Source organism: Hippopotamus amphibius, chromosome 2 (assembly GCF_030028045.1).
Source record: "Hippopotamus amphibius kiboko isolate mHipAmp2 chromosome 2, mHipAmp2.hap2, whole genome shotgun sequence".
Lineage (NCBI taxonomy): Eukaryota > Metazoa > Chordata > Mammalia > Artiodactyla > Hippopotamidae > Hippopotamus > Hippopotamus amphibius.
Window position 1 is genome coordinate 103,376,923 of NC_080187.1, and position 288,358 is coordinate 103,665,280.

At 41.5% G+C, this 288,358-nt stretch overlaps 5 protein-coding genes, 1 long non-coding RNA gene and 1 pseudogene across 10 annotated transcripts; 4 read left to right on the forward strand and 3 right to left on the reverse strand.

Moving 5' to 3' along the window:
• Positions 1-988: 988 nt before the first annotated feature.
• On the forward strand, positions 989-24,196 carry SCRG1 (stimulator of chondrogenesis 1). The gene is made up of 3 exons (XM_057721473.1): positions 989-1,077; positions 21,383-21,638; positions 23,969-24,196. The coding sequence occupies exons 2-3, from the start codon at positions 21,397-21,399 to the stop codon at positions 24,021-24,023; spliced, it is 297 nt and encodes a 98-aa protein (XP_057577456.1). The 5' UTR covers positions 989-1,077; positions 21,383-21,396; the 3' UTR covers positions 24,024-24,196.
• On the forward strand, positions 8,155-8,538 carry LOC130844993 (phosphatidylinositol N-acetylglucosaminyltransferase subunit P-like). Its single transcript, XM_057721472.1, has one exon. It carries the CDS (start codon positions 8,155-8,157, stop codon positions 8,536-8,538), a length of 384 nt encoding a protein of 127 aa, XP_057577455.1.
• LOC130844995 (MKI67 FHA domain-interacting nucleolar phosphoprotein-like) lies at positions 12,263-13,663 on the forward strand (annotated as a pseudogene).
• An 8,972-nt stretch (positions 24,197-33,168) lies between the features above and the next one.
• On the reverse strand, positions 33,169-39,567 carry SAP30 (Sin3A associated protein 30). The gene is made up of 4 exons (XM_057725335.1): positions 37,758-39,567; positions 36,076-36,201; positions 35,573-35,671; positions 33,169-33,503 (listed from the first exon to the last, which is right to left on the reverse strand). The coding sequence occupies exons 1-4, from the start codon at positions 38,082-38,084 to the stop codon at positions 33,381-33,383; spliced, it is 675 nt and encodes a 224-aa protein (XP_057581318.1). The 5' UTR covers positions 38,085-39,567; the 3' UTR covers positions 33,169-33,380.
• A 12,246-nt stretch (positions 39,568-51,813) lies between these two features.
• Positions 51,814-74,458, reverse strand: LOC130846716 (uncharacterized). Its single transcript, XR_009051614.1, has 3 exons — positions 74,155-74,458; positions 67,379-67,533; positions 51,814-51,899 (listed from the first exon to the last, which is right to left on the reverse strand). It is a non-coding gene; the product is annotated as an uncharacterized LOC130846716 (long non-coding RNA).
• A 799-nt stretch (positions 74,459-75,257) lies between these two features.
• HMGB2 (high mobility group box 2) lies at positions 75,258-77,717 on the forward strand. 2 transcript variants are annotated; one of them, XM_057725141.1, is made up of 5 exons: positions 75,258-75,398; positions 75,760-75,940; positions 76,186-76,331; positions 76,422-76,596; positions 77,168-77,717. In XM_057725141.1, the coding sequence occupies exons 2-5, from the start codon at positions 75,791-75,793 to the stop codon at positions 77,327-77,329; spliced, it is 633 nt and encodes a 210-aa protein (XP_057581124.1). In that variant the 5' UTR covers positions 75,258-75,398; positions 75,760-75,790; the 3' UTR covers positions 77,330-77,717. The 2 variants fall into 2 exon arrangements, with proteins under 2 accessions (XP_057581124.1, XP_057581125.1); XM_057725142.1 differs by having other exon boundaries at positions 75,292-75,422.
• Positions 77,718-85,479: 7,762 nt separating this feature from the next.
• On the reverse strand, positions 85,480-216,430 carry GALNT7 (polypeptide N-acetylgalactosaminyltransferase 7). 4 transcript variants are annotated; one of them, XM_057720238.1, is made up of 13 exons: positions 216,183-216,294; positions 162,694-162,912; positions 145,253-145,713; positions 110,412-110,578; positions 106,654-106,784; positions 106,341-106,420; positions 103,907-104,089; positions 101,133-101,250; positions 99,671-99,793; positions 96,140-96,358; positions 92,188-92,286; positions 91,397-91,525; positions 85,480-87,899 (listed from the first exon to the last, which is right to left on the reverse strand). In XM_057720238.1, exons 3-13 carry the CDS (start codon positions 145,687-145,689, stop codon positions 87,762-87,764), a joined length of 1,824 nt encoding a protein of 607 aa, XP_057576221.1. In that variant the 5' UTR covers positions 145,690-145,713; positions 162,694-162,912; positions 216,183-216,294; the 3' UTR covers positions 85,480-87,761. The 4 variants fall into 4 exon arrangements, with proteins under 4 accessions (XP_057576221.1, XP_057576220.1, XP_057576219.1 ...); XM_057720237.1 differs by lacking the exons at positions 103,907-104,089; positions 162,694-162,912 and adding an exon at positions 104,234-104,416 and having other exon boundaries at positions 216,183-216,430; XM_057720236.1 differs by lacking the exon at positions 162,694-162,912 and having other exon boundaries at positions 216,183-216,427.
• Positions 216,431-288,358: the final 71,928 nt, after the last annotated feature.

A 288,358-nucleotide genomic window follows, 5' to 3' on the forward strand; every position in this document is an offset into this window, starting at 1 on the left:
TTCACAATTTTAGCACAGCATGTGAGGTACTTCATCAACTTGCCTCTTTCTCTTCCTCTAATTTTATTTCCTCCCACCCCTGGTTCTAGCCGCACGAAAGCACCGTAATCCCCAAGTTATCACCTCTCCTTCACCTCCATGCCCTTGTTAATACAACCAGGAGGGCCTTCCCCCATTCTCCTTCTAGGACACTCCTGCTCTATTATAATCTTTCTAACTCCTGGAACTCTGCTCCAAATGGACTTAAAACAACAACTAAAGGACAGTTAACAGATGCTACAATTCTAGTTCAGTTTGCTCAAAACAGAGTGCAATTCCTTTTGTGCCTTTATTTCTGAGGCACAGAATAGATTTCTTAGTCATTTTATTTTTTGCTTTCCAGCAACGGATGATGACTCTTTGGGTGAGGAGCTAGTGAGCTGGGATAGACCTTCTACCAAAATGTCAAAATAAGAGATCTAGATGGTGAGGAAAACTTGGTGAAAACACACAAAGAAACTATGAAAGGGGAAGAGGTGTGCAGCCGGCCACCTTCCTGAATCACAGTAGCCGTTCCTCTTGCTCCTCCTCCCTCCTTCCCTCCCCTCTGCTTTCTCCGTCCTTATCTCTGCTCTCTCTCTGTCCTTATCTCTGTCTCTCTCTCTCCATCTCTGTCTCTCTGCCTGTCTGTCTCTCTCTCACACACACACTTCTCTTAAGTAAAGATCACCCTCTCTGTGCTCTCTTTAAATCCCTCAGGTTCTACATTTTATTGCTCTGACCGTCTGCCTCCCTGAGGTTCCTGTCCAGACCAGCTATTGCCTTCTGTAAAGAAGCTGTTGGTTCACTCTCGCCTGGTTTGGAAGAGTCCAGGGGGCAGGTCTCGCAGCCCTGTCCCCCCACCAACTCCCCCTCTTTCCAGTCCTGGCTGCAGCAGCCAGGCGGGCAGGCGGGCAAGAGACAAAGCAGACAAAGGTCTGTTTGTAACCTCCTTCCAGCACCTCCTCTCTTCTCCTTTTGCCCAAACTCACCCAGTGAGCTGGAGCATTTCAGAAGATTCCTCTGCCAAGAAGACCGAAGGAAAGGAGAAGAAACAGGGTACGTATTTTTTTCCTTAAAAAAGCATTTTATGTTGTTGATTCTACCGCAAACTACTGCTATAGGTTAGAGCAGAAGTGTATATGTGTGTTGAATCAGAAGAGTAAGACAGAGAGAGCCTCTGGGGAGGTGGTGTGCACTTTGAGAAAAAGGATGCTTCCCAGGTTAGAGGAAAAGATTAAAAGAGAATAGAAAATGTACATTCCTTAATGGGAAAGTCATTTAATCTGGGGCTTAAAAGAAGGCAGCTCCCTCACTGCTGCTCCTTATTAAAGCCCCAGTCTACCCGAAATTTGGCCTCATGATTCCACCTCTCAGGACGATGTCAGGGTGATGAAGTATAGAAGTTCCTTTTCAATGCAGTAGCTGTATCTCTATATTCCTACTTTACATGAAGTTTAATGGCAATGTCTAAGAAAGTGAATGTTTTTTGCTTTTAAAAATCCTGATTCCTTCTAGAAAAATGGTATAGATGATCTTAATTGCCAAGCAGAAATAGAGACACAGATGTAGAAAACAAATGTATGGATACCAAGGGGGAAAGCGGTGGGATGGGAGGAATTGGGAGATTGGGACTGACAAATATACACTATTGATACTATGTATAAAATAGATAACTAATGAGAACATCCTGCATAGCACAGAGAACTTACCTAATGCACTGTAGTGTCCTAAATGGGAGAGAAATCCAAAGGGGAGGGGATATCTGTATACGTATGGCTGATTCATTTTGCTATGCAGTAGACGCTAACACAACATTGTAAAGCAACTATACTTCAATAAAAATTAATTATAAAAAAATCCTGATTCCTAAAAAGAAACTGGTATAAAAGTGAGACAAAGAGAGAATTCACAGAGTTCATCCTTGGGGTCCCCACTGTGGAACACAGCACAGTGTCTGTACTGCTGTGTTGATACAGGGAAACTTTATCGTTTGGGGTTTATAAAAATTCCTCTTTAAAATCCCTTGACTTAGTTACAGGGGTTGTGAAAAGCTGTCCCAAATGCTGGTCCTTTATCCAGTGATGATGAGCTCTCGTGGCCAGGGAAATAATTATAATAGAATGATGCAAGCCTGCATTTTCATATCATTCTCTGAGATGCTCAAAGACAGATCACCTTCAGGGAGGACGTGGACTTGTTTTTCCTGCTGATGAAGGCCTCTTGGGTACTGGGGCTGATTGTGTCTGTTTTAAAGATGTTTGGATGGCTTATCCACCTTCTACTACCACTTCTGTTCCTTTAACCTACACTTTGAGAAGTTTCACTCCAGTGCTCAGTCATTCTAATACAAACCTCTTCTGGTACAGTTAATAAAAAAGAGAGAATTGTAAAAATCACAGTGATTTCATCCACCAGGAAAGAGGAAAGGAAAACATCACAGATTGGACGGCAGTTTTAACCTCTTCCAACTATAATTTTGATATTTTAAATTTCAAGTTCTGGGCTGGAGTTTTCATTTGCTTTTGCAGCCTTTGCTTCTTTCGGGCTGTCATAAAAGAAACCTGAAAATGGGCTTCCTTTCTGTGTGATTCATCAACTCTGTTTCATCCCACTGCTCTTAATACCAGTTTCCAGAACTGGCATCAGCTGTCTGTATGAGCACGGCTCCCTAAAGGTCTCAACACTTTCGTGACATAGCCCTGTTAGTTTTGGCCATTAAACGATATACTTTTTCTTTTTAGGTCTCCACTTAACTGCAACTATTCAAAAACCTGCTGGTGCCAAATACCCTCACACAACCAAAATTTGCAATCCTCCACCCACATGATGGTGACAATGATTTGTTGCTTAATTGGAAACATCTTGCTCATAGTTCTGTATCCTCTGCATTGATCTTTTAAAAATAAGGTCCCTATTGTGATATGAATGGTATCTTACAACCTTAGGAACAAGGTTAATTGCATAAAATTGAATCCAAAAAAACCAATCGGTAACTATGTAAAGATCTCGTTATTCCTTCAGATATTTGGTTTTTAGCTTTGTTTTCTGTTATAATTTGGATGTACTCCAGGAGGAATTTTAAGTGCATATACTTCAACAGAAAGAAAAAATAAATAAAGCAATTTGCTTCGAATTGGTCAAAGTCATTTCACTCCTGTTGGCACTTGAAAATACATGGTCTTGATAGATTGCCCAGGATGAAGTTCGGTGTCTTTTAATGAAAAAACAAACCAATGTATCCTGGGAACATATTGGTTCAGGCATTTCCCCACTTGCCAAATAATAGTTAAAGCTATTTATCTGCACTTAAGTAAAGGAAGAAGAGAAGACTTCAGCTCAAACATGTAATTTATAAAGTGTTAAAAAAAAAAAAAAAAAAACTACCAGGGAGTGCTCGCCAGGCATGGAACTTTCCATCCTAGTATGTGACTGAGGCGGACAGAGACAGCATTCTGTGCTCTGGCCTGGCCACAGCCAGGAAAGGCGCGTGGTGTGGCAACACACCCACTTACTTCTCCAGCAGTTTATTTGTTCCTTTCTTCAACGAATGCTTTCTGAACCCTTCCTGTGATCCCAGCCTGGAAGCAGGGCCCTGAGAGATGCAGGAGGAGGGGAAGGCACCCTGCCTGCCTTCACGGTGCTGGCATCTCCTCCTCCAGTCCCCATACATGGGCTGGCCCGGACCTCCGTCCCTCCCCTCTTCTCTTCTCACTCTGCACTCACTACCCTGCTGTCCCACAGCTATAAATACTATCGATAAATACCCCAATGACTCTCGAATTCTTATTTCTGGCCCTGACCTCCAGACTCACATTCAACTGCCTACTCAGCATCTTCATTTCATGTCTGACAAGCATCGCAGATTAACTTGTCCAAATTCTTTTTTTTTTGTTGTATTTAAAAAAAAAGTTTATTGGAGTATAGTTGCTTTACAATGTTGTGTTAGTTTCTACTGTACAGCAAAGTGAATCAGCTATACGTATACATATATCCCCTCTTTTTTGGACTTCCCATTTAGGTCACCACGGAGCACTGAGTAGAGTTCCCTGTGCTATACAGCAAGATCTCATTAGCTATCTATTTTATACATATTATCAATGCAAATCAGCCAAGAATGTTAAAACCAAAGGGAAAAAAATAAAAAATATATATGCAGCAATATATATATTTATTTTGTACCTATGTAAGATGATATATGTATGCAAAACTTATTGTGATAATCACTTCGTGATGTATGTAAATCAAATCACTAGGCTGTATACCTTAAACTTATACCATGCTATTTGTCAATTATAGCTCAATAAAACTGGAAGGGAGAAAAAAAATTAACTTGTCCAAAAGTTTACTCTTAAATCCTCCTGAGATTGACTCCTTGCAATTTGTCCTCAGCTCAGTAAATGTCAGTACCATTCAGGTCAGAAAACTAAGACTCACGACTCACCTCTTCCATCAACTTCAACCTCTTTCTCCGAGGTGTCTCCCCATCCTACTCACCCCTCACCGCCACCCAGAACATAGGTGTTAGAGTTTCTCACTGTCCCTGGCCATCTCAATTTCTCAGTTTCTTCCTCTTAACACCCTCACCAATGTGCATCAAAAAGAAGCACACAAAGTGTTAACAACAGTCCTCTCCATGTTGAAACTCCCGTTGAATTTTATTCTATCTGTGTTTTTCTGTATTTTCCATGTCTTAGACAATTACTTTTTTTAAAGAAAAATTATTTTTCTTAAAAAAAATCCAACTAGGATTATAGCTCTCATTAGGACCATCCAATGGAAAGAGAGCATAAGACATTAATGGTCATGAAGTGGGCTTAAGAACAAACTACACGTAAATGCAGGAAATACAAGAAAGGTAATAGGAGGCCAAATTGTCCAAAGGCCACAAGGAAGAGACAAAATTAAAGCTAGATTACCAAAAATAAGAACATGATTGCATAATATAAAAACCAGGGAGATCAAAGCTCTAAAAGATATGAAAAGTGCCAAAGACCTAAAATAATAGAAAGATTCTAACATATTATGGCAAAAGATTAAAAAGAGCTTACGACTCTCCTCACAACTCCTCCCCATACACCCAACCTTCTGATAGGAATCTGGTGAGAGGGGTTAGAGAAAAGCTGGGTGATGTTTGTTGTTGAACTTCTGATAAACATATACATACAAAGAAATATTATTTTTAAATCAGGTATAAGCTAGTAGGCCAGAATAAATGCTAGTTTTGACAAAAAGCAAGCAAGCAAACAAAAGCCAGAAATTGGGAAGTACGTTTTAAAGCCAGACTATTCAGAAAAAATTAAATACAATTAAATTAAAACAATAGTACCGGATAACATGCAAATTTAAGGATTTGGAAGCTCACTAACCTCTTCCAGGCATAAACAGTCCTCTGCAACTAGATATTGAGTTTAGCAATCTGAGAAACTCCCCTTTCCCTGGCTGTAAGCATCTTGAGATTAGGATACATTATTTATTCAACAGTGCCAGATATTGTTCAGGGTGCTTGGATACACATCAGACAAAATCCTGCCCTACTGGTGCTTACATTCAAGTTAGGGGAGACACAATAAGAATATTTTATAATAATTTAGGGGTATACAAATACCATGGAAAACTAGAGCAAGTAAGGCAGATTGAGAATCTATGACAGATAGCATTTTATTTTTTAAATGAAAAAAAATTTTTCTATTGAAATATAGTTGATTTACAATGTTGTGTTATTTTCTGGTATACAGCAAAGTTATTCAGTTATATATATACTTTTTCAGATTCTTTTCCATTATAGGTTATTATAAGATATTGAATATAGTTCCCTGCACTATACAGTAGGTCCTTGTTGGTTATCTATTTTATATATCATAGTGTGTATCTTTCAATCCCATGCTCCTAATTTGTCCCTCCCCCCAACACTTCCCCTTTGGTAACCATAAGTTTTTTCTCTGTGTAAGTCTGTTTCTGTTTTGTATATAAATTCATTTGTATCATTTTTTTTAAGATTCCACATATAAGTGATATCATATGATATTTGTCTTTCTCTGTCTGACTTACTTCACTTAGTATGATAATCCCTAGGTACATGCATGTTGCTGCAAATGGCATTATTTTATTCTTTTTTATGGCTGAGTAATATTCCATTGTATACATGTACCGCATATTTACTCATTCATCTGTCAGTGAACATTTAGGTTGCTTCCATGTCTTGGCTATTGTGAATAGGGCTATTATGAACATTGTGGTGCATGTTAGGGGAGACAGACTTTTAAACAGGATAGTGGGGTAGGTCTTATTGAGGAGCAAAGTCAGAAAAGACTTGAAGAAAGCGGGAGAGTTACATATACAGATATCTGCAGGAGGAGCTTTCCAAGCAGAGGAAATAACCAGTGCAAAGGCCCTGAGGCAAGAATGCATCCGGCATTGTTGAGGAAGAGCTGCAACAGAACAAAAACGGGGAAGAGTAGATAATTTCAGAGACATGATGTGGAGCCAGACTGCATCCAGAGGTCACTTCAATGACTTTAGCTTTGACTCAAAAAAAAAGGTGGAGTTGTTGGAAGAGGAGAGATTTAGTTATTGATATTTTCCTTAATTCCTTTGTTATTAATCCCTAGCACTTAGGACAGTGCCTGGCACAAATGAAACACTAAGAAACATCCGTTAAGTGGAACTTAGTTAAACCAGCTTGCTCCTGCTTTCTCTCACGTGATTACTAAATTAGTTGACTAGTGAGTCCCACATCAGCACTGTTCTCTCACTTCTTCACCTTCCCTGCACTGGCTGCTCTTCTACTGAAAATCCTTGCTGGGTTGGTCTTCCTACGGGCAGAGGATTTGGGCCTGAAGATAAGAGAATGACTCCAGGCTGTATTTCAGCAGCCTATTTCATCAAGGACAAAATATACAAGCTCAATTCTAGAAGTAGGAAGGGCAGCCTAAATGAATGGTTCCTGTGCAACCTTATTGGGTCTAATTTGTTGTATTTGGGGACAAATAGCTACTTACCCTTTCCAAGAGATGCGCATCAGAGGAACCATAGTTCAGTTTGGGGAAAAGAGAGTAGAAGAAGGGAGAAACATAATTCTGAGAATTTGGCTTAAGTGTTAAAATCACCAGAGTACCACACAGATCATTTTCAGAGTCTGTAAGATTTGGATGTCTGTCCTTCATGCTCCTCCAAAAATAGCTACAAATAGTGAGAGTGATATAGAAAGCTTTACTTCTGCCCAAGATGCAGTAACAAGAACTAGATCTGCCCACTCCCTTGAAACAAAAACAATAAAAAACCCAGCCAAAATACATGAAACAATCTTTGCCACAACACTGGATTTCCAGCAAGGAAGGACCCTGACCCTGGGGATGTGGGAAACAAATGAGACGAGCCCTACAATTTCCCCCAGTTTACTGCCTTGAGAACGGGAACCCACAGAGAGTCCAGCCAACTCCCTGAGATGTATAAATGGGGCTGAGAGTCAGAGACAAAGGCAGCTGGAGTCCACAGAACCGAGTGCCTGAGAGAAGAGAGAGACAGGAGACATAACCCTGGAGTCTGCAGAGGGCCCCACTCAAGTATTTCACAGAAGACTGATTAGTGTATGCACACGAGGAAACTATGGTAGGGAAAGGAGGAATATCTGAAAGGATTAGAGAACAGAGTGCCTGGTACACAAAAGGCTAGGAATACTCACAGAGACAGAATGAAAAATTCATAGTTCGTGGGGTACTGGGTAGACTACTTAGGAAGGAATGGCCTCATTAGTGAGGAATAATTAGCCCTAGACTGAGAACAGATCTGAAACCACCTAACAAATCACAAAAGCAAGATTTGAAAGGATCAAACTGTTTCCAAGTAACTTAGTTGCATCCTAAAACAAAGCACAAGAATATTTATAAGGACATAAAAATACCCAGCATCCAATAAGGCAAAATTTTAAATTTCTGACATCCAATCAAAGATTACCAGGCATACAAAAAAGCAGGAAAACATCATAACTAGAATAATCAATCAATTGAAACCAACCCAGAACTGATACAAATGTTTGAATTAATGAAGAACATTAAAACAAATATATCCTAGGCGCCAGCACAGGGGACTCAGAACTGAGGTGGCCGAACTGTGGCGAGAGGCCAGAGTGGGCACATGCAGGACCCAAGGTTATCTAAAGCCACAGGCCAAATGGTGGAAAATTCACCATCACCATTGCCAGAAACAGTGATTTATGGCTTTGTTCGTTTCTTAAGCTCTCAATTTGGCTTCATACTATATCTTGTGTGGGCTTTTGTTCCTGAATCTTGGCTAAACTCCTTAGGCTTAACCTACTGGCCTCAAAAATACTGGGCAGTTGCATTGCCTGTGTACGTCCTCATTACTGTATTAATCGGTTATGTGCTTTTTTTGGGAATGAACATGATGAGTACCTCTCCACTCAGCTCCATTCATACAATCACAGATAACTATGCCAAAAATCAACAGCAGAAGAAATACCAAGAAGAAGCCATCCCAGCATTGAGATACTCCTATTAGTGAAGTAAACTAAATGTTCTTTCTTGAAGCCAAAGAACTTTACACCAAAAACTGAATTGTCTATAGACTAATACCAAACATTTGTTATAAATTTTTGACATAAAATTTCAAACATAATAAATTTGACTTTCTGATTAACATCCAGTATTGAAATGTTAAAAAAAGTAAGTTGAATTTCTCTTAGATTAAGTTCTGTTAATATTATGTCATCAAATAGTAGTTACTAATGGACAGAATAAATAAAATATTATGTTACCATATAGCAAATATCCCTCCAGAAAAAAAAAAAAAAAAAAAAAACCAAACCAACAGATATATCCTTAAGGTACTGAAAGAAAAAAAACTGCCAATCTATCATACTATATCTGTTATACTATAACCCTTGTTCAAAAACAAAGGTGAAATAAAGACTTTTTCAGACATATAAAAGCTGAAAGAATTCATCACCAGCAAACCTACACAATATGAATATTAAAGAATATCCTTCAGGTATGGGGAAAATGATACCAAATGGAAATATGGATTTACACAAAGGAAGGAAGAGCACTGGAAATGATAACTGCAAGGATGAAAGTGTGGATTTTTTCTTGTTATTTAAATCCCTAAAATATAATTGGCTGTTTAAGCAAAAATAAAAATAATATACTTGGAGGGTTTATAGCCTATACATAAGTAAAATGTGTAATGATAATAGCATAAAGGATGGAAGGAAAGAAATGGATATATACTATCGTAAAGTTCTTATACTAATGTAAAGTGTCATAATATCATTTGAAGAAAGACAATAAGTGAAAATAGATACTATAAACACTAGACCAATCATTAAAATAACAAAATGAAGAATTATAGCTTATCAGCCAATAAAAGAGGTAAAGCGAAATTATAAAAAAATTTCAATTAATCCAACAGAGCACATAAAAAGATGGAAAAAGAAACAAAGAACAGATGAAAATAACAGATAGGAAACAAATTATAAGATGACAGATTTAAATCTAACCATGTCAATAATTACATGAAATGTAAATGGTCTAAACACTCCACTTAAAAGGCAGAGGTAGTCGGTTTGGATAAAAAGCAAGACCAACCTACAGACTGCCTATAAGAAACATATTTGAAATATAAAGCCACAAATAAGTAAAAATAAAAGTATGAAAAAATATGTTCAGAGGTCAGATCATCCAATATTATTAAGATGCCAATACTCCCCCAAATTTATCCATAGCTTAATGCAATCTCAGCCAAAATTCAAGTAGGCTTTTTCTGTAAAAATTGACAAGCTGATAATAAAATTCACAATGGAATGCAAAAAACCTAGAATTGCCAAAACAACTTTGCAAAAGAAGAACCTTAACAAAGGTTCAAGGCTAATTCTACATGATTCCAAGAATTACTATAAAGCATCAGTAATCAAAACTGTAGTACTGGCATAAAGATAAATAGATCAATGGAAAAGAATATAACGTCCAGAAATAGGCCCACACCTATATTAAAACTGATATTTGACAAAGATGCAAAGGCAATTCAGGGGAGAAACAACAGTCTTTTCAACATACAGTGCTGTAACTATCGGACAATATGAAAAAGCAACCAAAAGAAGAATTTCAATCCATACAATGCACTATACACAAAAAACAAAAAAACTAATATGGACCATGGAACTAAATGTGAAACCTAAAACTACAAAAGTGGTAGAAGAAACACAGGGGAAATGCTTTGTGACCTTGGGTAAGGCAATGATTTCTTAGATATGACACCAAAAGCACATTCCATTAAAAAAATTGAGAAATTGTACTTCATTAATTTTAAGAAATTTTGCTTCTTTTAAAACCACTGTTAAGAAAGTGAAAAGGAAAGCCATGGATGAAGAGTAAATGTTTGGAAAGCATACATCTAATAAGAAACTTGTGTCTGGAATATATAAAGAACCCTCACAACTCAAGAATACAAGCCCAGGACTTCCTAGGTGGCACAGTGGGTAAGAATCCGCCTGCCAATGCAGGGGACACGGGTTCGATCCCTGCCCCAGGAAGATACCACATGCCACAGAACAACTAAGCCCGTGCGCCACAACTGTTGAGCCCATGTGCCACAACTACTGAAGCCCATGTGCCTGGAGCCCGTGCTCTGCAACAAGAGAGGCCACTGCAATGAGAAGCCCACGCACCACAAGGAAGAGTAGCCCCCACTCACCACAACTAGAGAAAGCCCGTGTGCAGCAACGAAGACCCAATACAGCCAATAAAATAAATTAATTTAAAAAAAAAGGACAATACAAGCCCAATTTTTTTAAAATGGGAAAAGATTTGAACAGACAATTCATCACAGAATGAAGATAAGCATATGAAAGGGGCTCAACGCCATTAATCATTAAGGAAATGCAACATAAAACCACAATAAGATGCCTGTTAGAATGGCAAAAAATTAAAAAGACTGACCATACCAAGTGTTGGAGAGGACGTGGACAAACTGGAACTCTTATAGGCTTTTAAATGGTACAACCACTTTGGAATACAACACTGTAGGGTCTTGTTCTGTCAAGTTTGAGAGTGTAAAGTAAAATGGATCTCATTTTTTGTCTTTCCTTTCACCAGTATTTGGAGGTAGGAATTAAATTGAATATTTATATTATTTATAATATTTAAAATATAAAAGCAAAGACAAAAATGATTAATTCAAATTAGGACATGAAATAAAGAAAATCTGAAACTCCATCAGAGTATGAAAGAATGTTTTTAGTTTCTAAACTTACAAAAAGCAGTGAGTGTCCTTATTCAAAAACCCATTACCAGACTTCTGATTCCACATATAAGGAGACTGGAAGTCACGACTTGTCCTACAGCAAGTAAAATCCCAAACAGATTGAAAAATCAACAACTCTTCTTGGCTCCATAAGAGAGGAGAGGACACAGAGCAAACGACTGCCCTCAAGACTGGAGAGTCAGGGCTTCCCTGGTGGCACGGTGGTTAAGAATCCACCTGCCAATGCAGGGGAACAAAGGTTCGATCCCCAGGTCAGGAAGATCCCACATGCTGTGAAGCAACTAAGCCCATGTGCCACAACTACTGAGCCTGCGAGCCACAACTATTGAGCCCACTTGCTGCAACTATTGAAGCCCACACACCTAGAGGCTGTGCTCTGCAACAAGAGAAGCTGCCGCAATGAGAAACGCTCACACAGCAACAAAGAGTAGCCCCCGCTCGCCACAACTAGAGAAAGCCTGTGCACTGTAACAAAGACCCAATGCAACCAAAAATAAACAAACAAATAAATAATAAAATAAATCTCTAAAGACAAAAAAAGACTGGAGAGTCAGACAGGGGGATACAGGCAGTGGAGGCTTCCCAGAGCAGGGACTCATTGGTGGAAACTGCCTCAGGAAAACCCGCTCAGGTAAGAAAACCTGAACTGTAATAGATGAGTCGGCAGAGGTTCAGTATGGACAACTCTGAAAGTTAAATACTCCAGGGGGGATCCAAAAATAAGGTGGCACCCCAAATATTGTGAAATTTACTTCCAGTAGCTTGACCAGGTCCACACAGCAAATACTGAGAAAAATCTCCATGAGGTTGTGGCAGGGGGAGGGGAAAAAGAACCCTTTTGAAATATGTCAGAGCATTCTGTTAGAGGCCTGCCCTCAGGAGAAACTAGTTAACTAGAGCCTAACCAGCTGGGGTATTATCAAGAGTCTGACTGACCTCAGGGAAGGGAAATACCCAACTCCAGCCCATCTAGCCATCCTGCCCCACTTAAAGGGAGAGAAAAAACCAAGACACACTTGTGAAGTTCACAGCCTGTGAAGTTCACAGCCTGACTAAAAGACTGAGCCCTGGTGGGTCTCTTCAGTCTGTGAGCTGGCGGCATGGCGGCCCTCACTGCCCCGGCCAAGCCGCTCCTGTCCCTGAACCCGCAGGAAGATACCAAGTTTAAGAAGGTGAGAGAGTAGCACAGACATATATATATTACCAACTGTAAAATAGATAGTCAGTGGGAAGTTGTATAACAAAGGGAGTCCAACTCGAGGATGGAAGATGCCTTAGAGGACTGGGGAGGGGAGGGTGGGGGGGACTCGAGGCGGGGGGAGTCAAGGAAGGGAGGGAATACAGGGCTATGTGTATAAAAACAGTTGATTGAACTTGGTGTACCCCCCAAAAAATAATAAATAAATAAATAAAATTTAAAAAAAAAAAAAAAAAAAAAGGAGGTGGCGCAGGTACGCCGGTGCGCAACCAAGCAACAGGAGAAACAAAAACTTACTCCCGGAGTAATCTATGTGGGCCGCTTACCTCCATCACTTTATGAAACCCAGATCCGAGCATATTTCTCCCAGTTTGGCACTGTTACGAGATTCAGGCTGTCCAGGAGTAAAAAGACTGGAAATAGCAAAGGCTATGGCTTTGTGGAGTTTGAATCTGAAGATGTTGCCAAAATAGCTGCTGAAACAATGAACAACTACCTTTTTGGTGAAAGACTCCTGAAGTGTCATGTTATACCACCTGAAAAAGTACATGAAGAACTTTTTAGAGAGTGGCACATGCCATTTAAAAGGCCGTCATATCCAGCAGTGAAACGGTACAATCAGAGTCGGACGCTGCTTCAAAAGCTACGGATGGAGGAGCGATTTAAAAAGAAGGAAAAATCTCTCAGGAAGAGATTGGCTAAGAAGGGAATTGATTATAATTTCCCTTCATTAGTCTTACATAAAAATGAGGAAAACACTTCAAACACTGGTCCTTGAAATTCCAGAGAGCACCAGGCTTTACGTAAGAAGAAGAAAGCGGCTTCAGTCACTTCTGACACTCCTGAGAAGACTGTGGATAGCCAGGGCCCCACACCAGTTTTGTACACCAACATTTTTGGAGAAACGAAAATCTGAAGTGGCTAAAATGAATGATGATGATAAAGATAACGAGATAGTTTTCAAACAGCCCATATCTGATGTAGAAGGAGAAACACAAGAGCTTCAAATGCCTACAAGTTCAAGGAAAAAAAGACGAAGAAAAAGCAACCACTGATTCTGAATGTATTGTGCATAGTTCTTCTGAAAAAGGTGATTTTATTATAGAGGCTGATACTTTGTATTTAACTCGATACAGTGGAATGCAGCCAGTAACTTGATGGTTGGAGGGCAAAGCTGTCAATTCAAGTCAGTAGGGAAAGCAGTCAGTGATTTTGGCTTCCCTGCCCTCGCTGAAGTGCAGGGGGCACCCCAGCTTACTGCAGCCAGGCTCTCGATGCCTGTGTCCTGTCTCTGCTGCTCTCTGCAGCTTTCATAGATGTCTTTAGTTATTCTGCCTTGAGTATTAAACTGTAGCCTTTGTTGTTGCCATCAAATAAAATAAAATTTTGCTTGACCATGTACATGGTTCTCTGTTAGACCAAGCACACTTAACCCATCAGATGGCTGGAACTGGAGGTTAAATTGTATGGAGAGTGAGAAGGCCATCTCAGTATTAATAGGGATTCATTTATGTATATATGATCATATTTATGAATGTTAAATTAGTTTGGGGTGGGCTAGCATGGATTAATTAATAACTACATCTTGTATAAGGATCATCAATCTGAAATTAGATTTCAAGATTCAAGCAGTGACCACCAAATAAATTTTTTCTATATTTTTTGGTATGCAAGGGGGAAAAAAAAAAAAAAAAAGACTGAGCCCTAATTACAGGACCATAGAATGCTTTGTCTCCCCTTCACTCCTCACCACCACATTACCAAAGGCCTAGTTACAGCTGTTCCTTTTACCTGGTACATAATATCTGGCTATTGAGAGAAATTTATAAGGCATACCAAAGACAAATAAAACAAGCATCAGAACCAGACATGGCAGGGATGTTGGAATTATAAGGCTAGGAATTTAAAACAATTTTGATTAAAAATGATGGATTAGGGGAAAAAATGCCCAATGCCACTTAAAATGCATACCATTACCAACAAGACAGAACAAATATCATCATTTTCCTGATACTGGATGGGTGTTAGAAAAGGATATCCTATTTAAATGTATGTAGCATGCAAAATATTAAATGTAAATTAATGATACTATACCTATTACAGCAAAATTTTTAAATGTATAAAAAAACCCCTGTGATTAACATTCTAAGGGCTCTAATGGATAAAGTGGACAGCATGAAAGAATAGATGGGCAATGTCAGTAGAGAGATGGAGTCCTGAGAGAGAGCCAAAAATAAATGGTAAGATAAAAACAACACTGTAACAGAAATGAAGAATTCCATCGATGGGCTTATTAGTAGACTGGGAACAGCCTAGGAAAGAATTTCTGAGCTTGAGGATTGATTAATAGAATCCTTGAAAACTAAAAATCTAAGAGAACAAAGACTGAAAAGATTAAAAAAAAAAAAGAGCATCCAAGGGCCATGGGTCAACTACAAGAGGTGTAACACATGCATAACAAGAATACCAGAAGGAGAGGAAGGAACAAAAAAAAAATATTGGAAACAATTATGACTGATAATTTACTTAAGTTAATGTCAAACACCAAACCACAGCCCCAGGAAATTCAGAGAACATCAAGCAGACCATATGTCAAAAATCTACACATAGGCACGTAATTTTCAAACTAAAGAAAATAAAAAATAAAGGGAAGGTCCTTAGAAGACACCAGAGAGAAAAAAATGCCTTACCCACAGAGGAACAAAGAAAAAAAATTGCATCCAGCTTCTCCTCAGAAACCATGCAACTAAGAAGAGAGTGGAGTGAAACAGTGAAAGTGCTGAAAAAAAAAAAATTTACCAACTTAGAATTCTGTACTCCACAAAATTATCCTTCAAACGTAAAGGAGAAATAAAGACTTTCTCAGACATACAAAACTTGAGAGAATTTGTAACCAGTAAATGGGTCTTGCAAGAAATGTTAAAAGTTCTTTCAAGAGAAGGAAAATAATATAGGTCAGAAATTTGGATCTACATAAAGTAAAAGCACCGAATTAGAATAAGAGAAGGTAAAATAAAACTTTTATTCTTCTTATTCTCAATTGATCTAAGAACTAACAGTTTGTTCAAAATAATAATAGCAACAGTGTATTCAACTATATGTGCATATAGATATGGAACATATATATATGCCATTCATATGCCTATGAATGGCAGCAATGATACAAGGAGTGGGAGGAAGGAATTAGAATTATTTTATTATAAGGTACTCACATTGCCTGTGAAGTGTTATAATATTATTTGAAAGTGGAGTTGGGTTAGTTATAAATGAATACTGCAAACATGAGGGTAACCACTGGGGGGAAAAGTATAACTAATATGTTAAGAAAGGGGAGAAAATGGAATCACAAGAAATACTAAGTTGAAATCAGAAAAGGAGGCAGAGAAAGAGTGGAAGAGAAAAACAGAAACAAGAACAATAAATAGAAAACAATAACAAGTATAGTAGATCCTAATCCAACTGTATCAATGTCAATGTTGAATGTTGATGGTCTAAATGCACCAATTAAAAGACAGAGATTGTCAGAGTGGATCAGAAAATATGACCCAACTCTATGTTGTCTCACTTGAAATATAAATACACATATAGATCAAAAGTAAATGGATGGAGAAAAATGTCATGTTAACAATAACCAAAAGAAAGCAGGAGTAGCTATATTCATTTCAGACAGAGCAAACATCAAAGTAAGAAAAGTTATCAGGGATAAAGAAGGGTATTACATAATGATAAATGTGTCTCCAAGAAGAGAAAACAGTTCTTAATGGGTATTTGCCTAACAACAGAATATCAGATTACATGAGCTAAAAACCAATGGAACTGCAAGGAAAAGTAGATGAATCCACTATCATAGTTGGAGGATTCAACATCCCTCCCTCAGAAATGGAGAGATCCAGCAGGCAGAAGATCAGTAAGGACATACTTGGACTCAACAACACCATCAATCAACTTGATATAATAGATATTTATAGATCACTTCACCCAACAACAGTAGAATACATGTTTTTCTCAAGCTCATATGCAACATTCACCAAGATAGATCACATTCTGGGCCATAAACCACACCTTAACCAATTTAAAAGAATAGGAATCACACAAGGTCTGCTCTCAGACCACCATGGAATTATTGATTAAATCAGTAACAGAAAGATAAATGGAAAATACAATAATATGTGGAGATTAAACAGACTTCTAAAGAACACTTGAGTCAAAGAAGAAATCTCAAGAAATTTTAAAATATTTTGTATTTAATGAAAACGAAAACACAACTTATCAAATTTGCAGGATGCAGCAAAAGCAGTACATAAAGGGCAATTTATGAAAGCAATGAATGCATATGTTAGAAAAGAAGAAAAATCTAAAATCAATCATCTAAATTTCCACCTTAGGAAACTAGAAAAAGAGGAAATTAAATTTGCTCCAAAGTAAGGAGAAGAAAAGAAATAATAAGAATTAGAGCAGAAATCAGTAAAATTGAAAACAGGAAATCAACAGAAAAATCAATGAAACCAGAAGATGGTTCTTTGAAAAGATCTATAAAACTAATAAGCCTCTAGCCAGACTAAGAAAAAAAGATAGAGGACACAAAATTACTAATATCTGAAATGAAGGAGGGGACATCACTACAGATCACATAGAAAGTTAAAGGATAAAAAAGGAATATTATAAAAAGCCCACAAATTTGATAACCTCGATGAAATGACCCAATTCCTTGAAAGACACAATATACCAAAATTCGCACAAGAAGAAACAGATGATGTGAGTCAATCTATATCTACTAAACAAATTTAATCAATAATTAATAACTTCTCAAAACAGAAATCACCAGGCCCAGATGGATTCCCTGGTGAATTCTATCAAACATTTAAGGAAGAAAGTATACCAAATCTCTACAATCTCCTTCAAAGGATAGAAGCACAGGGAATACTTCCTAACTCATTCCATGATGCCAGCATTACCCTAATACCCAAATGAGACAAAGACATCACAAGAAAAGAAAACTACAGACCAGTATCTCTCATGAAATAGATGCAAAAATCCTCAACAGATTATTAGCAAATTGAATCCAAATAAGTACAAAAAAATTTTACACCATAATCAAGTGGGGTTTATCCCAGGTGTGCAAGGCTGGTTCAATGCTCGAAAGTCAATTAATGTAATCCATCACGTCAACAGACTAAAAAAGAAAAATCACATGATCATATCAATAAATGCAGGAAAATCATTTGATTAAATTTAAACTTAAGCATGATAAAGACTCTCAGTAAACTAAAAATAGGGGGGAATGTTCTCAACTTGATAAAGACTATCTAAAGAAACCTTCAGCTAACATCATACTTCATGGTGAGAGACCTGAAGCTTTCCCACTAACATCAGGTACAAGGTAAGGATATTACTTCTCACAACTCCTTTTCAACATCGTACTGGAAGTCCTTGCTAATGCAATAAGGCAAGAAAAGGAAATAAAAAGTATACAGAGTAGGAAGGAAGACATAATACTGTCTTTGTTCTCAGATGACAGGTTGTCTATGCAGAAAATACAGAAGAATCAACAAAAAACTACTGGAACTAATAAGTGATCATGGCAAATTTCTAGTGTACAAGGTTAATATATAAAAGTCAATTGCTCAATTTTATCTCAATAAAAGTTCTTAAAGAAAAAAAAAAGTCAACTACTTTCCTATCTACTAAAAATGAGTAAGTGGAATCTGAAATTAAAAACATCATTTACATTAGCACCCTCTCAAAATGAAACAGATATAAATCTAACAAACTATATACAATGAGATCTATGCAAGAAAAACTATAAAACTGTTGAACATAACCAAAGAACTAAATAAATGGAAAGATATTCCATAGTCCATGTTCATGGATAGGAAGACTCAATATTGTCACGATGTCAGTTCTTTTCAACTTGATGTACATACAGATTTAATACAATCCCAATAAAAATCCCAGAAAGTTATTTTGTGGATACTGACATACTGATTCTAAAGTTCATATGGAGAGGCAAAAGACCCAGGATAGCCAACACAATATTGGAAGAAAAAAACAAAGTTGGAGGACTGACACTACCTGACTTTAAGATTAACAGTAAAGCTACAATAATCAACACAGTGTGGTATTGGTGAAAGAATAGACAAATAGATCCATGGAACAGAATAGAGAGCTCAAAAATAGAATTCTATAAATATAGTCAACTGATCTTTGACAAAAGAGCAAAAGCAATTCCATGGGCAAAGACAGTCTCTTCAACAAATGGTGCTGGAACAACTAGACATCCACATGTCCCAAAATGAATATAAACACAGGCTTTACACCCTCACAAGAAATTAACACAAAATGGATCATAGACCTAACAGTAAAGTGCAAAACTCTAAAACTCCTAGAAGATAACATAGGAGAAAATCTAGATGACCTTGGGTTTGGTGATGCCTTTTCAGATACAACATCAAAGACATGATATATGAAAAAATAATAAGCTGGACTTCATTAAAATTAAAAACACCTGCTCTTTGAAAGAAAATATTATGAGAATTAGAAGATAATCCAAGACTGGGAGAAAACATTTGCAAAAGACACATCTGCTGAAGGACTGTTACCCAAACTATACAAAGAACTCTTAAAATTCAACAGTAAGAAAACAAACAACCTGATTTTAAAAACGGGCTAAAAACCTTAAGAGACACCTCACTAAAGAAGATATACAGATGGCAAATAAGCATATGAAAAGATGCTCCACATCATATGTCATCAAGAAATGCAAATTAAATCAATGAGAGAGCACTACACACCTATCAGAATGACCAAAATCTAAAACAGTAACAATACCAAAGGCTGATGAGAATATGGTGTAACAGGAACTCTCATTCATTGCTGGTTGGCATGCAAAATAGTCCAGCTACTTTGGAGGACAGTTTGGTGGTTCTCACAAAATTTAACCTAACCTTAGCATAGAATCCAGCAAGCATGCTCCTTTGTATTTATCCACAGGAGTTAAAAACATGTCCACATAACAACCTGCACAAGAATGTTTCTACCAGCTTTATTCATAATTGCCAAAACTTGGGAGCCATCAAGATGTCCTTCAGTAGACGAATGGATAAATACACTGTGGTACATCCAGACAACGGAATATTATTCAGTGCTAGAAAAGAAAGATAGCTCTGTCAAGTCATGAAAAGATATGACTTTAAAAGCATGTTATTAAGTGAAAGAAGCCAATATGAAAAGCCTACATACTGTGTGATTCCAACCATAGGATATTACAGAAAAGGGAAAACTACAGAGACAATAAAAAGGAGCAGGGGTTGCTGTGGGGTTGAGGGTTGGTGAGGAGAGATAAATAGGCAGAGCACAGAGGATTTTTAGGGCAGTGAAAATACTATGTATGATATTATAATGATGGGTATAAGCCATTACACATTTGCCCAACCCACAGAATGTACAACACAATGCATGAAACTGAAGGTGAACTATGCACTTAAGGTGATTATGATGTGTCGATGCAGGCTCATCCTTGGTGAAAAAATAAAAATAAAAAAAAATGTACCACTCTGGTGAGTGATGTTGATAACAGGGAAGGCTATCAATGTGTGAGGGGAGGGGGTATATGGGAAATCTGTACCTTCCTTTGCATTTTATTGTAAGCCAGACCACTCTAAAATAACTTAAAAAAAAAAAAAACCATTATCTTACCTAAAATAATTGACCTTTGAGGTGCATCTAATTCACTGAAAACTTCCTACTAAAATTTCCTTTCAACAATATTGTTTTCTTTCATCGTACAATATGCATATCTGTCTTCCTCTCTTTTTAATAGTCCAGAGGTAGGAAAGATACTCCAGCCCCTGCCAACAAGATGAAATCTGAGTGGCTGTGGAGTCTGATTCTGGTTCCTCCACTATTTTGCTAGTCTTCCTTTACTACGAGAGCCTCCAGTTTCTTCATGTTTAATACAGAAGCCAGAGAAGCCTGATTCAATAGATAATATTCCATAGTTGTACGCAAATTCTGTACTTGAAGTGTTATCTCCTGAAGAGGAATTAGACTTGCTTGGTATGACCCCAAGAGTTCAGACTAGAACTGGTGGGTGGAAGCCACAGAAAAATATTTTCCAGTACGGGAGACATTAGAACTGTATCAGTGGGATATATGGATTTAGTCAATGAGTTCCCCACAATGGTAGGTGTTCAAGAATACGGTCAATGTCTCTTACAGGGAATTCAAGCCTGTTTTCAACTGAGGCTAAGATGTAACCCATGTGGGAGAAGAGTTCAAAAACTACTAAAAATATGCAACAAAAATGGGTCCCCAAAATAATTCTGAAAGTTTTAAAAACTTAACTATATCTATAGAATAATCTATAGAATAATCTATAATCTGTCAATGTCAGGATAAGTGGGTTTTTTGTTTCTGTCAGGGTAGCACCCAGGTTTTTTGACAATGTTGTTAGGATATGCAAGGTCAAGAATCACTGTATATGATGATCCTATTTGTTCTAGAAATTTACTTGAGTTTTGTCACCTTAAAAACCACTTTTTCTCAACTAAATGTACTGAAAAAAAAATGGCTTTGGGTCCTTAAAAATGCAGATTCTGGCTCTTCCCACTATCTCCCCTCCCCCTCCCTCACATAACTCTCATTCAATAGTTCTTTGTGGAGCACAGGCATGTCATTTTTAACAAATATTCTAAGTGATTTCTATTGTAGATAGTCATAAAACTGAACTTTGAGGAAGATATTCAAAGAGTAGAAAAAAATCAACTCCCATTCTTTCTATTCAAGCATTTATGAGAACCTTGTAGAACTTTAAGTCCAGATGAATTCCATCTTTAAAGACAACAAACAAACAAACACTGACGCATTTTGGTTTTTCTTCTATCTCAGGGCCAAAAGCCAAAATGAAATTTATAGTACTTGCTGTCACCGTTGGACTAACTTTGCTGCTAGGAGTCCAAGCCATGCCTGCAAATCGCCTCTCTTGCTACAGAAAGATACTAAAAGATCACAACTGTCACAATCTTCCAGAAGGAGTAGCAGACCTGACAAAGATTGATGTAAACGTCCAGGATGACTTCTGGGATGGGAAGGGATGTGAAATGATCTGTTACTGCAACTTCAGTGAATTGCTCTGCTGCCCAAAGTAAGGAAATGCAATCACAAAATATATTCTTGCTGTGAAATGTATGCATAACAACTCTTTCTTAAGACACCTTCATAATGTTTGCTGAAATTAATCACTCTTTCCAGTAAAATCCTGTTCAAATCTCAGCTATTTTTTAGGATCATCACCATTATGTCCTGAAATGAATGTTTTCATTTAAAAGACGGAGTTTGGAAGATTTTGGTAAAACTAAATGAAATACAGGAAATTAATAACACTCCAATCTATTAAATTTCTAAATTTCCTATCTGATTTTTAACCACAAAAAAAAATCTTCTGGTAGCTGAAGTCACCTTCAAGGCTGACATCTTAAACTAATTTGAAAACTAATAAAAGTCTTTCGATATTTCAAAGATCCCAATGTACAGATCAAGTAATTAACTGGACGGAAAGGTTTGGTAATGGTGAAAGAAAAACCTTCTAGCCCTATGGATGAGTTAACCAGAAATTAACTAAATAGAGGTTGTCCACTGACTTGGAAAGTAGATGTATTTTAAGTATAATACAAAAGTAGATAAATATTTTTAGCTCTTGATTTTAAAATAATCTTCTTCTGGTTATTGAGGAATCAAATATTATGATCTTGGATATTTCATGCTGAAATTAGCTTTTTCAAATTACTTTCAACATATATCATCACATTTTTCATTTTTCTAAGAAATCTGTGAGACAGAAAGGACAGATATAACCATCTTATCAAGGAAAGGAGCAGAGAGGTAAAATGACCAGCTCCATCCCACATATCTAGCTAATATCAGCACTGACACCAGAACCCAGCTCTTCTGATTTGCACTAGGTAATTTTTGTACCAAGCCAGTTGGTTCTTAAGTATGGTTCCCAGAAAAGCAGCTTCAACATTACCTGAGTTCCTGTTAAAAATGTAATGCATCCTTGGGCCCCAGACCAAACCAACTGAATCAGGAGCAATGGAGAGGAAGCACAGCAATTATGGCTTAAACCCTCCAAGTGATAAAAAAATTTGAGAATCACTTGATTAAACAATGATATCAAGGAGTTGAGTAAACCGATCCCATAAAATGACAACTTTTCCTATGTAAATGAAATGCCATCTAATATTAAAATATCATGTTTACCTTTTTTAAGACTTGAAACTAATTTATTGAAATGTACTTATTTTATGATATAATTTTGTGATTACCTGTTGTTAATGGATGAGCTAGAAGTATGGATATATGAAAGTAATTTCTATCTGATTTTGGGTTACAGTTTTCCCAGTAGCAACAAATATCTAAGTATATATATATATTTGACTTATAAACACAAATTTTATTTTGCTATCCTATTTTTTTCAGTTGCATTGAGATATAATTAAATACAGCACTGTATAAGGTTAAGGTGTACAGCATGAGTTGACATACATATACAGCTGACCCCTGAACAATACATGTTTGAAATGCATGGGTCCACTTACCTGCAAATTTCTTTCACTAAATACATACTATAGTACCACAACATCTGTGGTTAGTTGAGTCCTCGGATGTTGAACTACGGATACATAGGACTGACTGTAAAGTTATGCATGGATTTTCGACTGCACAGAATGTCAGCACCCCTTACTGCTGCATTGTTCAAGGGTCAACTGTACTGTGAAATGATTACCGTAACAAGCGTAGTTAACACGAATCACCTCATATAGTTACATTTTTTTTTCCTCATAACTTTTAGGGTCTATTCTCTTAGCAACTTTCAAATATATCACACAACAGTGTTAGCTACAGTCATCATGTTGTACATTGCATGCTAAGTTTATTTCTAATCAGCCATAATCATAATACTACATTGCACTTATACAATTTTATATTATTCCATGCATTTTTATACATCACCTTATGTGATCTTTCCAACAAGAGTAGATAGAGCTGAGTAGCTCAAAATTTCACCTTTCCCTGTAAAACCCAGAAATTTATTTATTGACTTCCTAAGAAATTTTTAATTTTCTGTTTCTTAGCAGTAGATTTAAACTTCATGGCCCATCCCCACCCATATCAGAGAAATGAATTTTTGGTGAGCTTGTAAGGTTTTGAAATCACTGAACCTTTGCTTTTCTTTATAGATAAATGATAGCATAGTGTCAATGGCAAATAGGGCAAAATAGAAGAACTGATTACCTTTTTGGTCTTTGTTGCTCTTGTGGCAAGTCCTCCCACTCATTCTCTTTTTACTTTATTCACCTAAAAAGAATAGTCATATCTGAAATCCTGGAAATCACTGTCCATTTTTCGCCCAGAAAAGACTAACATATATCTTAACTTTCAGCTGGATTTAATTCATGTTCTACTGTCTTTCAGAGATGTCTTCTTTGGACCAAAGATCTCTTTTGTGATTCCTTGCAACAATCACTGAGAATTGTCCTGTATTCCAGACAACACCATCCTTAATTCCTCCAAAACTGCCCTATAACAGTGTAGCTGTATTTCTGGTTTCTATGCAGTGAAATAAAGCACAGATTCTATAAATTCTTACTTGTCTAAGTAAACTTGTATTAAATAAGTAGTAATAAAAATTCAATTTAATTTTTCTCTGTGGACATTGTTTAAAATTTTTGACTAGAAAATTTTCATCTACAAGGTGTTCACTGTGCTCTGTAAAAGAATTCTGTCCTCCAGATGAAGCGTCATAACCCTGGCTCAAAGATGGAGATTACTTTCAGTTCTTGATAATTATTGATCATGTATACTTAATGAAAAGAATCAGAGAGAAACTGAGGTTCTTGGAAGGGAAACTAAAAGTTTTCTAGTAAGAGGGGGAAAGGGAGCCAATATTTGAGCATATATTATATACACCAAGTACTTTAAGCACATTTGCATTTTGTTCTCTTAAAAAACAACAAAACCATCAAGATAAGTATTCTTAAACCCACTTTTCAGATGCTAACTCAAGTTTAAGATACTCACTAAAAATCAAGACAGACTTGAACAGAGTTCCATTTCTAAAACATTCACAAAAACTGTATCCTTAAAACTATGCTACATACCCTGATGTGTCCACTTTTCTTAGGAATAACAAAACACGTTAAACGAAACACATAATGGATAAGAATTTAAGTCACATGAATTTTAAAGTTAAATAAAACAGATGACTTCAAATGTATTTCCTGGTTGTTAGAGGCAGTTTTGGACTATGCTCCATACCTTAGGAGGTGTGCACTGACTAGTAGCCAGCAGAAGTAATTTCAGAAAGTCCTTCATGCTGTAAAAATTTATTAAATACTTACTAAGTGCCAGCTGTTATTAACATTTGGGGATGCAGTAGTGAATAAGATGGACTTCTTCTCTTGGGACTTGTATTCTAACAAAACAGTAATCATTACAAATATTTATAAATATGAAGCCTGCTGTTACGAAGGAGAAGTGTAGGGTGCTATACAAAGTACTGCTGTGGGGAAACGCTTGAGAAACACCACACACGTAGTAAATCTAGGAGATGACCATTTTGTGAGTTAAAATGACATTATTTCACTGAAATACATCCTTGGAGGTCCCTGAAGGCCACACCCAGAACAGTATCTGGTATTTATTCAGTGTTCAATAGGTGTTACAGGCAGGGCTGAATGAAACAATTTTGAAGTGGTCAGAATTCAGTTCCTCTTAAAAGCTGCAAAAACGTAAGTCAGAACATGTTTTCAAATGGTATGACTGCTACAAAAATGCATGAACAAGTGGAATTGTTTTTTAAAAAAAACTCAAATATATTGTTTTATCAACACAGCACATGATTTGATTGAGCTTTTTTTTTTCTTCACTGGACAGGTTATTAAAGTCAAAATAACTCAATAATAGAAGCCTTATATCCTTTCTGGAACTGTGCACAGAATAGGTAAATAAAGAAAATCATCAGTAAACCTGTTACATTTTCTACTTGGTATAGACTTCCTTTAAGGAAGGAAAAAAAAAAGGCAATTCAACAATGGCTTTTTACTAAGTATTCCCTTATTACTGCAATCAAAATCTGATGAGAAACATAGTATTTGGGAAAAAGCTAAATATTTAATAAATGGAATTTTATAGATTATTATGACTATTCTTCATATTCTTTCCTTTCCATAAATAACATATCAAATATCATTTTTTTAGAAATGAATGCATTATAGAAGCACACTTTTTTATGTAAATTACCAAATAAATGAAAAAATATGAATGTTCACACAACTTACCTTATGCAATCTTTTCTGACTTTGTCAATATGTTTTTAAAAGCAAACATTTCATTCAGTCATTTAATGAATAGATCATTTATTTTTTTCAATAGCTTTTAGCTATGAGAAAAGACAACTAAGCTTTTATCAAAATGTACTATTATGGTAAACACTGTGTTTCAACTGAATGAGGTAGGTACTATCACCATTCCTGCTCTATGAACAAAAATGCCAAGGCTCAGAGATTAAGTAGCACGTATAAAGTTACATTATTAGAGCACCAGAGCCAGGTTTTGAATGTGGCCAGTCTTCCTCTAGCATCTAGAGTTTTAAATACTGCTTTATTTAATAGCATCAGGTAATCTATTTCCTTTTTAGGAAAGCAAACTTTTACTTGTATGGGATGAGTACATTTCAGATAGCTCATATATGCTAAATGCTTACTGAATAAGAATTTCTGCATCTTTATCTTTGACTTTCTATATTCTTGTTCTTACTATGAATTCCATGGTGCTGAGCACAAAGTTGACAGTAATACTTACTAACAGCTCATCTCTTCTTGACAAAATTTTTCTTATCCTCATCAGAATCCATAAGGACTCCTTGAATATTTTTGTCTGCTGAGATTAGGTACTAATCCTAAAGGATTATTAGAGATTTGGAAGTAACATGGAGAAACAAAACAATGAGCAATAACTCTTAGAGGGAGAGACAGAGAAGAACATTCACAGATCATCACAGATCATTCTGTAACTTCAACTTCCTTGTAATTGCCCAGAGATACACATGAATTCTTTCAATAATAAATTGTTTTAGCAAAGTATTATAGCAGGTACTTTTAAAATGTAAATAATTTTATCAGTAAAACACTATGGACTTTAAAATAATTTTCCCAAAAGGAAAGAAATTATCAAATTCATATATTTCTAAATCATATTGCATTAACAACCTAAGCCTAAACTTTTCTCTCAAAGAATTAAAGAGAAACTGATACTAGAAAAGTACAGTAAATTGACATTGAATTAGCTTCCTCAATTTACTTCTATAGAATGGTATCACCAAAATGTGCTCATTTTTGCATAGTGGTATATACCTGGAGAGAAATGCATGGCATACATGTGGCCAATATACTCTCAGAATTTTACAATTTTATTTGTAAAATTCTGAGAGTATAGTAAATTTTCAATGAAAAAAGTATATGTGAACTCTATTTCCAGAGTTCTAGAAGTCAAAATATAAGTCTGTTGGGTATTAAAAGTATAAAACTGTCTTGCTGTCTACTTTAAGTATACATTAAAGGGAATACATACAACACACACACATAAACACATATATGATAATCTAGTAGCAATTATTGATAATATGATTATTATCTGAGAACTATAGTTGACTATGTAGACTATAAATGCAACTGGGACATGACACATATAGTAAATTAAAGTTTATAGTAACAGCTTTTAGCTACCAAGAAATAGAAAAAAAGAAAAGAAAAAAATAGAAAAAATTTCATAATCCCTAAAGAATGAAATCTATAGTAAACAGTACACACATTTGAAAATATACATATACATATATATGACATTTCTTGACACTTTTAAACTAACTCTAGCTAAATGAATAAGCAATAACATGATAAAAATTTCTTTTTGAACCACCATCACTTGCCTAGATCATAATCTGAATTTTGCTGTTAAAATTGTGTAAATCCATGCTAATAGCAGCTAAAAGAGAGCTGGCATAGTTATACTAATATCAGACAATATAGATTTTAAATTAAAAAAACTGTACAAGAGACAAGGAAAGACATTTTATAGTTAAAAGGGTCAATCTACAACAAGATATAACAATTATAAATATATATACACCAAACAACAGAGCCAGAAAATATATGAAGGAAACATTGACAGAACTGAAAGGAGAAACAGACAGTTCTACCATAATAGATGGAGACCCCAATATCTTAGAAATAATGGACAGACATCTAGACAGAAGATTAAAAAGGAAATAGAGGACTTGAACAATACTCTAAACCATCTAGACCTAACAGACATACACAGAATATTTCACCCAACAATAGCAGACTACATATTCTTCTCAAGCATACATGGAACATTCTTCAAGATAGACTATGTTAGCTCATAAAGAAATTTTCCATAAATTACAAAAATTGAAATCATACAAACTATCTCTAATGAAAATCATATAAACTATCTCTTCTAAATAATGAATGAAATTATCTCCTCTAATAAATGAAGCTAGAATCAATAAGAGAAGAAAAACAGGAAAATCCACAAATATGTGGAAATTAAACAACGCATCCTTAACAACCAAGGGTCAAAGAAGAAAGAACTAGGAAAATTAGAAAATACTTTGAGACGAATGAAAACAAAAAACATACCAAACTTATGGGATGTAGCAAAAGAAGTACTCAGAGGGAAATTTATAGCTACAAACATACACATTAATAAAGAAGAACGATCTCAAATCAACTGAATTTTGCCCCTTAAGAAACTAGAAAAAGAAGAGCAAACAATCCAAAACCAGTAGAAGAAAGAAAATAATAAAGATTAGAGCAGAAATAAATGAAATAGAGAATAGAAAAATAATAATCAGTGAAACCAAATAAAATATCAACAAAATGGACAAACCCTCAGCTACACTACTAAAAGAGAGAGAGAGAGAGAAGCACATACAACTAAAATTACAAATAAAAGCAGGGACATTACAACCAACCTTAAAGAAATTAAAACTATTATAAGAGAATGCTATGAACAATCATATGACAACAAATTGAATAATCTAGATGAAATGGGACAAATTCCTAGAAACACAAAATTACCAAAACTGACTCAAGAATAAATAGAAAAGCTCAACTGCCCTATAAGTTAAGAGATTGGATCAATAATGAAAAATTTTCCATCAAAGAAATGCCCCGGACCAGATTGTTTCACTAGTGAATTCAATCAAACTTTTAAAGATAAATTAACATCAATCCTATTCCAATTTTTCCAAAAAATAGAAGAGAACACTTTCCAACACATTCTATGAGGCCAGCATTATGCTGATAGCAAAGTTAGATAAAGACAGTAGAAGAAACTACAGACCAATATCCATTATGAATATAGATGTAAAAATCTTCAACAAAATACTAACAAACCAAACCCAACAGCACACTAAAAGGATTATATACCATGACCAAGTGATATTTATCCCAGGAATGCAAGGATGGTTCAACAAAAGAAAATAACTCAATGCAATACACTACATTAATAGAGCAAAGGGGGGCAGACATGATTACTCCAATAGTCATAGAAAAAGTATTTGACAAAACTCAACACCCTTTCATGATAAAAACACTCAGCAAATGAAGAAGAAAATTTCCTTAATAAAGAGAATTTATGATACATCCACAATTAACATTATACTCAAAGGTGAAAGACTGAAAGCTGTCTTCACAAGAAAAAGAACAAGACAAGGATGCCTGTTTTCATCACTACTATTCAACATTGTACTAGTAAGTCCTAACCAGAGCAATTTGGCAAGAAAAATAAATAAAAGACATCCAAACTAAAAAGGAAGAACTAAAATTCTCTCTATTTAAAGATAATATGATTCTATATATAGAAAATCTCACAAAATTCACAAAAACACTACTAGAGCTAATAAATAAATTCAGCACAGTTGCAGGGTCAACACACACTAATCAGTTTTCTATACACCAGTAAGGAACAATTCAAAAAAGATATTAAGAAAATTCCATTTATAATGACACTCAGAAAGAATAAAATATCATGAATAAACTTAACCAAGGAGGTGAAAGACTTATATACTGGAAACTACAAAACATTACAGAAAGAAATGAAAGAAGACCTAAAATTAATGAAAAGATATCCCATATTCATGGATTGAAATACTTAACAGTTTTAAGATGTCAATTGTCAAGTGATCTACAGATTCAGTACAATCCTCATCAAAATCTTAATGGTCTTTTTTTTGTTTTTTTCCAGAAATAGAAAAACCAATCCTCAAATTCATATGGAACTGAAAGGGGCCCCAAATATCCTAAACAATATTGAAGAAGAAAAACAAAGTAGGAGGACTCACACCTCCTGATTTTAAAACTTACTATAATGTTAGAGTAGTCAAGTATAGTACTGGTAAAATAGAAATATAGACCTAAGGAACAGAATTGAGAATATAGAAATAAACCCAAATATCTATGGCAAATTGATTTTTGACAAGGGTGTCAAGACCATTCAGTATGGAAAGTACAGTCTCTTCAACAAATAGTGCTGCAACAACTGGATAACCTCATCCAAAAGAATGAAGCTGGAACTCTACCTTACTCCATACACAAAAACTGACTCAAAATGAGTCAACGACCTAAATTTAAGAGCTAAAACTATAAAATTCCTAGAAAAAACATAGGGGCTAATCTTTATAACCTTGGATTTGGCAATGGATTCTTAGTCTTGACACCAAAACTATGAGCAAAAAAAGGAAAAAATTAATTGTACTAAATAAAAATTTAAAAATTTTATGCATCAAAGAACATTATCAAGAATGTGAAAAGGCAATTTGCCAAATGGGAGAATATATCTGTAAATCATATATTGGATATGGAGTTAATACCTAAAATAAAAAACTCCTACAACCCAACAACAGCAAAAATAAACAATCTGATTTAAAAATGAACTAAGGAATTGAAAAGAAATGCAAATCATAACCATAATGAGATATCACTTCATATCTAGTAGGATGGCTTTAATTTAAAAAAAAAGGAAATATAAGTATTAGCAACTTGGAGAAACATATGTTAGCAATGTAAAATGATACAGCCACTATGGAAAAATTTAGAGGTTCCTCAAAACATTATAAAATTACCATGTGACTCAGCAGCTCACTCCTAGATATATACCCAAGAGAAGTGAAGACGTGTCCCTACAGAAACTTGTACACAAATGTTTATAGCATCATTATTCAGAATAGCCAAAGGTGGAAATCCAGATGTCTTAATGCCCATCAATAGATGACTGGAAAAACAAATTGTGATACACACACACACACACAAAATGAAATGTTATTCAGCCATAAAAAGCAACAAATACGCCGCAATTTGGATAAACCTTGAAAATATTAAAGTAAAAAAAAAAATCCAGACACAAAAGGACACGTATTGCATGATTCCTTTTACATGATGTATCCATAACAGGCAAATCCATAGAGACAGAAAGATTAGAAGTTATCAGGGGATGGGAAGAGGTGGAATTAGGAATGATTACTTATGGGTGTTTCTATGGGGTGATGAAAAGTTTTAAAATTAGGGCTGGTGGTTGCACAACATTGTGAATATACTAAATAGTACTAGATTGCATACTTTAAAGTAGTTAATTGTATATTACATACATTTCACTTAAATTAAAAAAAATTTTATGTAGAAATAATAGAGCTTACTTTCTTAAAGAAATGTATTTCAGACATTAGTGTTTATCTTTTTCCTAATTATTCAGTAAAAGGTAGTTACCAAATAACTTCTCTCTCGAGCTCCCACTGCACATTCTACCCCACTGGCAGTCAAATTTGGATTCTTTTCCTGATGTTACAGGATTAAAAGTAACCCGTATCCTTAGAGAGACATGAGTTTCCATTTACTTTTTCTTGTTCAGATATAGATAAATACAAAGGTTTCCAGTGACTCGTAATTTTTAAAACCCAATAGCAAAGAATTAAAATTTTTATGTAAAACTTTTACATTGCAGCTTCTTGAGTCTCTCATCTTTGGAGAGGCTCTTAAAGTTCTCAAGTTTTCATGTTTTAAATAGCTCTAACAAGGATTTAATTTCATTGGATAATCAACACAACTCTTATTCTTTCACTTTTTTATACAACTACATTTTATGCAAATAATTAATTGCGTAAAACTAACACTGACAGTCAAAGGTTATATTCATAAACATACATTTTAATGTCAGCAAATAATTTCAAGCTTTTTTCAAAAAAATGGAGTGTGTTTTTACAAGAAAAAATAAGCCTACAGTCAAGTTTCTATTGAAAAATGAAGTCTTTATAGATTTAGGTAAAAATATAAAATATAGAAGTAATACTTTCTTCAAATAAACCACCACATCTTGTAGCTATGTGGCTCATCTTCATACAGCTAAGAAAAAAAACTTCTTATGGAGAGTTCTGGAGTACTGGAAACCAGAGGTTCCTATAATATCAATTATTACAGCCTCTGGCTCATGAATAAAACAGCAAGTAAATCTGTAAATGGTCATAGCAAGAACAAAGACCAGTAGCGTTACAGTTCACCATATTTTCTAGCTGTCAATACACTAGGAACACTGAAAAATACAGACTCACCTGCTATTGAACCAGTATGTTCTTTAAATTTAGCTACATAGTGGTTCCCAATCAGGGGTGATTTTGCCCTTCCCAGGGACATTTGACAATGTCTAGAGATATTTTTGGTTATCACTTTTGGAGCTCTACTGGCACTAGTGTGTGGACTCCAGTGATGCTGCCAAACCTACAACACATTCGACAGCCTCCCACAATAAAGAATTATCAGGCCTAAATGTCAACCTTGAGATATCTTAAGCTACATTAATGGTCTCAGCCATTTCCATCCTAAAATTTGCACCACAATCTCAGAACACTTCACTGAAGCCATTCTGTTCTGATGTCACAGCTATAAATTTGATTTGTAACTGTAAGACCTTGGGTAAATAATACAACCTCAGGAAAAGTAGAGGTTAAAAATATCTAAGAGAAAAGTGATACAGAATTAAATATAGAGGAAATAAAATAGAACTTAAGTCAAAGCTATGTATGACCAAAATTTAAAGATCTTGTTAAATTTCTAGATCTCTCCAATTTATTGGTTTTAATTTGCAATGTAAACAGTACAGAACATATTAAGGGGCAGTGCAGAGGTTCTTTCTATATTTGTGCCATATAAATACCTTTTCACTAAAACAAAATGTAAAGAAACAACAAATTATTTAATTCTATGTTCAGATTTCAACTTTCAGCACTCTGTTTACCTTTGCTGACATCTTAAGTCTTCCTTGGAAGGAGGCAGGCATTAAACTATTTGTTCTTCCTGATATTTCAAACCTGTTAGTACTAAAAAGCACTTTAAAAAATACTATTTAGGATATCCTTAATTCCAAGTCAGATTGTCCCAGAGAAAGCAAATGTGCTACATCTGTTACTTCTCTTACTTTCTCAGAATTAGAAAACAAACAAACAAACAAAATGATCTTCACATTAAAACCTCAATTAATACTGGTCCCTAAGTCAGTTTAAAATAAAAATCAAGTTTCACAAAATAAATACACTGAAGCAACTATAATAGTAATAACCTTTATTTAAAATATTTTTAATCTAGGAAAACTCATTTTACATGAGTTCCCAACTAATTATCAGAGTCAGAAACAAAGAAAATAAAACCAGAGAAAATCCTCTGTAGAAAAAATACACAAGGAACATTTCTACATATGAAAAAGCAGTAAGCAGTCTTAATATATGAACATCCAAGTCTTAGTTTCAATTCCATCTCTCCTAGTGAACACCACTATCAACCTTGAGATCTGACTTGTTCTTGTCATTCTTCACTGAGTAGATGAAATATGTTAAGGTGTCTTTTTCATTCACTGGAATAGACCTAAAGTGGCAACCAACTATCTATAAAGAAAAAAAAAAATTGAGGAAATTAAATTATAGATATTAACAGATTTTATAAACTAGGTAAAAAAACACTGTCATCAAAAGAAGAAGTGTGATGATAAGAGCTATTTCCTTTTAAAAAATAAATTGTATTTAACAAAATACCAACAGGACAAAAAGCATATAAGAATAAGACATTATGAACAAGAGAGAGTGTGATTTCAAAGGATCCTTTGGCCTACTCAATTAACTATATATTAATTAGAATATGTACTTCCTTTTACTTATTTTAAATTTTAAAACTGAGATCTAGATTAGGAATTAAGTATTTTTTCTTTTAAATTCCAAATATCAATGAAATAAAACAATGTAGGAGTCCACATGCATCATATAATGGTTAAGTCTCTATTTACAGAAAAAGGATAAATATTAAATTGAAAAAGTTAGGTACTATAGAAACAAACCATGAATTATATCACAAATATGTTTGCTACAAATTAAATTCATTGGCATTATTTTTTGTTAAGTTTCCCTGAAAATTTTTCTGAATAAAAATTATGGATGGAAAATAAGAAGGGAAAAAGGAATGTCCGCTGAAGAATGTTTACGTGCTTTTTTGCCTTTTCATTCTGCTAATGTAATACGTGCACTGCAATTACCAAGAGAAGTATAATAGACTAAACTAGGGCGCTGATATGCATATTTAGATTCTAGAAGATAAAACTTCTTAAAGAAAAAGATAACTAAGAGACTTAAGGAGGATAGTCACTCAACTCTGGAATCATTTATAAATATCCACATTTCTGACTAAATTATAACAGTCACGATTATTTGGATTTCTCATTTCTAAAAAAGAAGACAGCTCTAGAAATACTTTAACTTTTTAAAAAGAAGGTCAGATTATCAAAAACTTCAGGTTTGAGTTCTGCATTTAAAAAATATATACATTTAAATGTAACATTTAAAATAATCGCTTTTTTGTTTCTCATTTGCCCCAAAACAAAGGTACCTTCACATGATTAGTATCTACCTATATATATAAATATAGTTTCATCATGGCAGGCAATATCAATATTTATATTAATGTACTATACAATTCAAAAAGGATTTGATCTTTTAAATCAAGTGTACAGAAAAATTAGGTCTCTGTTACCAAGGCAAGGAAAGAAAAAATTCTGGCTAAAGCATTAATATACTGGACCTTAATGTTAAAAAGCATTCTGCCAAAGAAGTATACCTTCTATTCATCTTCTATCTTATACAATATGCACATTTTAGAAAATGTTGGATTACTAAATTCAAGCTGAAGAATATGAGAAAACTGATTTACATATTTACTTATATTCTGTCATGTACATTAAGCATTTTTATTTTAAATATGATTGAAGTATAAACATATAAATCTATAAATATCTTAATATGATGCACAGATTTCTTGGCTCTATTATTTCCTGAGAACACAAACACATTCAACTTTTCAAAGTTCACTGAAGGACTATAAGTCCTATATCAAAGAAAGTACAAGTAAAAGCTTGGATAAAAGTCTTTGCATCTTCTAGATGTAAAAATGTGGTTGTTTCAAATAAAACTAACACCAACAAGGACAAGTTGTGAAATAGTAATATCAGCAAGTTACTGGGATACTGTTCAGGGATTTATCTGTAAAACCTACTCCATCAAAAACTTCAAAAAATAAATTCTAATAAAGACATCAAAGCTTATTAATTTATTTTATTATGCCTCAATTAGGTGTTCAATAAATGTTTACTTAACAAATAGAATTTTAAAATAAGCAGATTTCTAGAATGAGGAAAAAAAAACTTTATTTTTGAAAGCAGTATTAGAATATGCTTGGAAAACTGCACACAATCCATTGAGTAGCCATTACATAAAGGAATTTCCTAAGTGGTAGAAAAACATTTCTAGGCAACTAGATTCTTCCACAATAGATTTTTTATTAACTTTGATTTTTCCAACTACTAATAAAATGTATTGTTATATACACTACATTAACGTCATTAGCATTTAATGACCTTTTTTGAATGAAGAGGCTCACTTAAAGGTTAAATAGTTTAAAACATATATACCTCGACAAGCTGGGCTTTATTAAGTCCTGGTCTGGTTGGGAGTTTGAAGTGTCTTTTGTATCTCCTAAGTGTATTCACCTGTAATTGGTATAAATCAACCTAGAAAAAATTAACATATCATTTGTTAAAGACTTAGCTTTGCTATATATAACAATTCAATTTCAACACAATGAAAACTTAATTCCATTATTAAAAAAGGCTTTTATATAATCAAAACTACAAATGTATTAAACATTTCAATCTTTTGAGGATAATTATTAAAGACCAGGGACAAAAAAGAAAAACAAAACCTAGTAAGACTACAGACCTGTAAGAGTTGTTAATTGAAACTGTAACAAGTCAACTTAGGTAACTGCATGTTAATGGCTATATTTAATTTTGCTTTCATTTTCAGACTTTACAAATGCTTTAAGTGTTTTTAAAATTTGTTCCTATTTTTTTAAAAAAACTTTCAGAATGGAGTACTTAAGATTTACATTTAGCATACGAAAACTTTCACCTACCTCTGGAGTATCAATATCTTGAACAGGTGAATCTCCTCCGTCATCATCACTCCCTTTTCTCTTTCTTCTGTTTCGAACGCTCTGAATTAAGTTTTTATGATAATCACAGATGTAAAGATGCCTTGCCTGAAAACAGAAAAGTTTCACAGACTACTTATGATTACCATAAAATGTGTCTATGTATTAAAAATACATAATTCACAGTGAATTATTAAAAATAAAAACAATAGTACAAACGGCATTGTTAAGACAACGCACGTTTCTTTCTACTGGTAAGTCCTGAATCCAGTTAAAACATACCATGTCTGGCAATACTGTTAAAGAGGACTGAGGGTGGAGCGGGGAAAGATGCCAGTAACGGAAGGGAGAGAAGCAAAGAAGAATGAGAAATTCCTACCGTCTGGATTGTGTCATCGAATTGCAGCGACGCTGAACTAGATTAGTTCAGTCATGCTGTTTTTTTAACAAGGGAAAAATGACACTGTCCACAATTTTGCTACTTGATAGTATTTTCTCTACTTAAAGAGCATTTTAAAACACCATAACGTATGCTTCCTAACGTTTCTAACAATACTCAAATTATAACCCAGACACAAAACTATACATTTTTACAAAGAAGTTACTGACTTCATATCCTAACTAAATTTAAATTTGAATTATGAACTTTTCTGCCTAATAAATGCACTTATCTGTAATACTTTTCTCCAACCAAAGCAATGTGAAATTATTCAAGCATACCTGAAAAGTTTCTCATGAACACGACTGAGGAACTAACTGAATAGGCAGAAAGTATCCCAAATAAACTTTTCAGAAACTTTAATTACATAGTTCTGAGAGCTGTACGGTAACATCCGAAATACTGGGTTTCGTACATCAGCAATTACTCCTTGAAAAAACCAAACAATTGAGGACTGGGCTAACAGGCTTTTAAATTAACCTAAGTGCAAGCTAAAAAGATACAGGACTCGTGCTGGTTCTGACATCTTGTTATTTATTACCACCTCCCAGAGCCCAGAAAAGTGGAAATGATCGTTTCTAAAAACCTCAGCGGCAGTCAAAAGAACAGACGTGCGAAAGGACGAGGAAAGAAACCCTGATGGCTGCCAAACGGAGGGCAAAACCGCAGTATGCGCGCTCCCCACGTTGGGAGCAGCTGCCCTGGATGCTGACAACGGTGCACCGCTCACTGCCGGGCGTCCCCCGCACCCGCACCCAAGCCCGGGGACCGGGATCCTCGTCGCCCGCGGCGTCGGGACCCGGCAAACTCCACTGCCCCTACACCGGGGGAGCTACTCCCTGGGGCCGAGCGCCGGCTCGGGAAGCAAAACAAAGAAGGCGCCTCCGTTCCAGGAGGAGCCGCCGGGCAGCAGGACGGCTACTCCAGGCGCTCGGCGCGGCCGCCCCCTTTGTTTCGCTCCAGGTCTCGGCGGAGAAGGAGGGGGAGGCAGGACGCTGCGGAGTGGGGGCGGGTACGCGGCTGGCTAGCCTGTCGGCTGGGGGGCGGCGGGCCGAGTGGCTGCACCTTGTCGTTTGCTTCCTATTGGGGACCCCGAAACGGGCTCGCGCTGCGCCCAGGTCTGGGGGCCCCGCACCCTCAGCGGCGTCGCGTCGGCTCCGCTCCCCGAGCGCCCGGGGCGGGGGGTGGGCGGGGGGAAGGACAGGCCCGTCCCGCCGTCACTTACGCTCTTATCCAGCTCGATCTTCACCTTCTTCTGAGAGATGCTCTTCTGGATCCTCTTGCTGAAGCTGGCGTTGCCCGCCGCCCGGCCGCACCGCTCGCCGTCCTCGCGCAGACAGCACAGCTGCCCGGGTCCCGGCCCGGCCGCTCCGGGGGGCCCCGCCGCCGAGACCGCCCCGGAGCCCGGCACCTCGGCCCCGGAGCCCGCCCCGGCCCCGTTCCCGGCCGAGGCGGCGGCGGCGGCGGCGGCGGCGGCGGCAGCGACCACGGCGGCCACGGCGGCGGCCGCATCCCCGCCGCGGCTCATGTCCTCGGGCGTGAAACCGTTCATGTCCCCTCGCTCGGAGCGCCGCGCTGACAGAAGCCCCGCTCGCCGCGCCGCCCGCCTCTCCGGAGACGCCCGGTCTCGGCGGTCCCTCAGGCACCTGCTCAGCGAAGGCTATTCACCCTGCGCCCGCGTCCTCCGGACGACACCACGGGCCCCCGGCCTGCCGGTGTCTGCTGGCGCCGGGACAGTGGAGAGGGCTTGGGGTCGAGAACCGGAATCTGGCGTCGCCTGGAGCTGGGACGCCGCTCACTGTCACATGGAGACTCCTTAGCAGTTGGACCACTGCGCCTCCGCCTCCCTCCGGCCCTCGAGCTGCGCAAGCGCTCTGCGCCCTCGCCCGTCCCGCCCCTTTCACTCTGCCACAGGGCACCATGGGAATTGTAGTTCTCTTCCGGGGAGTCAACCGGCGCTCCAATGTTTCCCCGCGCTTTGCGGTTTAGGGAAACTACTTACCCCAGCATTCATCGCACGGAGGCGGGTGGGGACCTTTTTTTTTTTTTTTTTTTGTAAAACACTGGGAAAACAGGGGTGTGTGGTTGGGGGTTGCGATGTTTTCTGACTTCTGGTCTCTCCTGGGAAGTTGGGCTGTGTTTAGTTCCTGGATTTTGTAGAGCTGGCCTTCTAGACGAAGAGGTCACTCAACTCCTGAGGCGAAGCACAAAACACGGGGGGCGGGGTAGGAGGGGAGGGGAGGGAGCTTGTGGGAAAAAAGTTTCGGGCCGTTTTCATATCTGTGGAAAAAGTTTCTGGTGTGACTACATTTTTGTGGGAAACCCAAACCAAGAAGAACGGGCATCCTGGCGTTTTTTCGGGTCCCGGAGGTCCCGCAGCTAACACCGCGGGGTCTGATAGCAGCTCCACCGACTGACTCCCCAGACTGTCCAAGAGGGCGCCTGCTGGGGCGGAGACGCGCGTCCCGTCCTCCCCGCCGGGACGCGGCCGATGCCGAGCTGGAGGCCGCCTACAGATTCTCGCATTGTCCCTGCGAGGAACACGCTGGCTTGTGAGGCGCACACTGTCTGCGGTTTCTTGAGGTGGGATGTTGACGAGTGGACTTAACGGGGCTGCTTTTCGCTGCCACCCCCGGCCTCTCCGCTTTCTCCTCGAAGGAACGGGGAGCCGGTCTAATCGCTTTTAAAAGGGATGTGGAACCCCTCCAAGTCCCGGTCAGCCCGGGGCTCCAGGAGACCGAAGGCGCGCGCCCGGCCGAGAGCGCGGAGAGAGAAAGCACAGCTCCGGGGTCGTCTGCGCGCGCGCGCGCGTCTGTGTACGTGTATGTTTGTGCGCGCGCGTGTGCATGTGTACGTGTGTGATTGTGTGCGTGTGGACGGCGGGGAGGAAGGTTGGGAGCAGCTGGTACGAAAGCTGCACCGTTGCTAATTGCAGCGCGTCATTATTTATCAGTACGTATATCCTGTTTAACAATCCCTTTGTTTAAACAAAGATAGAAAGTGGTAGGGTTTTGTTTTGTTTTTTTTAAGTTCTTATATTTACTGAGTAAACCTAGTGAAAGATGTTTTTTTTTTTAATGTAAATGTCATCTGCCCTGAAATTGAAAGCCATCCAGTCTGTCTGTGCACTTCCGTTCTAGGATATAGCAAAGGAAGAAAAAAAAAATTAAATGTAGTGGGTAAAAAGAAAGATGCCGAATGGTGAGTATTTGTGTTATCTTTTCAAGCTGCACTGCCCAATAGGGTGTCTGCTAGGCCGAAGTGGATGCTGAGCACTTGAAATGTGGTTATTGTGACTGAAAAACTGATTGTTAATTCATTCGAATTTTTAAAACTGATTTCAGTTTTTGGAAAACTTTTAAATGTTTGGAACAGCTTGGATAAGAATCTATTTTTTCATCTTAAATTTTATGAAATCTAAATCTATTATCTGCACTGTCATGTGCCGGTATGTATAAACTGCCAGCAGGATTTCAAAGACAGTATGAGAATTTTTTTTAAAGAGTATTGATTAGCTTAGTAACAATTTTTATATTGATTTTGTGTTCAAATGATTACATTTTGGCTATACTGGGTTAAATAAAATATAACATTAAAATTTACCTGTTTGCATTTTTCAAAATGTGCCTACTATATAGCATTTAAAACTACACATGTGGCTCACATTATATTTGTATTAGATATTGTTGGCTTTAAGTATTAAAACGCAGAATAATACTATCGTTTATGGATATATTTTCTTAAATAGTAAAAAATGAGACTGTATGGACAGGATGGATACACACCAGCTTCAGGCTGGTGGTCATCTCAGGAGAGAGGCCAATGGATGGTATCTGGGAATGGCTAAAAGGTGGTTTCCATTCGTAAGTTTTTATTTATTAAAAACCATTTAAAGCAAACATGATATTGGGATGTTGGATTTTCATATTTTTGTACTTTTATATAATTTAAAATAATTTATAATATTGTTTGGTTCTTGCCCTTAACAGTTTATAGTCTATCTTCTGCAAATGTGATCAGGTCAGTTCATGTGTGGTGTAGTTATATATGTTTCATATGAATTTTACTAAAGTGAGGAATTGTGGCTCTGCCTCCTTTACAGACAATACAGTTTTTTTAAAAGTTTCAGTCACTCATTTATTGCATGCTAGGATCTTTTCTAGGCTCTGGGGATTCAAAAGTAACTGGGAGAGGGCCCTAGCCAATTTGAAACTCACAGTCTAATGGGGAGACAAGTAGCTTAACAAGCACATGATACATGCTATTGACAATGTCTGTGTCCCCACAAAATTCATATGTTGAAACCTAATCCTCAATGTGATATCTGAAGGTAGGGTCTTTGGGAGGTGATTAGGCCATGAGGGGGGAGCCCTCAGGAATGGGATTAGTGCCCTCAGAAAAGAGGCTCTAGAGAGCAACCTCATTTATTCTGCCATCCCTGTGAGAAGACACCCATCTATCAACCAGAAAGTGGACACTCACCAGCCATGAACCTGTCAGCACCTTGATCTTGGACTTCCCACCCTCCAGAACTGGAAGAAGTAAATTTCTTTTGTTTATAAGCCACAAGTCTGTGGTATTTTTTTTTATAGTAACCTAGACAGACTAAGACACGTACCTCAATAAAATTAGAGGAAAAGTACAGACTTAGCACACAGAAGGAAATGATTCACCTCTGGCAAGTAGAAAACATTCCTGGAGTAGGTGACATGTAAATTTGCCATCCCTGATGTAAAGTATCTCTTCACGGAATCTGTTGTCCCTACAAAGAAATTTTCTTAACAGCCATGGATCATTGTTTATTTCTAAAACTCCTCATATTCAGGGCAGGTAATAATTCCTTGCTCTAAATATAAGTCACAGTCAAGGTTGGAATCGGGTTTTGGGGAGTTTCATGTTTATATAATCTGAGGAATCTTCTTTAAGAAAAAAATATACAGAATTATGAATGCAAAATTAGATACTAGCCTTTTAAAGGGCTTGTCCAGGTGACGGACTCTGAACCTTACATCCATTAGCTTCATGGTAAATTCACCTCACAATAGATAATATGGAAATTGATTTTTGAAACCTAAATTATAAGGGTGCATCATCAAAATATTCTTTGCTTTCTGAAAGGGTTCAAAATATTCTTTAAAAAGCATTTTCCCCTGCCTTTCTTCCCTCTAAGGCTTTTGATATGATTGAATTTTTCTGGTTTTATTGTAAAATAAGCAAATGATGTAATTTCAAAATATGCACATTGGTCCATAATCCTCACATGACCATGACTGTAAATTCAAATAATACAAAAAGTCTTAATATGAAAAACAAAAGCCTGTTTCCCCTCATCTCCCTAATCCCTGTCCCTAAAAGCAACCAGTGTTAACAATTTCTTGTTTCCATCTAGAAAAACAATTATATGCATACACCAGTACATACATCTCTACACATGAATACTTCTATCTTATTGCAGCTAAGGATCATGCTGTTTTATACCATGCTTCCTTTTACCTAGTTGAAAATACAGCAAGCACACACAAAAAAGTGTCCAAAACATAAATGTGCAATTTAAGCAGTTTTGGTAAAATATACACTTATATAATTGCTGCACACCTCAAGAAATAGAACATTGTCAACAGGGCCCGCTTCCTGGGGCCTGCCACCAGTGCAGAGGCACCGGGCCCAGGCTCTGCAGCCCACCCCCTCCAACCCCTTACTGTTTCCACTCTGCTTGTGGTTCAGTGATCACCATCATGAAATTCTTAACCTTTTATCTTTGAACGTGTGGGTCCTTGCGGCTCTCTCCTCATTCATCTCGGCACCGGCCTGAGCACTGAGAGTGGATGCAGAGAGTGAGCCCTGGGGTGCGCAGCCCCTCCCTCTCCCTGCCCCACGCTGAGTTGGGGGTCAGACAGAGACAGAAACAGAGAGACCCACCAGCTGTGCAGCCGGGCTTGATTGACAGCCCCAAGTGACCCCAAGTGCTTCTCCTCCTTAGAGAGAGAGAGAGAGAGAGAGAGAGGCCCGCCAGCTGTGCAGCCGGCCTTGATTGACAGCCCCGAGTGACCGCAGGTGCTCCTCCTCCATCGTAACCCCTTTCCCGATCAGCAACAGCTCTCCTGACTTATGGTATTCACTACCTCCCTTTTCTTTATAATTTTACAGCACAATTATAACTCTAAAAAGACTTTTTAGTTTTTTGCCTGTTTTTGAACTTCATATAAGTGGAATCGTGTACTTTGTTATTGTTTCCTCTGGCTTCTTCACTGTTTTGAAGATCTCCTTGTACCTGGCTTAACTAGCTTTTTTCATTATGGATGAATAAAATACACTTTATTTAACCATTCTATTGTTGATGGACAGGGGGATTTTTTCCAGTTTAGGGGTATTAAAAGCAACCTTGCCATGGTCATTCTTGTAGGTATGCCCCGATATACCTGCGCTTGCAGCTCACTACGATAAGTATTTAGAAAAAGAATTGCTGAGTCATAGAGTCTGCATAGCTGCAGCTTTACTGAGTACTTCCAAACGTTGACACTTCCCCAAGACCGTTTTTTTTTTATTACAGTCCAATGGGTTTGCCTGTTATCTCATTGTGACTTTACACTGAATATTCCTGGTGACTAACGAGGTTATATGTTAATTGGTCTTTTGGCTTTCCTCTTTGGAAGCTCCTATAGGACTTCAGCCGTTTTTCTCTTGGGTTTGTGTCTTTTTCTATAGATTTGCAGTTCTTTATATATTCTGAATAAGAGCCCTTTCTTGAAGTTATGTATTGCAGATATCATTCCTACTCTATAACTTGCCTTTTGGCTGTAGTGGTGACTTTTGGTTAAAGTCTTTTAATGTGGAAAAAAATATATCAATCTTTTCTTTTATGGCTGGTCATTTTTGTGACTTAATATTTCTTTCGTATCTTAGTACCTTCAAAGTCATGAAGATACTCTATATCTTTTCACCAGTGTTTTTTTTTTTTATCAATTTCATTAGACCTTTCAAAGGGCCAATTTTAGTTTTGTTCATGATTTCTCTGGTTTTTTTTCTATTTCAGTTCTCTTTCATTGTTTCCTTCTACTTTGTGTTTATTTTGCTCTTCTTTTACTAATTTTTTTTTACAAATATGTGCATTAGAAGCTATACATTTCCCTATGAATACTATTTTGCCTACATCGCACACATCAAAATAATAGCTAAATTCCTTCATGATTATTTTTGATACATGGATTATTTGGATATAGATGTTTTATTTTCCAAACATATGCAGATGGTCTCATATCTCTAAATCCTCTAAAATTTAATGAGGTTTGCCTTTTAACCAAGAATATGGTTGATTTTAAAAAAATATTCAGTATGTACTTAAAAACAATTTACTTTCTGCAGTTAGGTCAGTGTTCTATTTATGTCCATTGGACTAAATGGACTAATCAGTGTTATGTATCCTTACAGACTTTTTGTCTGCTTGTTCCAACTCATTACTAAGTTAAAATATCCCACTTAGCTTGTAGATTTATTTCCCATCTTACTTCTGTCAGTTTTTGCTTTGCATATGTTAAGACCATATTATTGGGAGAAAATGTTTGCAAATGAATCAACAGACAAAGATTAATCTCCCAAATATATAAACAGTTCATCCAGCTCAATATCAAAAAAACAAACAACCCAATCAAAAAAATGGGCAGAAGACCTACATAGGCATTTCTCCAAAGAAGACATATGGATGGCCAAGAGGCACATGAAAAGCTGCTCAACATTGATAATTATTAGAGAAATGCAAATCAAAACTGCAATGAGGTATCATCTCACACTGGTTAGAATGGGCATCATCAGAAAATCTACAAATAATAAATGCTAGAGAGGGTGTGGAGAAAAGGGACGGCTCTTGCACTGTTGGTGGGAATGTAAATTGATACAGCCACTATGGAGAACAGTATGGAGGTTCCTTGAAAAACTAAAAATAGAGTTACCATGTGACCCAGCAATGACACTACTGGTCATATACCCAGAGAATGCCATAATTCAAAAAGACACATGCACCCCAATGTTCATCACAGCCCAATGTTCATCACACCCCAGTGTTCATCAACAGCCAGGTCATGGAAGAAACCTAAATGTCCATCAACAGATGACTGGATAAAGAATATGTGGTACATGTATACAATGGAATATTACTCAGCCATAAAAAGGAACAAAACTGGGACATTTGTAGAGACATGGATGGACCTAGAAACTGTCATACAGAGTGAAGTGAGTCACAAAGAGAAAAACAAATATCATATATTAATGCGTATATGCAGAATCTAGAAAAATGGTACAGGTCAACTGGTTTGCAAGGCAGAAATAGAGACACAGATGTAGAGAACAAACATGAACACCAAGGAGGGAAAAAAGGGGGTAGGGTTGGGGTGGGATGAATTGGGAGATTGGGATTGCCATATATACATTACTAATAAGAAAAAAATATATCGAATTGTACACTTTAAATATATGCAGTTAATTATATGTCAATTCTATCTCAATAAAAGTCCTTAAAAATTTTTTTTAAAAATTTTACAAAGACCATATTATTTACACAAATTAAAAACTGTTATGTAAACCTAGAACTGAATGTTTAACATTCTGTAGTGACCTTCATAATCTCTGTAATGATTTTAGCCTTAAATTCTATTTTGTCTGGTTACTATCAATACAGTTACAGCACCTAGCTTTTACTTAGTGTTTGCATAATATATTTTTCCATCTTTTTACTTTCAGCCTTTCTGAAAAGTAGGCTGAAAATATTTCACTAGGGTTACCACCCTTGATGTGTATTGGACTTCAAGCCTAGACCCAAGTACCTGCCAAATGCACAGCTTTTTTCTTCCCTCCTTTCTTTAAGTTGCCTGGTTATGAGTAGTACTGTTAATTTTAAAACAACATTTTCATTCTAATACTATTCAGAGTCTAATATCTTGGTCAGCATATCTCTGTTGCTTCCACCATGATTTTCTTCTCACCAGGATGTGAGGCATACAAAAAGCAGAGGTAGTTCCCAGGTAATGCTGGAGCTTGCTCTACAAATACAAAATTATTTGTGGCTGACTACCAAAATGGAATGGTATTAATCTTCAAAAATAAGTTGAACATAGCTTTAAATTCCCACGATCAAAACAAGAATTCTTGGAACATTTCCTCATCCATAATCCAGCTGGATTCTGATAAGATCCAATAAAACCTTCTCAAACATTCTTGTACAATGCTCTAGTTTCCTGGGTTCAGGAAAAACATTTTACTAACAATTCTCTTTTAAGCTTATCAGAATAAAATGCTGCTTCTCTCTGAGCCTCTTTCATTTAAATTTTTTAATCTTCAATGTAGGCCTTATATGATTTTCCATTAAACTACTTTGTCATATTATCTTCAAGACATAGCCTTAATGCCATAGTAGGTGTGAACATCTATATAATTGGCTCTAATTAGGCTGGTGATAACTAAAACATTCTTGTTCATTATCTAAAGCCAATAATCATAGTGGTTCAGAGAATTTCTTCATTTCTATTGAGAACATGGGAGAAAAATTAATTATATCATCATTCTATAAGAATATGAGGTCTGTTTAGTTCTGAAACTTTTTATTCCTTTTCCTGAAATCTATCCACAGCAACAAGAAGAATGAAAATAAGTTCATGGAAACTGAATTTTCAGCAAACAGCTGACTAACAAACCCCAATGCTCCAAAATTACATGTGAATGCTGTAGTAGGCAACTGACACCAGAAGCACAGAGAAGCAAGTGTATGTAGGAATTCAAAAGAACATTTTGGAAAAGAACTGAGATTGAATAGGGTCCAAACGCCCAAGAGAGAAGTATAGAAAGTACCTAATCAGAGATAGCAGATCTTAGAAAGCACCAGCAAAATAACTTTCTAAAGGCAATAATATTATTTTGGAAGGCAAAGCCTCAGTGTCTGCAGCATGTGAATAAATCAGGAAGTTGAAAACTGTATGCAGAAGCTTTTCAGAGCTAGGTTAGGTACTGAGGGGCAGAGGAAATGTGATTTCACAGAGTTGCCATATTTTAGGGAAGTAAGTCTTTTGCTATAGCAATGGAGGAGAAAGCCCACAAGAGATTAGTTCTGTAAAGCTATCCTGGCCCTTCTTTCCACCTTCTGATAATAGTCTAGGAAAACTCAGCTCATCCAGATATGAGGATTATGAGAGTCATATGCACAATAGCTACTCGAAAATACAGTAAGGAAACTGTGAAATAGAGTAGCACAATTTTCTTACAGAAGATGAGAATTTACCAGGAAATTGTTAGCATAAAACAAATGAAATTTATAGCTCAACATTTCAACATGAATTTGAAAAACTTAATGAAACAATCCTAGCTATGAAGTAAAATCACAAAGAAATAATAAACATAAGACTCAAGTAGCTGGGAGCCAGACAATAGCTTATTAATGCCTACTTTTTATAAGACTATAATCAGAGAATTGAGTATTTTGACATCTTGGGGATGCATAGTAAAGAATTAATCTTACTGGTCTGGTCTTTGCCCTAGTGTCCTGGGAGGTAATCTCTAGGAAGAGTGGCTTTGTTTACCTGGGGGTCTTGGGCTACATGGTATCCTCTCTACCTGCAGAGGGGCTGGAGACTAAAACTTAGCCATGAGGGCCGTCAACCATGTCTGCATAACTGAGCCCTAATAAAAACTCTGGAAACCAAGACTTAGGTAAGATTCCCCAGTTGATAATATTCTGCGTGTATTATTGTAGACTGTTTCTGGGAAAGTAATCCTGTCCATGACTCCACTGGGACAGGGCAAGTAGAAGCTGGACTTGTTCTGGACTCTGCCCTGTACACCAATTACCTTGGCTGATTTTAATCCGTATCCCTTTGCTGTAATAAACCGTAACCACATAACTGTGAGTATAACCACTTACAGTAAGTTCTCTGCATCCTTCAAATATATTATCAAACCTAACAGGTGTCTTGGGAACCCTGAACTCTGAAGATGGTGTAAGAAGTGAGGGTGGTCTCTTATGGACTGCTTCCCTAACTTTGCAGGAAATTTTTGAGGTTTTGCCACAGAGTATTCAGATTTTTAAGGCATGCCTACCGATAGGGTATATTTTGTGTTTGTTCACAACAGACTCCTATGAGAGGGTGTGTGGACTATTTGTGTGTTTCTGTGAATTTTTTATCATAATACCAATAGTTCTTCCTACATTTATTTTAATGCACTGTTACCTTTAATGTGGATGCTATATCTGGTTCATAAAAGGCCTGTTTTACCGTTTAAAAAAAAAAAAGAATGAGGGTGAATTAGATAATGTTCTGATAAGCAAAAAGACAAAGTAATTATGTCTTTTTTTGCCATTGGGACCTTCTCAGTCCCACTACAGAAAGTGTCACTCCTATACCCGGCAACAGTGCCTTTAGGATATGACTACAATGAGGAATTAACATTCTTCAGTTACTTTTCTATTCATATCCTATGTTCTGTCACTTTAGCCACTTCTAATATTTTCAATTCCCTTGAAAACCTTCCTTCACATCTGCTTGGCAAAACTCAGCTCTGGTTCAGTCTAGGCTTAGTGACCACCCTTCCTCCACAGTGCTTCACTGCAGCTCCTTCTGCCCAGCCCTAGTGAGTACTGAACTGTTAGTACTCAAGAGCATTGAAATATCTCTGGCATCCCATTCCACCATCTAGCTCCTCATTTTCACCCAAAGACCAACCTGCTATATAACAAGTTAGTTGTGCTTAGCAACAAATCTGCATGCTCAAAAACCTTGGTGAAAAAGGGAAGAATCCTTTTATTTGTATCCTAGATTTTATTACCTCTCACCTCCCTAAGTTTTTTGTTCCATTAGTTATCTTCCTCTCCGTCCTGCATTTTCAGTCTTTTCTTACAACCTGAAAGTTGCTCAGGTTTCTTACACGTTAAAACAAATAAATAGATAAATATCCAGACGGCCTCTCAATCTAGGCTCTCCCACTCCCTTAACAGTCTAGCTCCTTAGAAGGGTAGTGTTCATTTATCTCCGGTTCTATACCTCCCAGTAAGTCCTATGCTTCAAACACTTCTTTCATCCTCTCCCCACACAACTGTTTCCCATCACTTACAGGATAAAGTTTGAGCCCTTCAAAAGTTGGCCCCTGACTAGATCTGTAGCCTCTTTCTACCACTTCTCACCCCGTACTCCACGTTTCTGCATTACTGAGCCACCCAGAATACACCACGCTGTCAAAAGCACCTGTGCTTTTGCCTGTGCTATTTCCTTCTTCGGCAAATGTCTTCCCTTTCTTTTATGCCATCCACTCTATTCATCCTTCAGGTACCACACTGGAATCACCTTATCTCTGAAATCATCCTCTTAGAAATTTGATGGAACCAAGCAAATAGTACCACTACTGCCCATCTGAGTCTTGAATCAGTTTATAAAGAAGACCAAAAAATAGGGCTGGTAGAGAATCATAGGATCTCCTTTATTACTGATAAAGCTAATATCAGGGAATGCAGCTCCCCTCTGTAGGCAGTAACAATGAACTCTAGCAATGGGTAGGCTGCCATCCTTTTGCCCTGTGGCAGAGAACAGAGCAGAATGTGTGCCGTCTGAGGCAGGCTGATTCCCAAGACGGAGGGAGGAGGGGGCTGGAAGAGGAATGCAGTCACCAGATAAGTCATCCCACCTCCTCAGAGCGGGAGTGAGTGAGGAACTGAGTGAGGTAAGGAATCATTTCCTCTCCCCTACTGGCCATTCTGTGGGTTTCCTTCTGTTGGTTTGCTGTGCTTAGACTGTAAGCCTAGAGCCCTCCCAGCATGGGGTTGTCCTCTTTGGGAGGAGATCAGCATGCAACCAGGGTAATTTTGCTCTCACTTTCAGAAGTCTGAAATCCTCATCACCACCCCTTTGTGATTTCTCCTAGATCAGTCTGTTCCCACAGAAGCTTTGAAATGGATCAAAGCAGGACATTAATCCAATCCCTTCCAAGGTCAATTCTGTGCCCAAGGTTGAAAATTCACTGTCCTATCTTCTACCTCGAACTCTATCTAGGCACGTTGTGACCACATTAAGCAGAGCTTCTTTACCGACTTCACATTAAAACATAAAGATACTTTGATAATAAAATGCATAAATACATTTTGATAAAAAATACCAACAATAAACAGATATATCACATTTGAATATAAACAACCTCCCATTGTCAAATTCCCAAAGAAAAATTCCTTGCAAGCCTTTAAGAATTGCTTCCCTAATTGCCCTTACAAAGTCGATCTATGCCCTTAGAAACTGCATCTCCTCATTTCCCTAGATCTTATTTCTTTTGGGGAGTCATTCTAGTCTGCCCCCTTGAGATCTTGCTTTCTTCTTCTGTCAGATTTCTTCAGGCCACAGTCATTTTCTTATCTAATAACAATGAAGGTGTTTCCCCATTTTCTAAAGCTTTGAGAATATTTAGATCCAAGTGCATCCTTTATATCGATCTATCCTGGAATTCAAGATCTCATTTTTCCGCTTCGCATCTTCCTAGTCTTTTCCCCCAGAAGCTCTCACTATCTCTCCACGAGGTCAGATATTCTCCTAAGAAAAACCTCTCTCTTCCTCCAGTGCAATCAGCCCATCTTCCTTTATTTTGTCTCTATACTATTATTCCTGTTCAGAAAACAAGACTGAAGCATACTTTTCAAGCCACGCTAGCTTCTCCTTGATTTCCTAAGCATACCTGATTCCTAGACACAATATTCCAAGCACAATCTTTTATATTGCCTTTTTAGGGACTTCTGTGGTGGTCCAGTGGTTAAGACTGGGTGCTCCCAATGCAGGGGGCCTGGATTCGATCCCTGGTCAGAGAACTAGATCCTGTGTGTGGCAACGAAGGTCCTGTGTGCAGCAACTAAGACCCGGCACAGCCAAATAAATAAATAAATATCTTAAAAAATAGTATGTTTCTTTAAAAAAAATTAAAAAATAAATTGCCTTTTTAGACTTTGGATTTGTAATAATTTCATTGAGTTATTTCTCTAACTCCAATTCAAAAATATGGCATACTCTTTATGAGAACTCCCATTACTTATTAATATAAGTCCTCTCCCCTCCTATAAATGAAGCTACAATTTGACTGTAGCATGGCAGATAAAGCCATGGTCAGAACAAATGGCATTAAGGAATTAAAGTCAACCTCCTAGGTAGTAAGTGACCCTCAAGAGCCTGTGACAAGCCACATGAATCCAGGAGGTTAGTACTAAATAGTTTCCCCTTTTGGCCCTGTGGTAGACAAAAATAAAATACAAATGGGTAGGATTTAGATGTGCCTAACCACACTGTCCAACTAGGCCTGGCAGTGACAATTTAAAGCTAGAAGGTCAAACATAAGCCCTTTATAACACACATGAAACTTGGGTGCAGGATATGTCCTTGACTGCAGAGCCAGCTGAAAAATACAGTAAAAGCAGCAAATAATTGACCTGCCTCTCATGTCTGATGGGTCGGTACAGGCAAAGACTCTCTTTTCCCTATAATCATGTCCTTGTTTCCTAGGGTTTCCACAGCCTGTAGAAATCAGCTGATTTTGAGGGGCTGCACACCCACAAGTGGGCAAAGGTACTGCTGTCTACCAAGACTTCTGTCTGCTAAGGTCCTCTTGGCCTTCCCTTTACTGAGGCCTCTGAAGGCCTTGTAGGTATGCTGAGCCTAGCTTGACCTGTGAAGCTGGGGCTTGGCTTGCTTAGGCCAGCCAGTTAGGCCCACTTGTCTTTGCTGAAGCTTATTTGCTTGTTAGAGGCATTTTTTTTGCTGGGATTCATGCATGCTTGCTATGGCTAGCAGGGCTCATAAAAACAGCTATTTGTCTACTGCCATAAATTTCAGCAGCCCATCAAAGTGAAAGACCTACATGACCTAAGAGTTAAGGACACTCTCAGACAGCATAGCAGTTAAAAGCAAACTGTGTGAGTGTAAAAATCCACCACATTACAGAGTATGAGCCTGAAAGGCCAAGGTCAAGAATTCACATGGTTTGTGCTTGAAAACTCCAAGCTACATTCCAAGCTCACTCCAGAAGTCTCAATCTCTGCGTGATTGGTCTCCATCCACCTCACTTTTTTGTCTTATTTCTTGATGATTTTGGCCAATGCACCAGATTTGGGGACTTTGAAGGGGCCCATTAAATAATATGAAGTAATTGGGAAATAAGACAAAAGACATTATACATGGAGACTGAATATTCCCTTTATTTCTGATGACATAGAGAATTGACTTGTACAGCAGGCAAGTAAACTTTGACTAAACCTCAGAATCAGAGCTAACCTTTCAATCAAAGGCCACACCCACACTGGTCTTTGAAAAAGAAGGCATGAAGGCAGAGAACAGAATGCATGTTTCCTGAAAGCAGCTTGCTCCTAGGAGAAAAGGGAAAAGAAATGGCTGGGCTGCCCACACCCAAGTTCTTTTTCTAAATTTTCCACTTAGATAATTGACTCCAACTCCCTTGTGAGTGATTTTTTAATTATTACCAAAAAATGCCATTATAAACATTCCAATATATGTTTATGGGACTACGTTTACATATACATAAGCATTTCTGAGGGCACAGACCTAGGAGTAGAATTTCTGGAATATAATTATGTCTATGATCAGCTTTAGTAGATACAGTCAAATGATTTTTCAAAGTGGTTCTGACGACCAGAGTCTAAAAGTTAGATGCTCAACATCTTGTTGACATTTTGATATGATCAGTTTTTAAAATTTTATGCATGAAATGATATATAGAGGTATCTCATTATGGTTTTAATTCACATTTCTCCTACTGATGTGGAGCATATTTTCACATGCTTATTGGCCATTTGAATATACTTTTTGTGAAATTTCTGTGCAAGTCTTTTTGAACATTAAAAAAAAATGTCTTTTTTCTTATTGTTATCTACATCCTCATATTTTCTGGATATGAGATCTTCGTTGGGTATACATGTACTGCAAATCTCTCCATCTGGGGCTTCCCTTTTCACACCCATAATTGCATCCTTTGATGAACAGAAGTTCTTAACTTTAATAAATCTAATTTATCAATGTTTTTCTACATGATTAATGTTTTTTGTGTCTTATTTAAAAATTTTTTGCCTACTTAAAGGTCATGAAGCTATTGTCCTCTGTTATCTTCTAGAAGTTCCTGTCTTACCTTTTACATTTAGAACTGCAATCCACCTAGAACTGATACTTGTGTATGATATAAAGTACTTCAATTTAATTTTGTCTATGTGAATACTCAATCTAGCACCATATATTGTAAAAATGTCATCCTATCCTCATTGCACTGCAGTGATAACTTCTATCATAAATCAATGGATTTTTTATCTATGTAGGTCTTTTCTGTTCCATTGGTCTATATGTCTATATTTCCACCAATACCACACTGCTTAGCTATTACCACTTTATAATAATCTTGATATATGATAGTGTGTCTTCCAACTTCATTCTACTTTAAGATTATCAGCTTTTCCTGGCCTATTGCATTTCTACATAAATTTTGGAATCAGCTTGTCAAATTCTTTAAAAATGTACTAGGGATAAAGCAGCCCCACCCAAAGCCTGTCAGGTAGAGTGCATCCTGTAGAGCTTGGGCTCACACCTCTCCATTCTCTGACCAAAGAATAAAGTGTTACTTTGCTTCTGAACCAAACATGGTCTCCTTTGGCTCACAACACCTGGCACCCAGCAGGAGGACCCTTGTGGGGGCCAGACAAAGGGTGGATGCAGTTACTGTACTTCTATTAGTCTCAGTGACACCTCCTCAGAAAAGTCTTCCCTGACTGCCTTATCTGAGAGAAGTCTGATGAGACAACAAAGCACATATGTGAGAGAGGAGGTATGAAGCAACAGATAATCCAAAACACACCACCTGACATGGCCCTGCTCATCAGAGGGAAAAGATTCAGATCCACACACCAAAAAGCAGGCACCAGACCCTCCCATCAGGACTCCTACTCAAGACACTGGATCAACCCCAGCACAGTGGGGAGAGAACAGAAACAAGAGGAATTATGACTAGGCAGCCTAAGGAAAGGAGACCTCAAATACTGTAAAGCAGACAAAATGAGAAAACAAAGAAACACCATGCAGGCAAAGGAGCAAGATAAAAACCCACAAGACCAAATAAATGAAGAATAGTCAAATTGCCTGAAAAAGAATTCAGAGTAATAATAGTAAAGATGATCCAAAATATCTAAAACAAAATAGAGAAAACACAAGAAACATTTAATAAGGACCTAGAAGAACTAAAGAGCAAACAAAAGTAATGAACAACACAATAACTGAAACTTAAAATACTCTAGATGGAATCAACAGCAGAATAACTGAGGCAGAAGAACGAGTAAGTGAGATGGAAGATAGAATAGTAGAAATAACTGCCATAGAGCAGGAAAAGGGGAAAAGATTAAAAAGAATGAAAGACAGTCTCAGAGACCTCAGGGACAACATTAAGCGCACCAACATTCCAATCATAGGTGTCCCAGAAGAAGAAGAAAAAAAGAAAGGGTCTGAGAAAATATTTGAAGAGATTATAGTGGAAAACTTCGCCAACATGGGAAAGGATATAGTCAATAAAGTCCAAGAAGCACAGAGAGTCCCATACAGAATAAACCCAAGAAGAAACACATCAAGGCACATATTAGTCAAACTAACAAAAATTAAACACAGAAAAATTATTAAAAGCAGCAAGAGAAAAGCAACAAATAACATATAAAGGAAACACCATAATCTTTCTACAGCTGATCTTTCCGCAGAAATTCTGCAGGCCAGAAGGGAGTGGCAGGATATACTGAAAGTCTTGAAAGAGAAAAACCTACAGCCAAGAATACTGCACCCAGCAAGAATCTCATTCAGATTCGATGGAGAAATCAAAAGCTTTACAGATAAGCAAAAGTTAAGAGAATTCAGCACCACAAAACCAGCCTTACAACCATTGTTAAAGGAACTTCTCTAGGCAGAAAACACGAGAGAAGGAAAAGACTACAAAAACAAACCCAAAACAATTAAGAAAATGGTAATAGGAACATACATGTCAATAATTACTTTAAATGTAAATGGATTAAATGCTTCAACCAAAAGACACAGACTGGCTGCATGGATACAAAAACAAGACCCTTCTGTATGCTGTCTACCAGAAAACCACTTCAGACCTAGGGACACATAAAGACTGAGAGTTAGGGGATGGAAAAAGATATTCCAGGAAAATGGAAGGCAAAAGAAAGCTGGAGTAGCAATACTCATATCAGACAAATTAAACTTTAAAGACTTTACAAGAGACAAGGAAGGACGCTACATAATGATCAAGGGATCAATCCAAGAAGAATATATAACAATTATAAATATCTATGCACCCAACATAGGAGCACCTCAATACATAAAGCAAGTGCTAACAACCATAAAATGGGAAATAGTAACACAATAATAGTAGGAGACTTTAACATTCCACTTATACCAATGGACAGATCATTTAAACAGGAAATAAATGAAGGAACACAAGCTTTAAATGATACAGGAGACCAGATGAACTTAATTGATATTTATAGGACATTCCATCCAAAAACTACAGAATACACTTCCTTCTCAAGTGCACACGGCACATTCTCCAGGATAGATCACAACTTGGGCCACAAATTAATCCTCGGCAAATTTAAGAAAACTGAAATTGTACCAAGCATCTTTTCCAACCACCACACCATGAGACTAGATATCAACTACAGGAAAAAAAAAAAACCTGTAAAAACTACAAACACATGCAGGCTAAACAACATGCTATTAAACAATGAAAAGATCACTGAAAAAATCAAAGAGGAAATTAAAAAATACCTAGAAAAAAATGACAATGAAAATACAACAACCCAAAACCTACAGGATGCAGCAAAAGCAGTTCTAAGAGGGAAGTTTATAGCAATACATTCTTACCTCAAGAAACAAGAAAATTATCAAATAAACAACCTAACCCTACACCTAAAACAATTAGAGAAAGAAGAACAAAAAATCCCCAAAGTTAGCAGAGGGAAAGAAATCATAAAAATCAGACCAGAAATAAAAAAGAAATAAAGGAAACAATAGCAAAGATCAATAAAACTAAAGGCTGGTTCTTTGAGGAGATAAACAAAATTGACAAACCATTAGCCAGACTCATCAGGAAAAAAAGAGAGAAGATGCAAATCAACAGAATTGGAAATGAAAAAGGGGAAGTAACAACTGATACCACAGAAATACAGATCATGAGAGACTACCACAAGCAACTATATGCCAATAAATTGGATAACCTAGAAGAAATGGATAAATTCTTAGAAAAATACAATTCTCCAAGACTGAACCAGGAAGAAATAGAAAATATGAACAGACCAATCACAAGTATGGAAATTGAGACTGTGATTAAAATCTCCCAACAAACAAAAGCCCAGGGCCAGATGGCTTCACAGGTGAATTCTATCAAACATTTAGAGACGAGCTAACATCTATCCTTCTCAAACTCTTCCAAAATATAACAGAAGGAGGAACACTCATTCCAAACTCATTCTATGAGGCCACCATCACCCTGATACCAAAACCAGACAAAGATGTCACAAAAAAAGAAAATTACAGGCCAATATCAATGATGAATATACATGCAAAAATCCTCAACAAAATACTAGCTAACAGAATCCAGCAGCACATTGAAAAGCTCATATACTATGATCAAGTGGAGTTTATCCCTGGAATACAAGGATTCTTCAATATACACAAATCAATGTGATATACCATATTAACAAATTGAAGGATAAAAACCATACTATAATCTCAATAGACGCAGAAGAAGCTTTTGACAAAATTGAACATCCACTTATGATAAAAGCTCTCCAGAAAGTGGGCAAAGAAGGAAATTACCTCAACATAATAAAACCATATATGACAAACCAACAGCCAACATCATTCTAAATGGTGAAAAACTGAAAGCATTCCAGCTAAGAACAGGAACAAGACAAGGGTGTCCACTCTCACCACTATTATTCAACATAGTTTTGGAAGTGTTAGCCACAGCAAGCAGAGAAGAAAAAGAAATAAAAGGAATCCAAATTGGAAAAGAAGTAAAATTGTCACTCTTTGCAGATGACATGATATTATACATAGAAAACCCTAAAGATGCTACTAGAAAACTGCTAGTGCTGATCAATGAATTTAGTAAAGTAACAGGATACAAAATTAATGCACAGAAATCTCTTGCATTCCTATACACTAACAACGAAAGAAAAGAAAGAGAAATTAAGGAAACACTCCCATTTACCATTGCAATAAAAAGAATAAAATGCGTAGGAATAAACCTGCCTAAGGAGGCAAAAGAGGTGTATGCACAAAACTATAAGACACTGATGAAAGAAATCAAAGATGATACAAACAGATGGAGGGACATACTATGTTCTTGGATTGGAAGACTCAACATTGTGAAAATGACTATACTACCCAAAGCAATTTACAGATTCAATGCAATCCCTATCAAATTACCAATGGCATTTTTGACAGAACTAGAACAAGAAATTTTACGATTTGCATGGAAATGCAAAAGACCCCGAATAGCCAAAGCAATCTTGAGAAGGAAAGATGCAGCTGGAGGAATCAGGCTCCCTGATTTCAGACTATACTACAAGGCTACAGTGATCAAGACAGTATGATGCTGGCACAAAAACAGAAAGGAAGATCATTGGAACAGAACAGAGAGCGCAGAGATAAACCAACACATATGGGCACCTTATCTTTGACAAAGGAGGCAAGAATATACAATGGACAAAAGACAGCCTCTTTCATAAGTGGTGCTGGGAAAATTGGACAGCTACATGTAAAAGAATGAAATTAGAACACTTCCTAACACCATACACAAAAATAAACTCAAAATGGATTAAAGATCTAAATGTAAGGCCAGACACTATAAAACTCTTAGAGGAAAACATAGGTAGAACACTCTATGACATCCATCAAAGCAAGATCCTTTTTGACCCACCTCCTAGAATAATGGAAATAAAAACAAAAAGAAACAAATGGGACCTAATGAAACTTCAAAGCTTTTGCACAGCAAAAGAAACCATAAACAAGATAAGAAGACAACCCTCAGAACAGGAGAAAATATTTGCCAATAAAGCAACTGTAAAGGATTAATCTCCAAAATATACAAGCAGCTCATACAGCTCAATATCAAAAAAGCAAACCCAATCCAAAAATGGGCAGAAGACCTAAACAGATATTTCTCCAAAGAAGACATGCAGATGGCTAACAAACACAGAAAAGATGCTCAACATCACTAATTATTAGAGAAATGCAAGTCAAAGCTACAATGAGGTATCACCTCACACTGGTCAGAATGGCCATCATCAATAAAATCTAGAAACAATAAATGCTGGAGAGGGTGAGGAGAAAAGGGAACCCTCCTGCACTGTTGGTGGGAATGTAAATTGGTACAGCCACTATGGAGAACAGTATGGAGGTTCCTCAAAAAACGAAAAGTAGAAGTACCATATGACCCAGCAATCCCACTCCTGGGCATATACCCTCAGAAAACCATAATCCAAAAACATACATATACCACAATGTTCATAGCAGCACTATTTACAATAGCCAGGACATGGAAGCAACCTAAATGTCCATAAACAGATGAATGGATAAAGAAGATGTGGCACATATATACAATGGAACATGACTCAGCCATAAAAAGGAATGAAACTGAGTTATCTGTAGTGAGGTGGATGGACCTAGAGTCTGCCATACAGACTGAGGTAAGCCAAAAAGAGAAAACGAATACTCTATGCTAACGCATGTATATGGAACCTAAAAAAATGGTACTGATAGGGACTTCCTAGGTGGCACAGGGGTTAAGGATCCACCTGCCAATGCAGGGGACACGGGTTCAATCCCTGCCCCAGGAAGATCCCACATGCCACAGAACAACTAAGCCTATGTGCCACAACTATTGAGCCTGTGCTCTAGAGCCCGTGAGCCACAACTATTGAGCCTGTGTGCTGCAACTACTGGAGCCCACATGCCTAGAGCCCATGCTCCACAAGAGAAGCCACCACAGTGAGGAGCCCACGCACCACAATGAGGAGTAGCCCCCGCTCGCAGCAGCTAGAGAAAGCCCGTGTGCAGCAGCCAATAAAAAAATAAATCCAATAAATAAATAAATAAATTTATTTTTAAAAAATGGTACTGATGATCCCAGTGACAGGGCAAGAATAAAGATGCAGATGTAGAGAATGGACTTGAGGACATGGTGGGGGAGGGTAAAGGGGAAGCTGGGATGAAGTGAGAGAGAAGCATTGACATATACACACTACCAAATGTAAAATAGATAGCTAGTGGGAAGCTGCTGTATATCACAGGGAGATCAACTCAATGACTGGACATGACTTAGAGGGCTGGGATGGTGGGGTGGGAAGGAGGCTCAGGAGGGAGGGGATACGGGGATATATGTATAAATAGCTGATTCACTTTGCTGTACAACAGAAAGTGGCACAACAGTGTAAAGCAATTATACTCCAATAAAGGGCTTAAAAAAAATTAAGGTATCAGGCAAATACTCTTTGTTTCATAGACCCAAAAGAATGAAAATGGGTATATTCCAATTTGAATTTAAAAAAAATGAATAGGCACGCTATCTTTAAAGCCACTGTAAATTACTGGCTTAATAAATTGCAAAGAATGTGTGTAGCTATTTATTCTTCTGTTCAGTAAAAGAAAAATATAGTTACCATGGCAACTACCAAAGCTCATACTGTGTGTGCTACTTCTATATGATCACTTTTTGTAATACTGACATGAGTAACATAAAAAAGAAAAAACTCTGCTGGAATTATATTGGGATTGCATTGAATCTACAGATAAATGTGCACTTTTAAACAATATTTAAAATTTTACTTTATATTATACATATATATTAGTTTCCATATTACACTTGTTTCTTTCTTTCCAGTTTTCTTACTTTTGTGGTGGGGGTGGGGGGGGGGAGGAAGAAGGGAATGCTATATTACACTGGCCCAAACCTCTAATACATGACTGAGTACAAGCGTGATAGTGGATCTCCTTATCTCACTCCCAATTTCAGGGGAAAACTTCCTTCAACATTTCACATTAAATACAAGGTTTTCTGTAGTTTTTGGAGACATATGTATCAGATTAAGGATGTTCTCTTGTATTATCACTTTGCTAAAAGTTTTAAAAATCATAAATGGGTGTTGCATTTTATGAAATGCTTTTTCTGCACTTGGAAATGATTTTATGATTTTTTTTTCTTTTCAGCCGATTAATTTAGCAAATCACGACTGATTTTTTTGTGTTAACCTTGCATTCCTGGAAGAATACCAAATTGGTCATCATGTTATCCTTTTTCTATGTTGCTGGATTTATCAATATTTTGTTCAGCATTACTGCCTGTATGTTCATAAGACACTGGCCTGTAATTTACTTTTCTTGTAAAGTCCTTATAAGGTATTGTTACCAATACAGTAGCTAGATTTAGCAAATAAAAGTATGGGACACCCAATTAACTTTGAATTTCAAATAAACAATGAACAAGTTTTAGTATAAGTATATCCTGTGCAATATTTTGTGCTAAAAATCATTCGTTGTTTATACAAAGTTCAATTTTAATTGGGCAACTCTAGTGCCAAGGATCTGTTTACTTCATAATACAAGTTCAAAAATATTTCCTTTTTTTGTAATCTCTGGGAGAGTTTGTGAACTTCCTAAATGCTTGCTAGACTTTACTGGTGAAAAAAAATGTGCCTGGAGTTTTCTTCATGGGAAGGTTAAGTATAGACTATGTTTATTAATAGATAAAGGACCATTCAGATCTTCTATTTCTTTACCTGTCAGTTTTGTTAAGACACACTTTTCAAGGAATTTGTCTATTTGGCCTAAATTTTCCAGTTGATTGAGCACGATATTTCTTAACTTTTAATGTGTAGGGTCTTTAGTTATATTCTCTTGAGATGTTGATTCTCTTGTGAAGTGTTTTTTGTCTTTAGTAATAACTGACACAAATTTGACTTTGTTTGATATTAGAGTAGCTATACTAGATTTCTTTGGTTAATGTTTTTTATGATACTTCATTTTCCATTCTTTTACTTTCACTTTTTCTACGCCACATTTACGGCTCATATTGTTTAAATAGCAGAGGATTGGGTTTTGCTTATGTAATAAGTCTGACCATCTTTGTCTTCCAACTGAATTATTTAGAATATTTAATAATGCATTTGAATTTTAAACTACTATCTTGTGTGTTTTGCATTTCTTGCATCCTTCTTCAGGTTCTTCTTTCTTGCCTTTTTAAAAACCAATTAAATATTTTTTATTGTTCCATTTCCTCCTCCATTGGCTCATTATTATAGTTTTAAAATAAAAGTTTTTGAGATACTTGCAGATTGTCATGAAGTTGTGAGGCATATTATAGAGATCCTGTGTACACTTTACACAGTTTCCTCTTGCAAAACTATAGTTCACTATCACAGCCCAGAATTGACACTGACAGTCAAGATTCGGAACATTTCCATCACCACTGAAATCCTTCATGTTCCCTTTTATAGCCACACCCACTCCCTCTTGTCCCTACTCCATCTTTAATCCCAGGAAACCACTAAGCTCTTCTCCATTTCTATAATGTTTGTCATTGCAAAACAAAATATATAAAAATACATGAAATTATACAGTATGTAAGTTTTGGGATGTTTTTTCAACTGAACATAATACTCTGGAGATTCACCCAGGTTGTTGCATGTATCAATAATTTACTCCTTTTTATTGCTGAGTAGTATTCCACAGCACCGATGTAGAACAGTCTGTTTAATCATTCACCTTATGAAGGACATTTGGGTTGTTTCCATTTTGGGGCAATTATGAACAAAGCTGCAATAAACACTCATGTACAGGTTTTTGTGTAAACATAAAGACTTCATTTTTCTGGGATACATTCCCAGGTGTGTGCAGTTGCTGGGCTGTATGTAGTTTCATGCTTGGGTTTTTAAGAACTGCAAACTGTTTCCCAGAGTGGCTGTACCACTTTACTTTGCCAGCAACAATGGATGAGTGATTGATCTAGCATTTGGTGGTGTTTATTATTTTAGCCATTCTGATAGGTGTGTAGCAATATGTCATTGTGGTTTTAATTTGTGTTTCCCTAATGGCTAATCATATTGAACAGTTCTTCATTTGCTTATTTACCATGTATATACTGTACCTGCTTTGGTGAGTGTTTGTTCATCTCTTTTGTTCATTTTTCTAACTGGATTTTTTACTGCTGAGTTTTGAGAGTTCTTCATATAACATAGACATTAGGCCTTTTTCAGACATGTGGTTTGCAAATCTTTTCTACCAGTGTGTAACCTGTCTTTTCATCCTCTCAATGTTTTTCAGAGAGCAAAATCTTTTAGTTTTCATGAGGTCAGACTTATTTTTTTCTTTTATGGATTGTGCTTCTAGTGTTAAGTCTAAGAACTCTTTCCTTAGCTCTAGATCCCAAAGATTTTCTCCTGTGTTCCTGTCATTTTTTTTCTAGAAATTTTATAGTTTTTCCATTTAACCTTTAAGTCCATTATCTGTTTGGAGTTAATTTTTGTATAAGGTGCAAGGCTTAGGTTGAGGGTTTTTTGTTTCTTTGTATTTAAATTTTTTTTTCTTTTGGTAAGGCAAAGCTGCTTTTATTTTATTTATTTATTTATTTGGCCTCACCCCATGACATGTGGGATCTTAATTCCCCGACCAGGGATCAAACCCTCAAACCCATGCCCCCTGCAGTTGAAGCATGGAGTTCTAACCACTTGACCACCTAGGAATTCCGTTTATTTTTAAATCTGGGTGTCTTTTATCAGTTGTGCAAAATTCTTGGCTAGTATGTCTTCAAATATTTTTCCTCCATTTTCTCTCTTCATCTTCTGGAACTCAAGGTACATAAAGATAGACTTTTTCACTTTGTCACATTTATCTCTGATGCTCTTTTTTATATTTTTCATTTTTTTCCTGTTTCTCTCTGTGCTCTAACTGGTTATTTTTTATTTCTTGTCTTTTTTTTTCTCATACTGGCAACTCTGTTATCTTTTTTTTTTTTCTTTAATGGCTCATTAGTCTTTCTTGTACTCATACTGTCCTTCTAGGGTTATTTTCCTTCTTCAGTAGTACATACTTTAGAAGTCCTATTAGGGTTAGTCTGTTGAGTCTCACAATTTTCCTTAATCTTAAAATATTTTTATTTGCCCTTATCTTGAAAGATCACTTTGCTGGGTGCACACAGTTCTAGGATGACAGTCATTTTCCTTTAGCACTTGACAGGTATTATTTCACTGACTTTGGGCCTCCTATTGTTGCTATTAAGAAGCCTGTCTTCCTTCATAGGGGAATTGTCTTTTCTCTCCAGCTTCTTTTTAAATCATTTATCTTTGATATTCTGCAAATTCAACTTGCAGTATCTGTTGTAGGTTTATTTTTATTAAACTACTTGTGTTATCTTGTGCTTCCTAACTTTGAATTCATATTTATTATAAAAAAATTCACCCACAGTATTAAAATAGTGCTATTCTTTGTTTTTTTCTGTTCCTCTTTCTCTAGAACTCATTAAACATACTGGAATAGTGATAAAACATTCTTCTGTTTTCAATGTTTCTCAAATTTATTTTTTAATATTTTTCATGTCCTTTTGTGCTTCATTCTAGGTAATGTCTTAATAATATTTTCCAGTTTATTAATTTTGTTTTCAACTGTATCTACTCTGTTTAGCCCATTCATTAATATGTCAACAATTTGTTTTTTTTTTTTTTGAAACTGAGCAGTCTAATTGTTTTATTAAAGTCAGATTCCAAGACAAAAGACCCTTAAACCCACAAACAGGGAAGAAGTAGCTTGTTAAGCCTGTTGGCTTACATGGAGGCCAAGTCATGAGGGAATTTAATGGAGCTGTAAGCAAAAGAAATAACATCTTTTGTTTGATCATCCCCCAAACAAATATTTTCCCTTCCTCATAGAAATTCTCCAGCTGTTTTGTCATCTGTACAATAGGGCACAAAGTACAGCATGTTACACATTCAGCAATTAGTACTTTAATGTTTGGAAGATCCAGTTTGTTATTTTTCAAATCTTTCTTGTCATTCCTAATAGACGCCTATTACTTCCTCATCTTTACAATTTCATCCTTTCTCCTATTAAGGATTTTTATATTCCAAGTCTAATGATTGCAATATCTGAATTTTTTTGGGTTTGTTCAACAGTGGCTTGCTTCTTCATTGGCTTGGTCATCTTCGATTTTGTACTTAATTTGATCAGTCTGTGATTTTTCTGTAACATTAAGTTGGGATGTTTTCCCAGCTGAGGATTTTCATGTTTCTGCCAAGAAACAAAGTGTGCTACCAATATGCTTTTTAGTTTCTTCTAAAGGCCTAAGTTAATGTTGGTAATTAGTTTCCCCTCCTTGTTGTGAGCCTACAGGTTCGGGTCACACATTAAACTGCTGCCCTGGATGTTTGTTCTCAGGGCTAACCTGGGCCTCAGGTTTACTTAGCCCTCAAAGTTTAGCTCCTGAGGTTAGCTCATGATTGGGGTCTCCCCACACCCTGGCCCTATTTTGGCAGAGGGGAATTCCTTCAATATTTCCCCAATTTTCTGCCATCCTAGTAATGCATTAAAGAGAATAATTTAGTCAGGAAATAATTTTTAGAAGAACACAAAAATACCCAACTATTTAGTTTCTCAAAATGCTGAAAGCTGCAATCACAAATCCTTCTTTTACATGGAAGGACAAAAAAAAAAAAAAATCCACTTTGGAATCTGGGGATTGCTTTCAAGCAAAATTGGTGCTATTAATTGCTTCATTCATTTAATTGAAATTTACAAGCACTTATGTACCAAGTGCTGTGTTAAAGGAGAAGAAACCATCTCTGCCCACCTGGGGTTTAGCTGAGAACAGACCCCCTAAACTAATAAGCACGTACTATCACAGTTAGTGATGAGTGTGATAACTGCTATGAGAGAATCTGGGCAGGAACTTTATATTTAAGCTTAACCCTGAAGTGAAGGAGCCAGCTATGATGAGAAAGAAGGTAAGAGTCTTCTAGACAGAAGGAATAGCTTGTACAAAGGCCTTGAGGCACAAGATTTGGTGTTTAGGGAGCTGAAAGACAGTCTATATAAGTATGGAGTAAGGGAGAGGAAGCCACGGGGGCTGAAGTTACAGACACAGGAAGAGTGCAGACGAGGAAGGGCACTGTGTGCAAAGGTAAGGTGTTGAATTTTATCTTGTGTGAAATGGTAGGCCACTGAAAGGTTTTATGCTGGGAAGCAATTGATCTGATTTATGTTTTGAGAAGATCATTCTCGCTATTCCGTGGAGAAAGGATCGTTAAGGCCAAGAGCTCCTGGAATTAGGGAGACCAGAGTCTATTGCTGTATTCTGGGTAAGAAATTATTGTGGCTTGAACTTGTGCAATTATCGTAAAGGCGGAAATAAGTAGAGAGATTCAAAATCTATTCTGGAGGGAGAACAGAGAATGTATGTTTTGAATGTGGCTGAGCCAAGCAAAGAAGCTGGGTGAAGGAGACCATGGTTACTAGTTATGCTACAGTAACTGCTATCTGAAAGGTCAGCATCTCACTACCACTTTCTGTGACAGAGCCCTGCTGAGCTTCTTTAGAGGTACCTTTTAAAATATCAAAGTAAATACTGCAGGGAGAGCACAGGAAGAGAGCTGTGGGGAATCCTGTGAGCTTGCCTTAGAGGGGAATAAAGAAGGATTATAACTAGTGTGTCTAGCCACTTACTGCTCATCTCTGTGTCCTGATGTTACTATCTTAAATAATTTACTCCAGAAATAAAATGACTTGTCCTAGGATTTCTACGCAAAAAGAAGGGAAAAAAGTTATGGGGACTTCCCTGGTGGCGCAGTGGTTAAGAATCTGTCTGCTAATGCAGGGGATACAGGTTTGAGCCCTGGTCTGGGAAGATCCCACATGCCACAGAGCAACTAAGCCTGTGCACAACTACTGAGCCTGTACTCTAGAGCCCATGAGCCACAACTACTGAAGCCCATGCACCTAGAGCCCATGCTCCGCAACAAGAGAAGCCACTGAAATAAGACGTCCACGCTCGCCACAACTAGAGAAAGCCCGCACACAGCAACGAAGACCCAATGCAGCCAAAAAAAAGTTATGAATCACGGCTGCATGTAATAGAATACCTGCTTAACAGTATTGTTGGGCGTTTATTTTTCTGAAGTAATAGAAGGCTGAGGGAAGATGGCTACCGGTGAGGCCTCAGGAGTTCATCAGTGTTAGGGTTGGTACCTGTGATTTCCTGACTTTCCCTCATGCTGTTCAGAGTAGCATTCTCATGACTGACTTGAACCAGCAACAATTCATTAATACCCTATTTATAATCAAGGTAGTTTTTAATGTAAGAAGGAAAGGGAGAATGGTTATTGGGTAGGCAATTACTATCTACAACTGTCTAGATTTGAGAAGAATAATAGAAAAAGCACTAGAATAAGACCGTGTTACTTATAACTCTGGAAACATGAAAAATTCTTTCAGAAGTTAGCAGAAATTAGTTATTGATCTTTATGACAGTTTAAAAATAATTCCACCTTTTGTAAACCTAAAAGGAATATGTTCAGGTAGTAACTGACAAACTCACTCGATGAATATTTGAGCCCATGACACATATATAGCACTATGCTAGGTCCTAGGAGAGATATAAGCCATGATGCACATTCCTTGCCTTCAAGGAACTTCCAAACAATAATTGTTTGTATTATACTTTCTACTTCATATAACTCTTTCCAGGCATTATTTCCTTTGAAATCCTAACAACTCTGTGCAGAGGAAATTTTTATCTGATGAAGAAATTAAGTGCAGTGGACCCTGCAGATCCTTGCTCATAACTTTCTGGCCTTTACTGCTTCAATTCCTCAGGCTGCTTTCCTGCTACAATATCTGCATCTTTGCCTGAGGGCTTTCTCCCAAGAATGAAGGCAGCCCTGTGCCTGAGGTCAGGGCAATTCAGAAGTGCCTGGGAATCATCAGGCTCTCACCTCAGCAGCTCTCGCCCAGTGACTAAAAGCATCTGTTATACAGATACCCCAGCTCTCTTGCCCCTCAGGTGGGTAACTTTGAGGCATGGGTTTCTTACCGTTTCCCAGTTTTCCCGTGGGACTACACTGCAGGCATCACCAGTGGTAGTGGCTTGATAAGGCGTCCTTTATTTACTGCCTTCCCTTCTTTGTCTCATTTCCCCACCTCCTACTGGTGTTTCCTGAATCCTCCAGATAAACTACCTGCACTCAAATCCTTGTCTCAGGATTGTAGAAGCCATTTCCACTAGGTTATTTCCCCAGTACCCGCCCAGCAGCTAAAGTGTTTGGTCCAGTGGGTGGGCACATGATTCAAGCCAAGCCAGCTGGAAGCCTTCCCAGGGAATTTTGTTCAATATGAAATAGGGAGAAAGGAGCTTTCTTCCCTCTTTTCTGTTCTTTTTTTCCCCTCCCTCTCAATGTATTTCCAGTAGAATAGTGCCTAGCACAAAACTAGGTACTTGTGGAATATTTCTGGAAAATATTTGTGGAATATTTAACGCATACAAGTCCTACAGTTTCTTTGCTGCCAATCGACATCTACAATTAATTTGAAATGTATGAAACACTCTTGTTATAGTAATCCCAGTGCACAGTGTAGTAGCTGAGAGCATGGGCTCGGGGACCAGACTGTTTGAGATTCGAGCTCGGCCGCTTGCCAGTTGTTCGACTATGTAGGTTATCTGTCTGTTTTCTCTCAGCTGCTTTCTCCTTCTCTGCTCTCTCCTCTGGATCGCAAGGGTTCTGGAACCCTGAAGGACATGTCCCAGACTCACTTGCCAGGAGGTCTCCAATTCGGTCCTACTGACAGGAGATCAATGGGCAAGAGGGTGGAAGGCACTCTTCCTTTCTTCTGGCTCCAGGAGCCTTGGCGACACTGTGCTCCTCTATGCTGGCTCCGGGAACGGGGACCCTGAAGGCTGCTGGCTTCCTGCAAAGCAGTGAGCAGAGATAGCTCTAGTAATGCAACAGTTAAGTTCCAAAAACTTCAGAAGCACATGTTTGGGCAGGGATGCTGGCTCTTCTTGCAGTACCCTCTGGATAGCGACACTCTCCCCCTTTTGCTCCTCCAGCCCTTCTGTAAGGATTCCCTCAATAGCAGAGGTAATAACATTCCTTCTGAAATACCCAAAGTGGCTTTTCTTTTCCTAACTCCATACTGACTGATACTGTGACCTTGGGCAAGTAACTTAACTCTTTGCCTTAGTGACTTCCTCACTAAAGTGAGGAAGATAACAGTAGTATTTCTATCTCACTGGCATTATTAGGATTAAATATTTTTAGAGCTCTTCGAACAGTGGCTGGCACAAAGCAGACACTATGTTTATTAAATAAATGGTATCGTGTATCACATTCTATTGTTAAATACACTTGGCATTAGCCATGAATTTTATAAAGTCCAATGTCCCTCTGCATACATCTATCACTTTGTGCAACATCTATCATTACTGCTTGTCCCAGTCACCTCCCTACCTGTATCCTCTGTCTTCTCCTTTGTTCATCTCTTGTGTCATAAATGAGCATGTATGTTTTTACAGTGTCTTTTACTCTCACTTGCTTTAGACATAGTACAGACATTTTGGATGCACGTAGGTTTAAGGTTTTTATGAAGCGACTGTATTTTAGGACGCTGCAGTGGTGAGAGGGGCATGCAGGTTGGGAAGCAGCCCTGGCACTGGAAGACTGGCATTAGAACCTGAAAATGAATTCAGACTCTTGAAAGTGGGATGCCAGGGACCTTGTGCGGAAGAAAGGATGAGAAATACAGATTCTTTTGGTTAAATCTTATCCACATTAAGACTATTTTACATTTGTGTGGAGTTATCTCACTGACTTCTGTTTTTTATTTCTGAGAATAGACTTGTTTTTGATTTCCTACTCAGCAGGGAGAAAAGACTCAGATTGTGGGTTACATTCACTCCATTCCCAAGATCCTTCAGAACAGCTCTCACTCTGCCACCACCCCCACCCCCCACCTTGACAAAAAAAAAAAAAGAAAAAAAACCAACACAAAAAAATATGGGAATGAGATAGGGCTAGAGGTTACTGACAGAATACTGCCATGTCTGTACAAATATGGGATCATTGTCCAGAGAACTGGTTACAGAAATTCCTAGAATGACAAAGTTTTCTACAAAGTAAGATCAGTTTAATTTTTATTGTCCTTTTAACTTTTAGTTTGTCCTATTAGGCACAGAGTAAATACTCTTTCTTCCTTACTAATTAATCCAATCTTCAACTCTGTATAAGTGCATTTTTTTAGTCTAATTAGAATTCTAGACTTTGAATTTAGATGGATATTTTTTAACGTATATCTGAAAAAAATCTCATATCGTTCACATTTTTAAGTACCATCAAACTACTAAGCATAGAAACAAAATTATTTAGGGGGCAAAGTTGTAAAATGTCACCCTTATATTTATGAGTATTCACACCAGAATTTACAGTTTTTAGTCATCACCAAACTTAAAACTATCATTGGCTAGATATAAGATCAGCATAGTATTAATAAAACAAATTTACTTTAACTGGAAACACCTACAAAAAAGTAGACAAAAAAATATTTTCAAAAAAAAAATTACAAAAGAATTATTTTCCTCCTGTATGAAAGCAATAGATGTTCAGCTAATATGGGCCAAATTAACAATGCTATTATACAATTCAATAGCTGCTGACTCCCTTAACTACTGTTTCCTAAAATAAAACAGTAGTATTCACTTCCTCTCAAATGATCCCCTATTTACATACTGTATTCTTCAGCTCTCATTGTTAAATTTTAAATTGTTCTTAACTATTTTGTACTCAGTACGCTACAAGTGGAAAAATAAGTCACTGGCCTTAAAAAAATAAAGCTTTACTGAGGCAAATTTTACATATCATAAACTTACCCATTGTAAGTGTACAGTTCAATGATTTTCAGTTAAATCTATACAGTTGTGCAACCATCACCACAACCCAGTTTCAGAACATTTCCATCATCTGAAAAACTTCTGTTGTGCCTCTGTGCTGTCGGCCCGGCTCCCACCTTCAGCCCTAGGGCAACCACTCTTCAGCTTTCTACATCTATACGTACATTTGCCTTTTCTAGAAATTTCATATAGATGGAATCATTTTGTGTCTTGCTTGACTTAGCATAATGTTTCCAAGGGTTCATCCATGTTACAGCTTGTATCAGTGTTTGTCCCTTTGTCCCCTTGATTCCTTTTTATTGGTGAATAGTATTCCAGTGTATGGACATACCACAGTTTTGGTTATTCATTCATCAGTTAGTGGACATTGGGATTGTTTCTAGTTTTTGGCTATTACAAGTAAAGCTGCTATAAACTTTCATATACAAGTTATTTTTGTGGACAAGTTATTTTCCTCTTGGGTAGATCCTAAAGGTGGAATTGCTGAGTAAATATATGTTTAAATCTTGAGAAACTGCCAAACTTTTCCATAGTGACTGTACTATTTCATATTCCCATCAGTGATGCATGAATGTTCCAACTTTTCTCATCTTCACCAACACGTGCTATTTTCTGTCTTTTTGATTATAATCATGCCAGTGAGTATGAGGTGATATCTTACTGTGGGTTTAATTTGCATTTTCCTAATGATTAATGATGTTAAACATATTTTCTTATGCTTAGTAGCCATTAGTCATTGGCTTTTTAGCACAGAATTATTTCAGACCTGGTATCTTACATACAGGAGGACAAATTTTTGCACATGCACATATCTATACATGTATGTATGTAAGTGTATATATACACATACCTATGTAACTAGGACCCCAATCAAAGTATGTACAGCATGGTTGGTATATTACAACTTTATGCAAGTGATTACTTTTACCATTGTCTGAACAACAAAAGACCCTTACAATTTAACTCCATTTATTTCTCCTATCTCGTTAGAGTCTACTACTTCTACATGATATAAAAACCCACAAGACATAATTACTCTGTTTAAAACAAATAACATTCTTTTAAAATTTACATAATTACCCTTGCCTGTGTTCTTTTTCTCCTCCTGAGGATTTAGGTTCATCTTCCTTAAGCAGGACTGCAGCAAATGAATTCTCAGGTTTTTTTTTGTCTGAAAACATCTTTATTTTGCCTTAAGTCTTGAAAGCTCTTCCCCTGAATATAGAACTTGAGGTTAGCTGTTTGGTGTTTCTATTTAGTAACCTAAGGATGCCAGTCTGTGGTCTTCTGGATTTTATAGTTCTGTTGAAGAGTCAGCATTCAGACTTACTGTTACTTTTTAAAATTCATTGTCTTTTCCCTCTGGTTCCTAAGATGTTTTCTGTCTTTAGTTATCACAGTTTTTATTATGATTTACTCCTGATGATCTCTTCTATTAGAGAAGATTTGACCTTCCTTCTATTTGGCAGAACCAACCCCTCTAACAGCTAGGATAAGGGGCTGATTGTCTCAATCCAATGAGAGATTGAACTCTATGTATCCAGGCTATGTTGTGAAGTCTTAGACCCAGTTCACATCTGACTCATTCCTGATCCTTAGACATTGTCACATGGGCTTTTGTTTGAGGTCTCAGTAGTCTCTGTCTCCTTAGCCCTGAAAGACTATTAAAGATTCATTTCTGCTCTTTTGGCAGACATTTAGTTCACACTGATCCACAGAAATAACGGTTGTTGTTTTTTAAAGAAAAACCAAATACCTTCATTTTCTTACCATTTTTCATTGCAAATGCTAGCAGCAGAATGAGACATTTTTGTTTTTTCTTAATCTGCATTTTATTTTCTTCAAAAATTTACTGTTGAGCAACTTCCCTGGTGGCGCAGTGATTAAGAATCTGCCTGCCAATGCAGGGGACATGGGCTCAATCTCCGGTCCAGGAAGATCCCATATGCCACGGAGCAACTAAGCCCATGTGTTACAACTACTGAGCCTGTGCTCTAGAGCCCATGAGCCACAACTATTGAGCCCACGTGTCACAACTACTGAAGCCCGCACATCAAGAGCCAGTGCTCTGCAACAAGAGAAGCCATCACGCTAAGAAGCCTGTGCACTGCAATGAAGAGTAGCCTCTGCTTGCTACAACTAGAGAAAAGCCCGTGTGCAGCAATGAAGACCCAATGCAGCCAATAAATAAATAAGCTAATTAATTTTAAAAAAATTTACTGTTGAGCTACATCACTAAGTTGACTCTGAATAGTTAGGCCTCAGAACCAGTGGTCTCCTCACAAGTGGATGTGCCCATGTGATAACACTTCAGTAGGTTTATCCTTCTCCTCTCACTGCCTTTCAAACAACTTGAATATATTAAACTCCAATGTAAGAGTCATCTTTCAGAAACTAATGTGTGCAGAAGAATTCATGGCTTTCCATTTTTTACATTAACTATGCAACTTGAGAGAACAATAATTATTTTATACGCAACTTACCTTATGGAAAGTATACTTAATTTTGACTATATGACTTAATCAATAAATAATTATTGAGACCTTTTTACTGCTTTGTGTGTATGAGGGGGAGTTACAAAAAAATGTATATATTTTCTTTTTCTCATGGTTTTCCAGTCTGATTTGATGATTAAACTATGAAAAGTACACATTTTTAGGATAACTGACTGAATAAATGATACGAATTTCAACAGGTAGCACAACCCAGCCCATTTCTACACAATCTCACCAGGTTGACACTGCTGTAGATAAATTCCAGTTTACCTACAGAACAGCTATTTATACCTATAGGATAGGAGACCTACTTTGGAAACAGCTTCAATCTTAGCTTATAATTAATTTACTGCTAAATATTTATACTGTTACAGTTTGTGAGATGCTGAACTCAGGCAAAGTTTGGCAAATAAAGTGATATATTGGTATCATCTAGGGGGGGAACCCTAGCAGATCATTTTACTGGAAGACTAAGATGACCGAGCAATAGTCTGTAATTGAAAGTCTGTTCTATATAGTTTATTACATTTGAGTAGCTATAAAACTCTTACTTTATCAAATACTGTTTTGAAGTAACTGGGCTCACACTTATTGGTACTTACAACCAAAGGATTTCCTGGAACCAAGTTATCTTTTAAATTTTAATTATAATCTCTTGACTACCTAACAGTTGCTAAAATTAAAATATTTCCTCACATTATAATCACATATTCACAGAATTATAGAATCATAAAACTTAGAGATTATCCCCCAAATGTCATTTTACAGTTTGTCAATGAAAGGTCTAGAAATATTAAGTGTACTGTTCAAAATCACAGCCCTTGTTGGATTATAATTTATTTGTTTTTTATGAAAAACATAAACTTTCCTCTTTATCATCTTTTAGGAAGATGCACTACTCTAACAAAAATAAATTTGGAAAATTAGTTTTAGAATATATGAAATTGATCTGTTTCTGAAAAGAAATGACTTTAAAGTGTGAGTACAATCTTTTATTTTCTTTAGAAATACAATCTTATTTTCCCATTTAGAACCACAACAGGATTAGAAGCACAATAAGAAACACCTTTAGTACTACCTCTTCATAAGACATTTCAGCTTTCTGATAAAGTCATAATAGTACATAATGAATATACCAAGTAATTTGTAATAGTGAACTAGGCCTTTGTATATTTAATCCATTTTTTTTTCCTGAACATTTGGGATTAGATTTTTTTAAGTGTGTGCTACCAGATTCTGTATAGTTTCTATTAAAAACAAAAGTTGTTCTATAATCAACCACTGTCTAGATCTCACTTAAAACTTATTTCTGTGCATCTCAATGTTACTTTTAGGTCAGGAAGTACAGCAGAGTGAAGTCTTGGCACGGAGGGTAAAAGTTGATTAAATATAGAAATGTTTTCCTGTTCTCTGCTGTGATGGAATAAAGAATGGAAATTGGTGTCAGCGGGGTTGGCTCCTTCTGATCTATTCAAGGCCATTCTCCTTAGCTTATAGATAGCCACCTTCTCTCTGTGTTTTTTCACATCATCTTACCTCTATGCCTGTCTCCACGGCCAAACTTAGCCTTCTTACAAGCACACCAGTCATATTATATTAGGGGCCCACCCAGCTCCAGTAACTTAACTAATTACATCTGCAATGACCCTATTCTCAAACAAGATCACAGTTACAACTGTGCTATAAAAGCACCCAAAAATCCAAATGGAAAAATGTAAATCACACTACATTATCCATATAGCAATGAGCAGAGCACTAATGCCTTACTCTTCAAATTTATTTTTAAATTCGGTGCTATTAAGTACACGCAAAATCTTGTGCAATAACATCCATTTCCGTTCTCAGAAACCTAGCTTTTATTAGTAAATCTAGATAAATCGCTGCTGGAACTGATGTTCTTCCGAGTATGATCACCGTATCCGAAGCAAATAGGAGCACACAGTCTAACAAATGCCAGCGAACTTACTGAGAAAAGATAGAATATTTAAAATCTGTTGAAACCAACTGTCACTGTAACATATGGGCCAACAGGAAAAAATAACCCTCATAACTAAATACAACACAGAAATAGCATGTCAGCCAACGTCCTGCTACCCCAGGAAAGGCGGCTTGTGACGCTTGGAAGCAATAAGTTAAGGTCGCTCTCACCAGACACTAAAACGAAGGTTCTTAACCCGGGCTCCGAGGAGGCTGGAAACACCGCGGCGCACAGCTGGGCCCAGAAATGCAACGGGGGGTGCGGAGCTTTCACGGGCATCTCGACAGGGAAAAGGTTTTAAAAACGATCGCGCTGCGGGCACCAGACAGTGACCATAGCGGCGACAGCGGGCCAGCCTCCGGCAGAGGGTCGCAGGGCTCGGAGCCCTCCGCACAGCACCTCGGCTGGGGGGTGAGGGGTGGAGGATGGGATGCGGGGTGGAGGATGGGATGTGGGGTGTGGGGTGTGGGTCCAGCCCCGAGGTCGCGGCCTCGGATCGGAGCCCGGATGCAGGGGCGGGGCCGGAATGACACCGGCCGCCCCGCCCCGCCCCGGGGCCCGCGGGCCGCCCCGTTTACCCCGAGATTTGACGCCGGGACAAAGGGGGAGGGAGGAGGGGCCCCGCTTCACGGGCGTGCAGTACCCCCGCGGGGGCGGAACGGCTTCCCCCTCCCCTCCCCGGTCCCCGCCACCTGTCTTCCTCGGGTCGTACCCGAGCCTCAGCGACCCCCGGCGGGGCTGGCGCTCGGCCGCAGCGCAGGCTCCTCAGCCTCCCCATTTGTTATTCTCTGGATCGGGCGGCGACCACCGCTCCGGGAGCCGGGGCTGCGGGCCGCGCTAGGGCGTGGGGCAAACAGTACCTGGGCCGCGGGCCACGGCGCCCCGCCTCTGCCCCCTCAGCGCCCACATACTGAGCCCCAAGGCCCGCGACAAGGTATTTTTAAATCTGGCGGGGCTTCCCCCGCGGGCCAACCACGCCCCTCGCCGGCCGCCGCAGCCAGTCAGCGCCAGGCCCGCCATTTTTCAAACCCTCTTCCGGCCGCCAATCAGGATCGAGCAGCACATTCCTCCCCTGACCGGTTCTAACGGGTCTGGGAGTTAACGACCCGAGCGACCCACCGAACCTGCTAGGCTACGGCTGGGGGGACGGGCCTGGCGACACAACGACCAATAGGAAGCCGCCGTGGCGAGGGGGGGGGGCCTATCCGAGTTTGAATAATCCCCAGGGCCAATCGGAGCGGCGGGGGTGTGGCCTGTGGCCCGGCTCGTCAAGTTGCCGTGGCGCGGAGAAGTCTGCAAAACAAGAGGCGGAGGATTGCGTTAGCGGCAAACCAGTTCACGCCGGAGCCGCGGGCAGTAGCGTTGCGGTCGGACCCGGCCTCTGCGCGGGATTCTGAGGAAAAGCTACCGCCAGGCAAGAGCCCGTTCCGGGCCTGGGGTGCGTGGCCGGCCGGCCTCCTTCCCCCACGGCCGGCCCGGGCGCCGCGGCTCTCGGGGCTCGGGCCGGGGGCGGGCCGGGCGGGCCGGGCTGCGGAGGCGGGAAGCTCGGCCGGGCCCGGTTCGGGAGTGTTTTGAACGCGGGGCGCGAGGCGGCAGCTCGGAGCGGGACTCGCGGCGTGGAAGCCGGGGGGCTTTCCTGTCAGGAAGGGCCGGGCGGGGGCGGCGGGCCCGGGGGGCGGGGGAGGGGGGGACGGCGGGCCCGGGGGGTGGGGGGGCGGCGGCGTTTGGGCGGGAAGCCGCCCCGCCCGCCAGCGCCTGCCGCGCTCTCCCGCCAGGTGGACGCGCCGCCGCCGCCGCAGCAGCATCATGGGGAAGGGCGACCCCAACAAGCCGCGGGGCAAGATGTCCTCGTACGCCTTCTTCGTGCAGACCTGTCGGGAGGAGCACAAGAAGAAGCACCCCGACTCCTCGGTCAACTTCGCCGAGTTCTCCAAGAAATGTTCCGAGAGATGGAAGGTGAGCGCGAGGGTCCTCCCGCGGGCAGGTGGCCGTGGCTTTGAACTTCCCTCCGCGGCTGCCTCGCCCCGAGGGTTTATTCAGAGTTTCAGGCTCAGGACTGCGGGTGCTGGTGTGTATTTTCATACGACGGAAGCAGAATGCTCGTAACTGGGGACTGTGCGGCTCCGAAGAGGACCTCGCCCGTTTGGGGGTGGATACAGGTTTACAGTTCTGTCTTTTCACTGCGCTTTTCACGCCCACAGACCATGTCTGCCAAGGAAAAGTCCAAGTTCGAGGATATGGCAAAAAGCGACAAAGCTCGCTACGACAGGGAGATGAAAAATTATGTTCCTCCCAAAGGTGACAAGAAGGGCAAGAAGAAGGATCCCAACGCTCCTAAAAGGCCTCCGTAAGTTTTTTTTTTTTCTCCTTAAAAATCAACCGAATTGCCCCCACGAGTTTTCGTTTAGGTTATTACAGCTCTGTTCCTTCCTTTCAGATCTGCCTTCTTCCTGTTTTGCTCCGAACATCGCCCAAAGATCAAAAGTGAACACCCTGGCTTATCCATTGGGGATACTGCAAAAAAATTGGGTGAAATGTGGTCTGAGCAGTCAGCCAAAGATAAACAACCGTATGAACAGAAAGCAGCTAAGCTAAAGGAGAAATACGAAAAGGTGTGTTGTCTTAATTTTTTTTAAAGCGAAGTTGAAATCAGGTAGATGTTTTCTAAAGGAGTATGTTAGAAATAGGTATAAGCTGTTGAAAGTTGGGAACTTTACATAGTTCTGTGGTAATGGGTGTCAGCTTTGTTTTGAGAAGATCTAATGAGAGTTGTGTATTTAAGCAGTATAAGCTAATTGGAACCTCCTTTCTTTCGACTGAAACTGCTGTTTGAAGCATTGGTAGGTTGCTGCATTTAGACTCATTTGTAGTAATGTAGGTCCCTTAGTTGAGAAGAATGGAGGGCCAAATGTTTTATGTAGATACATCTAAAATGTGAAGTTAGGGGGTGGGCTGTGTGCGGTTAACAGATAATGGTAGTGAAAGTACTGACATCAATCTAATACACCCCCATTTTACATCATTAGCTTTCTAAGGCTTAGAGGGAACAAATGCTCTCAAAACCAAGTTTTAGACAGTCATCAGGGTTATTGGTCAATAATCTTAGATTGTTTACAACTTAGTGGTTTTCACAGTTGAGTAATGACACCGGATGCCAATTTTATTTTTTTGACAATATTTCAGGATATTGCCGCATACCGTGCCAAGGGGAAGAGTGAAGTGGGAAAGAAGGGCCCTGGCAGGCCAACAGGCTCCAAGAAGAAGAATGAACCAGAAGATGAGGAGGAAGAGGAGGAGGAGGAAGAGGAGGAAGATGAGGAGGAAGAGGAGGAAGATGAGGAGTAAATGGCTATCCTGTAATGATGTGTGTGGAGTGTGCGTGTGTGCTCAGGCAATTGTTTTGCTAAGAATGTGAATTCAAGTGCAGCTCAATATTAGCTTCAGTATAAAAACTGTACAGATTTTTTGTATAGCTGATAAGATTCATTGTAGAGAAAATACTTTTAAAAATGCAGGTTGTAGCTTTTTGAGGGGCTACTACATACAGTTAGATTTTAAAGCTTCTGATGTTGAATGTCTAAATATTTAATGGTTTCTTTAATTTCTTGACCTGTGTATGGTAGCACAGCAAGCTCATAGAAACTAGTATCAATAGTGAATTTTGGGTTTCCTAGAATAAGAATGTTGCATATTGTTTTTTTAAAAAAGTTTTGTAATAAAATTATGTATATTATTTCTATTGTCTTTGTCTTATATGCTAAATTAGCTTTTACTTTAGAAATCATGGTCTGGAACCATGTCAACTTTTTTTGTCTTTCTGCCTGATAGTTTTTAGACATGGCCGATTTAGTAAAATATTTGGTTAAAAGTCAAACATGCCCACATATTCATATTTACAAAGTGTTCTTTAAAAATCAGCTCTGGAATTTAATGAACTTTAAAAGTTTATGCAGTTTTATAGTTTATAGTTTTATGAGCAAGTTTTGTTCTTGTTATTTATGTTCATTTGTTAGATAACTTGTCCCTTTTTTTTTTAGCTGACATTTTTACCTTGAGAGAAACTTTCTTTTTAATACTAGGCAGAGAAGCTCATACAGTGAATCCATACCTAAAAACACATAAACTTTTAAAAACAGTAGTAACAGGATTTCATTTTCTGTTGGTAATGAACTAGTTTGGGATGGAATACCAAAGTGAATTTTGAGTTAGCTAATTCTTAAAAATCAGCGTGGTCTTAAGCCTATAATTCTGGGTAACTAACGCAAGAAAGCTTTTGAGATGGTTATTGTGATTTTCCATGACTAATTAGATGAAATTTTATTAGGATTTCTATTTACAGGTGAAAGCAGTTATTAAGAAATGCTCATTTGAGGAAGCAGTTGCTTGTATTTGAATTTAGATAACTTTAAAATAGTTACCAAGTTAGTGAAAGTTGGCCATCTGTTGGCTAAAAGATTATAGAAGAAACCTATTTGTTAATAGTTTCACAGTTAAACCTGACAATCTTGGTTACCTGTCAAGTTTTAAAAATAGAAGCCAAAGTTCTTATTACCCAATCATGGGAGCCATGGTTGTCTATCTTATGCCATATTTGGAATTATTTCTGACACAGGAAATACTAACCAAAGTTGTTAAATAGAAGCTAAGGTATTAGCATAATTCCCAGAGCAGATGGACTCAAGTAAAATCTTCAAACCTCTTAATGACTGCCCTCCATTAATCATACCACAATTGTTATTTTGTGGCTTTTGCTGGTTATAAAATGAAAACTAGTTTTATAAGTTTAAAAAGTATTTCCTGGTGTTAGGTGACTTAATGTTAAGAAACCAGGGGTATGGTGTTTTAGAGACACACCTAGGTCTGGATCCCAGTTCCCTAGCCCTACCAAATACTAGCTATATGGACTTTACCTCTGGGCTTCTTTCCATTTGTATATGGGGTCAGTACCTACTTTGCAGTGTTTAATGATTAAATGATAATATTAAAAAGTGTTTATGACAGTACTTAATACATAGGATAGATATTAAATAGGAGTTTTTAAAATTGAAATAAAGTCTGTTTCTTAAGAATTTCTGTATCAAAATTAGATCCATGAAGCAGACCTGTCAGTTTCCTTGTCACCTTTCTTTTTGGGAGTTTTGTGTCTGCTTTCATTCCTTCTTTAAATGAAATACATTTTAAATGTCTAAGCTAAGAATGACTAATTTTTTATTTTATTTTTTTATTGGGGTATAGTTCTTTTACAGTGTTGTGTTAGTTTTTACTGTACAGTGAAGTGGACTTGCCTGTGCTCTGCAGCAGGTTCTTATTAGTTATCTGTTTTATATAAGTATGTATATGTCAATCCCAATCTCCCAATTCATCTCCCCCTCCCGCCTGCCTCCCCGCTTTCCCCTCTTGGTGTCTAAGCTAAGAATGACTCATTTTTTAAAATCAAGAGCTGCTCCATAATCTCAGCATTTGAGATGAGTCCTCGTGTGGTATTTTCTCTGAGTGTGGATCAAAATTTGAAATACCCTTGTTTTCAAGACTAAATGACTTCAAGGGTAGTTACGTTGGAAAGCACTGAAATAGGGGTAAGGATCAAGTTCTATTCCAGGCGAGCCAGTATTGGGGGTGTGTTTATGACCCCCCCTTTTAAAGATAAGTCATACCTTGATGGTATAAAACAAAAGGGCTCTATAATGGGTAGTCTACAATCTTGATTTCCACCTACCAGGTTCTTCAGTAGGCAACCCCAATAATGCAGTAATTTATCCTTCAAGAGAGACTGAAGCACAGTAGTCATAGGTGCATATGTGTTAATATTACACAGAAAGAAGCTTGTTATATGTGTTGTTCTGCCCCTTAATTCTCATCATTTTAGATTCTTCTATTCGCACAACAGAACTGCCATATTCCATTAAATAGCCACCCACGTAGTTCCCCATTGAATAGATCATAATTTACCCAGTTCCCTAAAGATAGTTTTGGTTGCATTTTTTTTGTTTTTTTTTTTGCTTTAAGAGCAGCATTGCCATGAATATCCCTGTATATTTTCAAAAAATACTGTAAGTTTGTGCATTTAAAAATGTGCTAATAGCTAAAATCTGTACTTGGGACATGCTAGAACCTGCTCTCATGCTGTTAGCTTGCTGAAACCTTCCAAGATTGCTCTCAGAAGTTGTACTAATACCTGCTCCACAGCAGTGAGTGCCTATTTCCTCATCTCAGCAACATTATCATTCTCAAACTTCATAATCTTTGCTATTCTGATATGTAAAAAAATGGTTCCTCCTATTATGAATTCAGCATATTTTTACGTTAAAGAGCCATTTGTGTTTCCTGTGGTCTTCTGTCTCATTGGTCTTTATTAGTAATTTGTGGGGAATAAGGAAAAATGACCCTTTGTGACATGCATTGTGAATATTTTTCTCTTTGTTGTCTTGACTTTGCTTATGATGCTTGTTTTCACGCAAAGATTTATTTTTATTTAGGCAAATCTATTCTTTAGTGGAATTGGGAGGTCTTTCCCACTCAAAGATTATAAAAATTGTTTTGCTTTCTTACTTTTTATTATTATTTAATTAAATCTGATCCTTCTGGAATTTATTTTGGTGCAAGAACTGAAATAGGGTCTCAAATTTCTTTCCAGATGGTAGCCACTGTTTTTGGTCTTTTAACCTACAAAAGCTGGATTAGAGATCCTAAGGTCCCTTACATATCAAAGCAGTAACTTGCAAACTTGCTCAGTACTTGCTCAGTATGCCTTTTTGTGTTTTGCTTTGTAACAGCATCATTTACTGTAAGTACTAAACCATAACTTTGTTTTAGCCAAATATACTATTATCTTAAAGCTGACTTTCTCTTACATGTGCTGCTAAAAATGTACGAAGCAATGATTTTATTTCTTGGGGAATAGCAAGAAGAAAGCTAAAGGACCTGTTTTGCCAATGCATAAGATCCAGTCCTTTTAAAAATAAAACATCTCTTTCTAGAAATAAGGCATTTTTATACACCTTATGCCAGAAAGAGTAGGTGTTCTATAAACATGTAAACGTAAACACCCAGGATAAAGGGGACAACCATTGTTTAGCTCAGTCCTATTGCTGGATGGAAATGTGGGTCTAGGATTCCCAAATCTCCCAAATTGTCAGAATTCTAGATATTTAAAAAATGTGAAATCTGAATTGTAAATACTGGAAATGAAGTCAAATGTCAGACTCAAAGAAAACATGTCTGTAGGTAAGATTCTGTCAAGGGTCACCAGTTTGCCACTTCTATAAATTAGTGTAGGTAAATGTAGGATTATTAATAATATTTACTTGAGTTAGGGCTGTTGGTAAAAGTTTGTGTATAGGCCTCCCAACCAAGTGTTATTCTCCTAGTTGTCTAGAAACCCTTCTCGCCCTGATTGGAAACTCATCTAACTTCTTATCCTGTTGTAAAGATAAATATAGACATTGTCTCTGAGGTTTTGATGGAATATTGGGTTCCTGGGCCTTCTTTCTTCAGGACTTAGCACAGACCTCTCTTAGCCTCATCCTGGGAGTTATCTATAGAATAGCAGCTCAGGAGCACAATTAGTGTCACATTAAAAGGAAAAAAAATCTTTTAAGCAATATGTAGCATCAAATTTCAGAACTGGTCCAGTCTCCTTTATTCAGGAAGTCATGGCAGTCAACCAGGACAGTGACCTAGGGCATCGGGTAAGAGAAAGCAAAACTAATTCATTCACATTCATGTGTTAACTCTGATTCTCTACATTTTTGCAGTTAAAGATGAGATGGCTTATACAAAGAACAAACTGTATAAAATACAGACATACAAAAGGAAAAACCAAGTTATGAAAGAAATTAAGAGTGAGCTGATGAGTTCACGTTGGGAATCAGATCAGTTTGAACAGGGCTGTTTCTTATCAGTTTGGTAACATCAGACCCAGTGTGTAACCTTTCAGTTTCCTCAGGTGTTAAAATCAATTTTTTTTTTTTTTTTTTGAGCATTAAATGAGGTAGTACATCTAAGACACTTATCCTGATGGCAAGAAATAGTGAATAATAAATATTAGCTAAAAGTATGCATACCAATATGTATGTGTTAATAATATAGTTGCTATGATTAAAGTATCAGATTTACTTCCAAGATTCTTGACAGTCTAGGTGGAGAGGAAAACTAGTTATGTGGAAAGTACAACAGAAATTCCTCCCACAGGGCTCTGGGGATACTGAGTTCTGGATTTATGACCTTGACCCCAACACTAAATTTGGGAATTTGGACAAGTTATTTAACCTTTTTTTTTAATTGAAGTACAGTTGATTTACAATATTGTGTTTCAGTTATATAGCATAGTGATTCAGTTTTTTTGAATAAGTTATAAGATATTGGGTATAATTCCCTGTGCTATACAGTAAATCCTTGTTGCTTATCAATTTTTATGGATAGTAGTTTGTTAATCTCATACCCCTAATTTATCTCTCCCCTCTTCCCTTTCCCCTCTGGTATCCATAAGTTAACCTCTTATTTAATCACATATTATTTATCCACATATATTTGATTACATATAAATGTGTGACTTACTGTATGTTTTAGTTGCTTTTGATTTTACAAAAAGTATTTGCTGAATGAAGTCTTCTGGGAATTGCCTTTTTCACTCAACACTACCCTACTGGCTTGTTCATAACTAGTTCATTCACGTTCATTGCCTTGTAACATTCTGTCGTGTGATTATACCACGATTGATCCACTCTCATGTTGATGGGTATTTGGACTGCTCCTGGAGTTTTTGCTTTTATAAATGGCAGTGCTATAAAAATTGTGGTACAGGTCTCCTGGTTTTCAACTGTACCCCCCTCCAGTGACCTACCCTGTCAATTCCAGCTGTCTGGGCAGCCTCCTCAGCTCGTCTGAATCACTGGGGTTGGAGCTTCGCTTTCCTGTACTGTGGTTGGGAAAGTTCTCCAGACAGGCAGACAGGCATGCTGAGCCGGGGTTCACCCTGTGTGCTTCCTTCTCTCAAGTTATCACAGTCTGCTTTGCCCAAATCCTGAGAACAGCTGCTGCAAATATTTTGTCCAGTTTTATTGCTGTTTAGGACAGCAGCATACTGTTTAGGACAGTAACAATGACTGTGCTATGGCCAGATGAGGAAGTCTATTCATCTTTATTTTCTACTGAAAGTTTTAGTTTGGTTTTGGGCATTTAATCATTAAGACAGCTGGAGTCTCTTTGCTCATATCAAAAGCCCAAGAGAAATTTCATTTAAAGATAAAGAATGTTCTATCTTAGACATCCTTCCAGATGCACTTAGTTCTATCCAAGGGTTAAATGATAAATTAGACCACTGAAAACTACATTCTACACATGAATGGAGGGAGGTAGAGATAACTTGTTCCCTTGTGGATAACCATTTCAGCCCGTTTAAGTAGCTTAACTTATTAGCTTAAGTTCTCCAATTGGAAAGTGGAGGCAATGATATCCCACATATGAAACACAGGTACACAAAGACGTAGCCTTTATAGAGGGTCTACAGTGTAGCTGTCTTAGTTCTTCTGGTTAAAGACCAGTTTTAAGACTTTGAAACCAGATAACCATAGCTACCATTTATATTACCCTGACTGTGTGCTGAGAACTATTCTAAGCACTGTATGTTAACTTACACAATCCTAATAAAAATCTTATAAAATAGGCACTATTATTTCCCCTATTTTACAAACAGGTAAACTGAGGCATAGAAATGCATCAATAATTTGCCAGGGTCACACAAATAATGTGTAATGGAACAGGAGTTCAATTGCAGACAAGTCCACCATGTACACTATTCAGATGAGCAGACTGTAACATCATTCTGTTATGAAAATTAAGGTGCCCTCATCCCACCTCTGCTCAGACGCAGGCCCAAGGCCTGATTCGCTTACAAAACCGAAACACACCAACCACAGTTATAAACATTTAAAAATCTTGTTCTTTTTTTAATTTTTTTTTTTTTTTTTTTTTTTTTTGCCACACCACACGGCATGGGGGATCTTAGTTCCCCAACCAGGGATCGAACCTATGCCCCCTGCACTGGAAGCACACAGTCTTAACCACCGGATCACCCATGAGGTCCTCAAAATCTTAAAAGTGAGCTTGGCAAAGCAACTATTGAATTTAGCTTAGAAACAGCCCTTCTGTTAATCTCTACTCCCAGGAACAGTGCCCCCCAAATCATTCCCTCTGACTTTCGTCCATTTTTTGGCAACAGATTCTAATGAATCATATGCATTCTCATAGTGCTTGATACTTCTTTTTTTTGGAAATGTTCATTTAATTTCATCATTTATGTAAGAAAGACTTTCATTTTACTATCTTCTTTACATTCTGTACATTTTCTATCATTGTACAAAAGTTCTTATTCAAACTCTAAAATCATAATTATTTGTTGCCATAAGTATGTGACTGTCAAAACCAGTGTGTCTCAGTAACTGACTAAACCTGTGTTCTAGGAAAGTAACATTTGTTCACATGCTTGTGTGTATGTAAATCTTAAAATTTTATGGACTATAAAATGGACTCTCTAACTTGTGGTTTGGACATTAAAAAAATTTTTTTGGAGTATAGTTGCTTTACAATGTTGTGTTAGTGTCTACTGTACAGCAAAGTGAATCAGCTAAATGTATACACATACCCTCTTTTTTCTGGATTTCCTTCCCATTTAGTGCTCAGTACTACTAGAAGTGCTTTCACATGGATTAATAGTCACACATCCAATTACTGGCCTATTAGCCCTCTGGCTCAGGTCAGGTACTTGTCATGTTCTCCACTGAATTATAAGAGGATTTTTTTTCCTATTACGGTCTGTCCAGAAATGATGAAATATATTCCCAGATCCCTGTGAAAGGCTGTATCTTAGGAAATAAATGAGCCCCATTCACTCCAGTCTGGTGCTGTCACTTTTCCATGTTTTTCAGACGTAGCAGCTAAGAAGTGACGCCATGACAGCAGCCGAGTTTCCCAGACCAACACAGCCACTTCCTGGAAAGCTGGCAGGCACATCTTCTCTTGAGATATCACGGGTTGTGCTACAAGGTCCTACGGCCCATTTCTCCCTTCATTTTGGGAGGCTTCCCTTCTCCCTACTCACTTGATCGGTCAGGTTGTAAAGAATTTTGACTTAAATTTTTGCTTTCAATAGGCAATGGTATAGTAGAATACACTGCCAAGAAATATATATGTTGCTGGGATTGTTTTTTTAATTGGTAAGTAATTTTAAAAAATCTGCTACGCACAGGCAACCAGGGGCAAAAATAAGCCTTTACGTTTCCTTCTCAGATAGGCAAGCTCTGAGTATTCTAAGCACATTCTAAGCAGAATTCTAACCAACACTCAAGCAGATACTCAACATATAACCATGATTTATGATATTTTAACTCTTATGTTAGTGTATGTTGTAAACAGTAAAATCAAGTAATTATTTCAAATGCATGGTGTTTAGATATAGAAACGATTACAAGTACTATAAAAAACCCCATGGATTAAAATACAGTATTTTATTTTTTTCTCACCTAAAAAACAAGCAACCCAGAATTAAGATATACATAAACTTCTCAAATTTATCCCTAATAAAATTTTGAATATTTATACAATTTCTACAGAAACATACAGTGTATCAAAATCTGCATAAATCAAATTTATAAAATGTGTAGAAATGCATAGTGATATTATCAACTTACAAAGCAAGGATATGGGAATTATTTCCAAAGCAGCCTACAGTAGAAAATAGTCATTATGGCAGCAGCTTCTGATGTGTTTCGTGTTTGGTACGGTTTCTGATTTCAACATATAGAATTGTTTTTTATAGAGTATCTTAACAAATTGCACAAAATACCCATTTAAAATTGCCATGCACAGTTTATGTGCCACCTTTCTTAGGCCTATGCATAGTTAACAAGGTTATAATCTACTCAGAAAGGAAAATGGAGCCTATTCGCAAACACACAAGTAACTGAAGTATCAATTCTCTTAGTTTCTTATGTATAGTTAATTTATTTTGCAATTATGTAAGCATATAAATGTATTCCTTTTTAAACATCCCTAGAGAGATGAATGAAAGTTCAAATGGTTTATCAGAGATAGGTAGCAAAATACAAATTGACAATTCAAAAATTATAAATAAAACTGTTTAGGATGCTTAACTTTGACTCTCCAAATTTAAGAGCTAAGCTTGGAAGAAACAAATTTGTAGGCTTTTCTTTTAAACAAATGTAGGATTTTTTCCCTTTGCTTTTTTAAGCTTTAATTAGAGTTCCTTCCAGTAGTAGTTTGTGATTTCCTTCCATTGATCATGATCTCAGGATCAAAGATGCTTAATTTACTTGCCATTCCCTACCTCATCACTTCAAAAAACAATTTTTTTTTTGCATTCGACGTAGCATTTTAACCTTGTGGGTAATAAAAGACTATTTAGAAATTAAAATCAATTGACCACTTGAAGTATTTGGTTTTCCTCTAGTAGGTACTATCTTAATAAACACATTAATTCAAATGAGTCTTCTTTTCACTGGAAAAATACTAGTAGAAATATGCTTCCAAAAAAAAATAAGAAAAACGAGGGAACTTACAGATAATCTAACAGAAAGGAGTTCATATTTGTTACTGAATGGTATTTTTAAATAGCCTTTTTTAAAATTTAAAAACTGCAGGGAATTTCATGAAGATATAAAGGAAACGTCTATTCACTCTTGGCTTCATAAATTGCACAGCTTAGGTTATAACACACAGTAGTCTTGTAAGGCTTAATCCAACGAGGGTTTGGAAATTCTCACCTAGGTCTGAACAAACCTTTGATGTGCTTACAGTAGTACTTGGTTGTTTTTGTCACCCCCACTTCAAGGTTTCAAAACTGAGATTTATAGTTTTCTATGGTAACAGGGGATGGGGAAAAGTCAATCCCCAAAGTCAGGGGACACTTTTCCCTAGTTAGTAGATCCCCCCTGCTGCCTTAGGAGTTGGTACTGACAGAGAACACTGGGAATGCCAACAAGCAGGGGAGTTAATGCCGTCCAATCTTCAAACCCCATGGGATAGCCTTGGATGTTCCATCTTGTCATTTCTTTTTTCAAGCCATACAACATTCAATTTCAGAGCGAATGGTAGCACATAACTTCAGTTCTGAGCAGTAAAAGAATTCCTCAGGTGACCATTCCATCATTACCATCCTACAAATTGCATCAAAAGCTCCTGAAATATTATACCAAGAAATGAAAGAGGCACTAAATGTGTTGAAATTCACCTTTCAAAAAAGCAGCATGACTGTGAAGGAAGGCCACCTTGGCTGATAACCTGTGGCAGTGCTTCAAAAAGATGTAAAATTAAATAAAGACACAATAGGTTGATAATCACCAAGTTACATACGAAAGTCTGGTTACTCCAACCTTTTTTCAAGTGTGTTAAAAACAACAACAAAAAAATCAAACTGCCTTTCAGACCCCTGAGTGTAATCCCAAAAAAGACAACGATGCTTTTAACTCTGTTCTAAATAAAACAGAGCTAAATGCACAGATTACCAACATCATCTTAAAACAAAACAAAACAAAAAAGATGTAAACATCTACAAAGTTTAAGGTAAAAGCAGTTTTGTAAACAGTAACTGCAGATGATAATGTTATTGTAAAATCACAGTTTATCAATGTCCTCAGACTCCTCGAGAGCCTCTGGGTTTGGAGCTGTACAGGTAACAATAGTTGCAGCAGGTTTCAGGCGGTTTTCAGTCCTGTATAAATTTACGTGTCAGTAGGTAGGTTACTGGTTTCTTTCATTCCTTCTAAACACTATGGATGTTATTCATTTCCCACTTTTGAGTCGTTTTGCTGGAGTCGCAGTCGGACAGGAATACTTGATGGAGCACCTCTGAGCGATCCAAGCACTTCCCGGAAGGAATGTGGGTCAGCCTGTGCAGGTTCTGCAAAACACAGGGAAACACAGCGTTACAGCTGCACTTTGTGATGTCACTGACACTAGACAAAGTCACAGCCTGGCTTTCATATGAAGACGATTCAGGCGGACTGGGCAGGTCCGAACCAGCCACACCCCAGACTCCGTGTTTTTCTTGATCCTCAGTCTTCTACGTCCTTTTCTTGTTCAGTCATGATGTACTGCTAGTACCTCCAATTCAATACTTACAAACTTAAATTCACCATCTTCCCCTCCAAACCTGCTCCTCTACCTCCTCTCCTACTAATGACGATGCCAGCTTTCCCGTGCTCAGGACAGCACAGCTCAGGCTGCATTTCCCTCCTTCCTTCCTCCACGTCACTGGCTAGGGACGGACATCTGCAGTGGCTCTGGCTTGTATCCTTTCCCCTCCCCACCACCCTTGGCTTGGTCAAGCCTTCATCACCTGCTGGAAGCTCCTTCCATACAGCTCAGGGCTGCTCAGAGTGGGGTCATCAGACTAGCTAAGGCTGGGTCTGTGAGGTCGAAACTATTTCATAATAATACAAAGATCCATCTGCCTTTTTCATCTTATGGACATTTACGCTGATGGTGCAAAAATGCTTGGGCTGTAGCATCGATCAAGCAGTCCCATTCTCAGCAGCCACACACTCATAATTAAGAAAAAAAAGAAGCCAGTTTCACTTGAGAACGACCTTGACAAAGCAGAATAATGTGTTAATTTTCTTAAATCTTTACCCTATGAGATAGTGTGGAAAGAGTGAACAGCACGTGGGCAGTTGTTGGACCCCAGGGTTGAACGAACTCCTTCTCTCGTGGGATGTCATTCTGACTTGAAAGGACAACTGGCAGGCAGGTTACAATTATGCAAACTTGGGTCTGGAAGGACATTTTCCAGAAAATAAAGGGAGCCTGTTACTTCAAGGAAAAAACAATACAAAGCTGACAGTACTTGTTGCCACTGACAAAATTTGAGTTTTGGAAAACTTGTATCCATCATCATGGATCTGACAGCCTCACAAGATTTAAAATATTTTCTGATGAAATCAGTGGTTCTATTTGTGATTTGGTTATATTGTATGATGAAATGTGTCATCATTTGGAAGATGTGCATGACTTAGTGAGTGCATGTTTTCCAAATGAGCAGTGAAGTGATGTTACAGAAGATCCACTCAAAGTGTAAGACGGGGGGGGGGAGTCAAGGAAGGGAGGGAATATGGGGATATGTGTATAAAAACAGATGATTGAACTTGGTGTACCCCCCCGCAAAAAAAAAAAAAAAAAAGTGTAAGACAGACCAGTGGGTTCAACGCAACATAGGACAAAATGTTCACCAACAGGATTCCAGATTCCACGTTGCAAATAACTCTTAAAAAACTACCATCCACACACTTGTGGAGCACTGAAGAAGAACAGCCACAATTATCTGAGATGGCTTTTACATTACCCCTCGTTTTCCAACTGCATGTCTACGTGAGGCTGGATTTTCCTCAAATACACAGCTAAAACAACGCATCGTGTCAAACTAAATGCAGAAGCAGAATAAGAATCTGGATCTCTTCTATTAAACCAGACATTAAAGGCATTTGTGAAATTATAAAACACTGCCACTCTTCTCATTTTTAGCTATGAAAAATTGCTATTTTTCATTAAAAATGTTATTTATATTAACATGTAATAGGGTTATGATTGTTACTTTTACAGGAATACATACATAAATATTCACAACAATTCTCAGGTTTAATTCCCAATTTAGGAACTACTGTTAGCTGTAACCTCCACAGCACATCTGTCTGGGGAGCACGTCAGTGGGGTAAGAATGTACAGGGGGTTCAGAGACTGGGGGGGAGCAGAGTGAGAACCACTGACCGAGCTGGCCTCCTGGTCACCAGTCCATACCTGACAGTGTTTCTAGAATTACCTTCCTAAAAGTATCCACTGTTTCCTGTCACTGTGATCCTCAACTAATGTCAGTCACTCCCTAAAGCCCACATAACAAAGTTCCATGCCTTTCCCATGGAGACCATAGGGAACCGGACCAAACACGGTTCCTAGAATTTTCTATGCTTTGATGCCACGCCTCTGAGCCTCTGCTCACCCGTTTTCTCATTTATTCTTCATAAAAAGCCTTTTTATACCTCAAGACCAGGTGCAGTAATACTTCTTATGTGAAACTCATCAGAAATAACTCCTCCTGTTAATCTCTCTTTTGCTGTCCCCTATGGCATTTTGCTTATTTTTATTTCTGCATTTTTTTTCCTTCTCTGCCATTATAGTATGATGGGCTTTAGCTATTTTTTTAAGGGCCCCAGTGAATATTGAGTAATGTCTGATGCACAAACGGATGTTCAGTGCTGTGCCCTTCAAAATATCTAAAATATGTACATTCCATTTTTATCCATTCCTTCTTGTGTCACTTTGCATCTGCTAACCTTCTTTCACTAGTTTACTAATATTGTCCTTACTCACCCCTAGCCTTTTACTGCTGTTATTCATCTTTCTTTGTGGAAATAAATGTTCTCTTCTCTGGGGTTTATGTTAATCTTCTCCTTCATAACTTGTTATAAGAAAAATATCAGCAACTGACACATACTGACCACTTCATGGTAATTATCTAGACACACGATAACTGGGAATATCCAGCTGCGTCATAACATCATCACCATGTGGCAAACAAGTGTTTGCAGATGGAGAGGCCATCAAAACGGACACAAGATGCACAAAGTTGAGGGCTGCCAGGTTCTTTCAGTTTGGGGTGGCTTCCCCAACTTCTTGTTTCATAATAAACTGATTTATTTTAGGCAAGTCTAGACTCTGAAAATTATTCAGAAAACTATTAGTATGTTGGAATCCTCAACTTGGCACAGAACTCTTGACTATTCACAGCTGAAACAGAAAAACTGCTCTCACAGAGTCAAGTGAAGAACTAAACATGACCTTTAAAACAAGCAACAGGCGACATGTATCCTGTTGCATTTAGCAAACAGCCATGAGGAGAAGCTGTGAAGGCCTGGAGTCCAACACCTTATTTGTTCGTCTCTACCCCCACCTGCTGGACAACAGGCAGCAATATTTTAAAAGTTAAGGAAATAAAATGCAAAAATAAATGCAATATTCTCTATGTGTCATATGTAGGTATAATTATATATTATATGCAATTTTAATGAATGACATAATAATCTTTTAGATTAAAATGATCAGATTTTGATATTATAACAATGGTGATGATTGCCTCAGGGAACACTAGTTTTCCTGTGTTGATAAATTAGCAGTGGATCTGCGTGGACACCGGGTGGCCTCCTTCCATGACATTACTACACCAGGGAATAAAAGTGATGCTTTGATATGGAACGAGTCACTAGTGCTCAGGAAAACAAATGAGTAAGTGAGAGGGAAATGCCAGTCACTGTGAATGCAGGTTTTAAGGTTTATACGTCTAAATTCCACACGGTAGGGGTTACTGAAATGAAACAGCATCTATTTCAGAACTGAAATGCAAAATACCTTGAAGTACTGCCACTCCTTAAATTCATTCAGATTACAGTGTGTAATCATAATTTTGGATCCATCAGGCCCCTTCGTCAAACACTGGTCATACTGCATGAGCTGATTGGCTTCGTTGATTCGGAAAAGCTGTTAAAAAAAAAAAAAAGGAAGAAATGTAACTCATAATTAAACTCAGTGACTATCCTATTTCTCTATCATGTTTCTGTACGTTCAGAACCGTAAGTCCAAAGACAGGAATTGCTGGTTGTGAAGACCCCTTCTAACTCTTAAAGGATTATGTTCTTTAGCCTGTTAGATAGAGAATGGGTCATTAACACATTAATTTTGTACTAACATGTCAGAAAATGAAAACGTGGAAGCAGACCTGAAAATGTTTCACAATCTAAATTGGAGACAAATACTCACATAAGGAAGTAAGAAAATATGCTAGTGAAATACGCATGACTCAACAGCATCCCAGCTTATTGGGGGTAAGATGTGGATACTGAACAACATCTGCAAATAAAACTGCTAGGGAGCTAGGCTTACAGAGTTACCCACTCATGCAAGAATATATTCTAATCTTTTGTTAAGACATCAATTCTAGATTCTGGTTGCTTAGGTGAAAACCAATACTGCAATTATCCCTGCATTTAAGTAAATATTTCAGCTCTGTCAGTTTTTCACAGAATGTTTTCCTTTACCAAACAATCACAATTGCCAAACTGAAAACCAGGCTAAACCCTGCGCCTGGTCCGCGCGGCTGCTCCCAGTGCAGACGGACTGGATCGCGAAGCCCGGCTGTTTACCTGATTCCCGCCCATCCTGTGGCAGGGACCCAGCTCAACAAAGCCTCCGTTTGTCTTCCCCATGCTGTCAATGCAGTACACAGTTTCAAAGCCTCTGATCTAAAAAAAAGAAAGAAAGAAAAAAATGAACAGAGAACCACAAGGTTAAGATTCCAATAAGCTCTCCACGGCATCAGAAAGCTTAGTGTTAAAGCCGCAGTCCACGTGGAGGGCGGGGTTAGTGCAATGCCGGGTCCCTACTGTCCTGTCAGGCCTTGAGGAACTCAGAGCTACGATCATCTCCAAAACCACTTATGGTCTTGAGGTCAACACTGGAATGGGCTCATTCCAACTATGGGTCTTGGCCTACAGATTTCGATAAAATACCACAGAACAACAACAACAAAAAGGATTAAAAAGATACCATTAGTAATATTTCGGATTCATGGTCATTCACATGAATGAGAAGCAAAGAGAACAAAGAGACCTGACCACAGCGGTCACACACAGCGGCCCTTGTGTCTAGACCGGAAGTGAACTTGGGACATAAGGCTTCCACTCCTGGGAGCTGCCTCCAGGGGCCTGGGGGTGGGGGGTGGGAGTGGGGGGCAGAGGCTGTGGCCAGCAGGCCGAACAGTGAGGCTCCTCTCTGACCATGGAGTGCAGCAAACATGCGTTTCCATCTTTGGAATGCACATTTTGTAAAAACCAAAAAAACAACTTTTTCCTTTTTGGAAATATTACAGATTTATATCTCAATTATAAGTTAGTATTGTATTTGGATAAAATGTTTTATTCATTCCTTCGGTCAGCAAACACTGACTGAGCAGCCAGGATGGCAAAAGCTTTAAAGAGAAGCAAGTCCAGGACCAAGCCGCCCCCCCTCCCCCCCCCGCCCCCCGCCACTCACCCGCTGTCTGTGGGGGGAGGGGGGAAGGGGAGGGAGCTTAGCGTCCATTAGGATGCGGGGAGCGCTGGAGGCCGCCCCAAGGAGAGGAGGGGCCAGGGGTTCACCCTGGAAGGTGCAGGGAGGGTGGAGAAGTGGCTTGGGAGGCGCAGGGGCCAGAGTGGGCAGGGTTAAACCGAACACGTGTTCAGCGTGAGGCTGCAAAGGGAGGACGGAACATTCCATCTGTTCACTGGCTCACGCTTTAATTTACTCGTCAGCTATTACGTGAGTGCTGTGTCGGGCAGGTTGAAGGCTCTGATGCTCCAGTGAACGAAATACGGATCCTCACCCCAGGGAGCTTACGTACCCTCTAGGGAGGGAAAGAGAATATAAGCAAAGCCATAACAGGCATATGAGAGAGTGGTAAGAGAGAACCGCGGAGAAAAGACAGAGGAGCAAGCTGGGAGGTGGGAGTGTCTGGGGGCACGAGGTGCACAGAAGGCCTGGCCTCGCCTGCAGACGCTGCCTCTGCTTCCCCGGGGAAAGCGTATGGGCGGAGGGAAGAGCAGGGCCGGGGCGAGCCTGCGGGAGGAGGACCAGGGGGGAGGCCGGCCGGGCTGCGGGGCAGTGGTGCGTGTAGCAGCAGGTGAGGCGGGGGGGCGGCTCTGCCCCCCACCCCGAGGAGTGCACGGGGCCTCCCCGCAGCGCTCAAAGCGAGGAGTGACCGCCGTGTGGACAACAGGCTGGGGGCAGGCAGGGTTCGTCTCAGTGGTGTGGTGGCTTAGAGCAGGGTGAGGGACGGTCAGTTTCTGGAACTGGGTGTGTGGAGTGTGAGAGGAGACGACTCAAAAACGACTCCAGAGTTTCGGGCCTGAGCCATCTGCACAGGTGGGAGGAGGAGGGGGAGTTCATCACATCCTAGTCGAGCTCACCAAGAGAATTCATGCCTTCCGCGTAAAAGGCACTAGGTAACTGAGGTGTTCTCCAGAGCGGAAGATAAACCAAAACGCGGTAGGGACTCCCAGGGGCTTTGGTCTAGCTGGGAGTTAAACACTATTAGTTGAAATAGAATACAGAGGTGAAATGCAGGACAGACTGCTGTTAAGACAGAGATGCAGGGGACTTCCCTGGTGGTGCAATGGTTAAGAATCCACCTGCCAACACAGGGGACACAGGTTCCATCCCTGGTCCGGGAAGATCCCACCTGCCGCGAAGCAACTAAGTCCATGCACCACAACTACTGAGCCGGAGTGCTGCAACTACTGAAGCCCTTGTGCCTAGAGCCCATGCTCTGCAACAAGAGAAACCACCACAACGAAGAGTATCCCCTACTCACCACAACTAGAGAAAGCCCACGCACAGCAACGAAGACCCAACACAGCCAATAAATAAATAAATTAATTAATTAATAATAATAAAAAAAAAGTGCAGAGGGAGAGAAAGAGCACGTCCTTCTACCGAAACTCTAAGTGCTGGGGCTCCTTAGGGGCAGATCCGGCCTCTATTCTGTCTGTATTTTTCTCCTTCAGTCCCCTGAAACACTCTACCTGCTGCTGGCTCCATATATACATCTTTAGATGCACGTGTTGCCTCCTTTCTGAGCCTTAGATCTCCTGGATGGCCCTGTGGGGTGTCTGCCGGGCCTTTTGTGCCCTCCTGACCCTGCCTGGCCCCTCCCCACACACCCCCTCTGCCAACTTCCCCACCTTGGTGGCCACCAAAACCAATACTCAAATAAAACTAAACTAGCTGTCCTCCTGACCCACATCGTCCATCACCTGCCTGTCGGGGACCTGCCTCCAGATGAACTACGCATCCTGACGGGGGCTGCATCCCACCACCTCCACCATCACCACCCCGTCCAAGCCATCATCACCTCTCCCTGGAATGAGCCCACTGCTTCCTAACCTGCATCCTTGTTTCCGCTCTCAGTCCCCACTGCAGGGTGATTAAAAACTAAAGCACAAATGGAATCATGTCACCTTTCTGTTTAAAGCCCTCCTCTGGCCTCCCACCCTCAGGAGGATGGCCGCCCTCTCCACCTTCCCCTCTACCTTATTTCACCTCCTCTTTTCCGCTTATCAAACACGCAAAGCCTTTCCCGGCTCAGAGCTTCCCAGTGTACCGTCTTCCTTACTTGGAGCACCCTTTCCTGGCCCTCTGATTCACTGGCTCCTCATCATTCAGATTTCAGACCCACCATCATCTGCTCCGCAGAGAAGCCTCCCTTACCCGGTCCCTAAGCCCTCAGGAACACCACCTATTTCCTTTGTAGCCTTTTCCAATCATCTGTCATTACATTCTTTATTTTCTCTGTTTCTCTCTGCCCCACTAGTACACAAGTTCCCTGAAGAGAAGGTCCTTGCTTGTCACATTTTCTGTCTAGAAGAGCGACTAGCACCTCGCAGGCCCTCAACCACCATTTGTCGAAAACATAAGTAAGCAAAGGCTCGTGGTTGAAAGCTTAATGCACCCGTGGGGCAGCAGATAAGGCGCACGCGTGGGTGCATTCCGAAAGGAGGCTACAGAGGCAAGTTTGAAGAAACGAAGAGATGGCAACACAGATCAAGGCCTTTGGGTCTCACTGTTTCCAGTTACCCTCACTGTCTAGGTGCCTGTTGCACATGGGGCCTCCGAGTAGGTCACTGGGATACGGAGGTGAGCAAGGCCTCAGGACCCCTACACATGGCGATTCTGAGTTAGGAGAAGATGGCAGGCCTGAGTCTTGGGATGAAACGGGAAAGCACAGAAAGGCTTTTCGGTGTGGGTGATCTCCACGTGGACACCAGTAGGGTGGGTAAGAGTTTGCCAAGGAAGGGAGTCGGGTCAGGGGAGGGAGGAGGCAGGAGCTAGAGGAAGCAGACAGCTTTCTGAGCAGAGCTGACAGGAGAGACCCGGGGTGGGACCCCTGTCGGCACAGGGGACCTGTCTGGTGGGAAGGCTGGGAGGTTAACACAGTTTTCCACCAAACTTTCCCCCCAAAATTCTTCTCTCTCCTCCAACATTCCCATCTTGCGCTGCTTTCTCCCAAGCTCAGTCTCCAAACACACACACTTTGAGATCTGACCACCAGCTGATACTCACTTCTCCCCAGTCGACATTTTTGGGCGGCAGAGGGTAGTGTGAGGTGATATCATAAGCTATTTCTTCCATGAACCATTTGAAGCTTTTGCAGTTGTGATCTTCTCGAAATTTCTTTAGCTCTGATATATCCCCATAGGGTAATGCCTTTGATTCAGGGCGACTGGCGTAGAAGTAGTCTTTATACTCGTCCCACCAGACCTCTACAACTCTGACATAATTCTGGGAAAAAGAAGATGAGTGTCATTATAAAAAACAAAAATATCTGTACTGTCATAAACAGCCTCTCTCAGACATAGGAGAGATGACCAATATATGACAAATTTGTTTCAACAAAACCCGATATGTAATTAAGCAAATACAAGTGAGCTCATGACCCTGGCAAGTCACTGTCAGGCATGTTCAACCAGAGTGATGGACACAGAATCTGGTGTCACTGTGCTGAAGGTCATATACTCTAAGATAATATGTTCTCTCCTGCTGATGGAGCTGAGTGCAGTGGGTTGATGAAAAGAGGCTGGCTGGCTGGCACCGACCCCCTCCCCCCCCACCCCGCAATTCCCCCAACAATCTCCTCTCTGAGGACCATGCTGCTGACAAGTGCAGTGGCGGGTCTCACGTCAGAAACCATCGGGAAAAACAACAGCTCTGCTCAAACACATTTCTGCAGGCGGCTCTGCCGGACTTGTAACAGCTATACCTGAACCACTTCACTGTAGCTCAGGATTAAGTGGATGTTTTCCCCAGGTGATGCATTTTGAAAAGCAACTAAAGAACAATCAAGTCTATTGACATGTGATAACTGACAAAGATCTAACTTCCACTGTTTCGCTGAAAGAGCGTGCGCAGGCATGATGGATGTGGTACAGACCCAATGAGGCCCCTGCGCTTGGATGTCACGCGGCAGCAAACTTTTTTTTTTTAATGTTTATTTTATTTGTTGCGCCGGGTCTTAGTTGCAGCAGGCAGGCTCCTTAGTTGTGGCTCACCTGCTCCTTAGTTCTGGCACCAGGGGAGTCCCAAGCAGCAAACTTTATAAAGAGCCTGGGAGGCAGTCTTTTCGGCTGGGTGGGTTTCTGCTGCAACTAGTCACCTCTGCTGCCGCAGTGAGAAAGCAGTGCAGGGACCATGCAAACAAAGAGCAGAGCTGGATTTTACTAAAAAAGGATGGATTTGGCCCGTTGGCTGAGGTGGCTAACGGTTTTACATCAGCAGCAGGGACATCTAGTGTTCAGATTAAATTTTTTCTTGGCTACAATTACCGAAGGGCGCACGCCTGGCCACGGGCATGTTGCTGCAAAAGCCCGTGGGCTCAAAAAGTTTTAAGTGGCAACCTCCTGAAAGAACACAATATTATTGCTAAACATTTTTAATTCTTGTAAATCTGTCCAAAGTTAGACACAGTCCATGTCTTCCAGGTCCTCATGAACCTGAAGAATCAAGTGCACACGCATAAGGTTACAGCATCAAAAAGGAGGAGCGTTTAACTATCTGGGATGGAGGGGTCGGGGGTGGCTCCGTCCTGAAGGAGCGGTCAGCCAGGCGGGACGGGGACTTGGGGCAAAAAGCGACACAAATGTGTGACAAATCATGGTGCGTGTGGAGCCCTGAAAGAGATCTATCACCACAGCTCGAATGCAGAATTCACTGAGAGAAAAGCTGCCTGTTTCCTCATTTTAAGCTGAGAATAATTAAGAAGTTAACTTGTGTGAAGCATTTGATTAGTACCCACTAAGCACTCATGAAGGGTTAGCTATGTGTGATACTACTGTCTGTTTTCAAGGACTCTGCATGTCACCCCTGAGCTGACAGCCATCCAAAGGGTCTACTCAGGCAGCAGACATCCGATTCAGATTTCAGGGGAATAACCCACGTGGGGAGTTGGAGGTGGCCTGAGGGGTGGGACTGAGGGTAGAGAGCTGGTGGGGTCTAGTGAGCACCCACGGGAGGCCCGAGGGCCTGCGCTGGACCGGGGAAGAGTGGACCCAGGAGGTGTGCAGGAGGCAGCGGCTTGGTGAGGCGGGAGGTGGGGAAGGGGCCACCTGTCCCCCAGTCTCAGGGGAAACAGGAAAAGGAACCACCCCTGAGGGAAAGTTAAAAGCTCAGCTGTGAAAACTCTGAGGGCCATCTAAGAGGAGGGCTCTAGGGACTTGCCTGGCAGTCCAGTGGTTAGGACTTCTCGCTTTCACGGCCAAGGGCGCAGGTTCGATCCATGGTCAGGGAACTAAGATCCTGCATGCCACTTGGTGCCAAAAAAAAAGGGGGGGGGGGGGCGGGGAGGTTCTAGAAGACAGCTGACTATAAAGGTCTGCAACTCAGAGAAGACCACCAGCTGGAGGAACAGCCCCGGAGGGTGGAGGGGACGCGCAGAGGTGGAGGACAGAAGGCGCTGGTGAAGGCTGCCTTTGCTGGTTACCTTGACAGTGGTGAGGGTTCCCCTCTCATCTCTTTTTCTTTTCCCATAGCACAGGGCTTCCTGAACCGACCTGACTTTTTCATCAGTTCTTCGTGATTGTGGGGTGGACTCCAAAGGCGGGTTTTCTTCCTACAAGGCCGTCGGGCCTGGTGTTAACTGGGTGCTATCTCTGTCTTACTGTGGATATGTTAATCTCGTCCCCTTCGTGTTGGTGCTCCATTTGGCCATTTCTAAGATAATCTGGTCACAGCACTGTGTTGGTTCTTAAAGCCTAGTCTCTGCTTCTGTTATCTATTCCTTTTGGGGAACGGTCCCGAGTTGCATCTGTAGCCAAAAATAGACTTCCTTCTGCTTTTGACTTGGTTAAGGGCTCCAGAAAATGAAGGACACCACAGGCACATGCTCTTAGAGTCTATGAAAGGCGCCCGAACAAAGGGCTTCTCAGTTGTTCCATCAAGGAGAGAGGCCATCGTCCTGCCAGCAGCAGTGGGGCTGTGGCCTCTGTGTGAAGCTCTCCTGGTTTGTCCCTTGTTTGAGGAACAAAAGTTATTTACCTTTTGCAAGCGCTGTTCAAAAATGCGCTTTTGTTTATTATACAAACTTCCATCGTAATTACTTTACTTTTGAAAAGCCAAACAAAAATAGTGTTTTACTCAAGTGTGAATAACAGAAGTTGGTATTTTCCTTTCGACCACTTTCCTACATGGTGTCAAGTTTTAAAAATTCGAGATATCTTTTTAAAAAAATTTTTGTTGAAGTATAGCTGATCTACAATGTTGTGTTCATTTTGGGTGTACAGCAAAGTGAATCATACAGGTATCCACTCTTTTTTTAAGATTCTTTTCCCATATACGCCATTATACTACATTGAGTGGAGTTCTAAAATTTGAGATATCCTGATGGACAACATTCAATATAGGAATTGTAATCAGAGTGGGATACAAGGAATAATCTCAAAAAACAGTAAGACGTTTCACGAACAAGGCTAGCCTAGGTGAACAGGGAGAAGCTGAGTGGCCACTTCAAAGATGTCACCCGGCCAGCGCGTTGACGTTAAGTGGCCACGAGGCACATACATGTTAGCTGCCTAGCCTCCCCACTTCTCCCCGAAGACTCACCTTTAGGGTAGGAGACGAGCCCACGTAGACCGGGGGAGGGTTCCCTTGCCAGCCCTCCAGACGGTAGATGTGCCCCACACGGGAACAAGGGACAAACAGCAGTTTGCCCCCGCACTGCCAGATCTGTCAGGAGAGACACACGTGGCAGCTGTTCAAACGCCAAGTCTGTCCTGTGAACGTCCATCTACAGGCTACATCAGACACGGCGTCTACAGGGAATTCATCAACGAAACAGATCCTACAATAACTTCTTGCTTCTCAAGCTCACGTACGCACAAAGAGGTGGCTGGGGAACGCAGCAGCCCAGGCACCCAGAGGCCCCCTCCTGAGCCCCTGCGGCTCCCAGGACACCCCCGGTGACACCCCCAGCGTAACCGGCTGAGCCACGCAGGCTCCTCGGTCCTAGCACCCTTCATCACTCCCAGCGCCACCACGCTTCCCACCGGGCGGATCCTTATAACCGCCTGACCAGCTCGGTCACCTCCGCTTCCCTCCACGCGGGCTCCCTTATTTATAGCAGGAGCTTATGCTGGCTGAAGGGCAGCCTTGGGTCATGCTCAGCCTCTCCGATGGCTTTCCGCTGCCTCTCGGATTAAGTAACAGTCTCTCAGCTCAGCACTGAAGGCCCTCCTCACTGTGGACCTGACGTCCCCGCCTGCGCCATCTCCCTGTGCCCGCCCCTGTCCTACCTGCGTAGACGTGCCCCTCGCCCCCCACACCATCTCACGCTCGTCTTTCTAGTTCTGCCTCGAACACTTCCTCCAGCGTGATGCTGCTTCTCAATCACACCAACTGAACGTCCGTCTGCCTTCTGATCGTATTATCTATGTAAGTATAAATCTCATCTCTTATTAACTGTAAGTTCCTCGACAGCGAAGACCGAGCCCCCCCTCTTCTGTCCCTCACAGGGCGGAGCACCAGACATTTAAGACAAGAAGTAACAATACGTGTTCAACTCAAACTGAAACACAGTTCTTCTCACTCTTGGGGCGTGGGGCGGTGGGGCCGGTGCTGCAGGAAGGCAGCTCCAGTGTCAGTCTGAGGATACACAGTCACTGTTGGGATCTACCTCTGTGCTGAAGCATCCTGTCCTGCAGTGATGAAGGGTAGCTTTAGCAGTGGATGGTCAAATGGGACCCTTACACCTGCTGATTCACCAGGGGCTCCTATAACAAAAGGTTCCAATGTATGGAAAGCCTTTGGGGCGTGGGGAAGGAGGTATTTTTAGTTCTGCAACTTGCTGGCCTCCGTTTTTAGCTGAGCCATGTAAATATGTAGTAAGTTTGGAGCTTTCATTGTGCCTTATTTTTCCCAAAAGGCAAATATTTTTGTTAGTCATTCCTTATAATTTAGAGAAATGCATTAAGCAGGGTTTTCCCCCTCCAAAGAAACCAGCCTTATCGGAAAGTCACAAGAATCAGTAACTGCTTAGAAAACTGCATTTGTTTAAATGAAATGTTACCTTGTATGAGATCTCAAAGTTTTCACCACCCCAAATCTGGAGGCCTGGATCGTAGAGACCCAGTTCAAAGAAGAAGTCTCTTTCGATGGCGAATAATCCTCCAGCCATGGCTGGGGACCTAAGAAAAAGAAATGCTGAAATAACTTTTAAAGACAAACCCCCAATACCCCTTCAACAACAGACAAGCCTTTCGGGAATACAGTATAAGTAATGCACAGAAGAGACGAAACTGATGGCCAAACATGAAGAAATTATAAAGCCTTCACCAAACAATCTGTTCATAATTTCTTATGAATTTACTACAGTTTCTAACTGAAGTTGTATTATACTTCATTACAAATTAGAACATGAAATCATTTTGCCATTAGAGGGCGCCTTGGTTCCTTTGCTTATTTAAAAATTAAGCCTTGAGAGTTAGTTAAAACAGAATTTTCTCTTTCACTCCTAAAAATACTCAGCCATACAGCCGTGGTCTGCTAAATGTTCCTGCAATGATTTATGAGTCATTCTGGGATGAGTGAAACCATACACCATGGAAGTAGTCTCTCATTTTTTAATTTTATAGCTCAAGGATTTGCCAAGTAAGGGTGTAAATCATGGGAGAACAGCCACGGTTCATTCAGAGTTTGCAAATGTAGCACAGAAATGACAGGAGACTTAGACACAGCTATTTACTGTGTCAGGAGGCAGGGATGCCAGAGGGTGATCTGTGGGCCTTCTTGAGTGGGATCTTGAATTCGGTACTTTTTAGAGACAAGAGAAAAAAAAGACTGGGTAGTTTTTTATGGCAATCCTCTCCCACCATTATGAGAAGTGACAGGGGAATAATTTTCACCCTGTCCCCCGGGAACAATGAATTATCACGGCCTCCCATGCTTAGGTAGATCCCTCCGTTACAGCCTGTTCGTCAGCACACCTTATATTCAATCTGCCACCAACTCCTACCGAGTCTACCTTCAACACACACCTTGAACCCACTTCTTCCCAGTGTCACTGCCACCATCCTCGACCAGGCACAGGAACCCCGACTGTGTCCTCCACTCTCTTTGGCCCCATCAAGCCCCATCAGGCAGCGGGCAGTGCCTCCCTGCTCTGCTCGACTCCTTCCTGTCCCAGGGCCCTTGCTATGCCGCCGTCTCCTGAACCCGTCCTCCCGCCTCCTCCACGGGGCTCACTCCTCATCCTTCAGGGCTCTGCCTCCTCGACACTTTCTTCTCACCACTGGCCACACCTGCTGCTCCAGAGTTTTTCATGCAGTTAACTGTTTAATTTCTGTCTCACCCACTACACGTTAAGTGCCACGAGGGAACATGTCTCTTTAAAACTTATCCCCGGAAAATAGTGCCTGGCACACAGTGAGCACTCATTAAATATTAAATAAATAATGAAGTAAGAAATATTTTCAATCTTAAAGGGAAGTCACATCGAGGAACGTCATTCTCTCATAAGGCTTTTCTTAAAGGAGAAACAGCCCTATCGCATTTTCAGTTATACTTCCGTGCCACGTTTAACTGTCATTTAACATTATTATAACTATGCCTTTTTGATCTTTCAATATATTCCCACTTAGTACATGTTTGAAAATGTATCTTAACATGAAAATCAGTGAGTTATTTAAAGGAAAACCGTCCTTAAATTTTGCTAGCACATCTAAAAAATTTTCTTTACTAGCCCACGGGATTGGTAGGAATAACTGTAGTGATTCCCTCATTTTTTTTTCTCTCAGAATTACTTGTGAGTTAGGTTAAGCAGGCAAGCAGTAGGTTCCTGGACAATTTTTGAAAAAGAACTTCAAAGAGAAATTTGGAAAATGTCAAATAAAGCTGAAAGTTGTATAATTTCTTTATGTTCGCCATTTCAGTATCCTGGTATCCTGACATGCCCAAATCCCAGCAGCTTTTTGCATGGCACTGGAAACAACTTCCCCACATTGCATTTGAACATCATCAGTAGTGTAACAGTAAGAGAGAGACCAAAAGCAGAACCATAAGATCAGAAAAATAAAATTAGACACATTTAGAAGTCTACACTAGCATTTCCGCAAACATCTCATTTGGGACCACTCTTTCGAAAGACGGTAAACTGTTCCAGTGAAAAGACCAAAAAGAGAGAGTAGCATAACCTGTTCTATTTGAAGAGCCACAAGAAGGGAGAAAATGGAGGATTCTGGAATAAAGTTTCCTTTTAATCAAGTGCTCTTCTGAGAATGAAGGAATAAAGGGTTCTGTGTAACAATTCCCAAAGTCATGGATTTTTTTTTCCATCAGATTTAACTGGTATGAAATTAGTATTTAAGAGTTAACACAGAAAACAAAAGGAAGAAAAACAAAGTCCCTTCTTACTGCCTTTCATTGTTAAGACTACCTCCAAGGCATCAAAGTGGGTATAAAACTTGGACTGTAAATCATGTAAGCACTTTACACTTACAGAATGACATTATCAACAAAAGAACAAAATTCCGTGTCTAGTCTACCAGGACAGGATGATAAAGATTTTCTTTTTTTTTCACCTGTGTCTGGAACTAATGCCGTAAAAGACGCGCACCCGCAACCCACCCCCAAGTGGAGCTTGCTTTAAAGGAGAAAGCAACACGAAGAAGCAAGGGTGAATGTAAACCTCTGAAACAGCGCAAAGAAAGAAACCCTTTCCGAATCTAAGACAGCATCTCCGGTTGTAATAACAACTGTTTTTTTTTTTTTTTTAAGCTTGGCGAGAGGTTAATAGGTTAGCAGCAACTGGCGAAGAGAGAAACAGGTAAGTGATTTAGTGATTACCGATACGGTTCAGTTTTTGTCTTTCTCATTCTCTTCTCTTGAGGGGTCAGAGGCACCCGTTTCCAGAGCATACTCCAATCCCATGCGCCTCGGGCATACCCATCTTCGTCACCACCCCCTTGGGGTACAATTTCATAAGTGTTGCCGTTTATGACATCTATAATCGGCACAGTGCAAGTGGTTCTGTGTGGTGGTGATGATGGCGGCGAAGATGAAATGCAAGGGCGTGTAGGAACCCACATGTTTACACGGGTACATGGGGAAGGAAAAAAAGAAAAGCACTTAGATACGCATTCCATGTAAGAAAAGGAAGTAGTAAAGCTTTACCGATAAGGTTCAGTTTTATATTTTCTTTTGGCCTTTTCCTTGTGGCTTAGAGGGATACGCTTCCATAGCAAACTCCAGTCCCAGGCCCCTCTGGCAAAACCATCTTCATCCCCACCTTGCTGTGGCTCAATGGAATAATCATTCCCATCTATGTAATCTATCAGAGGCACAGTGCATGTGGTTCTGAAACATTTACAGAAAATGAAAAAGCATTTAAGAACCCGAAACTGACTCGTCAAGCATGCCTAACTAGATTATCTCGTGTTATTGTGGGTTGGTCTCTTTTTTTCCCTCCACTAGGGGACTTTAATATCTAACAGGAAGTGAATGCATGCCTTGAAAAGTCAAGGAGGCTGTTATCACAGAGGAAGGAGAGAGGAGACGTCCCTAGGCTCACAGACAAATGTCAGGGACAAAGAGCCGTGAACTTGAACTTAAGAGCGTTTCCTCATTTTCACTGTGGTCCTACAGGCAACACTCTGTTGGTAACTTCCCATAGTCATCAGATTTCCCTGCCTGTTATTTTCCCTCCTTACCCCTCCATTAAAAATGAGTGTGTGTGTAGAAAGATAATACCTGCTACACTTTCAGCAGTGCCCCCAACTCTTTTCTGCTTTCTACTTCTTTGGAAGCAGTTATTATGAAAATCTGTTTCTGAACATTTACTTGATCTTCTTTTCCTACGTCTTTTATTGCAAAAAAACAGCTTTTCTTTCATTGCAAAACAAACAAAAAAAACCAAGACAACTGTCATTGCAAAAAAAAAAGTACTGTATTGTTCTGCTTTTTAAAAAAATAAGGAAAAAAAAAATCCCTCGAAAGCTGCTGAAGAACATAAATAGTGGCCTGAGAATTGAGCAAAAAAATACCTTTTATTTGGGCTTCATGAAAATGCTAGAACTATATGACCAATTAGATGTAAAGCCAACTCTACAAAGATAATCGGTATCCTGCTTGTTCCAACGTTCATTTCATCAGAAAGGATTGTAGAACGCATTTCCTAAAATGGAGATTATAGTTTTTTACAGCCATGTTAAGGTGCTTTTTAGATGTTTAGAAACCAAGGAGAAGGGGAAAAAAATCTATGGATCTTAGAATTACAATACGGGGGCAAGGTGCTTTATTCCCTCCAGACTGTGGACTCCCGTGGGCCAGTGGGGGGTCCCTGTGGGATGGCCTCCCTCACCGCCCTGAGCACTGCCGGCTTTCACCAGGAGAGGGGAAGGCTCGTTCTCTCTCCTCACTTCTCATGATTCTCGGATATCTAAGTATGCAGTGGAAAGTGTCCCAGAGAGGTCTCAGTTGGATAGTTTATAAGCTGTCTGATTTAGGGCAAATGAATTAATTTCTCTTAGCCTCAGCATCCTCTTCAGTACAATGGAGGTAATAATATCTATCTTGAAGGGTTGCTGTGAGGATTGAATCAGCATGTGAAAATCGTTTCTGATAGATCCTCTGATGATAAAATCCTCCAAAAGTTCTTCCTCTGATTCAGGTAATTGCCGCAGGGACATGCCTTATTTCTTCTAAATTCTGAAACAGTCAAGATTCTGGACTAAAAGCAGGGAAGGCTTTGGGAAGTGGAAGACTGGTGCTGCCCGTCTACTGTTTCGGACCTTCTGTAAATTGGTGACCACCACATTTCCACAGGATAGTTGCCTACTTCTCAACTTTAAAGGGCCTATGGGAACCCAAGGCCTTCACACAGATAATACCTGGTCCTTACTGTGTAAAATACTAATTTCCAAGAGCATAAAAAAACCAACAGGCATAATCTCAAAGTATGCTCCTTCAGGTCTTTAGAATGTTATCACAGTACAGAGGGAGCAGTTAATATTACTCTTAAGACCAAACTTTTGGAGCTAGAGGAAGAAGATTCTGAGTGAAATGCCCTAGGCTTATTCCAAATGTCTAACTGCCCGCATCTGAATCAGCCCCAAGTATCTGCCTAGCTCTACCCAGGGAAACAACTAGCTAAAAAATAATACTCAACACACAACTTGATGCACTGAATGCAACTGGAATCAGAAGAAGGGGAACATTATTTGTCCTTCTAGGATGAGATTTACTTTTCAACCAGGAAAGAAAAAAAGCAAGGCAATGTTACCTGTCCTTAGATATGGGAGCTACAAGTGGTGCATACCAGTTAACTGCCACTTCACAGTGGGCATCGAGATATATCAAAACCTGAAAAAACAGAGGTACGGTGAGAGAAAACTCATGTACGGCACATCATATCATGCACAATTTAAAATTAGATGCTAATATAAACTGGCATTAGAATCAATTTTGATATATAAGTTATCTGTTTAAGCTAGCATTTTCATTTCAATTCTAAAAAAGTAAAAGTTAAAAGGGTACTTAAAATTTTAGGTACCAAATCCAAAATGTTGACCTAATAGGTATCAAATGTGTCCTACCTGTCCAAGTTTAGCCTTCTGGGCACCGATACTTCGTGCCTGAATTAAACCTTCTCTTCTCTCATTTCGAAATACCTTGACTAGGCCATTCCATAGCTTAATATAGTCATCCAGTTTTTCTTTTAAGTGTTCTATAAATAAAAAATTCAATCAACATTATAAATTATATTTATGGCTATAAACCAGTTAAAGTATTCTTTTTCTCAAGAAACAAGGATAGGCAACAGGTCCTTCAGGCAGTCAATAATGTTACACAGACCATACTGAATGTTTAGTGTATAGGGAAGTAAGGTGAAGTGTATTATTCGCATTAAATGTTGAGCTTAACATACCTACGGAGAACTGGTTAGCCTGAGAATTATCAAACCTCTCTCTAAATGTTAAATAAATGATGATTATGCCAACTGACATGAAAACTTAAAAAACTCAAATGTTAATATCATATCTGGATGCTTTCAGGTACAATAGTTTTTTCTGTTTTTGGAAGAAGCAATGGTTCAGAATTTTTGAAGATGTACTGCCTATAAGTAACATTACATGGCCTCTTGGAATCCACACAGGGTACAGGTTAGTATCTGTTTCTGAGCCATCTTTCCCCTATAATCCCCTACTACTGACTACTACAAGAGAGTGGTCTTGGTGTGGTGATGGATATTCCACAAGTTGGCAAATAACAATGAAAGATCCCATTTTCTCCGTATTTTAAGCATCAACAAGCATATGTATGTGTATGTAAATGATATAATACCCATATTTATCCGTGTGTGTATGTATCACACATGTGTGTATATATATGCATGTATGAATGTATGTATATATATCTATTTGCAATTTGGTACACAAAATTTTGTGTTATAAAAACAAGATACATTTGCCAAACTTTCCATCTTGACTTTCCAGTTGCAAGAGAACAGTTTTTGTTTGTGTCACTATGAGCCCGCGAAACTGGCTCATCACAGCCACAACTAATTCCTGGATCCGTAAAGATGTTTCTTGAAGACACAAAATTATTTTTAAGTTGTTTAAAATTTTGGCCCGTGAATACAAAAACAACCCAAAAAATAGCTGTATTTAGTGATGAGCTTGTGGTTAAAATGGGCAAATCAGGCTGTACACTTAATACTTTACTTATTGCTAAGAAGCTTATAATTAGCAAGACACCCACACATGGGCATTCAAAATTGAGAAGAAAAAATTTTCCTTTCTCTACTTGGGCATCCAGTTTTATTGAGAATTATAAATAAAATTCTCATGCTGAATTACAATTTTTCCCCAGAAAGTCTTGGTAATCTTCCTTTCAATATAAGGTTTTTTTTAAAAATTTTTTTGTTTTTTCCAGTTCTGTATCGTCCTTAGTTGTTTTTTTTCTAAAGCCCCTTCTCATTTGCATTAGGTAGTTTTTTGGATATGTGATCTAAATATATCTAAAATAAACTGTTATGGCCAGAAACGAGTTAATGGTGTGCTCCTCAAATTCAAATTCTAGTTAAGATGCCTTCTGCTGCCCTGTGGTCTCACTGTGGTGGACAGATCAATGTCCCCAACGGGTACCACCCCTCCTGGAGGCCGATCATCCTCCCCAGCCCCGGGACCAAACGTCAAGCCACGTGACTTGCTGTAGCCAATGAGAAGCAGACGGAAATGATGTGTACTTGTGAGCGGAAGTGCTCCCGCAGCGTCCTTCCCTGAGTCCTCCGAGGAGGACTTGTGGTCCAAGTAGCCCTTTGCCCGATGCACAGAGGAAGAGTGTTCTCTGTTCAAAGGCCCCAGACCCTTGTGTTTTGAGGACACTATAACTTCCAGAAATGTGAGGGTTTTGAGCAACCAGCTCTTTTGTGAGGTTTTATATAAATTATCTTGTCTTTAAAAGAAAAATTATAATTCAAAGTTTTAGTTACTGAATATATTGGGGAAAGAAAGTTTTCATCCGTCATATTTATCAAATGCTGTATAATTTTACTGAGGACAAGACTGACAGATGTAAGGGGTGTTTTGAAATTGGTAAGAGTAACTAAAGACCTTCTGTACTTCTGTCCAAGGGTAGCCCCAACCAACGATTCTCCCCATGCTAAGCTAAACATACCGAATATGTAATTGCTTTTAAAATGTGTTACAAGAGGCTGTTAGAGATTCGTAACAACAGAAGCACTTATCACAAAACAATTAAACGATGAAAAACTTAAGCCCTAAATTTTCTTCTTTCCTTGGGCCAAGCAAGAAAGCAAGATTTAAGAATGGGAAACACCTTTTGGTGCATCTTCACTTTTTTTTTTGGTTAAAGACTATTCTGAGCTTTTAAACTTGCATTAATAACAGTGGTTCTTAAAATCAGTACAATCATAGATATGGGATTTCTCCAAGTTATTTTTGTAGATTTAAGTTTTGCTAAATCTAAAACATTGTTGTCACCAGCAATATCACTTAAAAATATATCTTCAACTGCTTATTTGAGACAGGAATAGTATTCTTAATGAGAATGTCCCTGGGGTAGAAAATTGCAACCAAGATGTCTAAGCTAAAGGCATTTGAAGACTGAAAAATTTAGTTATACATTCTGTCTGCTCTAAAGTTATACATTCTCTGCTGTAAAGCCATTTTGAATACTATTTTCATGCTGTCCACATTCTGACTTCTTCTCTGACATTATATCCAGTGATATCACTACTTATAAGCAAAAATTCTTTGCAAAACTCATTTGCCAAAAAGCAAATATCCTGTTGTTATTGAGTGGTCTGAGCTCTTTGGTCAGTTTTCAAAGATTTCAACTCAGTTTTGTGACAAGAAAAGAAGAATAAATAAATGCCCAAACCTGGGTTTTAGCAACACAATTACATGCTGATTTGGGGTCTGAGCTATAGCATTGTCTATCTTTTGATATTCACGTCATTAAGAAGATATATTCAGCTTACAATAATGGATCTATTTGAAGAAAAAAGTTTTAACTTAAAAAACTTCACTTATCTGGAAAATCACTGCTCACTCTCTCTCTAGCCAAGCTGAACTACAACTAACTGATGTCTCCCTTAACATATCAGAGCTCGCTCCATAAGAAGAATAAAAAATAAAACACAATTTCTTTCCATTCAATATCCTAAATCAAATATAGAACAAAATAAGCTTTTAGGAGCTACTTTCTATTATAAATAAAAATAGTCCATGGTTTCTGGTCAAATTCAATATTTGCATCAACATTCAAATGTCAAATACAAGCTATTAAACAGGTATATAGATTTCAGTGTACAGACCTGGACGGAACTTTGGGTAGTGTTACAATATACATACCAAAAAAATAAAAAAATAAAAACTGCCACCCAATAAGACAATGAAGTTAAAAAAAAAGACTGTACATACCACTGCATGTTTTCAGTCGCTCAGTAAATTACCTCTATGATTAAATTTTTTACAAAATGCAAGGCCCAAAGAATTGGTATAGTATGACTGTGGTTAAATACACAGACTTAGGAGCCTATAGATTTGGATGCAGCTATTAATTACTACCTCTGTCACCGCTGGCAAGTTACTTAACCTCTCTGAGCCTCAAGTGCGAAATGAAGATGTACATATCTATCACAAGGATGACTGTCAGAATGAAACAAAATAATTGACATACAATGCTTTGGCACAGTGCCAACTTGTTCATAATAGGTGCTATCAATAGATGCTAGTTATTAATTTCTAGAGGCTATTTTGAGATCACTTTTGTAGCTGTTTATAATTAAGTGATTTTATAAACAAAATGTCGATTCCATAGCCATTACCTTTGTTGCTGAAATCATCGATTAACACAATTTCTGCTAAGTATTTCCTTGGAGTCCTTTTAATTACGCTGTGGACTGTTCTCATGAGGGTGGACCACCCTTCATTATGGAAGACGATGACAATGCTGGCCGTGAGCAGGTTTTCATCATAATGCCAATACCTGCATCTGCAAAAGGAACATTTCACCATATTTATTCAGAGGTAATCTATAATGCCTGGTTCCAAACTTACTATGGCTATGTTTTCTGCTTGGATTAAATATTATTGACTTAACTAAGGTAAGTGAATGAAATACAACCTTTTATATTTTAACAGAGACCAAAGGTAGAAGAGAGAAGCTACTGTGAGATGAAGTTACTCACATTCAAACTACTTCTTCACCAACCAGCACTTACTGTGACAAAGGGAACTAATTTGTGAATTTATGCTTCTCAGCTGGGGATAGTATTAAGGTTTGTTTTTCATGACTTCAACCTCAGTTTATTTTCTGCTTTAAAACTCTAGCTTCTGGTGCAAGGGATTTATTTCACTCGCTGTGAATAAACCACTGTATGACTGTGTTTGAAAGCTGTCCTGTTCTAATATGGCTAAAACGTTCAGAAAAAAATTAAATGGGCTGAACTGCGGCAAACGGGAGACATTCCAAAATTAACTGTTGGATGAATAAACAAAGTTCTAATAGTGTTTAGAGTTATTAGATTGGCTAAAGAAGGGTTTTTAACTATTTTACACAAAATTGTTTCAAACAACTGTAGCAGGAATAGTTGCCAGAAGCCTTTTTCTATTTGGAAGAAAATCCAAAACAGGGGCTGATAAAGACTCAGGGAACCAAGGAAGGTTCAGTGAATTTCACAGAACCATCTCTCTCTCTCTCACACCACACATACACACACACACACTCACTCACTCTCTCTTTCTCACACACACACACGCACACACACACACACAGTCAGCGCCTTGTATCTGCGGGTTCTGCATCTTAAGAATCAACCAACTGTGGATCAAAAATATTGGAAAAAAATTCCGGAAAGTTCCCAAAAGCAAAACCTGAATTTGCCATGGCAATGATTTACATAGTGTTTACACTGTACTTATAACTATTTACACAGTATTTACATTTTATTAGGTATTATAAACAACTGATTGAAAGTATATGGGAGGGTGTGTATAGGTTACATGTAAATACTACACCATTTTATTGGGTGGGCCAAAAAGTGCCTTCGGTTTTTTAAGTAAAAATAAACACATTTTTCATTTTCTTTATTGAAGAACTTTTCTGAAAAACATATTCACCCTTTTGTTCCACTACTTTCTGCCATGTTTCAGGCAACTGCATAATTCTGTCTTCACAAAACTTTTTATCTTTTTGAGCAAAGAATTGTTCCAGGTGCCTTTTAGAGTCTTCCAGGGAACTGAATTTTTTTCCATTAAGAGTATTTTGTAAAGACTGAAGTAAATGGAAATCTAAAGGAACAATATCTGGTGAATATGGTGGATGAGTCAGAACTTTCCAGCCAAGCTGTAACAGTTTTTGCCTGGTCATCAAAGAAACAGGTGGTGTTGATGTAGAGAACAAACATATGGACACCAACTGGGGAAAGTGGGTAGGGTTTGGGGGGGAATGAATTGGGAGATTGGGATACCAAATTGTACACTCTAAATATATGCAGTTTATTGTATGTTAACTGTATCTCAATAAAAGTTCTTAAAAAAAAAGAAAAAAGAAACATGTGGTCTTGCGTTATCCTGATGGAAGATTATGCATTTCCTGTTGACTAATCCTGGATGCCTTTCATTGAGTGCTGCTTTCAGTTGGTCTAACCGGCAGCAGTACTTGTTGGAATTAATCGTTTGGTTTTCCAGAAGGAGCTCATAATAGAGGACTCCCTTCCAGTCCCAGCATATATACAACATCACCTTCTTTGGATGAAGACTGGCCTTTGGTGTGGTTGCTCGTGGTTCGTTTCGCTTGCCCCATAACCTCTTTCCATTCCACATTGTTGTATAGTATGCAGTTTTCATCACCCATCACAATTTGTTTTAAAAACAGAATGTTTTCATTACATTTCAGTAGACAATCACACGTGGAAGTATGGTCAAGAAGGTTTTTTTCGCTTAACTTATGTGGAACCCAAACATCAAAGTGATTAACATAACCAAGCTGGTGCAAATGATTTTCAGTGCTTGATTTGGATATTTTGAGTATGTTGGCTCTCTTCCTCATGGTATAACACTGTTCTCAGTGTCTCAATTTGATCACTAGCAACTTCAACTGGTCTACCCAAACGTGGAGCATAGTCCAGCGAGAAATCTCCAGCACAAAACTTCGAAAACCACCTTTGACATGTTCAATCAATCATAGCACCTTCTCCATACATTACACAAATCTTTTTTTGCGTTTCAGTTGCGTTTTTACCTTTCTTGAAATAATAAAGCATAATATGCCAAAAATGTTGCTTTTTTCCTTCCATCTTCAATATTAAAATGGCTACACAAAAATTCACTAATACGATGTCTTTTTTTAAATGCATACTGATATTGATAGCTGTCACATACAATCTAACAAAACTGTTTCAAGTGAAGTTAAAAACAACTAAGCATCTCATGGAAAAACCCGAACGAACCTTCCGGCCAATCCAATATGTAAGGGACTTGAGTATCCACGGACTTTGGTATCCGAAGGGGCCCTGGAACCTATCATCCAGTAGATACCAAGGTACAATCGTGTGTCTATCACGCAAATACACACATATGTGTATGTATGTACACACACCCACATACTTTTTTCTATTTGGTTATGGGAGAAGAACAAGATAGTAAGAACACGACAGACAAACGAGAACAATCTGAGACCCACGTTCTTTCTGCAGGAGTTAGTTTTCAGAACTAGCATCTGGTGCCTATTACCTTCTCCTTGATAAGTGGAAGGGAAAGATTCTTTTTTTAATCCCAAAGCTTTTCACAAAGTAGTAAATAAGCTTGTTTCCAAGATTAAATTTAAAACCGTAACAGCAGCAATTAACATTATCAGCTTGATACTCTATACCACCATTATCTAAAATAGGACCTGGCCCAATAGAGATCTAAACAACTTTTTCTCCAGGTGTTTATTTCCCTTTCAACATAATTCTCAATTGTCTATGTTCCTAGATGTTGTTTTTATAGAAATGCAGACTGTCTGGAATTCATTTAATCTTATTTCTTACATCTGCATTTTCCTGTTAAAGGAGTAGTGAGTACCTGCTATGTTCTGAGCTAGACACTAGCTCAGCGTCAAGGGGCAGACACGATTTTTGCCCTCATGAAGCCCACGGTCCTACAGGGTAGGCAAGACATGTAGCAAATGTCTGCACTTTCTCTGCATGCGTCGGTGGGGAAACCACCGTCCATTGACAGACGGACCTCACTTAGCCTCAAGACAGGTGGTCAGGAAGGTGTCCTGGAGCCATGAGCTGAGGGTGGGACCAGAAGGACGATTTAAAAAGCCCTGAGGGACTTCCCTGGTGGCACAGTGGTTAAGAATCTACCTGGCACTGCAGTGGACACAGGTTCGATCCCTGGTCCGGGAAGATCCCACATGCCATGGAGCAACTAAGCCCGTGCGCCATAATTACTGAGCTTGCACTCTACAGTCCATGAACCACAATTACTGAGTCCACATGCTGCAACTACTGAAGCCCACACGCCTAGAGCCTGTGTTCTATAACAAGAGAAGCCACCGCACTGAGAAGCCCAAGCACCACAACGAAGAGTAGCCCCCACTCACCACAACTAGAGAAAGCCCGCATGCAGCAACGAAGACTCAACGCAGCCAATAATTAATGAATTAATTAAATTAAAAAAAACAAAAAGTACTGAGACCAAAGAAATGGGGAAGAAAAGACAAAAGCACAACAATGAACTGTGTGCATGTGATTCAGATTAAAAAAAATAGATGGAAGATCTGTATCTTTGGAAGGTAGAATTAAAATATGAAAAAAATTGAAGAGGAAAAGTTACAAAAGGGCATTTGCAGTATAAATAGCAAATTCCAGCATATACTTACTATATGTCAGGAACTATTCCCTGTGCTTCACTTTTACTAACTTATCTAACCTCCCAACGTCACTATGAGGTTAGTACTACTAATGTCCCCATTTTACAGATGAGGGGACTGAAGCTCAGAGATAAATGACTGCCTAAGCTATCTTGGGTTTATAAGAGATCTTGTTACATGTAAAATGAACACGTTTAACATGTAAAATGTTACACGTAAAAGAAAAAAAAAATACTAGCTATACCTATCCATGAATGGCTAAGAATTGATCTAAGGTCTAAGAATTGATACTGACATTGAATACGTCAGTTCAAGGCAGGCACAGAGCTTACTGTTATGTGATGGGAGCTCTCTCCCTTCCCCCTCTTCCCTGCCCTTTGCAGCCTGGAGATACCTCAGGAATGGGGAAGGGGTGGGGGCATGGCACCCAGCGGCAACAAGTTAAACAAAGAGGGCTTTCCAAAATTGGGAGGGGTCACATGCTCTTTCAGAATACCAAGTTAAAAAAATACAGTAGGGAAGGAAAGCAGATATTGAAAGAAGATGTGATGAGTGTTTCTGGAGAGAAACTAACCCGGGCAGGTATGTCTAATTTTGGATGAGTAGGGACAATGATCTCCCCCCAAAAACTGTAAAAACAGACAAACACTCTGATGGAGATTCAGGCAATAATTTTCTTCCTCTGAGTCTAACCACTGGGCTTAAAGAAGCAGAAGTGGATGGGGAAGACAGATTTTGATTTACAACAGGCATCAGAATTGGTGAAAATATTTAAGTCATGGGAGGAGATGTGGAATTTGCTGATTTCTAAGGCAAAAGATGACAACTTGGGGAAATGAGCCAGATAAAGACTTTGAATGGGCGACTGAAAGGAGTTGGAAACAGAGGGAATGAAGGAGAAGAGGAAGGGGTAGAGTGAGGATGAGAAGGGGCCCACGGGGGACACCTTCCTGTCCCAGGGACTCCCCGTGAAGACCGTTGGAAGGTCTGGACATGCTACCCTGCATCCCTACAGGACAAGGGGACAAGAGCTGGAAGAGAGTGTGTTCCCAGTTTCCCCATCTTCCCTTACCTATGTACAGTTTGTAAATAACTCCAAAGATGTAAACTAGGTTATGTGCCAGTAATGACAACTCTTGGTATATGTTTTTCCTATCTTCTTTGTCTTAAAAATTACAAAAAAAGCAATATTTTTTTTCAAATCCATCTCCTAAAGTAAGGGAAATAAAAGCAAAAATAAACAAATGAGACCTAATTACACTTAAAAGTTTTTGCACATAAAGGAAACCACAAAACAAAAAAGACAACCTACTGAATGGGAGAAAATATTTGCAAATGTTATGGCATAAGGAATTAATATCTATCATATATGAACAGCTTATACAACTCAACATCAAAAAAACCCAATCAACCCAATTAAAAAATAGGCAGTAGTACTGAATAGACATTTTTCCAAAGAGGAAATGCAGATGACCAACAGGCATATGAAAAGATGCTCAACATCGCTAATCATCAGGGAAATGCAAATCAAAGAGATATCACCTCACACCTGTCAGGATGGCTATCATCAAAAAGAACACAAATAACAAACTGTCACGAGTATGTGGAGAAAATGGAACCCTCGTACACTGTTGGTGGGAAGGTAAATTGGTGCAGCCACTGTGGAGAACAGCATGGAGGCTTCTCCAAAAACTAAAAAAAAAGTTATCATATGATCCAGCAATTCCCCTCCTGGGTATATATCCGAAAAAAACAAAAACACTAATTCAAAAAGATACATACACCCCAATGTTCAAAGCAGCATTATTTACAATTGGCAAGATGTGAGAGCAACCTAAATGTCCATGGACAGATGAATGAATAAAGAAGATGCGGTATATATACAATGGAATATTACTCAGCCATAAAAAAGAATGAAATTTTGCCACTTGCAGCAACATGGGTGGACTTGGAAGGCATTATGGTAAGTGAAATAAGTCAGAGAAAGACAAATACTATAATAATATGACTCATATATGGAATCTAAAAAATACAACCAACTAGTGAATATAACAAAAAAGCAGACTCACAGAGAACACACTAGTGGGTACCAGTGCAGGTCAGCAGCAATATTGAGGGGGGGAGGTACAAACTACTGGGTGTAAGATAGTCTCAAGGATGTATTGTACAACATGGGGAAAGTAGCCAATGTTTTGTAATTACTGCACATGAAAAGGAACCCTTAAAAATTGTAGAAAAAATTTTTTAAAACTTGAAAAAAATTACAAAAGCAATACACAATTTGCTGTACAAAATCCAACCAACAAAGAAGTTTATAAAGGTAAAAATTCCCTCCCTTCCCTCTCGCCGACAAATCTCACCTCCTAGAGGTTACTAGTTGTTGGTTGTGTATTTCAGTTTTTATATCCATGCAGACATATAAATGCATGTCTGGGTATATATACAGATATATTCAGATCAGTACGTATAGATTCTTCTTCCATGTGAGTATGTATGGATTTATCCTGTTATCTAATTCTCTGTAACTACTGCATAACATTCCATAATATGGCTGTTTCATAATTTGTGCGACCTTTTCCTCACTGATGGATGTTTCTGTTCGCTCCACAGTGTGACAGCGGTCATCCTTGTGCGTAAATCTCCACGCCCTTTCCTGGGAATCTTTCCTACAAAAGGCTCAAGACTGTAAGCTCACCAAGGGCAGGAACCTCATCTGCTCTGCTCACCACCATCTGACACAGAGCAGCGGCTGCATAAACATTTATTGAATTGCTCTGAGGGTGTTTTTGAAATGCCTCTAGATGTGTGTTCTCTGAGTAATGTCCACTCTCCATCCCACAGTCCTCCTATTTTGAGGTACTTTCAAGAAAAAGTCAGTCCATATGGCAGGTGGAGGTGGGAAAGAAAGGGGAGGCAGAAGCTCTTCCAGTGGGAGAGGTGGAAAGTCTGGAGGAAGCCAGGCGACAGAACAGAATAAAAGCAGATGGAGGGAGGCGCTTGAGCCCAGCCTCCGCTCCCAAACTTTAGGGAGAGGCCCAGCAGCGAGGCTGCAGCGCCAGGTAGAGATGATGTTGGGGGTATTCAGGTAGGAGGAGCTGGCAGTCCCTTCCCACCTCTTCTGTGCAGTCTCCTTGCCTCTAGATGGAGCCAGAGAGTGTAGACAATGCCACCTGCTGTCGGCAACAGAGTTAAGACCAGGGCTGCAAGGAGCCACCAGGGAAGGGGTAAGGTGACTTTCAGGGAAGAGACGGGGTGGACGGCTTAAGCCCGGGCCTGGCCCTGGGGCTCAGAGGATGCCCGGTACCCATGAGAGCCAAAAGGGGAGACAGTGCCCATGGTGGGGCCCTCAGGCCCGGGGCAGTAGGTGAGGAAGGTCAGTACACCTGGGAGCCGGGAGTGGGTGGCAGAGATGGAGGGTATGGGCCAAACTGCCACCAACACCTCAAGGTCACATCACCCGCCTGTCCCCAGGATGCTACAGGAAAAAAGGCACAGGAGCAGCCGAGGGGGAGCTGCACTGCAGGCCAACAGGTGTTGGCCCGGGAGACCTTCGAGCCCCCACAGACCGGGTTGCCTTTAATCACAAGCTTTCATTTGTACCCATCAGCTTGAAGGCAGGCTTAGGAGAAAGCTTAGCTGTTTGGCAGCTTTATGGATTTCCCCTTGGGAGAGGAGGTGCTGGGTGGAGCTCGCAGAGGCAGTGCTGGTGATGAGATACAGAGCCTGGACCAGAAGACAGGGCTGGAAGAAGCACCCTGTGTTGATGTCACATCCCCTATTCTGCAGCATTTCTCACTCTACTGGCATAAAATTCGTAACAAGTTGTAAGAAGGAGGGCGAACGGAAACAATGCCACCTTGAAACAGATGGGTTCTGTTATAGACTTTCGAGTAGTTTCTCCTTTCTGGCACTTTATTTTCGAAGAGAGCTTAAAGACCCTCAGCACCAAGGGCGTTGTGCTCTGCATTATATATCACAGAACTGCTCTGGCCGCACGTACTCCCGTTCAGATCACCAGCTTGCAGGGATTAATTTCTGCTGTACAGCAAGGTGATTCAGTTATACATGTACATATTCTTGTCCACTATGGTTTATCACAGCATATTGAATATGGTTCCCTCTTTATCCTGCAGAGCTTTTCTTAAAAGTAAATTTACAGAATATTTCCACGGTAGCTGTGTGGTGCCAGGTGCTTGTATCAGAAGACGGGAATGATGAATTTTCATAGTGACTTTTCTGTGACTTAAAAAGCCAAAAACAGACTTCATAACCAAAAATGACACGCCTATTCACCTCTTTCCACTTTCTCTGTCCCAGCTGGGTTTTTAACATCTTCAGTTTGATATAAAGCCTTTATGTATTTAGGCTTTACTGGTAAATAACATCTAATTCAGCAGACTGTGAAAATCTGGTTACAATTGGAAGGGTGCTTGGCGAGCCTGAGATCTGATATGTTGCTGGTTTTGAAAGCTCCATGCATCCTCTTCCTCAATAGGGGTTGCTGAACAGACTAAATTCAGACTCAGGCCCCCTGTCCCATGGGCAGCTGGGGGGACAATGACCACATCTCACCCCCATGTAGACTATTCCCTTCTTGATAATATATTCTTTCTTTTGACTGGGCATGTAAAATTAAAGCACAATAAATTATTTTGTATTTAATCATTTTCTCAAAACTCTACCTCGATGCCCTGAAGAGCGAGTATTCCTTTTCTTGATTATTAGGAACTCCAGGATGGTCTAGTAACCTTTCCTCAATGTTCTTATCAAGGCTTCTCATGAGTCAGTCTTCCCTTGAAGGTCAAAATTAAGTCTGTACTACCAGAACCCATTCTTCCTCCAAGATGAAAATGTCAGCTAATCACTATGAGTTCTGCTCATAGCAGGAATAGTGTTTTCATGTATTATGTTAATATTCAATACATATTGGTTGATTTGATTTCAAAACTTTTTCTAGGAATAGTCCTCTTTACAATGTTGTACTATATCACAGAATACCACATTTTCTGCATTAGTGAAATAATATTAATGAAAGGGAGACTAATAAATCTTTTAACTTATGCTCCACTGGGATTGAATGTCAAATTCAACGAACACAGGATTAATGGTTGGTTCTGCAAAAGTTTTTCAAGATGAGACTCAGGAACTGAGGAAGCACTGATGTCTGTACTTCACCACACTTGCTCTGTATGGTGCCACAAGTGGGAGACAAGAAAACAGACGGTATGAAGGCAGGGAGATGGATGTCTTTAGTTCATCACGCCTGTGCCTGTAATATCGATATCTATCAGGTCCACACTCCCATCGGCTCAATCTAAATTAAAAACCACATGCTGGTGGCACAGTGGTTAAGAATTCCCCTGTCAATGCAAGGGACCCAGGTTCAAGCCCTGCTCCGGGAAGATCCCATATGCCGCGGAGTAACTAAGCCCGTGCGCCGCAACTATTGAGCCCGTGTGCCGCAACTACTGAAGCCCACGTGCCTAGAGCCTGTGCTCCACAACAAGAGAAGCTGTGGCAATGAGGAGCCCATGCACCACAATGAAGAGTAGCCCCCCGCTCACCGCAACTAGAGAAAGCCTGTGTGTAGCAACGAAGACCCAATACAGCCAATAAACAAAATAAATAAATAAATTTATATATATAAAAAAAACCACATGCTGGCCAGGTGTGCAAGCTCTTAAGACAAGTGCCCCAGTTCCAACGGGGTAGCTGCATCTCAGCTTCATTTTCTGCGGCAGAGAGCTGAGGGGCTCAGGTTTATTTCATGTCCAACTGACCAACGTTTTGGGGGAAAGGGAGAAATTCTTAGCAGAGCAGAATGACTTGGACCAGAAATCCTCTAGGTCATCATGGCTGATTCCTAAGGCAGGAAGCTACAAAAACCCACTGCTTTGTGTATCTCATGTAACAAACAGCAGGACCATTATCTGCCCAGACGACTGGAAGTCTCCTGTGACCTCGGGCTCTCTGAAAAGCTTGTAGCTGTCCTATTTCCATTTCCTCCATCCTCCTGCAGTACATAGTTTCCTGGCATCCCCAAAAGTAGTGGGGGTCAGCTGTCCAGTCCTTATCTATGACAGCTCAGCTGTCAGTGACCCTCAGAGAGTCACAGTGTGTTTGGAATTCACAGCTCCGGAGAGCCAGAGGCTTCCTAAGGTTACGTAGTCGTTGGGCTCTGCAGCAACCTTGGGTCATGTACAGAAACCCTGGGGTGGAAACGTTGGGGGATGGCTTTGAGAACACCTCCATCTCTGACGCCCCACTGATGCTCTGGCTTATTTAGTGTCCTGACAAGCCAAGCAGGTGTGAAGGGCATGCTCTCCACTCGGAGGTGCTCTGGGGAAGATGGGGACTTCACAGATGGCAGGAGCCAGAGTGGCTCCACAGAGAGATTCTGTCCCTATGGTGGGGACATGAGTGGCACCAGGAACCTCAGGCCAAGGGTTTGGGGAGCACTGGCTGATGGGCCTGCAGGGAGGAGTCCGGGAATATTCATTCCCAAGGTGTTCAACAGCTGACTGCACAGCTGGCTGGGAAGAATTTGAGGGAGTTAAATCTTAGCACAGTGCATAATGTTTGAGCCAGATAAGTGGTATTTTTCCTATTAGTTACTGTGATCTCATTTCATCCCAGGCTGAGGAAATGCAGTTCTACTAGCTCGTATTGTACATACATGATTACACCTGAATAGTTTGGGGGGGGGCACTAGGTCACATGATTTGCTCAAAGTCACAGCTAGTGACAGAAGCAAGATTTAGAAATGAATCCTTTACGATTCCTTCCGCTAAACCACAGACTGACTAAGAATTACTCACCAGTATATGCTTAGAAACAAACAGGAAAATGAATTCCTTATTTCTGCTCAACACCCGGGGGATACATGGCCATGAAGAGACGGCTGCACTCAGCTCTGTGGAGTGATTTCCACCAGATTCCAGGGCTGAGGATGCCAGCTGCATTGGGGCAAACGAAGAATGCGGACTCTGTCGCTGAGTAGCTGTCTTCAAATGATTTTTTTTTTTTTTTGAAAAGGAAAACATACTCAGACAGATGTGTCCACTTAATGATCTGAAAATGTCAAACCACAATTTAGGGGAAAATATCTGGCAGGGAATCCTAGTACTGGACATATGTTCTTACACATTTCTCCAAAACTCCCTGGGAAAGGAGAAAGAACATTTCACGGTGGAAGCCATATGCTTCTAGCTATACTGGACTCCCACTTCACATATGAGCTTGCATGCCACGTTCTGATTTTACAGAAGCACCAGCTTAAACACCAATATATCTGAGCTGAGACAAGCACCACTGCCACGAGTAAGGATCCGGGTGCTATGTCATGGATATAAACGGTGCCAATAGATATAAACGACCTGAATCAACACAGGTTTGCATCTGTAACATTAATTTACGCTGCACCTATTCCACCAACGACTTCGAGCAGCTTACAAAGACACACAGAATACAATATTACAAAACTCTAAAATAGGAGGGGGAGAAGATGGACAAAGAAAGAATGAGAAACAAAAAAGGAGAAAAACAGCAAAAAAAAGAAGGTTTTGAAAGTGCATGTGAGAGGGCCAAGGACTCCTGTGCACACAATTCCAGGGCGCCATTCACAGAGAAGACACTCAGACGGCACCCCCCGAGCTGGGTAGCATGGCGGCCTTTCACTTCATCCCTGTCCCATACTTAGAATGGATGGGCCACAATTTGGCTTGAATTTTCCAGCAGGGAAACCTGGTCAGGACGGTGTTTAACACACCAGTTGTTTGGAAAGAGGACAATATTCTTGGCGTGAAGACCAGATGGGATTTTTTTCCTAAGAGGCCTCCTTATGGGAAATGCATGGATGAGCTTCCCTGGGCTGTCTTCCTGGAGGCTGTCAGCAGAGACCAATGGCACTGCACCAAAACACAAGTCAGTGTAACAGTTGTGCAGAGACCAAGTTGGGAATTTAAGTTCAACACCGATTTGAAGATCACACTTTGCAAACATTCCTTAAAATGTTTACTGAGTCATCTCCTACTCCATGTTTCATCTCTCAGTGAGTGGTTATATGCCTTCTCCACGTGCTCTGATTTCAACAAGGAAGTCACTTTGACCACATGGAGGACTTGTATTTCCAAAGGCAGATTCTGACCCTGGTAATGACTGAAGAAAAGGTATAAGCTTACAGTGGCAGCATGGTGACTTTAGGCTGGACTGAGCAAATAGTTTCCCGCCAGAGAACTGTTAGGTACTGAAGAAGTTATCAATACAGGTTGTAGAAGATTTACTTATGGAAGGTCTTAAACACTGGCTGATACTAATGTTCCTACAGCAAAATGAGGATATATATACACTAGATCATTTTTTAAAATTAATTAATTAATTTTTATTTTTGGCTGCGTTGGGTCTCATTGCTGTGCGGGCTTTCTCTAGTCGCAGCTAGTGGGAGCTACTCTTTGTTTTGATGCACGGGCTTCTCCATGAGGTGGCTTCTTGTTGCATAGCACAGGCTCTAGGCACACAGGCTTCAGTAGTTGAGGCGCATATGGGCTCAGTAGTTGTGGCGCATGGGCTTAGTTGCTCTGCAGCATGTGGGATCTTCCTGGACCAAGGAACAAACCCATGTACCCTGCATTGGCAGGTGGATTCTTAACCACTGTGTCACTTGGGAAGTCCTATATCACTTTTTTGAGGACTCTCTCAACTGTAAAACTCTGAATACAGATGTGGAAAAGAGTACATAATGTACAACAGTTAGCATTTATTAATGCACAGAACAAGCAATTTCTGGGGCTATAAGAATATATTCAGTAAGTTTAGAGATTTACCTTCATAAAGTGGGACTTCCCTGGTGGCCCAATGGTAAAGAATTTGTTCTGAATGCAGAGGACCAGGGTTCAATCCCTGGTCAGGGAACTAGGATCCCACATGCCACAGGGCAACTGAGCCCGCACACCACAACTAGATAGCCCGCGTGCCACAACTACAGAGCGCCACTCACCCTGGAGGCCGTGTGCCACAACTAGAGAAGAGAAAACCCACACATCCCAACTAGAGAGAAGCCCATGCACCACAGCGAAGAGCCTACGTGACACAATGCAGACCCAATGCAGCCAAAAGTAAAAATAAATAAATAAAAAAATTTAAAAAACAAAACAAACAAGCAAAAAGCCAGGTTGCTGGTTTAGCATGTAGTATAACTGATACATATGTGATGTTTAATAAATACGGTGGCGGAGGAATTTGCTATTACTATTCCTAGAAATCATTAAAGCGGTCTCCCTCTTTTCCTATATTAATTGAATTATCTTCTCTCTTACATCTTTGCTTCATTGTAATTTTCCAGAACATGAAATCCTCTAGAGGCTAACAAGTCATCAAAAGTGAGCTGAAGTTAGCTATCGAAAGGGCTACTCTCAGAGACGGGATGTTACTGTAAGGGAAATTACTGACAGGCGATGTTCATTCTTACCCTAAGAAGGCAGATGCCAGGAAATCTCAAACCACAATTCTGGAAAACACTGTAGTTCATTAAACTCTGGCAAAGGAACCCAAGGACCGAATACCTGTGAGGTTACAAGTGAGGTGAGTCATCAGCTTGTCACCTTGTCTCTTCAGAGGCCCTGGGTTTCTCAAAGGTGCACAGATGGGCCACGCACAGGGAGACGATTACAAGAAAAGAAAGAAAAACGGAAAAAGGCAACGTGAATCTGATCTGTGCGGGATGGCAGCTGACGGAGCAGCGGGGACCCGGGGTGTGCTGGATGGTGAAAAGAACCAAGGAAGCACCACCAGGCACGAGGAAGGGTCACTAGCCCTTTGATCTGGCTGGCCCACTGGGATCCTTCCTGCTGCAATAATCCTCGGACGGCACTAAGCCAGCACTAGCAGCTGGGTCACCACAGCACTGTCACAGCAAGCAGGGGCCGGTGAAGGAATGTGGTCCCCCCTGCACAGAGCATCTGTGTAAGAACTCCTGCCTGGCTGCGTGGTGATTTTTATTTTCTTCTTTTTTCTATTAAACATATATACTTTCCTCTTTCAAAATATTTAGGAATAAAATTGCTGCCTTAGACAACTACAAGCCAAGAGATCACCACCTGGCATCTTCATAAGCTTTATAAGCATCATACCCCTGGGCAAGAGATCTGTCCTGGTACCTCTTTTCTAACTAAAACCATCCCATGCGGGCTTCCCACACCTGGAGTTCCCCACTCCCCACGGCATTCCCTCTGTGGGCAGCTTTGCCCCAATGCACCTATTCTAAGTCCTGGGGGCACATTTTATAAAAACATTACTATTAATACACATTCGCATTTTGATTTGAAATTAGGGTATTGGACAGATTTGCCAATAAGACTGCAGGTGCCTCTGTGTTTCACTTCTGCCATTTTCCCCTCCTGATACCAGCTGGTTATGCCATCAAATCCCGTCATCCTGTCACACTGGTACAGCAGGGGCGACACAGAACCGAGTGTGGGAGGACGGCTGTCCTCAGAGCAGACACCCTGCCCCGGCAGGAACAGGACGCACGCACAGAGATGTGAGAGCTCGGGAGGAAGAAATCTTGTGTGGGGGCCGGCTGCCAGCTCGTGGAGGTTTATAAATTCAAACAGGAAAGCTAGTGCTTCCAAGTGCCAGGACAGTGTTTCCAGCATTACTGAATAAGTATGTTCAATTACGAACATTTTAGAAGTGAAGCATTTCATGGGGTTGAAAAATTCTAATTCTTCAAAATCCACCCAAAGTCTCAGAAATCAATCCTAGATATTCTGAAGCAGCTTTTAAAAACTGTAGACATTTCTGCAGCAATTGAGGTATGTTCAATTATGCTCCTCAGGGGTAAGAAGGTTTGCCTTTTAAATTCCTCTCAATACTCTAAGTGGACATCCTGATTTAACACGTACGCTGACCCCCGGTTCCCGCACTCGGAGCCCCTCTGACAGGCCTGGCGACGTGCCCAGCAACTGCTGCCCCAGATGAGCTTCACATCACCGACCCCCACGGTGACCTTTTATACCAAAACCTTCACGAGAGGAAGCCCTTTCTGTAGCTTCTTCATTTCCTAATAGAGTACAGAAACCATCTTCCCCCTAAAATTTTTATTCACAAAATATGTCATAAAAAAAAAAAAAAAGCATTTTCCCCCCAAGCTGCTAAAGTCAAGACCTCAAGGGAGTAATGTAACTGAACCCCCCGGCGATGTAAAGTCTCGTTTTCTGAAGCTGATGCCAGTCTGTTAAGTCTTTCTTCTGGGGAGCACCGACATCCATAAGGGTTACCGTTGCAGTTGAAAAGAAACAAGTTTGCATTTACCTCCAAAGCATTCCCACCTTAATTTTATTTTTTAATTTTTATTATTTTTTTAATTACTTTATTTTTGGCTGCATTGGGTCTTCAATGCTGTGCGCGGGCTTTTCTCTAGCTGCAGTAAGCAGGGCCTACTCTTTGTTGCAATGCATGGGCTTCTCATTGTGGTGGCTTCTCTTGTTGTGGAGCACGGGCTCTAGACGCATAGGCTTCAGTAGTTGCACTACACAGGCTCAGAATTTGTGGCACACGGGCTTGGTTGCTCCGTGGCAGGTGGGATCTTCTCGGACCAGGGATCGAACCTGTGTCCCCAGCACTGGCAGGCGGATTCTTAACCACTGTGCCACCAGGGAAGTCCTCCCATGTTAATTTTAAAGATTTCTACATGAAATGATCCATAGCCTTACGTACTGCCAATAACAGTACTCCCTGTTCCTCCGGAGAACTGTTAAAACTAGTGGCTATACTTCAAAGTACGCTTTATTAGCATTTTGTATTTTCATATTCTAGAAACATGCAGACATGTGTGTTATCTTGCTCTCGTCTTCACAGGACTTTGGTAAATAACTTGCCCACAATAGCTGGGGGCGATATCTGTAGTTTTACTGGATCCCCCTTGTATGTGAAACCTCCCAGCACCATGCCTGCAACTTCTGCTCCTCAAAAGCTGTCCATCCCTTTCCCCGCATCGTGACAACTGACTTCATGGACGTGGCCCATTAGACTGTGTCGTGCTCCTCTGAGATGAAGAGTGAAGTAAGAATCAGGTGGGATGGTCTTTGTTTATGTGCTACTGGAAGAAGTTTCCATCACTTCTCTTGAGGAAGAGGGGAGATAAAATCTAAAATTAATAAGGGTTCCTGATAAAAAGTCTAGGCCAGTTACTAGGAAATTACAGATTCAACGCAGCATCTACCACGTAGATGAGTGATGCATTGGGGCCCGAGAGTAAGATACTATGACTTTAACACGGTCACCAGACCTTAGAAACTCAGGTTAGGTCTGCTCATAACAGAGACTATTTCAGCACTGAATCTAATAAATATTCCAAACAGTGCAGGACACCCCCTGGTTCACGGCCCCCGCGCTGACTGCAGGAGCCTCTGTGAGCCTGTCCCAGCAGGATTCCAGCTCCTTCCCAAGCCCCTTTAGCAAGAAGACAGTAAAGGAGGTACGGGAGGGGGGAGGCAGGGAAGGAGGGGTGGGAGGGAGAAAAGAAAGATGAAGAACGGGGTACACTGAATCACAACTAGGCCAGTTTATTTCTGTTCCTTGAATGGAAAAAATTAACAGTCTGTGCTTTTGGGTCTTGACATTTCTAAAAGCCATTATCAGATTTTCCTTTCAGCATAAATTAACAAGTAAAACTATTTGGCCTATGAGAATTACCATTTTCAGTATTACGAAGATCTGCACTTACTATAATGGAATATTGGGAGCTTTGTCCGTTAACTAGATACTAAATATTTCTATGATTAACCTGCACTCCACACTCAAATATACAAAAACACAGTGGTTCCTTATTATTTGTGGGTTCTGTGTGTGTTAATTTGCTTACTCTCTGAAATGTATTTATAACCCAAAGTCAGTACTTGGGACATTTTTGCAGTCATCTGAGAACACGTGAAGGGTGGGAAAATGTGAACAGGCGGGGACAGGACGATGCTCTCACTAAACATGTCCTTTCCAGCGTCTGTTTAGTCCACTTATTTCTTATTTTGTGCTTTTGGCTGCTGATTTCGCTATTGAACACAGCCCCCGAGGCTGGGCTGCAGTGCTGCGTGGGGTTCCTACGTGTGCGAGGCTGTGCTGAACCCGATGGAGAAAGTGTGTGTGTCAGACAGGCTTCCTGCAGGCACGCGCCCCAGGGCTGCTGGCCGTGAATTCAGTGTTATGATGCAACAATACACACTAAATAAGGTGTCTTTAAGTAGAAACACACATAAAACAAAGTTACATGCAGATCAGCTGATGGAAATGTGCCAGAGGTGTGTAACCCATCCCTGTGTTTCCTCCAGGAGGGATGCTTCTGTATCCCTGACCCAGGGCTCACAGGGACTTCACAAGCATCACCACCACAAATGACGAGAACTGACCGCACATCAAAATGCAAACGCACAGAAGCTACATGTCAGCAGTAAGGACAGTGACAAAGGCCAGCTATGAAGCCTGTCAGTCTGGACTGCCCACTACAAAGGGGAAGCATGGGGGGTGGATGGATGTCTATTCTACAGGCAAATACTTCTGACTGTCAAAACAACCTGCAAGGTGTAAGAGGTAGAGACCGAATCACATTCTCTCCATTAAAATTAAATTTATGGTTCAAAACCAATTACTAATCCAGAGAATAAAACTTTAATCAGTAGGGTCAAAAAAGTCAGGGTAAGCTGGTAACTTTCTCTAAAATATTCAGGGGATGCCTTGTATAAAAATGTGCCCTGAAAACCACAGGAAGATGCTAAAAGAACAGAAAAAGAGATCAAGAGATCTCGGGGAGAGTGAGAGACAGAGAGAGAGAGAGAGAGATTGACTGAGATTTTCAGCACTTAGCAGGGGTAGTAACAGAGAAGTGAGCCTTTCTCACTGGCAAATCTACCCTTTTAAAGGACGATGTGGTCTCTTGCTTACATGACAGTATAGGCTCCAAAGATGCTTAGAGTTAGAAGAAATACAGGGTTAAATTGGAAAACAGATTTGTGTCTTCAGAAACGACAAAGGTGTTTATTATTATGAAGTGTTTATTCACATACTACACCCCACAGCCCTGATGTATCCTAATTCTTTCTTCACTTCTCTTAATGATGCAAATTATAGATGTGATCACCCCACACTTTTCAGTAAGTAGCTCTTCATCTTATGCTGACATTAAGGACGCCTCCTCCATTTCTGCAGCAGGATGACTCCTACCTCTTATGTAACGGTGAGGGTGAAGTGCCCTAAGGATGAGGCTGAACACACATCTCATGCAATGTGAGACCCTCGCAGAGAAGCTTTTGTAGCATCTCTGCCACACCAGGCAGGGGTGACCTCTGAGCAGTGGGACTCATGTTACCTATTGTGTCATATGCCTTTGATGTTCTTTATCATATTTAATACTCACAATAACTTTATAAGCCAAGTACTATCACCCACATTTGTTAGGGGAGGTGAGAGCTCTCTGAAGGTGGCTGTTATCCTTCTGACTCCTGTCAGCTCTGTGTGGGGTCCCCGCCTCCTGGCACCCTAGGCTCGGGGCTCCCAGGCACCCCCGGCCCCTTCTCCTCGGGCTCAGGCTTAGCCCGCTGCCAAGGCCACTCCAGGGCAGGGCCACACAGAACCCACTGGGGGGGGCTGCCAGCTTCGACACCCCCTCGGTGTGGAGATCTGCCATCTACAGACAATTGAGGGAAAAGCTCCGCCGCAGCATCTTCTCAGTACTCAGGTGACAGGCCTGCACGTCGCTGGTGGATCTCCTGATCCCTTAACACGGACCCTCTGCTCCGGGACCACGCCCACCTGCCCCTCTGCCCTCCCCAGAGTGGCTTCTTCCAACTTAGATCCAAGCAGAGGCCCTTGCTACAGAGAGTCAGGATTTTCAGTGCCTACAGTTCAAGAGAGAGTCACTTTGGAATTGATAACATACTCCCCTTTTCCTCCTAAGAAGAACATTTTATTACTATAAGGATGTTTCATAAACATACACCACAGATAACACACTTAAATGACTCTCTGATGAGCAAATCTCCCTGGTCTTTCAAGCAGGTGGTGGGAGGCCCGGGAAAGACAGGACGCCTTCTGTGGCCGGGTCATCCTGGACAGGTGCTTAGCCTGGACTTCCGGTTCCCTGGCTACGAAATGAAGGAGAGTACCAAGTGACCTCTCTAGGCCCCTGTGGCTCTAGAACTCTGAGATATTAGATATTCTGATATTGAATATTCAACAGAGGATGTGCATGGTTCCTGTAGGGTCTGCACCATCCCCTTTAAAAGCTGCCGTGTGATCCCCAAAGTGGGATCTCGGGCTCTGGTTCCCATCCACTGTGATCGGTCACCTGCTAACCGTGTCACATCACGGGGAAGAGGTTGGTGAGGTTACAGCATAAGTCTCACAAGCAAGTACAGGGAGTGATGAGCTTTTAGAACATAAAGCAAGTCTTATAGGCTTTAAAAACCATGACTATATGTATATATTTTCTGTGGGGAAAGAACGTGACAAATATTCACCAAACAGTAGCTGCCTCGGGAAAGGGAGACAGGGGACTCCCTTCTTGGTCGATGTGGCAAAATGGGCTTCCTCCACCCTAGGGGCTGGCACACAGGAAGGTTAACAAGGGGCAGCTCTCCTAACAAGACCTGTCCTGGAAGTGCTGGCGGGGTTGTCCCTGGAGACATGGAATGGCCGATTGTCTCCTGGTTCATCCGTTCTGGTCTCCTTCCTGTTTCTGGGGATACCAAAGAAGGGTGAGCCTGGGGTGCCCCCACCAGGACAGGCCAGTGTCATGTTGCTACAGGGCTGGAATCAAAGCAGTGCATGCCTCTGGCAGGATCCTGCGTCTATTGTGACTTTCCAAGAAGAGCTGTCACACCTGGCAGGGGCCCAGGGCCTCCAGGGGGCAGGAGGCGGTACCCACACTCGGCTCAGCTGGAGTGATAACAGCTGCACACCAGCTGCTTGCTGGCTGGTTCTACTCGGCTCTGCACCCAGGGAAACACAAAGAAGACCCGGGGAGGATGCAGAGACATAGAAAAAAGTACTCTGGAAACGGAAAAGACCTTGGTGGACGCCTAGTTGAGTGGTTTCCAAACGGGATGGAGGAGTCCAGGGGTTTCAAAGAGATTCGAGAACCAGAGCACAGAGTTGCTCCCTAGGAAGCCACTGGGAGAGAGGATTCTGCAGATTCTGGGCCGGAAATGAGTTAAAAATACTGACGACCCCCTCTCTTTACAGATGAGGAAACTGAGACTCAGAGTGGACTGTGGGGAAGTCTCCTCAGAGGACTCCTGCCCAGTCAGGACAGAGGCAGAATCAACACGAGAGGTGTGCCGCCCACACATTACACTGCACAATGGACACTGATGGGAAAAATGAGACAATTCAGTTGTCCTGCAGGGTTGGCTTTGTCTTGTCAATGACATCTCGTCCTATATCATAACCACTCACGTCTTAGTTACCTTGGCTTTGAGTGCATTCTTCTGATTCTATTGTGTATCTGCTCAAAGTTTTGCAATCATTAGAATAGAAATAATAAGTGCCTTCTGGTTACTCAGGTATCATATAGAAGACTATTTCTTTTTAAATGGAAGGGAGGGTGAAAGTAATCAATGCATGTCCTCAAGTTGCTATAGTTCCCTCATTACACACTTTGTCCTGGGACTTCCCTGGTGGTCCAGTGGTTAAGACTTTGCCTTCCAATACAGGGTGTGTGGGTTCGATCCCTGGTCGGGGAGCTAAGATCCCACATGAGCTAAGATCCCACATGCCTCGCCGCCAAAAAACCAAACACATAAAACAGAAGCAATATTGTAACAAATTCAATAAACACTTTAAAAATGGTCCACATCAAAAAAAAAAAAAAAAATCTTAAAAAACCCCCCCAAAAGCAACTTGGTCCTAAGACTAACTTTAACTTCAAAACTTAATTATTGTGTCTATATAAACACTGCAGATGATAAAATACCATTCTTTTGGTCTGGTAATTTGCTTAGGGGGAAGGTGTTGCACAGTCTAGCTTTACAGATGTCCCCCACCAATGAGTGAGCAGTTTAGAAGCTACCCTAGTCACCTGAATCACCAAACATTTTCATCACGTTAATACTACTGAACTCAGACTTCCCTGGTGGCGCAGTGGTTAAGAATCCGCCTGCCAATGCAGGTGGCATGGGTTTGATCCCTGGTCCAGGAAGATCCCACATGCCACGGAGCAACTAAGCCCGTGTGCCACAACTACTGAGCCTGTGCTCTAGAGCCTGGGAGCCACAACTACTGAGCCCACGTGCTGCAACTACTGAAGCCCTCGAGCCTAGAGCCCATGCTCCTCAAGCGAAGCCACCGCAACAAGCCCCCGCATGGCAAAGAGGAATAGCCTCCGCTCGCCACAACTAGAGAAAAGCCCGTGCGCAGCAACGAAGACCCAATGAAGCCAATAAATAAATTAATTAAAACAAATACTACTGACCTCATTTTATGATGCATTTATATGATGTATTATCTAGTATTACCTCTAGAATTTAGAAAATATAGACAAATTGTGTGCACTGTGCTATGAATTCCTGAAATTGTGATCAGTACAAAATATAGATTTAATAAAATACCCAACTAATAAATTGCTGAACTTTGAATCTTGGAGTCTGAATCCTGTTGTCTCCCACAAGTTCCTTTCTGAATCATTTAATTATTATGATGAAGGTAAACTACTCCCAATTTGGAGGCTGATTGCATCATACCACTTAAAAACATTTCTGTCCCAGGAACAGTAAAGCTGAACTTTTTTTTTTGTCTATTATTTTATCCTTTAGTCCTATGTAATTAATCTAGAGATAGGATCTCACTCATATTAACAAGTCATCCAGCATCTTGCAGATGTTCTAGCACTTTTGTAATATAAAATAAAGACGTTATTTATCAGTTAATTAAGAGTTCAATTAAATTTTGGATTAAGTAAGCATTTAATTATCTAAATCTGGTGAAATTACCAATGAATCAAGCATAAGAGATCTCCTTGAACTTTATAAAATGACACTGTAATTGTCAATGATCAAACTAGAAGACTGAAATGACAATTTTTTCTGAAGTCTCATTATTATTTGTCTAGTTTATTCTAAAAATCTGTAACAGTGGTTCACAAAGTAAGATCCACAGATCCCTGGGGCCCCTGAGACACTTTTTGGTTGGGTCAAAATACTTCCATGATAGTGTTAAGACCTTATTACCTTTTCCCTACGTTGATCTTGAATCTGATGGCACGAAAGCAAAGGCGGGTAAAACCACTGGTGCCTTAGTGCAAATCAAGGTGACGGCAGCAGAAGGGACCCAAGGTCACCGTGCTCCTCACCCTCCCACACCCAACTTTACGGTAAAGCTGGTACCGCTTACACTGCATGTCCTGGACAGAGCACTAAGTCTTCCTTGGTGAGGATTTATTATTTTTATTAAATCTCACCCCTGAGAAAATGCTCTTCTGTCCTGTGAGACAGACGGGAAGTGTGTAGAAAGGCCTTCTGCTCCTACTGAGGAAGGCGTGGTCACCTTGAGAATGGACACCGTGCGACTGGGCTCCCGGTGAGCCCGCCGAGTCCCTCGGAGAACGCCCCTGGACTTGAAGGGCCCCTCGCATTAACCGCGGCCATTCAGACGTGGTAATGCGGTATTTTCTCAAACACAAACGAAGGGAGTCTGTCACTTCAAGGAAAACAACTGACATCATTTGTTGCCGATGATAAAACTTGAACATTCAAGCAAAACTCAGACTCTTAGGATTATGACAGCAACCTAGGAGTAAGAACTTTTCTGATGAGTTTGATGATGAGATTAACAAGTGGGGCTTTGTTGTTACTGTACAATGAATTTGTCAGTATTTGGAAGATCTGCATTGCTTAGGAAACCGGTATCTTCCAGATGACCAACACACGATGCTACAATACCACGTGAGAGCAGAAGGCCTGTCTAAGGGTAAGACCAATTAACAACAGGGTAGAGAAGGGTCTTCCGAAGGATTCAGATTCTAGGTGGCAACTGCTTTTATTTTTATTTTATTTTTTTTCATGCTCGCTTATTTATTTATTTATTTATTTATTTATTTTTATTTATTTATTATTTTTTGGGGGGTACACCAAGTTCAATCATCTGTTTTTATACACATGTCAACTGCTTTTAAAACACTACCACTTGTCTTTTGGTGTAGTATCAACGAAGATTATCGACAACTATCTGAAAAGAAGATGAAAAACACTCCTCCTTTTTCTAATTACAAGGGTGTGCGAGGCCAGATTTTCTTCATATACTTCATCTAGGACAGCATACGGGCAGAGACTGAATGCAGAATCCAGCAGTCTTCTGAAAGCCAGACATTAAAGGAACTGGAAAAAATCCAGGGCAATTCCACTCTTATCACACTATTTGGGGAAAATTTATTTTTCATTAAATATGTTAACATGTAATAGGTTTTTATTCTTCTTCTACTTAATTGAATTAATAATTTAATACTTCTGTTTTAATTTCAGTACGGTAAACTGTGATAGATATAGCCCATATAAACAGAAGCTTAATAATTTGGGGTTCTCAATAATATTTAATCATGTAAAGGGGGCCTGAGACCAAAAAGTTGAAGAACTGCTGGCCTATAGGCTATGAACAGGCCAAGCTGTTAAACAGGTATATGGTTATATGTTTTACTTTCATATAATTCATCCTGATACTTGCTGATATGTAACTAAAATAACAATTTTTACAATGATCCTGATAAGTACGGTATGAAATTATCTTCAGAGGCCAAGAATGTAAACATCGTCAATATTTTTCTAACTTGTTACTTAGGATATTTTAACTCACAAGTATTAGTAATTCTCCTGATTAGAAGGAAAGCGAATGGAGGGACTTCCCTGGTGGCGCAGGGGTTGGGAATCCGCCTGCCAATGCAGGGGACACGGGTTCGATCCCTGGACAGGGAAGATTTCACATGCCACAGAGCAACTAAGCCCATGCACCACAACTACTGAGCCCACGTGCCGCAATTATTGAAGCCCATGTGCCTAGAGCCCGTGCTCCACAAGAGAAACCACTGCAATGAGAAGCCTGCGTACCACAACAAAGAGTAGCCCCCACTCGTTGTAACTAGAGAAAAGCCCACATGCAGCAACGAAGACCCAACACAGCCAATAAATAAATAAATAAATTTATTTTTTTTAAAAAAGAAGGAAAGGTAATGGAAATAAAGGATAATTCAAGAGAATGGGTTGAATAACTAAGAATAAAGCTCAAATAAATATGCATCAAATTCTGAAAATGTCATCAGTGGCCCCCATTGACTGAGAGGTAGACTGGGTAAAAGGCAGGATAGGGCCTTTTTACAGTGGGATGAAGGGAGGCATCCTCCGTTCCACCCCCACTGTTTGTTATATTAAAAGAGAGAGAAGGAGGGAAGGAGGGAGGGAGGGGAGAAGAGATGTCCATGTATCCACGAACAATGACTGAAAACCACTGATAATGTTCAGATGTTCTGCCATAATGCAGCCTGAGACCCATCACAAAACCCTCACTGCTAATACCTAACTTCATTGTACCTTTATTCACTTGGCTATTTAAGTGATCTGTGCCTGCTGTCTCCACAAGGCTCTAAGTCCCATCTCTGTTCTTTCCATTGTGTTAGGCACCCTCCACCCTGCCCCGCACCTCTGGCCAATATTTCCTGATTGACACCGTAGTAGAGCAGTGATTATTAACCAGGGGGCATTCTGCCCTACAGGGGACATGTGGCAAAGTCTGGAGACATTCTTGGTTGTCACAGTTAGGGACAGGGAGGGGTGGTATGTGCCACAGGCATCAGGTGGGCAGATGCCAGAGACATGGCTGAACGTCTATGAGGCACAGGACAGCCCACCTGACAGAGACTGTCAGTAGTGCTGAGATGGAGAAAACCCAGCTTAGAAGCAGGAAAGAATTCTGCAGTAATGAGATATAATGTCTTTGCCTTTTGCCTTTTTCTAACTTTCTGTTTTCCTCTTTAGAACCGCTGATGTGCTGCATATACTGTAATACACCTCCCCCTCGCCCCCCTCTCGCCACCAGCTTAGCAGCACTAACAAGGCAATGCGGTGTGAAAGCTGGAACTGGGATCCGCTGCCCCAATCTTCTAGTTATGCGACCTTCAAGTTATCTGCTTGGGAGCCTCAGTTCCATCCTCTACAAATACAGAGGAAAAAAAAAATACGGTGTTTCAGCACAGTTATAAGGATGGGAGACAGTGTGTCAGAGGACGTAGTACACTGCCAGACATACAGCAGGTGCTCAGCAGGTGGACAAGGATGCTGTTGAACTTCACTGGCACTAACTGAGCACCCTCTGTCTTCATGAGCTGCTGCAACAGAGAAGTAAGGGACGGAACTGTTAACCACCTGGGAGTAAAAGACAGGCTTAGACCTCATGTAAGGCGACTAAGCAATATCTCCCCCAAACCAGACAAATCAGTGTAAATAAACGCTCCAGGGCAGAACCTACTGTCCTGCAGTGATGGCACCCATCCCAGCACACCCTCCACACCAGCCCCACCCACAGGCGAGGCTCCACCACAGTGATGGAGGGACCAGCCGAACCCTAACCTAGGTGGCTTCAATCCTCTGCTCAGGACAGATCGTTCTTTGATTGAAATAAGAACACCCGATGCTACTTCCCCAATCAGCTGGGGTTCACAGAGCCTGGAAGGAAAGCTTTCAGGTACGCGTTTTCCATCATCCTGGAGCTCCGTGCCGCTCCCCCCACTCCGGGCCGAGGCCCCAGCAGGGCTGCACTGAGCGCGTCTGCCTCTGGGGGGAGCTCCCGCCTCGCGAAAGACAAGCAAGCTCGGGGCTGTCCCTGCTCTGAAGACCCCACGGCTCCTTCCTCTGAGGGGACAGTGGCGCATCCCCAGGGTCTTAGGGACCTGGGGCTCAGATGCTCAGCTCTCCCTCCAGAGCCCTTTCTCGCGGTTCTGATTTGCTCGCTGGGACTTGCCATTCTGCAGAAGGCGCGGATGTTTTCCTTTTGCTTGAAATGGCAGTGCTCATTCTAGAGTGAGTCCTGCGTTTTTAAAAATGAGTCTCCTCCGCCACACGAGCTACGTTTGGGACGGTGGACGCTCCCCTCCGGATTCCAGGAAGAGGAAAGCAAAATCGTGGCCATTTCCCAGTGATGAGCTAAAAGATGTTACTAAATTTAAACTGTACCTTTATATCATTTTAACTCATGTAATTGGCTTGGCCTTTCTACTTTTTAGCATGTTCACCTTATATGTTGCAAAGATGACAAAAGAGCAATTCTATTTGTGATACTAAGTGCATTTTTTACATATTTGGCTTAAAGTGAGCAAAAGCGATGGATTGACTTAGAAGTGCACTCAGGGAGTCCTACAGGTCACCCTATTGCTCCTCCCACAGCCCGTGCTTGAGAGGAAACAGTGCTGCTGACCTGCCTCACAGCCCTCCCCAGGGCCCCGCCGTCCAGGAGGGGGAGCTGTCAGAACTGCCCCGCTGCACGGCAGGCCCCCAAGATGGCTGTTGTCTTGCTCTCTGGACACCCCCTGCCCGACTGGTCCTGCCTCACCTACACCCACTCGCACGGCTGGTCTCCCCCTCTTGGAGCCTGATCAGTAAATGCCTAGGTCCTCGCCCCTGCCCCGCTTGTGTTTACTGCTGCTGTGCTTCCAGAACAAACGGAGGGGTAGGGCGGCGGCTTCTCTTCTTTAACTGTTGGCCTATGCGTGGCTTAACAGATAGCCAGCTGCAGGCAGATGATGCCTCTTAAAGGTGGACAGTGCCTCGCCGGATGCTTGGCTTTGACTCACTGCAATATGGGCACTTCTGCTCCAATGCCACACACACTTTTTCCCCTGGAAGGCCTTCTGCTTTGTAAAATCATGCAGAAAGAAAGAAAGAAAGCAGAAGAAGAAAAAGAAAGAATAGGACTTAGAGGAACAACAGGGCGAGGACCAGACCACTGGAAACCCAGGAAGCGTGGTGGCCAGGGCCCTAAGGAAACCAAAGTCAATCAGTTAAAATTGCTGCCAACGAGCAGTTTCATCACAACCCATCTCTTGCGTCCTTGCAGCCTTGAAGCCTGGGGGCTCATGTTCTCCTTGTGCAGGTCCTGGGAGACATCCTCTTCCCGTGCAGGGCAGCAACACCAGGATTAAAAAGTGGTCCAGGGCAGCCTTCCTCCTCCATCACATTCCGCTCGGCTTTTCAGGGGGCCCTTACCCCATTTCTGGTGCTACAGAGAAATACTGTCTTCTCTAGATCTTCATAAATGCATTGTCCTGGCGGTCTCTTTAGCTGTGGGAAATCTTGCCAGACCACCTCCAAACATCACCACGTAGGAGGAAACGGAGGACCCCCAGGACATCCACAACGCATCGACACCACTTCCCCACTTACCAAACACCCAAAGGCCGTACGCACACGGAGACGTGTAGAGGGAACAGGCTGAATCTGACAGTCCGGTGGCCGAATCACCGAGAGTTGTGCCAGCCTCCGGGGGAAGGGCCTGTGCCTGACATCCACTCGGCACTGCAGCAGCTAAGACGCTCTCTGCTGAGGGCCTGATGACCTTTCAGCAGAGGAAAATGACCAAACACTCTGAAATGACCGTTGGCTCCAAATCTCAGGTGCTCCAGTAGGAAAGGGTACCAAAACTCCCCCTTAATCTCCATGTCAGTGCTCCGGATGGGTGGGCAACTCACCCTGGAGAGAAAGAAAGAGTCTCGGTCTCCCTGACACTGCCTATCGTCAGGTGGGATGCAACAGGGTACCTCGTGGTGCCTCCAGGAACGTTTTTTCTAGCTAGCCTCCAGGGGACTCACTCTAAATTCCTGCAGGGCTGTGAAAAAACAAAACAAGCAACCAGAGTTTAAAATTTCTACCAGGCAAAACTTGTCCTTTTGTAAGTAGTTGGTGGGGATGGGGTTGGGGGTGGGGGGAGATGAAGCTGTGTTAGTGGGAGGGACCTCATTAACCAAACCAGGTCTCAGCAGTAGAGGAACGAACATTCCCTCGCGGGACAGGGGCCACCCCTGCGGGCTGGCGGGGAGGGCGAGCTCAAGGCTGCTGTTGCCCTAACGGTGGCCTGGAGCAACAGATGACCTCTACGGCCAGGGTCTGGAGGCGCCCCTCTGAAGCACTGTGCAATCTGGGGTGACTGAAGTTACCCCATCTCTACAATGATTCCAATTTGGCTAAATCTCTCTCCTGTGGTCAGCAGGACCTTGAACAAAAAATCAGCTGTGCCCCATCAATGAGAAAATTCCAAAGTGCAGTGTGTGTGTGTGTTCAGATGTGTGTTTAGAAGAGAAAGTAGAAAAGAAACTAGGTATCAGAACATGATTTATTTTTAAAGTTAATGTGGTAAAGCTCGGAATTCACAAAAAGTGGCTCCCAAGAGTAAAAACTCTCAGGCCAGGTGAAAGCAGTACTTTTTGGACGTAAAAGCAGCAGCACGTCCATCGTGGGTCACCTGAAACCAATTTCAAATGTGCTTCCTGCAGATTAGCTCTACGGCTGCCGAACTGTAGTCTGAAAATTGAGATGGACTTTGGGTAATCCAAGAGAAGAAAGGAGTGCGTGTCAAATGGCCGTGACCCGTGGTGCTTGGATGGGGTCGTGTAGAACCAGTGCTCCTTGTGCTAACAAAGTAGGACGCAGCACTGAAGTTTATGTGCACATACGTGATTCACACACACCTGTGTGCACATGACTTACAGATAATTCTAATAATGTTTTAACATCTTATGAGCAGCTCCTTACTTTTTAGTCATTGTTAATTGAAACTCATGGGTCACGATGTATAGTGACTGAAATTAGAAAAAACCCTTATAGCATATTTTGAAAACAGCAACTGTTTGATAAATCATATTACTATATTCTAAACAAAGGTATCAAAGAGAATCTGTAACACAGATGGCGAATGAAAAAAGCCCACAACCACAACTACCTTAAATAAAACTAAACATCAGTATTCTGGTATCAGGTAAGAAGAGAATTACCTAGTGTATAAGGCAGGACTGTCAATGTGTAATATCTTTAAAACAACACCTCAGTTTCCCACAGACAAGCTTAAGAAAGTTATTAACAATTAATCATATTAACATTTGCATAGCTCTTAGTTTCTGAAGCACTTTAACATCTATTATTTCGCTCTGCCAGTGCAACTGAGATAGCTTTCTACAAGACAGAAATGCAATAGGAGTGTAGGTAGGAGGAAAGGTTAAACAGTACAAGCAGAAGAATTTCCTCAAGTCAAAATATTTAACTCATTTGTTTGAAACAAAATAGCTTGGATTATATACCCCTGATTGTCTGCCTTCTTGGGCAGAAAAAGGGCGAGAATAATTTCCATGTATTTGCATCAGGAGCTAGTTCACAGTAAAGGAAATAAAATCCCACACTTTATTAGAAGAAAATCTAACATAACCACAATTAGGGCTTCTACAAATGGGCTCGGCCCCTGTAGGGCTCTGAGGTGTGGGGGGATTTGCCTGAGGTCTAGGTGACAGGTGCTCCGGGTATGGCAGCTTGTCCTGCTCCTGCCCTCTCCTCGGCTGTGGTGTCCTTCTTCCTGTTTCTGAGCTTCAAAGCCTGGGACTGACCTCTGATTCCTCCTTCCCCTCCCTCAGCTGCCAAGGCCTCCCGTTCTAACTCTCGTTCTCCCCGGAGTTTCCTTTGTCTGCTTCTGGGGCCCTCACTCAGGTTCCTACTGTGAGGCTACGGACCCTCTCCCAGGTCAGGTCCCCACCCTCTGCCCACTCTGGACACGCCAGCAGCCGGACGTTCTTCAAGTTCTCTTTATACCACCCCCACTTCGGTGGGTCTTCCCTGCACCTCACTCAGCGCAGACTGTGAAGGGCGCTGGGGACCTGTACACACGACTCTCCCTGTCCTACCAGCTGGGTCTCTACACCCACTGCTCGGTCCAGGTAAGCCATGGTGCCTGTTTTCCTCCTGGTCCACGCCTACCATCCTGCCCTCTACACCTGTAACCTCCTCCCGCAAACCTCCTCATCCTCCGGCCCCAGCCTAGTGTCCCCCCCAGGAATCCTTTCCTGGCCCCCCTGTAACTCAGTGATGTGGGCCCCCTCTCCCGCCTCAGGATCTTGCGTTAGGGGACACCCTTCCCTTCTCCCCAGGGGTAGATGGAGAGCCCCTGGAAGGCACGGACTGTACCTTCTCACTGCTGCATCCCTGATGAGCTAGCACAGTGCCTTGCTTACTGGAGATATTCCATCTCTGCTGAACTGGGCAGAAAATCATGTCTGTTTTCTTATAGAAAACAAGTGTGCAGGCAGGTGAACTCATTCTTGGCTCAAGTCTTTAAAAAAGAAGTAGGCCTCCGGTTCACTCCAAACACTGTTACTCATCCTCCCGAAGAGCGCTGCACAGCCAGTAAGTGACTCAGCCAGGAGATGTGACTCAAAGCTGCGACAGATGTGTGTGTGAGTCACGCTGGAAGCTGGGCAGTTCTGTGCTGCTTTTCATCTGAAAAGACGATGAAGTGGCCACAAGAACGAGCTGGTGAACCAGGGGCAGATGTCACAGCTGGACAGACAGCCCAAAGCTGGGTTTCGAAGCGTGGCGGGTGGCTCCCTGCACTGGTGGCAGAGGCAGGAGAGCAGGCTGACCAGGCCCAGACCCCAAATCTGCAGAGATTCAGGCTCTAGGCAGCATGTTCTCCATGGGGCCCGGGGGGCCCAGCGTGAGGGAGGGCATGTGTGTGTGTGTGTGTGTGTGTGTGTGTGCGTGTGTGTGTGATGCTTTCAGTGTTGCCAGTAGAACAGAAAGGTGCTAATAAGCATACTAGATACTATGTGATGTTGGTTGATGACAGCGGGGTGGGTTAGGGAGGATGGGAAGCAGTTGAGGAAGGGAGGGGATGTGGGGATATATGTATAAATACAGCTGATTCACTTTGGTGTACAGCAGAAACTGGCACAACAGTGTAAAGCAACTATACTCCAATAAAGAGTTAAAAAAAAAAAAGGTACTGTGTGAAACTTAGCAGTGCTTTATTTGACACTGACCTTTTCATTTTGGAGAAAATTCTTAAGACTGACTGCATTCTAATTTATGAATAACTCAACTTGGAAATTATTTACAAGTCTACACTGAATTTTACAGTGTGTAAACAGGAAAGAAGCCTATCCCATTTTCAAAAAAAGGTGAGAAAAATTTAAAAAATAATTTGGATTCAGTTAAAGAATCTTCTTTCTGGGAGTTATGATGTTTGAATATTTTGGGTATAAAAAAAGTTTTCTCACTAGCATAGAATTTTAAAAAGGGGCTTAGCATTTGCTAAGATAGCCTCGGTCCTTTTATCTGACTGGGGACACGATCCTCTCAGGAACATGCAATAATCTTATTTCCAAGCGCTGCTCCAGTTATGCCAGAGAAAAGAACAGAGAAATGATCAGCCTATGAAAAGGCACGGTGGGAGGAAGGAAGGAGGATTAGAGAGAAGAAGAAAAGAAGGAAGGCGGAGGAGGGGGTGCAGGGAGGAAAGAGAGAGGAAGACAGGAAGGAAGGCGAGTTTAGGAGAGCGAGACCCAGAGAGATGGGGGCTTCAGAGGTACCTGGTGTGTCTGAAGTTATCAAAGGGGACAGAGGCTTTGCCATCAAATGGAAGGTGCACAGAGGAGAGAGGGGATGCGGGCATGCCACCCGCGTGGCCCATCCACATTTTCCAAAAGGCAACAGAGGACCTCAAAGCTGCATAGTTCTGGAAACATTTAGGTTTAGACAAACTCTGACCTGAAGAAAGTGCCACAGCAATTAAAAAAAAAAAAACAGCCACTAATACTTGGGTTTCTAAGCCCCAGGCCTGTGGTAATGGAGTTGCAGTCTATTATGTCCTTTAATCCCAATGCCGATCCAGAGGGGTTGGTACTGACAGACCCACGTTACGGATCAGGTAACTGACGGTTAGGCGGGGTAAGGAGCTGGTCTGAGATCTCATGTTTGGTGACGGAGCCAAGGTCTGACCCCAGCAGCCTCCTGCATTCACTCATTCATTCATTCACTCAAAGATGTTCACCACTGGGCACTGCCCAGCTCCCAGGTGTCACTTACTGGAAGTAGCGGGTGAAGAAAATAGACACATTCCTTGCTCTCAGGACCTTATCATCTAGTGAGAAAGACAGTCAATGAACAGCTGAATAAATCAATGCCTAATTTTAAAATTTGAGAGATATGATGAATGAAATGTCCAGAGAGCAGTAATGGAAAATAAAGCAGGGCAGAGAGTCCGACTGAGCCTGAGGGTTGGGAAGGGGCCGCAGAGGAAGGAAAAAGTCCATGGAGGCAGGGGGCGAGGTGGGGATGCGGGGAGCACGCAGAGGCCCTGGAAGAAGGTGCGTGGCCAGAGCAAGGCGGGCAGGGCCGGAAGGTTTTATTCTAGGTGCTCTGGAAAGGCAAAGAATGATGTCACATGGGGTAGTTTTGTGTGTCAGACCCCAACCTGCTTCTGTGTGAACAGGCAGGAGGTGGAGAGGTCAGGAAGGAGGCGCTGGCAGGATTCCAGGAGAGATAAGGGTGCCGTGGCTGGTGGCAGTGGAGGTCGAAGGATGGACCTCAGAAGTGATTAGAGATGGACTGTGGTGGCAGGAAGAAGAGGGCTTGGGGACAGAGGGATGTGAGGGGCACAGGAGAGGGAGGCACCGAGGACCACGCTAGTCCTGGGAGCTGCTGTGCCATGTATACCTTTGATTTTCTTGGCATGTTTCTTTCTTTTTAATTGAAGTAGAGTTGACTTATAATGTTTCAGGTGTACAATAAAGTGATTCACTTACATATATACGTGTGTATATATATGAATATATATATATTTTTTCACATTCTTTTCAAGATTCTCTTCCGTTATAGGTTATCTCAAGATACTGAGTATAATTACCTGCACTATACAGTAGGTCCTTGCTGGTTTTCTATTTTACAACTTAGCACATTTCTTATACTGAAAAGAGCTAGATTTACACTGGTGCTTCAAGTGTCATATCTTTTGTAAAGAGTTCACATGCTAAAATCTCCGTTTCCACACTGAGCTCACCCTGGGATGGCAACCCTGCCCTGAGCCACACTGTCCAGGAAGGTGTGGGGTGGAGGAGAGAGAAGGGCTGTCTAACTGGGCCACTGGGGTAGGACCACAGCTCTGCTGTCTCGCCGGGCGTATGTACAAAGAAGTCACGGCACTAAGCCTCAGACTTCACATTCACACGTGGCAGCTCTCTCTCAGTTTGCTTGTGACAATTAAATAAGATCCCTTACAGGAAGTCCTGGCCTGCAGCAAAGTCAGTGTTAGACTTTCCCCCTCCTTTCCTTCCCCATCATAGCGAGAAGACCATCCGGAGGTCCTCTGAGAAGCCCCTGTGACAGTCCGTCTCAGGTAACTGGGATGCACTCCAGGTGGGAACAGCAGATCCCGTTTGGGGTCCTAAAGGGTCTGTGCACGGCAATTCTAGCTCTGTAACAACAACCTCAGCCCTTGCCTAGGGGGGCTGCCAGATAAAATATAAGACGCACAGTTAAATTTGGGTTTCAGATAAATATTTTTAATGTATAAGTATATCCCATACACTATTTGGGACATACTTATACTAAACGTTTTCCGTTGTTTATCCAAAAGCAAATTTGACTGAGCATCTTCTATTTTCTTTTCTTTCTAAATATGGCAACTCTGTGACCAGGCAAAAATCTCTACCTTGACCAGGAATAAACTGCTCCCACATTCTCCCTTCCCAGTCCCCTGAAACACTCCAACTCTTCTCTGTACTGGAGGTTATGTCTCTCACCACCCTCGTTCTCTACTTCTCTTTCTTTTTTCTCTGCGTATTTCATGCACCCTCTCTCACTCCTATGAAATCAATAAAGTAAGGTCCAAAGTCTCCAGAGTAGCCTCTGATAGGTCCAGGATTTGACTCCACGGTCATAAATGATGCTGCTGTGGGGTCTGTGTGTGTGCACGTGTGCCTGCTGTGTTCACCTTTTAAAATAAGGACTGTGTTAACCATGCACCACTGGGAATACATCAGGAAAGGTTTCTAGTAGCAGTGAATTGAATTTGCACCCACACTAATGGAAGCTGCTCAGACCCTCTGAGTAGACTCAGGTACTGAATAAACTGAAAGAGAAGAGCTTTGAGTACATTCAATAATCACCACTATCAAAAATCAAGAGTTGGAAACCCTTTGTTTTCGATCACACTACATGAAAAGGACTTGAACGTGCGGGCCACGGTTTCACCTGTCTGAGGGCGCCTTTTATACATACTCGGGAGCTTCCGTTCCCAGTCTCAGTGCTGAGGGTGAAAACGGAAGGAGGCAAACATCCAGTTAGTTCTAGGAGCATCCCGAGCAGTGTCCCTGTTTCCTGTCCTGCAGCAAGACAAGGGGCCTGGTCCAGAAGGAGAAGCAACGCGCTGTGAAGGCTCTGTGATTCGAACATTGTCAGGTGACCTTAAACAAAGCACTTGGATCAATAGTCACTTCACACCCTGGTCCAAGCCCGTTTTCTCCCTGTGGACTGGGAACAGAACGTTCAGACCGGTGCCCACCCAGGGACCACACTTTGAGCAGCACCGGTGTAGGAGACCCCAGAATTTTAGACGCCACACCCAGGTGAAATAACACAAATGGGGAGCGCTCCTCCTTCTGGCCATTTTGTGGACCAAAGATCCTCTCATTCCCTCGCAGTAAAGGCGTCTAAGTATTTTTTGCATTCTAACCATCTAACTAAGTGTAAGTACCTATGAAAACAACCGTGCCCCCGGTTCAGAAAGAGGAGGGAGTGTGCTTACTCTTCTTGCCGTAAGTCACTGACGCTGCGGTCCAGGGAGATCATGTCACTCGCCACCATGTTAAATCCAAACTCTTTAATGCTGGCTTGAACTGCGTGTTTGAATTCTGGTCCCAAAACCAGTGGCTTGGCTTTCTCTCCAGGGCCACCGACCACTCCATGAGGCTCAGGCTCTTTGGGTTCAAAGTTACCGAGGACCCCTGGGCGGAGCACAGGATCACGGTAGGTGAAAGTCTGAGGCTTAAATGTGAGATACTGCCTCTGCATTATGTCTTTCTGGTTCTCTCCTCCAGCATGGCGCTCTTGTTCATGTTTGGCCTTGTTTTTTCTTCTAATAGACTCTAAGTCCACTTCTACTCCTTCAACGTGAGGCCAGGGCACCACGGGTTTGAATCTGTCATCCCCAGGAGCTAGTCCATTGCCCCCTCGGTCAGGCATGGGGTTATTAACAGCTCTGTCTTCCTACACAAAAGGGAGGGGGACAGACAATGAGTACATGAAGGCAACCACAGCAGAGTTTATGACACCAATTTTCATGTTTTAAAAACAGCCAAGGCAACAATCAAATGGTTTGAAACATGAAACAAGCGGGCCATGAATCAGGACCCCTCTGTTAGAAGATACCTTTCCCGGGGCGGGGGGGGGCCGGGGGGGTGACAAGAAGAGACTATTTCCTTGCCTTACTGTTCCAAAATGAAGGGGCGGATACATTTTTACATCTCCCCTTCTAAAGACAAGTCTCTATCAAAGACCACGTAATAAAGCACATTGTGTTTTGGGGTTTTTTTTTGTTTTTAATTTCCTTCTTTTTTGGTGTATTTCCCCCCCTAATTTTTTGGCACGTGGGATTCTTAGTTCCCAATTAGGGATCGAACCCAAGCCCTTTGCAGTGGAAGCTCAGAGTCTTAACCACTGGACCGCCAGGGAAGTCCCAAAGCACATTGTTACGGGTCAGAGTAATGAGGTTCTGGGACCTTTGACTAAAGCAGGCACTTAACAGGTCCTGTTGTACAGTGCGGGTTTTCCCAGTTGTCTGGTGTACAATGAATATGACATTTTGTTGGTCGTACAGCCACATGGTGGCAGTGGTGTTAGGTGTCACCCAGCCTGAGGCTGGCTTCGTGCCCCAAAGGGCTGAGGAACAGAGCCGGGATATGCCCTCAACAGCCCCCACTCGGTATTTCCTGCTTACTGAGACCTTAGCTGAGTTCAGAACGATAAAAAAAAAGGCTCTAGTGACTGTAACCAAGTCAACTGGGGCTTTTAAACCACACCTAGTACCTAGTTGGCCCCGTTCCAGAGGCGGCCCAGGGGAAAACATTCTGCATGTACGGATATTCCGTAAGGGCTGCCTCCCTTTCTGTTTGGGCACTCCTCATCGCCTGTGTAGATCTTTCCGTCAGAAACCCAGAGTGCTTTTGATTCTGGGGTGTCGCATGTGAAGTTGTTGCTAAATCAGGGCCATTCTTTGCACAGCCATGCTTCTCGACATCAGCATCACCTCATCAGCATCACCTCAGCGGCTTTAAATACACTGATGTCCGCGTCCCATCCCTCAGACACTGTGATTTAATGGGTCGGGGCACTTGGAGGTTTAAGAGCTCCCCAGGTGATTTCAATATGCTTCAGGCTTGAGCTCCTCGGGCTTAAAGGGAGTGCTTCTGGCTATAACCAGACCAGAAGGCTACAAAGGGCGAGTGGCTGGGCTGCGGCGAGGCCAGGAGGTCAGAACCAGACCCTGTCGGACCCCCCTCATGTCAAGATCCCCTGGTTCCTCAAGAGATTCATAAAAGAATTAGTACCATCTGAACGACATTTCTCCACAGTGTTAGCGCTATCTTGAAAACTAAAGTTAAAAACTTTAAAGACTGCAGAAGTAAGGCTCCAGGTGTGGTGCTGATATGCAGGTTGCTGTCTGCTGGTGGTTTATTTAGAGACAAAGGTCTCTTTGGAAAGTCAGCTAATTCAAATGTAAATTTAGTCGATGTTGAAAGTTTTGGTAAGGACGGGCTGAGGAGTGACTTGAGAGAGTTCAAAAGGAATGTAAGAAATTTATCTCTTTGTTTGGGTAATACTATAAGCATGTGATACAGAATTCAAAGGCACAGAGCAAAAGGCAAGTTTTCCCGCCTTCCCTTCAGCAGAGGCACTCACAGCCGGCACTTCCTTGTGAATCTTCCTAGAGACATGATATGCAGGTATAAACATACATGTGTATGTACATACAATAAGAATTTTTTTCTGAAAGTGGGACACAGATTTTAATTAACTCATTAATTTCAAAAGGAACCCTAAGATGTTACAACCAGTGCAAAGATGAATCCAAAGAACAAACACATAAACATCAAGAATACTGCAAAGAGGGCTTCCTAGGTGGCGCAGTGGTTGAGAATCCACCTGCCAACTCAGGGGACACGGGTTCGAGCCCTGCTCCAGGAAGATCCCACATGCCGCAGAGCAACTAAGACCGTGCGCCACAACTATTGAGCCTGCGCTCTAGAGCCCGTGAGCCACAACTGTTGAGCCCATGTGCTGCAACTACTGAAGCCCATGCGCCTAGAGCCCGTGCTCTGCAACAAGAGAAGCCACAGAGCCCACGCACCACAACGAATAGCCCCCACTCACTGCAACTAAAAAAAAAAAGAAAGCCCACGCGCAGCAAAAAAGACCCAACACAGCCAATAAAATAAATTAATTAATTAAAAAAAAAGAATACTGCAAAGAATTTACAAGTAGATGCAACACTGGTAAAACTGGTCAATATGCAGAGGGTAATAACCAACTGCATTCCACAGTACACGATTTCCATTCCAATGGACAAGACTCTTGTATATTACCAGCAGTTTTCTATCATTTACAGGAGTGTAAAACAGCTCAGAGATAATGAAAGGGTGAGATAAACATGAAAGCTGAGTTGGATAATGCACCCCATAATCTTTTGGTTCCATTTCAAAGTTTTTCCACAATTTTCCTCCTATAACACAAAACTAAATATAAGATGCAGCACTCAGCTTGACCACCTGAATGTGATGCCTTTGTTCGGGTACAGGTGGATAAGCCTTCGGCATCAGGCTTCTGACCATCACACACCCGAGTAAAGTAGCAGGGACTTAGCTGAAGCCTAACCTGTGAGCCCTACTAAGGGTCAGAGGAGGGCTGCTAAGTAGGCAGGAGGCAGCCTTGCCAGAGATCTGTGTCCCGGTGGGGATTAACCCATCCCGAGGAGAGGAAGCCAAGCGCTACTCTGTCACACAGAAGTAGGCGTGGAAGCTGAGAGGTGATTCTGGTGATGGAAAAGTGTCCTTTTCTCCATTTTATCTCCTGGCTCTTTCCAAAATTATACTCACTTACCACAGTGTTGTAATAAACAAAATAGAGAAGTCATGAGAAAACTCTAAGATACTGGACTCAAGTTGTTGATGTTGAACCAAGTACCCCACAGAAAGGAGGACAGCATGGTCCCCCCACTTCAACTTTTCGCATCAAGACTCCAGTGGACCAGTAATGAGGGAGGTAAAGAGCGAGGGGAGGGAAATAGGCACAGAAAAGATACAGAAAAGTACATGAACAGGTCACCACATGTGAACAGAGCATCCCCTGTGGTGCCTAATATTCCACTGGGGAAAACTGCTTATGGGAAGAATGTGGAACATGATAGTACCTGAAATCAAAGTACCCAATCGTGAGACACATGCTAAGGTTTAGGTGGGCGGGGGCTCATTTAAGACTTGCAAATTTAAACGTTTCTCAAACTCATGCACCTCAACAAGAGAACATCTAATGGATTTGAACTTTGTGCTCATCTTCCTCCAAAAGTTGTTTTGATCTTCCCTTTGTCTAACTTTGACTCTTCTTTTTCTTTTTTTTTTGGTGAGATCTTAGTTCCCCGACTGGGGATCGAACCCAGGGCCTCGGCAGTGAGCGCGCAGAGTCCTAACCACTGGACCGCCAGGTAAGTCCCTAACCTCTGACTCTTAGTGTTCTCTGTAGGTCTGTCAGGAGCCGGCCTGTCACTCCTCACTCTGGCATCTCCTCTCCCGAGCCAGGTGACCATGTTCGTTTGCCCCCTGTTTCTTCAGCTCACATCTCACTTTTCATCTCCAGGGCCACAGTCAACTGCTTCAACATTTCTGCTTGAATCAACCTGGCACCGAAATTTAAGATACCCCAGAGTGAACTTACATTTACCACGTCACACACCTGCTTCGACTACTGTCTTCCCCACCCTGGGGACGGGACCCACCATCCACTCAACTACCAAACACCAATCCTACATTTCACCCTCAGCCTCCTGTTCTGACAGCCGATCAATCATTGACACCTGATTCAATCTATCAACTCCTGTCAATCCTACTGCCTGTGTAGTTCCTGAATCTGGCCACTTTCTCCAAACCCTCACTGCTGTGAAATAAGATTCATATTTTATGACAAGACAAGAAAAATTTAAACATAAAAATTCTTCTCTGCCCTTTTGCCTCCTCTCTCCCCTCTGCTGTGCACCATGTATCTGCATTAGATATCAACCAAACCTCCCCATCAGCAGAAATACCTGCTCAACCATAAAGAGCAGCATTCTCCCAGCATCAAGACAACTCCTTAAAAGATAACATTCCTTCTTGACCTTGTAGGGGGTCACATGACCCACCACGATGGCACTTAGATCTGGATCATGTAAACTGTCAATAATACACCATTTGATGTACAGCCCTCTGTCTCAAAAAACTTATATACTTGTGCCTTGACTTCTAAGAGGCGGAACAATTCTCAGAGCTTTCTGAGATCCTCTTCCCAGGTTATAATCCCCAAATTTGGCTCGAAGAAAATTTTCCCTTTCTTTCTTAGGTTGATGAATTTTTCGTCGACACTGCCAAGGCCACCCTCTCCACTTAACAGGATGACTAGAGTAGGAATAACAGTGCACAAACAATGGGTACTAAGTGCCTCACGCGTGTTAACCTGTTTAATCCCAAGAGTTAGGTTCTGTGATTACCACCCACATTGCATAGACAGAAGAGCCGACAGAGAAGCGGCCTAATGGCAGGGCTGAGCCCGTGTACCTGAACTCCAGGCATCAGTGCCTCTCATTCCAGCGCGTGTACTCACGGTCTCCCGTCATTACTGCTCTGCACGGCAGCCAAAGTGACTTCCCTGAAATTCAAGTACAAGCATGTCCCATCCCGTTTCCAGGCTCCACGCCAGGCCTTTTCCCTCAGGAGAGCGGACACTCTTCCCAGGGGTTAGCAGGCTTTTCCGGCTCCAGCCTGCACTCACCTCTCTACCTCCCCCCCACCCCCCGCCCCCCCAGCAGGAACAGGAAACACTCCAGGCTTTTTAGACCTCAGGGTCTCTGCTGCAGGTACTCAAGATGCCACTATAGCGACCAGAGCAGCCAGACAGTACATAACCGAATGGGTATGGTTGTGTTCCCACAAAACCTTGCTTACAAAGACAGGCTAATGGGCATGGATTTGCCCCCAACCCCTGCATTACACTGGAAGTTCCATGAAAGGGGAGAGACAATGTCCATGGGATGCACCACTGCACCCCAGTGCTCACCCTGGCACGCAACCCTCGGTAAGTATTTACTGAATAAATACGTGAATCCTACAACATCTGCCTGCCTTATGAGAGGGAGTCTGAGAGCGAAAGGGAGAGAATGGAGAAAGACAGGGAAAGAGGGGCCTGATCTGAGAGAAGCTTCCTGGCGATACTTGATGAATTCAGCAAGAGAGGAGGACCTAACTTTATATTCTCTGCACAGTGCTGCACTCTTAATAACGCTGTATAATAGTCACCAGAAAAATTGAATTTGCTCACTTCTCAAAGCCTGCACGTCATTAAATCTGAAGGCAAAACCAAATAGGAGAATGGTCCGTCTAACCCCAAGTCAATTAAGAATAATCACGTCAAATCGTCATGTTACATGATTCAAAGGATGGCTGCAAGGCAGTGTAACACTCAATTCCCCAGGGAGGGAGAACCACACGCTCCTTCCTGGGGGAGAGTGAGGCAGCACTGCCTTTGTGACTTGCTGGTGTTAAGATACCTTCATAAGCACCAGCTGATTTTCTTTACAGTCAAAATCAATGGATCACTGTTGACTACAAATGGAAAACAGAATCGGGAGATAATCTTCCAAAATCAGTATGTTCATAACAGTGGAAGTGTACTGAAAAATAGAATCTCTTATCACCAGATGGAATTAGGGGATGATCAGAAATCAGATCAGACTATTCACTTCACATCTCACAATTTACAAGGTTTCCCCTCAACCCTAAGTCACCCTTATGCATGATATCTTTCCAAAATGGTCATGCTTGGGTAGAAATGATATGAACGCAAAGGAATTTAGAGCAAATGAAAGTAACACAGGCGTGGATCTGAAGTTTGAGGTGAGCCTAGAAAGCTAAGCTCGTAATGATGAGTTTCTGCAGCCACCGTATCTCCTGAGAAATCAGCTTCGTTTTGGGACGTGGCTGCCCCTGACAACGGCCCACGATTCGGTTGTCATTCTGCCTGAGCCACAGGGCTTACGACATAACAGGTGAAATTTAATTCTTCAGTTTAAGAACCCTCCTGATAAAAAAAAGCCTTTAATTAGAAAGATCGCGTCAGCATCCCTTCTCCAGCTTCACTCACTCACTCACTCACCTAGAAGGAGCAGGAGAAACAGCCAAGAGAGCTGGGAGGGAGGGGTGAGAACAAAGTTCAGAAGAAATGGGGTGTGCCTGTGGGCAGGATGTGGGTGGGGGTGGGTTTCTCTCTAGTTAGGGGAGCTGCGTTCAGAGCTGGCCCGTTCCCTGCTGACATCCTGCGCTCGCGAAGACCACCCACTCTGGCTCTCTTCAGAGGACTGAGAATTGACTGCACTGGGTGTCGGTGGCCCTTCTAGGGCATGGGAGGTGGGTAGGGGTGTCACGTAATTTGTCTGCTTAATCAGGGCTTAAAATGGATACACTTGAGATTCAACAGAGATCTTACCAGGCCTTGAACATGTAGGATGTCCTCTCTTACGGAAAAGGACCCTATTCAAGTACATTTTAAGACCAATGGCAACGCCTCTGTTGGCAATTAAGACAGAATTGGAAATGGAGAGGGTGCGGCTTATGAGTGAGAAAAAGCATTACATTCGGACAGAGGGATTATCAGAAAAAGACTGACTCAGTAGGAATGCCAAGCCCCAAGCCAGGATATAAACCGAAAGGGGAACAGCACGGAGAACGTAGCACGGCTGACATCACAGTAACTGCTCCACCAAGAGAAATTCAGGTCAGCAAACCCAGCACCATATACTGGACCTGGGCAGGTAACCACCAGTCACAGGCTACTATACGGTAAGTAAGCCAGACTTACTCTAGGGACGGTGCATCCCAGGGCCGTCCGGAGCTCTTGTGACAGCAGAGCTGCTGACACTGGCAGCCAGTCACCAGTGGGAAAGGCAGTGCTGCACTTTAACCACCTACCAGGTTCGGAGTCAATTAAATGCCACTCCTTCTTAATCAAATCAGCAATATATGAAATACAGCATATAATACAGACCTGTCCTGTATTTTGCAATATTGAAGTTAATAGGTGTCCTCCTAAAAAGTTGGCTACATCACATTTTTAAACATTTACTCATCTTAATAAAGGGAGATTTCCATTATAGGAGAGCCTCCCGTGCAGCCAGTCGAGATTTGCAGATTTGGATTTTTGTGCATATCACGTGGTATTCTTAAAAGATGTATCCATCTGCACTGACACAATGATTTTCTGAAGATCTCCACGCATCTTGTAGAATAATCGTGGTCAACTACAGAATATCTAGATGTGGCAAATTTTAAGTCTTGGGCTCTTTTCCCCCCAGTTTAAACATAGTTTCTTATCCATCACTAGGATGAGACTAGATAAATTTGCAATTTGCCTGACTTAAATAATGAGAAACTTTTAGTTTGTATGTAAAATAGTACATACTTAGTAGAAAAGTATCAACTATTGGGGGCAACCAACCGAGTTACTGAAGGTAGCCGCATGAAGGTTATCTAAAATCATCCACATTTTCTGATGCCTGGAACGGACCCTCAGCTAATGCTGGTCAAGCACCCTCTGGTCCACTCCCTCTGGAGGCTGCAAGCTCCCTTTTTAAGCAGAAGGCAAAGGCACGCACTTCATCCCCGCTGTTTCTAATCCACTCAGGGCTTTTCCGCCAGGTCACTGATGAAATACAGATGCTTCGCGTGGGAAACCCTGACTCCTTCTAGCATTTAACACCATCCCAGGAACATAGCAAGAGGTAGACAGCTTTCTTCCCACCAGTATTTAATTATGCACCGACGCTATCCCAAGTTATAAATTAGCCAGTGTCCCATTTCCATCGTCTTCCCTGGTTCAAGTAAATGCTTCAGTACGTTTTTAATATTTAACATCACCCATATCATGGGACCTCGTCCTGAGTACACTTTTCCTCTTGTCTTTGTGGGCGCACCTCTTCATTCAGGGTTGAGGAAGATCACTCTTCAACTGACAAGAAGTACTACCTTTATCTCACCAGAACCCAACCTTCATGAACAAGTACGAATTTCGTTATAGGATATGCCATTTCTTTAAACTGTTTCAGAGACAAGAGGCAATACTAAAAAGAAGAACTTCTGAAATATAAAGAAACACTTTTGAATATTTAAGTTTGATCTCTCTGAACTCTAGATCCCTCCAGTGATTAGGTATCGTTTCAAAGCGGCTGGCAGTGAGATGAGTAAGCGTGGGAAATAAAATCCAACCTGTTTCCTCAGAAGCATATGGTACAGCTTAAAACAAAACTGAGTTCAACCAAACTAAAGTAAGTGATCAAATTGGTTAAAACTGTGATAAAATTTACTTCTTAAAAACCATGGAGAGACTGAGAGAAGAGATTGGCTTCAGTCAGGTCACTCATGAGACGGCGGCAAAGGCGGAACTAACACCTGGTTTTCCTGCTTAATGAATCGCGGGGGCGGAGGTGGGGGTCGTAGGGTAGCACTTCAGTTAGGGCTCGGTGTCCCCAGAGTCCTCCTGGCGCCCTCCCAGTCTGAGGATCCTCATGTGGGAGGTCACAGGACAACTGTGTCTAAGTCCCCATTTCACAAATTGAAAAACTGAGGCCCTGTGTGTTCCAGGGACATCTATGGAGGTAAGGACAGAGGCCATGTGTCGTGGCTTCCGTGCAGTGCTCTCCACATCACCCAGAACCAGTGATACAATAGTCCTCCTGAGAGAGAGGAGAGTTCTGCGTGTGAGCTCAGTAGAGCTGCCAGAGACTGGTCCCAGTGGATGAGAGAAAAGAAGGCGCCGGGGCCGGGGCGGCGGGGAGTACCTAGTGGTGAGGGTTTACCGCGGGGCTAATGAGTGCTGGAGAGCTGGAATTGGTAGTTTCCGTGGGAAGACAAAGCCAGGGTGCCATTAAGAAATATTTCAGGTAAATTGTCCAGGGCGATCTCAAAAAGGAGAGAAACCAATCTCCAAGATTCCACTACAATAATGTGCTGTGATTTATTTTCCCAAACTAAATAAATGCTCACTTTCATACTTAAGAACAAAAACAAAAACAAAACCATGGAGATGGATTGCATTTTTTACAGGCATCACGGTAAACTGCAAATTCCTTAGTAATAAAAACTTTCAATTTTCAACATATAAATTAAAATTACAACTGGAAAAAGGGAGATTTCACGCAAGATCCTCCTCTGTACTAACACTATAATCTCTAATGTTCTATTTCGTAAATGTGAGATAGTAGCTCAAGCCAGCAGTTTTTGAATCCCCCCGCCCCCATCCTCCCAGGCCCCCAAATATTTCTACCACTGCTCTTCCTGAGTTGCCTCAAAATCTGTTCACATGTTTCCCTCAGTCACATGACGGTTCTTGGAGGATGGTTATCTGAATGTAGACAGTATGTCCAGTAGACAGTAGGTACTCAATGTGTGTTTCTTCATGGAGTGAACAAATGGGGAACATCTAGCTGGGGGTCACACCACCTGTTTATTTGTTAGAATATGAACTAGCTTTGCATTCACTGTCTTATGCCACTGCTGGACTTGGTTTAAGTTAGCATTTTGAGAATCCAAATAAGATAACTGAAAACATTACTTTCCCTACCAACCTAAAATTTGAATAATCTTTTTCTTTTTTAAGCTCTTTGTTGGAATATAATTGCTTTACACTCTTGTACCAGATTTTGAGGTACACCAAAGTGAATCAGTGGTATTCATACATATATCCCCATATCCCCTCCCTCCCACCCTCCCTGTCCTGGCCCTCTAAGGCATCACCCATCATCGAGTTGATCTCCCTTCGTTATAACAGCAACTTCCCACTAGCTATGTTTTACAGTTGGTAGTGTATATGTGTCTATGCTACTCTCTCACCTCGTCCCAGCTTTCCCTTCGCCCCCTGCCCCGCCCCCAACCCCGTGTCCTCCAGTCCATTCTCTGCATCTCCATCCTTTTTCTTGCCCTGTCACTGGGTTCATCAGTACCATTTCTTTTTTAGATTCTGTATATGTGAGTTAGCATACTATATTTGTTTCTCACTTTCTGCCTAACTTCATTCTGTATGACAGACTCTAGGTCTATCCACCTCATTACATATAGCTGCATTTCATTCCTTTTTATGGCTAATATTCCATTGTCTATATGTGCCACATCTTCTTTATCCATTCATTTGTTGATGGGCATTTAGGTTGCTTCCATGTTCTGGCTATTGTAAATAGTGCTGCAATGCACATTATGGTACATGCTTCTTTTTGGATTATGGTTTTCTCTGGGTATATGCCCAGTAGTGGGATTACTGGGTCATATGGTAGTTCTATTTGTAGTTTTTTACGGAACCTCCAAACTGTTTTCCATAGTGGCTGTACCAATTTACATTCCCACCAACAGTGCAGGAGAGTTCTCTTTTCTCCACACCCTCTCCAACATTTATTGCCTCTAGATTTTTGGATGATGGCCATTCTGCATGGTGTGAGGTGAGACCTCACTGTGGCTTTGACTTGCATTTCTCTAATTATTAGTGATGTTGAGCATCTTTTCATGTGTTTGTTGGCCATCTGAATGTCTTCTTTGGAGAAATGCCTATTTAGGACTTCCGCCCATTTGTGGATTGGGTTATTTGCTTTTTTGGTATTAAGCTCCATGAGTGCTTGTATATTTTGGAGATTAATCCTTTGTCTGTTGCTTCATTGGCAAGTGTTTTCTCCCATTCTGAGTGTTGTCTGCTTGTCTTGTTTATGGTTTCTTTTGCTGTGCAAAAGCTTTTAAGTTTCATTAGGTCTCATTTGTTTATTCTTGATTTTATTTCCATTTTTCTAGGAGGTGGGTCAAAAAGGATGTTGCTTTGATGTATGTCATAGAGTGTTTTGCCTATGTTTTCCTCTAGGAGTTTTATAGTACCTGGTCTTACATTTAAGTCTTTAATCCATTTGGAGTTTATTTTTGTATATGGTGTTAGGAAGTGTTCTAATTTCATTCTTTTACATGTAGCTGTCCAATTTTTCCAGCACCACTTATTGAAGAAGCTGTCTTTTTTCCATTGTATATTCGTGCCTCCTTTGTCAAATATAAGCTGCCCATATGTGCTTGGGTTTATTACCTCTGAGTTCTCTATTCCGTTCCACTGATCTTCCTTTCTATTTTTGTGCCAGTACCATACTGTTTTGATCACTGTGGCCTTGTAGTATAGTCTGAAGTCAGGAAGCCTAATTTCATCAACTCCATCTTTCCTTCTCAAGATTGCTTTGGCTATTTGGGGTCTTTGGCATTTCCATACAAATCATAAGATTTCTTGCTCTGGTTCTGTGAAAAATGCCATTGGTAATTTGATAGGGATTACGCTGAATCTGTAAATTGCTTTGGGTAGTACAGTCATTTTCACAATGTTGATTCTTCTAATCTAAGAACATGGTATGGCTCTCCATCTGTTTGTATCGACTTTGATTTCCTTCATCAGTGTCTTATACTTTTCTGCATACAGGTCTTTTGCCTCCTTAAGCAAGTTTATTCCTAAGTATTTTATTCTTTTTGTTGCAATGGTAAACGGGAAAGTTTCCTTAATTTCTTTCTGCTTTTTCATTGTTAGTGTATAGGAATGCAAGAGATTTCTGTGCATTAACTTTGTATCCTGCTACTTTACTAAATTCATCGATTAGTGCTAGCAGTTTTCTGGTAGCATCTTTCGGATTTTCTATGTATAATATCATGTCATCTGCAGAGTGACAATTTTACTTCTTTTCCACTTTGGATTCCTTTGATTTCATTTTCTTCTCTGATTGCTGTGGCTAAAACTTCCAAAATTATGTTGAATAATAATGGTGAGAGTGGGCACCCTTGTCTTGTTCCTATTCTTAGAGGGAATGCTTTCAGTTTTTCCCCATTTAGAACTATATTGGCTTTTGGTTTCTCATATATGGCTTTTATTATGTTGAGATAATTTCCTTCTATGCCCATTTTCTGGAGAGTTTTTGTCATAAATCAATGTTGAATTTTGTGAAAAGCTTTTTCTGCATCTATTGAGATAATCATATGGTTTTTATCCTTCAATTTGTTGATATGATGTATCACGTTGATTGATTTGCGTATATTGAAGAATCCTTGCATCCCCGGGATAAACCACACTTGATCATGGTATATGATCTTTTTAATGTGCTGTTGGATTCTGTTAGTGTTTTGTTGAGGACTTTTGCATCTGTATTCATCAGTGATACTGGCCTGTAATTTTCTTTTTTTGTGACCTCTTTGCCTGGTTTTGGTATCAGGGTGATGGTGGCCTTGTAGGATGCATTTGGGAGTGTTCCTCCTTCTGCTATATTTTGGAAGAGTTTGAGAAGAATAGGTGTTAGCTCTTCTCTAAATGGTTGATAGAATTTGCCTATGAGTCCATCAATTGTTTGTTGGGAGATTTTAATCACCGTCTCAATTTCAGTGCTTGTGATTGGTCTGTTCATATGTTCTATTTCTTCCTGGTTCAGTCTTGGAAGATTGTATTTTTCTAAGAATTTATCCATTTCTTCCAGGTTATCCAATTTATTGGCATATAGTTGTTTGTAGTAGTCTCTCATTATCTTTTGTATTTCTGTGGTGTCCGTTGTTACTTCTTTTTCATTTCTAATTCTGTTGATTTGCGTCTTCTCCCGTTTTTTCCTGATGAGTCTGGCTAATGGTTTATCAACTTTGTTTATCTTCTCCAAGAACCAGCTTTTAGTTTCATTGATCTTTGCTATTGTTTCCTTCATTTCTTTTTCATTTATTTCTGATCTGATCTTTATGATTTCTTTCCTTCTGCTCACTTTGGGGTTTCTTTGTTTTCTCTAATTGTTTTAGGTATAAGGTTAGGTTGTTTATTCGATATTTTTATTGTTTCTTGAGGTAGGACTGTATTGCTATAAACTTCCCTCTTAGAACAGCTTTTGCTGCATCCCATAGGTTTTGGGTTGTTCTGTTTTCATTGTCATTTGTTTCCAGGTATTTTTTGATTTCCCGTTTGATTTCTTTAATGATTTCTTGGTTGTTTGGTAGTGTATTGTTTACCCTCCAGGTATTTGTATTTTTTACAGTTTTTTTCCTGTAATTGATATCTAGTCTCATGGCATTGTGGTCAGAGAAGATGCTTCATGTGATTTCAATTTTCTTGAATTTACCGAGGCTTGATTTGTGTCCCAAAACGTGATCTATCCTGGAAAATGTTCTGTGTGCACTTGAGAAGAAAGTGTATTCTGTCATTTTTGGATGGAATGTCCTATAAATATCAATTAAGTCGAGGTGGTCTAATGTGTCATTTAAAGCTTGTGTGTCCTTATTTATTTTCTGTTTGGATGATCTGTCCATTGATGTAAGTGGGGTGTTCAAGTCTCCTACTATTATTGTGTTACTGTCAATTTCCCCTTTTATGGCTATTAGCATTTGCCTTATGTATTGAGGTGCTCCTATGTTGGGGGCACAGATATTTACAATTGTTATATCTTATTCTTGGGTGGATCCCTTGATCATTATGTAGTGTCCTTCCTTGTCTCTTGTAATAGTCTTTACTTTAAAGTCTAATTTGTCTCATATGAGTATTGCTATTCCAGCTTTCTTTTTACTTCCATTTGCATGGAATATCTTTTTCCATCCCTTTCCTTTCAGTCTTTGTGTGTTCCTTGGTCTGAAGTGGATTTCTTGTAGGCAGCATACAGAAGGGTCGTGTTTTTGTATCCATTCAGCCAGTCTGTGTCTTTTGGTTGGAGCATTTAATCCATTTACATTTAAGGTGATTACTGACATGTGTGTTTCTATTACCATTTTCTTAATTGTTTTGGGTTTGCTTTTGTAGGTCTTTTCTTTGTCTTGTGTTTCCTGCTTAGAAAAGTTCCTTTAGCAATTGTTGTAAGGCTGGTTTGGTGGTGCTGAATTCTCAACTTTTGCTTGTTTGTAAAGCTTTTGTTTTCTCTGTTGAATCTGAATGAGATTCTTGCTGGAAAGAGTATTCTTGGTTGTAGGTTTTTCTCTCTCAGGACTTTCAGTATATCCTGCCATTCCCTTCTGGCCTGCAGAGTTTCTGTAGAAAGATCAGCCGTTATCCTTTTGGGTTTTCCCTTATATGTTATTTGTTGCTTTTCTCTTGCTGCTTTTAATAATTTTTCTTTGTGTTTAATTTTCATTAGTTTGATTAATATGGGCCTCAGTGTATTTCTCCTTGGGTTTATTCTGTACGGGACTCTCTGCGCTTCTGGGACTTGATTAATTATTTCCTTTTCCATGTTGGGGAAGTTTTCCCCTATAACCTCTTCAAATATTTTCTCAGACCCTTTCTTTTTTTCTTCTTCTTCTGGGATGCCTATGATTCAAATGTTGGTGTGCTTAATGTTGTCACCAAGGTCTCTGAGACTGTCTTCCATTCTTTTTATTCTTTTTTCTCTTTCCTGCTCTGTGGCGGTTATTTCCCCCATTCTATCTTTGAACTCACTTATTCCTTCTTCTTCCTCAGTTATTCTGCTGTTTATAACATCTAGAGTATTTTTAATTTCAGTTATTTTGTTGTCCACTACTGTTTGTTTGCTCTTTAGTTCTTCTGAGTCCTTATTAACTGTTTCTTATATTTTCTCTACTTTGTTGTCGAGATTTTGGATCATCTTTACTATCATTACTCTGAATTTTTTCAGGAAATTTTCCTATTTCCTCTTCATTTATTTGGTCTTGTGGGTTTTTTTCCTGCTCCTTTGCCCTCATGGTGTTTCTTTGTTTTCTCATTTTGTCTAATATATAGGACTTGCTGTCTCCTTTCCCTATGCTGCCTAGCAGTAATTCTTCCCGTTTATGCCCTCTGCCCCCTGTGGTGGGGTTTGTACAGTGTCTTGAGTAGGCTTCCTGGTTGGGGGGGGGGGGGGGGTCTGGTGTCTGCTTTCCGGTGTGTAGCTCTGTGTCTTTTCTCTTTGACGAGCAGGGCCGTGTGAGGTGGTGTGTTTTAGGGTATCTGTGAGGTTAATATGGCTTTAGGTAGTCTGTGTGCTGATGCATGAGTTTGTGTTCCTGTCAAGTTTCTAGTTTAGTGTGAGGTGTCCAGCACTGGCCGTTGCAGACAGTCTGATGAAGCCCAGTCTTAGGCTGTGATACAGGGCTTCGTAAGAGTTCTCTGCAGTTAATCTTCCCTGTGTCTGAGGCCTCCCTAGTAGTCTAGCATCCTGGATTCAGTGCTCCCTCCCCAGAGCCTCCTACTTGGCTTCTGATGGAGTAGTCCAGACTCCAGAGGTTGTTTGTCCCAGCAATAAAGGGGTTTAAAGAAGACTGTCCAAGCCCCAGACTAATGGCAGAGTGTTGAGTCAAACAAATACTAAGTTCAGGAAACACATACATGTATAAGACACACAAATACTGTATCCAATAGAACATAAGGCACTAGAAAGACCTGACAGAAGTACCCCAGTATGCCATCAGACAATCAAAGAGAAAACCAACAGAAATTCAAAACCAAAAAAAAAAAAAAAAATCCACACACAAACACAAATCCAGGGAGATTTTGAAAGCTAGGATAAAATATAATAAAGAGCAAGAGTACCACCAGACAGACTGAAGATTCTCAGAATGAAATCAGACAATTATACTTAGAACTAACATAAAGACAAAAGCTAATAATAAAAACCAAAGCATTGTGTCATCTGGAGAATAAAGCAAGGAAACAGAGCAGACCGATAATATTGCTTATAAGTATATTAGGATAAAATGAACTAAAAAAGGATAGAAGACAGAGCAACAAAAGAGTGTAGTGTGACTGGAAATATGAAAAGAAAGAAACAGAAACATATAAAAGAGATGAAAAGAGGGTAGGAGAGATACAGTCAGCACTATAAAAAATTTATCTAGAAATAGAAATATATAAAAAGGCTAAAAATAAAAACAGAATAAAAAATAGAATAAAAAAGTATGTTATAAAATGTGTAGATCCCTTAGGACTAAGATCATAATTAATAAAAAAACAAACAAACAAACAAACAAAAAACTAGAACTGACCCCAGAATGGACCAGATCAATAGAATTAATAATAATATTTCTGTTTCCTTGGGGTCTCAGCTGTAAGTGTCCTTCTACCTGCCTTGGGTTTTTTGTATTACTCTGCGACCAGCAGAGCTTCCTTTATTGTTCGTCTGTAAGCACCGGTGTGTGGGGACAGAGAGGGTATAATAGTGGCTCCTTCCCCTAGGAGTGAGTGAGCAGTGTCGCCCTGCCTGGGTCACGGCAGCTCAGTCGGCTGTGGCGGTGCCTGTTGCAGAGGGACACCGGTGGCTCTGGTGTAAACAGAATGTCTCCAGATCTGGGCCACTCTGCAGACTTTTGGCTCTCAGGGGCAGGCACTCTAGGCAGCCCCGCCCAGGGGCCTTTGTTATCCCTGAGTGTGTTAGCCAGGCCCAGAGGGGTCCTTCCTTTGCCCATCACAGGTGCCAGAGAGAAGCTACACCTATAGCTCCTCCCCCCACTTGTGAGTCAGCAGTAGCGAGCTGTCACCATGGCTGCCCAGCTTTCTTTGCGGTAGGCACTCTTCGCTGCGGATTTCTTCCCTCCTGTCCTTTCAGTCCGTCTCCCCACTGCCAACAATATTTCTCACCCTGAACCAGTTCTCCGGTTCCCATGTTCCAGATCCCAGACCCCTTGTTCAGCTGTGAACTGATGTCTCAGTCCGGACATGCTGAGCCATGGTGCAGACCCTCCGTGTATTTGTCAGCCTTTCCTGTCTGCCACAGCTCAGCCACTTCACCCTCTTTGAACAGTCCCAAATGCCTGCCTTCTGACCCAGGGAAATTCCCCACTGGAGAAGGGGTTTCCTCGTCAGATAAGGAGCATTTCCCCAAATTAGGCAATCTCCCCTCTGTTTCAGATCTCCCTGCCCCAGGGTGTGGGACCCATCCCTTTCCTTTCTTCTCCTCCTCTTTCTCCTTTTCTTTTTTTTTTTTCCCCTCTGTCCTACCCAGTTATGTCGGGATCTTTGCAGTCCTTTCTGGTGTCCTAGGTCGTTTGCTGGTGTTCAGCTGGTTCTCTGTGGGAATTATTGCGTCTTTTGGTGTATTCCTGATGCATCTGTGGAGAGGAATACATTCCATATCCTTCTACTTCACTGTCATCTTTCTTTCAGTGAATAATCTTTTTTGTTAGTTTCTTCTCTTCTTCAGATTTGAATAAATCATGTCTGCAAGTGAAATTTGTTATTTCATGGAAAATGAGTACTTCATTTAAACATGAGAAAGTAAATCTGCAGGTGTTAGTCTGAGTCTCTAGGTCAATTTATCTCGCCAATGGTCTCCTGCTAAATTTGGTGGTGTTTTAAAACATAAATAAGCCAGAGATTCTAAATCAGGTCAGAAAACCCCCAGATAGTACTCAAGAGAAATGGGCAAATAAAGGATCAAAATATGGGTTAATGTCTACAAATAGGAAAATAACAAATTGGTTATCCTTTTACAAAAAACTTTCATTTGTGAGACTGTCTAATGGCCCAGATCAAAGTTATTATCATAGACAACTAACCAAGAGGTCTACGAAACATGCAACGTAAACAACTTTATGAAATCCAAATAAATTATTTTTCATGCCTTAGCTCATTAACGGAGTCATATCTATACAGGCTTAAAACAATATTATTGTGAATATTTAGTATTAAATCTCTAGCTGAGGGGCTTCCCTGGTGCCACAGTGGTTAAGAATCTGCCTGAGAATGCAGGGGACCTGGGTTCAAGCTCTGGGCTAGGAAGATGCCACATGCTATGGAGCAACTAAGCCCGTGTACCACAACTACTGCGCCTGTGCTCTAGAGCCCATGAGCCACAACTACTGAGCCCATGTGCTGCAACTATTGAAGCCCTACACGCCTAGAGCCCATGCTCTGCAACAAGAGAAGCCACCGCAATGAGCAACCCATGCACCACAATGAAGAGCAGCCCCCGCTTGCCGCAACTAGAAAAAGTCTGTGTGCAGCAACAAAGACCCAATGCAGCCAATAAATAAATAAACAAATATATAAATTTATAAAACAAAAAAAAATCTGTAGCTGATTCAAACTGAATTTTAAGAATCAAACATAAGTACTAAACAATTAATCAATAAATTGGGACACCCCTGGTGGTCCAGTGGTTAAGACTTTGTGCTCCCAATGCAGGGGGTTCGGGTTTGATCCCTTGCCGGGGAACTAAGATCCTGCATGCTGCATGGCACAGCCAAAACAAACAAGAAAACAAAATCAATAAATCATTTTGTAGTCGGTTTCAAAAGGTGATGAAGTGATACTTATCAAAGTTTATGCCATCATCTCAGTGGTAAGAGCACAGATGTGGAGACAGGGCTGTAAAAACAAGGCACACCAATGTCACTTAAAAGCCCCATCCCCCACAGACAATAAAAGGTGGATTATAATACCTCTCAGAAATCATAAAAGGATATAGTGAGCAGATTTTAACTCTCTGTGTTTGGGATCTAAGCAATTATTGAACGTTAAAAAGAAAGCTCCTAAGTGGTATTTTCATTCTAAAAATGGCATACAAGTTACACAAAATATTTTACATTTCACAATAAATATCCTACCACATTATTCCTACAAAATGACCTGTCTAAAAATAAGAAAAGTATTGGGGAAAGAGTGAGGAGAAAAAGATGAAAGAGAGAAAGATGGTAAATTAAAATCTACGAAGATTTTTAAACACATGAATAATTTATGTGTGCATATATATAATGTACGCAATGGAGAGGGGAAATATACATTTAAAAGCCAAATAGCTTAGTAGGATAAGACGCAAGAAATTAACCCTGCTGATCAGACCCTTCAAAGGAACAATCAAGGCATTTTGTCAGGTGGAGCCAGGAGGACCCACTGAGAGCGGAACTGGCGGAAAATGGGGCCCCATCTGCTCTTCTGCTGCCCACCCGCCCACCCACCCACCCACACACTGTGGAACCTTCTCTCAGCCTGTGCCAATCACCTCCACCTTCTTACCTAAAGAGCTGACACTCTCTCTTCACTCTCTTTTCCAGAGCATCTTTAAAATATTTTAAAAGAGCAAGTCCAACATCAGTCTCTGGGGACCACACTGTTAAAACTTTTTTTTTTAAATCCAAGGATGTACTTATTTAATCCCATCCTCTGATTCTTGTTTCCAATATAACAATACACTTCATAATCTAATACCAGCCAAAGCCAAACAGTTTAATTCTTAATTCTCCTTCACATCTGGCGAGCCCAGTGAAAGCACATTAAGGATTTCCAAATCTTCCTGGAAACTTTCTTCGAAACTATGTCACCAAGAGGATATCAAGAATTCTTAGGACATTAAGGAAAACATCTTACTGAGGGAGAGCAGAACGAGGTCAAATGTGGTTTTTGTGTTGGGGGAGAACATTTATAATATCCTTTTGAAAGCTGAGAAAGCAATGCCCCATTATCCCTCCAGGGGAGAAGTTCTAGAATGAACACAGCACTCCCACGTGAAGCACTGCGACGGGAAATGTACACAACAGCCTTTCCTCCAGGGCTCCCTCGCTCTGCCCCGAAGCTTGGCTTCTGTATGTAAGAGCTCATAAGACAGCGCTGCAATGTGGGGCTTTACAACACATACACTGCGATTGGGTGTAAGTTAATCTTCTCTTCCGATTCTGAAAAAAAAAAAAGCACCTCAACAAAGAAAATACCTCAACATTTTCAGGGAAGATATATCATTTTGAAGTCTGGAGCAACGTTTACTACATTTACTACCATGTTGTGACAAGAAATCCATTTTAGGAGGGGGTGACAAGGAAATGTAACTATGGGAAAAAGCAAAATACATTCAGAGTAGATCAGGGTTATTCACGTAATAAGCTTTCTGACATTTTACTTTTCAACTACAGCAGGCCTGCTCTCAAGAGGGAATGCTTATCCAGGGATCTCTAGCGTATCATGAGTGTTATTTGGCATTCAGGTCAGTATTTATATGCACCATTAAAAGGTAAACGAACTGTCCTTCTGGTTATCCAAATATTTGTCATAGGTCTACCCCCTGCCAGGCATCCTCCAAAGTATTAGAAGGCGGCCCAGGCTTCTTTGCAGGGGAAAGGAAGCTGGAAGCGACTTGATCTGTGTTTGCAAACACTCCCCAGCACAGGGATGGTGGGAATGGTTGAGAGATTGGGGGGACGGGAGGGGGGCGGGAAGTGGTACTTGGCAGCCGTTCTAGATGGAGGCAAGGGCACAAAAGCATTAAAAAAAACAAAAAACAAACAAACAAACCCAAACCAAAAAACCCACAGGGACTATTCAGAGAACGGCAAAGGGTTTGTTGCAATGAGTAGAGGGGACCTACAGGGAGGTGGCAGGAGATGAGATGCTGACAGTGCCTCTTAGACACCAAGAGGTTCTGACGGCATCCTATGATGTTCGGGCACCTGAGCAGGGAGCAGGCCAGCGCATGCCTGAATTTTGGAATGAGGGCTCTGAAGGGGCAGATGAATGCGGAGAGGAACTGAGATGATTTCAGAGAAGAAAGAAACCAATTTAGAAATAAAACACTGGGAAAAGCAATGCAGGAGAGAATTTCAAGAAAGGGGTTGTCAACAGGACTAAAAACTATGTGTGTTGTTAAATTAACGAGAACCCCAAGGCTTGAGCGGTGGCTGGGTTCTGTGGCAGGACCCACCCTTGGGCTTCAGGACACATGATGACACCAGCCAAAGCTCAGGAGGCTGGATCCAGGGGCCTTGGGACTCCTCCTGGAGTTACCTCCTCCCCACCCACCCGCAGATGGTAAGAGCCCACTGTTTTATCATCCTGGTGGTAGGGGCATCCTGTGGTCCTCGTATTCTGCCCTAGATACTCCTCTAAAACGTCTGGCTGATGGGCTGTCCAGTGCATTCTGAGCCCCTACTCTGCTGGTTGCAGGGACACAGCAGGGCAGACGCACCCCTGCTCCTGGGGAGCCCTCCATCCAGGGGAGACACACAATGAAGGCATCACACAGACGAGGTACCATGCGAGGGCTGGGTTGGCCTGGGCAGTGAGGGGAGGCTCCCCAAGGGGGAAGGGTTATGGCAGGACGAGGGCGAGAGAGGAGGGGAGAGCGTTCCAGGTCAGGATCGTGTCCTGCAAAGTGCCCCAGCGACTCACTGTGCAGCCAGCGCAAAGGAGGGGGGTGCCGGGGAAAGGATGGTTATCTGTGTGTAGACAGTAGGAACTCAATGCCTCTTCCTAGAACACCTCATAAATGATCAGAGTGGTAATTCCATCTCGAGAAACTTGTTGGCTCTGTGGCAGGCGGAACCACAGCTGCTGGTGAGAAGCACCTCTCCATCATTGGAGAGAAGCCAGTCCACCAGAGATGCTAAAGGTCGCTGTTCTGACACATCCCAACCAACCTCAGCTGGTCACACGTGAGTGCCACCAAATTTGATAGCCCTTCGTGACAAACGGTAGAATTCGGGCAAGTAATATGCATGGTACTTGGGACTGTCAAGTCTCACCAAATACTTTGGTTTTATTTTGTCAAAATCTTCTGATGACCCTAAGTTATTCAGGGTTTTTTTTCCCTATTAAAAACATTTTCTTCTTTTACTTGGTCTCCAAAGCTAAGCAAGACATTTATCTTGGTATATACGAATGAAGGAAAAGGAGGTGCACACAGAAGACAGCAGCCAAGGTGTCAAAGCACAGCCGAAGTCACCAAAGTTAGCACACCTCCAAACGGTAAAAGTGAAAAAAGGGAATTTTAAAAAAACCACAATGGTAAACCAATTTATCACCCAGAATGTTTTATTGAATGTTGATTGCCAAGGTGATGACCACAAAGATGACAGGGTAAGGAGGAGGTAGAACCCGGATGATGTAATGAGCACCTGTCTCCTATCATCCTCACCATCACCCTTGCAGCTGGGTACCACCACTGTCCTATTCTGCAGGTGAGAAAACCAAGGCATAGGGTCTGAGTGACTTGCTGAAAGCCATGCACTGAGAGGGCGGCAGAGGCGGGATGCAGACCCAGGGTCTTTGATGCCAGAGCCCACGTTCTTGACCACTTTACTCTCTCCACCGGGAGGGAGGCAGCCACAAGTTTTTCATATCTTTTAACTATACAACTAGATAAATATCCTTAAGATTTTCAAAAGCAAAAAACTAAAATATAGCCCTTTGAATCACTGTTAATTTCAGTAAATTCACCTCAATAAAAAATTTATTTTCAAACCAATACAATCCTATTAACTAGAATGCGTAATAAATAGTTCAGAAAGGGCTGTCTTCACAGAAATAATCTAGAAATCCAATTAGTACTTCAGAAAGTGGTAGTAACTTGCTGTGAGGCCCACTAGCCGATGTCACTACCAGGATGTAAGAAAATGGAACGGACACTCATCTCACGTGACTTATATTTCTACAGAGAAAAACAGACATTATTTTCAGTTGGTCACACTGGCAGACAGGACCATAGGACTGGGCTGCTATCCTTCCTATTCTGATTTCACAGAAACATAGAATGGTCTTCAAAAATCTTCTATTTGTCTGCCACAGACAAATATGCAGTAAATACAATAAGGTTTTTCAAATTGACACTGAGGAAGAGTTACAGTATTTCCACTCTCCGAGTCGCCTTATTCCTGTTTTCCTGGAAGGCAGCCTTGGAACTCTTTGATCACACGGAGGTCTCACCACGATCCTATTTTCAACAAATTTCTTGCACATCTACTTTGGGTGGTGTGTGTTGCCAGGCTTCTAGAAAGCTAAAAGGCAGTCATGAACTTGAGAAACATAAAATCTCTTTTTATAAACATACATCAGTGGTACTTCACTTTTTTAGGGTCACAAAGATCTTGGGCCCTCTCCTCAGGAGGAAAAAAAAGTACAGCGTAACTTTGGAAGAGTTCTTTGGAGAACCATCTAGCTGTACATATCAACATCCTTAAAAACATTCCCTCCTTCTGACCACAAAGTTTCAGAAGCGGGAATGTATTCTAGGGGTGTAATTTTTTTTTTCCAAAGATTTTTTTTTGATGTGGACCATTTTAAAGTCTTTATTGAATTTGTTACAATACTGCTTCTGTTTTACGTTTTGGTATTTTGGCTGAAGGGCATGTGGGGTCTTAGCTCCCCGACCAGGGATTGAAGCTGCACCCCCTGCATTGGAAGGCGAAGTCTCAATCACTGGACTGCCAAGGACGTCCCTCCAGGGGCATAATTCTAACTAAAGAAAGTATATTATGCATAAATGTTCAGTGCAATACAGACCAGCAAATATACTGGAAACAAATATAACGTCTATAATGAAGACTAGACAAGAAAATGATACTGCGTTTACACAACAGAACAGTACTTAACTACAAACATGTTTATGAAAAAGAATTCTTGTGGAAAAATCCTTGATATAATGTTTTTTAAAAGTAGGAGACATACACTGATTATGCATACTGCTGACACTATATGATCTCAGATACAAAAAGAAAAGCACAGAAATGACTAGAAGGAAAGAGTTAAAAGTAGTAGTTGTCTAGTGGTGAGACTGCAGATGATATTTTTCTTACATCTTGGTTTTCCGTAGTTCTTATATTGAACATATGTTTGTATAAAGTTTTTAAAAATTGTTAAGCTTCCTTTTAAAGTTGTTTTAAAAATTATTTATTGACAAAAACTGACATTAGAAAACAGTTCATATAACAACTTGAGATTTTTTTTTTTAATAAGGAGGCTGTATATCACAGTAAGCTATAAAGTTTGTTGATTGCCAAAGAGGTTGCCATACATGGTTTAGTGATAAAACAGAGACAGTATACACAACAAGCACAGCTGAGAGACGGCTCAAGGAAATAATACTTATAACCACAGAAGGATTAAGGTGGAAGTTCACACACAGGACACAGCTAGGAATATTCTTCATTTGAGGACACAACCAAACTTTAGGCAGCATTAAAACAAAAACAAAAAACCCCAGGTTTAGCAAATGTTTAAAAAAAGAAAAAAAAAACAAACAGAATGAGGTGAATTCAATTATTAATCAGTCAATCACCAACTATCAATCACTTAAAGCCAAAGGAGAGGACTGTCGTAAGAATTATGTCATATCTTCTAAAATGAGACAGTCATGAGGTAGCAGCCCACATCCTGCACTGCACAGCACTTAATGTGAAGATGCTTCTTTTTAAAAAAGAACAAATAAATATTTTACTACACTTTGTTCTCTACTGATTTTCCCTACTTACACCTGCTCCTAGTTACATCATTCTAAGATACTTCTTTAAAGGGAGTTAAATTTAAAAATTTAAATTAAAAAAGTTAAAGAAGTTAAAAGTCTTTATCTTGCTTTCTCTCCGAAGTAGTAGACACACACAGTAAATTAGAAAGAAGGAATTAAAAGGAATAGTTGGATTTTATCATGAATTTTGATGTCTTTTATTATATTGTCTTTTAATTAAAGAATATGACATGCACATGATTTTAAGGTACTTCATTTCTAGAGATTATAAAGCAAACAAATTATGTTGCTGGGTGCCAAAATTTGGTGTACTGAGAAATGAGATTAAGTTTTAAAAACTCTAGAACAAACATACTGTAAGTATGTATTTCAAGATCCTCCAAGAGAACTGAAGACATACAGCCCCAAAGCAAGAAGATAACAGATAGTACATGTACAACACAGAGCCTGACCTAATTCAAAGGAAGCCATCGGGAGTGTCTTTTGCTGAGAGCACTGACTTCCCCGAACAAGAGAGAGAAAGGACACCCTATCTCAGCCCCAAAGAACAGCTGGAAGGGGGTCTCTGTGAACCGGGGTGAAGAGCATGTAGCCCTCTGCTCCAACTTCACACAGAGGACAGACTGTGGGGGCAGGTGGGAAGCAGGCTCGGAGAGCGAGCCACTTTCTTCATCAGAAGACACAGGATGAAGGATGAGAGGAGGGTCTGGAATTCTGGGGTCCCCAGCTTGATGTCATGTAAAGGCTGTCTCTGGCACTGACTGCTTTGAGAAGTCATAACTCTCAGGCGTGGTTATAAAGGAAGTAAGATTTTGAGGACCGGGTTAGAGATGCTAAACACCTGATATTTGCAAACAACAGTAAAAAGGTTATCTCCATGTAAACACTTGGCCCGGCCGAATCCTATAAGGCAAGGGCTAAAGGTTGATAAAACTGGGTTAAAAGAAAGCCTTTAGGTTTACAATGAGTGACAAGAGCAAACTTTTTTGACTTTTTTGAACATACATCTTCAATATGAAAAGTAAGAAAAGGATAGTCACTAGAAAAAAAAAATCTTTTGTCAAGAACGGTTTGTTTTGGAGAAACGACAGCAATTTTACTGGCAATGTGGGGGGTGCTGTGAGAACCTCCAGGACCCCTGACCCCAGCTGCAGGGGGGCCGGGCACAGGATGGTCCCCTGCTGCTGCTGTAGCCACGAGACTGCCCCCCCAAGGCCAAGGCTCCTTGCGGGATGAGGCAGCCCAGAGTGACCATGCAGCCCCATCCTCCCTCCTCCCATGGGACGAACACCTGTGTGATCCAAGGCTCCCTGGGGTGGGCCCAGGACGTCTAGAACCCCCGTCAGAGCTGAGCCTGGTGCAGCGGTGCTGGCCCCTCCCTCCCAAAGGCACTGCTCCCAGAGCCCCGGTTACAGAGCCCTGCACTGACCCCAGCTCATAGCCCGTTTCCTGGAGAACCCAACTCCCAAGAAGATAAAACTGGTATTTCCCTGAAAAAGCCATTCAGTAAGCAAAGACCACAGTGTTTAATTCAGCTTCCACCTCTATGAAGTTGGAATAATAATAGGCGAGTACAGGTTCACTGCACGGATGAGGTGAGGTAATGCACAGAAACACCACGTGCCAGGCAACACTGCACACGCAATAAATGGTATTAAATAGATATCAGAATGTTCTTCAAGACGGATTACTGCTTAGAGCCCTCTAAAGAACTGTAGAGAAGAGGCTGCAGAGAACAGACTAGGAGAAAAAGAAAAGTTACTGTTCCCGGCAGTTGCTCCTAAGCCCCTACACAATCCCCTGCTGGATTCTTGATTTTTCTTTCATTTCCCAGTCAATTCCTTTCCCATGTCTTTACATGTTTCTCTCTGTGCCAATTATTCAACAATTACATTATACAGTAATCAAATTATAAAAATGTCTCAGGAGGAATAAAAAGGGGGGAGTATTACCCAAAGCAAACAGCTCCCATGTTCCAGAAATCCTGAGACTGACTAGAGCAGAACATGGATTCATCTGTAAAATACAAACCTAAAAGCTGACACTAATATCCCCCCAAGACTCTGATTCAAAAGATATAGGGGTAGACAGATCAAGATGGCGGAGTAGGAGGACGTGCGCTCACTCCCTCTTGCAAGAGCACCAGAATTACAACTAACTGCTGAACAACCATCGACAGAAAGACACTGGAACTCACCAAAAAAAACCACCCACATCCAGAGACAAAGGAGAAGCCGCAACGAGATGGTAGGAGGGGCGCAATCACGTTAAAATCAAATCCCATAAATGCTGGGTGGGTGACTCACAAGCTGGAGAACAGTTATACCGCAGAAGTCCTGAGGGTTCTGAGCCCCACACCAGGCTTCCTAACCTGGCAGTCCAGCAACGGGAGGAATCCCCAGAGAATCAGACTTTGAAAACCAGTGGGATTTGATTGCAGGACCTCCACAGGACTGGGGGAAACGGAGACTCCACTCTTCGAGGGCACACAAAAAAGTGTGCTCACCAGGACCCAGGGGGAAGGAGCAGTGACCCCATAGGAGACTGAACCAGACCTACCTGCTGGTGTTGGAGGGTTGCCTGCAGAGGTTGGGGGCAGCTGAGGCTCACTGAGGAGACAGGGGCACTGGCAGCAGGGGTTCTGAGAAGTGCTCATTGGCGTGAGCCCTCCCAGAGTCCACCATTAGCTCCACCAAAGAGCCTGTAAGCTCCAGGGCTGCGTAGCCTCAGGCCCAACCACCACCAGGGTGGGAACACAGCCCCACCCATTAGCAGGCAAGCAGATTAAAGTGTCACTGAGCTCCACCCACCAAATCAGATTAAAGTTTTACTGAGCTCCACCCGCCCAGCCCAACCCACCATCAGTCCCTCCCATCAGGAAGCACCCAGGAGCCTCCTAGACAGCTTCCTCCACAAGAGGGCAGACAGCAGAATCAAGCAGTATCAGCACTATTTCATCTTGTGGAGCTGAAAATCACAGCCACAGAAAGACAGAGAAAATGAAAAGGCAAAAGACTTTGTACCAGATGAAGGAACAAGATAAAACACCAGAAAAACAACTAAATGAAGAGGAGATAGGCACTCTTCTGGAAAAAGAATTCAGAATGATGGTGAAGATGACCCAGGACTTTGAAAAAAGACTGGATGCAAAGATTGAAAAGTTGCAAGAAAAATTTACCAAAGACCTAGAAGAATTAAAGAACAAACAAACAGAGATATGCAACACAATAAGTGAAATGAAAAATACACTAGAAGGAACCAATAGCAGATTAACTGAGGCAGAAGGGCGAATAAGTGACCTGGAAGACAGAATGGTGATAATCACTGATGTGGAAAAGAATAAAGAAAAAAGAATGAAAAGAACTGAAGACAGCCTAAGAGACCTCTGGGACAATGTTAAACACATCAACATTCGCATTATAGTGGTCCCAGAAGGAGAAGAGAGAAAGGACCTGAGAAAATACTGGAAGAGATTATAGTTGAAAACTTCCCTAACATGGGAAAGGAAATAGCTACCCAAGTGCAGGAAGCACAGAGGGTCCCAGGCAGGATAAACCCAAGGAGAAACATGCCAAGACATATAGTAGTCAAACTGACAAAAATGAAAGACAGAGAAAAGTTATTAAAAGCAACAAGGGAAAAACGACAAATAACATACAAGGGAACTCCCATCAGGTTAACAGCTGATTTCTCAGCAGAAACTCTACAAGCCAGAAGGGAGTGGCACGATATATTTAAAGTGATGACCGAGAAGAACCTACAACCAAGAATACTCTACCCAGCAAAGATCTCATTCAGATTCGAGGGAGAAATCAAAAGCTTTACAGACAAGCAACAGCTAAGAGAATTCAGCACCACCAAACCAGCCCTACAACAAATGCTAAAGGAAGTTCTCTAAGTGGGAAACATAAGAGAAGAAAAGGACCTACAAAAGATATAGGGGTATAGAAATTTGTATTTTCTAAAACTCCTCAGGTACAAAAAGAACTGCAAAGAAACCTTCAACCTCACAGTTTCATTCTTAGTAGTAATATTGACATTGTAATTTTAAACATATGTATATATGAAGGAAGTAAGCAAATATATTAATAAGAAGCAAGATTTTCAAAATAAGACAAAAATGTTGAAAAAAATTAGTTAACGTGAACTCATGATTAAAAGAAACCCACATATTTCCTTGCTCTGAATACAGGAAGGGCTTAGAAGCAATGACATAAAAGTAGAATGAGGGCGTCTAACGTTAGCTCTTGACTTCTAAGTACCATCCTTCACAAGAAGGAACTGGGGCTCCTTGGAGAAATGGCTGGTTCCAGGTCTGAGGCAGGAAATCATAAGATGAGTCAATTTGGTTGTGTCAGAAAGAAGAGTAGAACTGAAAAAAAAATGAGGGGAAAGTATGATTTAGTGAGACCTCCTCCAAGCATGATAACTACAGGGAAAGCATTAAGCATTTACTCTGGCTTTTTAGAAGCAGCTACAGCCCAGCCCCAGTGGACGAGGGAATGGTCCTCTTTACAGAAGAATGCCAGCTGAGTCTGCAGAGGAAACAGTGGATTCCGGCACGGACCAAACGATGCTGAAACCTTTCGGTGAAGACAGCCTGCTGGGGAACATTCCCACGGTGCAGGTATCGCTCCTGCACATTTGCTGTTTACTAAAAAGAGACCTATCTGGCAGTTACCACCATGAGCAAGTGATCACACAGCCTCATTCATAACACAACGATCCAGCATCCCCGGACTCCTCAGGTGCTGTAATATGAAGTACGCATGACAACAAAGAAGGTTCAGCTAAATCAGATCAAGCCGAGACCCACAGAGAGGGGTCTGTGTGTACACTAGGAGGGGAGAGGAGAAGGGGAGGGGGAGGAGGAGAAAGCAAGATTGTCAGAATATTATTCACTGTTGAGTCTATGAGGTATTCATACAGATGGATGTTTACTGTACTATTCAATTTTTTTTAACTAATTAATTTATTGGCTGTGTTGGGTCTTCATTGCTGCATGCAGGCTTTCTCTAGTTGCAGCAAGCAGGGGCCACTCTTCACTGCAGTGCACGGGCTCCTCATTGTGGTGGCTTCTCTTGTTGCAGAGCACGGGCTCCAGGCGTGCAGGCTTCAGTAGTTGTGGCTTGTGGGCTCTAGAGCGCAGGCTCATTAGTTGTGGCACATGGGCTTGGCTGCTCCTCGACATGTGGGATTTTCCCGGGCCGGGGATCGAACCCATGTCCCCTGAATTGGCAGTCCCTCTTTCAACTTCTTGTATATTTGAAGACAATTTTCATTATAAAAAATTTAAGAGAAAGTAATATTTTAAAGTTTTAAAAAATGATTGATATCATTTAGTTTGACAAATTTTGGACTAGGGGTTTTATTTAGGGGAGTTAGTTTTACTCCAAAAGTGAAGTAAAGGAATTCCTAAAGAAAGCACATACAACAGAATGCATTGTGCAAGTTTATAATTTAATAATGTTTTTATTGTTGAATATCTTATTGTGGATCACATAATTGTTTTATATGAGAACTAGTACAATTGGCTTCTCTTAGATCAAAGTTAAACTACTAATTCAAGCTTAGAAACCTTACTGTACTAATTTAAAGAAACTACTACTTAATTTATTCATCAAATTTATTGAACAATTAACACGGGTTAGAACAGGGCAGGATACAGATTAAAAAGGGGTGGGAAGGACTACTGCATTTCAAACACAAGTGCAGAATAGACACTGCCTGACCTGACTTTTTGATGATTAGAGTTAGTATCAAAGCTCAAAATTCTCAAACTCACTCGTTAGGCGGCTTTCAAAGGGCTCATCTTGTTAAAACAAGAGGACTGCTTATCCGTAGGAAGCTCCATCTCAGTACAAGTGGTTTCTGGAACTGATTTAGAGAAGTGCTGAGACTAGGATGAGATTTTTTTTTTTTTTTTTGAGGAAGTTTCTCACTGTGAAGAAAATTATACTACTATCACCAAAAAAGACCCAGAGCCAGAAACTAGAAGTCCGGTGCTCTGACCTTAGTAGCAATTTTACTTAAAACACTGGAGGTCAGTGATAGAAGGGCTGGTCTCAGCTCTAAAACAGGAGACGGGAATTCTTTCCAGCCCATGTCTTTCCCTAACTAGCTATATAATCTGAGGTAAATCGAGTTAGCTCACTGGTAAACGGGGGAAGTAATGTCTAAGCTCACGGAGCTGTCAAGAGGATCAAATGAGGGGACTTCCGTAAAAGTCCTGCTTAAATGTGATAGGTTATGAGGGGGAGGGGACGTTCACAGTTTCTAAAGAGGGGCTCAAGAATATAAAAGTCTTCATTGTTTCATAGGCACAACTTTAAAAATAAACTGATTTTAAAATGAATCAATACCAAACGAAGGTACGGTGTAGAGATCACTAAGATGACGCTGAGTTCTTCTCTGTGAAACACACGCCCTATCATGCGGACGTTTATGTGACCGCTGAGCGTGTGCTGATGGGCAGGACACGAGACTCTGAGGGGCCGTGTTCTGGACCACAAGCAGGCAAGTACAGAAGGTAAAGGCAGCATTTAAAAACTTTAAAGCCATCTGAGAGCTTAACTGCATGTCTTCTGAATCTAATTCAGGTTTGTATTGTGTACGTTTTTTAAATTTCCATTTTCTGTTAACTCATTTTCATTGTATGGCATAGAAGTACTGGTTTGTGACTGGATAAGAATAAAAAAACCCAAAAAACAAGCATGTTCCGTCACCACAGATAGCTTGAGGGGCGGCTCCTCAGAGCATGCAGTGAGGAAAACAAAGGGTCTGCCCCTTTTATGACTCCTGCTAAAGTTCAGGTGTATCTCTTACTAGATTGTCTCTCTGAGCAATAGCAATTAAAGAGTGGCTGCAGTTGAATAAATCTGAATGACACACCATTGAGGTAACTGCAGGTAATTACTGTCCTAGCCCATACAAGAAAGTTCGGTGTGACAGCAACACTTGCCAATATTTGAGTCAGAGCTGGATCTCATTATAGATCAGCGCTAACAGGTAAATATTTGGAATTGATTTTGATGATAGGGAGTACTAACATGGAATCTTACCACCCCTCCCAAAAAATTCAACTCTTCTCAGTAGTACACCTGTATTTTTTAGTACTCAATTATCATCATGTGAATTATTATTTGAATTCATCAAAAAAATGATAGTCATTATACATCCGTCCAAACCCACAGAATGTACAAACACCAAAAGTGAACCCTAATGTAAATTATGGACTTTCACTGATCAGTACATGTCCCTATAGGTTCATCAGTTATAACCGGTGTACCACTCTGGTGAAGGACGCTGATAATGGGAGAGACTGTGTGTGGAGGGGACAGGGGTTATATGAGAAATCTCTGTACATTTCCATCAATTTTGCTGTGAAACTACAACTGCTCTAAAAAAGTCTACTTTTTAAAAAATCTTCTACTTTCTTTTCACTTATTAATTAGCTTTTCACCAAAGGATCACATCTGTGTTCTAATTTGATTGATAGTTTTACTCCATTTGAAAAGTTCAGCTCAATATCTGTTGCTTCTCTGTTTCATCCATGTTGACTTCTATTACTGGGCTGGAGATTAACTTCGTAAAGGAAGAGATTATCCCTGTCATTTTACTGCTATATTCCCTAGTACCTAGCAGATCTCCAGGAAGACAGACATTGATGAGAAGAAATAAAACCACCGAAATGACCAAGCATCTGGGAGCTGGTGGCTCCTAAAGAGGGGGGACCTTGACTCATTTATCTTTGCATACTGAGCATCTAGCACAGGGCTGGAAACAGCAGGAGTCAGTAAGAGCTTGTAGAGTAAAATGAATGAGTGAGCAGGTGGAGGGATGGATGGAGGGAGGGAGGGAGGGAGGGAGGGATGGAGGGATGGATGGGAGCACTAGACAACTGCCAAAATTTAGAATATATATACTTTTCACTCTCTACTAAAAATATTTTAATATTTACAATAGACTCCGAGCACACATTTTACTTTACTATTATTTGCACTGCACATTATCAATCCTACAGCCAACGCAATGTGAACAGTAATGCTCAAAATAAAGGGAAACAGGAAATCTAAGTGGCTGAGAAACATGCCAGAGTTGCTCTTTTTCAGAGTACATGTGCAGCATTTCCTTCAAACAGCCCTCCATTAAAAAACATACATGTGCACCCGCACACACACACACCCTTCACAATGGCCACTGCAGGGTGTTGTTTCTAGAGCAAAGGAAACTAAATATTCGTAGAGAATTTTAGGTAAATGTGATACTATCTTGTTTTCATTATTTTAAAAAATCCTCTCAAATTTACTTTAAGATAAAGCTTTTTAGCTTTCAGGAAAACTTATGTTTATTCAATTAGAAAAGTACTTGGAATAGAACTACTCATCCAACCCCAAATCCCAAAGATCTCTTCTAAGCCTAGAGCAGTTGAATAAGATTTTTTTTTTAATATCAGAAGCCATTTTTCATTCACAAATGAAATGACTTCTCATCTACAGAAAACATCTATGCTAAGATTTGAGGATAAACCATCTATCTTTACTATCATTTCAACTTTTTAAGAAACTCCACCAAGCCCAATGAATAGCATACGGTATTGGAATTTAATCTGTCTTCTTACTCTGCCTCCAGAAGCCAGGAGAAAATTCACCAAAATGATTCAGACAGAGAAATGAAGGTTATGAAATTTAATCACCGAATTCTGGAGCCTGATGGCTTTATGACGGAATTTTATAAACTACTGTCAGAACTCTTAGCATTTTTTCCCTTGAAGATGGAGCACCTATCAGTAGGGACAGTCTTCCATAAGCAAGGTGGCAAGTTATCAGCCCACTCCTTAACGCAGTCAGAGTGAAGTCAGACTGCAGAATATGTCTCCCCAAATTCCCACAGAAGTATGATGGGTATTAAATTCCATCCTCACTATGTGTCATTAAGTACATATGGATAAATATGGGTATGAAGGCTTAAGGAAAAATACAAACAGCAAAACCACGACCTCCTATCACTAAAGGTGAAGAAATGTAGATGACTCTGACACCCAGGTCTTTGGGCAATGCAGATATTTCATTTCAAACAAGGAGGCTGTGCAAAAAAAAAAAGAAAAAAGAAAAAAAAGGCTGTGCAAGAAAATTTTGATTTTCTTTTGTAGAAAATTGTTTTAAAATGCACAAAGTGAAACACACTTTTCACTTCAACCTTATTTTCTTAAAGATGTCAGATATTTACTAGTTATACATAGGGCAAATTAATGGTCTATTGCCACATGAAATAAAAATATTTTTTGACTAAAGGAGGATGTATAAAACGTTTCATTTATTTAGATTCTACTGACTTGGAATTGTTGATTAGTTGCAAGGGTTAAATTTACTCTGGCACTTTTCATGAAGAAAGTGTTTGCTAAAGTAAATCAGTGGTTGAAAAAATATTAAAAAAGGGAAGAGTTGAACTACCTAACCAACTGACATGGAAAACAACCTATGGACATCATTCTCAGTAATTAAAGCCAGCTTCAAAGATCTGAATGAATGTCTGTGAAAATGCAATCGAAATAACTGTTTCAAAATAACTGACAAAGAGAACTGCAGGTTTTTTTTCCAATATTTATTTATTTATTTGCACCAGGTCTTGGTTGCAGCAAGCACTCCTTAGTTGAAGCAGGTGTGCTCCTTAGTTGCGGCTTGCCAGCTCCTTAGTTGTGGCATGCAAACTCTTAGTTGCAGCAGGCATGTAGGATCTAGTTCCCTGACCAGGGATCGAACTTGGGCCCCCTGCATTGGGAATGTGGAGTCTTAACCATTGCGCAACCAGGGAAGTCCCGAGAATTGCAGTTTTTATATGGTTCTATAATTCTAACATTTCATTTTGTAGAAATGAGCTTCTTAATTAATTCAAAAGGGTAGTTTTACCATATCACATGCCCAAAGAAGTCTTGAGGTTGGCACCCTATCAACGATAGCTAAACCTAAAACACTATTAAATTCCCTATAATTAAAGGGCTTTACTGAATTTTTCCTATCAACCTCATTTCGTGTAATTTTATCCTCATAAAACGAAGACTTCGGCATGTTTTAATTTTATGCCTTTGTAATAAGATTGTCCAGAGAAACAGATTTACATACAGGCTTTATTTATTTTTTGGGTTTGTTTCTTTTGCTTCTTATTTGAAATGTAAAATTAATGTTTTTACAGCTAGAGAAAAACACCAATATCACTGCTGCTTGAACTGTAATCTCAGCCCTTGGACCAACTTTATTCGTTAGGAGCCCAGGCCTAGAGTGCCCCAGGGACTGTCAGAATGCTCTTTTTTTTTTTTTAAACACATCTTTATTGGAGTATAATTGCTTTACAATGTTGTGTTAGTTTCTGCTGTACAACAAAGTGAATCAGCTATATGTATACATACATCCCTATACCCCTTCCCTTTTGAGCCTCCCTCCCTCCCCATCCCACCCCTCTAGGTCCTCACAATGCATCCAGCTGATCTCCCTGTGCTCTGCAGCAGCAGAATGCTCCTTGAAGGGACGTGTCAGGTGTTGGGGTGAGCAATGGGCCCCTGCCCAGCTAGCAGCTTTGATCCTTACCTAACCAGTCCCCCTGGGACTCAAGTGGATTGAAAAGAGAGAAACAGGAATTTGACGGGCTCTTGAACGTCTGGATTTGCAACTTCAACTTTCTCTGTGCGCCCACCGTGCTCCTGGCTGATAACAGGGACAAGAGCCACAGCATCCGCCTTCAAGGAGCTGAGATTCGGTGGGGAGGGCGCGGGCGGGCAGTGCCGATTGGGTTACAGAGGGAAGGCGCAGCGTCCAAACCACAACTTGGCTCTGGGCGCTGGCACGTGGCCATGGCCCGGGCAGCGAGAGTTCCTGAAGTACGGCCGCGGGCTGGGAGCCAGGGCGTGCCCGTGCGGCCTCTGGTATCCCAGAGGTGTGGAGTAACGTCCTGGAAAATGCTGGACAACTACCGGGGCTGGAAGGAACAAAATGAAAAGAACCCACAGAGCTGCGAGTTTGGGAGCCAGGCAGAGGCGACAAGTCAGGACGTGACCCGTGCAGGCGGACGTCTGCAAACCCTGCTTCCCAGGGAGGTAACCCGACTCCATCAGGCTCATCCCAACCTGGATTCTGGGTTGAAACGCTCTATTGGGAGCAGACAAAACGTGTGCGTGTACCCAGCGCTTTCCACTTCCTTAGGGCACATCTGGGTCTGCCCCTTCCTTTTCCCTTTGAAGTTTTCTTACAATCTGGTGTTTTCCTGGGGCCCCAAGTGCCCTGCAGACCGGCTCAATCACGCGGAGATCCTGCAGTCTCTCCTGGGACACACTCTGTGTCCCCAGGGCAGGCTGGTCACAGATAAGAAGCCTGAAGCTACTGCCCCCTTACAGTGATCTGGGTCAAAACACACCTTAATGACTTCTCAGAATAAAGCTTCTCAGGTTATCAAAGTCCAAAGGCTGTGATACTTATCATGATGTAGACTCTTCGGGAGTTTTCAAGAGCTTCGTACTTATTCTGTCTTTTGAACTGAACTTTACTGTTTAAAGGAGCAACACCTGAACTTCTTTTAAAACATCAAGGTTAAAGGAGACAGTCTAATGATCACATCTTATCTATGTCTTGCAAAAAATATAAATAACATTGGGTTGTGTGTTAATTCCAGAGGCATTCTGATCTTTTCTAAGAACCAGGTTCACCAAATTTGCCTGGAGCTGTAGAAAAACCCCAGTATTAACTTTATAAAGTGAAATATATAATATTAGCAAAGCACAGGGGTCAACATCTCAGAAACGCATAGTGGAAGTATCCATTTAAACTTATCTAAAAACAGTCTAAAATCAAACTTGCTGTAAAGAATTCTTCTTAGTAATAATAGGAGAGGCTGTTCATGTAATTCATTCAAGGAGACAAAAGGCTTTTTTAAAAAGTTCATAAAAACAACTAGATTTGATGTGCTGCATGCATGTCAGTGCTTTAATATTTATCAGAACAGTTGTATTTTTTAATTTATGTTTAATTTCGTAAGACCGAGCTTTATTAACGTTTTTGGGTTGGCAGCCCTTCAAAAATTACTAAGGAATAATCACCATATGGTTATCAAATTAGAGTTTTCAGGACATGTGCAGATAGGCTCCTTTATTGGACTGCTATGTACAGTGCGTAGAAAATATCGATCTGAGACTCTTCTAAGACAACGACGACTCTTCCTATTTGTGCATCGCAGCTCAACTGTAATCACTGGCTAACCAGTTCTGCAAACATTGCCACAGCCTTTTTTCCTGCTGGCTTTCAGCCTGCTTCTCAACATTCTCACGTGGCATTGGTTAACAAACCCCCAGTTTACAGGGGGCAGCTCCTCACTGGGGGCACCTAAACAGCACAGAGTTCAGGATCAGGTATACCAGTTTTTGTTGTGCAATAAAAACACTGTCCAGCATAGAAAGGAAAAGTTGCCGGATAGGTGGACAATGTAAAGAGAGAAATCATATTTCTTCTTATTTAGATTAAGGATCTTAAAGACTAAAAACACATCAGAGCATTCCAAATAAGGAGTCTTCCGTTTATCACGTGGTCAACTTAAAATTATTAGCAAATAGTTACATTTTCTCAGATATGTAATATGTCAGTTAAGACAACCCATACTCCACCCATATATAACCCAGTAAATTATTTATTATATCATATTCACTTTCGCAAAGTGGACTTTTTCCTGAAGTGATCAAGTATGTTAAAAGGGAAAACAGAGTTGTGGTCCCAGGTCTTAGCATTTTCCATAAAAAATATATTAAAAATTTGGTTATTGTACTCAGTTATAAGAAATGCACTTTTGAAGAAATAATCACTTTCTAATGCCCAGTAGTAGACAGACAAAAGGACATACAGATGGAACTCTGAAACACTAAAGCCACACAGCTCATCTTTATTCTACTGTGTGTGAGTCCAGTAGTCAGATCTCACAATGTTTTTAATCATTGTGTTAGAGCATATCAGCACATCTTCATACGCTAGGGCATCCTAACAAGAGGTCATCTTAGCCCATGAAAAAGGGAGGTGAATCAGAAAATAGGACAGACCAGAAGGAGTCCTTGGGTGACCTGGAGTCAATCCCTTGATCTCTTCGGATCTCAGTCTGAATTTTTCGTTTGTAAAGAGTTAGGGGCAAAACTATGGAGAGAGTAAAAAGACCAGTGGTTGCCAAGGGCCGAGGGGGTGAACACGTGGAGCAGAGAGGATTTTTAGGGCAGTGAAAACACCCCATGTGATGCTGTGATGACGGACACATCATCACGCATTTGTGCAAACCCGAGGAACGTATGACACTGAGTGACCCCTAAGGTGAACTATGAACTTGGGGGGTGATAACATGTCAGGGCAGGTTCCTCAGTCACAACAAGTGTAGCATCTGCTGGGGGGTACTGACAGTGGAGGGGGCTGTGCATGTGGGGCTTGGGGGTGTACTAGAAAACTCTGCATCTTCCTTGCAATTTTGCTGTGAACCTAAAAGTGCTCTAAAAAGAAGTCTATTTTTAAAACAGATAGTCTAGACAATCTAGACTAAAGACTCTTCCAACTGGTAGCCATATAACCATCCTGATTACTGTTAAAAAGCTGTTTAAACACCCTGGAACTTGCAGGACACTATGAATACCATGATTGTATTTCACTGACCTTGTTAATTACTTGCAGTTTCGGTAGACAGACACTGATTTTTAATAAGGATACCGATTAAAGAACCAGGAAAATACTTAATTATTAAATTCACTTGCCTTAAATAAAACTGTCAGGTAATCCTTGAAGTTTAGTCACGTCATACAGAGTTAGTATTTTTCATCCTACAGAGGTCGTGTTTTTTTAACACTAATTTTGCTTTTTAGTAAACAGTTCGCTCCATGTCTTCAACTCATTTAAAACAATCCAGGCCTTACCTCTGGCTGACCTGACATTTATTACCTTTCTGTGTAATCCACAGGCTGCCCTTGTCAGCTCTATGTGAAAGAAAGAGAAGAAAGCCATGTGACTCACCCAGTAGAGAATTCCATAAAATCACAGAGCAGTCAGCCATACTGCCTGCTGGTATCTGGCAGTTCTGTCACTGGTTTTAAGATATGTAAACTTAACCTGAAAAACCCACTAGCTGAATGTGTTTTTCACATTTTGAAAATTAAGGGGCTGAAGAACTTTTATATTAGGTCATGATGACCAGAAACACATTAAAATAATTTCAGTAGGCTGACTGCAATTTTGACATAGATTTTTAAAAGCAGTTTCAAAATAGCAATCCATGGTGCTATAAACGAATGCTAATGTCTAAAAGACATCAAGAGGGGACTTCCCTGGTAGCACAGTGGTTAAAAATCCAACTGCCAATGCAGAGAACACAGGTTCAATCCCTGCCCTAGGAAGATACCACATGCCATGGAGCAACTAAGCCTGTGCGCCACAACGACTGAGGCCATGTTCCACAACTACTGAAGCCTGCATGCCTAGAGCCTGTGCTCCACAGCAAGAGAAGCCACTGCAAACAGAAGCCTCAAAGAGCAGCCCCCGCTCGCCACCACCAGAGAAAGCCTACATGCAAGAACAAAGACAAAACGCAGCCAAAAATAAGTAAATAAAATAATAAATAAATCTTAAAAAAAAAAAAAAAGACATGAAGAGAATGGAAGTTCACATAAAATCTACCCCATTACACCCATCACAATGAAACTGTCATTAACAAGAGCACGTAGACAGTGTGTGTGTGTGTGTGTGTGTGTGTGTGTGTGCGTGCGCGCGTGCACACGCCCTGAAACACATGCCAGTACAGTACTGTACATTTAATTTCCTGGCAATAAAAAGAGTAATGTGAAAATCCCCCTTGCGGCCAGTCCCTCTGTTGTTACTGAAGGTCTACGTACAATATTAGTAACCTTCCTTACACCTACGTTAGCAACAGTGAGAAGCACGGTACAGCAAGAAAGATGCCATGTTTGTTATTGGAAGACTCAGGTGTGCACCCTTATTCTCCGTGGGAAAGCTAAGCTGGTCGCACTGGGTGTGTTTAGTCCTAGGTAAAATGAAGAAACTGGACTAGCTCAGTGGTTTTTAATTGTCAGAATCAATTATGAACTTGTCAGAATCACCTATGTATCTTTTCCAGAACACACATGCCCAGGCTCACACACGGATTTTTACTGTACCAGATCCTAGTGAGAGTACAGACAGGGATGCACATTTTGAGAAAGTTTCCAGGTGGTTCTAGAGGCACCCCGAGTTAAGAACTCCTAGAAACAGTTATTTTCAGTAGAAGGACAAAGTAAGATAATCCAAAATACAGAAGATGATCTCACACGTGGCTACTGAGCGCTTGAAACGTGGCTGGTCAAAACTGAGATGTGCTATAGGTATAAAATACACACCAGATTTCAAAGGGAATGAAGAAATTAAAGTATCTCAATTTTAATATTGACCATATGCTGATACATTGCTTTGGATATACTGAGATAATATTAAAATTAATTTCACCTGGGTTAAAACTTCTTAATGTGGCTACTATAAATTTTAAATTATGAGACCTGCATTTATTTTTCTGGTGGACAGCACCAGAGAAGAGTTTCAATCAAGTATCATCCATAGAATGTGGTTAATTTTTAACATTTGGATTTTTTGAAGAATCAAAAAGGGTGGGACTAATACGGCAAACGTAAAAGGAAAAATAAACAGTGAAAGTGATTTCTCTGCTCTCCTTGCCTTCTGATAGAGATTTGTGCAGAGGTACCCACTTTTCACTTTGCTCTGGGTGTGTTTACGAAATTGTCAATGAAGGTGAGCTCTGGATGTTGAAATTCTACCTCCTCAAACATGGGCGCCAGGCCCACAGAGACTCCAAAGCAGAGGCTTCCTGGCATCCTTCCTGCCAGGAAGCAAGCACTCATTCCTCTGGCTGGAATGAGCCATGTTTACGCTGCGGTGTTTCCATGTAAGGATAATTAAATATTTCTTGAATCACTAGGTACCTGGTCCTGCTGGAGCACACAGGCACGCGAGCTCAGGAACTTTCTGTGCTGCACTCTGGGAGGGAAGGCTGAGGATGGGGGCGGGTGGGGAGGGAAAGGTACCCGACCTGAGGGGCCTAAGGCTGTCTGCCCCACCTGAGGGCACAGTGACTGAGGGGGGCGAGGCTGCCAGAGACGGGAAGGACCGCAGGGCCAGGGTGGGAACACCTGCAGTGCCCATGCTGGAGTCTGGCAAGGGACCATTTTCCTTTGGGCTCCAAGTAACTACACAAAAATGTTCACAGAATCGGAGAGGGTTCGGGTTTTTCAATCCTAGCCCTGGGAGTGAGAACAAAACCTGGGTGGAGAGGGGGATGTGTGCACAGAAGTTCCACGCCTCCTCCTGCCCCTGGGAAGGCACCCAGAAGGGCTGAGAGATAGGCTGACCCTCAGCAACCCGCTCAAAACGTGCCACGCCACAAGCCTCTCTTCCTGCAGAAGGGAAGAGAGGACACACCACCAGCCCAGAGTGCTGTGAGGAACGATGACGGCGCGGGGTGGGGAGAGACTTGCCCTCTAGATATTACAGTGAACTCTGAAATCAAAACAAGTAAAGGTTTGGCACCAGTACACATAAGAGACAGAGCAATGAAACGGAGTTCAGACACAGACTCAAATTATATAAGAATCAAATATTTAATAAAGGTGGTGCTTCAAAACTTTGGATGATTTAATGACACTGGCACAACCTGTGAACCACTGAGACAAAAGCTAGACCTCTAAACTATTCCACCCATAAAAGTAAGTCCTAGAAATTAATAACAAAGATTTAAATGTAAGAAAGAATCCATGGAAGCACTGAAAGAAAACGACCTTAAACCAAAGAACTTTCTAAACATGGTACCAGAGGGTAGCTCTCAAAAGAAATCATTTGTAGGTCTGATTACAGAAAAAAATGTTAAAATCCTGTCCATCGAAAGCCACAGTACGGTTTGGCTTGAGATGACAAGGCTGGGCACGTTCTCCTTTCCTCTTCCCAAGAACCCAGTTAAACTAAAGACAAGGTACAAAGAGGAAATCTGTGACCAGGAAAAGAAAGGCAGAGGGCTGGGCCTCTCTCTGGAAGGCAGGGGGCAGGTGAGAGAGGGCTTCAAGGGCGGGGGGAGATGGACGCTGGTCCACGCAGACCACAGAGGACAGGAGGCTGAGTCTGCAGAGACAGAAGGGCAGGAGAGAAGGGGACAGAAAGGGGAGGGGCTCACACTGTCACTGCATAACGTGGGCCCAACCCCTCAGGAAGTGGTTTCCAGCTCTGGCTGCAAAGACCCACGCTGGGGCCTACACCGGGCTCTCCTCCCTCGGCCGCCCACCAAGCTTGGGAAAAAGTAGGCGGGGTGGGTGATGTCCGGTGCAGGGCTGGACACACCGATCCGTGCTTGTCTTTCGGAGAACGTCTGCGAGGCCTCCCTCAGCGCCAGCCCCCACCCCGCACCGGGGAAGGACCAGAAAAAAAGCCTTAAAGATTAGTGTCTGCTTGTCAGGTTCTCAGAAACACAGGAGAGTTGTTACCTTTGGGCAAAATAAAGACAACTGGTATCATACAATATCAAGGTTGCTAGGAAACAGCAATCATCATCAGATAAGAAAAATCGATGGATATTACAAACTTGAAAATTAGACTTCCTAACAATTCATAAAGACAGGATCTGCTGTGCTTTCTCTTAGACTCTCTCCTCTCTTTTTCTCTTTAGAAGTATAAACTCAGGCAGACTGTCACTCTTCTCAAAACTTCAAAAACCACAAAGAGACAGAGGTCTGATGGTTCTCTGCCTTCCTATTAAGGAAAGCAGCAGAATGGCATCGTAGTGGGAGTTGCTGGAAAGATGTCTGTGGGGACCGGATGGCCTGGCTGCAGCATTCCTAGGTCCTGCAGGACACTTAACACAGAAAGCCAGAGGACACAGTCTGCAATCGCGAGGAAAAGGGTGTTCTTCCTGAGATTTCCCCTCTGATACCACTGGTTGCCCGTCAGCTCTGAATGGAAGCAAGCATTTCCATTAACTTAGCGCAATGTTGAACTGAATACCATAGACTGAAAATGACTTCCCAGTTTGGCTCAACATAGAAATAGAATTTAACCTAGTTCTCTCTGCCCAAAATAGATTGTATTCTAGCCCTACAACAGCTGTGAATGCATTCAAAGCACTTAAGGTTTTTTCTTTATTTTTATTTGGATTCCACAAGACAGCAAGGTACGTTGGGAACAGCAAGTATTTTGCAATTAATTATATTAATATAGGGCTCTTCCATTTCCTACCTGTGTGACTTTGGCCAAGTTTGTAATTAGGGAATAAGTTAATTTAATAATCCTACTTTTTACTGAAAAGGATAAGAGGTGGTCTACCTAAAGATGTACCATAAAAATACAGTTTTTAAAATATCAAGCAGAGGGGCTTCCTAGGTGGTGCAGTGGTTGAGAATCCGCCTGCCAATGCAGGGGACTCGGGTTTGGTCCCTGCTCCAGGAAGATCCCACATGCTGCGGAGCAACTAAGCCCGTGAGCCACAGCTATTGAGCCTGCACTTTAGAGCCCGTGAGCCGCAACTATTGAGCCCATGTGCTGCAACAACTGAAGCCCACGTGCCTAGAGCCCGTGCTCCGCAACAAGGGAAGTGACGGCAATGAGGAGTCCGCGCACCACAACAAAGAGTAGCCCCCGCTCACCTCAACTAAAAAGAAAGCCTGCGCACAGCAAAAAAGACCCAACACAGGCAACAGAATAAATTAATTAAAAAAAATCAGGCAGAAAAGAGAAATAAAGGCAGTAAAATCAAGGGGAAAAAAGATGAACACAGACTTCATTCTAAAAGGTATTATATAGTTGCTAAAAGTAAGAAAATTTGGCTCTGAACTTTAAAGGCATTAAAACAAAGTCAAAACAATAATTTACAAAGCCATTAGACAACATACTTAAATTTGAATAAACTTATTTGAGGTGGATAATATCACAGATCTTGAAGGTTTATTGTAAGAGTTAAATGCTCTATGAAAACACCTCATGTAATCCTAGCACACAGTAACTGTCCCATAAATATTCTCTCTTCCTCTTAAGCTTTTCTGTGATACATCTCTCTATTTTAAGCTGAGGTTCAAAAGTGGTATTTGAGAAATGCTATTCTAATCCCTTTCTCATTGACAACATTACTTTTGTCTCACTGAAATAAAAAGCAACATTCAACACACTCTGTAATATAGAATTTCCGTATTATAAAATCTCTGTACTAAAAAAAATGGAAATAACTGTACCCTGCAAAATATATTTGCTGCAACATCCTTAATGAGAACACATGCACCTCTCACCCCTTAGCATCCTCTACAGGCCACACAGCATTAATTTAAAAAGGCCTAAAACTGCTGTTAGTGAGCAGAAGAGAATATACGCTATTCAAATAACTAGGTCTTGCACTTGGAACCTTAAAACAAGTAGGAGGTTGTCAGCTCTCTGATATTAGTGTGGTAATTAGGATTCCCCGGAAAAAAAATGGTATTTCAAGTGAGATACTCATTTTTTCCCTTTCTTAAAGTGTAGAAACCTATAGATTTTAGAAAGTGCATCCAAGAACAAAGCGGTTTAGAACGTGGCAGCACGGATGACACATGCAGATAACTGAAAATGGTTTTAAAACAATCAATCTGAGCAGCTTTCTGCTTTAAATAATCAAGGAGAAATGTGGCTCTCTGTAAGGGAAAGACCTGACATTTTGTTCTCTTGGCATAAAATTGTCATGTTGCAAAAGGTGAGTGCCTTTCAATGGAATGCAATTTGATTAACTCCAAAGGGCTGTAAGAGAAGTTAGAGACATAATTGGTTAGCTAAATGACTTCCTCCATGTACAAAGAGAATTTGAATAATTTCCTTGGCTTCATGAAAACCCCTCATTTATCTCAATCATTAGGGAATGAGTTCTTTGGGTTATGAATGTTCGCAGCAACATTCGTATTCTCTACCTGGATTGCTAAATCTTTAATTCTTCTAAGAATCTGAAATCAATAAAATGCTAAAACTATTCCAGATAAATTTCAGCTTTTGTTGATTCAGAAGGAACATGATGACTCTTTTAGCACTTTAATGTCACTTATGAAAATTCACTATTACTACAGAACCATGATTCTCATCGCACCTAATCCTTTCAGCAAGTGGCTCATTGCAGACTGATCTGTTCCATCCCACCCTCAACCCTAGTACCACCTCCCCACTTGCCCAAAATAGAAGACAGCCAAACTTAAGACTTACAAATTCTCAAGCACTTTTTTTTGTGTGGCTGAAAGTAAACTTGGGTAGAAAACAGATGAAGCAGGTTATAATCTCCCATGTAGGTGGTGACCATTAGGAGGGGCTGAAGGCTATCGGGCATCTGGGCCGTGCATGGTACTAGGTAGAGTCTATGATGGAGATGGGGGCCGTGTCACCGTCACCTTCTGATGACGGTGACAATGGCCATGCTGATGACTGTGACAGGAATATCACAACATCGTCAGCACTGGCTTCTATTTTAGCAGGTGGTCCCTATGTTCCAAGCACTGTTCTAAGTACTTGCATATACGAACAATTCTTGGAAAGAGGCACTACCAGGGCCTCTAATACTCAGTCACTGAGGTCCAACAACTTGCCCGAGGTTATAAAGCAACTAAGCAGCAGATCTAGGATCTGAACTCGGGCAGCCTGGCTCTGGCCTCAACCACTACAACATGCTACCTCCATCACAGGACTTGTCACTTGTCCCCTGTTATGGAAATTAGGGTTTATTCCTGGAGACCACACTTCACTTTGCCCCTTTCCTCCCTCACATGCAGAGTCCTGGGCCACCTTCCCCCACCAGGCATCAAAACAGGTAACCATGTGTTAAGCTATGGTTAATCCTCTGGGCAGCCCGCTGAGGGTGGTAGGATCTCTATCTCACACATCAGGAGGGTTACAGTTCACCTGGCACCTGGGAGGGTGACTGAAGGCTCCCAGGCAGAACTTTCAGCTCCAGGGCCCCTGCCCCTCCGTCTGTCTCCCACCCTCCTTCCACTCAGCCTGCACGTCCCCGGGTCTGGGCTCTGGGTGCCTGGTGAGGTGTGGTGGTCAGGATGCCCCAGAGGTGGAGGACAGCACAGCTCCCACTGTCCCTACTTGTGAGGACACTGCGATCACACAATTAATTCCCAGACGAGAAGGAGCTGTGGCAGGAGTTGTTTCTTAATATTCAACCACATTAGGTACTATGGCATCTAAGCTCGAAAAAAGTATCTCTGATGACAAGTAGCACCATTTTCTTTCTTTTTTTTTTTCAAGTAGCACCATTTTCTATCCCTTTACAGGGTAAGATTTAAGGAAGAAGAGAAATTTAATTCACATTTTGGAATTAAGTTGATTGGAAATGAATTACTTTTATCATAGAAGCTGGTCCAGGGTTTATCAAAGCCATGCCTACCCTTTCTCTTGCTTCATATGCATGAAATTTCTTTCCTGTTCTAAGAGAGCATGTTATGATAGCCTCCAGATGCAGTATAAATTTACAAAAGCTCAGGTTACAGAAATCCTGCAGAGCACAATTGTGGTGTTTAAGACCGGAATATAATTTTGGTGATAAGAGTCTGAGACTCTGGGGTTACTTTCCAGAGCAAAAAGAAGGCATTCATGGAATCACACCCCTACTACCTGTATCTTGACAATCTCAAATGATATAGTTCCTTCTGTCTCCCTGCAAAAAAAAAAAAAAAAAAAAAAAAAAAACAAATAAAAGAGGATCTAAAATTTTCACCTTCTCTGAAATACACATACCTCTTAAATGTACCTCTGCCTCTGGATGTAGGGCAAAGAACCCAACTTGGAGGTGCAGCAATCTGATATTTAAACAACAGAAATGAAGATAATATTCAAAAAGCACAGCAAAGTCCAAATATGGGAACGGCTCTGAGGTTAGGTCATTATTACACTACAGCACCCTAACTGCCAAACTAATTTGTTTTCATGACAACCAAACGACAATCTTCGTATGACTAACTAACAGTGCCTATGCCTGCTTCGAACTCCAAGTTCGTTTTAGGAGATCTTGTGCAATACATAAAATGCCTTAGTTAAATACATTCCAACTCCAGACTCTCTCCATTATTAAAATATGAACTAGGAAACTGCAATGTAATTATATGTAACTTAATACTGTGCATTGTGCAAGAGTTTTTTTTTTTATTAATTAGGGAACTATCAAATAACTATAAGTGTCTCATTCATATCTGAAAGCAAGTAAAGTGAGCAGCTGGGGTTATTATTAATTTCCATATGACCTGAAGGCTGCTACACGTTTGACTGTATAACATCAATAAGAGGCACATTTTAGTTTTCAGGTTTAAATTAAAATGTCGATAGAAGCTACATGGTGATACGTATTCTTTTTCCCTATGACATTATTAAATTCCCCAGGACATTTCTGAAAGCTTCTTTGAACTCCACACCAGGCCTCGTGTCTGTACTGTCTAAGAGACCACACATCTGAGTACAGCACCCAAGTTCCCTTCCCCATCTCACCAACCACACATTCACGGTAAGCACAGGATGGAACAAAATCCGTTAACGGTGACCAGACTGTCCAAAGAGATTCGTCAGGGTAAGGACGACTCTGCTCCTACACTGAGAAATCACTTATCTTCAGACTCAGTATCCCTAGAGAAGAAAACACGTTTCTGGCTTACACTCAGATCCTGGAGGCCCCCGTAAGTGAGGGTGTTCTACGCCACTTCTGTTCCTCTGCAGAATATCCTGAGAAGGAGAACCAACTCAAGCACGTAAATTGAATTCTGAAATGGATGGAACTGCATTAGATCCAGAGAACTGGTCCAAACACAAAACTCACTGCAAGGTTAGTCTGGAAGAACTAGAGCCCGAGGCGGTCACTCAGACCCCCTTCAATCCTTGGAAGACTGTCCTGCTTATCCATCCGATAGATCGTTTTAAATGCCATTTAAGAAACAACTAAAGTTGATCACAAACACTTAGGGAGGAAGCTGAACAAGTAAAAATAAATCAAAGTACAAGAGGTACGACAGACTTGTTTAACGACGCTTCATCAAGCCCAATACACAATTCCAAATTCCAGAGACACACTTTGTATTTTGGTCTTGGAAATTATAGGAAAGAAATTGCTTTATAAATACTTCATGTGTGGGTGAAATCAAATCTTATGAACAAATTGAGTTTTTAGTATTAAATGGGCACTGATAATTAGCACCTGCCACTTAGCGGCCGATTCTGGGCTGAAATTTAGCTGAGGAAATCTAAGCCGGAAATTCTCAGGTTCATACAACCTTTCACCGGTCTCTTCAGCAGCAACAAAAGATGGAGAGGACATTGTCAAGATTCGGTCTGGACACGCCCACAGCTAAAAGCCGGATTATATTTATCTAAGGTAAAACCCTAATCAGAGGCTCACATGAAACTACCTCCGAAAAAGTGCTTAGATTCAAAACCTGATATTAGTTTCATTTTACTGTCAGCAAACATCACCTCTCCCTTGTTTCTAACTATAATGAATCCTTAAAATTATACTCAAAGCCACAGAATATTACTGCAATTATGAAAGTGTTGGCAAAAAAAGTTCCCCAAACTTTCCAAACAGTTTCAGAACTTGCAACATGGTGTTTACCAACCCTTGGTAGTAAGACGGACTTTCCAACTTGATGAGTGAACTAAACTCAAGGCATGTACAAAACATGCCTCTATAAATACTGTACATTAACGAGTTATATTAAATCTGACAATAAGAACTCCAATTAGTTTACATCATTAGCTTCCTTAACCTTCTAATAGCTCTTGAGGCTTTTAACATTCTGTACCCTAAGCGAATACAGTAAAATTAATAATAAAGTCATGAAGCAATTAGTTGAACCACTAAAGAAATATTTAATTGGTTCCCAGACTATCAAAAAGACCTTAAATCCATTTACAAATAAGAAAGCTGAAAACGAAGTCTAATTGTTTTCACTACACAATTCCGTAACTACATAGCCTGTGAACAAAATTTATATTAGCCAAAAACTCAGAGTAAATACAGCAATAAATTAGTACTGTTAACAACAGAATATGTTTAGCCTCTTCTTTAAAACTTAATAGTCTACAGCTTTGGTACAATCATCTGATTTTATAAGCCACTCGGACACCTCCCCAGTAAATGATGGATTTATTCCCAATTCATTAAGCGCATATTCTTTAGAAATCAAGTAAAAATGACACTTCTTCTTAACCAGAAAAAAAATTTAAGTTTTGAGATTATAGTTAAAGCAAATGCACTACTCGTTAGCACTAGTAACTAAATGCCAACAATTTGGGAGGTAACTCCTTTTTTCTACTTTGTTGCCTCCTGGATTATCATTCACTTAAACAGAAATTTCTACAAATTTCATATTCTATGTATTATATAAAGTCATACTGTATATCACAGTTAATGATTCTTTGTCAAAAAAGATCAACAGAAAGCCAGACATCTTAAAAATTGTAGGAAAACAGATCATATTCCTGTACAAAAACTTGTTTCACCTTCCTGGATGGCCACACCGCAAACACAAAGGTGAGGTCTGGGGAGACGTAAGACAGAGGCGGCAGCAGAAGACGTGGGGGCTGGGGAGCAACTTCCTGTCTGGGATTTGCGAGTCCTGCTCAGACATCTTCTCTGGTTTATGTATATAATTGTCATGGTGGTAATTCATTTGGGTTAAAGCAGAAGATTATTTCTGTACAGTGTGCATGTTACTCTGTGTATAATTTGTGTACAAGTTGCAGAAGCCCATTTAAGTTAGCTTAAGCAAGATGGCATTTATTACAAGGATGCAGACAAATGTCACAGAACCTAATCTGCAGGATGGACAGGTAGGTCTCAGGGAAATGAGAAGATTCTCAGGCAGAAGTCGAATTGTCTCCTGTGCCGTCCTTCTCTATAACATCTTCGACCTCTGCTTCTGGGGAGAAAGTCCACCCCATTCCTTTCTCTGATGACTGGCTTCTCTGACGAAGACTTCTAGGTTTTCCTCCCCAAACTCCGCCCACTGTGTGACTTTGATGCGTATGGAGTTGACCGTGGTGCTGTGTCTACAGACCACCTCTAATGGACAATGCCACGTGACACAAAGGTCCCAGGACCAAGGCTGTAAGTGATCTAGCTTAGATACCTGTTTTGATCAGCTGTGTCCGTGGGACAGGGCTGTGCCTTCCAAACCACAAACAGGGACAGAGAACAGAGACCAGGGTGTGGCTTCAGATGCCACAAGGTCCCCCTGAAATGGAAGGTTACACAGAAGATAACATTAACCACTGACACAAACAGGAACATGGAGGGAGAAGGGCTCAGGCAGGTGCACTCTGATTCCCTCCCTACAATTTAATTCTGCTGCCTTTCAAGGCACTGATGACAACTCAAGAGCTGGCCTGCACGTACAAAAGTGACGAGACACACCCCCTCCCAGAGGCATGGCAGCTGGGGCAGCTTTCAGTGTCTGGCGATTCTGATACCTATCAAGACAGGCTGCCCCGACCCCAAACAAGGAACTATCCTGGGAGCGGAAACTAATACGAAAACAGGATGAGACAGCTTCAGCTTGAAGATAAGTAAAAAATAATAGGACTCTTTTGCTTATAAAAGTGAACATCTCAGCAAGAATATGGCTGAAGGACAGAAAATCATAATGGACAGGGTGGGAGGGAGGGGCCCGTCAAATTCAAAATTCTGAAACAAGATCCCCTTAAAGCCAAAACAAGGGACTTCCTAGGTGGCGCAGTGGTAGAGAACCCGCCTGCCAGGGGACACGGGTTTGAGCCCTGCCCTGGGAAGATCCCACATGCCGCGGAGCAACTAAGCCCGTGCGCCACAACTACTGAGCCTGTGCTCTAGAGCCCGTGAGCCACAACTACTGAGCCCATGTGCCGCAACTATTGAAGCCCATGCGCCTAGGGCCCGTGCTCCACAACGGGAGAAGCCACTACAATGAGGAGCCTGAGCACCACAATGAAGAGTGGTCCCCGCTCTCAGCAACTAGAGAAAGCCCATGGGCAGCAACAAAGACCCAACGCAGCCAATAAATAAATAAAATAAATAAATAAATTAAAAAAAAAATAAAGCCAAAACAAGGATGTTTCTAGGACAACTGAACAATGCTTCGAAATATAAAGAAAGTATAAAGCACACGCCACCTTACTAATACTTCCTTCTTTCCCCCTGAATCTGCAGTTTCTACCTGCTACCCTTCCCCACCATTCATACCCACACTGCGCCCCCAGACTGCCCAAGTCCTACCTCTAAAGATGAGCCCCAAAGTCAATTCTCCTCCACGAGCCTCTCGTTTTCACTTTCCAGGTACAATTCATTCTATTTTAATACTTAACATACAATATGAGTTTCTTCACATGCACCTTGTACCACAAACTAGGCTGTTACTTCCCTGGGGACAGAGCCTGCAGCCTCATCATGTTTGTTTCAAGGCCCAGCACAATGCAAAACAACGACAAAGTCTAAGTAGTTTTTACATGAGTCACAGACACTGGAAATAAGCTCAAGAAAGACTCAAGGGGATTTATAAATAGTAGTTTCATAACAGGTTTCAAAAGGAAAGAAAGGAAATCCAAGTCGCATCCTTAACTCTGAGGCTGTGAGGATGAAGGCAAGCTGTCTCGCATAAACACGCCCGGGTCCAAGTGTGAGACAGCGCAAGACTTGTGGACACAGGTAGGGCACCTGGAAAAACAAGCCGACTCATGTCTCATCGGGAAGTCAGACTCACATCGGGGCCAAGCCAGACCTACTCCCTGATTTTTCTCTCACACGCTGTTTGGCCCAAAACCTTCCAGCAGGAACTTCCCAAAGGAAGACTTTATATCCAGTAAGTACTGCGGTGGTCATTAAACGACTGTCTCTGGGCTCCAACCCTCCCTTCTCTATTCCGCCCTGGGGTCAGGACCTCTACCAACACTTCTCCCTGGACAACAGTCTCCACTTTTAGGCTTTGCCAACAAGAGGCACTCGAGGGAGGCAGAAGAGAGCCCTCCTTTACTTGCTGTCCGAGTAAAGGCCCTTCACCACTGCAGCTGGTGTGGTTCCAGATTCCAGCATTTATCCCACCCAGCCCCCACCCCCAAAAGAGCCTCATGACGCTCTAGAGATACAACAGGCCAGGGTCCCCATCTGGCCACCCCCGAGATCTGAACCCCAACTAGCAGGGCCCTCCTGTGAGCTGCTAAATTCTGATAATCCCATCTCTTCCATTCACCATCCCCACCCCAGGGGTGGGAGCTCTTCTTGCAATCACTGTTTTCTTAATATTCCCATTTTGCTTTGTCAATTCTCCACTGTAAGACCTACCTCTTAATGGTGCTACGAGAGTCCACCAACTTTCATTTACTCCTCCGATGACCCATAACGCTTTCCGTGTGGTCGCACACCTTCGCCAACCCTGAAAATGCCACACCTCCTTTACGTTTCTGACAGTAGATAAAGCATCCAATGCAGGGAGGAGGGCCTTGCCCCAGTTAGCAGAAAAAAAGCCAAGAAACCATTTAATTGATTAAAAATCTAACAAACAAAAGAACAGGATTTCAATGATCCGTAGTCATTCAATGTGATAACAAATTTCCTGAATGCCGACGTTAAAAGTGCCAATTGATGGTAAAACAGGTGCCTAAGAGGAACTTAATACCCTGCCCTGTCGATGTGAGCTTAGCAGACAAGCCTGAGAGTCAGAACCAACAGTTGATCAAGTGATACAAAAAGTCACAGATTTTAAGTTTGGGTAAGAAGACCAAACATGCACCAGATACCAAAACCAAGGTGATCGCTCCAGGGAAGGGGAAGCTAGGTAGAGCCAAAGGTTGAGTGACAAGTGGCTTTTGACCCCTGCTTTACGACTTTATCATTTAAAAAACGTGCATGCTATTACTCTGTGGCAAATACAACTATTCCTCCCAATTTCTTTTCTCTTCTTCCCTCTCATAATTAACCACCTCCTAACCTTGGAGTTTTATCCACGCACGTGGCCACTCAGAATAAAGATACATTTCCAACATCTCTCAGAGTGAGGGTACTTGGCCAGTGGAATGTAGCTGAAGGTGATACTACAGACGGAGCAGCAATCCCATTCTGTTTCCATCCTTCCTACTGCAGGGATGCAGACGAGGGGTGGCCACGTCCTCCTAGAACATGAGGGAATGACTGACCGACAAGGCAGAAGGGGCACGGGTCCGATGATGTCATGCAGGACCACGAAGAGTGGCCAGGTCAGTCTGGGTATTTATGTAGGGGAAAACCCCTAACTTTTTAGGTGTCTGTTATAGTAGTCAAATCTGTATTTTGATATAGACCCTAATCTAATCACCACGGCTTCACATTCACACAGAAGCAGGAGAGCCCGCTGACACGTGAACCTCTGGTCTGCTCTCCCCCGTTTCCCCAGGGAAGGCTGGGATAGCGGCGGGAATCCTGTCTCAACAACGCCCAGAGGCATCGTGCACACTGAATACGCAGTGAAAACGGTCAAGACAGATAATATTGACTTTGTACAAAGAAGCTCCTTGGAGCAAAGGAAGCATATCCACAATGACTGCAGGGAGTTCCCAAAGGAAAAGGTGCTGCTTTCGGTGCGAACCTTATTAGACTCAATAGTTTAACATTAGCAGCTTCACGCAACCTTGCCTATGCAGAAAAAAGTATCCACAAAACATACATGATGTGGCTTTGATTTTCTGTGCCTGCAAAATGTCTGTAAAGGCATTGTTTTTTGGTTTAGGGGACCTGCTTAATATTTTCTTGATATGAAATGATTTCCAGTAACTGAAATATAACTTACACACTAGACATCTAATCCCACGTGAATAGCAATCTAATATGGGTTATACCTGAAACTGTGTCTCACAATCCAAGTCCAAGAACCACTTATGTTGGGATTCCCTGGATAAAGAAATTCTTAAGCAGAAATACTCAGACTCCTTGGGCTGCTGAGGCAATGGGGCAAGACGTCGCTGACAGCCAAGCAGGGCTGTTCTAAGAAACCTATTTGAACTGATCAGTAGGATTTTTCTGTAATTGTGAAATACAGGCTGCGTGTGAGAATTGACAACAGAACTGAAATCATGTTGGACGAATAATATGGCAAGATCAGCGAGTTGTGTCCTGCTGGAAAGCAACACAGGAGCACACACGGTGTTTCCTAAGATGCTTACGGGGTTCTTGGGTCTCAGGATGAAGTACAGGCACGACCAGGTGACAAGGAGTGTTTGTCACCTGAACAAAAGCCCCTGGAAGGGCTCAGGGCTCTCTTCTTCAGGCCAGTAAGACCGCGGCTGACCAGCAGGGGCCTGAGGGAGTGGAGTAGAAGAGGCCTGCCCTCAGGAGCTCAGGGCCAGCTGGGGAAGCGCCCTGTGTTAAGGGCAATCACAGTCACTTGGGAGCACGCTCCACCATGAGGGGCCTTCCTGAGACTGCACAGGTCAGCGTGAACTAAAATGGCTAAGGTAAGCTTCAGAAGAGAGGAGGAACCTGGCCGGACCTCCAAAGATGGTAAGATTTAGACATCGGATGAGGACATGCCCGATGTGAACCTGTAAGAATCAGTCCTGAGCAGGACCTGGCAAGCCTGGTCACCGGGTCCTCCCTGGAGGAGGGGTCCTCCCTGCAGGAAGGGCACTGGCCCCTGGCCCCTCCGTCACTTTGATCCAACTCCAGCAGCCTGTACTCTTCGGGTGCCAACAGTTCTCTAGAGACTGAGTCAGTGACCAGGTCCCTTTGTGAAAGACCAGCTGAAATCTTAAAATTTACTTCCTGGAGGACTTTTCAGAGCTTTTAACAATCCAATGTGCAATGTGAGCCTCTAAGGGGGTGGTATAACAAGAAACATTTCTCAGCCTTTTTGGCCCAAGAATCCTTTGAAGTAACTCTTGCTAGTACATCTTGGTTCACAGAACACAGTTTGGGAAGTGCCGCTGGGTGGTACTGGATCCCACCGGAGAGGGTGGGCTAGGTTTGAACTTTGGTTCCACTACTTACAAGGCCAGTGGCCTCCGGCAAGGCGTTTCTCTAAGCTACAAATTTCCTCATCTGTTAAAATTAAGTTGAGAATATGAACAAGCCTTGCCAGGTTGGCGGGGGGTGGGCATAGTAAGAATTCAATAAAAGTTCATGATTAGTATCTGATGTTCGCCAATCCATTCTCAGACTTGAATTCAGCTCCCCATATAGGTAGGGAGAGATGGCACTGACCTATTACTATATATATATATATATATATATATATATATACACACATAAGTAAATAAACAAAATGTGTGTGCTTAAAATATTTCAAGGTCACAGAAAAGAAGAGCCTTATCACTGCTCAGTGAGAGATGTAGTCCAACTATGCAAGGACTAAAAGCACATAATTCTCACTTTTCAATGTTCCTAACATGCAGAACAACATTTGAGAAAAATCCAGACGTGGTGGAGCTGAATCGGTAAAAAGAAAAATTAGTCTTCATAGCACAGAGACCACAGGAACAGGATTAGTAAAGTTAACAGTGTCTTTACTAAGCCTCATAATTAACCCCAGGGCAGGGACTTACACTTCTTACTCCTCGTCCACTCAGCAGAGGTTTAAAAGCTCCCAGTGTTCAGCAGCCACAACTCAAAACCAGTGTGGACGGTGCTGGGGGAGAGCACGGCAGACAGTGCAACGGGCGTCCTGCACAGACCAGCTGCTCGTCCAGCTCCATTTATCTGCTGGGTTAGCCAGGACGTGCCCCAAATTAGTTTAAACAGCAACTTCTATAAACCATCTAACAAAACTCAGAGTCATACCGACGCTTTTTTTTTGGTAAGCTGCAGGTGGAAAACCAACTTTGCAAACTTGATGCATGTGACATCACATTTAGGGTCTGCAATGTCACTGTAGGGCCTGCAATTCCCAGCACGCTGGGACTTTTTTCCCTAACGTCCTCTTTCCTTAAATCAGTTCCATGCTAAAATGACCTGGTGCTAAAAGATTAGCTTACAAAAGAGTATATATCCTAGAAACAACACATAAATTGAAATATTTCTAAAGTAAAAAAAAAGGCAATCCACAAAGTAGTACATATATGGTCTATGTCTATATATGCTTAAATTTGAGCAAGGGATACACCAAACAGATCCTAATAGTTAGCTTTGAGGCAGATGGATTATAGGTGACTTTTAGTTTCCTATTTTCTTTTACTTTTTAATATTTTCTACAATGAACGTATAGTTCTAGATACTTTTGCTGCAAACGTTTGTGCCTCATAACTAATTGGACATTTTGCATTAAAAGATAAAATAGCAAAAACAACAAAAAAAAAATAAGAGGGGAATGAAAAAAGACAGTGAAACATGACAAATGAATAACTAAAGACTTTATCGTGAAACAAAATATTTGAGTATATTAAAAATGTGTGTATACCATTTGAGCAATACTGCTCAAATAACTGATTATATCTCGTGTCAACCGTGGTGTCCCTCAAACTAAGAAACCATCTCTGGGGCAAACTGTCATCATCTGTCAGCCTAAGGCTATCAACGCTGTCCTAACTGGAAGAACTGCTACCACATTCAACCAGTTGAAACCAAACCATCAGACCAAAAACTGCCAACCAGTTATTTTATTGTTCATGGTAAAACTGCTTGATGGCAGACTGCAAAGAAGTCTACAGCTGTTTATGGTGAAAATGTGGGCACGGGAACATACATTTACTTCAGGAGAAAAGTGACTTAGAAGTAAATAAATGATAGTGGTTTTCCTCTCCCCCCATTTTAGACTATCAGTTCACTGAAGGGCATAACTTTTAAGGCAGGAGTCTAAAAGTCTAGGATACTCATCCCTTTTTCACTGATAATTCAAAATAAGGGATTCATAACAAATTTGCACAATGTAAGTATTATCATTCTTTTAAGCACTCTTGAAACTACATAGGAATTATTATGCTCTTCCAAGCAGGAACAAGGGAAGGAAGAAAGAGAAAACAAGACGTGTAAAACTGTGGGTTAACCCGGCTCGGGGGGGTGGGGGTCCAACACGGGTGACCTGCCGGAAGCCCAGGGGCAGCACCAGGGCAGATCTGGGGTCTACCTCCCTGACGAGGGAAAGGAGGCCGGGAGAAGCTGTCACTAGGCCAAAACCAGTCAGCACTGCTGATAGTATCTGCATCAGCTTTCAACCCCCATCAGAGCCCATGTGCCACTTTTACCGTGTGATTGATGGTTTGACATCAGGTTTTACATATAATCGCCAGCTTGTTCTGGGGGGCTACCTGCTAGCAAGGAGGTAAATTAAGCAACAACAGAATTCCCCCAGGACATTCCACATTCAGTTAGACATGGGGTAGGGGCCTCACTTCCTACTCCCCCATCACAGCTCAGGCTCAAGGTCATGTCCTAGACCAGGACCCTGAGCCACAGCAGAGCCCCTCCCCTTTGCTTGGCGTGTCTTCCCACAACTTCCAGCTCCCACTCCCTGCCCTGACCCAAGCCCGGGAAGGAACATTGTAATCAACTGAATTCACCTTCCCTAGGGATCTTTTTTCATTAAATCTGCACTTATTTGGGTTTTTCAAAATCTCAGTAAGAGAGTCAGAAGAGACCACCAGTATCAGAGTATTTCAAAACCATGAGGCTGCTGAATCTCTAGACCCTAAACAGAGCTTGTCCTTACTTGCCTGGTGCACAGATTACACGACAGAAACGTTATGATCAGGAGATGGGCAGGCTCTGAGGCTGCACCAGGAAATAAACTTCCCCGCAGCACAGACGTGACCTCCATTACCTCCTGGTAACTGGTCTACAGAGCAAAGTTGAAAGTTAGGTATTCCTGGGCTTCAGGTGTCTTCTGCTTGTGCCGAACATCCAATACGTTTTAATTCCTCATCCTGCCCGGGACAGGAAGCATTTACGCAGGCTTATAAATCTTACAGAGGTAGTCCCTGTCTTCTCTCTCAGAACCTCAGGGAAGTCTCTCAGTGAAGCAACTGCAGTTGTATAAATCCCAAATGACACTGGCTTTCCCTCCTCAAAGTGAGTTTTCCCACCTTTCTTTCTGAGACTTGCTACCCCTTGCTCCAGCAGTAAGTCTGGCCTCCAGGAGACAGGTCCTTTCAACCCCCGCTGGGCCCGCCATCCACTCCCTGAACACGCTGGACATTCTCTGGGCAGGCAGAGGGGAACCCGGGCGGTGGCAAGCAGATAGGGACACAGCAGGTTTCTCCTGCTTTCTGCTTCACCACTAACCCGTGGAAGCCTGCTGGTTTGGTTGGTTTTTTTATTTTGGGGGTGTCAATCCTCCATTACAAATATGTTTGGAAGTGTACACCTGCGATATCCTACATAAAGACAGCTATGAGTAGCAGCACTGGCCCCTGGAGTCAGGAAATATAAGTAAAGCAAATATATATCTAAATGGAAGGCACCAGAAATAAATCAGGGACCTGACTTATTCATAAGGCACTGCACATTTTCTCATCTTTTTTTGCCATCTAAAAACTCTGACAAGTGGATGGATGCTTCGTCATCGGATGAGGGATGGTGGCAATGGAGAGGAGTCGACTGAAACTTCCACTTGCAGGGTATAACATGTCAAAGTATCAACGGCACAGTTTTAAATTATTCTTCAAAAATGTTATCAAGTAATATTGCATGTTCCACTTAGTCATTTAAATTTGATTTGAATTTTGCCACTGCATATGTGGGGCAATTTTAAATTTTAAGCTTATGCCAACCAAGGAAAATCTGCAGCCCTTTGGCAGAGAGGAATCTCCTCCAAGAAAACCAAATCTCTAATGTTACTTCCATTCCGAGTCAACAGTTCACAAGATGCAATAGCTTCTTAGAGCATCTTGTTAACAAAGGGAACAAGTAAAAGCTGTGGGGAGAGGGTACACAGCAGTAACAGAAAGAGAAGAAAAAAAAAGAGAGAGGTTCAGTTCATTGTCTCTAATCTTAAAAATGAAATTTTATTTCTTCTTTAGCACTGACTCATCAAAGAGTTATCGGTAGAACAGAGGACTGCAAAGGCTCAGTTATCTTTAATTTAAAAGAATTGGGTATTTTCAGAAAATGCAACCTCTGTGTATTAGAAAATTCTGAGTAAGCTGCTGGCCTCATCATTCAGAGGCAACATGCTGGGTGCCCAAATGGCAGGCTGGATTTTTCCAGCTACTCTGTGGTCAATACCATACATGACTGACATTTCTAACCTTGAAGGAATTAGTCTCACATTTGGCACCCACTGGGACCCAAAGACACAGAACAATCACTCCACAAATGTCTCATAACTGAAGAAGGAAATCCTCTGTCCCAAGGGGGGAGAAAAACAGTTGAACAGATTCCAGTTATTTACACGAAGAACTGAAAAAACTGTAGGAAAGGTATCGCAACTCATTAGGAAACAAAAATACTGAACAAATACAAATATATTTTGCTGTTACCTTAAGTTTGCTTTTCTCTAATACTAAAAATCAGCTATTCCTTAACTGTCACTTAGGACAACTTCCTTTTGGCTACTCTTTCTGCATTTTATCTATCAGTCCTTCTAAGCCATAAATCACTACACAAGGGATGTCTGCTTTCAAACACAAGTACCTGTTATTTAAGTTAAAGAAGGAGATGCAAATCTGAAAACAAGTTGCAAGCCACTCACTTTATCTTCAGGAAGTGATTTTTGCCAACATATAACAAAGATTTTAGCATTTACTTTTCTCTTAAGTGTTTCCAGTTAATTGAGCAGAGGTCAAGAATGACAACTACCTCTTAGGAAACAGGACTGTACACTGTGAAACTATTTATTGGAGACTCAGGCTGCGATTTTCTTCCATTCAGTCATAGGTATAGGCTGGCACTCTTCCTGCGGCAGTAATTCATGGAAAGGAAAATGAAGCCACGTTCATTAAAGCCTTCCTCAGATTTCAAAGGGGACGCTGGAGGGAGAATCTGAGAACACCCGTGTAGAATACGCGTCCTCTGACCCACACTACAGGCCACGCCAGTGCTTCTTTTTGCAAGCTGGGAAACAAGTAGGACCTGGGGAAAGCCTGGCATTTGGGGCGCTATCCGCTTTGCAGGTTTGATGTCGCTCTTCAAAGTTTTTGAGGTTAACAACTGTGCTTACATGTGCTCTATGTTTATTTTAAAATAGAAGTTGTATGTGCCATGACTGGGAGTCCAAATGTCAATTACAAAGAGTAAGAGTTACCTCCATTTCACACAGAAAACGTGCTCCTTTAAAATACCAAGGTACTTGGAAATCATTCTCTTTTAGAATATTTTTAGAGTAGAGAATTTTAGAAAACTCTTTGCTGAAAATATTTTTCTCTTGACCACCCACTAAGATCTCCCTGGACTGTAAGCAAATTTATTTTAATTGGCCACCACAATGGAAATACTCTCCTGCAAACTTCTTTTATACATACTGGACCTCGAATTTCCCCAAGTCCGTCACGCAGAGCAAGTTAATGAAACTGCACACCTGTATTTCCCCATTCTACGAACCCTTCGCTTAAATGCTGCAATGTAATTATACATTTTAAGTGATTAAAATTTCCAATCTTGACAGTGATCTTTTAGCTTAAAAAACTAAACCCTCTACCGGAGTAGAAAAATCTGCATGTGTAAAGTAATGAGATTTCAGTCATTTCCATTCCATTACTCTAAAAAGCACTTTGTAGCCATTTGTTCTGTACCATAATTGAGAGCTTATTTGCCAAAAAATCTAATGGATTTTTTAATTCATTTTAAACACCCTGGCAAGAGTTAGCAGATTTTTGAACAGGGGGTTTTAAACACTTTCTTTTAAAAGAAAAGATGTAAAATCCTACAGATTGTCAGGGTAACACATACTAGGACTTACAGGGGACACCTTGCTGTACTAGAGACTAAAAGCCTAATTCTGTCGGATTAAATTTTAAGAAGCATGATGATCAAATTGTCTAGTAAGAACTGCATGGTAAACTATTAAATTAGTTGGATTTAAATCATCCCAAGTAAGCAGAATCAAAACCTGTACCTAATGGGCCAAGAACTGTAGAAAGTGTCTAACATAAGTTTTCAAATGGCTACATAAAGTGGACCTTTGATTTCCCAGGTACATGGGCCATTACTGACCAACACCTCCAGTCCAGTATAATCTACTGCAGGGTAAATTTCTCTCAGCAAACATTTCTCATTACAAACATATTTTTCTTAGCAGCAATAAACAGTCAAGCAAACAAAAATATCTTAATTGATTTAACCCCACTGGGTCTTTCCTAAGTCATTTTTGAAATGTTTATACAAGTGACTAATGAAGCACAAATCTAAACAGCAGTGGAATCTCCCTTCCACTGTTCTGCATCTGGACATCTTTATCCAGGTATCCTTGATATTTCTGGCAAAATGAGGATCACGTGACTCACTTAAGCATATGGATCACTCTGGTTTCTGCTGGGGGTTATAAGGGAACTATTTTTCCAATAAAAGATGTTAATAATATGTATATGAAATATTTACTTTAAATTCAACAGAATAAAATTATTCAGTGCAATGCTAAATTCTGACAAATAAAGAACCTCTAGAGCACATTCAAGTAGCATGACTCAGGGTCTTTGTTAATATACTATATTGTACCTTATTCTATTTTTTTTTCTCTTTAGCCTGTCTAAAGAATTTATCAAAAAAAGATTCCCACAGAAGCATAAAGATATGGCATTCATGTTACGATAGCACTTCTCAACAAGTGTAATTCTTAAAATTCTGTAAAGCTGTTGAGAAGTGTCTCATCCTGCACTGAGAGCCTGAGGCTACTGTTTCACTTCAGTGGCTGGACTCAGTGGGTTGGTCTGAAATGGAGGGTTCCAGCTGGGGGAGTCAGGCATTCACATCGTTGTGAAGCTACCTGCAAACCTCGCTCACATTCAAGAGAGCATCTCGTCACAGGGTTTTCTTCTTCGCCTTTTGGTGTTTTGATCAAAAGGGAAAATCAAGAGTCAAAGGATAATTACAGACAGTCTCATAACTAAAAACACTGCCAAACCCAGTTTCTCGTAAGACTGACCAAAAAGTGTTGGCAGTTTCTCACTTAATGTTTCTTTGAGACATACTTACTCTTTAAATACCAGCTCTTTTCATAAGGTGTACACATTACCAGTGAATACCTGAATCCTAAAGCACCTTATAAAATATTTTATAAAGATAATATAACTGTAGATGTTAAGATCATGTGTAAGCCAGATAATCACTGAGCATGGAGTTTACTGCTGAAGAGTATAGCACCCTCCTGAGGCCCAAATGTATTCTTAAACCAAGGGACTCAATAAAAGATTAAAGATGGAAAAATAAAACATGAGGTCATCTCTGCTATTCTATTCTCATAGAGAACTGCTCCCAAAAGTATGTGATTTAATTTTAATTCATCCAGTTTAAAATATCCTTGGTAATAACATTCCAATTACTTGGCTTGGAAGCCTCTTAGCAGGCTCATTGGTATTGATATAATACTGCAGCTAATTGTACCTTCTAGATTTGGGAAACCAGGCTGTTCTGCAGCAATTCTACAAACCTAATTAGATGACGCAAAGTTAATTTTTTCCTCAAGTTTCGGTGTTGTGGTTCTCACACTCAGTGAGCTGGATCAGGCCTCCCTACTGGCATGTTTAAATGCTTCTTGGGAGCCATGCTTTAAAACACCACGAAGGCTGGGGAGCCCAGAGGGGAATTTATAATGGAGCAGAAATGAGAACATTTCTCATTTTGAAATATTCAGGATTCTTAGCAAACGAAACAACTGCAAGTTACTTCTCCCCTCTCCAAAAAAGACCAAAGCCCTAGGTAAGTGCAGTTCAACTTGTCTCAGCACTGCTTTCAGAATCAGAGGACTGAACCAGAATTAAACCGCAGACCTCAATTCAAAAAACTAACATTACTGAAATGCTGAGCCTACAGTTTTGTTACTGTTTCTTCCTTTAGTTACACATCACCCAAATTAATGTATTATTAAAAACTAAAAATTGCTTAATATTCTCAGGATAAAATTCCTTTCCCAACTTCAAATATTAAAATGTTGTTCTAGTCACAGCTTTCCAAGTTACTGGATTTCAGACTAAAAGACTGCCCCAAATGCCTAACATGTATTATCATATTTTAATATAATGTGTGTAGTATATATTGTCAAAATTAAGTGATTATGGTTCAGCTTAAAATATATGGACATGTGTGTCTATATACACACATGGGGTGGCAAGGGGGGAGGCGGGGTAATGGAGAGGCATCTAATTAAGGCAGAACAGAGATAAGCCCAAATGTGGGAAGTCCCTCCTTGGTAGTCAGGGGTCTGATTTGCAGTTTTCCCCTAGGGAAGGTGAGTGTTCACCACATGAATTTCTTTTTGTACCTGAGCCAGTGTTCCTGGGCATCGCATTTACCGAGATGTGCTGCAGGTCCTCCTCTACTCCCAGTGCCGGGGGGGGGGGGGCGGGGGGGGCGGGGAGGGGTGCAGCCAGCAGGTGTACATGCTTCTGTGGTCCTGGCTGCATCCTTCATTCTCATCTGTTCTTGCTCAAATGCTGCAGCACCAGGACCTGCTGGTGGCTGGGCAAAATTCTCCAAGTCCCCTTACTTCTGCCTGAGCCCTCTTTCATCTCCCCCGCCCGCCCGCCCCCACCGGCATTTCCCCGTTCCTTCTTTCCTGCCCAAGTTATTCTCCTCCGTCCCCACCCTAAGCTACCGCTCCAGTCCCCGAGCCCCAGAAGGGGCTCACACCCTGCATCCAGCACTGATGTCCGTCCCAGGCTCCATCTACCCGGCAGACACCTCCACGCCACTGACCTGTGGCCTGTAAGCACTTTATGCCCAAACCCCACCCCACTCCTACGTCCTCTAGACCAGCACTTCGCAAAGTCTGGCCCCTGGACCAGCGGCAGCACCTGGGAACTAGTTATCAACGCAAATCCTCCGCCCCGCCCCAGACCTCCTGAATCAGAAAGTCTAGGCAGGGGGCCAGGTGACCCGGGTTCTAACACACTCTCTGAGCAGTTCTGATTCCTGCTCAAGGTTGATAGCTGCCGCTTTAGACGGTTCTGTTCCTTCCGAGGCTTCAGCATCCTCCCTCCTCAATTCCAGCCGGCATGGCTCCTCCTCCCACCAGCCACACCGGTAATTTTACCGTCATCATCTCCTTCCCCACATATTCATTTTCTTGGTCCCCTTCTTGGTTTAGGCTCAGCTTGAGCTACTAAGACATCTCTCTTCTCACTGCAATCTGGTCTAGGGACTGCTCCCAGATCACTCCTCGGAGCCAGCTCGGACTGTTCACAGCATTCAGTGTTTCCGGGCTCAGATTCCGTTTCTCTCTCCAGGTTCTCTTCCATCCCTCCAGTCCCCGACCCACTCTTCCAGTCACCAGTCCCCAGGGTCTGCCACAATCTTTCCTGCTTCTGCGCGCCCAGGCCCTGTCTCCACACGCTCGCCCTCCAATCTGCCCTCCTGGGGACCAGCTCTGACTGTACCAGCCCCCGCCACCCCCTCCGCCGGATGCTGCTTTCCCTGTGACCAGGGGACCCAATAGCTCATACGACCCTCCTCTCACCCTTTGCAACTGTTTTTTGTGCATCTGGCCCACAAACCTTTGGCGATAAGGTAATTACTCGTGCTGGCTATCTAGGACCATGCGTAGCGCGATGAACACATAATCACATAATTTATCACCTGACCCAGAGCCCTGCTTACACCTGCCAGCTTATCAAGTACTGCCCTCCCTCCTATGCATCCAAGCCTCAGCACAGCCATCACCTTCCCCACTTTCCCCGCCGGGTCCCAGGTCCCTTCCCCTCCACTCATCCTGCACTGCCTCACATGCTTCTCTCTGTGTGAAATGACCTTTCCAGGGTCTCTGCCGCCCTCTTCAATGTATAGTATAGTCCATGCAAACTCATCTGTGTTGCTAAAATCTGCAGGGGCGGGGGGTGGGGGATGTCAGAGGGCACGGGGGAACAGGACACCTGAGACTGACTGTAAATGACCTCGGGCAGGGTTCACGTCTCTGTAAGTCAGTGAAGATTACATGAGACCACATTAGAGGGTTACTGCTACAATTAACATCATACACGCAGAATGCTGACCTGGCACAAAGGGCTCACTGATGTTATCTGTCACCCTTGTGTTTTCTACTACTTTAGAATATCTCCAATGCCTAGAGCAGTACATGGTACTTAGTAGACAACACATATTTGAAAACTTTGAATCTGGGAATCTGCAGTTGAATGTCACCACTCCCTAACTCCACTTCCAAAAGCTTCCAAAAAGCTGCTCTTACTTCTGAATTAATAAAAGCCCAACCCAGTTCCCTACGCTACCATTCAATGCCTTCAAAATGGGGCCCAAACCTACTTTTCCAATCTTAAGTTCCACCACTTGTCACCAAGGAAAAGCAGCCTTCCCTCTGGTCTCACCATATTCCCTGTGTCTAGAACCTTCTTCCCTGCCCAAACCCAACCGACGCTCCAGGTGGAGCCGAACGCCGGGTTGTGGCCTCCGAGATTCACCTCCTACAGCTGTGGAGGAAGCTCTGGGTGGCGGCAACAACCCCACACGGGTTACCTCCTGTGTGAGAAGACACAGAGCCTGTGTCCTCGACATCCCTGAGTCCCTGGGGCCAGCCCGATGCCTTGAGTGCCATCAATTCACTATTCAGAACAGGTGGAAGGCTGGAGGCTGGCAGGTACGGTAAAAAGGCCCGATTCGTGAATCAAAAGAAAATCGCTATTATTATGGACCAACATCTTCTATGTGGTTACTAGGTCAACACCTGAGCGACATTTTCATCACGTCAGAGCTTTCTACCTCCTCTACTGTGCAGTCTCTCTGATGCCTGGAGCAATGGACGGCGCTTAGCAAACACTCCACGGATATTCGAAATGCCATGTTTACAGTATAAATACATCTCCCAATGCCCACAGAATTCTGTTCACACTGTTAACACATATTTTACCTTCTCACCCTGCCCTCTCCCATCACACAAAATCCAACTACGAAATCATTCCTTTCATAGCCTCAGGCTGTGTCCATTCTACTCTAGAAATTTTAAAATCTTTTGTTTTTTTTTCTAAATCAGGAATGTAGGTTTATTTCATTAAAAAACAAAACAGATTCATCCCCCAAAGAGTACCGAATCCTTTAAAGCAGCAGCAATCACAAGGCACACATGTACAAGATACCTCAAGCAGAACAGAAACTAAACATTAAAAAATACGTTGTTTAAAAAGATGTTGAAGACCATTTGTTACTATGAACATATATTATAAAAATGACATTTTTAATATCATTTATTCCTTCCCTTTTAATAAGAGCAGTAATAGTGTAATATTTATGCACTATCTTGTGGCATATACACAAACATTATACCACCTAACTTGGTTTGCTAAAGAAAAAACAGATAGCTAAAGCACACCTTACAAATTTTATTTTTAGTGCTTTCACATCTTTCTTAGATATCTGGAATTCATAAGCTGAAAAGAAATAAAGGTCTCGTTTTCTTTAGCTTAGAAAAAGTTTGTAGTTATATGTAGAAATTTTAAATTCTTGATTTCACTACTTTTCTTCTGTCAGACTGTACAGTCATTCTTCAGGGATGTAAACTAGAATCCAAAATCTGAACAAAGACAATAATCGAGGTTGGAGTTGAATAATCACAACCATGTTCCAATATTCAAGAACTGTTCAAATCTTGCTGACCAATCTTTTTTTTTAATAACTCAAGTTAGAAGTTACAAATATCCTATTCACAAATGGCCCAAGCTCAGAATTCTGATGTTCATTCACGACGCGTTACTTTCTCTCCCCGTCTCTAATCTACTACTAGCTGACCTAATGCAGCCTATACCAGAACCAAACTGAAGCCCACACCTTATCTCCCAGTCCATGCAGCCGGCCCCATCACAAAATAGTTACCTAGATTCAACTGCTGTTCAACGGTTTCCATTCTTTCTTTACAAATAATGGTGCACTCCCTGAACAGCTTTTCTAAGCCTTCTCCACCTGCTAAGGAAACATCCTGTGACGGCTCCAATAGCGGGGTTTCCTTACCCAGCTACTGGAGTCAGGATGGGGAAGGAACCCACGCCACATGGGCACTGCATCCTTTTCTTCAACTAGGATGGATCCCTTTAGAGCAGGGACTTTTCCTTGAGGTCGTCTTGGTTCTCTCCAGTGGGGTCTGGGGTGGGGGGACTTGGGGGTGTGTGTGGTAGTAACAGGACTGATGCCTGACCTGCCAACACTGGATGGGAAATACTTCTACAGAATCGACAGATACAGCAGTTCTCAGGAATGTTTGCATTTCCAGTGTGTAATGACTGCTTCAGCACCGTGGAAGATGAGGGAGAAATTCCATGAGCAAGAAACAGGCATCCTGCCTCCCAAGGACTTAGTCAAGTGCTTCACAGGTACCTTTAAGAAACGTGAAAGCTCCTGATTCTCAACCCAGAAAAATGCACATGTAAGCAAAACTGGGCCTGTAGACAAGCCCAAATTTCTTAGACTTGGTATTATGGGAGTTTTTAATTGCAGGGGTCAGGAAGAACGCAAAACAACAAAAACCAATCCCAGGGCATTTCACTTGCAGAACTGAAACAACAGTGACCTCTTAAGACGCTACACTTCTGCTAAGTGACAGCTCCATCCCTAATAAACGAGCTTCCACCTGAAATAAAAATCTCATGGTCAAGGGCAGAGTTTTTCTGGTTGCAGCCAATCATCGCTGAGATAAAAGGCGTTGTTAAGGTGGAAACTGACTGACTGGGCGATCAATTCAGCCACAGCCTCATTAAGCAATGTTCCTTCCCACTGGTCTTAGGTTATCACATAAAACCTCTCCATCTTGCAGTGGTTCTTGAATTAGTCCTACTATGCATGCTGTGAACCTAAGTGGCATCAATAGTTTGACTTAACTAATATTTGCATACACAGAGAACCGCCAGTTTACACGCAGCTTCTCACCAGTAATAACTTTGCTCTAACAGAACCACTGAAGATCTTTCAGCATCTCCATTACAGACCTTTATTTTCAGAGGCTAATAATTCAATGTTAAACACTCAGGGTGGAAACCTGGGAGAAATGGTCTGGGAGATCCTATAATTTATTCAATTAAAGGAACTGTCTACACTTTGCAAGTGCTAAACAGATGGTTTTGATAAATGCTGACCTTAAAGTATTCGGAGGACAAAGCCTAAGAAGATAAGCCTTCCCAGTATAACCATAAAATAGAACATCAGAACGTATGGATTTTGTCTTAAAACAATGTGTAATAAACAATCTGTCATCCTTCTACCACCTATCGGGTGTCTGTGGACACCTTCCTTCTCCTTCCTTCCCACATGCAAACACCTACTCCTGATGCCTCTGCATCTTTATTTAATAACTCTTGAATCAACTGACTTTTCTCCCCTTCCACTGTCACTCTGCCAATCCCATCAACATCACGTCCCACTTGGGCTATCATAACCTCCAACAGGATTCCTATCTGCTCCTGCTCTAAACCAGTTCAGCCAGAGTAGTCTTTTCAAAGCACAAATCTCATCCTGCCTCTCCCCTACTTAAAAATCCTTCGATGAGCTCCATCCTTGGAGTTAACGGCTGCTCTAAAGACCTCATCCGTGGCATGGTCTCTCTGCCCCCTCCCTCTCCATGTTCTAATTACACTGGTCGTCTTCCACTTCCTCGGTTCACCATGCTACCTCCTACCTCAGGACCTGTGCACATACTTCTGCCTCTCAGGGGTGGCCCCCTCTGATACCCAGATCAACAATGACTCCTCTTCAAATCTTCAGATTTCAGAAGTCATTTCTTCAGGTAAGGCTTTTATGATCAACTTCCTCTGTTTTCTTATCCCCTGTGGGTTTTTTTTTCCCACAGCATATGGTGGCACAATTTTTATTTATAGATTTGTGGAATCTTGATTAATGTGATTTTTGACTCACTAGCCTACAAGATTCATGAGTTTAGGAGCGAGGAGCATGTGCTTAACGACTAGCAACAGGACATAGGAGGTACTCAAAAATGTTTGTTGAATAAATCAAATCGTATCCAACAGATCACTTTCCACATCATTCACATCAAAGAAGCAGCAAGAGGCCCAGAGATGGGAAAGGGAAAAGAAATGTGTTTCTGTTGTCTTGACCATAAGTGACGCATTTTGCTGGGGATCTAAAGGAGGAAGTAGTCCAGGCAAAAAAAGCACCAGGCTGCTGCAGACTTTCACGCCCAGAACACTGAAAGTACCAGGCAAAAAGCTGCACAGGGTGGACCCAACCAGGACCAGCTTGCTAGAGAAGAGGCAGGACCTGTATTTAGTAAATGGGATTGTTCTAGACCACCTCGGGCCATTTACTGGGATCCGAAAAAGCCCTATAAATGGATTAGCATTAAGGAGAGGCAGGTGTTTCACAGTTCACAGTGGGTGGAGTATGTGTAATCATAAAAGAGCCAGAAGGGGGAAGGGAAACTCAGGAGTCAGAATCTTCCCTAAAGGATATGTTCTTCTACTGCTGTATCTCAGAAACAATTAGGTCAGTTTTTATTAAAGGGAGGCAACAGTCCCTTATTTATGCGCTTATGATTTATAAGCTATACCTTAAATTGCTTAGTTAATATTTACTTGCAAACTTAATAAAAGGGTTTGGCTCTCCAGATACATAAAGCATTCTTCTTAATGTTAATTGTTTGAAAGGCTTAAAAAGCTAGCTTCGCTCTTTGGCAAATGACAGAAATTACACTGGATCCACCGACAAACTTTATCCAATAGGTTGCACCAAAAATCAAGTTATCACTGCCTCCAACAGCTATTAAATGAGCCCATGGCTCACTTAATTTAGCGTCTCTAGCTCTCTGTAAAAGGCCATTTCATCACAAATAATTTCAAATGACTGCAATATTCAGTCGTCCTTTGTCAATAGGTCATTATGAAAGCAAAATCATAAAAAGGTCACCATCACTCCATGAGAGCTGAGGGGCTTAAAACCACAAACACATTCAAAAGGAAAGCCGGGTACTTTCTATCATCATGAACTTGGATGATTTAGAAGGGAATCCACTCCAGACGTTATAAAGAGATTCCAGTGCCGTTAGGTCTTCAAATACACACGAAAACTTCAGAATCAATCTCAAAAGAGTAAACCTAACCTCATCACAGGGGCAGGTGCAGATAAGGAAACCTCTTCCTAGGATTCTTAGTGTTGAAAGGACGCCATCTCATTCAACTTCCAGACGCCAACTTTCCAGGAGTAAAGTTAATAAAGGCGACCCCTCGGATGCAAACGCCGATGCTGTTTGCAGAAGGCCCTGGAAGCGGCACGGCTCCCCCCACCCCCTGCCCCCGGCTCCAGCGTCCCCCGGGAAGGAGGCGCGCTGCCGTGACCCGGGGCGGGTCTGGCCGGGGGGCGCGGCCGCGCCTGCGGGGCCGCAGCCCGGGCTCCGGTCACCCGCGTCCAGAGCCCCGCCGCCTTGGAGCGTCAGGCAGCGGACAGCGCGTCCGGAGGAGCCGTCGGCGCGGGCGGCGACCGCACAAGTTAGTTTGGGGGCCCGGTGGCCCGGCCGCAGCCCGGGGAGGGGAGGGAAGAGGAGGGACGGGCTCCGGCCCGACGGGGCGGCCGGGGGAGGGGGCTCCGGGGCGGGGAGGGGGCTCCGGGGCGGGGGGAGGGGGCGGCCACGGGGAGGTGGAGGGAGGCCGGTCCCGGGCGAGGCCTCGGCCGCGCGTCGCCGGTCTCGGCGCCGGAGCCGAGGGGGCGGCGCTCTCCGCGGAGCCGGAGGCGGGGCCGCGCGCTCCCACAAGAGCGGGAGGCGGGGGCGCTGGGGACTCGGGCGGCGGGGGTGGCCGGACCCAGGGGCCTGGTCCGCACCGGCGGGGGCGACAGCCGCGGCCCCTCGCCTCCGTCAGGCCTGCGCGCGCCACAGGCCGCAGCCCGGACCAGTCCCGCGTCCCCGGCCGCCGCCGCCGCCGCGGCGGTCCCGGCCCCGGCCCTCCTCCCCTCCCCTCCCGCCCGCGGTCCCGGCGGCGGAGGGCGGCTGCCGCGCCTCCGCCGCAGAGCGGGGCGGGGAGGCGCGGGGGGAGAGCCGGGGTCGGACGCGGAGCTCGGGGCCCCCAGCCGCCCTCCGCGCCACCTGCGGAGCCCGCGCCGGACCCGCCGCCCCCGCCCCCGCTCCCGCCACGAGCGCAAACAAAACAAGTTGCAGGTCGCCGCCGCCGGAGGGGGCGGGCGGGTCACTCACCCTCATCCTGCTCAGCGGGCTCGGCTCGTCCGGCCGCGGGGACAGGGAGGACCAGAGGACCACCAGCCCCAGGAAGCTGCCCACCACCAGCAAACTGCGTAAGAGGAGCCCGATCTTCAGCCTCATCTTCCTCCAGCGGCGAGAGGCGCACAGCCGGGCGCAGCCGCCGCCACCGCTCTCCCCTCCCTCCTTCCCCCTCCGCGCTCGCCGCCTCCTCCCGCCCCCGCCGCCCCGCGGCCGCCCTCCCTGCCGCCTGCCCTTCCCGCCGCCGATCCGGAACTCCCCTCGCTGGGCGGGCAGCTCCTCCCCTCCCCTCCCACCTCTCCTATCCCCTCCCCTCCCCTCCCCTCCCCCGGCGGCCCCCGCCCCGCCCCGCCCCGCCCCCGGCCGGGTCCGCAGCCCCTTCCCCTTCGCTGTCCCCTCGACTCCTCCAGGACCCGCTACCTTGCGTCTAACTTGCGGTGCCCCCAGGTCTGTCCTCAGCCTCGGCCCCACCGCTCAACCCTTAAAGCTGCCTGGGTACCCAACTTTCATTGTCCTTTGGGGCCGTAACTCGGCCTTCACGCCTGTCCCCGGCGAGGGCCCCCCAGCCCCCGCCGTGGAGCCTGCAGGAAGCAAACCAGGAAGTCGGGGCTGCTGCTGCCGCAGCTCCACGTGGCTGATTTATAGCCGGGAGGATTTTTCCTTATTGATCGTGCTCGCTTCTTCACACGGCTCCTTAAGGAAGTGGATTTGTAACCGAAAGGCCCAGGTGTGATGTGCAAATATCACCGGACCGCAGGAGCTCTCTTGGAAAGCGGGTAGTACGTCGCTGTCTCTTGAGCTAATTAGAAGAACGCCAGCCTAGTGTGGGTGAGCAATACCAGCCTTGGTCTAGGGCTAAGTTTCTAGTCCTAAGACCGAGGGTTTCGGGGTTTTTAAAACAATACTAAAAAAAAAAAAAAACCACACACAACATCCAATACTCCATCCTTATCACCTCCTTCAGACCCGATTTTTACCACTTGATGGAGGTTCCTTGATTTGTGTTTTTCAAAAGCCTTTCTGCCTGAGATCTACATTACACAGAAAAGGATATTGACAAATGTTTAGCCAAATTTCCCACCCGGAGGAAATAATTTTGGTGCTCATATCTCCCAATAAAGATGTGTCACCTCGCTCTGTTGCCAAGTGCATGTGATTACGTTATCAGTGTGACGTAGCCTAAGTGCCTAATTCAAGTTGAACAGAATGTTTAATATCTTCTCCTAAGTGTTAGGATGGTAAAAATTGATCCTTCTTCCTAATATTGTCTCCTATCTGCAGGTACTTTAAAACAAGTGAAACACGGTTATTTAAATTTCTAGAATGAAATAGAGAATTTGAATCATAAGGATAAAGAATTATACCAGACCAACTTCATGGTTTAGGTTACACTACCTAGTATATTGAGGAATTCCGTAGATACCATCATTTCAGAATTTCCACAAAATATTTGCAGTGAACAATAGGGGGAAATGTAGAATGGATGACAATTTGGTGAGGTCTGTCCTTGGCTGGGTAATTGTGCAGAGTAATGCATGTGAGCTCAATACATACAGCACCTGAAGGAGGGCTGTCACGGAGTGAATACAAATCACTGTCTGACTCAGCATTTTTATCAACTACTTAAATCAAAACCAGTTGCTTTTCATATAGGAGGAGAGAGACTTTGCTGAAGACCTTTTTATTTTTCATGAAAAAGACCTGAAATATTTAATTGATAAGGTATGAACCGGCTGGGTAATGTAGAAAGCTCCTGCCCCACTCCTGGGTCAATTCAGGTGCATGTGGGGACCCAGGCATCACCTGTACCGAGGTGATTCTGACCCAGCTAATGTGTGTACCACCTGCGGAGAAACAGTGAAAGGAGGGGGTGCTTGGGCAAAGGTTTACGGAGATAACTCTGGAAAGCAGGAACAGGATCATTTGTGGACCCAACTTGTGCTATTCACAAGTGGAGAGGACTGCTTTGCAAAGCAGACTTCCCAGACAGAGACTAGGATTGGAGGAGGGACTTTCAAGGCATCTTATTCTGATCACATGAGGGGATAATGCCATTTGAAATCAACAGCTGAAGTCCACCAGGAGTAATGAAACCTTCCATTTGTGCTCTCATTTGTACAGTCAGAGGAGACAGTTTTTGATTATTAAGAAAATAGGAAGCTTACTTTTACTGTTATGAGCATAGTCAGGCAGGTGTGCAAATTGAAAGTGGTCCTTATCGCTCACTAAGGTAGTCAGAAGGATTCTTGGGCAAGAAATGGTATTCAGAGAAAACCCTGCCACACTCCTTTTAAGTTTTGCACGGAGAACTTAAAATATGTGTGAAAGGACACAGAATTAGAAATTGACAGGTGGGTGTATAATTGTAAAAGCCCACACTCCTCTGAGTCCTAACAATGTTTAAAAGAAACTCAAGGTATAAAATACATGCCTGTAGCAACATTTGCAGGGAGGCAGCCTCAGCAGAGTTGACACAACTCTGTTTAGAAAATGAGGAGCTACACATCCATAGCTTAGGTCAGGGTCAGTCACTTAACCTCTCTAAACCTAGGGCTCTTATCTGCCCAGTAGTGATTACAATACTCACCTCAGGATATAATCGAAAGGACTAATGGAAGTCAAGTATGTATGCAAAAAAAGTACAGATAGAGTGATGGGGCAGGTCTCAGTGAGTCCAGGTATAATTCTTTTTTTTTTTTTTAATGAATCCTACAGTTACTATATGACAGCGATTATTACGGGGGAATACTTCTCGTTTCTCTAACCTGGGGTTCACTGAGGAAGAGGGTTGAGACCAGAACTTAATTGGAGGGACACAGGACGGCCAAGAGAGCCTTGTCCTCTGTCAGGTTATCGGGTCACGTGTGGTGGATGGTGGTGTGGTGTCTTCAGCTGGGGGCTCCAAAGCAAGGAAATGAGGGGGAGATAATTCTTTTGAAGGCCCGGCGTGTGCAAGATGCTTCATATGTGTTACTGCAATTGATCTTTACATGACCTGGGTGGGGCTGGTGTTACCATTGTTCTCAAGCTGGGATTCAAAGCAGGTCTTTCTAACCTCAGAATTCATGCCACTGCATCCACGCTCCTTGCCAAGCAGTGCTAGCCTTCTGGGCCCGGGATATAAATGTGTTCTTAGACAAGATGCAGGTCAGGGCCTCAAGATCTGTTGGTTTTAAATTCTTCTCCTGCCTGTCTGTCCGAGAGGAACCCACAACGAGGAGTTGCACCTGTACTGGGGCTGCTGTTTAGAGGTGAGATGCCCCCTCTTGAGGCTCTTACCACCCCTTCCTTCCTTCTTTACCCTGCAACCAAGCTGAACATTTGCGTTTCTGAGTGTATCTGGAACTCCCTTTGCTTCCAGGCCGGGGGATTCTTTTTGCCTGAAGTGATACCTGCACAAAAGCCTTCCCAGCTTCCTCCCACGTCCCTGCCATCTCCCAGGGCCCTCCCCACCAACACGCTGGGACCAGTACCCTACTGGGTGTTCCATCATTCCCTGTACCTCTCCTTCCCTGACAATTACAAAAGGTACATGAGGATGGAGCCTTGTCTGTCTAGTTCATCCTTGTATCCAGTATGTAGAAAGGGTTCAGTAAATGTTTTTACTGAATGAATAATTGGGTTGAGAATATAAAGAAAAGATGAAACTTAGAACAGGGGTCAGGGCTATTTCAACTGCTGGTCCTCCTTACCTGGAGTTTCTCCTTCCAAGGATAAAACTTTGGGGGTTTTATTTAATTAGGAAAGTGATTATTTTAGCTCTCATGGTTATGGTCAGCCACTGGTAGACTGTTATTTCCCCTCACTCTGAATCCTCCTAGGGTTACTCAGGACTAAGAAAGAAGTGATAGTTTTAATTTAAATTCAGATTATTGTATCTACTGAGATTTCCAAGAAGGAAGAAAGAAAGGAAGGAATTAAATTGTATTGAAGTGGGAACACGTAGCCATGGGCAATTACTATCAGCAACCAGAGTTCAATTTTAACTCTATGTGGTTGTCAAGAACTCAGGTTAAATTAGAATCAGTGACCTATAAATTACTGGTTAAATATCCCAATGCCTATTCTGTAAACCATTTGATCACCTCTTTTCAAAGAAGACCATCAGTGGTAGTATTTTCAAGTCAAGAATGTATTTTATTGTTTAGAAAATAATTGCTATTTAGATATTTTTCTAAGTGTAGTTTCAGTTTGTTAAGAACATGTTAATTTTGTGCGGTGTTTATTATCTCTTACAGCATAACAAATTACCTCCAAATGTAGCATTTTAAAACAGCAAACTTTTATTACTCTTTCACTCAGTTCTGAGGGTCAGGAATCCAGGAGTGGCTCAGCTGGGTGGTCCTGAGGTTGTTGCCAGGCTGTCAGCTGGGCCAGGAGGAACCTGCTTACCTGCTTCCAAGTTCACTCCCGAGGCCAACAGGCAGGCCTCACTGGCTATTGTGGGACATTTCAGTTCCTTGTCACAGGGCTGCTCAGGACATGGCAGCTGGCTTCCTGCAGGGAAACATCTGGGAGAGGGAGAGAGAGAGAGAGAGAGAAAGAGAGGAGTCCAAAAGTTGTGGTCTGGTGTGATGCGGAAGGGGGCCACGTGAGGGTATGAGTCCTAGGAGGTCAGGGTCTTTGGAGGCTTAACAACAACACTGGAAATCACAATACTTGTTTTTTCATTTATTATTTGTAGTATTTCCGTTATCATTATGATATGCTGAAGTCTTTCAGAAAGAATGCAGATGTTAAATAATTGCTCATTTCTGATTACCTTGCAAAGAAATACTCTGTATACTGCCTTCAACTCTAACATGAAGGCTTTGGACCAAAGAATCTTGAACACCCCTCCAGTTCTGAAATTCTGACATTGTCCTGTGAAGTTAATAGATGGTTGAGACTTTCAAATTTATACTCTTGTGTGGAACACAACCAAGTCAAATTCTGCCTCTATACTTTTTTTTTTTTCCCTGCCATGGATTACTATTTCGGTAACAGGCTTAAAGAAATGGCTAATTCCTGAGTTGTGCTCATCTGGAATAAAGACTGTTGTCACTAGGGCCTCCATTTGATGAGGATAATGGTCTCCTACAGTGTCGTGAAGGCAGAAGTGCTTATTTAAAAGCCCTTTTAGATTGAACGCCCTAGAACACTACCTCTCCAGGAGTCGCTACTGTTTTCAGACTCCCATAATTCCGAAGTGCTCTTCTGACTTGACCGTTTATTTAAGCGGTGATTGAAACACATTCTGTCTCCTAACACTGGTTTAGAACCCCTTCAGCAACTTCCCATTGCTCTCAGAATTAAGCCCCAAACCTCTCAATTTATTCCAAAGACCTTTGCCAGCCAGCCTCTGCTACCTCCACAGCCTCTACCGGTCCACCAGTCCCCTTTTCCAACCTAAAATATAGCCACGTTGACCTTCTCTCCGTTTCTGGAACAGGCCAAGTTCTCGCTCCCTTTTAGGCCTTCACGCAGGTTATTCCCTTACCCAGAACACTCTCTCAGTTTCAGCAACAACTACCTCCCACCAAACTCCTGAGCATCCTTCAGAATCCGTTTATACATCAGTTCTTCCAGAAACCTCTGATTTTCTTCAGACCCCAGCCCTTGCCCCATGTTCTCCGGGCCCCCATCCACGCTCAGTCACGGCAAGTAGGGCTCAGCTTTGTCACTCCTTACTCAGTGGTCTGCCACCCTCATCGGGCCATGTCCCCATTTGGTGTCGTCTTCCCAGATGTTCGCAGTGCCTGGCACACAGGACCTGCGGTGCTGGGAGAGAAGGAGTGAAAGCAGAGTTGACATGTGCTGTGTTTCACTTGCTCACTCTGTGTTTTAAGCAAGTTTGGAAGCCTTGTGTGATAGAGATATACTGCATATATGTACAGGAAAAGAAAATATCCTTTCCATTGCTCAGTTAGAAAATAACTGAAGGAAAAATGAACTTTTAGGGGCATTAGCAAGATGCAGTCTAGCATAGTTGGAAAATAAAAGGTTTGGAATTACCAGATATCTACTTCCTGTCCAGCCTCTAATTCTCAGATCATTTAGGGTAATCTCTGCATAATCTCTCGGCAGTCTATACCTCAGTTTCTTTATTTGCATGCAATTTGTATGCATTTCTCCTCTGAAATGTCTGAAAAGGCTTCTAGGCATAGTCCATTACTAAAAATAACCCAGCCTTTTTTTTTTTTATAACTGATAAAAATGTCAGGTACTTCTGTCACTAAAAAATAAAAATCTTAGAAACTAAAACTACACACTGCACCCACTTCACCTCAGCTATGAGATTCTTCTCCTCAGTTTTCCCTAATCTTTATGAGTTTCAGCATGTTTGTACAACTTGATAATGTGTATAGAGGTGGAGGTACTTTTTCTTCCCCATGCTTTAATCATTTTGAATTAATAGGTCTTAAAAGGCATTAATATCTAAATGTTTTGCAAAACTATTTTAGAGGTAGGTGGCTTTGCCCTTATTTAGGGGCTAGGAAAGGAGGGTACACTGTTCTACATTTTTATCTGACCAAAATGAGTACTGTAATTCCTAGAGAATAAACTGAAACTACCTGTCTGCTCACGGATGCGGAAGTTTATATGCACAAACTGTTAAAGGACTTATAGTAATACCTTGGCAAATTTCAGTGTTGAAGACTTTTTTTCATGTCATTTAACCACACTCTGCTGAAAACTTGTCTTTCTTCAGTGAATTTCATGCCTTAATTTCATGAAATTTTAATACTTGAAATTAGAAATGAGAGTCTAGCCAACTCTCTCATTTTATGAATGACGCAGGGGTTCTCAGTGCATCTTACAGAGTTTCTTTCTGTTCCACCTCTGTTGCATCAAGGTTATGCTTGGAGAGATTATCAGTACAGTCGTCCCTCGTTATCTGGGAGGGATTTGTTCCAGGACCTCATAGACCAAAATCTGAGGATGCTCAAGTCCCTGTGTAAAATGGTGTATATTTACATATAACCTATGCACATCCTCCCTTGTACTTTAAATCATCTCTAGATTGCTTGTAATACCTAATACAATGTAAACGCTATGTAAATAGTTGTAAATACAACCTAAAGGGTACTTAAATAATTCCCATTTGCATGACAGATTCAAATTTTGCTTTTTGCAGTTTTCTGGAATTTTTTTCTCTGAATATTTTTAGGACACAGAACCCATTGTCAGCAGACTGTGAAATGTATTACCAAAACAGAGGCTGGTTTGTCTTGAAGCTATCAGGTTCCCATATTAAAGAATGTGAGATTCTGGGTGATGCATTTTGCTGAATCTCTCTGGCTGGACTACAATGGGTGTAGCTGGATTAGCAGGGTGTCTGCAGGTGGGTGAAGAGATGTGGACCAGTAGAAAGGGGCCAAGGAGGAAGGGACATTCTCTGGCTTGTCCAAGGCAACCTGCAGCCCAAAAGGCGCGTGGTGGGAACAACAAAGTAGCACTTTGCATTCATCTTCTGAATGGTTTTGATTAGTTATAATAAGATTGGGTTATTTCTAGTAATGGACTATGCCTAGAAGCCTTTTTCAGACACTTCAGAGGAGGTAAGCAAAATTGCATGCAAATGAAACTGAGGTGTAGGCTCAGGATATGCAAAGAGATTATGCCAAATCTCCAGGAATCAGAGGCTGGACTGAGAGGAGATATCTGGTAAATCTAAGCCTTATGTTTTCCAATGATGTCATTCTCCACCTTGCTGATGCCCAGAAATTTCATCTTTTTAGGCTGAACAATGAACAGTACAAATTCTCTTGATTTGAACGTGTAGCTCTGTTGTTGGAGAGCCACACTTGGGAGATGTGGGCCCAGAGTGCTGATCTTCACAGGAGCTCAAAATACTGTCATTTAAACTTTTAAATGTAACTTTGTAACTTTGCGCTTGTGAAGATATGTGATATGCATGGGTGTTATTGTGGTGCCTGTATGCAAATCAAGACTTTGTGAAGTCTGGCATTCTTGTAGCTATTGGTCAAGGCAATGCTAAATAGATCTTTTTGCATAAAAATACTGTCATTTTGATAAATGCACCTTTTGGCATATTGCAAAGAGTTATGAAATTTTAATTTTAATTTTTTTTTATTTGCGAATGGTCTTTGAGGTCTTGGTCGTATAGGATGGCTTCTATTTCTCAAACTATGTAAAAAGATTTTTAACAATCACTTTCTTATGATCTTTTATTATATATTCATAGATATCTCTATTTATTCAACAGTTTTAGGAGCATGTATCATGTGCTAGCCGTTGTTCTGGATGATGGGCTACAGCAGCAAACTAAAGGAGCAGAAATTCTTGTTGTCATGGAGTCAGATAGTAAACAAGGTATAGAAATGACTATATATTGTTTTTGAATGCTGGTGTACCACTTGTGTGCCAAGCCTTATCCTAAGAACTTACAAGAATAACTCATTTGCTTAGGTGGTATTATAGAAGATAAATACTACGGAAAGAAATCAAGGAGGGAAGGGGGATTTGAGATGCGAATGGGAGAGAGGGAAGGTTTCAATTTTAAAGACTCTGAGACAGTTTCATCGAGGAGATAATATTTGGATAAGACCTGAAGGGCTGAGGGGACAAGACAAATGGCTCCCTGAGCCGAGGTGGCTTCAGGCTGAAAGGGAAGCAGGTACAAAGGCCCTGAAGCAAGAACATTCCTGCTTGTTTTAGGAAAAGCAAGGACGGAAGGAGAGCTTTGGCTGAGAAAGCGAGGGGGGCATTAGGTCCCAGTGACAACCATGGGTTTAGTTCAGAGTGAGATGGGGAGCCCTTGACAGTGCTGAGGGGTGGTCTGATCTCACATCCAAACAGGACCACAGCCTCTGGCTTCTGGCTTGGTAAGGAAAGGAACAAAGATAAAAAGCAAGGACCAGTTAGGCAGCTATTTTAATAATCCAGACAGGGGCTCATGGTAGCCTGGGCAAGGTTCTGACCGTGGAGGTGGTTAGAATAGGTCAGAATACGGGTATATTTTGATTATTCTTCAGCTATAATGGTTCCAAATCATTGAAGTTGTTGTGCCGCTTCCAGGCTCTCTGTAAGTAGTTAAATTAATAACCTGTAAAACAAACTCTTTAAAGGCTCTGGCAGCGCACATTTTTTAAAGAAACTGTGTAAGCCATTAGTCGTCAATTTGGTTTAGATTTTTGTGTGTACAGTGTATTTTCAAGTGGAATTACCTGTACTTGGAGATAGCATCTCCCAAGTAACAATGGCAGTTTAGGTGTGGGGCCAACTGAGCTGATGAAAACAACTGAAAATACCAGGTGAAATACCTCTACAGTCTTTATAAATGTGTCCATGGGTAACAAGAAAATAAAGAATTCTGAGGTCCAAAACTGAGCAGACTAGGTAAGCTGAGCATGGAAGCCGGCTTTTGCCTTAGTACTTTGGCCAAACCTAAGGTGCCTTAGTATCCTTTATATCCTGAGTTCGAGGATTTAGGAACAGAAAACAAATTCAGGGTCTGCCCCAAAATGGAAAGCCTAATAGGACCTCAAAAACTAAGATCCCCAAAGGGTTGCATCCCCAAGGTGAGCAGGAACTGAAGCGAACCAATTCCCTTCACCCTGAAGAGAAACCTCCCTCTGCATTTACCCAACACCATCCACCTAGGAAACTAGGTGGGGCCCTCACGCTGGTTTGCAGCCAGAATTCACACGACCCAGATGCCTTGAAAAACCTCAAACCAAGAACTTAAAGTGATCCCAGACCAACAGTGTCACGAGGCATCTGAACAGCAAATGCAAATCCTTTTTGAAGGAACCCTCTTCACCACAGGCTTTGAAAAAGTCCTGTTTCTGCGTCCCTAAGATGAATCACTCACAGTTGAAAATCACTAAACAAACACCCAACGCTCTGGGATGGAACAATATACTGCAAAATAGGTTACATGAAAAACTTAGCAGTTAGAATTACCAGACACAGTATAATCACATTTAATACATTTCAAGAAGTGAAAAGAGAGCTCTGAAAATATGAGTAAAATTTTTTTAAAAAATGAGTAAAATTGAGAAAAGACCTAATTTCCAGAAATAAAAAAATTAAGTTAATGGACGGGTGAAACAGTACATTAGAACTGTTATTGAAATTTTCTTATCCCTTGGCTTCTGGGTGCTTGGTTGTTTTCCTGTCTCTTACTGCCACTCACTCTTGGTCACAGATTCTACTGTCTAAAAAGATAGTGTCGCTTAGAATTCAGTCCTAGTTCTTTTCCTTTTGCTTGGTTTTGAATCTTTGGGTGGATTGACCCATTCACAAGGTTTCATCTCTGTTAATAAGTAGAATTCATTTATTACCCCACCAAATCATCTATTCTTCCTAGGCTCCTGATTTAGCCATTGACACTTAAAAAAGAAATTGCTAAGATATCTTCCATAGTTTCTTCCACTTTTCCTTCCAGATTTCATCATTAGCAAGTCAGGACCACCGCATCACTGATATTTCCTTTTGCAGCTGTTCCCACTGCTATGATTCACATTTCCTTGCAGTTTCTTTATCATGTTCCCATCTTCTAATCTCCTGTCCCTTAAAACCATTCTTCCCACCACTACTAGCATTATTTTTCTGAAATATAAATCAATGATATCACTCCTGGGGCAACAACTTTTAGTGGTTCACCTTACAGGTGGTAATTCATTGCATCCTGGAAGTAGAATCCCCTCCATTGAAGCACTTAAAGCATAGGGACCTGGTTGAAGTACATCCTAAAGACTAGGTTTCATGGACTTTTTGCTACAGAGTGTTAGAAAACAAGAGGGATGGTAGAGAGGAGAAGATCCTGCAGGACCTTCTTAAATAAGTCCTTGGTAGAACATTTGTCTTCTCGGACAAAATCATACACAGCAACCTGCTGTTCCGCTTTGGTTTAAGTGGCAGTAAGTGAAATAAAGTACATTCGCACAACCAGTCGACCACCAGATAAATGACTTCATCTGAGATTAAGCAAACTGAAAAAGTCAAAATAAGGTCTATAGAAAAGGTGCTGCAAAACCAGGGAACAGGAGTTTGGAAGATTTTAAGACTTTGTAGAAGAACATACATGAATTTGGGTGGACTGCTCACGATGACAAGCAAGCCCACAACTTCAGGGGCTTCATACAGTAAAAATGCATCACATCACAGTCCTGTCCTCTCTGTGGGTTGAGGGGAGGGAAGGGACTCTGCCCCTCCCAGCCCATTAGGGATCCAGGCTTTTCCCATTCATTCAGTGGATCTACCATCCCCTGAGGAACCCAAGTCCTCCACTGGGATTCTTTGCATCTAGCTGGCATTTTAGGGGGAAGAAAAAGAGCAGGTGCAGGACCCCGTGATGCGTTTTAAGAGCCAGGCCTGGAGCAGTAAACATTCCTTCTGGTCACTTTTATTGGCCAGGACTCAGCCACATGTATTGCTGGTGAATAGTTAAATGGTATATTTGGTCCTTCAAATCATGTTTTAAAAAATATTTAGTAGCATGGGAAAATGGAAATAGTAAGTGGGGGGAAATATGATACAAAAGTAAGTGCATTCTGGTTCTAACTCGTTAATAAAATAAATAATACATTTTCATTTATAAAAAGACTATAAGGAAATAACTAACCCATCAACATTTTGATCTGTTTGAATAGTGGGATTGTTGGGAGTCTTCTCAATGTTTTTCTTTCTTATCTAAATTATTAATAATAACAGCGTTACTTTTCAAAATAAACATCAAAAAATTTTATAGAAAGAAAATGGTGTGTCTTTAAAAGATTTCTATATTCCTGGAAATTACCCATCGGAAGCCTTGTACATAGTAGATGCTTAATACATATTCAAAGATTCACCATATTCACTGACTGAAGAGAGTAACTGGAAAAAGCCTAAGAACAAAATATTAAGGAACTGTTATTTCCTTAATGATGCTATTTAAGTGTGGTAACAGATGGGCCAAATCACCACACTTTCTGTAATACTTTGATTTCAGTTTTACAATAGTTAGGTCATATAGTAGATGTGATACCAATACCAGTGAGTGTACTAGTATAACTAGTGAGTTACCTGTGTTAGTGTTTCCTGAACGTTATTCATCTTGGTACTATTTATGCCATTTTTAGTCATACCTTGAGTACTGCATATATTATTGCTTTAATATTTTTCATTAAAATTATATACTTTTATAAACTTAATTTTAGCTCTGTACTAAACAGTGATACCAGTAAAATCACAGGATTGTGGTGTTAATTTTTCTGCACATACTAAAATTCATACATAATTATCAAAATTTAAAAGTTCTACTTAACCATGCCTTTTATCCCCAGGTTTGCTATACTTTAGCAATAACTGACCTATCGTATTTTTACCTATTTAATGTTTTAGGTTCAAGCTTCTATGTGTGTGGTGACCATGAACCATACAGGTTTTACTCACCTGACAGAATAGCTATTTATGAATTATGCTCTAATTTTGTGATTTATGTTCATATATATGTGAACATAAAGTGTGTGTTTATTGGGTACTATATGTATGTTAACTTATTTTTTAACAATTTTTTTTTAACAATGAATACTCTTTCTTCCCCACATCCACCCCATTAATGGAATCCCACCGGTATGACACAGAATGTTTCTATGGCAAAACAAAATAAGTTAGTTGATATATGGAACATTTTTTTTTAAAGACCGGAATTCTCTGATTTGCGCATAGCTCACACAAGTAAGATACAGAGGTAGCTGCTGTTTCTCGAGAGCATAATCCTATTCCCAGAGGTGATAAGGGACAACAACAGCAGAATCTGACCATTGATTTCACACTTTGGATGCAGGTTTCTTTTTGAATGGTAAAGAATATATTGGATTTTGTGACTCTTAAACTAAAAATACAGAGGGAATTGTAGAATCTACATCTGGGGAAATCCTTAGGATAGAGACCTGTTTAGGATGATTCATGTGTTGTCTAAAAATAAGGGTGTGGTTTCTTGGTTGTTCCTGGCTTTGTGGTTATTAAGTCTTTCACTTTTTAAAAGCCAAGTGTTGAGAAAGAGGTGGGAACCAGGAAGACAGGGTGAAGTCAGCAAAATACAATTGAGATCCATAGCCCAGGGGATGACTTAATAGGTTACATTAAGGTAAAAACCCTACAGGATTTTCTTTTCTTGTGTTTTGAAAAGAAAACAAAAATCTTCCACACAAATCCTACCTACAGAGACTGTGGAGGGTCTCAGAGGACAGGAGCTGATTGATGAACATTCACGCTCATTGTGGGGCACAGACTTTGGGGACAAGCCCTTTCCTAAGCGCCAAAGACTATAGACACATTGGCGGAGCTGTTTGTTATTCTTACCGATTAGATGTGACTGAGTTTCCATTACATACATCATCCCACCATGTGATTCAGCCATCGGGTGTATTTTAATTATTGAACCAAGATGTGAGTAATTGGAAAGGAGGAAACCTAAGAGGAAACACCAGTTCTTCTGCATCAACCTACACGTCAGGAACTAGGAGATGTTTTTATTTTTCTTTTTGACATCTAAAAAGAAATTCTTACGTCTACAAGAGGAAGAGCAAGAAAACGGAGGGATAAAACTCTCCTGATCAAGGGCCGGTAGTTGATGTTCCATTTACCCTGTGTGTCACCCACTTGAGCCCTAACCCCTAGTATCATTGCTTCAGTGACCCTGTCTCCTCTCCTCCAACAGTATTTGATCTTTCCTGTTCTTAGGGTATGATTTAAACAGCCTGTTTCATGTGTTACTCTAAATTGCCTCGTCTTTTTGGAAGTCGGATACAAATGATAAATAATAAATGGTGAGTTTGGCCTCACTTTTGACTGACCTCATTAGGCTTTAAATGGGAATCACAGAGACCCACAAATGTACATTTCAGTTGTCCTGGCGCAAAGCAATAATGGCTAAAGTTCATAAATAAAATAATAGAAATGATGTTCTCTTGCGTGGACTCCAGGGAAACAGCAGACAGATGCCCACTCCAGTCAGTAGCTGGAGGAGTCCGGGCTGTGCAGCCCCGGAGGCAGAGCTGCAGGACAGTCCCCACTGTGCCTCAAGGACAGCTCTTGCCCTGCCCGCATGGAAAGACTGTTGTTTCATTGTTGGTCTTTGCAGCTATGTTGCATGCATAATGGGACCAAAGTATCTCTGCTCGGTTTATCAAAGCACAAGAGTCTCTCAGCTTCATAAACTGTGATGGTGCAAACTAAATTAAGCTATTTTACTTGCTCTGTGGCCAGAGGGGGACCAGGGTCAAAGTCACTGACCTGAGAACACACCGTGCTGGGAATAGGATTTGGACCCATTTCTACAAACTCCCAGTCTAGGGTTTCCTTTACCCTGCGGAAACTCCTGTGTCAATTTGAAGGCATGAGTCATTTGTTCAATTTAATTAAGTTGTACTCTGAGCGTGGGTGCTGGAGATGCAGTACCGGACAAGATGGGAAGATCCCCTGCTTTCACAAAGCTTAGAGGCCCAGAGGGAAGCACAGTAAGTTATGTAATATGTGTTATGATGAAAGACACTTCAGGTTCAGTATGTGATGCAACAGAAGCGCCTCATGTTACCTAATCTGGTGGATCACAGAGGGCCTCCTGGAAGAGGTAGCCTTGAAGAGGAGACTGACGGAGGGGTAGGGATTACCCAGTCAAAGAGGTGGGTGGCGGGGATGAAGGAACAGAAGGAAGTCTCTATGGCTGGTGTGAGTGATCCAGCGTGGGTGATGACTAAACCAAGGATTTTGGAAATAATCTTAAGGACAGTGGGAAAAGGAGGAAAACAGACCACTGTGGGTGTGGATGGAGAGCCACAGAGAGCCCGGAGTCCATGTGGTTCAGCTTAGAGTTCCTCACCTCCTATTACCCGATAATGTAAAGAATGCACGTACATTTATTTTCCCAAAGGTAAAGAAGCCAGTGCTCTTCTTCAGTTTAGACAATTTATGTCTGCTGAACAGCTGCTGCATTCAAGGGCATGTAACACCTGTACTAGGCGCTGTTGCAGACTCAAGGAGCAAGTAAATATGTCCTGGTGTCTGCTTACCAATTGCACGAAGAGTGGTGGTTGTCAGAGGATCTCACTGACAGCAACCTGTTGGGAAGGCAGGATAAAACAAAACGCAGCGGCTGGGCCTGCCTACAAATAGCTATTAGGCAGACTGCTTAGCATTTTAACAAATAACCCAAGTTGATCTCAGGATTACATCTGAGAGTAAGAGAATTGGGGCATTTTGATTTTTTTTAAAGATTGAGAACAAATTTCATTTTCATGGCACCAAATTACTTTTTGCTTAAAAATATGAGCGCATACCATATGCCAGGCATTATACCAGGGACTCGAATTGAGGACCTTGCTCCTGGCCTCCGGGGAGCTTACAAATGGACAGGAGCTACAGACATTGGAACAAGGCATCGCCGTGAGTTGTGCTCTAAAGGAGCTACAGTAATGGGGGTGACTTCGTGAACCAGTGGAAGGTGTCCCCTCCCAGGGCAAAACAGCAGTGCCTTTGTTGCATTGTTCTGTTGACACAATTTTAAATAAGATGGTTGAAATCCCACACATTTCTGTTTTCTTCTAAAATTTTCTAAATCAGAAAAGGAGCAGGTAGCAAATTGACTCCAGAAATGAAACTCTTTTCATCACAAAGAGACATTTTCAACGTGATTAGACAGTTTTCCATCAGCACAGATCAAAGAACATCAACCAGTGGACTAGGCGCCGGAATCATTTATAAAACTGTCCAGTTTGCTTTCTTTTTAAAAAAAAAGAATCTATTCATAGTGTTAAAAGTGTTTGTATAACTTTCTTCTTACACACTATGCACAAATTTTCATGTATCAACATGGAAAGGATTCTGGTTGTGTTTGAAACATGCAAGAGTATAACAAACCTCACCATTCACACGTGATTTCATCGATATGTTCGTGCAACGCGCGTTGAGTGACTGCCAGACTAAGACAGGAAGTCCTGCTCTTACGGAGCCTACAGCCTGGAAAATCTGAGTGGAATGATTAATTGTTATCAAAAGTGTTTCTTTTGCTTGGCCATTCTTCTCACTACTACCTTTAATTAAAAATTTAAGGTTCTAGGGACTTCCCTGGCAGTCCAGTGGTTAAGACTCCATGTTTCCACTGCAGGGGGCACGGGTTCGATCGCTGTGCCCCAGGATCCTCAAAGCCATGAGGCACAGCCAAAAAAAAAAAAAAGATCCCAAAACTATGCCTTTAAAAAAACATTTAGGGACTTCCTAGGTGGTGCAGTGGGTAAGAATCCGCCTGCCAATGCAGGGGACACGGGTTCGATCCCTGCCCCAGTAAGATACCACATGCCGCGGAGCAACCAAGCCCGTGCGCCACAACTATTGAGCCTGCTCTCTAGAGCCTGTGAGCCACAACTGTTGAGCCCACGTGCTGCAACTACTGAAGTCCACGTGCCTAGAGCCTATGCTCTGCAACAAGAGAGGCCACCACAATGAGAAGCCTGCACACCACAATGAAGAGTAGCCCCCACTCGCTGCAACTAGAGAAAGCCCGTGTGCAGCAACGAAGACCCAACACAGCCAATAAAATAAATAAATAAATAAATTAATTAATTAAAAAAACATTTAAGGTTCCATTTTATAATTATTTTCAAATGTCCCTTTTTTCTATTAGAATTGTGTGAAAACACTCTCTTTTTCTGTCATTCAGTGTTATGTCATAACAGCTGACATCATGAACATATCAAGAGATTCACTGCCATGATTCACCCTAGTTGACACCTTATGTTCAAAAGGAAGAGGAGGGAGGGAGGGAGGGAGGGAGGAAGGGAGGAGATGCTAGAGAGCATAGCTACCCATGAGGCCCTTTACAGAAAATGTATGTTAAGAAGAGAAAAAAAATTGAAGCAAAAAATTTTGGGAGCAGCAGTTTGAGAGCACAGAAAGGAGAAAAAGTAAAATATAGATAGAATTGTATAACAAATAAGAACTATTTTTAACCAAAGTTCAGAAAACAGGAGATTAATAATCCATCAATGCAATCTAAGGAAAATCCTCAATTACATAAGCGAGGACTGAGAAAATCTTAAATCAGATATATTTGCAAGAGGAAATAATTTATTACAATTCCTTTTTTTATATAAATTTATTTATTTATTTATTTATTTATTTATTTATTTATTTATTTATGGCTGTATTGGGCCTTCATTGCCTCCTCGGCTTTCTCTAGTTGTGGTGAGCAGGGGCTACTCTTAGTTGCGGTGCGTGGGCTTCTCATTGCGGTGGCTTCTCTTTGTTGCAGAGTAGGGCTCTAGACCCGCGGGCTTCAGTAGTTGTGGCATGTGGGCTCAGCAGTTGTGGCTCAAGGGTTCTAGAGCACAGGTTCAGTAATTGTGGCGCACAGGCTTAGTTGCTCTGAGGCACGTGGAATCTTCCTGGACCAGGGCTCCAACCTGTGTCCCCTGCATTGGCAGGTGGATTCTTAACTACTTCACCACCAGGAAAGTCCTACAGTTCCTTAATTCAACATTAAATAAAATTTCAGCCACCAATTCCCCTTGTGAAGTCTACCAAGCGACTTGAACTATGTCTCTTGCCTAGAAGTAGATCAATTAAATAAGTAAATGATTACAGAGTATATGATGTCTGATTTCATGAGTCCTTTAATACTTAATAACAAAAGCAAATCAATTGAGGGGGAAAATAGTTCAAATCTGTTGAATCTGAGGTTTTAAATTTTATTTTGCTTCTTTAATTTTGAAATCTCAGCCTTAGAAATCAGAATCTTTCATTACCTTTCTCTTTCCTTCAGTCTTGAGTGACAGATTATTGAATTCATTGTATTATATATGGAAATTTTAAAGTGCAGATTGTTTTACTTCATAAGTTTTCAAAAATGTTGATTGCATGGATAGAAGGTGCTGGGAATAAGAATTCACACCTGCATACAAGCAGGCATTTAAAACAACCATCCATCATTTAAAATCTGCATTCTCATACTTTAGGATCAGTGAGTTAAAAGAGGAACTTTACCACTTAGAGTTTCTATCAACCTGCCTTCACTGATCCCCCGGAGTGTGAGCTCTGTGGTTTCAGAGCAGCACGACGTGTCCCAGCAGCTCCAGACTAGCCCTCCGCCTGCATTTAGACCTACCATCTACCACCCAGCTCAAAACAAGGGGAAAGGGCAGGGGTGGGATGGATTGGGAGACTGGGATTGACACGTATACACTACTATGTGTAAAATAGATAACTAATGAGAATCTACTATATAGCACAGTGAACTCTACTCAGTGCTCTGTGGTGACCAAAATGGGAAGGAAATCTAAAAAAGAGTGAATATATGTAGACGTATAACTGATTCACTTTGCTGTACCCCTGAAACTAACACAACATTGTAAAGCAACTACACTCCAATAAAAATTAATAATAAAAAAACTCACTGGGTAGTTAAGTCCCTTCTTATTTCTATAAATTCACAGAATAACTGTTTCAAAGCATAAAGTACAAGAAAATGAAAGAATGAAGGACTGAATGCTAGAGTTTTGCAGGTGGGGTTTCAGGAGAGCACACATCCTCAGCCCCCAGGAGAGCAGTGGAGGCACTACATAGGGACCACTGTGTATCTACCAAACTCCGCCCTATTCTTCCCAGACACACAGCTTTAGTACATTTCCCAGATGCTCCTACTGGGGTCACATGACTGAGTTCTGACCAATGGAAATTACATACACCACTCGCAGACCCAGCCCCTAGTCATCACCGTGCACAGTCCTCCAAGTCCTGTCTTTTCCTTTGACCATCAGATGCACAGAATTCAGGGGAAGACAAGGTTGAAGGGGTGGAAGAGTCCCCCTCTTCCTCCCACTGCACTCACACTGGACTGTGACCGAGCAAGAACGTAGCCTCTATTGCATTACACCCCTGAGGTTTGGGGTTGTCATAGAAGTTAATCCACAATGAATAACACAGGTGTAGAGGGAGATGGTGGGCGGGAGAATAAGGCAAGTATCCTCGCTGTACAGTTTGCACTCAAGCCACATTACTCTGGGGGACATGAAAATAGCAAAATCAGAACCACACGACATAACGAAAAGTTACTAAGCCAATATACTGAGGTTCAAATACAGTTGAGTACCTGGCCATCATCCATTTTTTTCTTCCAACAAGGTCTGCATGTCTATGCCACCTTTCCCCAGACGCGTAGCTGCTGCCTTGGGAACCAATTGTTAATATCTTCCCTTCACATCTCACCTGTGATTATGTACTTTCATTTTCCTGCATTCCTTTTCCAAGTTGTTAAAATTATTTTCTGTTTTTCATAAATTGTTGATAGCCGCTTCTTTGAAATTAATATATTGGCAAGGGGAGGAAGATACACTCAATTATCTCAGCATAAAAATAAAAGCCAGTTTTTTAAAAATTGTAATTTTGTTCTTAAAAATTAATATTTTCTTTTGTGTGTGTTTTTTTTTCCTACCAGATATTGCAATGTGTTATAAAGGTCTGGTAATCAAAACCAGAACAGTGACGATACCACAATAGACCAGTGGATTGAAATAGAAGACCTGAAAGCATGTAAGAAGTGTAATAGGATACCCAGAAGTATATATAAATGCCACTCTTTTCCTCGGAGAGTACTGTTTTTTTGACTGCACCCTGTGGCTTGTAGGATCTTCCCTGACCAGGGATTGAACCAGGCCACTGCAGTGAAAGCCCAGAATCCTAACTACCAGCCTAGGGAACTCCCTATAAATGCCACTCTTTTGTGTGCTATGTTTTTATATATATATGGGGATATTTCTGAGCCTTCTAGTTGAGTGAACATCTCCTGCTCCCTATGTTTGTGTTTTCTCCCCCTTTTCTTTTCTGTATTCCTTTTTTAAAATAACATAGTGTGACAGCAAAGCCTCCGGAATGGCTGCCAATCTTTCCCACCTCCTAGCTCATGCCCCCCTCCCCACCCCCCGTGTGGTTCCCTCTCACTTTGCACCAGGGTTTGTGTGGCCCTAGACAGCAGGAGTGATGGCATGTCCTCGGGTTTTAGTCCAAGGCATGGTTTCCATCTCAGGCACTCACACTCCTCTCTTGGCTCCTTCGTTCTGGGGAAGCAGGTCATCCTGAGAGAGGACCCTCAGGCAGCCTCTGGAGGGGCCCCTGTGATGAGGAACTGAGGCCCCCAGCCGACAGCCAGTGAGAACCCAGACCTGCCACTGAACAGGTAAGTGGGCTTGGAAGGGAATCTTCCCACAGCTGAGCTTTCAGTGACAGCAGTTCAACTGGCATCTGAGCCAGAACCCAGGGGTGCCACCCAGAATCCGAAATCTCAGAAACTGTGCAAGACAACGATGGTGTGTTGCTTTATGCTACTCTGCTAAGCTTTGAGGTAATTTGTTATATATTAGATAATTAAACTACATAGCACATAGAATAAAATCAATAAAACTAATATGGGTCAATAATTAGTAAATTATACGATTTGACAAATTTTGACACTTCTTTTGGATCTTAATAGTCTTCCTTGAAATTAATTCCTTTGAGTAAAACATGTGGTTACCAACAGGACATTAGGAAAATTAACATTTAGCTTTGGGAACTAAAGTGTAACTAAAGGATTATTTTCCATTTTATTAAACTCATTAAACAATATTGCAGTACATTTGTTTCTATTTAAAAATATATGACTCTTTGGGAGAAAAGCTACTTCAAATTAGTCTAAAAACTATTATTTCTTTCTAGCAACGTGTAATAACAATGACTGCGTAGTAGAAGTTCCTAAGAGATGGACTGACAAACATATTTAAGCATAACATTATAAGCAAACAAGTTCTTTTGCAGTCCTTGAAGATAGTTTTTTTCTTGTGAACATCCTCCTTTATACACCTAAGATTATTTGCAACCTCTGTCATTATTCTTGGTAGAGTTAAATTTCAACAGAGTAGCTGAATGCTAACAATTTTTGAAATAGCGAAGCCCCAAGTAAGGAAGCTTTATTATGTGTGAGGGCGCTGGAAAGGCTAAAATCCTGAGCTCGGAGTCAGGGCGATCGTTCTGAGCAGCCTGTGTCCATGCCAGGTTTACAGCATCAGTGTTCTCTGTGCTTCACTGAGATTGGAATCTAGATTTTGGTACGGAATTATCTCAATCTGGCTACAGCGGTCATTTCACTTTCCCATTCATTTTCCCTCAACTAGAATGACTAGGGATAATTGATTTCTCTATGTAGAAAAAGAATGAAAGTGAATCTTTTTCACAACATTAAAAACAAAACGAAACAAAAAACCCCCAAATGAATCAAGGGCTTATTCATGAAAGGCAGAACTTTAAGCATTTTAGAAGCAGATGGAGAGATTATCCTTATGATCTTGGAAGAATTTCTTCATCAAAATACAAAAATCACAAATCATAAAGGAAAAAATCAGAAAATTTGACTACATTGTGAACTTTCTCTCTGTTAAGTATTATATTATGAAGAATTTTTAGGGAGAGTAATGTGACTTAATAAGCTTCATTATTTTTGCAATTTTGGTGCAAATCTTAGTAATACAGAGTCAGAGATCTGGCTCCAAGACCATTTTTTTGTGTGTGTGATTCTTGGTTTTAATGGCTGTCACAGCCTTAATTTTCTCATTCATATTTTTCTTATATCCTGAATTTTCTCAATTACTGTTTTCTTTTTGTATGGTAGTATCTTTGTAAATTACATCAAAACTAAGGGGGTAGGGAATAAATAAATAAGTTGAACCAACCATTAGATTCAGTTTATGCTGCCAACAGCTATGTATTTCTAACCCAAGCCTTCAAAAAATTATAAGAGTTTTATAGTAAACAATGGATAATTTAAGGAGACTTTCTGGCAATAATGAATGCAAATACGGGTTAATCTTCTCCAGCTAACTCAGTTTTGGAACATCTAAACACTCTATAATCTCAGAGACAGAACACTAAACCTATCAGTGAGAGAAAATACTTCCTAGTCATCGAAAGATTCAGTTTGTCACATCTTCTTGTTAGTTTTCATCAGGTTGAGTCTTGCATTGCATTTGCTGAATTGGGAGAATAACAGACTCAGACTCTACCTGTGCTTCCTGTAAGCTCGCTCAGAGTACAAAGGAGCGTGGAGGTCCCACTTTTGTTCCTCCCCATTCAATCCCCTTATATGATGCAGAAGTCACAAAGCTTTCCTCAACAATTACTGACTACTTTTATTATCGTCCCCATGTGGGAGTTCTGAAAGACTGTTTGAAATTCATTCAAGTACCAGAGGAGAGAGCACAGTGCAGCCTTCTGTATTAAACAAAGAATAAGAGAAAAAGAGTCACTCCTATCAAAGGTGCAAGCGATGGAGGGTCAACACAAATAAAACAGGCGTCAGCCAGAAAGCCTGCAGGAAACCAGGGAAGGGAGATCAAAATCAGGTTCTTTAGAGGTGAAAGGTATCAAGAAAATGCAATGTTAATTGCAACAGAATTTTTATAAACAAAAGATAAGCCGGAATAGCCTATTGGCCAGACACTTCTTCACAAACTGAGTTCCGGACATTGGTTCCGTTTGTAAGGACAGCAGTACTGCATATAGCACTGAGCAGGATTGCTCACAAAAATGTTTGCACTGCCACGTTCAGGCCAGCCCAAGTCATCCGCAATCAGGTAATCCCTACAGCCTCATTCATGGAAAAACCATGAATGTCTCGTATTTTTCTCGTAAAAATATGGATGAGGTAAATTATAGCTGAAGGTATATTAGAAAAATTCCAAAGATTGCTTAATAATTTTTTATCACAGTTAATTAATGTCATTTTAGCAGTTGAGAAAACTCTAACCCTAGGTGAGAAGCCCACATCATTCTAGACATATTCATACCCCTCGGAGACCTAAGTATTTTACACGAATATCTCTATCACAAAAGTATAAAATGATTTACTACTTTGACACTGAAAAAGTGAAATGTCTAATTAAAGAATATATTCAAGATTTATGATGACACCTGCCAGATAATATAAGAATTTCCTAAATTTAATGCACTATTATAGATGGTACCAATTGATCATATTAGCATAAATGTCAAAGTAGGATTCTGAACACATGAAAGTCCTATTGCTTTGGGAGAGGAAAAAATAATTAGTGAATTGTGCTCCTTTGGTGATCCTTATGGTGGTTTGCAAATTCCAGGCTGTCTCTTTTTCAGCACACGGTAGGGTTGTATTTCCTGTGCACTTGGAATGAGGTGTGGCAGGTCATTTCTCTGCTATAGAAGGTGAAAGCTCCACGGGGCAGTGTCTCCTCCACCACATCCGGTTTCCCCCTGGCTTGGTGATTGACAATATTTAAGACGGTAGCAGCTCCGCCACTAGGATCCCTGAGGGATTTTCAAAGGCAGAGTCCTGCTTCCAACCTGCAATAGAAGTAGAGCATGAACAAGAAATGAGTAAAACATGTGCTTTAAGCCACAGAGATTTTGGAGTTTGTCACTGTGTCACAACTTACCTACCTGTCACCATACCATATACAAAGGTATACAAGCATCACATCCTTAAGAGTGAAGTAAAGACAGGTTTCAGCCTCAATTCTGTTTTGTTCCATCAAAAGAACCGTTAGTAGTTGCCAGGAGAAAGATATCCAAAATCGTGTCCATTATTTGACAATTATAAAGAGAGACTGGTGAAGTAGGGGGTAGATGTTGTACATTATAACACACGGTAACTGGAAGAACACCCACCATGTCGGGCAGCCTAGTGTGCGTTCCTCTGCATTTGTTTGTATTAAATGAAGAGGAAAAATAGCAGGTGATTATTTTTTTTTACCTTTTTCCAGTTTTATTGAGATGTGGTTGACACATAATATTTTATAAGTTTAAGGCCATAATGATTTGATGCGTGTATTTATTGCAAAATAACATCCATTGCTCCACATCTAGGTGATTATTTTTTAAAGTAATTTATTTCCATTCCATTTGAACTCGGATATTTATCTTCCTGACCAGAAATGAACCAGGGCAGCAACTTGGGAGTCCTTTTGTTTCTTTATTTTTTAAACTGAAATTACAGATGTGGTTGATTTTATTTAAAGTCGTATTATTATTTTAATTTTAAGAGGGAAGGAATCTTTTTGATCTTGTTCGAAGCCTTGTCTCTAGTACCTAGAAGAATGTGCAGAATAAGTAGACCAAAAATAGTTTTTGAGTGAATGAATGAATCCATGTTTTTGCCAGAAGTTTTTATTGTCTGCAAGGTCAGTGTTAGTTAACAGTCTGCCGTGGATCTCCCAAAACTCAGATATTTTAAATTTCAATAATAGAACTATCAAGTCTAGGACAAATGGAAAGTATAATTCATTATACTCTTCATAGCCTTCTGGAGTGTAATATTTAGTTAATTCTATTATCACACACTGAGAAAGGTTGTTGATAAATTCTATTGCAGAGCTTCCTTAACTTTTTTTTGATACCATGGTGACCCCAGAACATGATAATAGTTTGTAGAATACAAGTGGGTAAAAAAAAAGCCTTCCTGGGTCACGCTTAGGGCTGAAAGATTAAAATGCTATCACGAACGAACATATTTCTCTTAGAGGATCCTTTATTACTAACAGAAGTTGTTCAAATGCTGATAATGGACTTCCCTGGCGGTCCAGTGGTTAAGACTCCGTGCTCCCAGTGCAGGGGGCCTGGGTTCGATCCCTGGTCAGGGAACTAGATCCCACATGTTGCAACTAAAAAAAGATCCTATGTGCCATAGCTAAGACCTGGCACAGTCAAATATATACATACATACATATATATATATATATAAATACATACATAAATACATATATATACATATTTAAATGCTGATAATGAAAGAGTATTTATATGACAAGGGAGAGAGAGTTTCTTTCATTTTAAAAGCCACTGCAGTACACAGGAGAGGACATAAAAACAAATATGCTGCTTTCTCTCTCACACACACCACGGCCAGGAAACGGGGAGAAAATGATGGTATTTTATCACACTTGAAATGCAGCTCTGCTCGTGTCAGGAGAACCACTGGGACAGAAAAGGGGCTTGAAAGCACAGTAGAATGGTTATTCTAGTCACAACTAATTCAGGACCTCCCCCATAGGGCACTTTGCATACATTTAATGTATGGAATCCATTTAACAGCCATCTGGGATGGGTGTTATTTCTTCTACTTTTTCATTAAGGAAACTGAGGCTTAGAGACATGTAATGTTACATCCAGGTCCATGTAAATGGGAAACAGCAGAGCCAGGTTTGAATCTAGGACTGAGCCCAAATCCCGTGTTCTTTTCTCTGCAAACAAGGAGACAGAAAGGGCTTATGTGTCCTTAACTGTCTTCAAATATTAAATGACTCTTATGTGGCAGAGAGAGTAGACATTTCTGATTTTCCAAGAGGTCAATCTAGTACTTATGAGTGGAATCGTGAAGGAAGACAGCCTTTATTTCAGAATAAGGAAGAAATGGTTATCTATGAAGGTAGACTTTCCCACCTAGATGGTGTTTAGCAAGTGATTATTTCTTAGGGAGTTCTAGAGGAGACTCCTGCTTGGACAACCTCTGCTTTACCTCCAACTTCAAGAGTATGATGGTATAGTATGTAAAAAGCACGAGAAGATTCTGTCAGAGATATTGTTTCTCCTACATGAATTTTCTTAGGAGGGATTTGTATTTTGGACTAACTAATACATGTGGACGAAGAGCCTATTTCCATGAGAGAAGGTTCAGTAGTTTTCCTAAGAGTTTGCAAGTGCCTTTCTTAGAAAACTGCCCTGTGATTCTGAAGCCTCCAGGACCTGGTCAGAAATACATTCCTTCTGAAATATCAAAATATAGTCTCAAACCTCCACCATCGACAGGACTGGAATAGAACAAGGAGAATCTATTACTTTCCTTGATTCTCCCCAAAGAAGTGAATGGACATCGGTTGACAAATCTTAGAATCCATAGATTGTTCTACTTTGGGGAATGGTTTAAGCAATTTTTGATACAGTCTTGTTGGTGTGTGTAAGATGTATTTATTTTCAGATTTCCTCCAGTATTTTACTGTTTTTTTTTTAGGGGGAATAATAACCCATTTCCTTTTCCCACCACTTCCTTCTCACATATACTTCCGGTTTCAGCTTTAGAATAGTAACTAGTCTTATAAATTAAGGATTCTCTAGGAGGAATATTTTCATTCTTGAGAGAGCACAGGAGGATTGACATAAAGCATCTGCCCCTGAGCAGTATAGGGAGATCGCAGAGCCGGGCTGTATCCCGGCTGCCTTTGTGTCTCTCTCTCTCTTTCTTTAGGCCAGGCCAGTTGTGCCCCACTGACCCTCCAGTCCTGTGAGGAGTATGGGGTGATTTTGGAACTGCAGCTGTATCTCCTTGATTTTTCAATCCCCAAACTGAAGGTGATTAAGAGACAAACCTAAGCCATCACAGGGAAGGAAATTCTAGATAAGGACGTGAACTTTCAATCACTTGCAAACCATCTCCCTTTTCCTTGGCTAAAGGTACCTTCATTATAAGGAAGGAAGAAAGGTTGAAGGCAGAGGGAAAGTCTGGTGGATCTAGATTTTAGGTCATTCTGTTGTTAATAGCATTAATTATTTGATAAATGAAGGTGAGCCCATACATATCAATAACATTTGCTGAAAGATGTCTACCTAGATGAAATATCTGTATGATTTATCTCCTGTCCCATCCTTCCTACTTTTTAAAAAAGCCTGTTATGTACCTAATATAGGCGATCAATAAATGCTTGTTGAATAAAAAAAAATGATATCGTATAATTGGGAGCTAATGTGGTACGGCTCATTATAGTTTCATAATCTTTGATATCCATATCTTGAGACGATTGCCTGAAAGGTGAAACCATCTTGAAACTGAAGTTCTTTCCATTCAGTGGATCCGTCAGTGAAGACCTGAGACAGACTCAACACATACCTAATTTTGCTTCATAACAACAGGGCCAGTGACAGTTTCTTCTTTGATGAGCCCAGAAAATAACATAGTGTTTAAGAGAATATTTTCAGGTTCAGACTGCTGGACTCCAGCTCCATAACTTATCTGCTTTGTCCCCTTGAAGAAGTTTCTTACCTAGTTTCCCTCATCTGTAAATTGGAGGTAACTCTTAGGGCTATTGGGAGGATAAATGGATAAATCTTGTAAGGTACTTAGCATAGGGCCTGACACACAGCGAGTAGTAAATGAATGTTACTGTCATCATTAATCTATCATTATATAGACTGAAAGGATACATGTGCACAGGGAAGTGCAGCACTAATAAATAAGAAGGTCATTTGGTTTTCATGTCTGTGGACTTAAATCTTCTTAAGGTTTTAGATTACTGTGTATTGTTTTTGTTATCTAGTTTTGTACATGTTTCAATACTTACAGGAAAATAAACTACCAAATTCTACCACTGTACAGAAATATATGCAGCATGGTTAAATGCTGTGTTAAGTATCACCAAAGCTAAACCTATTCAATTATTTTCTCCCTCAAAGTGCTTTTATGTTTTAAACACATACGTTCTCTTCAGGAAGTGCAGTCACTGCCTTTTATTGGGCACCAGAACCTCTGTTACTCTGGAGTCTAGATACATAATGCCATTAAAGTTGGTCAGTGCATTGACAAGTGCTTCTATGAAGCCTGGGCAGAGTGCGGAATATTATTCTAGAAGGTAGAGAAGAATCCTGTGTAAATAGAGGTAGAAACCTCTTTGTATTGAGCTGACAGTTCAGTACCTTAACATGAATAATCTTCCAGAAAGTTACTCAAGTTCAAGGTAATCCCTGATCAATCAGTTCAATTACCATGATGTGGGCCAAAGAGCGAGGTTACATAATCTCATGGAGCCAGCGGTGTCATTGGATATTAGTTTTCAGACTCGTTCAGTTAGCTTTCTGCTGGATTTTTTTTTTTTAAATATTTAAATTTAACTTCTTGCTCACCTTTCTTACTACTTGTTTTCGTCTAGCATGATATTTTTACCTTCAGGTGCATATGAATTATTTATGCACCTATATGATTTTCTTTCTACATCTCCTTGCTGTGTTTTAAGTGAAAAGTTATGAAGGAATATTAAATAAGATGAGAGCGAAACCAAAGGAAATGCAACATAGTCATTTGTGTGTACTGATAAGGCCAGCCAGCAAGTGTTACTGGACTCAGCCGGAAAAAAAAAAAAAAACAACAAATATGAGATATTCTGTAGCTACCTTTGCTGGCTGTTCATTTTATATCACCCTAAGGCAAGATTATTTCCTAGAAGACACCATTCTGTAATAGAACCCATTCTCACCTCGAATCTCCCTAGCCCCCTGATCCAAATACCAGGTAATTTTACTAAATCTTAATGCGTTTTGTTAGCAGGATGGGGAAAGGGGCTAAATGAATGTTGGGTCATCTGTTACACCAGTGGATCAGTTACCAAGTGCCATTTCTCCAAATCAAATGCATTTGCAAATCAAACCCTGCAGTAGCTTGCAAAAAAGCAGACATTGCTAGACTCATATTTTGCATTCATTTTATGTCATAAACCTTTAGAGTGCCTTTTAAGTCCACAGATACAATTATATATCTCTTTCCATGCTGTTCACAAAGAGTAGTAGAATTTGCCACACTTGCACTATTCTATCCGAACAATTCATATCCTTCACAGGCCTTTCTCAAAGACCCATCTCCAAAAGCCATAAAACGCTTACATTTTTCTGTGATGGAGAGACAGTTTTAGTCTGAAATCCCCAACTTTGCATTTTCATCTTCAAAAATCTCTCTGCAGGAAGTAAGCTTCTTTCTTGGCTTTCAAGTCAGAAAAAAAATGGAAATGGTATTTCATGTCTAACTTGATCTTCTGTGTCTTTTTATCACCCCAACACCTGTTTCTTCATTCTATCCTCATCGTCGGCTATGCAGTTTTTGTGTTAAAAATTATACCTCATCCATCATAGATGGATTAGAGATCAGAAAAGGAGCTGATCAAGGCTGCTGGGAAAGAAACCATGTGCTGACTTTCAGCTGGATTCGAAGAAGGTGCAAAGTAATACATTTTAGTGGTTTGTAGCATTAAGAAAACAAGATCACAGGTTATTAAGTCAACTACAGCAAACAAGGAGTGATTTTTTTTTCCCCTCAAATACCTAAACCTGCTCCAATATATTTACTAGAATCTTTTATTTCTTTTTCTTCAGCAACAGAAGAAAACATGCTTGCATGTAGAATGACCTCTAAAGTAACTGCAGTAATGTGGTTAGGGTGGTTGTCTGGAGTCTGGAAATCAACAATGTGTAATCTTTAGCAATTCTCTATTCTCTTGATGTCCTGTGCGTTGATTTCTCTTTCGTAAGACACATACTGCCTTTTATCTACTACAGTAAGAATAGAAAAAAAATCTTTGAGACCTCTCATCGTAGTGTTTTCTTGTATGAGAATTTTAATTTTATTTTTAAGGATCACAAGTCCATTTACTTTCAGATATCAGCTGTGTTATGGCTTCATTTCTCAGTCACGGTGTCCTCTATTTTAGATACTGACATCATTTTCTATTATCTTTGTCACCCATCTAAAAAAATTAGATCCTGAATAGCCACTGCAGGCCTTCATTTTTTCCCTAATGTCATATCCCTGTTAAGCGGTTAATTTTAATTCCCTTCTTTGCTAGATTGTTCATGTTGGATGGGATACTTTTTAAACTCTTCTCCAGTGATGATGAAACAGACTAGAGTTGATAAATCTTACCAGGTACAGATTTTTCAAAACTCCTGTTGATCCATTGTGCTTTCATGTTAAAGAAAGCATTGAAACATCAGGGCCAAAACAAGATAACTTCAGCTCCAGGGCTGAGGAGGCCAGCCGGCCGATGGAGAGTTTTGATTCAGAGGGTTTCAGAGCCTCCCCTCCGTGGATGGTCAGTTGCACACCTACGTCTGGGCAGCATCACCAAGGTGGTCGCTGGCACGGGGCTGATGGAGCTGCAGGTCTTCAGGTTAGCCTGGCGGGAACATAACTTAGTTATCCTCGCAGAAGTGCTGTCAATAGCCCCACAGGTCCGTGCCTCTACACAGTGGTCAGACTGAAGGCATTTTCTTGTCCCTCTGGCGATGGACGAGAGAGGAGAACTCAAAGTGGCCTGTATGTGGGTCTCATAGCTACATCCTGACCCATATATTGGATTGGCCAAAAAGTTCGTTGGGGTTTTTCCGTAACATCTAATGGAAAAACCCGAATGAACTTTTTGGCTAACCCAGTGTTTTAATACTGTGATGGGAATGACTTGCTCTGAGCACTGACACAGGGGATTCCAGTTTTGACAGCTGAGGCTCTGGAATTTCATAAACCTCCACTCTAATCAGTAGAGATCAAAGTGTTCCTGTGAATTCTCTGCATATGTTCAGTGTAAACCCTTTCATGTAAGGACTAATGTCATTTTCAGAGAAAGCACAGGAATGTGAAAATGTGGCTGTCCAGGGCTTTCCAGGCACAAGTCGCCTGCCTGGGACTGAAGCTGGGATGGGATGGGCGGCAAAGTGGCTCCTGGCTGTTTCCAGGCCCCTGTCTGTCAGGACTTTCCAGTTTTCTTGTTGCAGGCTTTTCCTGGGCTGTGAGGTTGGGCCAGCAGCAGGTCTGGCCACATAAGTAATGTTGGGGTGCGGGCTTTTTAAGAGATATTGGAGGTGTGGTGGCTACAGAGGTAAATCCTATTCCCCAGCAGAGGATTGCCCATGGGAAAAATGGTGCTTTCTTCTTTTCAAGGTTTTCATGGAATTGCTCAGGGACTGACAGCATGAGTTTCTTTGTAGTTGTTTTGGTTTTGTTTTTCCAGTTTTTGACCTTCAGAGCTCAAAGAGCTGGTCTCATCTGTACAGCTTTAAGAGATCATTTCCCTTGTGTGTGTGTTTAAAAATGTTTGATAACAAATGTATACATGCAGCTTTCAGAAGTAATAGTCTCATTTTACATTTGTATTGTCTCTTAATACTAACAGTAGATGCAAAACAGGTGCTGAAAAGAGCCTACAGCAATTCTAGCAGGGATGGCACAGCAGTAGTTATGACACCTTAACAATTAAGGGTGAGCTGAAAATCACATTAAACTCGGGAGACCGCTCTGAATGCTCTTCGTGTACAGGTGCCATGACAAGGCCAGCGTGCTGTGCCCTGTCATTATTCAGAACTGAATCCGCCCTGTGGACTCCTGTTTCCTCACCTCCAGACCTGCTCTTTCCACCGAAGGACACGATTGTGGGACTCTGGTAAGTTTTGACTTGCCTTCTGTTAAGAGGCTTATTTCTATTAAGTGCCCTTTACTCCCAGCTTAAGTCATACATGAAATTGCACATCTTTGTAAACTGTGCTCAAGTCACATTTATCTTTGTCTGTTATATTGACGATACCTAGCATAATTCTTTTATTATCAGCACTGAAATACTGTTTTGCGGGAAGTTAACAAAACAGACTCAAAATCGGTGGAAAATCAAAGACTCCAAGAGCCAATCAGATTTTTACCAATACCAATTTACATGAGGTTAGACGTGAAGTTTGATTTCTTCTTCCGAAAGCTAAAATTGCAGTTCATTTCTTTAATTCCCTCCTCCCCACCTTTTAAAAAATTTGTCTTGGATAAGATTTCGGTTCCACGTGTGCTATTCCTGCTCTCACGTCAAGGCTATAATTAAGTCTTTTGTTTGTTCTGACTTGCAGTTCCTTCCAGGTACTGGATAAGGGCTCAGATGTTGCTTCTGCAGGTCCTTCCCGCAGTACAGGTGGAGGTAGCAGCAGAATGATTATTGGCTTTTGTAACGGGAATTATAATGCACAGGACAAAACAAATTCAACCTTAATATAAAAGAGGGTTTAGAATTTTATTTCATCAGCCACCTGTCAAGCTAACCCACTTACAAATTCCAAAATAATTTTTAATCTTTGCATTAATGTTTCTTTCCACTTTCATTCTCAAAAAACACATCAAATTTTGAACGACATGCTATTTCTCAGGTTTATGTATATTCACTTTTCAGAAGCAAGCAATAGACTGTGTTAAAGCATGGCTTCATTTCTTCCAGTCTGGATTTTTAAGGTCAGAGTGACTGCTCCATTCAGCTTGTTCTAGAACTAGGTGCTGGGAAAAACACCCTTCTCTCTGGTTACTCTTACACAACATCGAGTCATTTTCTTTACTATGAAGGAGCACGTTTGGTATTGGAACAAAATAAAACCGACCTTATAATCTTAGGTTTAGCACAAGGTTAGGTGTAGAGTAAAATATTTAAGAAATACTTTGCCATCCAAAAAACAACAAAAATCTTAATTTTTGGATGAATCTTACATATTATTAACTCCTCTGCAATTAGGCAACTGAAGCCTGAAATTTGAGATTTTAAGGTTATAAAATGGGTCAGGAAACGGGAATAAAAGCCGGCTTCTGGACTCTTTGTGCGGTGCTTCATTACGCAGATGAAAAAGGGGCTACAGCCTTGGTCTAAAGGACACCGTCTCTCCGTCAGTTTCCCAGGGCCAGATCCCTCAGACCTCGTCGTGCTCAGCTGCTGTTGAAGGCCCTCTGCAGTGTGACCTTTCCTTGCTTATTCAAACCAATTTGCCCCAGTGCCTCTGGTTCAGTGGACCGTGCGTGGACACACTGTGCTCATTCCTGCCTCTTGGCAGTGCTGCAGCTTCTCCCCGCACGGTGCTGTCTGTGGCTCTGCCCCCACCACTCGGCTCTCCGTCCTCTCTCTGGAGGGCAGCCCTGGTCTTCCCCCTTCCACTTAGCCTTCTTTCTCTCTCTCTCTCTCTTTTCTTTTTTAATTAAAAAATTTTTATTTCTGTTTACTGCGTTGGGTCTTCGTTGCTGCACGCGGGCTTTCTGTAGTTGTGGCGAGCAAGGGCTACTCTCCATTGCAGTGCGTAGGCTTCTCATTGCAGTGGCTTCTCATTGCGGAGCACGGGCTCTGGGAGTGCAGGCTTCAGTAGTTGTGGCTCATGGGCTCAGTAGTTGTGGCAGGTAGGCTCTAGAGTGCAGGCTCAGTAGTTGTGGTGCACGGGCTTAGTTGCTCTGCAGCATGTGGGATCTTCCCAGACCAGGGCTCGAACCCGTGTCCCCTGTATTGGCAGGGGGATTCTTAACCACTGTGCCACCAGGGAAGTCCCAACTCAGCCTTCTCTTGATGCTGCAATTCACATCCCTCACTCAGTCCTCTGAACTCTGAACTTATGCCACTTCATATTTTTATTTTGTTCATATATGACTTTACATTACATATTCCTTATGAACCATATTTTATATCCACCACCGGCAACATCTTATGTAACTGAATTGAAGTAAAAAATTGTCAGTGAGCTCCTTTTGTCCCCCCCACCCCTTCACACCCCAGTTCTGGTGATTTTAACTGGAGACTAAGTGCTATGGATGGAATGTTCGTGTCCCCTGCCCCAGTTCACATAATGAAGCCCTAATTCCCAGGGTGATGGTATTTGGAGGTGGGGCCTTTGGAGGCAAACAGGCCAGGAGGGTGGAGCCCCCATTAATGGGATTAGTGCTCTTATAAGAAACACCAGAGAGACAGGATGTCTCTCTCTACCAGGTGTGGACACAGCACGAAGGTGGCTGCCTGTAAATCAGGAAGAGGTCCCTCGCCAGGAACCTGACCACGCTGGCACTCTCATCGTAGACGTGCAGCCTCCAGAAACTGCAAGAAGTAAATAAATGTTTGTTGTTTAAGCTACTCAGCCTATGGTATTTTTGTTGCAGCAGCCTGAACTGACTCAAATACTAAGCAATATATGGGTCAGAGTCTAGTCAGGAAAAAAGAACCCAAACCAGGCAGTTTAATAGAAAGGATTTAACATGGGTCCCGGTTACAGAGGTGTCAGAAGAGCTGAAAGGGCAAACCGCAAATGGGGAAGCCAGAGGTTAGTAACGGCAAGAAGTCGCCAGCAGCTCCAGGGCCGGAGGGACCGAGAATGGTGGGAATGGGGGCCACCAAGTTGGCACTGCCTGGGGGAAGCTGGGGCCGTGGAGGAGGCACAGCCACTGCCAGAAATACCGGCCGAAGCAGGGAAAGGAGGGGAGGCGAGCTCTGGCTTCTCCCCACCTGCCGTGCCCCACATTCCTGCCAATGACTCTCGCTGGCTAGACTGACCAGAAGCCACCTGGCAGAGGAGCCTGGGCAGTGTGTTTTGCAGAAACCAACCCTCTGTGGTACAAACAGAGTGAGGGAAGCAGAGGAAAGAGATCTAAGAGCAAACAGGCAAACGGTTACCACACTGATGGAGCAGAAGCAAACCAACTCACAGCTATTCTCTGCCTGAGGAAACTACGAATAGTTCAAAATAACTCACAAGTTACTCGTTTCCAGTGTTTTTACTAGGATTACTATTTCTGAATGACCATCATTTAATAATTTAGACTTCTTAAATAATAACAACTTTTTTTTATTTTATGATAAGTTATAAAATAAATGCCAAGTCATTTCTTTTCTTTGGCCTATTTCAAAAGAATCATAACTATTCTGGCATCTGTCACCCCTAAAGAAATAATTTCCAAAATCTAGCTCCTAACCTAACCTAGTCCTTTAAATTCTAGCTGCTCCCCCACTTATAACCTATTTAATGAATTTTCCATCTGTTAACATATTGAAAATTAACCCCATCCTTTTGTTATTAGCTGTTTTCTATTTGAAGTAATAAAAATCCACCTCAAACTAGCTTAAGCCAGGTAGGAAATGTATTGGCTTAACCTAACTGGGAAATCTAAATCTCGTATTTCAGGCACACTCAGATCCAGGAGCTTAAATGATATCACTTAAATTCTGTCTCTGTCTCTGTGTTTTATCTCTCTCTCCTTGCTCTGCTTGCCTTTGTTTAATTCTGACTTCAAGTGTGATGTGTAGAATTCCAGGAAGAGCTCTGATTGGTCTGCTTGGGTCACATGCCCACCTGGAGAACCATTGGGAAGACCAAGTCTGTGGTGGATTCTGATTGGCTAGAGATAAGTCAGGAAAGTACCACTTGGACTGGATTGAGGGTGTGATCATCCCCACCCAAATCACATTACAGTTTGAGGAGGAGGTTTTTTCCAAAGAAAGGGAAACTAGGAAGATAAAAAACATATATTCAGTACACTTTTCCTTTCTCCTATGAATTTCTTAAAACTTTTTTTTTTTTGGCCACTCGGCTGTGGGATCTTAGTTCGCTGACCAGGGATGGAACTTGGTCCCTGGGTAGTGAAAGTGTAGAGTCCTGAGCACTGACTGGATCACCAGGGAATTCGCTCTTAAACCATTTTTGGTTTTGCTATTATAATTTTGTTAATCATAAACTTACAAACCACCTGCTCCCTCTCTATGGCCTCCAAACTCAATCCATCATCAGGTCCTATCACGTCTTCCATGAAAATAATTCTGTTATCTGTCATTTGCTTTTATTTTCACTGCCACTACCTTGATTCAGACCAGGTTTTCTCAGCCTTGTCACCACTGACATCGTGGGAGAGTTGGCTCTTTTGATTTTGGTAGTCTTTAACTAGCGTTTCTACTCCCATTACCAAGCCTTTTACTTTTTTCCTATATGGTACTGCCATAATAGTGTCATTAAAGCACCACATTGATGATGAAAATCCTTCAAGAAAATTTTTGATGATTTTTCTCAACTACCTACTGAATAGAGACCAGATTCTTTCATCTGATATCTATATGCAAACCCATCACCTATTTTGACTCAGCTTAACATGAAGGAATATTTTCCACTCAAACTTGACTACCTGACGTTTCCTGGCTATATTTTATTTTCCAAGTTGTGGGTCTTGCTGCTTTGTAAGCCAGCAGTGGCTTCAATCAGCTAAACCTCTCAAACTTCTTTGTGTCCTACAAGGCCCAGCTCTGTATCACCTTCTCTTCTCCTCCAGGAAATCTTCCTTGTATTGTCCGTCTTTTTCCCCAGTACACTTACAACTGCTCACATCTTTTACAAATTCTTATTACATTTTGGCTCTTGTCACCCATTTGACTTGTAGTACAGATATCTTGCATTGCTGTTATTTATGTTAATATCTTATTCCTACTGGAAGAAAGAGATTGAAATATATTATAGTACCCCTGGCATCATCACTGAAATGTTATCGTAGGGCAGATTATAAATGTTCCCCTGTTTTTGTTTCCTGATCAGTTTAGTGGAGATAGTCACGCCCTTCCTGCCTATCTCACTTGTTTTTTGAAAATAAAATAAATAAGATGAATTCATCTCACAGAGATGCTACAAAGGACTACACAGTTCTTATTTGAATCTTCATAAGATTCACAGTGACTCTCTGGTTAATGGGAATGGGTGGGGAAGTGAGAATAGCATCTTTATCCTGCAGAAGAATTATCTGTGGATGTGACAGGCGTAGACACCAGCCTGTATTTTGTACTGTCACTTAGCTATTAGGTTGATTACCATTGTAACAGTTCTAAGAGTGGTAGAAAAAACAAAGGAGTCATAGAAATGTAAAAAATGCTGAAACCACTTTGGAAAACAATCTGGTCGTTTCTCAAATTGCTAAGCATAGAGTTACCATATGAACCAACAATTCCACTCCTAGAAATCTACCCAAAAGAAATGAAGACATATATCCATAGTAAAACTCATACATGAATGTTTGTAGCAGTACTATTCATCTCAGCCAAAATGTGGAAACAACCCAATGTCCATTGACTGATGAATGGGTAAACAAAATGTGGTATATCCATTTAATGGAATAATTTTCTGCCATAGAAAGGAGTGAAGCACGGATACATGCTACAGCATAGGTAAACTTGAAAATACTATGCTAAGTGAAAGAAGACAGTCACAATAGAGCTCATGTTATATTATTCCATTTATATGAAATGGCCAGAACAGGTAAATCCATGCAGACAGAAAATAGACCAGTGGTTGTATATGGCTGGGGAAAGGGGTAGTTGGGGGGCAAAGTAGTGGTGACTAAAGGGATGGGATTTTTTTGAGGTGATGAAGATGTAACTGACAGTGGTGATGGTTGCACATACCTGTGAAAATACTAAAAACCACTGAATTGTACACTTTAAATGGGTGAATTGTATGGTTTGTGAATTGTATTTCAATAAAGCTGCTATTTTTAAAAAAAAAACCAACCATCCAAAAAAAAAAAAAACCAAAAAAAAAACCCCCCAAAAGAAAAGAGCCTACAACTTACCACTGTCTGCTCAAATTGCTGGAATCAAAACAGTTAAGGTATCAAAGACTAAAACGTTACGCCCAGGGCTTGTGTCATGCGTGTCCTTGGTGTTACTCTTTTGTGTGCTCCCAAGGTCATTCTTAATCTCCTGGCAGAAATTCTGTTCTGCTTTTTCTTCATCTGCATTCTTCTCCGCTGAACAAGGTGACTCTGGGACCCACAGAATGCTAGCAACTGGCCAATACTCGTTCTCTGTTTTTAACTTAGCTATGTCAGGTTGTCAAGACAGGAAGTTTTACTATAAAAGATTATATTTAAAATTTTTTATTGGAGTAGTTGATTTACAAAGTTGTGTTAGTTTCTGCTGTACAGCAAAGTGAATCAGATATATGTGAACATGTATCCACTCTTTTTTTATTCTTTTCCCGTATAGGTGGTTACAGAGCACTGAGCAGAGTTCCATGTGCTGTACAGCAGGTCCTAAAAGACTATACTTAAGGTGGGATATAGAGGAGAAAATCCTGTGTTTCCAAACTATAGGGAACAATTGAATGACATCAATTTCTGCCAAGCAGTTACATAAAAGAAAATTCTTGCAGATGGTGACTTTTTGTTGTTGTCAGAAGTTTCCTGTCTTCTTTGCTCCTCCAGACACGTGATAAGATCACCACTGAATTGCTGCCAAGTTTTCAAGTCATTGTGTAATGCATAGATTGTTGTACATAAATTCAATTTCATCTCTCTGGTCTATTTCTCTCTGGTCTATTTTGAAGTATAATAGGGATGTGTGAGCCCCTCAGCCCATTCCTGGGGGTGGACACTTTAACCTACGAGAGTCAGCCTCTTGTAAACATCCCCTCTAGTGCCTGACTCTCTGGGTCTCTCAGCTGCCTCCGTGGCCTCTGTGTCTTAGCACATCCCGTGACCCAGCCACTCCTCTTTCTCTTGGTGCCGGAGACAATGGGACAGAGAAGGCTCTGTTACTTTCCCCCTTGTTCCCTTGACCCTTTAGCCTTTTCAATAGGAAAACATCAGATGCCATGGCATATGGAATGTTTATCAAAACACAGTCACAGTGATAACTGGAAAATTAGTATTAACATTTACTAAACACCATTCACTATGAGGGATGCTTTATTGAATCTCATAAGTATTATGTGCCTATTGATAGGTGGGTCAGCCAGGTCTTAGAGCGGGGGAGAACCTGCCCGAGATGACACGGTTAGTTACCAGTGGAGCCAGGATGTTCACCTAGGCAATCTCTGTGATACTTTTTATGAGAGATTAAAAGTACCAAGATTCTGGACTTCCCTGGTGGTTCAGTGATAAAGATTGCAAGCTCCCAATGCAGAGGACACAGGTTCAATCCCTGGTCAGGGAACTGGGATGCTGCATGGCATGGCCAAAAAATAAAATAAATAAATTATTTTTTTAGAACTACCAAGATTCAAGTTCCAAATAGTCTGGAACTTTCTCTGTACATTTGAAGGAAATGACCACAGACCCAGGCTTTCACACTGTGAGTGTCCATGCTGGACACCTTCTGTTCACCCTGCAGACCTTCCCTGCATCTTTCCACTCTGCTTTGTGCGACTAGGTGTCCAGTGTCACCTCCTGTCGCATGTCTGTCTCTCTCCTCTCAGCACTCTGTCTCTGGGTTTTGGTAACCACACCCGCCCTTCACCCACAGGTGGTAACACCTGCCTCGCCAGCCCCAGGAATCACAGTAATCCTTGGTTTCGCTACACCCTGCCCACATCTTTGTAAACAGACCTTTTATTAAACTCCCCAGATTTCCCTGTTCTGCACTGGCCATTTGTTTCCTGCTCCGACCCTAAATGATCCTGTCCCTGTGAGCATCCCCCCAACCCTGACCTGGTTCTATGCTCAGCTCACACCCCTGCCTCCCTCCTGTGGCCCCAGGAAGGTCTGGTCCCTTCGCCAGAAGGACAGTATTCAACTCTGCTTCTTCCCAGGTCCTGCAGACTCAGCTTGGCCTTGGGAGGGTGGGGCCTTGGGAGCAGGGGTGTGGCCACCAAGTCCCTCCCAGTCTGGCTCAGTCCCCCCACCCAGGAGGGCTCTGGTCACCGGAGCCTTCGTAACTGACTGCATTTCTCAAGAACACACTAATTTTTTTCTCATAGACAACATGACCTAATCTAATCTGAATAAAAAATATTTCTTTTATTGATCAGGGCTGTGTCCCAGACCTGCAGAAACAGCAGGTCTTCATTATTGTACCTAAAATCACCAGATTCAGGTTCTTTTCCTCTCTGCCTGGGGCCCTGGCAGCAGGAACAGAAGCCCATGATGGCTTTTAGTGGCTCCCTGGAGAATGTTACCGACTGTGACGAAGTGACTTTGAGTCAGAATCTGGGGGGGGGTGAGCATTTAGAGGGATGCTCACCGATTCACCCTCGTTCATGAGTGAACTGAGGGGAGCAACCTGGCCTCTGTGGAACTGTCTTTCCCCTTCACCTTTTCCCTCACGTTCTGAGTATAGGAGCGTTGAGGAAGTTAGGAATACAGTCTTGTTCAGGCTTCAGAGGCAAAAGTAGGCCTCTGACCGACCCGTGACCCTGGCTGGACTGCACGCCTGCTTCCGCATCTCACAATTGCTGCTAGCACTTATGATAAGAAAGGGTGTGGGTCTTGGAATTTCTTGAGCCCTGGGGACCTGGCCATTCCCCCCTGGGGTCTGGAGAACCTTGTGAGTCACATGATGAAACCAACAACATTGTTAGAGAATATCCAGAGCTGAATTTTTACATGCAAACCGATCATATCAGTTTTGCGACCTGGAATTATAAGCAGGAGGCCCCAGAACTCCAATCTGAGTTCTCACCCCTGGAGTGGACACACTGCCCGGGACCCTTCCCAACTGGGACTCCAGATTGCTGTTCCAGGGAGTTTCCAGCGCTGCTTGGATCTGGATGTAGGTGCTTCCCCAATTCGGTGATGTATGAGCCGCTGTCTTTACTATTCTTTCTTAGCTAATTATTCTCTTAATGAGTATACTGTGATCATTGTTAATTTAATAAATTCTCTCTAAATTCTTAACTGAGTGTAGAGTGGTTATTTTGCCAGCAGATCCTATAAACCTTGAAACCAGAAGTAAAGCTTCTGGCAAAATAAGGAGAAAGTCTGGAGTCCTAGGGAAAACCTTCAGAGATGGACCCAATTCTGATTTTGAAGCGTCACGAAGTCTTCTTGCAGAAAGTTACAGGGATTTTCTGGGGGGAGGGAAGAGTTTGTGTGAAGGCACGGAGGCAGGAGAAAGCATGAGAAATCTGGGAAACTGAATACAGGACTGCACATTTCCCAGAGCTCATCCACTTCAAACGTCCTCAGAGCCTAAGGATGGGAGGTCAGATATGGCATCAGTAAGGCCACATGGGTTGTATAGAGAGGGCATGGTTAGCGCCCTGACATAGGGTGATCTAACCCTCTGTGGCTGTCCCAGTTTTAGCACTGAAAGGCCTATGACCCAGGAAACCCTTCGTTCCAGACAAACCAGGATGCATGGTCATCCTGTGCTGTGATAACAGTGAACTCTTTTGAACATCATCCGTGCATTAATATACATGCACACACATGTAATGAATTCCGTGTATGGATTTGTGTTCTTGGGTCCTTGCTTTACAAGATGACATCTTTAATATTCCTCTCTTGCACTTTGAGTTTTGAGCAGGATTTCTAACTCAAACTGTTATCCAAGATGACCTCTCCTTACCTTGACAGGCGAAGGTATTTTTTCATCAGTGTGGTCTCTGAGGCAGCTTGAACTTTCTTTTCCTCCTAGCAGACTGAGTTTCCCCCAAGGATCTTTGAAGAACTCTCTTCAGACTTTTCCGGCTCGGAGGAAATTCCTTTTGATCCTCAGAAGACGGCCTGCTGTATTAAACGAGCACGGCTATGACTGGAATGTTTGAAGACTGTTCCAGAAATTGTGGGTTCATTACAGTTTTTGTTTTAGCCCTTGAATTACGTATTTAATAGAGACTAATTTGCAAGAATAGCAGATACCCCAGCTGATTTCAATGGCAGGCGGAGAGTTCTTCCTATCTGCCGCTCTCTGAGCCAAATCTGAGCCAAACAGCTGTGCTCTGAATCTGTTCTCCAGGCAGCTGCCGTGTGCGGCAGCCCTGCCGGGACACCTCCAGGCTCCCAGGCCACATCTGGAGGCCTAGACTGTCGCTGGACAAGCCAAACTAGGTGATGCATCCCACAGAAGAGTCTGTCATCACCCCTTCCTAGGCACACAAGGGACTCACGGACATCTGCAAAAGATTTGCTGGAATATGGACCCTGGGTTGAGTTCAAGGTCTGAAATCTGCCTGCTCATGGAAAGACATCTTCATGTTGGAAAGTTTCTTTGTTCCGGGCCCAACGTTCACGTATAACTATGAGGCTGGGTCCTGGCTTCCAGACTTGTGGAGCTAGCACCATCGTCACTATTATTATTATTATTTTCATTTGGTGGAAAATCAGCTTTGGAAACACAGGAGGATACACTGCTCAGGTTCATGACCTCAGAAGTTCCTTTCATGCTCCACTCGCCCCCCAGAGTCTCATGTTCTGTGTCTTAGCCTTTGCCAAATCCAGACCAGTGAGAAAAGCCGGAAGTTTCTCTCTGCTCTGGCCTATTCAACAAGTGATATTAGCCTGCGTTTTCATTTGTATTATGTTTTTCTAGCTTTGGTGTCAAATGTAGCTGCCAACTTTTTCATATTTTTCTACACTTTAGACTGGTTTATGTGGTGTAGAAATCATCTGTTCTTTTCTTGATCTATTCTATTCTTTTTTTGCCTTAGAATCATCCTAGTCCTGGTATACTTCAGGGGTGTTTTTTATCTTAAAATTTTCTTACGGATTTTGATATTTTAAGGTTTTCAACCTAGTTTTGGGTCAGTGTTTTCCCTTGGAAATCATTTATGAGATCTAGATTTGTTGGAACAAATTTATACTTTATCTTCTCATAATAAAAAAAAACTTTGTCTGCAAGGCATGCTAAATTCTCATTTCTAATGCTGTTTGTGTCTTATTTTCTTCTCCAAAGTTTGCTTATATTATTGGCCTTTCCAAAGTATTATCTTTTATTTATATTGAGAGAGAGAGTGAAAGCAAGAAATGGAGTGAGACTGAGAACTAATATAAATTAGATCAACTTTATTACCTTCTTTTGGTTCTGCTTGGTCTGTTTCTTAGATGTATCAAAATCTCACATTTCTCATTTTTCTACTAGCTTTTGCTTCATAGATTTCACAGTTATGTTTATAAATACACAAAAGTTTACATCTTTTTTTGGGGGGGGCTACATTGGGTCTTTTGTTGCTGCACGTGAGCTTTGTCTAGTTGTGACGAGCGAGGGTTACTCTTTGTTGCAGTGCACGGGCTTCTCAGTGCAGTGGCTTCTCTTGTTGTGGAACATGGGCTCTAGGCTCGTGGGCTTCAGCAGTTGCAGCATGTGGGCTCAGTAGTTGTGGAGCATGGGCTTAGTTGCTCCACAGCATGTGGGATCTTCCCAGACAAGGGATCAACCTTGTGTCCCCTGCATTGGCAGGCAGATTCTTAACCACTGTGCCACCAGGGAAGTCCCTGTTACATCTTTTTATTGCTTTTTTTTTTCCTACCATGTTATGTACTTTTGTTTGCTTTAATATTTGCTAAACCTAGAGCTACCTACATCTCCCTGGTTCATGTCATAATTTTATGTTTTTGACTCAGTAAAGAAAAGACCACATGATAGAGATTAGTGAAAGTGTTCACTTGCTCTTTCTTTCCTATCCTATGCAATGTTCCCATAGTATCTAGGTATTAACTGTACTGTTGCAGCCATCTGCTTGAAGGGGAAAATCTTTATCAACTCACATGGTCCTGGATTCGGGGGCTACATTGCTTACTTGTGATTGCAGAGTGGAGGGACAGAGATTGGAGGGGACAAATTCTCAGCTAACATGAATAGGCAACCTGCTTTGTATCTGTTGAAGCTCTTCTAATTTTTTCCATTTGATCTCTGGTGTTCTGAATTTCCTCCAAGGATAGTTTTCAATTTTCCTGCTTGAAATTCAGAGTCTTTCTAAAGACTTCAGCTCTGGGAATTTTTCTAACATTCTTTCGTTTGATTTCCTAAATCACTAATTTACTCATTGGCTCTGTCTGTTCTGCTATTCAGTCTATTGATTGAGTTTTAATTTGTCAATTATATATAAAATTTTCACAGTTGCAGTATCTTAAAGCTTTCTGAATGTAACTGTACTCATGTGGTAGATACTATGTAGGTTTATAATCTTGCCTTTCTCTGTTCTAGGTGTTGTAATTTGTAAAATCTTGCACCTGGACAAGGCTACGAAATATAATTCTGGCCAAGTTTGTTGGTGCTGTCTTCTTTACTTCCTTCTTTTTCATTCATCAGATGCAACTACGTGATCTGGGGTTTCAGCAGCTGTCTTGCAACCATTAGGACTAAAGCCACTCTTTAAGGTGGCAGAGCAGAAAGATGGAAAGAGCACGCATCCTTGAAGGCATCAGTGAATAGCTATACTAGCCTCAGACTACTCCCTCCATCCTTCTCCTCTATGACAAAAAACAAAACAAAACAACCCCAAAAAACCCTCTAGTATTCAGTTGGATTTTCTATTAAGCAAAGCCATTTGCAATCCCTGATAAACACAGCTGAGTCTGAAGTTCTTTTCTGATTACACTATTCGCACATTTCTGCTAGCTGTGTTATGTCTTCTGCTTATTGAGTTTGGTTCTTCTCTTACGGTGTTGGTTTTCTTCAAATGATTGTAATTCTTGTTCTTTAACTAAGAATCCCTGTTTGCCTACCTGTAGAGATGACCTTGTCATATCAGTAATGATTGTTGGGGAGAGGCAGCCACATGTCCTTGGTGTGGGACACTTATCTTTCCTATCAGTAATCACCTGGGGCCCAGTGCTGCTTTGCTGGCCAAACCAACACCTCTGCTGTGACTGGTAAAGGCCACCGTTGCCCACTGCTTGGCACCAGTGGGGTGGGGGAGGGACACAGGGATGCAGGAGCGTGGTCAGCCCTGCCTGGGTGTTCCAAGGCAGCCGTGTAATTAATCACCAAGAGCTCCCCACACTCCCCCACCCCCATTCCCAAACCCCGCCTCCACCACTTGTCTTTGATAAGATAATCCTTTCCCTGAACTGCTGCCGCTTAGCAGACTTTTTCTCCTGCATGCAATAAGATATGCAGTTTTCTCTCATATTGTTGCTTTGCGTATCCATCCAGTCTGTTTTCTATATCAGAAATGTCTCAAAAACTTTTTTCTGCTGATGGTACTCTTTCTTATGTTTCGGGACGCTGAATTTATTCTTTTTAAATCAGGGGTTCTTAACCGTTAGCCTGCATCAGTCGCCTGCAGGGCTTGATAAAACACAGATTTCTGGGCCCTGCCCTCCAGTATTTCAGTCGATGCAGGAAGAGGCTGGAGAAATGTGCATTTCTAATAAGGCCCAAGGTGATGCTGAAGCTGCCGGCCCTGGGGACCACACTTTGAGAACCACTGCTTTAAAACATGTCTTTCATCTAATGAACCTTTGGAAAACAGATGTGCGCATGTGATTACTTTACCGTATTGACCCAATCTCAGAAGTTTGGTTCATTTTAAACATATTTTTATTTTCTGAAACCCCAGATGTTGATAATTGGCTATTCACAACTGAAGGGAAGACCAACTAAAATGCTAGTTTTAAGTAACCCCCTCCATGCTTCCTGTCCATTTAAAAATATTTCAGATCTTTCTATCCCTCCTGAGTGATCTTAAACCTCTGCCTTCCAGAGCTCAATGTTTTCACGTAGTTCAAATTTTGAGTGAACAAAAAAAGCCCCTGCTGTGTCTGTGTGTGAGCCTGAGTTGATATCTTTGCAAGTATAATTATGTAGTATTTATGGACAAAGAAGAACTTGGAAATCCAAGCACTGTTTCAGACATCTACGTTTCTACAAGAGTAAAAAGCCCCAAAGTGCTGTGTCTCGGGCATATTCTGCAGCGCTGTCTGAGATGGACTCAGATAATTTAATCATCCACTAAAGGCAATCCACGCACTATGTTCCCAAAGTAGCCACTGGTACCTGAGAAATCCAAACAGAAGGGCGAGGCTAAATATACACGGCTCCTTTTTGTTTCGTACCCTGTTTCTCCTTTCTTCTTCCAAATGTATTTTCAGGCCCAGGCACATGATGACATGCTAGTTTTCAAGATTAAATGTTCATATCCACTTTCTACTATTTTTCGAGAGTGAGTGTAAATGCATGAATGTATTTAGAGGAACGACTTGTATGAATGTAGGTGGATCATTAGGACACAAAGTATAACGTGCATGTTCTACGTGTAGCATTTAGTATGTGTGGTTTATTTTAAGCTTGAGGCTTCCTCCTACCTTATAAGCACACGACAGTCTTTCTTCCTCTGAGTCTCCTTCACTTAAATATTCGAATGTGCTCTGAGGTTACCTTATTCCCACTTCTTGTCATTGGGTACTGAGCTCAGACACTGCCTATTTTAAGCTCTAATTTAAATTTGCAAGTAACTATGACCCGCTTGAATCTGAGACTCACATTTCTTTAAGTGCAAAAATCATACTGCAGTGAATCAGCTCACATGTAAATATCAACAATCTTAGAGTAAAGGAAATCTCCATTAACCAGTCTTGTATTAGCTGTAATCTGAACATATCACACGTATATTTTCAGCTGCAACATTCCCGCCATAACCTAACAACTAAAAACACTAGTGTGCTTGAGGGTAAGTTATGACCATCATGGGAACCATAATTTTGAATTTGATATTTGTGGGCATAAATCTCAGCTCTGTTTCTGCCTGAGCGTTAACTTAGAAAAAAAATGTTTTGGAAGCTCCTTTGCATATTGTAATGATAGCAGTTGGCCCGACTCTGAGCTAGTGCTAGATTTTTCAGATACAGTTCTATCTGAAGATGTCCCCTGACACAGGACATCTAGTAGATATCACTCCCCTTCAGCAAGAGCATTGCCCGATTCCAGTGATACACAGAGGAGGACAGATTGAATCCACATTGATGCATGAGGATTTTCTAGGTGAAGGAAATGAAGAAAGAAGAGAAATAGCATCTTGAAGGTTTTTATGCACTATCTGTATACAAATGGTTTTTATCTTGAGAACAGGTATAAGCATAAACCTTGGTGGCTTTTCCTCCTGTTTTGTTTGGAGAATTTAGAGCATCTAGTTATAGCTCCAGAAAAGGGGTTCAATCTGTCAGAAGACCAGAGTCTTGACCTGTGACATGGAGGTGATGACACTTACCTTTCAGGGATTTTGTGAAAACTGATGAGATAATATGAGTAATGCCACATACAGGTACTTCCTAAGGAATTGCTAGTGTTGTCGAAACTGAATCAAAGCAAGAGAGTAATGGTTATCAAAAGAGATAAAAGCCATGTTTGGGCAGTGCTTTAAAGGTTGATTTCCAGGAAGAAATCACATTAAAAAAAATATATATATATATATTATATATATATATAACAGAGAAGGGTGAGAGAATGAATATTTATTTGTGCAGTCATTTTCTGTTTTGCACTATTGAGGTATATTAGCTATATCCACTCCTGCAAAACAAAGTACCACAAAATGCAGAGGCTTAAAACAACCCACACGTCTTACTGCAGTTCCTTTGGGCCAGGAACCTGGGCACAGCTTAGGTGGAGCCTCTGCCTCAGGGTCTCTGACAGGCTGCCGTCCAGATGTTGGCCAGGGCTGGGGTCTCATCTGAATGCTCCACCAGGGAAGGATTTGCTCCTGAGCTCACAGGGCTGTTGACAGAAGTCGATTCCTTATGGGTTGTTGGACTGGGTTCCCTCTTGGTTGTTGGCTGGAACTTCCCTCAACTCCTTGCCATGTGGACCTCTCCAACATGGAGGTTTGCATCATTAATGCAAGTCAACAAGGCTGTAGAGAAAGTCTGCCAGCAACACAGGGGGCTGTTTTATTAACCTGATCTTGGGGGGGCATCCATCACCTTTGCTGTATTTTGTTGGTTAGAAGCGACTCCCAGGTCCCACCTATACTCAAAGGGGGGGGGGATTATACAGGGTGTGAATACGGGAAGTGTGGATCGTAGAGACCCCCTTAGAGTGCGCCTGCTAGTAGCTAATGTGGAAATAACAGAAGTTGAAATGATAGCAAAATGAACATAGCACTATGTGCTATACATTCTCCAAGCATTTACATTTGTTCATTATTCCTCCCAACAATCCTATGAAGTAGATTTTATTATTACCCCTGTTTTGAAATGAATACTGAAGCACAGAGAAGTTATATGATTTGTCTGAGGTTACACAGCCAGGAAGTGGTAGAGCCGGGGTTTGAACCTTGACATTTTCACTTCAACCATGACCCCGCACCTCATGTGCTCCAGAGCTCTATACCATAAAAGTTATAAATAGTAATTTATTGGCATATATGTTATATTGTACTCATTTCTTATATTCTGTATTTGAAGGAGTTATCTGACTAGTAGTAGCTCTACATGAAGTGTAAGTGTCCTGAATAGGTGAGATGATGTGTGTGCTGCTACACAGAAGGTGCTGGGTCTGTGTTAGTTTCCTGCCTTGCTTTGGCAGTAAATGGGCACAGCAGGGTCAGGGTAGCGCTCTGCAGGGCAGCCTCTGGATGACTCAAGACTTAACTTTGTTTCCGTGTTACTAGCTTCCTGAGGACCAAAAGGGCATAGAAGTGTTTCCTGGGAGCAGAACAATATCCCTAAGCTCCGGAAACAATGTTAGGATGTTGGCTTTCACAGCGGCACCCAAGTAGTATCTGAATAAATCGTTGCTTTTGGGTAAGTGGATTTCAGAAACAGAGTTGAGCAGCGCTTGTTTAGAGGGGGATGGTTTTGGCCCCATTAAAGCTCAGACACAATCCTCTGAGTGTATAAGTATTGGGTTGGCCAAATAGTTCGTTCGGGTTTTTCCGTAAGATGTAATGGAACTATTTGGCCAACCCAACACGAGGTGTTTAAATTGACCTCTGCATCCTATAAAGAGTCCTCTTTGTTTTCTGCCGGGTCTACTCACTTCTGTTATTTTGAGGCCCAGTTTCATGCTTTCTGTGCCACCATCTTCCTTACTCAATAAAACAGGATAAAGAGAGCTACACGACTCCAATAGGGCAGCTCTTCCTACTCAATTAAGAAAGGAAAAAAATAAATAAATAAATGAATTAAAAAAAATAAAAGAAAGGCATGGCAAAATTATGCCCTGGGTCCTCCCAGTGGTACTGTTCCCTCCTGTAGGACATTTGATTACTAGAGTAGAGCAGTTGCAATAGTACCTTTGATTTCTTGGTAATCTGAATATCCACTCTACATTGTCATTACTGTGGATAATTGAGAATTGAATATACATAACCACGTGTTCTCCATGTATATAAATCAGGTTATTGGTCATGTAGAAGAAAAAGTAACTTGTGAATTATTCTTTAACAAGACTTTGACAAGTCTAGTCCATTAATGACCCCTGGTAAGTAAAACAGTGTGCATTACACTTGGAAATTAAACTCTGATATGATTTCCCATGGCATAGTGAGTACCTTTTGGGATGCTGTTATGTACTGAATTGTGTGTTTCTGAAATTCTTACATCAAAGCCCTAACCCCCATATTTGGAGATAGGACTTTAAGGATATAATTAAAATTAACTGAGGTCATCAGGGTGGGGTCCTAATCCAGTAGTACTGGTATCCTTTTAAGAAGAAGAGGCAACAGAGGTTTCTCTCCAAGGGCGCACAGAGGAAAGGCCAAGTGATTGGCAGGAAGGCAACTGTCTGCAAGCCAAGAAGAGAGGTCTCATCAGAAACATCCTGCTGGCATATTAATCTTGGATTTCTAGCTTCTGAAACTGTGAGAAAATAAATTTCTGTTGTTTAAGCCGCCTGGACAATGGTATTCTGTGATGCACCTAACAGACGAATACAGGTGTCCATCCAGTTAAACTCCTATCACCTGCAGCCTTGTCCTCGCCGCCTGTTTCCTTCTAGTGAGTGAGCTCCCACACATGTGGCTGAGTTGCTAGCAAGTGAGCCATGTAACCCTGCCCCCGAGCACAGCCACATAGCCGAGTTGTTCACCCTTGATCCAGGCTTGTCCCAAAGATGCACTCTTGTGGGAACTCAAGACAGGGACTCAAGAAACTCTAGTTTTCCTGCGATGCCTTACCAGAGTACTTGAAGCCTGGGCTCTGGTGACCTTGTACATGCTGCCCTAGAAAAAAGTAGGTCTTTTGGGAGAAAGAAAAGAATAAAGCAGATGTGCAGATGTGTAGAGAGGAGAAACGAGAATCCAAGAGCGTGGTCACAGAGAGAGAAGGAGTGACCTTGGCTGTGGACCTCCTAGTTCTGCTTTGTCTCTTGAGAGGCCCTCCTCAAGTTGTGCACTTGGTTTCTGTGAAATACCTCTCATTCTTTACAAAAACTCCTCATTCCAGCCATCTCTAGGCAGCTTGTTTTTCAACCTAAGGATTTCTTAATAAGACATATGGAAAAGTGTATAATTAAGGCCTAAAGCATGAATTAAGTAGAACTCCATAATAAACAGAAGGTTAATGCATGAATTTGCTAATCCTTCTCCCTTGCTGTGGAAATAATGAGAATTTTATTCCTAACTCACGGCAGGTATAGGCCTCTATCTAGTTTTGTTATTTTTATTTCTTGTTTACATTCTACATGGTAAGTTTTCCTGAGGAAGAGCCTGTTGGTGATCTACAACAAGGACAGGAAGTATGTATTCCGTTCATTCATTTTAAAAATGAGTGTGTACTTTAGAGAAGTTCTAGATTTAATCTTGGGCAAACAACTTTGAAACAGATCTTATTTCTGTCTTCAGTATTTTGTGTTAACTGGTGGAGATGGATGCAAGGCAAGGCCATGCGGATGGGTCACTGTGTAACTCTAGGGGCACCTTCACCATGTCTGCAAGCAGTGCGCCCTGGGTGCATCCAGAACCGAACATGGGGCTTGGAACAGCTCAGCACAGGGCTGTGTGGTGACTGCCATAAAATGCATGAACTAGTTATATGGGGCAAAAGTAATTCTGCTTGGGAGGGAGGAAGAAAAGGGGGTCCGTGAAGGCTACACTGAGTGTGAGACTGTTCACATCCAATGACAAACTTCCAAGCAGCATAAGCAGAGGACGAGGGCATTCCTAGCATGGGGAGTAACAAGAATAAAGGCACAGGGGACGTCCCTGGTGGTACAGTGGATAAGACTCTGCATTCCCAATGCAGGGGGCCCGGGTTCAATTCCTGGTCAGGAAACCGCAACTAAGAGTTCGCATGCCTCAACTGAGGAGCTAGTGAGCCACAACTAAGACCTGGTGCAACCAAATAAATAAATAAATATTTAAGAACAAAAAAAAAAAAAAAAGAGGAAAGGCACAGTGACATCCAAAACATGTGTTCAGGGAATGGTGTTGTCAGAACCTCTGAAGGTCTGCTCTTCCAGGAAAGCAATAGGAATATTAGCAAAAACTGTCAAAATCCACCTTGTCAGAACTCTGGAAATTAGCCAAAGGCTTGTAACTACCCAAGGAGCATTTATTCAAGAAAAAAATGGCACAGGGTGGAATGAACTGGGAGATTGGGATTGCCATATATACATTACTACTAAGAAAAAAAATCAAATAGTACACTTTAAATATATGAAGTTCAGGGCTTCCTAGGTGGCGCAGTGGTTAAGAATCCGCCTGCCAATGCAGAGGTCACGGGTTCGATCCCAGCTACAGGAAGATCCCACATGCCGCGGAGCAACTAAGCCCGTGTGCCACAAAAAATAAATAAATAAATAAATAAATAAATATATGAAGTTCATTGTATGTCAATTATATCTCAATAAAAGTTCTTAAAAAAAAAAAGAAAAAGAAAAAGAAATGGCAGAACCTCAAAAAACCCAGGAAGCCTTGTGACATTTCAACTTGCCCTCATCCTGCCCCTTCTCCAAGGTCTGCTCTAACCCCGAAAACCAGCTACCAGATCCCAACCATGGCAGCTGTGAACCCCAGCAGCCTTGCCACCACCGGAGGGGCCAGAACCACTTTGGAGACCCATCCCCAGAGAACTGTGACTTCTTGACTTGTGCAGCACCTCTCAGAACAGCCCCATCTCAAGCTGACCTTTATTTGACCTGACTCAAAGCTCTCTCTGCGTGAAGGCGCCCACCTGCGAAGCAAGCTTAGATCATAGGATAAAAAGCAGTCGGTAGAAACTGCCCCTGAGGAGGCCAGAGGTTGGACTTACTAGACAAAGACTTTAAATCACCATTATAAATACGTTCAAAGAATACCTCTCATTTAGGGTATTACAAATTGTTATGAGAAACAAAATAGAGTTCTGTGATCAAACCAGTTGATGAAATAATGAGTTGAAACGTTTCCGTATTGCTGGATACATCAGTACCTTTCCTGTGCTAATGTACGTTGTGATTATCCAGAGTGGTATATTACAGGCTTTTCCCAAACTTCTTCAACTACAGCAACAAAATGTCAAAAAATATTTATTTGTAGCTTATGGAAACCATAACGATGCTTTACACCTAGTTTAGGAAATGGAGGCCTAGGCCATAATCTCCTGTAACAGGGTAATTACTAAGGTAGGAATATCTGATTTGTATGTCGCCTGGTACAATGTCTCATGAAAACTACATGCTCTGTGATTGTTTGCTGAAGGAGTACATATAAGAAGGAAAGCCAGCGGGAAAGAAACAGGTGAGAGGAAAAGTAGCAGCAACAAAGCAGGACAAGGCTTCCTGCCTGCCAGCCCCTCTCCCGCGTCCCCACTCTGGTTACCCCCACAGCCCTGCACCTGTGTTACTTGCCACATCCTTCCTGCCTCAAGACCCCAGCTGATCTTATCTTAGCCCAGGCCTCACAAAGTCACTTTGAGTTTCATCATCACCCTTCACTATTTCCTCTCCTGCTGGTTCCTAAGCCAAGTCCAGGTGAAACTGAAGATCTAATTATTTAGCTCTCAGCTAGGACCTGACACCCTGACATCTCAATTCAGGTTTCTAGTACTTTGCCAATCACAACCCTGGACTATAATCCCCAAGATGCCTGTTTCCCTCCATTTCTTTCTGCGGTACATCAGAGAAGGAGCAATTATTGGGGTTGGGCAACTCAAGGTGTGCCTTGGAAAAACCTGTCTCAGCCTAATATGAATAGATATTTCAAAGAAAGTTCCCTGGATTATCTTGATGTAGATAATATCTCTTGCAAACACCTGTGCTTCTAAGTCCCTGCCTTCAGGGACTCACCTCTCCTCTCCACCCCTCTCCCTTTCTCTACTGTGTCAGCAGAGAGTTAAACTAAATAGCAGAACAAGAGAGGAGACACTTTGTTTTAGAATATTTTGCATGGGTAGCGTGAGACTCAGTCACAGGAGACATCCTGGCACCCACCCTAGTCCTAGAGACAGGCTAACATTATCTCCTGGAGGCTCCACCCAAGTCTTAGCACTGATGCAAGGAGAGGGCTGAGGTCTTAAAGAATGCAGCGAAGAGAAGAGGTTAAGAAACCATCACTAAGAAAGAAAAATAAAGGCATTCAAAGTGCAGTAGTTGTGATGCAAATGAATCTTATGTAAATGTAGACACTTACTAGGCGTTCTTTAGAGCTCTCTGGTAAATGTGCATTTAAGCAACAATGTCCATTTTCCCAGAAACATCTTTAGAGCATATTTTGATGTGGACCTTTTGAATAAAGCAATCAAAAATGTTTGTTCTGATAATAAACAATAAGACTGCAACTTGAAAAACTAGCAATTGAGAGGGAGCAGCTTGACCAAACATGAAGAAGATTAAGATAATTCAACTGTTTGCTTTCACTGCCAGAGTATGCGGAACCTTTTCAGAGCACTGTCGGGAGAGCTATTCTTGACGTTTAATTCGAGTTCCCAGTATGTGCCCCTATCTCGTGGGGTACCGGAGAGAAACCTGAAGGTCCAGGTAGTCTTTGGAACAAGGTCATCGGAGAGGAGTGAAAGGGGGTGACTGCCTGGTGGACAGAGAGACAACCCCAACTTCCTTCACTTAGTGGTGGCTCTAGGCTGTTATTTGCCCTTCTGAGAAACAGGACAAAAGTGATAAACTCTAGGGATTGAAAAAACGTGCCTCACAGACAAATAAAGCCTAGGAACATCTCAAAACTCAGAACAAGGGAACATGTCAAAGACTGAGGCAGCACTCACCATACAGTGAAGAACTAGTGGGCAAACCCTGGGCCGGAAAGGTGGGGACAACGTAAAATAAACCACACCCAGTGGGAGAAGAAGGAAACCTGGAGAGAAGCACGATGATCCTAGAGATGAATATAGACGCATAAATATGCAGTTTGTATTTCTGCACAAATCTGACAGCTACTTATTGAGCAGGATGTAAAGCTACTAGCATTCATCATATTTGAGTTTAAGATTATGAGTTGCTGAACTTGTCCCCTGAAATCTGCATACAGTCTTCAACTATAAGGGTTCCCATTTGATTATCAGAGGATTATTAAATTCAAAGTATTTATGGTTCTTTTCCCAACACCAAAGGAAATAACATAATTTACCTTCGGGTCTAAGATTTTACTCTTCCTGAAAGATGACAAGTTGGCCTGTCCCAGCTTTATATACGTAATGTCCTGACAGCAGGATATAAGACCCCAAGGTCAGGACACAGACCGTTTATTACTCACAGCAAATCAGCAGCCAAAGAGGCATTACGTACTGGCTCCTGCATCCCTTTCCCCACAGTGATGTGATGAGGGCCCAATGGTACCTATGCAATCAGTGAGAGTACATCACAGGAACAGATCCCCAACGAGGAGATTCGGAGCTACATGGGGTCACTGGGACATCTGCCTATTTTTCCCTCTGGAGAGAGGGAGATTTCTCATTATCCTGGACTGTTAGCCAAAGTCTCTGGGTGGAAGAACTGGGCTTTATCTTTGCTACCTTGGACTGTATCTGGTGAGATCCATCTCTCAATTTCTCCGGAGGAACAACTTTCAGGCTATTCCTTCTCCAAACTTGGGCTTCACTCAGAAGGCTTAGGCCATGCAGGAATACAAGCATTTCACGGAGAATTGTCTCCCAACGCTTTGAGTTTCTCAAAGATTTGATTTAATTTTTTGCCTCTTAAAAAATTTGCGATTTTCTTAACTTCTGTCCTTTTATGTTTTACCATGTTTCACAAATTCTTCTCTTCTTTTCCACACTTACAATTTTCATATTTCTATTATGCAGGAAAGTCTTTAGCCCAAGATTGGTTCTTTTTCTGTCATGTTCTTTGATTTCCTTATTTACTCAATATTAAACATTATGTGGACTACGTATGATATCATAGAAAATTCAGCCAGTACCAAAATATATAAAATATTCTTCAGTATTCCATTATCCAGTGATAACTGCGTATATAAATCCACATGTGGACACACAGTATTTCATTTAATGAGGTCATTAGCATGCAGTTTTGAAATTTTCTTTCATGATGTCATTGACTACTTTTCATGCTAATTAATACAGAATTACAGCACACTTTAATTTGCCACTGATACAACACACTTTTTTAATAGTAGCCAGAACCAACCATGGAAGAGAAAGTTGGCTCCAGAAATTGCTTCTTCAGTCTAAAACTGTTTTCTAATCATAAGTTACCCACCCCTTCTTTAAGAGTGTCTTCAAATCAAAGTTCTTTTGCAAAACCTACCATTTCTCCTGGGTCAACATTGGAGATCCTTCTTCTTTGCAAGGCTTATAAATAAACTAAAGCTAAGGATCTAAACTTCACCAGGACTTTCCCTTCATCTCTCATCTTTGCTCCTCTTGTGGCTGCTCACTGTTGTGGGATTAATACATCCTCCTGGCGTATAACAGACACTTCCCTATCTTCTTCTTTATTTTGCTTAAGTCACTAGGCAGCTATCATCTCTTTACGGCACAATATTGTGGCGTGTCCATCATATTTCTACCAAACACACCAGGCTTTACAATAAGATTCATCTAAGAAATTATCAACAGTGTTAGTGGCCTCAAGTGCGAATTGCCTTTCTTCCCTCTCTTTGATACTTTATTTATAATATACCTGTTTCTTTAAACTGTTGACTTTTCTTGCATATGACCTTAGAGACCAGATTTCCCCAGACAATCCTTGAAGTTTTAAAGAGCAAAGCAGTGAGCTTATAAACATAGGAGTTCTTCCCCTGCTTAGCATCTTTTCTGTGCTACTTGCTGGAGGTTGGACGTTCGTGTTCCCCCAAATTTCACGCTTTGAAAATCTAACCCTCAATATGATGGCACTTTGAAGTGGGGCCCTTGGGAGATAACTAGGTCATGAGGCAGAGCCCTTGTGAATGCATTAGTGCCCTTATACAAGAGGCCCCTTCCACCACGTGAGGACACAGTGAGAAGATGCTGTCTATGAGGAAGCTGGGTCTCACCAGACACCCAGTCTGTGGCACCTGGGTTTTGGACTTCCCAGGCTCCAGAACTATGAAGAATAAATGTCTGTGGTCCATAAGCTACCTAGTTTATGGTATTTTGTTTATAGCAGTGCAAACAGACTGTGACATCATTCATTTTTGTGCATTCATTTGAATCAGCAAATGAATTGTTAAGAATAGACATATTCAAGTTGGATTCCCAGGATAGCAGACTCTGCGATGGAGTTTGGTGGGCAGGGTATCAATTAAGGAATGCTTTTAGTACCAACACATAGGAAGGGAGTGGAGGAAGCAGGACAGGGCAGGGGAGGAGCCGGGAGGACCTAGGCCCTTCAGGGGGCTCTGGAACTAGCAGGGACTTTAGGGTTGACTGCACCTGCTTGGACCATCACCAGATGCGGGCTGCCCTGGGAAGGGGTGTGACCTCGGGTGAGGCCCTCTTTCTTGCTGAGGCAATCCCTGAAGGTCCACAGCACCCCCAGTGCTTAAGATGCTTCATTGAGGGGATGTGGGGTGTATCACAGGATCCACCGTGGCCCCTTGGAATCAATCCTTCTAGACTTGTTCTGGAAACAACTCTATGGCACGCTCCTTTTAAAGATCATTTTTTTTCTTCTGACTAAACTCCAGTCTATTTTTAATTCCTAAGCCTACTCTCACCCTGTCTCCTCTTGCATATTCAGAATGTAGGAGATGTCTTTAATCTTACTCCATTTCTTTTCTTCTCTTCTCTTACCTGTTTTGACTCTGTTGACAGAGTTCTCTCTTGGTTGTTGTCTTTTGACATTTCACTCCAGCATTTTACCTTTGTTTTCTTTCTAGCTTGTACCTGATGAATATCCTAGCAGTTGGGAATATTTACCTGGCTTTTTAAAATCTTTGGCTTTGTGCTTTCTGTTGAGAGTTTTCTGTATATTGTATTTTAATAGATTCCCCTGTTTTCTGACACATTGACAGCACAGATTCTCACTCCCCTAGATCATTTTCTCTTACACTTTCAACTTTTTTCAAGTTCTGACAGAAATTTTCTCCTTTATCGTTGCCGGAACTCCCATGTCGGGAAGCTTAATAAACAAATGAAATGGAAGTCCCTATTCAAATATATTCTGGGATTGAGACAAGTCTGAACCTCTAGGCTAGGCTGCAGGAAGTTTATGGGCATAAAGGGAGTGGAGGCATTTTGCACTGAGGCCTGGGGAAAGGGATGGAGGGATGGAGGGGTGGCCGAGGTGAGTCTTCGATTTGATACAGGGATGCCGCAGGGATGATCCTGGTGGAGAGAGGGGCTCCAAAGGGGCCCTGAGAACTGTGGCACGTGGGTGGCCTGCTCTGGGGCCAAGGTGACACATGTGACCGAGTGGGGAGCAGGTTCTCCCTCTTCCTCGGGGAATCACCCCAGCTCTCGGAGGACTGCAGGGGGCACAAGGGTCACCTGAGGACTGGCCAGGCCCCGGGACCCTGGTGGGGAAGCCTGGTGGCACGTGGGTCTAAAGGACTCTTGGCAGCAGGAAGGTCAATTTGTGATTTCAGGTTGTTCGCGTGTGTGACCTCTGTCCTGCTCTGTCCTCTCCAACAACCTTCAGATCGTTTGTGTATCCATTCCCCTCACAAAGGCTTGGTGAGTGGGGCTCATTTATTCCATGTGATTCTGGAGGATATCACGGAAGTCAGGCGTGTATTGCAGTCAAGGTCATTGCAGTGCAGGACGAGACCGTACAGAGCAGGGGCTGGAAACCACAGTGGGTCTTGACAATATATGCCCCCCCCCCCACCCAGAAACCCCCCATGTCCTGGGGAGGGGGTGTACGTCCACTGGGCAAGTATGGGGGCCCAATAGGATTGTGTTTAAATTTCAAGGAGTAGGAGACCCCAGATGACCTCTGGGTCACACAGAAATCGCACGATTGCTAGGCATCTGTGAGTGACCCTGCTGCCCACTGTGTGTCCCCCTAAAGTCCACTCGCTGAAGTCCTCACTCCCAGCACCGGAGCATGTCCCCTGATTTGGAAATAGGATTGTGGCCGATGAGATTGGTTACGTTAGGATGAGGTCACCCTCATGAGGTCCCCTGATCCAATATGATGAGTGCCCTCAGGAGAAGGGGAAATGTGGACACAGGCACACACGCAGGGAGGACTCCACGTGAAGGGACACAGAGAGAAGGTCTCCACGCAAGCCCAGGACAGAGGCCGAGAGCAGACCCGTCCCTCACAGCCTCAGAAGGACCAGCCCTGCTGACATGTGGATCTAAGACTCCCAGCCTCCACGACTGTGAGAAAGTAAATTTCCGGGTTTTTTGGTTTGTTTTTATGCAATTCTATTCACATTTATTTCTCTTTTCTGTAAACAATATAAGGGAAATTGGAGATAGGCGATGTCTTCCTGGTGGAATGGAAGAGAGAGGGGGAAGACGGCAGAGAGGAAAAAGGGACGTTTTCCCCAGAGAATTAGGTCTTCATTTTAAAAAAAAAGTTTATATTCTATATTGGAGTACAGTTGATTTACAATGTTGTGTTAGTTTCAGGTGTACAGCAAAGTGATTCAGTTATACATACAACTGAATATATCTATTCTTTTTCAGATTCTTTTCCATATAGGCTATTACCGAATATTGAGTAGACTTCCCCGTGCTATACAGTAGGTCCTTGTTGGTTATCTATTTTACATATGGTACTGTGTATATATTAATCCCAACCTCCTAATTTAGAAACAGAAACACACTCAAACTTAGAAAACAAACTTATGGTTACCAAGGGGGAAACATCTTTATTTTTTAATAAATGTTTGTCAAAGATTTACTCTGGCCAAACTATGCTTCAGTTCAAGTGAGGCAAATATATATTAAAAACAATAATAAAATAATAAATTGCTTTAAAGGATCTAGAAATAAATGTCATAAGAACATTAAAAAGTAGAGCTCTGACATTTGAAAGCCTTGCTACATAGATACTGCTTTAATATCTGATACGTTTAGCCACAGAAACTTGTCAATCCTGTTTGAAAAAGTAAAGGGAAAAACCACTATTTAGATTTTAGCCTTATTATTTTTTTTTTTTTGGTACCATTGTGAGTTCATGCTCAGTAAATGTTTGGGGTTTTTTTCTTCCAGTTTTATTGAGATGTCGCTGACATACAGCACTGTCTAAGTTTAAGGTGTACAGCAGAGTGGTTTGACTTGACACATCAGGAGACGGTTGTCACAATTGGTGAACATCCGTCTTTTCTTATAGACACAAAATTAAAGAAAGGAAGAAAAATTTTTTCCTTGTGATGAGAACTCTTAGGATTTACTCTGTTAGTACCTTTCCTATATAACACAGCTGCGTTAATTATATGTGTCATGTTGTACATTATATTCCTAGGACTTATTTATCTTATAACTGGAAGTTTGCACCTTTTGACCACCTTTATCCAATGCCTCCTCCCCCCATCCCTCCCCCTCTGGTAACTACAAGGCTGATCTCTTTTTCTGTGAGTTTGTTGGTTTGTTTTTGCAGTGCAGTTGACCAGTGACACTATGTTAGTTTCTGGTACGTAACATATTTATTCGATATTTTTATACATTTCAAACTGATCACAATAAGTTTAGTTATGAAATGTCACTGAACAAAGATAGCATGTAGTTACTGACTGTATTCCCCATACGGTACTTTTCATACCCGTGGCTCATTTATTTTGCAACTGGAAGTCTGCACCTTTTCATCTCCCTCACCTATTCCTTCCCTCCCCCCACTCCCCTCCCCACTGGCAACCACCTATTTGGTCTCTGTATCTGTGACTCTGTTTCTGTTTAGTTATATTTGCTCTTTTTTTTTTCTCTTTAGATTCCATATATACAGTATGAGATCATGCAGTAGTTATCTTTCTCTGTACGACTTCCTTCACTTAGCATAATACCGTCTCGGTCCATCCATGTTGTAAATGGCAAGATTTCACTCTTTTTTATGCCTAATAGTCACGCATTTCTGTTTCTTAGGTCACCTGTTTGTGGTACTTTATTATGACAGCCCCAGAAAATTCATAGAACCACTGGGATGAGCCCTGATGTCAGTTACTGCACACTTTGTCTTCTCGTACTCAATGTTATAATTTTCGAAACATTTGTTTAAAAAGTGTACCTGAGCACTGTAGTCTGCTCTCACGGCCTCTCCGTGCGTGTGTAGATGCCGTTAGGTCTTCCTGCTACACGCCCTGCTGCCTCCTTGACTGTGTGACTGTCACAACCTCTAGATTGCTATGAACCCCCCTCCTCTTTCCCATGTTGGCTCTGAGGTTCTTTCTGCCTTTAATTTCATCTCACATCCTCATTACCATTCTCTCATTCACACCCTTGGCATTCCTTTCTCCTCCAGCCACTACAGACCTAGGATTCTCATTTTCTTTGTTTTTTTTTTTTTTTCTCTACAACTTTCCTGAATGTTCTCACTTTGTGTCTTTCCTCTTCTAGCAGTTGCAGAGCTATTTCTTTTGAAGCAAATATGCTTTTCATTACTTTTCTTTGACAGAGAGAGTGCCTGTTCATCCTTACCTGTTTTATTTCTTTTCACCCTTTCACAAACACAAATCCATTTAAAAATTGCAAATCACCTGCATCTCTTCTGGAAATCCTTTCTTAGGGCAAAGTTTCCTTTGGACCCTTTTTATTTTCATTCTCACCCTTGAAGGTAACACAGTTACGCCTGACTCCCTCCATCTCCCTTCCCCCTTGCCTTTTATTTTTAATTTCATTTTTTTATTGGGGCATAGTTGTTTTACAATATTGTGTTAGTTTCTACTGTACAGCGAAGTGGAGTTCCCTGTGCTATATAGCAGGTTCTTATTAGCTATCTATTTTATACATATTAACGTATATATGTCGACCCAGATCTCCCAGTTCATCCCACCCGCCCACCACTGCTTTCCCCCCTTGGTGTCCATATGTTTGTTTTTTTACATCTGTATCTCTGTTTGTGCCTTGAGAACTGGTTCGTCTGTACCATTTTGCTAGATTCCACATATGTAAGTTAATATATGATATTTGTTTTTCTCATTCTGACTCACTTCACTCTGTATGACAGTCTCTAGGTTCATCCACGTGTCTGCAAATAACCCATTTTCGTTCCTTTTTATGGCTGAGTAACATTCCATTGTATATATGTGCCACATCTTTATCCATTCATCTGTCAATGGACATTTAGGATGCTTCCCTGTCCTGGCTATTGTAAATAGTTCTGGAATGAACATTAGGGTGCATGTGTCTTTTTGCATTATGGTGTTCTCTGGGTATATGCGCAGTAGTGGGACTGCTGGGTCATATGGTAATTCTATCTTTAGTTTTTTAAGGAACCTCCATACTATTTTCCATAGTGGCTGTATCAATTTATATTTCCACCAACAGTGCAGGAGGGTTGTCTTTCCTCCACATCCTCTCCAGCATTTATTGTTTGTAGATTTTGTAATGATGCCCATTCTAACTGGTGTGAAGTGATACCTCGTAGTTTTGGTTTGCATTTCTCTAATAATTAGTGATGTTGGGCAGCTTTTCATGTGCCTCTTGGCCATCTGTATGTCTTCTTTGGAGAAATGCCTATTTAGGTCTTCTGCCCATTTTTTGATTGGATTGTTTGTTTTTTTGATATTGAGCTGCATGAGCTGTTTATATATTTTGGAGATTAATCCTTTGTCCATTGATTCGTTTGCAAATATTTTCTCCCGTTCTCAGGGCTGTCTTTTTGTCTTGTTTATAGTTTCCTTTGCTGTGCAGAAGCTTTCAAGTTCCATTAGGTCCCATTTGTTTATTTTTTTTTTAATTTCCATTACTCTAGGAGGTGGGTCAAAAAAGATCTTACTGTGATTTATGTCAAAGAGTGTTCTTCCTATGTTTTCCTCTAAGAGTTTTATAGTATCCGGTCTTACATTTAGGTCTTTAATCCATTTTGAGTTTATTTTTGTGTATGGTGTGAGAGAGTGTTCTAATTTCATTGCTTTACATGTAGCTGTCCAGTCTTCCCAGCACCACTTCCCCTTGCCTTTTAATGACACATTCTTCAAGGGTTTTGCATAGACTTGTCTTCTTTGTGATCCAAGTTTCTCATGAATATTTTTTTGCACATTCTCCCCCAGTGAACCTAGTGGAAACAGATAGGCAATAACCAGTAAAACGACATGCCTTCTGGGGGCAATCTCACAGTTGCTTCCATTTTTCACTTTTCATTGAGTAGAATTGGTTTAATGCGAACACCGACTGTCAAGGAAGTCGTGCTGATGAACCATAAATGCCACACAGTGAAAACAAAGTATCCAGAGGTGATTCTTTTTCAGAACGGAGCCATAGCATTTTAAAAGTATTACTAAGTTCATTGCCTCAATATTTACCTCGAGAGCAGCTCAAAAGGGCCTTTTATTGTTAGTGTTTTCCTTATCTTGAAAAATATTGAAACTGGAGTGGGAAGAATAGCTTTAAAAGTTTTTATATTTTGAGCCTACATTTTATTGTAATGACCTTAAATGTTTATGAAAGCATTGCAGGCACCGCAGTGAAAACCCAAAGCCTTAGGAGACTATTAATAATTTAGTGTTTCAAGTTCACATGGGAATGTTACTCCCACTCACCAAAGAAGAGTTCGTTATGACTCGTGATTAAGACCCTGTAACCGTGGAGACGTGGAAGTGTGAAAGGATGCTATTATAGACGCACCGAGCACCAAATCCGAACATGCCAGCTGAGGAGGTTATGAACATGAGGCTCTGGTGAGTTTTCCTTGAAGGTCTTACTTTAAAAGTTAAACTCAGATCTAGACATTTCCAGCAAAGTGGAATGTTATCCAGATTTGCTTCTGAGATTATCTTGCTAGAATAACTGCTTTTTAACTTAGATTTGAGCTAAACGAAAAAATGTGACCTTTGAAACAGCGCATAGTGAAACAGTAGACTTGGAAGAACCAGGGGAGACGGCCTGGAGGGGTGGGGGCTAAGACTTTGGGGTTTCCTTGGGGATGAGGCTCTTCCGGAAAGGAGGGGGCTGCCCAGTTTTCCTAATCCCTGTGCCTCTGGGATTAGAGGCAGGGTTGGCGTCCTCCTTGTCCTCCACTGGTATTTCTGTACAACTTCCACAGTCTTGTTGAAAATCATGCTTCCTTGAGCAAAACATGCCTTTCGCTCTGCTCACCTCCCTTCCTTCTCTTTGTCTCTCTCACTCACTTACTAGTGAGTTTGTGTTGGTCTAAGGGTGCTCCTTTACCCCGATTCCTGCTGTCACATCACACGTGGCCCCCCAGACCTTGGCCCCATTTTCTTGACTTCCTTTCTCTAGGACTTTCTCCCCTGCATCACCTCCCCCCACTCCCTGAGCCACGTCCTGGAGTTGAGAACACCCAGCACATCCCCACCCTTGAATCACAAGCCTCACACCCGCCCTCTGGTTCCAGCCTCCCATCTTTCCAGATTTCCCACCTGGTGCCTTGTGCGTTGGCCAGACCTCAAACTCAGGGTGGCATAGACCATTCATGGCTCCACTTCTCTCTGCTCATTCACCTATTTCGTCTTTACTTTCTTCCACTTCTTATGTAGATTCTACAAGCCATCATTTCCCTGTGTCTCTCTGCCTTGTCATATTCATCAGAAGAAATGTCACCCCTAGCTGTTCTGTTCCCAGGTAGCTGAAGAACTGTTGGAGAAAATCTTACAGTGGGGCAGGTCTTAATCACCACCAGTTCACAGTTGGAAGGCTTCAACCAGCCTTCAGCATCACCTGGAAATCCATCCGTGCTCTGATGCACATGTTTCCCAGTTCCTGCAAAGACTCTTCTGACTGCCGCTCTCCTCAGTCTTCCAGCTCATCAGCCCCATCTCTCTTCTGCTTTGGGGTAAACTTGCCCTTTACTTTACAGAGGACCTAGCAGTGACCAGGGGAACATGCTCAACTTCCTTCTCTCTTTCCTTCCCTCTAAGGTCAGGCCTTCCACATGTGGTCAGGATCTCAGCTTCTGCTGACTCAGGAAAGTTCTCTTTCCCATCATCCATTCTCTCATTTGTATCTTCACTGTTTCATTCCTTAACAGATCCCTCTGTTCAGCGATGAGGTATGTTCACGTCTCACCCATTTGGATTGTTTATGGACCTAACTAACCCACTTCCATCTTTCTCTCCAGTACTCACCTTCCTTTTACAGCCAACTTCTTGAAGGGTTTATTGTCTACACTTCATTTATCTACCTATTACTCTTTAATCAACATGCGCTGAAGTAGCTTCTGCTCTTCCGTAGAGATGACTCTTTTTATCATCGAAAAATAACCTTCTCGTCATTAATCCGGCAGGCATATTTTGCCCTCTGTGAAACCTTGGCCCCTGTGAAGGGCCACTTTTCTGGTTTTCCTCTTATCTTTCTGTCTTCTTTGTCTCCTTCGGCTATTATCTTCCTCTACAAACCACCAGCTCCACATTTACTCCTTAGAGAATCTCATCTGTACCTACGTCTTCATCATCAATATTCCATTTCAATGTCTTTATCTTATAGTCTCACATGTGGGATAAATATGCGACTTTTCAACCAACATATAGACCCGACATCCCTAAAGCACCTCAGATTCAACACTTCTGAGCTAAACACAGTATTTCTCGCACCACCACCACCCCACCAAGCCTACTGGTGCTAGAGTTTTCCTCTCTCAGTGGTTGCCAGCACTGTCCATCCATTTATAGAAAGAAGCTCACAGTGAAGAATTCATCCTTGTACCTCCATCTCCTCTATCCAGTTCGAGGTTAAGTCCTGTTGATTTCATCTGTATTTTCTCCCAACTCTGCTGCCACCGTCCTAAGTCTAAGCTGCCATTACCTCCCTCCAGCCTCCTAACTGTTTCCCTACATCTGCTTTTGCTCCTTTCTAATCTCTAAGTTGCAGGAAAGGTGAACTTTTAAAAACACACATCTGGGGCTTCCCTGGTGGCGCAGTGTTAAGAATCCACCTGCCAATGCAGGGGACACAGATTTCAGCCCTAGTCTGGGAAGATCCCACATGCCGTGGAGCAGCTAAGCCTGTGCGCCACAACCACTGATCCTGCACTCTAGAGCCCGTGAGCCACAACTACTGAAGCCCGCGAGCCTAGAGCCAGCGCTCTGCAACAAGAGAAGCCGCTGCAATGACAAGCCCATGCACCACAATGAAGAGTAGCCCCCGCTCTCCACAACGAGGAAAAACCCACTCACAGCAGTGAAGACCCAACACAGCCAATAAATAAATAAATAAAATTTAAAAAAAACCACATCTGTTATTACTACTTTCCCACTGAGTATCCTTCAGTGGCTCTCTGTTGCTTTATGGAAAAAGATCAAAGTCACTGACATGGTCTCTAGAGCCCTGGAGCACCTGGCTCCTCTCCAGCCTCATCCCTGCCACTTGCTCCGTGTCCCTCCGCTCCAGCCACAGGGACTTTTCTTCAGCTCCTCATGTGCACCATCATCCACCCCAGTGCCTTTGCATGTGTGTTTCTTATTCCTTCAATATTCCTCCCCATTCCTCATTCTAGGCACTTTCACCAATAACTCATGTGTGGGGAAAATCTCTCAGAATAACTCCTTTGTAGACCTGAAGGCTTTCACTCTCTGCTGTGAAAAGTGTTTTCTTCTTATGGGAAGCAGAAGGAATCAAAGTGCCCATTGTCTATCATTCTTAAGCAAGTTTCATACCAAGATCTGTGACTCCCTTACCCAGAAGAGGGAATGTAATGCCGCCAGAATGTCTTGCTCAAAGACACCCTTTTGTTTATGTTTTTGTTCTGTTTTTGTTTAGAGCTTATAATTGCTTGCCTTTTTATATTATTAGAAAAATGGAGGACATTTGCTCCTGGTCATTACTTTCTCTCTTTATTTTTTTGATGTTTCTAATTTTTCTAATTTTTATTTTATATTGGAGTATAGTTGATTAACAATGTTGTGTGAGTTTCAGATGTACAGCAAAGTGATTCAGTTATACATGTACGTGTATCTCTTCTTCTCAAATTCTTTTCCCATTTAGGTTGTTACAGAATATTGAGCAGGGTTCCCCATGCTATACAGTAGGTCCTTGTTGTTTATTTTAAATATTGTAGTGTATATATGTCAATCCCAAACTCCCAATGGATCCCTCCCCACCATCCTTCCCCTTTGGTAACCATAAGTTTGTTTTCTAAGTCTGTGAGCAGGACTGGCCATGTCAGCCCTAAGGAAAGGTAATGAAAAGAATCAAAGTGCCTTTCCTGTTTCTCCCTCTGTACAATAGCCCGCCAGCCCTGCAGAGGGGCAGGCATTTGCAGTGACACCCAGAATCTTAAAGACGCTGGAAGAATCCCACCTTCTTATGAAGAGCTGGAAGCAGGGTGAGTAATATCAGTTTTGTTTGAGAGGCTGTAAAGTGTCAGCTACAAATTGGCACTCGCCACGGGCACTCGCCATCTAGCTCTACGAGGATTAGATCATGAGCGGCTGCAGCTGCTGACCTTCAGCACCTCCTGAAAGGAGTTCAAGGTGGAGAGCAGTAGCCCTCTCTATGGTCTGGGAAAGACTGGCAGAACAGGTCTTCAGAGAGTTAGATATTTTCAGGAGACAATTTTATGAGCCCAATTCTTGTATCTCCTCATATCTAGAAAAGCAGTGACATCCTCGTGACTAGCAGTAACCTGCGCGAGACTGGCAGAACCCTTCTGCAAAAACATGTGCTTGACTTGGTACCCCCTCTTCACCAAAATCACATATATACTGACCTCCCCCCCCCCCCACCCCGTCACCTCTTTGGAGCTGTTCCTCAGAGTCATCTGAAATGCTGTCTCCCGGGCTGCAGTCCTCATTTTGTCCCAAGTAAAACTTAACTCACAGCTCTCATGTTGTGCATTTTTTTTAAGTCAGCAAAAGCAACAGCAAAACCCTTTTGACTGTCTCTGTCTTTCAGGGCCTTGACACTTCCATCACTTTATATTTAAAAAAAAATCGAAATCATGCCTAACTTGGCAGGTCCTGAAGGTACCTCTGCTCATCCTTTGGCATGTAGGGAAAACTGTCATTTCCTGGAGAAAACCCTTCCTGAGTCTGTAGATGCGGTCAGGTCCCCAGTGCAGGCCCCTCTCGCTGTGGTGGTTGTACTCAGGAGCATGTATCCCATTTGTAGTTATGAAATCGTGAGGTTATCTGATTGCTATCTGACGGCTCCATCAGAATCTGCACTCCAGGAGGGTGGGGACCACGTCTGCGTGTCTCACCACATGTACTCCCCACACCACAGGCTTGATGAATGCTGGTGGATTGAAGGAATACCTGGGTGGATGGACGGAAGAGTGCAAGAAGCCTGTGGTTCACTATTTTCTGTCCAGTTAGTGGTCTTAGAAGCACTGAATCAGCCTATATGGGAAAAGAATCTAAAAAAGAGTAGATATATGTGTATGTATAACAGATTCACTTTGCTATACACCTGAAACTAACACAACATTGTAAATCAACTATATCCCAATAAAAATTAAAAAAAAGAAATACAGAATCATCATCTGAAAATTCTATTATAATTTCTTGATAATAGCTGATTTATACTTAGACATTTCTTATTCTAATATTGGGGAAGTCGTCCCAAAGAGAGAAAATGGCGTTAAAGTAGAGATCATTTCTTTGTGGCTATAAAGCGTTGCTCTGTGATGTCTGTTGGAAGTGTGAACTCTGAGTGTGTGTGTGTGTGTGTGTGTGTGTGTGTGTTTCCAGCATCCTTCTGCAATGGCCTGGCCTCGGTGGCTTTGGTCACTGTTTGCAAAACCTGCTACTCTGTGTCTTTTTTCACCGCTTCTTGTGACTCCATCCCCTGTTTTCACAATGACTTCCTTTCTCCCTGGTGCTCCCAGTGCTTCCCCGAGGTGACAGTTATTGTCACATGGCCTGATTTTCTGCTCTTAATGTTCCTTCTGTGGATCTTGATCTGCCTCCATTCTTTGCATGACAAATGCCTGCTCAGCTGGTCTCCCCTGGAAAATCGAGCTGCCTTAAGCATGACAGCAGAACTTCCAAACAAGCCACCTTCCAGACGGAGCCTGAAGATCCTGCCCTTCTGTCTGCTTTAGGGAAGAAAAGGGCAAATTTAAACCTGACCTTGAATTCGTAAGTGGCATTTACAGAGTAAACAAAACGATGAGGTATCTTGCAGCATAATAACCCCCTTCCTTATACCTCCCAGTGCACTTTATCTGACAGGCAATTTATTGAATGAGCTTGTACATCATCCAGCCCCGTTTTGCATCTTTGCCCCACTTATCCAGCCCCCAGCAGCCCACCTACATGGTGAAAAATTCCCATTGGTGACTTTAAAACTCTGCCTTGCCACCTGTTTCTGCCTGTGATTCCTGGTTCCTTTTCCTTTGTCAAAACCTCGCTCTCAGCCGCTGAATTTGACCCACCCGTTTTTGTTATTCTTGCACTTACAACTTGGACCCCGTCTTTTGGAGAGTCTGTCTCTCTTCCTCTTGTTTATGCTGCTTTCATCTGTGCTGGGTAATTCATTTCCTCAGTGACCTGTTTGGCTGCGGAACCTCAGCTTCTCTCACTTTACTGCCCGCTGCCCAACTGGGCACCACCCTTTCCTCACCCTGGTCCCATCCACCAGGAGAATCCAGACAACTATGCAGCCAAGCTAGTTTTTGTTTTCTTCCAAGAAATCTGAAACAAAACGAAACTTTTTTGTTGGTCGACACTGCTTGGGACAGGCAAGTTTGGAGTAGGAGTGAGTTTGGGATGTTTGCTATAGAGTGAAAGACTGTGGTCTGTCATTATTTTACTTTTAGAACAATCGATCCAATATTTCCAATTAGAATCTACGTATTCAAACGTTTGTATGAAAATGCAAATTTTTAGGAAGAAATTTTGTTTGTTAAGTAGAGAGATGACATTGTATTTAAATTACGGTGGGTGTTTGACCACCTAGATGTTTAGGGTCCATCGTTGAAGGTCCATTATAACCTCATCCGTAACCAGTTTGTAGCTCTGATGACCTGGGCGCAGTCTGACTCTCCTCCCCTACTCTCGTTTCTTGTTGCTTGTTTTGTTTTGTTGTTGTTGTCGTTTCCTTGCTGTGCTGCACAGCATGTGGGATCTTAGTTCCCTGACCAAGGATGGAACCTGCTCCCCCTTCCACTCCATGCAGTGGAAGCGCGGGGTCTTAACTGCTGGACCGCCAGGGACATCCCCCACTCCTGTTTTGATTAAGGTATGTGAGAAGAAAGCTATTCTCTTTATATCACCCCTTAATAATCCTTCTCCCCACTTTCTCCTCATGTTACCATTCTCGCCATCATTAGGATTCCCCCAAGTATAGATTGTTTTGTAACTTCTTGTAACAAGCAGAATCTGTACCTGAAAGAGGCCATTTTATTACCTTGTGACATGTGAAATGTTCTCATGATCATCCTGAAAATGCCCTAATTCTTGCCATTCTGGTTTGATAAGTAATCAGCCTGGAGCTGCCCATTATTTCAGCTGAGATATTGGTCTCATAAGTTGTCAAATTGCTCAGTTGCAGCTAGGTGAGAGCCAGGATACCATTTTTCTTTGTCTAAAGTAGAATTCTTAATTTATCACGTAAAGTTCATCAAAGACCCATTAAAAATATCCCCGTGTAGCTTTTTAAAATCTCACTGCAAACTACCGTTTTCAAATGCGTAATGACATGTCTTCACAGAAAGATTATGATCAGTCCCCTTTCTTTGAAATTCAGGAACAGCTTACTTGTGAAAAACAGGATGGAGTCTGTCCAGAAGTCTTCGTCCGTGGTCCCCTAGATATAGTTAACATTCAACTCTAAATTCAAATATCCTTTAGATTGTGTAACCATCAGCATTTTGAAGCATTTTGTTTGAATTCAGTGAGGTTAGAGCTATAGAAAAACTGCTACATTTTCACTCTTTAATCAATTCAGAAACTGCACATTTTAGATTCCTCTGGAGAATTAATTAAACATTCAGTTATTTTAAAAGTGGATTGTTGGAGGGGAAATTGTGATTGTCACACTTTTGCTGTAAGCGACGTTCAGAATCTCAGTCTAGAATAAATCATGGAGGAGGAGGTGTAACCAGCAGTCTCTCACCTTTGGGTTTCTGAGTTTCTGCAGATGTCTTCTGTGCTCATTTCTCCCCTGGTAATTCTATTACTGTTTAAAAAGAGAGGATTTGGTGGCAAAGGTCTAGAGATGTAGCAGCCTGATGGCACTGCCAGAGACCTGACCCCTGGACTGACTCTGCAAAGGGTTGCCCGGGGACCTCGTTCATGGCTTCCTCTCTCAATGTCACAGTTCAGATCTGCTGAATGTATACAGTTGCATCAAGTGTGCTGATTTGTCAGAAAAGACAGGAGCCTGGTGACCTACAGGACTAGTGAATTTTTCTACAAGAGGAATCTATGTAGAATGTATTTGTTTATAGAAATGTTCAGAATTTTCTCATCTTATTTGATATCATAGATCTGAATTATTTTTCCCAGGTGATTCATTAAAGTGTGTGTGTGTGTGTGTGTGTATTAATTGAGTTTAAATGCACAACTCCAATGCTAATGTAACAAGGAAGAGTTACATTGGACTCCAAGTTGGATCTGTTTCTTTGACTTTAACCTTTGCTTTTTGTTGCTTTAATCATACACAATGGCCCCCCTCAGGGAACCCTACCCACCAGTGGAATGAACACACATCCCTTCCCCAAGGCTAGTCATTTCAGGAGATATTTTGCAAGACTGATAACCCTTTTTTCTTTATTTCCCTGACTCTCCCTCCCTGATTCTATAAAAGAAACTGGCATCCAGACCCTGATGAGATGGTTTTTTTGGAGACACAAGTCTGCCATCTTCTTGATCTGCTGGCTTTCCAAATAAAGTCGCATTCCTTGCCTCAACACCTCTTCTCTGATTCATTGGCCTGTTGTGCGGTGAGCAGAGTGAGCTTGGACTCGGTAACACTAATAGGATGGTAAGTACGTAACCATTAATATATTTATTGAATGCTCTTATTAATTAAGTACCTAGACTCAAGAAAAACCTATATTTGATTTCATTTGCTTGACCAAACATATCGGCTCTTCCGTGAAAATGTACTTTGGAAACTATGATGACTTGGGTTTTAGGGTATTTCTTCCATGTCAGACTCTGGACTAACTGCTTCAAAAATTATCCTGTTCCATCCTTAGCAACTTCTAAAACTTATTTCACAACTGAGCCAATGCATTTGACCTCACGAGGGTTTCCTGTGGCTACTGTAATGAGGAGGAGGTGGTGTTCTGAGCTTGACCGAGTGCTCTGAACCCCAGGCTGGCATGAGCCAGAAGCTGTGCTCATACAGCCCTTCTGTGGTTGATTCTCTGAGCTCTGTAATATCCTTCCAGTAAATTCCTGCTCAAGTTTTCCAGTGTAATTCTTGCAATTTGAGAGCACTGGCTGCCAGAGGTCTGTATTATTACCCCATCTTCAGCTGAGCCTTTAGGTAATGGAAAAGTTGTCTTCATTGGCCAATGGTCAGACAGTAAATAGCAGAGCTGAAATTTGAACCCCAATCCGCTTGACGCCAAGCTTGTATTCTGAGCCACTGCTCTTAGTTCAAAACATGAAATATTACAAAGACTCGCTAACTATAGTTTTTAGAGAATTACTTCTCAGCTTAAGGACACAGATATTTCACATGGTAGCTTGGCTCCAAGTGTTGAGGCTTCTTCAAGGAAAGGTGGAGCCATGCTGACTTAACTAGAGAAGATGCCCTACCACCCTGTCAACACAGAACCCCTGTGGGAGCTTGTGCTGGTGGCAGGTCCTCTGTTGTCTTTTTGAAGCATCTACACAGGGTGGTGTTTCCACATCTTCTCTGCTTGTCCGTCACCTGCATCTCTCCTCTTCATTCTGCCTCTACCCGACTTCCTCCAAAGCTGGCTCCCCGTGTTGGTGTCCACTGTAGACTTTTCCTTCCCCGAGAGGAATCTTAGACAATTGTTTTCTCCCCCAAATAGAATCCTGCTCTTTTATAAGGGGCTTTCTGATCCAAAGGACTGGAGAGGTGCTCATCTGGTTCATGGAGAAGCCTGATCTTTGAGAGGACGGTTACCCCTGGGGGGGATGTTTTGCTATCTGGCAGCTTTTTTCATCAGAGGCATTGTTTAGATTCCTCTGTCCTTACTTTCACCCCAACTGATTCCCTCTATTCAGCTCAGTAATGACTCTGACTGTTGTTTACACTCTGTGGACACTTTCTGATGACAATAATGCTTCCTCTTAGTTGCTACTCAGCAGAGCTGGGTGTTTTAGAATACTTTAATCATTTCTTTTCACATGTCAGTCGCTCTACCCTCTGAGCCAGACTTGTGCTCTCCTCTTCACTTCCTTTAGTTTTAACCCAATTGGAAATTGTATGATTAATGTGTAAAATTTTCCTGCTTCTGGCAAGGATTTTACAAATGGTTGCAGAAAAAGCTCTGAGCTCTTTAAAAGATCCAAGATCTAACCCACCCAATTCCACCATTGCTTGGGCCAATATCCTTTTTCAAAATCCCTTTTGTACAGAGTTTGTTTCTGATAATGGGAAGTTTAATTGCATGGCTTCGATACAAAATCCAGGTGGAGTTTGTATTTTG

Coding starts and splice junctions, on each gene's coding strand:
- SCRG1 (XM_057721473.1), top strand. CDS start 21,397: ATGAAATTTATAGTACTTGCTGTCACCGTTGGACTAACTTTGCTGCTA. Junction 21,639..23,968: donor GAATTGCTCTGCTGCCCAAA/GTAAGGAAATGC, acceptor ACTGTCTTTCAG/AGATGTCTTCTTTGGACCAA.
- LOC130844993 (XM_057721472.1), top strand. CDS start 8,155: ATGCAGGACCCAAGGTTATCTAAAGCCACAGGCCAAATGGTGGAAAAT.
- SAP30 (XM_057725335.1), bottom strand. CDS start 38,084: ATGAACGGTTTCACGCCCGAGGACATGAGCCGCGGCGGGGATGCGGCC. Junction 35,672..36,075: donor AAGATATTGATACTCCAGAG/GTAGGTGAAAGT, acceptor AATTTTTTCTAG/GTTGATTTATACCAATTACA. Junction 33,504..35,572: donor ATAAAGCCCAGCTTGTCGAG/GTATATATGTTT, acceptor TTTTCTTTATAG/ATAGTTGGTTGCCACTTTAG.
- HMGB2 (XM_057725141.1), top strand. CDS start 75,791: ATGGGGAAGGGCGACCCCAACAAGCCGCGGGGCAAGATGTCCTCGTAC. Junction 75,941..76,185: donor AATGTTCCGAGAGATGGAAG/GTGAGCGCGAGG, acceptor TCACGCCCACAG/ACCATGTCTGCCAAGGAAAA. Junction 76,597..77,167: donor TAAAGGAGAAATACGAAAAG/GTGTGTTGTCTT, acceptor ACAATATTTCAG/GATATTGCCGCATACCGTGC.
- GALNT7 (XM_057720237.1), bottom strand. CDS start 216,308: ATGAGGCTGAAGATCGGGCTCCTCTTACGCAGTTTGCTGGTGGTGGGC. Junction 106,785..110,411: donor CGATGATTTCAGCAACAAAG/GTAATGGCTATG, acceptor TTTTATTTATAG/AACACTTAAAAGAAAAACTG. Junction 101,251..104,233: donor TATAAAACTGAACCTTATCG/GTAAAGCTTTAC, acceptor TCTTTTTCTTAG/GTCCCCAGCCATGGCTGGAG.